The following is a 288,358-nucleotide window of genomic DNA, read 5'->3' on the forward strand; positions in this document are numbered from 1 at the left end:
ACATTCATATTTTAAATTTCAAAAGTGGAAAGTTTGAATGTTTTTCAGTAAAAGTCAAATGTAGCAATCCATACTGGATTTTGTAGACATTAAAGATCACTGAAGAAGTCTGTGGGTGGAAGTAAAAGACAAGAAATCTCCTGAACTTAAATAAGGGTTTCCACTCTGTCTCCAAATTTGGCCTCATGCTTTTAGTTCTAGTCTGTATCCTAGAGTTAATCCCTTCTTCACAATAGAGAACTTTATTGTTTCCCTTCTTTATCCATAAGCCTAATTAAATTATATCCAATGTCAATCAAATTATACTTACTAAGCTAAATATTTTGGCTGCCAAGATGTATTAATTCCAAGTCCCTTGCTCTTGCCACTTGGGTCTGTTTTTACTTAATTATATAGTCTCCTGAGATTGACAGATGTTAATTCTAAAGACTGAGTAGACCTCTAAGAAGTGAGAAGATGGAGGGGAAACCACAGGGGCCTAGTCCAACATTTTGTTTGTCTCCTAAATCTAGATTCTCAGAATTGAGCTAACATTGAGCCAAAGGCCCAAGAAATCTCCTCTTATATTTCTGTGTACTCCTTCCCCTTCCCTCAAAGACAAAGCAGTCTTCTCAAGCCAATCAGTTGATTTACATGTGGATACCATAAAGTTAAAAATCTTTAATTCAGAAAAGTGCCAAATTTATTTTAGAGATGGATTAAGAATAAAAACAGGAAGGAAGAGATAAAAATAAACATTATATTCATGATGAATCCAAGAAAATTCTGAAAACAGTGAAACCTCTATATGAAAATTTAGGTATGTATGTTTACATATAATATACTATTTCTTTGGTATATGGTAAAGTGTTCTCTTATCTTCCTGGGAGATCTCCTAGGGAGCCATTTTGTCAGAGCATTTCCAGAGCACAGTTCCATTTATCCAGTTTTTGAGGATTAGTGTCAGGGGTAACTTTATATAATACATATTGGGTACAATACAAGGCTTCTCTACATAAGTCAAATATCTAAATTATGATCCAGTAAGACAAATAGTACCTCTGTTCCTTACATGCCAGCATCTGTGTATGTGGAGTGCCATATTATTTTAGTAATGAGAGATTCAATCCTTTTCAAAGTCTTCACCTTCTTCCTCTTCCTAGATGATTCTGGGATTTAGATGTGCAACAAACAAAAAGAGAAGAAAAACACTCTTTTTTTGGAAGCCACAAAAGACCAGCTTCCCTCTTTTTGAGCACTGCTGAACACACATAAGATGGGACACTGTCTCTAAAGAGCTCTGACATATTTATCAACCATGATGTTTTCTCTGTTAAAAGAGAACAGCCACAGAGCCATTGTTGCTGCCAAAAAAGTGCTGTTTGAATCCTTTTTCACTTCCTTTTTGCAAGGATGACTTGGGCTTCCTTAAATCGTCACCAGAAGACAAGATCTCTGTTGCTTTGGGGCAGACAGGCCAATGGATTGACTTTGTCACCTCCATGTGGTAAGAGGTATCTGATGTTGACCATGCAGCAATTGGTTAAAAAGATAATCATCTAAGATAAAGTGCATGAATAATGTTTATACTTTCTTGGAACTGGGAGTTAGCTTCCTTGGGCCCTTTCCCCCTCCCCCCAGCTTCAAAACAGAAATTGCTAAATATTCAATTTGGTGTTTGCCTAAGAGTGGCTAAACAAGTCACCTAGTAAGGTTCTTGTCCTTATTTCCGGGAAAGTAGCCTATTATTCAGTTTGGTTCTAATAAAAACAAATCTACTGAAACCAGTAAGAGAGAGGGGACTTATCAACAGAGGTCAACTAGAATCAATACCGACTCTGAAAATAGAGTTTTCTATAAAAGCTACAGAGTAATTGAAAGGCATAAAGAGATCTGGGTCCCAAAGGAGACCTAAAGACTCCACATGCCTGGCTGGTCTCCAGATATCAGAGAATAAAACAAAATTTGTAGAGTATTGGGAAAAGCTTCTTCTTTCGAAGCAAAGGTGGTCAGGGATGTATAAGGGATCTTAGGGGGATCAGATGCTCTTCTGTTCTTGTGCTCTAAAAGTGGTGCATTCTCAACCATATTTTTAAAGTCACAGTTGTTAAGGTGATCATGAAGGATGTTAGACATCAAGTTGCACAGTTTCACCCCTAGGCTTGCTTCCTAACATTAGAATCTGATGAGAACTCTGTAACTTCTTCCTCCAATCTCCAGAGGCCCCAATGCCAGAGCCAGACACAGTTTAAAAATAACTCTATTCAAAGCCTTTCTATGGAATGTGGAAACTATCTACTTTGCTCCTTGGTCACAGAGTATCTCAACTCTACTAACCATCCCTCCTCCACTTGTAGAAAGGTGACTAGTTTAGGATGGTGGACTGAGCCAAAATGGCTACTTCTCCTTCCTCCCAAATCCCAGCAAACTAAGACACATAAAATAAGACTAAGTCCTAGGCGTTCCCTAGAAAATGCTGGCTGAGTAGAAATGGAAGTTTCTGGGTGGTAGCAGAATAACAAAAATACCAGATTGCTCAGAAACATAACTGAAGAAGGGGGCTGCTGGATGAGAAATAGCCTATAAGCTTCCTCAGGACAAATGATCATCAGCCTTATAGATGACTGTGTCGTCTCTCCTTTGTATAGCTCCTGGCACAGAGCAGGTATTCAACAGTGACTGTTAAATACGACTATATGGTTTTAAGAGAATAGTAAGTTCAAGGTCAGCAGGTGAGGATAGAAGTCTATTGTGGGATGCTTAGCTGGAACTTGCCCCCCACCCCAAGGTGCACAGAGAAGAGCTAGTTATGGTGCATGCCCCAGGCCCTTGAGTAAAGGACCAGCCATAGCGACTCATAAATGAGGATCAGGGCCAGAGAGAACAGAAGGGCATGATGTAAAAGTTACTGAACTGTTAGTTAAGGAAAGGCAACTTGGACCAGATGTGAAATCTCCTGATGTGTTCCAAGTGAGGTGGGGGGAGGGGTAACTTTCCCTACTTGCTTATTTGAGAAGTGCCACCAATGTGCTGGCCTATCCCCCCTTCCCATTAACCTTAGAGCACAGCACATTGGCCACCATCAGTCGTCACATTTGGAGGCCTAGCAAGGGATATTGGAAGGTAACCTCGACAATCGCCCAGAAAATGAAACTAGTTATCAATACTGATCAATTTGTATATGAAAATGAAAAACCCAGAATCACCAGATTTTTGGACCAAACCTGAGGCCTAAAAACTGAATCAGTGACAAACTAACCTCTGAGGAAAGAGCAAATGCAGGAAGCCAAAGACAACTGTGAAAATATTTTATTAAGTATCTGAGATACAATGGATACTGCAACATAAGAGTAAGCTACCATAGGAAAAAAGCCATCAGAGAAAAATAGAGACATCTAAACAATTAAAAATTTGATTAATAAATCATAAAACTGAATGCCAGGGATTAATTACAGAATGGTTACTGAAAAGAGAACTCATGATTTGGAAGATCAAATCAAGATATTTCCCCCAGAATATAAAGCAAAAAGTCAGAGAAAGAAATTATGAAGAAAACAAAATACAGAAAATCCCAAAGGGGGGGGGAAAATAAAACCTATTTAATAGGAATTTAAGACATCATAGACAGGATGATAGGAAGCCATTAATAGAAAAATATTCACCCAGGCTAAATAAATACTCAAGTTCTTAAGGTCAAATTAAAAAAAAAAAAAAACACACACACACAACAACAATTCTGGTCCTGCTGTGTCAGCAAGAATACTGAAAGGAGAGGCACATAGCTATACTCCACCAATATTTCTGAATGCAAACATAAAAGAGAAAATCCTTAGCATTCAATGGTGGGATAGGGTGGAAATACTTTTCTATAAGGACACAGGGTTAGATTGGTAATAAACATTCCATTTTTACTACTGAATACTGGACAACAATGGAATGCCTACACACTTTAAAGAAATAGGATTTTGAATCTACCAGCTATGCTGGCTTTTAAGTGAGTAGGCAAAGTAAAGACATTTCACATGTGCAAGGATTCAGAATACATACCAGAATGGAAGTAAAAAGCTCTCTGGAGTTTTTCAGTTACAACTAAATTAAAGTCATTTCTCCAGTTGAAACACCCTTAGCTGCTAGACATATAGAATTACTTTCCCTCCACTCAGAAGGCTTTACAGTATATACATGATTGAAAGAACAAGAAAGGCTATAAGTGGTGTGATTTAAACTTAAATGAACTTTAGCAGGCATATATTTCATGAACAAAAATGACTTCTAGATAGATAGATGGATAAATGAATAAATAACTATTTCATATAAGAAGGCTTAAAAATAAATAGGAAGATTTGTATCAAGTTTGCTTGTATATAATAGGAAAACTCAAAGCAACAGTGGCTTGAACAAAAGGAGTTGTTTCTTACATAAAATAAGCCTAATAGTTCAGGACTGGTATAAGAGGAACAGTGTTCTTCTGTTCTGTTGTCTCCTAACTTTCTGTTCTGTCATCTTGAGGCCTGAATGACCTTCCTCAAGTCATCAGATAGTCCAAAAGAGCTGCTGGAATTCCACCCATCATTTCCACATTCCAGAGAGTAGCAAGGGCAAGTGGACACTCACAACTGAGGTAACATCTTTTAAGGAGAGCCCTCAGATCCCATTCAATACTTCCACTTACATCTCATTAGCCAGAACTTTGTCCCATGCTCATACTTAGAGCAAGAGAAGCTGGAAATTTAGCCTTTTATTCTTTATGGCAATGCAGGTTGAGCTGAAAATCAGAGTTCTGTTTCAAAGGAGGAAGGAGAGAGAGGATGGATAATGGGAGGCCACTAACAATACCTGCGTAAAATACCACTTTCTTGGCTTGGAAGATTCAGTACTGTAAAATGCAAATATCTTCAGGTAAATCAACAAATTCAGCGCGATACTAGTGACTTTTTTTTCCCTTCTAATTTAAAAAACTGATAAAGCAATGCACAGATCTTAATTGTTACAGTTCAATGAATTCTGACAAATGCCTATGACAGTAAAAACAACAGGCCTGGGCTACTGGGTGGCTCAGTCGGTTGAGCACTATCAGTGGGGGTCTAGGTGGTAGAAGCAAGACTTGGTTTTCTCTGCCATGCCTGTCTGGAATAGAACTCTAGCAACATGGGGCTGAGGAGGATTTTTGAAAAGCTGGCAGTCTGCCGCCTTCCAAGGGTGAAGCCAGAGCACCAGACTGGAAGCTCACGGAAGGGGGAGCCTCCCATCTTAGCGGCACATGTCCACCGTAAGGCTTCCATGAGCAGGTCTGGGGAGAGATGGGGTAATGAAGCTGTGGTGGCTCAAGTGCCACAGACTCTTGCTGTTCTTGCCAAGATTTAGTAGATTTTCTTGAATAAATATTTCTCTATTTGCTGTATGCTTTTTGCCCTTGGGACAATTCCCAGAGACTTGGAATGATTTATTTAAAAAGGTATTTTCTTAAGTTAAATTGTTTTCCTGGAGAGAAGGTCTACTAGGAACTCCTGCCTCCACCCCGACCCCATTCATCATTGCTGGTGAACAACCTTCGGTTATTCTTTCTACAGTCTCATACATATGATGGCTCTTTTGAAGATATTTTGCTTTATCCTCAGTTTTTAGCCATTTAACAATAATGTGCCTTGATAATGGATTTCTTTCTGCTTTTTTCTGCTTGGGGTTTACTGGGCTTCTTAGAAAAATTTCAGCCAAAATTTCCTTAAATATTCTTTGCCCCATTAATTCTCTCCTCTCTTTCTAAGGTTAGCGGGTTTTTTTATTCAATTTTTTCCTCCTTCTGTTTGGTGATTTTTGTTGACTTTTCTCCAAGTTCCCTGATCTTTTCTTCTGTGATATTCACACTATTAATCCCATCCAATAATTTTTCAGTATTGTATTTTATTATTTCAGATATTGTACTTTTCAGTTTTATGATTTCCATATGGTTCCTCCCTTTTTAGCATTTCGTATCTTTCTTAAATCTCCATGTGTTCACAAATTATATCCATTTTTTTCCTGTAAATTCTTTAACATATTTATAATAGTAACTTTAAAATCCTTTTATGCTAATTCCAACAATTCTGTTGTCTGTGGGTCTCCTTTTGTTTTCTGGGGGTTTTGGAAGTCTCTTTATTTATTATGGGGCATATTTTTCTGCTTCTTTGTATGTCTGGTAGTTTTTATTGTATACTGGACATTGTAAATGATACATTGTGAGAACTCTAAATTCTGTTATCTTCCTCTGGTGAATATTGGGTTTTGTTCCAGGAAGCAGCTAAATGTCCTGTGGGTAATCTTAATCCTTTGCAGGTTTGTTTCTAGGTTTTATTAAATGAATTATACTTTATTTTTTGCCCTTAGTCCTAGGATATAGCTCATAGTTCTAGGATGCGGTCTCGAAGCATGATGCTTCTGGCATATTCTAGGAATGCAAGAGACATTTCTCTAGCCCCTCTAATTTGGTAGGCTTTAACTTCAAACTTAGTCTCCTCAGCACCAGGCAGCTGATGATATCTCTGCTCAGTTCTTTCAACAGTGCAGCTCTTCTTTTTCTACTATGCTCCTCAGAGTCTTGCCCTGAGGATTTGCAGTTGAGTCACCCAAGGTTCTGAGAAGATTTTGTACATAGATCTGGGGGCTCCCCCACTATTATTCCTAACCTTCTGGGATTTCCCTTCCCCCTTTAATTTACTGTTGCTCTGGCATCCTTGTACTCAGGCCTCTAACTCTTTTGTCCAGTAAGTCTGTATCCTACAGACTGCTCCATGTCTGTGGGGCAGGGAGGGGGGGAAGCCAGTTAAATGTGGATTGTATCTCCTCTACTTTATGTCTGTTTGCAGTCCTTCTCTAGTGCCTTTGAAGTAGATTGATAAGCAGAGTTTATAATTATTATCAGTGAGAGGTTTGGTCTGATCCAAACCACTGTGCCAATACTTGAAACTGGAAACCTTTATAATCTTTCAAACATAAAATAGATCATGCCATATATTCTATAAGACTTTTAAAATAGAATAACATATTTTAGATATTGTTAGGTGCCAATACATATTAACTGACCTTATTTTGCCTGACATATGGTGCTCTAAGTATTCACCTATAAGGCCATATAACAAGAATAAACTTAAATGAAACTATGAGTTATGAGTTGGACCTCTTTCAATATTCTTTGAAAGATACTAAATTACTTTCTTTTGAATGCTACTCTTTATGAAGAATTAACCACAAGAGCTCAATGCAGGTCTGCAACATTATGAATTTAAACAATCCTCTACTGATGTGCATTTTGGTCATTCTCTAGCTTTCTCTATTACAAGCAATGATGTAATAAACATCTTTATACATTAATTTTTTGGTCTTTCCTACAGAGTCACTATCTTAGGAGTGGAATTGATAAATCAAAGTAAATTCACATTTAAAATTTTAACATATAATTACCAATTGTTCTCTAATAAAGGCTATATCAATATATACTCTCCAACAGTATATGAGAATGCTTGTTTCTTTATGACTTTTTAACAACATTGGGCATTATTAATCTTTTAAATCTTTCCCATAATATTAACTATGCATATGGCACTTCACAAAAGGGGAAGTATCTAGCCCTCTTTTTCTGTTCGCAATCTTGATTCTGAGCTATTGCCTCATCCAATTTTCCAACATCAGTTCTCAGTCTTGCCTTTCCTCTGAATAGGACAATCAGTGCTAGCTTCTGGACTACCCTCAAAAACAAATTGGATCTTCTAACGTGCTTCCTCTGAATGCCTGTAAAACATCATTCCCAGTCCAACCTGGTCCAGAGCTTTATTCCCCAGTGCTGCTCCACCATGAATATTCACAATTGACCTCATTCCCTTCACAGTCCCTCATTTACTTTCACAATTTACTTCACTCCTCAAAATTTAAAATAGCTTTGTCTTTGTGAACTAAGGTCACTGCTTTTTCATTTTAACCCGCAACAGTTTTGCCAACTTTGTCAGTAAGAAATGCTTTAATATGCCTTCAAAATTACTGCTGTAGCTTCCTTGTCTTCCTTACCTTTAAAAAGTAATCATTAAGAGAGCAAGTTACATACTGGGGCATTTTCTCAGTAAAATACATGTAAAGGAAGAGTCCAAAGCCCTTTAAAATTAGAAAACTAAACAATCACATTTTCCTGTACTTTCTCTGGATTCCCACTAACTGACATAAAGGTACATCTTAAAAAGATATAAACCCAAGAGAAACAGAGAATTGGAGGGGAAATGATAGCTAGAAAACATAAGTTAAAAAAATAGGAGGAAAGATAACCTACCTAACAGACCCAGGAAAGCTAATTCCTAAGTAAGCAAGCTAAATAGTAGCCCATTTCCCTATATAGAAGCCAAAAGTATCAAGAATTACAAGCAATAGGAGTTTGTAATTTGCAGATAAAGGGGAAGACAGAAATTTAAGGGCTAGACAAGCAAAAATTCTTTTCCTTACTTTGTGCAGCCAGGTGACTCCCTCTCTTTCTACCTCAGCAAAAAATGGGGTTTATACCCTGGAGAGAGTAAAATAGGTCTCTGAGATGGGGGACACATGACACAGTTGAGGGATGTAACAATTTTGAAAATAGAAGGGTTAAAAATACTAAATATTAAGACCCTCCCCTATAGCTCCTAGCCCTCTTCCATCACTTGGTTCCCATAATACTGTGCAGGATATAAGACAGTTCTCCAAAAAGCCATCTGACAAGCCAAAGGAAAGATCTAAAGATACTGACACTAGGGTTATCCATTTAAGCAGCCCAGCCTGATGTCTCAACATGTGATCTGTGGTCCGCTCACAATGTCATTAAGCTTTTTAGTGCCCCAATTTTAAATGTAAATGAATACCCAAGGATCACCACACATTTGAAGGAAGCCTCAAATGTGAAAAACAGAGATTTAAAACAAAAATACTAAATAAATTTGAAGAAAACAAATTAAATAATAAGATGGAAACTTATCAGAGAACTAAAAAGATATATTTAAAATATGAAGTAGTAGAATGATGTTTTAAAAGGTACACTCATAAAACAAAAGAAGTCTTAGAAATGTAAAAATATAGCATAAACTAAAAATCCAATTAAAAAATTGTAAAAAAAAAAAAAATGAGTACCTGTGGCTCAGTTGGTTGAGCATCAGACTCTCGATTTTGGGTTTAGGTCATGATCTCAGGGCTGCAAGATGGAGTCCCGCCTCAAGATTCTCCCCCTCTCCCTTTACCCTCCCCCCAGCACTCTTTCACTCTCTCTCTAAAAAGTAAAAAAAAAAAAAAAAAAAATAATAATAATAATAATTTAAAAATAAAATAAAAATTTTGGAAGAAAAATTTTACAAAAATTTCTAAAGGATAACAAAATGACAGAAAATAAGAGGGAAGAGATCAGAACATTTAAGAACAAAATCAGGAAGTTCAATATCCAAATAATGTAAATCATAGAAAGAGGAAAAAATAGTAAGAAAATGGAGGAAATCAAATCACTAAAGAAATAGTTCAAGAAAAATTCTTAGAACTGAATGCTACTGTCAAATAAAAGGAGCCCATCAAGTGTCCAGCAAAATGAATAAGGTTTATTAGTCAAAATACATCATTTCCTTAAATTGAAGAATACTGGAGTCAAAGAGAAAATTCTAAAAGCTTCTAGAGAGTAAAATACTGGTTAGATTCTGACAAAATAATCAGAATGGCTTTGATCATTCAATAGCAAACGTGGAAACTAGAAAAGTTCTGCAGAAAAAAGTGAATGTTATAGAATTTTATATCAATTGAAAGTAGCAAAAATTAAAATTAAAAAATAGCAATAATTAAATAATATAAAGCCTTTTCAGATAGGCAAGTTCTGAAACAATATACTCACTATGTAATGTTCTCAGGATGCAACTGGAGGACCTATTCCACAAAAATAGGGGAGTGAAACAAGAAAGAAAATGATAAAAGATCTATGACAAAAGGAACCTAACACAAGAGAGACATGAAAGAAATCCCCTACATATTATTAAAGGGAAATGTCAGGATAACAGCCATGCTACAGGTCTAAAGAACAACTAATCTAGATTAGAGCAAGTCAGAAGACTCAGAGAAAGCTAGGATGATGAAATTGATAGAATGCCTAATGCATATGAATATCTGAGAAGAGCTGAAGCTCCCGAGGGTGAGTTTAAGGATGAATTGGAGATAAATACATAGAAAATAAGACAAATAACTCCAGGTAAAACCAAAAGTTCCCTAAGGAAAATGAAACATATTTTAACATTTATATTATCATGTTATTACTAATCCAATCAAAATTATGCTATAAACATTGGGAGACTGAAAGATAGGAAGTGTGTATGTGGGGGAGAGGTAGTATTGGAAGGTAAGATGTCTTCACAGTGACTCCACAGTGAGAAGCCAGTAGATAATGCCCAAAGCTTGAAAAATCAGTGGCTGGCAATTCCACTCTTAGGTATGAACCTAACAGAAATAAAAACATGTCCACACAAAAACCTGTATACAGATATTTGAAACAGCTTTTTTCACAATCGCCAAAAAATAGAAATAACCCAAACATCCATCAAATATTGAATGGATAAACAAAAAATGATATATCCTTACAATGGAATATCACTCAACTACAAAAAGGAATAAATATGCTACAACATGAATGACCTCTGAAAACATTACTCTAAGTGAAAGAAGCCAGACACAAAGACCACATATTGCATGATCCTATTATATGAAATGTGCACAATAGGCAAATCCATAGAGAAATGGATTAGTGGTTTTTGAGACTAGGGGCAGAGGGAATAGGGAGTGACTGTTAATGTGTTCAGTGCTTCTTTTCAGGTATTGAAAATGTTCTAAAATTACATAGTGATGGTGGCATAACTCTGTGAATATACTAAAAAATCAATGAATTGCATAATTATTTAAAAGGGTGAATTTCATGGTACATGAATTATATCTCAATATAATTGTCATAAAAAAATCAAGGGGTAGCAGCTATTAGGAGATGTGGTAAATCTATAATGAAATAGCTAAATAAATTGAAGTAGTTATCCTGGTGGACTTTTAAATGAGGGAAGTGGATGGTCAAGAGATGTTTTCTTTGTACTCAGTTGTGTAAGATTATTTGACTATTTATAGAATCGCATTACTTCAATGAAAGTAAAAATGAAATAACAAGTGACTAAAGAGCAGGTGGAAAGTTCTGGAGTTCCTGCCAACACCCTATGCTAGCAGCATTGATTGTGGCTTTTGTAAAGTCTGGGCCATTGAATTGGCCTCAATATGACACCCCTTCAGTGTAGCAGCTCCTCCACTGATGTCCTGATATGTTCATTTAATTTGGTGACAATGGTGATGAGCTGCATTGAACAAGGTGCTATTCATGTCTTGTCACCATAACCCCCTCCGATGCACTTGCATAGCACCTGACACATTGGCTTAAATATTTATTTTGAATTAGTGAAAAAATAAAACAACACTCTTAAGCTAAGTCCTATACAAACTAAAGGCAAATGAAATAATATTATATGATATCACCTCTTAGAATATTGGGGACCTGGATGTAGAGCCTGGCACACAATATATCCTACCTGAGTATGGTGAAGGGCCAGGGCAGAGGAAATGGCACCTCGTTACCAGTGCTGTAGAACTAGCACTTTGAATTTATAGGAATGTTTCCAGGCCACAAGCTGTTGTGTCTCATGTCAACTTCTTTCTCCTCATTTCCATAGTCACTGACCAGCATTTGTAAAATAATCTTTGATAGCCTTTACCCTGTCATCTTTGGCTATTGTTCATAGAATAAAGGGGCATTACTGAGAGGTGGCATCTTGGAGAGAAAAACTCGAAAGCGAAATAAATGGTTCAACTGAGCCATTAAAATGGAAGGCTAACTTATGAGGGAACTCCAGGACCAGGCCTGAGGTAGTGAGGCAGAGAGTAGGTAATCAGAGCATCCTCACAGGAACCTTCTGCCCTCCAGGTGAGAGTGGGTCTCCTTCCAGTATGCTCCCATAGCTCACTGATCTTTTCCTTCTTATCATTTGTTGTAACTTTTCACTAGATTGTAAGCTCCATGAGGAGAGGATGTATGCTTGTTTAGTTCACTATCCTATCCCTCCCCAATGCTTGGCATGTCATAGGTACTACAAAGCAGAGCTTGTTGAATGAATGAATAAGTGAATGAATGAAAGAACCAAGTAAGAGCAGGAAAGTTTGAGGTGGCATGTGAGATGTAGAGCCTGAAGAAGAGGAAACTGTGGTGCCTTGATGTTGGACGCCAACAGCCTGGACATGGGAGGGAAGAGGTTCTTAGAGATGCCAACTATGCCTGGAGACTGGAGAGGTGAAGACACATACACATGGGTTTGTGCCTGAAGCACTCACCATGAGTCTTGAATACTGGGGCCATTACTGCCTGAGCAAGCCCTGCACTGCAAGGGAGGCCACCGTGTTTGGAGATCTGTTTAGCTTACGGTGAATGGGACCAGGAAGGGAATGCCTCAGATGGTTACATGGAGCCCAAACTTTAGATTGACCAATATCAAACTTCACATAATCTTTGCTGGAATTAACAAATTTAGATGATAGATCATTTCTCAATCCTGTGGGGATTCAAGCAAATAAGCTGTTTGGAAGGCCCGATGCAGTCACAGCTATAAGGGTCAAGAGGATTAGTCCTCAGAAGGTAGAGTAGATGAATGACATTTCACTTTGGATGGAGTTTTGGAGTCTACCCCCTAGAGGCAGAAGGAAGGCTTTGGGGTGAGAACAGAGAGCAAAGAGGTTCTTTGGTGAAGTCAAGGAGGAACTCAGATTTCATTCAGCTAGATCAAGTCAGAATACTCCCCAGTACACTCAGATACTAAGGCAACTCCTTAGTACTGTCCCCATAATTGTGGGAGAAAGAAAATTTAAACCATTTATCTAAAAGCAGGGTTGCCAGGAATGTAATGTGGAATCCCCATGCTCAGAGAACGGGAACAGGCCCCTTCTTGCTGAGAAGCTGGCTTTTCCTACATTTTTTCATGCAAAAGGCTATCAGGAGAAGGTTATGAATAGAGTACTTTTCCTTCAGCCAATGACACAAATGCTCTATTCACACTCGAGCCGTGTCCTGCCTGCAGACTGTCTCAGCTAGGATTATCTGGCTTTTGATGAAATCCCACGAGTGGTAACTGCAACCTCACTTTGCTGCTACATCACGTGATTTGATGGCTGGCGCAGCGGGAGCTGTTAGAGCACACCTATTTCATGAACATTGCTCACTTAATCTCTGTAATAAGGACGGGAGAAGGGTGCTGACACTAAAGATTCAGCAGGTGGGCTGGAAACATTTTAGTATGAGGCTGACCTGGCCATTCTGAAGCCTCAGCTGTACGCCAGGGGTTTATTAAAAAAAAATAACTCAGGGATCCCTGGGTGGCGCAGCGGTTTGGCGCCTGCCTTTGGCCCAGGGCACGATCCTGGAGAACCGGGATCGGGTCCCACATCGGGCTCCCGGTGCATGGAGCCTGCTTCTCCCTCTGCCTGTGTCTCTGCCTCTCTCTCTCTCTCTGTGACTATCATAAATAAATAAAAAAAAATTTAAAAAAAAAAAACTCAGATGGGTCTGAGTTCAAAGTTTTGGTACTGCTATCTATTTTAGTGAATGACCTTGGCCGGGTTAGGTAATTGCTTGGAGCACCAGGTTTCTGACCTGTAAAATAAGGGAAGTAAGGCTAAAATCCTGGCTCTCAAGGTTGTCAGAGGATGAAGTGACACACAACACTTGGGACCACCTTCCCTGTGTCTAGTTCATCATAGAAGCTCTGTCAGCACACTGCTTCCTCTCTTTTGTCTCCCCTTCCACACTCTGGGCTCAATGTATGTGAATGTGGTGTTCCTGCAGAATGTGTCCATTGAGCCAGAGCAAGAATTTAGTTAATTGGATATGTTCTAGCATTGCCTTAAGCAAAGACCAGGACACAGCTTCTGTGCAACCTGTAATGAGGTAGGGATAAGGGGCACATCACCCTGGGTCACCTGTTCCAGAGAGTTCTTTCTGTGCTCAGGACTGCAGCAGGACCCCTCACCAGGGCCTGGGATGCTCTGCTTCAGTAGCTGTACTGCCCTTGGGAACTGCTCAGCATCAAGGATGTGAAGTGTAGGAACATTGTGACCCCACATTTGTTGATTTTATTTTTTAAGATTATTTATTCATGAGAGAGAGAGAGAGAGAGAGAGAGAGAGAGAGAGGCAGAGGGAGAAGCAGGCTCCATGCAGGGAGCCTGACGTGGGACTCGATCCCGGATCCTCAGGATCACGCCCTGGGCTGAAGACGGCGCTAAACCACTGAGCCACCTGGGCTGCCCTGATTCTTTATTTCCACAAATACTGGAAACCTAAGTAAGTACAAGATAGATACCATTCATTGGCCATCGAATATTTCTATAACATTTATTCTATGCCTGACACTGCTCTAAGCACTTCACAAATCCGTTCTCAGTGACTCCTCATGTCAGTGCTGTGAGGTTGGTACTATGTTATCCCTATTTCAGGGGTGATGAAACTAAAGCAGAGAAATTACAGAACTTGCCCAAGAAACATGTGCATGGGACTTTTTTTACTCAGTGACGGTAACATTTTCAGTGCCTCATTGTTTGTCTAGTGGTGACAGGTAAGCATACATTCATTTGTTCACATTTTCATTCATTCACTAAGACTCATGAATCATGAAGTTTGTGCCAGACTTTGCATTAGGATAGGTGGAATCACAAGATGCAGGTCTGCTCTCAGGGAGCTGACAATCCAAGGAGGCAAATGCCAAGTAAGCCTCACTTTTATCCTAGGACTTTGCATCCAGCAAAGAGACAGCAGACTTGGGTCAAGAATGCTTGTGTTTATCTTGCCAGTGGAACAGACTTCTTCCTTATATAAAAGAAATGATCTTTATGGGATGTTAAGCATGGGATGTGGCCCTTGCCCTTATAAGGTCCATACTAAGGAGTCCATCACTTGCACTTGTTTAAACCTTCATAGTTCAGAGGAGAGAAGGGTGTCAGGATAATTCTCCCGTCAAAAACCCAACAGGTGTAAGAAGGACCCAGTATTTCCCAAACTTCATATGCGTATCACTGACAAAGAATCTTTTGTATGAGGTGTTGGGTATTTATTTCTATGTATACTGTAAAATATATAAACATCGACCCATTATTTCAAACATACTATTGCTGAAAGATTTTTTTTTAAGTAAGTTAAGTCAAAGAAAAAATATTAAACTAATAATGGCGGGATGCCTGGGTGGCTCAGCCATTGAACATCTGCCTTCGACCCAGGGTGAGATCCTGGAGTCCCGGGATCACATCTCACATCTGGCTCCCTGCATGGAGCCTGCTTCTCCCTCTGCCTATGTCTCTGCCTCTCTATCTGGGTCTCTCGTGAATAAATAAATTAAATATTTTAAAAATAAAAAAATAAACTAATAATGGCACAGGTGGTAATTTGATACTAAAAATTATCAAAGTGGCTTCAAATGACCACAGTTTGGGAAACATACAGGGATTCTCATTGGGGACATCACTGGCAATTGGGGCAAGGCAGCTGTTCATTGTGTAGGGTGACCTCTCACACTGCTGAATGCTTACTATGTGCAGCCCCCACTCACAAAAAGGCAAGGGTACTCCCCAAGCATGGGACGAGCCCCCCAAAATGCCCCAAACACTTCCAAATGCCACATGGTAAAGGGCAGGTGTGTGTGTGTGTGTGTGTGTGTGTGTGGTACCACCCCCCAGTGGGAACTACTTCTAAAGACTTGCTGGAGGCTCCATTAGAAACAAAACAAGAGAGGAAAAAAACAGCTATTTTCAGATATTTCTAAAATATAGGAGGAGGAGAAGAAAAAGTCAAGTTCAATTTCCAAGTGGCTTACAGTGAGAGGCACCAGAGTAAGCAAATGAGAACCTGAACGGGAAGACAGCAAACACACGGGAAGCCCTGGCAAGAGTGGGGACAGACAGTGAAGGCCTGGGGCTGTCGACAGAGCCTTCTGGCTTGGGGCTGCTGTTATGGGGCAAGGGCAGTTCCTTCCTGCTTGTCTGACAGGTACCACCTGGCATCTGACAATGACCAGAGAAAGTGCCCACTGCCTGCTGGAGAACAGGTGGTACAACCTATCAAGGAGGCAGCAAGCCAGGAAGGCATCTTGCAAGAACACTGGGATCATCCGATTACAAAATGTGACAGGCTTATCAATCAGCAAGGCAGGAAAAGAAGGTCCCAGAGAACCACAAATCTCTTTCCAAGTGACCCATAAAGTGCTGTGAACAGTGAGGATGAATAGTAAGAGGTTGAGAATAAATTATTGTTGTTTGTACACCACCCAAGATACTGTCCCTGCCCTTTACAAATCTTGGTTATTTTTATTCTTGGCAGCTTTGAGCCAACGGTTTTCTCAGCACACTCCATGTTTGGGTGTTGTCTGCCTCAATGTACCTGGAGAATAAATCTTCCCAAAGATGGTAACAGGTGGTATTGTGGAAAAAAAGGTTCCAGTGTCAAATAAGTTTGGGAAATACTGCCCATTTCCATCTTGGAGATTCACAATGTGTGTTGGCACCTTAATAGACGTTTTAAGAAAATTTCTTCCATTCCCTTGGTGACCAAAAAGGAGAAATCCAAACTCTTTGCCTGGTTTTAATAGTTTGCTGACTTGCCCCTCTTTACCCAATTGATGAAATCTTCCTGGGAGGCAGCCTTATCACAATTTCTCCTAGTCTCTGTCTTACCTGGCCTCACCTCTGGGCCTTCTCTCACGTTCCTCCTTCCTCTAGAAACACCCCTCCCTAGCCTTTCCAGCTCCTCCAGACTCTGTCAAGCCCTAGCTCAAGATTCATGTTCCATCTACTGTGCCCTACAGAAGACTTTCTTTTTACTAGAATTGTCCGAGAGTTGTATCTGTACAAGGTGGTGTCATGTCATTGTGATTACTACCATGTTGCTTTGGGATTATTGTCTGGGTGTGTGATATATACAGTGTGTAAGCAGTTTTACTTCTTTCCAACTTCTCATGGGAAGCCTGTTACTGTTTTATGAATTATAAGGGCCTTATAGAAAAAAAAATATGTCTTGATACATATCCTGGTGGATGTGCCAATAGCTGGCTTTGTTCCCTTCTAAAACTTCTTAGACTCTCTCTGTCTCCATGAATTAGCAACCATTGTGTAATGGTTGAAAATATGTATTCACACTTTCTATATTTAATTGCTCTCACATTCCCCAAATTAAATGAAATGTCTACTACAATAGAGGCTATCTAAAACTGTCTAATGTTGGGAGTATTCAAAGTCAGAGTTAAGAATGTCCTCTTGGAAATGGAATTTGACCGTTTACCTACATGAATCTTTTTATTTATTTATATTTCTATTATATTCCCTACCTTCCTCACCAGCCCCCCAAGCCCCTGTCTTTCCCATGGTCTTTCTCATATCAGTTAATAGTGATTCCATCCTTCTGTTTGTTCAGGACAAAAATCTTGGTGTTTCATCATCAATTTTTTTTTTCTTTTAACATCACATCCAGTCCATCAGCAAATCCACTTGGCTCTACCTTCAAAATATACTCAGAACCTGACCACCACTCCCCTTTTGCATGTCACAGGTTGTGTCCCTCTGGAAGCTGATTCTGAGATGGAGCTAAGTGGGCCGGAAGGTTACTAGGGAGTATCCCTGGGATCAACAATGCCTGACGAAGGGAAGCAAACAGGCTTGGGTGGAAGGAAAAGTTAGGCTGTGACCTGGTCACAGCGAAGGCCTTGACTGATTCCACACGGAGTTCTGAGCTGGAACAACCCTTGGGGATTGTCTTGAACTGAGGTGAGGGGCCAGGCATTTCTACCCCTTACTGACAGGCCACTGGATGCAGGCTGCCCTGGGAAGGAGGAATGCCATTGGGCACCATGGCTATCTTCAGAGCAGGCAATTCTAAGAGGGCTGACAGCCATAGGCCATGAGCTGGAGACCTCCCAGCTGCTGGAGGAATAGATCTTTCGTTCCTGAAGGGGAGCCCAGCAGCATATCACACATTCACTACACTTCACCATGACCATCTTGATCTGAGCTCCCATCTTCTCAAGAATGCAGTTATCTCTTTACTGTAACCCTCAGCCCTCTTAAAATGTTACCTAGAGTGATCCTTTGAAAAATAGACAATATTATGCCTCTACCAAAAGCCAACCAGTGGCTTCCCATGTCAACCTATGTGAAAGCCAATGTGATTACAATGGCCCATCAGACTGTCTATTCTCGGCTTCCCACGACTCTCTGGCCTCTGCCCCTACTATATGCCCTCTTGCCCACTGCACTCTAGCCACTCTGACCTCCTTGCTATTTCTTGAAAACATCTGGCAAGTGCCCATCTCAGGCCTTCACATTATGCTTTTTACTCCACCTAAAAGGTTCCCTCAGGCCTCAACATGGCTCCCTCCCTCACTTCCTCAGGCTTTTACTCCTGCCATCTTCTTATGGAAACCTTCTCTCACCAACCTTTTTAAAAACCACACTGCTCCTTCCTCTGGCTCTCACTGTACCTTTGTGCATTCGTTTTCTCCATAGTAAGGAGTTCCACGAGGGGAGAAGTTTTGGACTGGTACATTAACTGCTGTATGCTCAGCATCTCTATACATGCCCGGCATACAGCAGGTGCTAAAAAAATATATGTTGAATGAATTTTTGTTAAGTCACAGAGTTGCCATGATTGGTGCAATTGAAAATTGCTCCATGGGTTCCGTGTGTCTCTAGCAAAATCATAATAGCTTTGTTTCCTTTGTTTTTTTTGTTAAAAATTTTTTTTTGCTTTGGTCATGTAGGCCATTCATTTTCCTTTACCCAAATTAAATAAGGAGATAGCTTAAGTGTCTTTTATAGAACAGGCAGTCAAGATGCCAGAATTTTGATTTTGCCTCATCCCCAAACCTTACAAAAACAATTTTTTCTTACAAATTTGCTTTAGGCTCTTAAAAAGATATGACTTCTGACAACGTTGAACTTTGTCTGAACTTTGTGCTCCCTGAAAGCAGTGATAGTTGAGAAATCCCCCACCCTTTTGGGTTCCAAAAAATAGCTAACCACCACAAAGGACAACTCAGCCTTCCCAAATTCTGAGATAAGATCCACCTCTACCCTTCCTCATGATTCCCATAAGACTTGTGGATGACCCCCTATTTACTTGCCTCTATAAAACTCAGGCCTCCTTCTTTTTCTTTGAGATATTTCTCCTTAATAAATGTTCCCTGTATTGCAATAGCCAGAATAAAATTATACCCACAACTGACCGTCCTATTTTGCTTTCACACTATCATAAAGAGAGGACTTGTGTTGGGAGGGCTTATTTTTAGCTTCAAAGATAGTGTTTGTTGGAAAATCAGCAGCTGACAATAGTAAGTGACAAAAGAACTCTTGACAATAGAAAACAGAGAACCAAAGGGTCCACTCCCTCAGCAGAAAGCCAGCATGGAGTTCAGTTTCAGAGCAGGGATAATTACTTCTTCCAGAGGCTGGCAGAAACTTGATTCAAGCAGATGGCTGGACAAAAAGATACTGTCGGAAATAATTTCCCAGTATATAAAGTAGATGAGACTCTATATAATTTCACCCTGATATCAATTATTCCCAATGTACTGGACACAAAAGTCTCAGTCCTCTCCTGTCTAGGATCCCTGGTTCTAAAGAGATGGGGTGGAGACAGAAAGCTCTTAGAACCTAGAGATTGTCATACATTGCATGTCTGCAAGCTCTTACCTTTCCAAGAGGTGGGTCCATGATAACCACCTGCCTGTCTTCCCATAGGGCAGAAGATCTGTGACCTGCTATATAAAGATCAGGGTTTAGACAAATGGTTTCACCTTTCTTCCAATAACATGGTTAGCCCTTCATACCAGGAATTACATGCTAGTGAAATCCACAGAAACATTTAGCTTCATTCTGTTAAACACAAGTCTTCTAAATACTCTACAAAACCAAAATGTGACTAATTAGGCCTAGATGCTGATGAAGTCTGATGCCAGGGACCCTACAGACTTCAGGTTCTTGGGGTGAATGAACTAGATTCAGATGTAGTGGGACTCTCCTAAAAATTAAATGCCAAGTGTTGTGTGCGTGGTTGTACACATGTGCATTTTTTAAAAGAATGATGCCACAAAGAAGCCTTCATTCTTCCTGCAGACTCCACAGCCTTCTCACATTCTTAAAGGGATCTATACCCCCTAAATGAGTAAGAACCACCACCTATCACAGATACTCTGAGCCTTCAAAGAACTATTCCCTAGACAGCTGCCCCTCATTCTTGGCCATGACAGCCAGAGGCACTAAGTTCACAATGAGTCTATGAATGGACTTACTTCATTTGTAGGCACTCAGTCTTTTCCTGGGATCAGCAATGAGCTGGTAAGTCATGCCAAAGACTGTGGTATCAGCAAAGTCCTGGTGAAATAATCTCCTAGAAACTGACAAGGAGTCGGTCATGTGCCACCAAAAGAAAGAATAATTATTTGATCTAATCCATTTGATATTGTCTCAGTTTGTGCTGCTATAACAAAAAAGCACAGACTGGGTAGCTTATAAACAACAAAACCTTACTGCTCACAATTCTGGAAGCTGGGAAGTTCAAGAGCAAGGCAGCAGCATGGTCATTTCTAGAATCTCTTCTGGCTCAGAGTTGGGGTATCCTCGCTTAGAGGAAAGAGCTGGGAAGCTCTGTGGGGTCTCTTCATGAAGGCTCCACCTCGGTGACCCAAGCACCTCTGAAAGCTCCACCTCCTGAGACAATCAACTTTGGGTGTTAAAATTTCAACGTACAAATGGGGGCAAATATTTTCCACAAATATTCTCCATTAGGAATGTAATCTGAAAAAAAAATAAATAAATAAAAAAATAAAAAATAAAAAATTAAAAAAAAATTAAAAAAAAAAGGAATGTAATCTGACACTAAAAACAGCACTGGCCAGAGACAGAATGTGAAAATGAAATGAAGACAGATAAATATTATCAAGATGTTGGGTCTATTTTTTTCTTCTTAAGTGCTCAAACCTGGATTTCATGGCCTATGTTTTGAATTAATACTAGCTTTCAGAATTATTGCCATATATTTTGCATAATTTTAACAAACAAGGCTTAACTGGCTCACTGAACTGTGTCTTTGTGATACTTTAATTTTCCTACAAAAATAGTAAATGCCAACAAGATAGACATCCCTGTTCTTCTAAGCTCTGTTTATGATTCTAACAAGTAAACAGGCTGTTATTATATTAAAAACATTCCCTGTATGCCAGCAACATCTAATTTTAATCTGTGGGCCTTTCAGAGGAAGAACTAAGGGGTAGGAATGGTACAAAGAACCCCCAAATACACCTTCAGATCTCTAAAATCTGAAGCCTGATCCAATTCCACTGTGGATAAACCATATTTCTCAATGTCTTATTGTCTCAATGTACAGAATTGGTTAATACTGGCCACTTAGTCTATAAATAAGATTCCCTTTGCTTCTAAATTGCTTTGAGACAGCACCATGGAAGCATCTTGTAGACTCATGGCAAGAAGTGCTATTTGTCAAACTGGATATCAAATAAAGTGGAATTCTGGTATCCATAAGCATTAGGATCCCACAAAGGGACCAACTTACTAAAACTTGGGCCGAAAAAATAAATAAATAAAACTTGGGCAGAATGCACAAAAGCCCAGTTGAAGTGCCACCTCCTCTGTGGCCAACTTAATTGCTCCCTCTTCTGTGCTGGCCAAATGGTGTCATAATTGCTGGCTGTGATGTTGGTCTCCCCAACAGACTGAGATCCTACAGGACAGGATTTGGGTCTCATTTATCTTTAAAGCTCTAGTAGCTTACACAAATTGGTAGCTCAATGTATGCAGGGATTCATTTAATGACACTCATGTGTTAGATCAGAATCCCATCCCAATTCTGAATATCCTCTGAAGTGTGCCTACCAGTTCATAATCCTAATTTTTAGAGTCCTGGTAAAAGTACTGAAGGACTTCCTGCTGTAAATCACAGCAGGAAAAGGTGATTTTGACCCTCACACTTCTTAGGGCCCTGGAAGGGTGAGGAGTATAAGAAAAACCCTGGTAGCTAAAATAATTCAGCTCAATTATTTAGCAAAACATTTTTCTATACCTGACACTGTTAGAAGCTTTTATCTCATGGGATCCTTGCTGTAACTGTAGGTGGGTATGGTTATCTTACCTATTTTATATATGAGGAAAATGGCACAGAAATGTGTCCAAGTGAGGGAGCCTCATGCAAATATTCCCCACACCTCCCACCTCTGAATCAAGGCAGAATGAATTCTTTCTCCTCTGTGTTCCCATAGACTGGGCACATAGGCACTCTGGCATGGACCTTATGTCTTATTGTGATTGGAGATCCAATCCACGTTAGTCTCATCGGCCAAACAGTAAGTTCCTGGAGAACTGTGTATTTATCAGTCATCTTTTTGCAGTGACTGGCTTATAGTAGCTTCTCAGTAAGTGTCTGCTGAAGAGCTGAATGAGAGGAGTCTGTTTCCAAAACTACCACTTCTGGGGAATTCTCCAGAGAAAGGGATGAAGAGAGACTCTTTTTACTGCCTCAGTTGTTTGTGTGTGTGTAGTGGTGGTGTGTGTGTACATGTGTATGTGCGTGTGCCCCAGCAAGAACTTCCTCAGGGACCACTGAAGTTTGGGGGAATTAACTGGCATTTAAAATCAACCCATTAAAAAATAAATAAATAAAACCAACCCATTGTGTTTTGCTCAAGCAAAAATTGTTTTCAAAATTTTCAAAAGTTTTAGAAAGTCATTGTAGTTTTTCAAAATATGCACAACTTTAAACTAGACAATACTTCTAGGAGCGTATCTTAAGAATCTTCCTTGCTATATCCCTAGAGGCCATAAATATAAGTATCTGTGGGGGCTGAGTAGGTAAAGCAACAGGGAGAGGAGCTGGATGAGAAGGTAAGGATGGTGGACTCTGCAATGTGTCTGCCCATTATTGCCATGTGACAAGGGGGATCCAGAATAGCCAAACTTTGTTTTTCAATAGGACCCAGAAATCTCAATTTTAAAATATTGGCTGTAGTAGATGGCAAAAAAATGTACCTAAATTATTCCACTTCCTCTCCAATGCCCTTTGGTAGTGCCCTCCCACATTGACTCTGGGTGGGCTGGCTTTAGGACTCGCTTCAGCCAACCAAATATCAAGAAAAGGGATGCAAACAGAGGCCTGAAAAGTGCTTGCACACTGAGGTTTGCTCTTGCTGCCCATGGGACCGTGGCCACCACTGCCAAGTGAAGAAGGCAAGGCAAACTTTATGAGTAGAGATGTATAACTGAGACACCTCTGTTGCTGCAGGCAGCAACACGCCACTTACCAGGCATGTAGTGAGGCTCTCCTGATCATCTGGCCTCAGCCAGCCCACTAGCTGACCCCAGATGCATGGATGTCCAGCAGAGATTAGCTGAGTTGACCCAGATCGGGACTGTCCAGCTGGCTCCCAGAATTGTGAAGTAGGTTTTAAGCCAACACATGTTGGGGTGGTTTGTTATTTAATAAAACTAATTGATAGTAAAATTTAAATATGTCTGGAGCTAAACAAAAGAGGGATCCATCTCATTGTAACTTCTGGTGAATGTAAATATTTAACAAGGAACTCCCCTGATCACATCACTGTTTGTAAAAGTGACAAAGCAATAAACCACTTAAAGATCCATCTCATGTAATAGGAAAGTGGTTAACAAATGATGACACGTGCCTACACTGGCACAGAATGCCACTGCTAAACATGATGGTGTAGGGCAATAGCCACACACACCAATTCCAGAGTGGCACAATATTGCTGCCCACCGGAACACACACGCTGGTAGAACTGGAACACTGAGCTGAGTGGGTCACACAGAACAGTGGAGGGCTTCCTGCTGTGAGGAATAAATATAAAGCTCAGATTAAGCCCAGAATGTTTATGGGAAAGTGCTCAACTTTGCTTTTTCGGGATAGGAGTATACAGTAGCAGGAGCAGCAAACAGCTCTACTCAAGCAATGACATGGTTCTAAAGGGGGGGGGGGGGCGTCAAGCAAATAGCAGGATAATGGCCAATGTTTTGACAGCGAAAGACATTCTTACAAATTCAGTAGTTAGAGTCTCTTAATTTCTTTAAACATGCTGCTGAAAATTACAGGACTTGAAAGTGTGCTCCAAACACAAAGGACAATGAAAATCACTGGTATGGAAAAAGCTTTAATGATATGGAAAGACAGCTATATGTTAAATAAAAGAAGCAAACTGTAAAACCGCACATATAATACAACCCCATATTTTTATTGAAGTATAATTGACATACAATATCCTATTAGTTTCAGGTGCACATCATAGTGATTTGTTATTTTTACACATTATGAAGTCATCCCCATGATAAATCTAGTTTACATATGTCATCATACAAAGTTTTTACAATATTATTATGTTCCCTATGCTGTACATTGCATCCTCATGAGTTATGTATTTTATAACTAGAAATTGGCACTTCTTAATCCCTCTCATCTATTTCACTGGCCCTTCCAACCCATCCTGTCCCCACACTCCATAACCAACATTTTCTTTTCTGTATGTATCAGTCTGTTATTATTTTATTTTGTTTATTCTTATTTTTTAGATTCTACATATAATAAGTGAAATCATATGGTGCTTGTCTTTTTCTGATTTCTTTCACTTAGCATAATACCCTCAAATTTCATCTATGTTGTCACAAATGACAAGATTTCATTCTTTTTTAATAGCTGAGGAATATTCCATTGAATATGTATGCCACCTCTTCTTTATCCATTCATCTATCGATGGACACTTAGGTTGCTTCCATATCTTGGCTACTGTAAATAATGCTGCAATAAACAGAGGGGTGCAGATAGCTTTTCAAATTAGGGTTTTCATTTTCTCTGGGTAAATTTCTGGAAGTGGAATTACTAGATTGTATGATACTTTTTTTTTTTTTTTAGGAATCTCCATACTGTTTTCCACAGTGGCTGCACCATTTTTCATTCCCACCAACAGTGTACAAGGGTTTCCTTTTCTCCACAATCTCACCAGTACTTGTTATTTCTGGTCTTTTTTATACTAGCTAGTCTGACAGGTGTGAGGTGATAGCTCATTGTGGTTTGGATTTGCATTTCCCTGATGATGAGTGATGTTGAGCATCTTTTCATGTGTCTGTTGGCCATCTGGATGTCTTCTTTGGAAAAATGTCTGTTAAGGCCTTCTGTCCACTTTTAAATTGGATTATTTTTCTGGTGTTGAGTTATATGAGTTCTTTATATATTTAGGATATTAACCTCTTAGCAGATATATCTTTTGCAAATATTTTCTCCCATTCAGTAGGTTGCCTTTTTGTCTTGTTAATGGCTTCTCTTGCTGTGCAGAAGCTTTTTAGTTTGGTGTAGTCTCAATAGTTTATTTTTGCTTGTGTTTCCCTTGCCTGAGGAAACATAACCATAAATACATTGTTAAGATTAATGTCTAATATATTACTGCCTGTGTCTTCTTTTAGGAGTTTTATGGTTTTAGGTCTCATATTTAGGTCTTTAATCCATTTTGAGGTTATTTTTGTGAATGGTGTGAGAGAATGTTCCATTTTAATTTTTTTGTATGTAACTATCCAGTTTTTCCCAGGATCATTTGTTGAAGAGACTGTCTTTTCCCCATTACATATTCTTGCCTCCTCTGTTGCAGATTAATTGACCATGTATGTTTAGGTTTGTTTCTGGGCTCTTGATTCTGTTCCATTGACCCATGTGTCTGTTTTTGTGTCAGAACCATACTTTTGATTACTACAGCTTTACAGTATGTTTTGAAAACTAGGATTGTGATACCTACATCTGTTGTGTATCCTTTATTTTTTTTCTGATGTTGTGTATCCTTTAACTACTTATTATAGTTATAGTTGATTTGATATAATCCTATTTTTATCATAAAAAAATATGTAGCCCTAGGAAAGTAACTAGGGGTAGAGATTAAAAGTGGGATGTCACAGTGGTTATCTTTGGAAAACAGAAGTAGGAGTAATTTTTAATTTTTTTATTCTTGCTCATTAGTATTTTTTAAACTGCTATAATGAGCATGCACTATTTTTATACTAAAAAATCTCATAAAAGTTATAGTTTTTAAAAAGTAAGAGGGCATACTCATGAATGCATGTGCATGTGCATCTCAAACCAAAGTGGATTTTATATTTTCTTGGTCAGTGCTGGCAAGTGCTCTGCCACTGCACTGTACTCATCCAGAGTACATTCTGTTGGGGGTAGGGAGCCTCTGGAACTGTAGAATCTTCTCCCATGCAAAAACACATAGACTCCTTCCTTGTAGGTACATCACCTCCCTGATACTCCTGGGAGGTGGGCAGATGCCATTCAGCATCACTTTCCACACCCAGAGGCAGAAACAAGGTAGTGACTAAGATGCTCTGTTCTTGCATTCTCAAGTTTTCTGCCAGAATGTGAGAAGGCCCAGCAGGTGCAGCTGCCATTTGATGGTGGAGACACCCTGCTCATTAAGGGCAGCAAGTCAGAGCTCTCTAATGACCCTGGCAGCCCCGGATGGGCCAGTCCATCACAAATTGTCCTTCGCTGCTCACAAAGCACTGAAGTGTCTTTGTACATGATAGATTCTGATTCCAAGCAAATGGTGGGAAATTGAACTAGCTAATCATCAGATCCACTTCTAAAATCCCATTTAGTCAGATGCTACAAACACAGCCTTACTCACGTGGCTATAAATGTGGTAAGAAAAGTCCGAGCAACTCTCTATTAGCAAACTCAGGGGGGCAAATACAATGTAATAAGTCCAAGGTTCAGAATGACAGGCAATTGGCTGAAGATGCCAGAGAAGTACAGGCTATCACTAGCTCAGTGATGGGGCCAGAAGTCTATAAATTTTACAAGACAGTGAATTAATGGCTGTGCTACAAAATGGAAAATTAGAACTTATGAGGCCAGAAGACCATCATTTGGAACTGTTTGTTGAACTGTAAAAAGTAACTGATCTTTTTTCAGTAAAGGGAATATGGTTGTCAGACATCTGAGAGAATGCAATCGACATGCCACTGTCACCTTTTTGAGCACCCACTTCACATTCAACTCTACCATTCTATATGCTTGTCCTGGAATAGAGAGAGGTAAAAAGTATAGTTTTTTTCCCTTTGAAAAAAGTCCTGAGTTTGGTTAGGATTAGGAAATAGACTCCCCAGTTATTCAGAAGAACAGATCACAGAGTGGGAATGTTTATCTCTCCCTTTCTGTTGATTGGACCCATGGGAGAGTCAATAAATTACATCACATGTTAAAGTTTAGCAGGAAACATGGTAACAGCACTTCCTCCTGCAGTCTCTTCAGCTTTAGCCACTATTCAGCTTTGCCTCTAAACTTTAGCCACATGCAGCCACAGCAGCAAATTAGCAGCTACCATTTCCTGGGAGCTGACTAAAGACCAGGCACTAGATGAACCCTTGGCAGACATTCTTTTAATTATCACAAAAACCTTGGAGGAGGGGACACTCATGTCCTCATTTGTAGAGGGTTAGAGAAGAGGAGCAACTTGTCCAAGGCAATGTTGCTAGCAGGAGGAGAGCAGGACTCAAGCTTCTTCAAGGAGCATGTGAGAGAGAGAGGAGGAGAATCAGCATGGAGCAGTTGGAAAGGAGAAATGCTCCAAAGACATTGGACATTCTAGACAATTCACCCCCAGAAAAATCACTTGATCTCACTACAGAAGGAGGCTCACCTCTCTTGCCCAACCACTTCACAGGATTTTTGTGAGGCTCAAATGAGACCACATATATGAAAAACCTTGAAAACAGTAAAGCATTTGACAAATACCAAGTGTCATTAATAAAAAGACAGAAGACTAAATCATACTCCTTAGGAACATAACACTTCAATCATGACTGCCCCAATGGAAAGACCACATCCTCCTTTGTTCCCCAAATAAATTCTTTAAATAAACGGCACAGGATTTTCTTAAGCAATCTTTTAAAGATGAAGGGCTCAGGTATGCATGCTGGTACTTGAACTGGTCTTGCAGGGAGCCTCACTGTCTTGAATTTAATGTAGACACCCTGCCTGAGCAATTTATCTTAACTAAATAACCATTTTGTTATTACTAGTAATTCTGTTTCAAAAAAATAACTATGTTATTTGACACTCTTAATCTATGCACTACAGGAATGAGAAAAAACAAACAATCCTATCTGACAAAAGGGCCATATTATATGTAGTAAATTAACTTTTTATGATCATCCCCATTAATAGCAAAATCCATAGGTCAGTTCCCAGGCAATACAGAAGTGGATGCTTTATATACAGGACACCTACATGTAATGTGATAACACAGTAATTTTTTTTGAGCCATTATGATTTACCAGTTTATTAAAAGGCACCCACAAAATTAAAAACCTGCACAATTAAAACAATGCAATCTTTAAGCAGTTAAAAACAATGAATTGTCAAGTCAATGTGGGAGAGCTACTGAGTAATCTGACCTTTCAAGTAATGTATACTGGAAATCCTATTTTCTCCTTTCATCTAAAGTTCATTAAAAAGAAAAGACCCCCAAAACCCCCCAGAACCACCTGCCCTTGGAGAAAGTTAAGATTCTGCACACACAACTTGGGGACACACTCCCCCAACCACAGGATGACGTGGAGCATGCAGGGGTCATTCCAACATGTCCTGGAGCACCGAGGGGTCTACCTCCACAGCCTGGAGGCCTCTGTATAAGCTCCAGAAGGTGGCCTGCTTCCCATAGCGCTGCCTCCAGCGGATGAAGGCCTCCACCATCTGGGACTGCACGTTGTGGGGGTGGTTGGCCTTACAGCGGTAGATATCTGTCTGGGACAGTCCCAGAGCCAGCACAACGGGCTCCCACTCAGGGCCCAGCCTCTGGGCCAGCTGGTTAATCTGCCGGTCCGATGGTGAGCGGTTGAGGATGTGCGGGGGGAAACCAGTCATCCAGTCATCTGGGAAAAAGAAAGATATGAGGGTGAAAAGAGCAAACAAACACATCAGATGGGCGCAGAAATGGAAATTGTGGGGAGAAGAGCACAATGCTTCATATCGTAGGGCCAACTTTTCCTAGTCTTCTTGGGGGCTGCTCAGTAAAAGGTCACATACAGGAGCTTACAAAATACCATTTAGCATCTTTGGAAATGTTTATTACAGAAAATGTGAAAACAAGAAAATAAAAATAACTGGGAACCCCACAAGAGAAACTTAGTGATAACAATTTGATTTTGTCTTTTATGTATAAAACATATGTTTGGCATTACATGGCACATACAGCTTTATAACATGCTTTTCTCACTATCATCTCTTTCACCAGAGAGGCCAGGCAGGGGGTTCCAAGAGAATGAAGAATGACAGCCTGGGCCCCAGTTCCCTCTGGCACTGGGGTGGCGCTCTCTCCTGCAGGAATGGCTAGTGCTGGAGGATAATGGGCTAACCAGGACAGCTACTCTCTGCTGATAAACTCGAACATTACCAAGAAACGCTGCAGTCTCTAACAGAAGCAGAACCAAAGAGGCCTGCCGAGAAAAAAATGAAACTCAGAGGCCATGAGGTAGCAGGATGAGAGTTACCACCCTGGGCCCAGCAAAGGGAGAGATAGCACATGCTGTAGAAGGGCAATGAGGGAACCTGACCTTGCACTTCCTATATCCCAGTCTCCCCGAGGCCAGTCTGCTGAGGAACCATGACACTGAGTGACTGCCTACAGATGTGCCAGGCATATCCAGTAAGAGTACCATCAGTTACAATGCAGACAGCCTTCTAGAGGAAGGAGGTTAAAGCTAAGCCCTGAATGTGAGAAAGAATCCAATGAAGGGAAAGGTAAGGAAGCATGCCCTCAGCAAAGGAAATTGCCTGTGCAAAGGCCCGGAAGCAGAAGATCACAGCAAATTCAAGAAAAGAAAGCAGTTCAGGGATCCCTGGGTGACTCTGCAGTTTAGCGCCTGCCTTCAGCCCAGGACGTGATCCTGGAGTCCCCGGATCGAGACCCAGGTCGGGCTCCCTGCACGGAGCCTGCTTCTCCCTCTGCCTGTGTCTCCGCCTCTCTCTCTCTCTCTGTCTTTCTCTCTTTCTCTCTCTCTCTCGTGAATAAGTAAAATCTTTTTTTTTTTTTTTTTTTAAAGAAGTTCAGTGTAGCAAAAGTGCAAAGATTGAGAAGGACGCTAAACATTCAAAATTCTGGTGCTGCTTATTGGTTAGGCCAGAACTAGAAGTGAGGTTTTCATATTCTTGGTACAGTCATGTGTACAACAGCGCTACATTTGTACTACATTCTCTGTCACCAGGATCATGGGAATCCGAGTCAATCCCACTTCACACTCACCAGCTCATTGTTTAGATTTATGAATTCAATAAGAAGGCAAAAAGCACCCGATTGGAATAGCTGTTTTCACTGCACATGCCTTTTATCCCAAAGCAGTTGCAAATATCTTAGGCACAAGTTTAAAAAATACTGTCAAGGGTTCTTTCTGGTGTTTGTCAAGACTGTAATTTTTAAAAAATGATTAGGAAACAACTGAAATAATGATGCTACTACTGACCAATATTTATATTAACAGTAATGATTTTATGGCTTGTATAAAAATATGGGCACTTTTATGCAGGTTCATTAAAAAATTCAAGCAACATAAAAAAGTACAAAAGAAAAAACAAGTTATCCAATATGTACTTAGAGTTGGTGAACATTCTGGACATCTCTTCACGCACGTATTCTGTATTAATTGCTTTTTTTCTCATAAGGGTTATTTAATTTTGTTTGAATATAACAGGAAAAAAAAAAAGAAACAGACGGGGTACTAAATGGCTTTCTGACCTATAGTTAAATATTCAAACACCACCACGAAAACACACACACACACACACACACACACACACACACGATTTAATGCCAGTAAAAAAATATATGAAAATTTAAGACATAAACCATGTATTTTCACATTAACACTCTATAATTAACACTTGACATTTCCTCTCCTTTCCTCGTATCTCATGATTTTTCTTGCCTATATCATTTTTGTTTGTCTGTTTTTTTAGCAAGAAGAGAATGCATGCATGCGAGCAGGGGGCAAGAGGCAGAGAAGGGGAGAGAGAAAGCTTTAGATCAGGATAGGTCTTGGTCATTCTCTATCTGTTTTCAAGATGATCTTCTGACCAAAGATTTAGCTCTTCCTCTCTTTCAGAAAAATTTTCCTGGGTTGTATTTCTGCATTCTTTTTCTGTTCCAGATGCTGGATGCCTTTCCCCATCACCATGACTATCATTTTCTGCCTTATTACTTTACTCCTTTCCTGTGATCATCTCATGCCTTTTTCTATTCATTTGATGGTTATGCTTATGCTGTTTTTTTTTTTTCTGGTCAAATCTCATATTATAGGGGTTTTGTTTCCCTCAAATTCTTTTCTTGGCTCTTCAATTTTTTTTTAAGATTTATTCATTTATTTTTTTAGAGAGAGCAGGAGGGGCAGAAGGAGATGGAGAGAATCCCAAGCTGAACTCCCTCTGAGCACGGAGCCCAATGCGGCTTGATCTCACAACCCTGAGATCATGACCTGAGCCAAAATCAATAGTCAGATGCTTACCAACTGGGCCACGCTGGCACCCCTCTTCAGTCTATCTTTTAAAACTCTCATTCCAACTCAGATCTATTAGGATGGCTACTGTCAAAAAACTCCAGAAAATAACAAGTGTTGGTGAGGATGTAAAATGACATGGCTGCTACAGAAGAGTATGGTGACTCCTCAAACAACTAAAAATGGAATTATCATATGACCTAGCAATTCTACTTCTGGGCCATATACCCAAAAGGATTGAAGCAGTGATTCAAAGAGATATTTCTATACCCATCTTCATAGCAGCACTATTTCCAGTAGCCAAAGAGTGGAAGCAATCCAGGTGTCTATCAAGGGATGGAAGAGAAACAAAATGTGGTATACTATACATTAGAATATTATTCAGTCTTATACAAACTTGTGATCATAAAGACAGTATGGTACTGGCACAAAAACAGACACATAGATCAATGGAACAGAATAGAGAACCCAGAAACGGACCCTCAACTCTATGGTCAACTAATATTCAACAAAGCAGGAAAGAATATCCTACTGGAAAAAGGACAGTCTCTTCAATAAATGGTGTTGGGAAAATTGGACAGCCACGTGCAGAAGAATGAAACTGGACCATCCTCTTACACCACACACAAAGATAAACTCAAAAATGGTCAAAAGATCTAACTGTGAGACAAGAATCCATCAAAACCCTAGAGGAGAACACAGGCAACAACCTTTTTGAATTTGGCCACAGCAACTTCTTGCAAGATACATCTATGAAGGCAAGGGAAACAAAAGCAAAAATGAACTACTGGGACTTCACCAAGATAAATAGCTTCCACTCTTCAAAGTACACTGGCACAAAACTAAAAGGCAACCTACAGGATGGGAGAAGATATTTACAAATGACATATCAGATAAAGGGCTACTATCCAAAATCTATAAAGAACTTCTCAAACTCAACACCCAAGAAACAAACAATTCAGTTATGAAATGGGCAGAAGACATGAACAAACATTTCTCCAAAGAAGACATACACATGGCAATAAGCACATGAGAAAAATGCTCCACATCACTTGCCATCAGGAAAATACAAATCAAAACCACAATGAGATACCACCTCATACCAGTGAGTATGGCTAAAAATTAACAAGACAGGAAACAACAAATGTTGGAGAGGATGTGGAGAAGGGGGAACCTTCGTGCACTGTTGTTGGGAATGCAAACTGGTACAACCACTCTGGAAAACTGTGTGGAGGTTCCTCAAGAAGTTAAAAATAGAGCTACTCTACGGCCCAGCAATTGCACTACTTGGTATTTACCCCAAAGATACTGTAGTGGAATGCCACTACAAGCAGTGTTCATAGCAGCAATATCCACAATAATCAAACTGTGGAAAGAGTCATGATGTCCCTGGACAGATGAATGGATAAAGAAGATGTGGTCTAAACGTACAATGGAATATTACTCAGCCATCAGAAAGGACGAATACCCACCACTTGCTTCGATGTGGATGGAACTGGAGGGTATTATGCTGAGTGAAATAAGTCAATCGGAGAAGGACAATCATCATATGGTTTCACTCATATGTGGAATATAAGAAATAGTGAAAGGGAAAGGAAGGGAACTGAGTGGGGAAAATTAGAGGGAGACAAATCATTTGAGACTCCTAACTCTGGGAAACAGACAAAAGGTTGCAGAAGGGGAGATGGGTGGGGGGATTGTGTGACTGGGTGACAGGCACTGAGGAGGGCACTTGATGGGATGAGCACTGGGTGTTATACTATATGTTGGTAAACTGAATTTAAATAAATAAGTTTAAAAACAGAATAAAAAGCTTAAAACAGAATAACAGTCTTAAAAAGGAAAGCATTCTGACTCATGCTACAACACACGTGAGACTTGAAGACATTATGCTAAGTGAAATAAGCCAGTAACAAAAAGACAAGACTTCTATGATCCTGCTCTTAAGAGGCACCTGTAGTAGTCAAATTCATTGAGATGGAAAGAATGGTGGTTACCAGGAGAGAGGATGGGGGGAATGGGGAACTGTTTAACGGGTAGTCAGTTTTGCAAGATGAAAAGAGTTCTGGAGGTTGGCTGTGCAATGTGAATGTACTTAATACTCCTGAACTGTATACCTAAAAATGGAAAAGATGGTAAATTCTATATGTATTTTACCACAATTAAAAATAAAAAATAATTAAAAAATTTTTAAAAATTAAAATTAAAAGTCTCACTGTTGTTTTATCATAAACTACATTGAGTTTTTATTTCCACTGAATTGATCCTGAGGTCTCCTATAGCACGAAATACTTGTGAGGCTGAGTTTTCTTGCACTGGGTTTCTGTTCAGGCCCAATAGGTTGCATGTTTACTTTTTGCAAGCTATGTTCATTTTTTCTGCTATAGCATTTTCGCATAGTTGTCATGACACATCCTCATATTGCGCACATTTAACTTGAGCATCTCTGTTCAGGACTGTTTGCTGTCTTATAGTAAGCCAATGTATACTTGACACTTTCTTCCTCTGAGCTACAATTTGTGGTTGGTTGATGCTTGCTATGCAGCGTTTTGCCACAGAAGAGAGCTAGAACACACCAGGCCTGCCCTTGTTGGCGGTCCAGGGTATGGCTCTCTCTTTTGGAAGCCAATGAAATGTTTTATACCAGAGCCTCCTCTCCCTAGCCAGGACACACTCACTCCTGTGGTCTAGTTTTTGCAGCACAAAAATGGCCTGCCCTGGGCTGCCTTTCTGCCTTTACTGAGGATGTCTCCTGACATTTACTGAGGCCATCTACTCATCTCCTCCACCAGCTTCTTTTCATACTGATTTGAATTAGCAGGGATCCTTAGGATTTTGTATCCTTCTCTTCTTTTCCCAGGATTGCTTCTGCAGGGTCAGGGTGGGTGTTTCCTTTCTTTGAAAAGTGCCTGCCACTTTTCAAAGCACATTGGCATAAAAGTTGTGACTGGCTTTTTTTTGTTTGTTTGTTTGGTTGCAGCTGGCATATGTTTTTGTTTTTAACTGCTTTTTGGTTCAGTTCATTGGGTGTTGGGGAGGGAGCCTCCGTGATTCTGCTACTCCGTCATCTTTCTGATTCCTGGCCAACTATTAATGCAACATAGGCTTTGGGCCAATTATTTGGGAGTGAGGGCAGTATTTGCTCTCATTGCTCCACACTTTCAGGGTCATATATCCCTTGAGAATACTGCCACATAACTAGAAGATGGCCAGCAGTCTGTGGACACAGGCTGGAGCAAAGATAACTGGCACAGAAGTGCTATTCATCCAAGAGCACATCAAGCCCTTCCATGGAGATATTACACACATGAAGAGATAATAACAGCTGTTTGTGCTGTCTGACCTCTAGCAGGAAAAGTATCCTCATGAGGCCCTTCCAACTCATGAATTCTACTGAATATGACATTACTTAAAAAATGAGAGTCCTAAGGCTTTAGTGTCAACATCTAAGGATATATATACCACATAACATCAGGTCAGGCTATAAATTAATGCACTGTGACCATCTGGCCACTGTTTCTCAGAGCTTGATGTGTATACCACTAGCAGTGTACAATATGAAATCAGGTGATATATGGGTGAACATTCTGTATTAGAATAGTCATGTATCTATTTTAATACAATTAAAAAGCATAAATAACATTTCAAACTTACGACTCCCGAGAATTAAGTAAATAAATGTTAAAAAGCAGATATAGAATGACAAAGTAATAAAAAAGTAAATTTTTAAATAAAAAGTAAATTTAAATAAGAGCAATAAATTAGCAGTACAGGTGGTACAAAGATATAGCAAAAGCTATACAAATAGAACCCAAATGAAGTGTGGGAAGTCTGGTATTTCTCAACAAGTGCATCACAGCATTTAGGGCAAAGCTGTCCAGTGTATGGCAGGGTCTTTAGCATCTGTGGCCTGCACTTCCTATGTACTAGTAATACCCCAGCCTGAGCACGCAAGTCCACATACCCTGGGGTGAGGCACAATTGTGCCTGCTTAAGAACCACCAGAAACTATGACATAAGTATCCACTAGTTTTAAATAGCTCCCTCTATACTTAAAGAATTTCTCTCTTATACAGATCCTAAATTTTTTATGCAACTCTTTAATCCCATTCTAAGCTAAAACTCCCATGTTTCAAACAAAACAGCATTCTCTAACAAATCCATCTACCATAATGAAGCCATCCATTTGAAGGAATAAATGCCCCACTCCCCATTTCCCTTTGTACCCTCCCATCTCTGTGGTCATTACATCTCCAACCATCTCCTCCTCTCTCATTCATACTTAATTAATCTCCTTTTCCAATTCCTATTGCATATACGGTCAGGTTTAAAAGATTCATACTTAACTTTTTGTTTCTTGAAGGATGTTTCTGCCTCCCAAGCTTCTTATGGACAGAGATCATGTCTTCTACTTCTTGCCCTCCTTCTCCAATCTTTACCCCCTTGGTGAGCACAATATGGAACTCAATGTATAGTAACAATCATATCTTTCTTTAAATTTTTATTTTATTTAAATTCAATTATCATATAGTATATTATTAGTTTTAGAGGTAGAGTTCAGTGATTATCAGTTGCATATAACACCCAGTGCTCATTACATCACATGCCCTCCTTCATGCCCATCACTCAGTTACTCCTGCCCTCCAGCAACCCTCAGTTTGTTTCGTAGAGTTAAGAAAAGACAATTATATGATTTCACTCATATGTGGAATTAAAAAAAAACAACAGAGGATCATGGGGGAAGGGTGGGGAAAAAAACGAATCATATTCTTAACACAAGAAGTTCCTCCAAGTCAAGTTTCCAGTTCACAATCTCCACTAGCTATGTACTTCTGACTTTATTTGTTCTAGAAAACGAAGTTATTTATTCCAACAAATCTTCATGCAGACAGTACTCTCTGGTCTATTTTGACTGAGTGTACAATCTCCAAGTGAAGGAAAGTCCACAAGTCTAGCTTCCTGTCTGGTCGACTGCCCCTTTTTGATCTATATTCTATAATATGTGGGAACCTTAATACTGACCTAAAAAAGAGAAAGTATACAGGATTCAAAAGCACAATTCATAGACTAAAGATTATGGAGTAAAGGAAAGGCACAGCAGACCCATAAGCAGTTGCTAGGGGATTCAACTAAATCTATGCTCAGGAATCTACAATAACAGAAAGGATTTTAATCATAAAATTCTTTTAAAAATATTTTACTTACTTGAGAGAGACAGAGAGAGAGAGAGAGAGAGAGCACATGAGAGAGAATACAAGTGGGGGAAAGGGGCAAAGGGAGAAGCAGGCTCCCCACTGAGCAGAGAGTCCTGCACAGGGATCAATCCCAGGACCCCAGGATCATGACCTGAGCTGAAGGCAGATGTTTAACCAACTGAGCCACCCAGGCACCCCCTATAAAATTTCTTTTTAAACCTCAACTATTTTGTAATATAACCTGAGATGTAAGTACATATGTAAGTATAAGTACGTATGTTACATATGTAAGTAACAGTGACTTGGCTGGACATGGGGTTGCACTTTTAAAAACTATATATGTTCCTTTGCAGAATTTGGTAATATAGCACCTTTCCCAACTCTCTACTGCAATTAACCATTATCACTGATAGAAGTATCATATGCTTTAGGTCTGCTGGACCAGAAAAAACTTGAGCTAAGAGACTGTCCCTTTCTAGTGTAGCCATGTTTTAGGAGCAAAAGGCTAACAACTCCTGCCTCAAGGACATGTAAGGCCTCTTACATGTAAGGCCTCTGCAGGTTGAGTTTTGGCCAAGCCCAAAACCAATAGGACAGGGTATTAAATCTTCTCACAGGGCCGCAGGAGTGAAAATTTGCTGAACAATAATCTATAAACATTCACAAGTATACTAATACATTTTTAAAATCTAGATGAATTGACACTGGGAGATAGATCTATCTATCTCCGGAAGAAATCCACAAATGTGGAATGAAAAACTTCCGTAACATCCAGGTTAATGAAGCTAATTTATTGACTTGGCAAGGGCTTATTGTTCCTGACAACCCTCCATATGATAAGGGGGCCTTCAGAATCAAAATCAACTTTCCAGCAAAGTACCCATTCAAACCACCGAACATCACATTTAAAACAAAGATCTATCACCTAGACGTCGATGAAAAGGGGCAGGTCTGTCTGCCAGTAATTAGTGCTGAAAACTGGAAGCCAACAACCAAAACCAACCAAGTAATCCCTCATAGCACTGGTGAAGGACCTTCAGCCCAGGCACCCACTTCGGGCTGACCTAGCTGAAAAATAATCTAAGGACCGTAAAAAATTCTGTAAGAACGCTGAAGAGTTTACAAAGAAATATGGGGAGAAGCAACCTGTGGACTAAACTCTGCCACCACCGATTCCAGCGAGCATGAGCGGAGACCCCGAGCAGTGTATTCAGACACCCCGCAAAGCAGGAAAATTGACACGTGCCACCGCCTGGCGTTTGCTTGTGGTAGTTACTAACTTTCTACAGTTTTCTTAATCAAAAGTGGTCTAGGTAACCTGTAAAGAAAGGATTAAAAATTTAAGATGTTAAAAAAAATATATATATATATATAAAATGCCAAAATTAGTGCAGGAAAAAATAGAAAACTTAAATAGACCTAAGTATTAAATACATTAAAATGGCAATCAAAGCCTTCCCCTGCTAAAGAGCCCTAAGCCCAGAACAGTTTTATAGGTGAGCTCTATCAAATGTTTATGAAACATTTAATTTCTTATCTTCTATAAACTGTTCTAGGAAATAGAAAAGTAAAAAAAGCTCTATAGCCTATTTTATTAGGCTGCTTTATTTTTTGTTCCAAACGGGATAAGGAGAATACAAGAAAAGAAAAATTACAGGTTCTTTTCAATTATTATTTTAGATGTAAAAATCCTAAATATTAACTGAGTAAAAAAAAATCTAGGGATCCCTGGGTGGCGCAGCGGTTTAGCGCCTGACTTTGGCCCAGGGCGCGATCCTGGAGACCCGGGATCGAATCCCACATCAGGCTCCCGGTGCATGGAGCCTGCTTCTCCCTTTGCCTGTGTCTCTGCCTCTCTCATTCTGTGACTATCATAAATAAATAAAAATTAAAAAAAAATTTAAAAAAAATGCTCTTATAAAAAAAAATCTATTTAAAATAGATATTGTGAATGAGTAGAATTTATCCCAGGATTAAATAATTTTAATATCACAAGATCAATTTATTCAACATATCAATAGTCCAAAAGAGGTCACTATCATCTTAATAGATGCAAAAAAGTAGTTCATAAAATTTGACATGTATTCATGATTTCTTAAAAATATTTCTTTAAAAATTAGGAATATGGGGAACCCACTTAACATGGTAAAAATTGTAAAAGCCTTCAATAGTATATGATTTAATAGGTAGCTTGTAAACATTTTCCTTTTAAGGACAGAAACAAAACAAGGATGCCCAATGTCACCATTACATTTAAACAGAGCTATAAAGAAAAAAAAGAAGTTAGGTATAAGCATTTGAAGGGAAGAGACAGAACTATCACTATTTTCAGATTATTCAATCTAATATGTAAGAAAAGTCCAGGATCAATAGATCATCCATTAGAGAGGCACCTGGGTAGTATATTTGGTTAAGCATCCAACTAGGTTTTGGCCTGAGTCATGGTCTCAGGATTGTGAGATGGAGCCCCATGGTGGACTCCTCACTGAGTAAGGAGTCTACTTGAGACTCTCTCTTGTTCTCCTTCTGCCCCTGCCCTCCCCTCCTCAAATAAACAGATAAATCTTTTTCAAAAAAGGTTAATCCATTAGAACAATTAAGAGGGTTGAGTAAAATTGCCAGATAACTTAAAACAAAAACCAACCAAACACAAAATATGATAAAAAAAAAAAGAAACAATAAAAACTATAAAGTATCTAGAAATTAAATTAGCAAAGATCTCACAAGACCTCAATGGGAAAATTTTTAAGCATTAATTAAAAGACACAGCAAGATCTGTATAAATGGAGAGTCATTTGTGCTCTGGGTGGGATAACATTATTATAATACAAACATGACAATTCTTGTAATAACAATTAAAATTTTATAATGGGGAAAGGAGAGGTTTTTTTCCAAACTGGGGAAAACTAGCTATACAAAGAAAAGTAAAACTGTACTTTTACATCACACCATAAAAAGTGATGGAGTCTGTGTGGATAAAGGTACAAACATAAAAGGTAAAACTACAAAGTAAATAAAAATAACGAAGAGTACCTTCATGACCTGTAGTGGGAAGTGTGTTTTTAAACGAATCCCCCAAAGATGAATTTTTTTACCTCAAAATCAAAGATTTCTGCTCAGTGAAGGAGATCATCATTCAAGATGACAGAGCAGAATGGACAAAGATACTTGTTAATATACAAGACTATCTGGACTTATATGGTACTCCTGAAACCAAGAGGAGAAAGATTAAGCACCTCCACAGAAAAAAAGGATGAAGGTATGACAAGGTAACTCAAATTAGAGGAAACTAAGAGAGAGAGATGCTCAAACACAGAAATTTAAGAAATAACAATGGAAATAATAATAATAAATCCCTTTATGTGCCTAGAATTCTAGACCATACCGTTTTGGCAGAGTTGTGGAGATGTAGGAACTATGTTCAGGGCTGGTGGGAATGAAGACTGGCCAGCCATTCTACAAGCCAGTGGGCATGTGGGTCCATTGGAATGTGGTGTATGTATAATCTTGCTCCTATGTCCATGTACCTAAGAAAAACTCTGAAAAAAGTCCCATAAGGGACATGTAGAAGGTTGTTTATACAAAGTTGCATTATTTGTGCTAGGAAGTATACATATGCCTTATAACCCAGTTCTCCTGTTTGGGGGTTTCTAGATCCCAGAAAAATCCTCACACAGATTCGTGAACTGGAATCTCTAGGCTGTCTACATCAGGTAATGCTGTGGGAAGAAAGGAGCTAGAAGCAGTCTTGGAGCTCATTACTAGGGGAAGAGACAAACAAGAGGGAGTACAGAGGAAATGCTGGACAGTTAGGATAAAGCAAAAACATAAGAAAAAGGAGACTTATACCAATGCAAAATTAAAAATATGTATTTCAAGACAACACCAGGAGTGAAAACACCACAAATGATAGAATGTATTTGAGAGAGAAAGAATGGTTTGTTATGGGAGCGACAGGAGCGGAGGGGTTGGGGATGCTGCAGACAGAAAGCCAACCTGACGGGCCACCTCCCAGGGACCCTGGTCCCGGAGTGCAGCGGCTCAGAAGAGAAATCCCTTTGGCTGAGGGACTGGCTGCCTGGAAATGAAAGAAAAGCACCCTGAAAAGAAAACTAATAAGAACTACTTGTTGTGAGTAGAACAATGTGGTCCTCACAGAAAGGTGGAGAAATAAGTCTTTCTAAAACCTGATTCCAGGATGATGAAGTGACCACCCACTCCAAATAACAAGGCTGTGTTGCAAAATACAAGTAAATCATACTTATTGTAATGGAAAACTTGATTTGACTATCAAGCCCATGGAAGGTCAACAACAAAACTATTAGCAATAATTGAGTTTTCACTGAAATAAAAGGCAGGAGGTAGGGTGGCCACAGCTCTGGGCTAAGAATTAGCAGGTGTGGTTCCTATCTAAATTTGAATCTGCCATCAACTAGCCATATAACTTGGGGTAAGGCATTTAAATTTCCTCAGATCGTTTTCTCATTTGTAAAAAGTAAAACCAGATGATTGCCAAAGCCTCATTTAGATATAACATGTTATATTATCTTTTTTTTTTTTTTTTTAACAAAGCAATTGTATTTTCTACAGATCTTTTTTGACTTCTCATTAGGGAACAATTATTCATTTATTGTTGCATTGCTTTTCCCTATATGTCTTCTAGACAGAACAAAGACTTCTGAGGTTTTAATCATGGTTTTTGCTAATCTGTTCTGCTAAAAAAGGATCACTGATGGAAACTTATCCTCCCTACAGTAAACAAAAACAAAAACATCAAAACCTCAGTGAATATTGGTAAAATCAATTTTTTCAAAATAGTACAAAAACTTCAAAAGTTTGTTACAATTTTCTGTACCATTAATTTTTCTCACATACTTGCACAGATCTGAGTCAACTCCATCCACCTGTCATTGATCCTGCTCCTTGAAACCACCAGCCAGCTTGGAACCTTAGGGCCTTGCACTAGCTGGTCCCTCTCCCTGGAACATTCTTCCACTGTCTTTCTCCATCAAATATGACTCCTATCAAACAGAGCCCCCCAACTGACCACCCTGTTCTTAATCACAACACCCATTCCACTCTGTGATCTCCCTTACTTACGTACTACTTTCTGATATATATATTTCACAGATGCCCTGTATTTTTTGTTGCCATCTTCCTCACCTACACACTCATCCCATCTCTTCTAGAATGTAAACTTCTCACAGGCAGGAGAGCTTTGTTCTTTTGTTCAATGATGTATCCCAGGCACCTAAAATTGTACCTACCAGATAGTAAGCAGTCACTACATATAAATGAATGTTGTTGGACAAATAAAGCAATTAAAATCAATGATCCATTACAATTACGATATATTCACTTAGCTCTGCTTCCTACTTTATGGCTAGGGTGTTACCAAATGCTCCCACCTTTAGGTTCTTAGCACTCAAACCAAAGAAATTATGCTGCATAATCTGGGACTGAATAGAAAATGAAAAAGGAGTATGACTCCCTAATAGTAAAATATTGTCAAGGTTAAGCGTAGGCAGCTACCCACTCTCCATACTGAACTGGACCACACCCATGTTTAATTTGAAGAGAGAAAGATTCCAAAATGTTTTTTGGATAAATACAGCAAACTGAGGCTGATTCCAGTCTTCATCCTCTCTAATACTTAAGGAAATGAACAAAAAAATAATAAAAAATAGGTCAACAAAAAAAAATATGGCAGAACCACACTCTAATTCCTGATTCCCTGAATCTGTATGGATTATCCAACAAACTTAACTGAGAGGTTCACTCTAATATCCCAAAATCTGGAGGGGAATGAATTGTTATTTTTTTCTCTTCTGACTTCAGTAGACTGAGGATGGTAACTCAGAAATGTGAACAAGGCCTAGCTACCCTGAACAGAAGTCACAAGGCATTTCACGAGGGCCCAGGAAGGACCGCTGGACACAGGTGTTAAACATCACAACAAACAACTCAGCTGTGCTCACCCCCTGCCCTGAGTCTTTTGCCCACATGTGTCCTTAAGCTCAAGGGAAGGAAACAGCCAGTCCCCAAGGGGTCACAGAGGAGAAATCACCCTAGTGATATCAGAGCACCAGAGGCAGAACCCAGCTGCTCCATAATGAGCAAGATGGAATGATATGATGGCAAATGAGTAACACACTAGAGTAACAAGAGATTTACAAAGGGAACATTATGTAAAACAAAAACAAAACCTGACATAAAAACCCAAAAATCCATAGTTCCCCAAAGTAAGAGAAGGTCTTCTGTCATAAAACAACTTAATAAGAGTATAATAGGAACATGAATACAGTAAAACAATAATAATAATAATCAGATAGTCCAATAACAAAATAAGATTTTAAAAGAAGCTTCTTGGGGATCTCTGGGTGGCTCAGTGGTTTGGCGCGTGCCTTTGGCCCAGGGCGTGATCATGGGGTCCTGAGATCAAGTCCCACATTGGGCTTCCTGCATGGGGCCTGCTTCTCCCTCTGCCTGTGTCTCTGTCTCTCTCTCTGTGTGTCTCTTTAAAATAAAATATTTTAAAAAATAATAAAAGCAGCTTGTCACTCATGGGTGGAATTTAAGAGACAAAACAGAGGATCACAGGGGAAGAGAAGAAAAAATAAGACAAAATCAGAGAGGGAGACAAACCATGAGACTCTTAATCCTAGGAAACCAACTGAAGGTCCCTGAGAAAAGGGGCAGGCAGGGCGAGGCTGAGAGATAGGGAGGAGGCCACAGAATCAGGCTCACAAAAATCCCCAAAGTGCTGAGATATAAGGACACCAGAGATTTCCTTAAACCAAAGCGAGGTGCAGTATAATACGGCAGTGAGAAGCTTCCGTGCTCGGGGCCCTGCCGTCCCCACGCTGGGCACAGACTGACCCGAGCACTGCCGTGACCCTCTGGGCAGGACCCTCAGGGCACTAGCGCTTGGCCACCCCCCTCCTGCACTTGGAAGGGCCCCGAGCCTGGCTTAGGGCTCTGCTGCCGTCACCTTGCAATTCTTCATCCTGCTCCAACAGGCTCTGCACCTGCATTTTGTGCAGGGCCCCACAAATGATGTAGCCGGTCCTGCTTAGAGGAATTGGAGGGGTTGTGCCAAAAACATGTTCTGTCCCCAGAACCTAACACGTCATGTGCTCATAAATATTTTCGAAATGAATGAACTTCACTTCCACAGTCATGTGGGTGACAAATGCTCGTACTTCTGCTTTTACCTAAACTTCTACACTTGAAACTTACAGAGTTAGGATGTGCCTTAGACTTTGAATTTTTGAAACAGGACATATACAATTTCCTACAAAATCTCCACACAGAAGAAGCAAAGAGAGAAGCCAGCAGCTGGGTGACTTTTCTACCTCAGTTTCTAATACCTTGGCTCCATCTATACACATGGTTATGACCTCGATCCCCTCACACTCACTCACTCACACACACGTGCGCGCACATATACACCTTTTCCTGAGGAGGTTTGGGACTTATTGGCACTCTGAAGAAAACAAATTTATAGCACATACGAAAAAAGCAATTCAAGGGGTGTCTGGGTGGCTCGGTCAGTTAGAATCTGCCTTTGGCTCAGGTCACGATCCGGGGGTTCTGGGATCGAGTCCTGTGTCAGGCTCCCTCCTCCACAGGGAGCCTGCTTCTCCCTCTCTCTCTGCTGTTCCCCTCACTTGTGCTCTCTGCCTGTCAAATAAATACATAAAGTCATTTTTTTAAATAAAAAAAAGCAATTCGAGTACAATTCCTGAAATCTGTTGGAGTAACAGTAGACAAGTAAGAGATACATTTGAAAAAACATTCTGACATACATTTTTTTGTTGTGGTAAAATATACATAATATAAACTTTACCATCTTAGCCACTTTAGACTTACAGCTTAGTAGCATGAGGTACATGCACGCTGTTATGCTGCCAACACATCATCTGTCTCCAGGCCTTGTCATCACCCCTGACTCAATACCCAACAATCGGCTCCCACTCCCCGCTGACCCCCAGCCCCTGGTAACCACTGTCTACTCTCTGCTTCTATGAACTTGACCATTCTGAGCACCTCACATAAGGAGAATTATCAAATATTTTTTCTTTTGGATCGGTTCTGTTTTGCCTCATGTAATGTCTTCAAAGTTCACCCCTGCCATAGTCTGTGTCTAAACTTCATTCTTCTAAGAGGCCGAGTAACATTTCACTAGGAGTACAAGCCACATTGTATTTATCTATTACCTGTCAATGGGCATTTCGGTTATTTCAGATATATTTTTAAAACAAATATATAGGGTGTCTGGGTGGCTCAATTGGTTAAGCGTCTGCCTCTGCTCAGGTCATGATCCCTGGGATCGAGTCCCACACTGGGATCCCTCCCCCACAGGGAGCCTGCTCTTCCCTCTCCCTCTGCCTGCTGCTCCCTGCGTGTGCTCTCTGTCAAGTAAATACATAAAATCCTTTCAAAAAGTAAATTACATATATATATGTATATATATACATGTATATATATGTATATGTATATATACATATGTGTATATATACATATATGTGTGTGTATATATATATATACACACACATAATTTTTTATACTTCCTTGAAAGCTTTTCCATTTTACAACATGCAGCCTAAACCTTGACGATGATGGGGCTGATTTCTCTTAGCACTCGTGAGCTAGCCAGCACTTCCTGCTCATATAGCCTAGGAGATCTTCTGTGATCATGAGGAGAAAGGCACAAGAAAGAAGAAAGGTAACCTCTCTGGAGGTAAGTCTTTGGTCACACCTGGGTTTATCAGCAGTATATCAGAAATGTCCACTGCACACCCACACAGCCAGCAGGAAGGTGAACCTTAAAAAAGGTTGCACGGATGCACAGATGCATTCATCAAGAGTTTTACAGCCCTGGAGAAAACCCAAATCACAGTATTATTTTGCCTTGAAGCTGACTCAGGCAAGTGAGATACAGAGCCTCTCTCAAGGAAAGTTATTTTTTCATTCCCAGAGCTGTGGTGTATGCGGGATGAGGTATGGAGGTGAAAGAGTTGATGTGAATGCTCGCTTTTGTGGCCTGTTATGGAACATGCCAACCTTGTTACCATATTATATTTACTCAAGTCGGTAAAGGCCTCAATAAACCAAACAACAATCCAAACATTGAACAACAGTGTCTGGTGGGGTCTGGTGATGGTTTTCCTTCTTTCCTATTTCTGTTCATTTCTGCTCATTTATCACATATTTGTAGAGCACCTACTATACATGTGGCAGCCATCCTTTTAGTCACAACAAAAGTGAGCAAGCCTGGGAAGGAGGCCATACACTTGCAAACAATAAACAGGCACATAAACAAGATAACTTCAGAGTGTGCCGGTCCTACAAGGGACATAATGGAGGAGATATAAGGGTGAAGTTGCATCACTTCCTTGTTTGGACTTCCTCCTCCCTATCTCACGTGTTCAGTAGTAGCTAGATATTCACATCCAAAGCTCTGAAGAGAAATCTAATCTGGAAATAGAGATTTAGAACTCTCTGGGTGGTGCGTGAAGTCATAATGGGGATGAAGAATCTTGGGGTATTATGTGGAATAACAAGACCAAACACTGATCTCTAGAAACATCAACATTCCAGGGTGAGCAGGGTAGGAAGAAACAGAAAGGGCAGAGAGGGCCAGGCATGTCCAAGGAGAGGGAGAGTCTTTGGAGAAAGGGTGTGGCCAACAGGGCCAACCAGAGATCTACCACCAGAAGCCCCACTGCAGGTGTGGCTGGTGATTCAACCACCGCCTGGCACTGGTTGTTACCCAGGCAATGGCATCCTGTTCTTTGAATAGGTCTGGCTTTGCTGTGTGGAGGTAAGGGGAGGGAGGGGGAACGAGGAGATGGCAGGGGTGTAGGACACAGAATCGGCAAAGGTTTCCCGATGAAGATTAACCTCAGCAAAATTCTACAGAAGTTGGCCAGTTGCCAAGATTGGAGAAGAAAATATTCCAGACAGAGGAGTAGCAAGGGAACATCCTGGCAACTGCCTGCCCTCTACTGTGCCCGGACTGTGGGGTACGTGGGGGAAAGTCATGAGCACACAGAAGACTCCAGTGTGACAATAGGACTTTCCATCTTATTCCAGAGTTGATGTTTTCTTTCAAGGCAATAGGGATCCACCAGGACATTTCAAGCAGAGGGCTGATCTGCTTAAATTTGCATCTTGGGCTGATCACCCTGGCAACAGAGAGAGGCTGTTGCATTAATGCAAGGTGAGAAATTACTAAAGCCTGTGGCAGTGAGGGGGGATTTGTGACACACGGAGGAAAAACTTTCAGGGCGTTTTACATTTACTGGCAAAATTAGATGTTGACACCCGAAGTCAGGCTCCATGGCCAGGACTGCTAGTAACAGAATTTCCAGTCATTAGCTGGGCACATGGCTCCCCAACATAAGAGCTGTGTATCCCACCTTCCTTGCAAGGGCCACGTGACTAAGTTGTGTCCGATGACTTGGAGGTGTATGAGTCACAATCTGGGAGCCTTCTTTGTAAATCACCTACTCCCTACCCTTTGCCCCTCTTCATTACCTTTTCCTCCTTCCTCTTGGAACTGGGGCAAGCATCTTGGACCCTGAGAGGACCATGACCTTAAGAATAGAGGTCAAACATAGCAGAGAAACAAGACAGAAGGAGTTTGGGTCCCTGAAGGCTTCTTGGAGCAGAGCATCCCTGTTGAGTAAGGGACAGGCAGGGCTGGGGAGGGAGGGTTAGGTAGGGGGCCAAGGAATCAAGCTCACAAAAATCCCAAAAATGTGGAGATGAAAGGAAATCAGAGATAAACAAACCAGACCATCTCGTCCCAGGTGTCAGAGGTGGGGTCTGGTTATAACAGCTACTCTACTCAGGACCATCAGAGAAATCCTGGACCCTAAAAGGGAAATGGGCCATTAAAGATGTTATAGTCCTTACTCAATGGTGCTATCAATAAAGATGATAAAAGGATTTAGGTTCCTTTGTTCCTTTCAATAAAAGATCCACCCTACAAGCCCCCAGTGGCAGCCCTATGGGGACCACTCTCACTCCTGAGAGCTTTCTCTGTTTCCTAGCTTAATAAAACTCTATGGCTTTACTCACTCCTTTGTCCATGAGATTCATTCTTTGACTTCATGAGACAAGAACCTGGCTCTCCTGCTTCAGCTGGAGAAGAAGAGGGTGGGGGGATGAGGTAACTGGGTGATGGACATGAAGGAGGGCACATGACATAATGGGTGTTATATAAGTCTGCTGAATCACTGACCTCTACCTAGGAAATAAAAAATACATTGTATATTAATTGAATTTAAGTAAAAGTTTTTAAAAATAAGCTTATATAAAAATGATAAACTGAGGACCAAAACAGCATCATCATGAAATTCATAAATAAATTGGAAACATCAAAGCATAGAATTAACATGATTTAAATTTATCTATATTCAGGAAAGACTTAAGGTAAACAGAGAAAAAAGGCAGAATTTAAAGTATTTGGAGAGAAATGAGGACTATGGAGGACCTCATCTATCACAGTCGAGAGGAAATCAACACTTCTCTAAAATGGAGATGGCAGCAGTCAGGACAGACTGTTCTCTATGGTAGGAAAGAAGCCCTAAATCGCAGTGACTTAACAGAACAAGATTTCATTTCTCTCTCACACACCCACCACTGTAGGCCCGCCTAGCTCTTCAGGACAGTACATCCACGAGCTGGTTCTGCATTCTCTGCTGCATTGATACCATACTTCTCCACATTCACTTGGGCATCCATGCTCAATAAGATGCAAAGAAAAGATAAGAGATAAGAGATCGGGCAATCAAACACAGCAATCCATAAGTGACCTTCTGCTCACTTCCATTCCCATTTTGTGACTAAAGCAAGTCAGTCACAAGGTCCTACTTAACTTGAAGAGAGTGAGGAAATACGATTCTCCTCCATCTCAGGATGGGGAGAGACCTGGGTGAAGAGCACTAATGTCTACCAAGAAACATAACTGGGGGAAAAGAAAAACAAAACAAGTTCTTTATCATCTCTTAACCACAGAAGAAAAAAACACTTCTAACCATGAAAATAATCTCTTTATTCAATTTTCAGTAATTTCTTTGTATTCACTTACTTTCTTTTATTTTAGATTCAAATAAAATTAAATGTAAAAATCAGCATGTATCATATATTCCTACTTTTCTAAAAGCATTTTTTTCTTTTCTTTCTTCCTTTCATCCACCTATCCATACATTTTCCCATCCATGCTTAAAGAGATGTCCAACAGGATGCACACTTTTTTTTGAGGCTTATTTCTAAGTGATAGGATTTGTGATCTTTATACTTTTCTGCACTCCTTGGATTCTCTATAATGAACATGTATCATTTTTATAAACATAGCAGAATCATTATTAGAATATGAATGAATGAGAAATAACACTTGACCTTCTATTGTTAAGCCTTAAAATCACTAGACAGTAAAAAAAGAGATAAACGAAGCACTACATTACTATAGGAAAGGAAAGGGAATTAAAGGAATAGAAAATGTGGTATTTCATGATCATTATATCCTGTTTGAAATTATAAAATGGGTGAATGCTGATAGCTTCAGGCCATGTAGCTGGTTTGATCGGTTAACATGTAAAGGACATACATTTCTGTCTTGCCAATTTCTTTAAAAGTCTTCTGTATCTCATTCAGGATAGCTGTTGATAAATGTCAGGGCTGATACAGGTCATTCCCACCAAATATACAGCTGTTTGTTGAGTTTAAAAGAGATGCTCTACAGAAATGAAGTTTTTTTTTTTCCTATTTAAAAAATATGGACACTAAACACAAAAAAGAACAATTAATAAACTGAAAAGGAAAAATAACTTCTAATCATCAGAGCCCATTTATCCATTAGGCACAGTGGGGACAGGGATGAGAGAGCCCATGAGAGCCCACAATACTTTTTGAAGCCCATGAAAATGTTTTATTTTAAAATGAGAAGAAAACATGAGCTTTAGGTCAAAGACAATGTTTGAATATATAATAACATATTCATCTTTATAGCAACAGTCATAAAACATCATTTTTAATATTTTCTTATGGAGGAAGGGGTCACAAAGGCAAGAGTGCCTCCAGCCCATGCAAGTCATAATGCAGCCCTGTTTCTAGTATTTCTAAGTTACAAATTTACTGGCAGGTGGCAAAAATTACTTGGCTTATTGAAACGTGCTTAAAAACTACCTTTTGAAATTAAAAAGAGTGTTGTTGTTGAGAGACAAAATTCCAAAGTGCCTTGTAGAGTATCCAGAGTGCGTAAGTCACAAAGGCAAAGTCTCAACATTAATGACAGCGCTGCTTTTTCACAGGCGATAAGCAAATGACTTTAAAGATTCCTTTATATGAACGTTCCATTATGCAGATATGAATTCTGAGTTTTCCCCTTTTCTAAATAGCCAAAACGAACCCATTAATCACATTATTTCCCACATATGACTGTTCTTCAAAATTTTCAAAATTGTTTAGAAATATCTGTAACTCAATTTTAGTCTTCAAGATCAAAACATCAACATTTAAACTGATACCCAACAAGCTGCCCCTAGGGTCCCTTGATATTATCTTTGCGGCTAGTGCCTGGCAGTAAAGAGTAAAGAGAGTTAATTTAAGAAGCTTTGATTGTATATTATAAATTATAAAATAACACCTCTGATAGATATGCTTTCCTTATCAGCACTAAACCTGCCTAGAAGAAGGATAAGATCACTAATGAGTGCTTACAGACAGCTGGCTCCAGACATCAAAAGTACATTTGTTTGATGGAGTTCCACTGGGTTGAATCGCTTAGCGATAAGACCAAAGAAATAAAAGGGGTGAAGATCATGTCAATTTGCCAAGCAAAATCTTTCAAAGCTATGACACAACAATAATCTTAAAAGTGAAACTTTCAGTCCTCTTACCAGCAACGGAGGCAGAGGGAGAGAAGGCATGTTTTTTAAACTGCTGTCTTCCCAGTCGGAAGAGACTATGAATGTGGTGATTAACATAATCAAGAATTAAAATAGTTTGGATTGATGGAATGATACTAACAAGATTTCATTTGTGTTGGGATGTGACATCCCCTCAAGCTCAGAAAATCAAGTATAAAGGTACAGAATGTTTTCAGCTTGTCTTAAAATGCAGTTCAGGAGGAGAGATTCAGATGTCTTAATTGCCTGCAAATGCAGTAGGAACCTAGCACACGCACCACACACACATACAAACAAACCAAAAAAATCATGTGAGTTTAGAGTCAGAAACAAGAAAGATGACAGTCTCACAGAACTAGCATTAGACCACTTCCCAATTAATGATCTAAGCACATTATATGGACAGAGATGTGGACTTCTGAGTCTCAGACATTATAGGGACCCTGATGCAGGGTCTACCCGAAGACATTCACCTGCAAGCACACATGACATCAGTGGAAGGCATCTGGCATCTGCCACAGTGAACTATGAGTTTTACTAAGACAGAAACCGTGTGTCTGTCTTATTCACTGTGAGGACCTAGTATGTGTCTCGTACTAACAGCTCCCAAGAAATATCCTTTAAGACCTTAGCTTTTAAAAATGTATGGAGGAGCTGCACATTATACAGGGGACACATTCCAAACAGCTCGCATAATGCCAGACTACCCTGGCAAAGCACAGGAGCACTGCCATGTACCAAGAGCTACGCACAAAGATCATTCCGCTTGGCTTCGGAACTTTGTGGTTTTTGACAAAATTCTAATTTTCTAGGAATTGCATGACTTCAAAGTTTGTGCCTAAAGTGAAACTTACTGTGAAATTTTGATCAATTAACTCAAAGATGCCTAACTTCACATAAAATGGAATGGTAGTCTGAAAACAGATATGTTGATTCGGCAAATATTAATTGAGGCCTACTATGCTGGTGGGTGCTTTTTAGTGCCTAATGATACAGCAGGGTGCAAATTTAGCTATTTATGCAAATTGTTTGCAGTATGCCAAAAGCACTTCCATGGAACTTTGGGCATGAAAACTACCCATCTAGACTATTTCATTTATTTCACCAGGAAAATAATTCAGGAAATAAAATCAGAGGAATTCAGGTCACTTGCTCATTCTCACAATTCCCTGGCGAAGAAGCACCAAAGAGTGATCTTTAGATGCCTATCCTAGTAGGTATTCAGTGTCTAATTATACTTGGAAGTCAGCAGCTGAAGTTACCAATTTATGAAAAGATCTCAGAAATAACATGGGGTCATCATTAATAAAGATTCTTTTAATCTCCTTGTTACTCTCAAAAACTGGAAAATCTTCCAGACTACATTTCTGTTTTTTAACCAAAATTTTCTTTTATAAAAAATACATGTATCAGAAGCATGTATGTGTGTGTAATACTGAATGAAAAGTTTAACAAAACAAAAAATACTTACCTTTAGTATATGATATCCTATTTTATCTTAATCCTGATTCAACCATTAAATTGATCTCACGTTCCACAAATAGGTAGCAAACAGAAATCTGATGAACATTGTTCTAGTGTACATTCAGCTGGCTAATTTCTAGTCTCCATTCAATAATTAACTCATATGTCACCTCCTCAGAGAAGCCTTTCAGAACTCTCCCAAGTATCATCAACCATGCCCTTCCAGGAAGCCTGAAATGAGGGACAGTGAGAATACAGCAGAGGAGCAGATGCAGGAAAGAATGGGAGGTGGCACTAGAATGTCTATGCTGCATCTAAGCCCCACACTAGAGCAGGAGCCCCTTGAGCATAGGGGCAGAAAGGATCCTTCCCACCACCAATCAATTTCCTGGGCACTGAGCACTTCCTAGCACAACATGAGTACTCAATAAGCAATTGTTGAAATAAATCCTTTAGGGACCTGATGATAGAGCTGACCCTGAAAGCAAATAAAAATGTCCATCCATCAGAAGCTGTGCACTGGTAGCCAATGGACTTAATTTGGCCCACAGATGTGTTCCATTTGGCCTACACTGTTCAAAAAACTATACAGCATTTGAAAATTGGGAGCTTTCACAAAATTCCAGATTTGTGGCTTTGCTTGTCAGTTGAGCAGAGTCATCCTCATGCTGGTTACCCCCCAACATAAACTCTCTCCCACAATGCACGTGAAAGCCCAGTGGCTAGGCTGCTCTCCTTTGTCTGGGATGGCTCAGGCCCTACAGGTGTTTGATTTGTGACTCCAGTACCAAGCAACAGGCTACAATTGGTGAATGAGCCTGTAGCCATTGGGGGAAAGAAGAGAGCATAGCAAAAGGGAGCTTTCTCTCTCCAGAAAGCACAGATCCTCCCAATTATCTGTGATCTTTTCCCAGGGGTGAAAAACTGCCTGAGATAACTGTCTTATTCTCTGCCTCTGGGAGGAGATGTTTTTTTAAAGGGTGAATTTATAGGAAATAAAGACCAGAATTAGAACATTTTCTTTTTCTTTGTATCCTTTGGCACTGAATAACACCATTTTGCACAGGTGGGTTTTCAATAAACTTGGAAGTGAGACTGTGGAAAAATTTTTAAATGCTGTACTGGTCTCAACATTCAAGTTGTTCAGATACAAAAGTGATGTTTGAATACCTTCCTTCCATGTACACAGCCCCATGAGAGCCCAACAACTCTCAATCGAAATCACTCTCAATCAAAATCCCAGCATATTTTTAAATAGGAATTAACAAGCTAATTCTAAAACTTATATAGAGATGTGAAGGAACTAGAATAGCTAAAATAATTTCGAAAAAGAACAAAGTTGGAGAATTACACTGCTTGATTTCAAGACTCATTCTTAAAGAAATGAAGAAAGTGTGAAATTCGTGAAAAGACAGAGAAATAGATCAATGTGATGGCCTAAAGTCCAGAAACAGATCTACACCTATATGAACGATAAATTTTCAACACAGGTGCATAGGTAATCCAGCAGAGAAAGGAGAGTCTTTTCCACAAATGATGGGGAAACAATCAGCTATATAGATGCACAAGTGAAAAGGAAAAGAACTTCAATCTACACTTCGTGCCATATACTAATTTTAACTCAAAATGGGTCAGAGTCCCCAATGAAAAACCTGTAACTATATTAACTTCTTGAAGAAAACATTAGCTGGAGAACATCTGCAACTTTAGCATAGGTACAGATTTCTTAGAAATGACACCAAAAGCAAGACCCATAAGAAAACAAGATGTCATCAAAATGTAAAACTTCTGTTCTTTGGAAGGTGCTACTAAGAAAATAAAATGACAAACTACAGACCGGAAGAAAATATTTGCAAGTTATACATCTTACAAAGGACTTACATACAGTACACACAAAGAATTCTCTAAACTTAATAACAACCCAATTTAAAAATGCCGAAGATCTGAGCAGACACTTTAGCTAAAAAGATATAGAGATGGCAAATAAATACATGAAAAGTGCCCGAGGGATCCCTGGGTGGCGCAGCGGTTTAGCGCCTGCCTTTGGCCCAGGGCGCGATCCTGGAGACCCGGGATCGAATCCCACGTCGGGCTCCCGGTGCATGGAGCCTGCTTCTCCCTCTGCCTGTGTCTCTGACTCTCTCTCTCTCTCTCTGTGTGTGTGTGACTGTCATAAAAAAAAAAAAAAAAAAAGTGCCCAACATCATTAGTCAGTGACATGCAAATGAAAACCACAGTGAGATACCACTATATGCCTATTAAAATGCTGAAAATTAAGACATATACAATGTTGGCAAGGATGTGAAAGAATTCAAACTTTTAGGCCCTGCTGGTGAGAACATATAATGGGATAACCACTCCGGAAACCAGTATGGCAGTCTCTTAAAAAGTTAAGTATATACCTACCACAAAACCCAGCAATTCCACTCCTAGGTGTTTATCAAAGAGAAAGGAAAGCCTATGTCCATACAAAGACTTGTACGTGAATGTTCACAGCACACTTATTTGTAAGAGCTAACAATACAAGTGTCTATCAACAGTGGAAAAACACCAACAAGTGAAAAAACAAACTCTGGTATATCTGCACAATGAAATACTATTCTGTAATAAAAAGAGAGGAAATATTGATATACACTCAACATGAACAAATCTAAAAATAACTGTGCTGAGTGAAAGAAGCCAGGCAAGAAAGAGTATTATATACGTTCATTTTTAGAACATTCTATAAAATGAAACTAATAACAGAAAGTGTGTTTGCCTGGGGATGGGGCAGAGGAAAATGAGGATATTTTGGGGGGTGTTATTTGGTTGTAGTGATGATTTCGTGGTATATATATGTGTCAGAACTCATCAAATTATACACTAAGAATATGTGCAGTTTACTGTACACCAATTATACCTCAATAAAATGATTTGTCTAAAAAAACAAAACAAAACCGAAACAATGGAACAACACTCAGCTATGCTGTCTCCTTCTTGTCCCCTGACCCCACATCACTGTGTTAGGTCCTCTTTCCTAGACTTTCCCATAGCACTGCCCACTGACCCCACTGCAGCCTTTGTCACTGTGTATAGTTATCATCTAGCCATTAAGTTGAGCCATGTGAAACTGCCAATGTTCTACCATTTCTGACCTAAAAATGGCAATCTCACATGGCTCAACCTAAATGCTTTCTTATCACATACCTGATGGCGAATTTTCTGAGGTTCGAGGACAGTCTGGCCCAAGGATGTTTCCTAAGTGAATGTGCTGCCACTCTGGAAATCCTTTTCTCTCCAGCTAGCCCCTCTCTCTGTCATCACAAGTAGCCAAGAAAAAAGGCTCTGGGGGCCCTACCTTTACATACTCATCCCTTTTATCCACTTAAAATCACTCAAATACTCTACTGTAAAACCTCCTTTTTGCATAATTTGAAAACTTCCCATTTGAAAATGATCTTTCAAAGCAACAGAAACACACCCCTAGGTGCTGGAAGCAGAGGATGTAGCTTTGAAAATGTAAAAAGTGTTAAACATTTAAAGCAACCATAAATCAAAGGAAAACTCTGATTCCAGACATCTCTCTGAGGAAAAATTCCAGAGGCTGCAGCACTTTAAAATAATATCATGTGCTCTGGCCCCAGCCTTGGCTGCTTCTCCCTTGGAACAACAAAGAGAACGGTGCCAGCTATTACGGGCGGTCTTGTTATATAATGCAGTTAATCGCACATCCTCTTCCCTATGGGGTTTAACCCAAGTTTCACAGTGGTCCATTTTATTTAGCATTGATAGTTTTATTCGTTTCATATTAAAGAGATCTTTCCACAAAATTGGCTGCTCTCTCAGCCTTGGCTTGAGAAGGAAAAATAGATCTGAATTAAAAATCTGTGCAACAGATGGACCTCAGTTACAAAAAATATCTCTGGCTTCAGAAGTTCCTCACAGAGGCAGGTGTGAAGCCTGTTAGCAAGTTCTTGGCTTTCAGATTTTCCTGAAGACAATGAAGCCCTTCCATTTATGCATTTAAGGCAGAACAGAACATAAAAACACAGAGCTCCATAAATACGTGTCAGATGCTGGGGATGCATTCGCCTCACTAATTTGGTCATTTCAAAGGAACTCTGCTTTTATCAATGGGAAAAACAATACCACGGGGCAGGATGGAGGAGGAGGGAGGCCACGGCTGGCTGCTGTCCTATGTGGCTGGGGCCCTGGGCAGGGAAGGGTCTGAGAGGTGGGGAGAAATGTAGTACCTGACAACGTGCTTACTCCTCGCTGTAACGGCTCTCTCTCTTCCAGGAAGGGGCTGAGAAAAAGCTGCACCAAAGAGGTTCTTCCTGGCCTCCCTATTTCCCTTCCTAGCTACTGGGTGGATAACAGAGAAGCAAGATAAGTCATTTCACTTTCCACTATGACTACTGTGACAAATGCCCCACTCCAAGCTTATCAGTGGTTTCAAATACAGCCCTGGGTGGTTTCAGAAAGTTCTCATGTCAGTGCATTCCCTCCCTGGATCACTTTAAAACAAAGAAGAGGGAAGGTAATGAAAATACTATTAAAGCCATCATCATGGGACAGGTGTTATTATGGTTTTCTTTCTATAAAGAGGGTTAATATTAGGAGAAGCTGAATGACTTTCTCCTAATCACCCAGCCTAAGAAGCGACAGCCTAGTTTCAAACCCTGGTCTGTCTGGCTCCGGGATCTGCTCTCCCAATGAGTCTCTGTGCTCTGCTGTCTCGTCTGATGAGAAGATGAGTGTCGACAAATGCTTTGAGAAAGAAAGACTGCTGGGCAGTAATTTTGTACCGGTTCAAATATAGTTCCCAAACTGTCCAGATACCCAGAGACACCTATTAAATGGTTGAGCCCAGAGCCAATGTGGAGATTGTTAGCAGAGAAGAAATTACTCATTTTACGGCCTTAGTGTCAGGGGAAGGTGTATTTTAATAAATAATATAACGTAAATAATAAATATTTATTTAATACATAATACATGGTTGATGTAAAACAAGCCCCTGGTAATGTTTATCTGACTGAAAAGACAATGTGAGCATTTACTTGACAACAAGATGAGTGGGTCCAAAGGAACACTTCCTGTCAAGTGTCCCCACCAACATGTTCTATTTGTCTTAGTGGCAGCTGTCACCTCCTGCCAATAAGTCACATTTCTTAGACAGAACGACGGCCTCCCCTCACCAACGCAGGAGATACAGACACCACAACCAGCATCTAAAATTTTGGCTTAGGAATACCGAGACTTCCCAAAGTGAGCACCTTCAGTAGAAGGCGAGGTTTTAACCTCAACTATGATATGACATTCTAAAGTATTCTTCAGTGTTGACACAATAGTTCCATAAGTAATCTGAGCTTCGGCAAACACACTCCAAGTAATTTTTTTGAATTTCTTTCTCCAGCAGCAAGGTACAGAAAAAGAAAGAAAGAAAGAAAGAAAGAAAGAAAGAAAGAAAGAAAGAAAGAAAGAAAGAAAGAAAGAAAGAAGAAAAAACTCAAACAATAACAGAAAACCACATGTAATATTCTTTTAGCTTACTTACTGGCAGCATTTTGTGTGTGTGTGTTCCAAAGAGCATAGAAACAGCTTTTATGGTTAGAAAATTGAAGTGCTATCAAACCTAGGAAATTATAGGGATGAAAAACAAAACAGCTTATCTACATATGTCCCATCTGCTTTTGGTTTTGTGTTTTGCACAATCAATTACTGGAAGCATTGGAAAGTATGCTGAGACACTGAAAATGAGACCCAGGGTGTGTCACAACAGTGACCTGGAGGTAGGGTGATGCTGCCTGAGAACCTGCACCAGAAGTCAGAGACTCACATGAGAGTTTCCAGGAACCATCAGTGCAGGGTAGCACAAACAAAAACACAACACTCACCCAACTGGAACCAGTGTTTTGGAACATGGTAAAAAGCAAATTTCCAACCACTGGGGAATCACCATCCATTTCATTATTTTTGTCAGTGTGGGTCACTGTGTTCTCCGCAACTCAGTATTTATACTGCACAGAGCAGTTGCTCCGAAGCTACTTGGACGGCAGGCTCTCTGCTATTTGATAATTTCCCAGACTTGTGCAGCTGGGGTTTTGTGACGGCAGCCCTTTATAGCAGGGTCTCTTCGGGCCACTCCTTTCCAACAGCTCTGCTTCTTTCTCCTGGGGCAATCCACCCTTCCCAACCGGCTCTCTCTCTCATTACCTACTTCTACCCCCACCCCCACCCCCTAATCGCACTTTTAATGCAATCCTTCATCACCACTCCTGCCAGAAACCCCATGCAAAGAAAAAGGCCTCACTTCTAAAGAGACAAGTTAAGACAGAGGAGAATAGCAACAGATTCACACTTCAAATGAATAAAGCAAATGCCTGAACTGAGGAGGTATTGTAAAGAAGGAACATTCTTAAGCCGAAAAGAACTTGGTGGCAGAGAAATTCTTCATATAAAAAGAAATGTATTTTTACTCTTGTTGATCCAACCAATGGAAATACGTCATTAGTGGAAGTAATTTATACTGAATTTTAAAAACTACTTTTTGCCTAAGAGAAGGGAGGGGACGGAGATGGTATTAGTTATTTTTTATTTTAATTCCAGCATAGTTTACAGTGATATATTAGTTTCAGGTGTACAATATAGTGATTTAGCAATTCTACGCATCACCCAGTCCTCATCAGGATACGTGTACTCTTAATATCTATCACTTTAATATCTTTTCACTCCTCTTCCCCACCTACCTCACCTGGTGTTAGTTATTGATCCATTACTCACTTTTTCAGTATAGTGTTTATGGAAACAGATAAAAGCCCCAGGGATTCCAGAAATGAAATCAACAATGTGAGCCTAGTCTTCAATGAGCACATTTCATTTGCATCAAAAGGAGATGACTATGAAATCATAAATCTGATTTCCTCGTTGAGCAATGGCTCAGAGATTTGAAAGAGAGGATTTGATTTCTACATCTATGTCTAGAGGAAAATATTTCTCGTACTGATAAAATATTCTAATTGCCTTGGCTTAATCATAAGAGAGTGTTAATGTATGCAAAAATTCCCAGATACACTTGAATAAAGATAAAAGTATAATTAAGTACCATTAAACATTTTTAGACTTCAATGGGAAACAAAAAAGAGAATAATACAAGCGAGACAAAGCCCAGAAGGTGAAAGCATGTTACACCAACACTCCCCCACCAGCCCCCCTGCCCTAGCTTGCCTTTGGAGATATGTCCTGTCATTCCATTTACCTCCTTGTACACTGCCTGCCTCCTTGTAGCTTAGGAAAAAGCAGCCCAGAGTTGCCATGAGGATGATGTGTTATGTCACTCAGGACTCAAAATAGCTTCATGGCAGCTTTATGGCAATAATTCACTGTGGGACAAAGAGTATCCAGCAGGATCTGCTGGCTGTCATGACTAATTTCCCTATGTATGATGTGACCTCTTTCCCTAAAGAACACAAGAAGACTTTATCGGACTCAAGGCTCTGAGGCTAGGTTTCATCCAAGTTCCTCTTGATTGGCCAAAGCCATCATTTGCCAAGGTAAACTGCCAATTTCCCTTTTTGCAGCAATTGATCTGTCCGTGGTAATTTTCAGGGTGCGACAGCACGGTATGGGACACAGAGCCCAAAGATTTGCTCTCTGGTCCTTTTCCTGCCACTGACTGACTCATTGCTGTCTACATCTCGATTTCCACATTCTGGGAAAGGTGGCAACCCAGCTGGCTTTCTGCAACCCCACAAGGAAGAGGCTGTTCCCTTCTCAAAAACTCTCCAGATTTTATTTTCCCTGTTCTTTCCAATCCTCCCTATTTCTCTACTTTGCTTATTTGGGCTACAGTCTCATGCAGCGTAGGTGATATTCATAGAACACCATCCTGGTCCTCCAGACTGTCTGTGCTAATTTTCATGTTACTACAGATATAAGCAAAACAACTAAAGGACACATTGGCTAGCAATCACAGAAGAAAGAATAATTAACCAAGTGGCATAGTATGTTTCTTTTCAGTCTTCAACTGAGAGGCAGTTGTGATTTAGTAGCGACAGCAGAAGTCACAAGATGGTTCAAGATCCAGTATAAGACTTGGGAGACTGGCACACGACCCTTCTAGCCTCAGCTTCCTTCCTGTCAAATGCAGGCACTGAATGAATTTAGGGGCTGTAAAGGCAAGTATCTGCCAGGGCCTCTAGGGGTCACAAATCAGTACAAAATATGGAGCAGTGGGAGCTAGGTGTGGAGGCGGAGAAAATTAAGGCCATTCCACCTTAAGTTCAGCGTTAGCACAACTACAGCCATCTCAGGCCCCTGTGAATAAGCGCTGAACTTTACCTTACTTCAGTTACAGGAAAAAAACAGCTTAACGCTCTAGAAAGCCCCATATTAGAATGAAAACAGAGCTCAAGCCCCATGGCAGAAAGTCCCCTATCAGAATGAGAACAGAGCTTAATGCCCTTGAAAGCCCCATATCAGAATGTAAACAGAACTTGAGAAATTCCTCCACTCCTTCTGGAGGTCCCCTAGACCAGCCCATAAAACTAAGCTGGAACCACCTCGGTGTCCAAGTCCCTGCTCCGCTGTATCGGGTATACTTGGACCCAAGCTCGAGCTTGCTAATAAACCCTCGTGCATTTGTATGTTTGCGTGTCGGCTCCTTGGTAGTTTCTCGGATTCGCAATCTTGGGCACAACACTAGGGTGCTCAGCATCATCTATCACCCTGGGACGGGGAGGACCCAATGTTTCCACATCTTCTAAACTTTAAGGAGAAGCCAAGAATCCCTATTTCAGATGAAATCTCAATTTTAAATTAGGGTTAACTAAATATTGTTTTTAAACAGCCTGTCTACAGGCTGGCTCCAGCCCTTACATGTTCAGTCTATGGCCTCTGTAGTAGGCAGAGGGCCTCTCATTTCTCTCTTAGAGCTAATAGTCCCTGATCTACCCCAGAGCTAGTTTTCACAGTATATCCAGATGATGGACATTACTATATCATTGCAGATGGAACCCAGATTTGATTTAGGGCAACACAAAGCCATGAGAGACTGGGGGTAGGGGTGATATTGGAAAGAAGTGTGGTGTGATTCAATTTACATTTTAAAAAAATCACTCTGTTTGGAAGAAGGAACTGGAAAGAAGAGCCAGTGCACATGGTTGAGCAGGTGTCGAGGTACAAGGGCACCAGCCCAGGGAGAAAATGAGGGGTGAAATCCAGCCTCGGTCTGCTTATAAAGGCCTGGCCCCAGCTGCATCATGTTAGGTGGACAGTATGCTTTTTTCTACACCAAGCTGCTCTGTGGGCTCTCTGGCCTGGGGACAGAGGTAAAACCAGTAGGCCAGTGGGAGTGTTCCTGCAGGGGAGAGAGAATGAATCTTTGAAGTAGAAACCAGTCACTAGGCAGTGACTATGCAGAAAAGTAGAGGGACTCTATTTTTTCTCCAAAGAGGTGGAATGGACATCTGTTGTTGACTGATTAAACATAAGGACCAAGACAGAGGCATCAAGGATAAGTGACTGTCCAGTTTCTATGTGGAAAGGCTGGGTAGCTGGTATTTGCCACAGCTGGTACTGAAATGGAGAAGAGCTGAAGGAAAAGCAGGTAAAAGCAGGATCCAGAGATGAAGTCTGAACATGTTAAAAAGAAGATGCTTGGGAGATATCCCAGTGGAAATGTGAAGCAGGTAACTAGACAGATACACAGACCTCAAATGAGCTTGGGTTAGAGAATAAACCCATTCAAACGCTAGAGTTTTCTTTGTTCTTTATTTCCCAAGGTCCCATGTGGGGTAACTCTAATTTAAAAGAAGGTAATGGGGGATCCCTGGGTGGCTCAGCAGTTTGGTGCCTGCCTTTGGCCCAGGGCATGATCCTGGAGACCCAGGATTGAGTCCCGCGTCGGGCTCCCTGCATGGGGCCTGCTTCTCCCTCTGCCTGTGTCTTTGCCTCTCTGTCTCTCTCTCTCTGTGTCTCTTATGAATAAATAGATAAAACCTTTTAAAAAAAATAAAAGAAGGTAAAGTATATATTTGGGCCGATTTTCCACCACTGATTCTGCTTTGGTTACCTGGTGCAATGCACCATCTGTTCCCTGCCTTATTAGATGCAGCCTCAAACCCTTACAGACTGCTAACTATATAGCAACCTGCTCAGTTCTTGAATCAGCCAGATGAGGTAGGTACCATGACATCCCCTTTCTTAAATGGAGAAAGAGAAGCACAGAGACGTGAAAACTTGCCCAAAGTCATGCAGGCGGTAAGTGCCTTCGTCAGAATTTGAGATTCAGGCAATTTGGCTTTCACCTACCACATGTTAAGTCTCACTGCCTCTCAAACCTCTGAGATGGTGTCCATGGCTTCTTTTATTCCACACTAAATACTCCTGGTTCCTCACTTGAACTGGTGCCTGGATCCCTTATTCGCTTTATTTTTGTCACATGAACTGGTTTCTAGACACCCCCCATTAGTTTTATTTTCCTGCTCTTGAACCACTGAAGTTTGCTGGCATGGACCATGTATATGAATGAGTCTTCTCTTCTAGACGAAGGGCAGGAAGCAGGCCCTGTGTTTATTCTTTCTGAGTCCTTTACAAAGCTGCCAAGTGTGCGCACACAAGGCAAGCCCTCAAATAAGGACAGGGCCAGACCGAGTCAGGATAATAGGTCTGCCCGTGTGGATAAGAAGAGTTGGCTGGGAATATATTTCTATCTGTCACAGCCCTAATTAAGGGGAAAGACCTTATCGTGTGGCTAGAGATGTCAACATCATGAATTGGCTAATTGTTCCCACTTGCTGCAGACCTTCTCCAGTGTTGTCTCCAGGTCAGGGCATGGAAGCTGGAGGGCACCTTGGCTGCACCACGGGACATGACTATGTGTACCGCACAGCTGCTCTGGGGCCGGACCATCTCTCACAAGGTGTTTGGTCCTGCCCTGTCCTCGTGGGGTGTTTTCCTGGGACAGGGTTGCTGCCCCCTTCAAGACAGTGGGGCAGAGCCCCCCCTTCTCCTCTCTCACTCTATGGTTTCCTTTTCTGCCCTGTTCCCCAGACATGCGGACAGCGAGAGAATACCCACCGTCTGTCTGCTCCCTGCCAGGGGCCTGGGAATGCTCCTTTGTGCTGTCGCTAGGCAGCTCCTGGCTCACCCTTGCCCGCCCCCCCGACCCCATCCCCTCTGAGAGGGCAGGTCTTGCTACTCAGCAAACCCTGTGTGTCCCTCCCCACGAGGGGCCTCTAACATTTCTACTGCTTCTCATCTCCCACGCTCTGATAGGTCAAGAAAAAATTGGTCCAGGAAGGGAGACTACCCAGAAGACAACACAGTGGCCCAGTGTCTATATCCAGACCCAGTGGCTTTGGTTATAGAAGTGAAGTGGACCAAATACGGGTCCTTACTGAACCCAAAGGCTAAAATTGTAAACGTAACTGCAAATATCATTTCATCCCCCTTTCCTGAGACTGACTCAGGAAATGAGAGGATGGTTCTTATTTCCACTGCAGTTACTTTTGTGGATGCGTCTGCACCTGCTAAGGCAGGCTTCAGAGCTCTGCCAACCATCAATGCCAGGCTGCCGTTTAATTTCTTCTTTCCATTTGTTTGACAATGCTCACATGAAAGGATGCACTGGTTCCTCATACATGCGAAATGTGGGAAGTACATTTGATGAGATTTAATTTTATATACAACTAGAAAAAAAAATGCCTGGCCTGTGCATCAGGCATATCCCTATTTGGGAAATACAGGCCTCAGATGATCTAACCTGTGAAAGAAACTGGGAATATGCACTGCCTCTGAGGAAGTGGCTGAGGACAAGGGGCCAGGCCTAGAAGAGAGGCTGACCTTTTTCACTAAATGCCATTTTGCATCACCTCCTCTTTAATAATAAATACTGAAAAAAAAAAAATAAATACTGAAACTTTTCAACAATAATCTAACTCTCCTAGTTCTGATTCCAAGTGTGTGAAACAACCTTCTGATAAAACCCTGGCTGCTCACACAAGGCTTTCTGTGGAAATAAAAATATGCTGACCTGCAAACATAAATATGACTCCTCTTAGGAGAAATTTTTCTTCCAGCACACTAATGAACAGGTACTTTGATTTACACATTAGTCTCTCCTAAGACCGGTTGTTATGAGTCAGTTTCTCCCACACCCTCTCCTAGCCTGTTCCATTCCAACTGGGGTCCCAGATGACCCTTGATTTGCAAAGCTGAAGAACAGATCTGAAGAGGGGGGATCCTGGCAAAGCTTTGCCATCTACAAGGCCCTACCTGAGTGGCCAGACAGCCCTCTCTTGGTCTTGGGGAGCAGCTTTTCTTCCTATAAACCCCTCAGGCTTTATAGTAACCGCAGCAGCTGTTCCTTGGTCTGGATTCCCAGGAGATGACAGGCAAATAGGCTGAATAATGTCCTGACAAAAGTTCAATGTCACACATTCCCAGCTTGAGCTTCTTATAAAAGGAACCTGAGTCATCAAATGGAAAACCAGTTTAGAAGTCTGAGGGTCACATATGGTGGATTAGAAGCCCCTAACTTGTTTTATGAGGTGCTCCTCGCCTGAAGCACGTTTGGGGATGGCGGAGGGAATATGTCACGGAAAAGAAAGATGAGTAGGAAGGGGCAGGCAGCTTAATGCCAAGAAAAAAATTCTGGGGAGACAAAACATAAAGACTCCTAACTCTGGGAAATGAACTAGGGGTGATGGAAGGGGAGGAGGGCGGGGGGTGGGCGTGAATGGGTGACGGGCACTGAGGGGGGCACTTGACGGGATGAGCACTGGGTGTTATTCTGTATGTTGGTAAATTGAACACCAATAAAAAATAAATTTATTATTAAAAAAAAGAAAAAGAAAAAAAAGAAAAAAATTCTGCCTGGCAGCTTAAAAAATGTAATGAGGACAGTTCCTGCATCCTGGGGCAAGTTAGTTAACCTCTTTTGCCCACACTTCCTTTTGTGAAAAATGAGGATAACTATAGCATGTACCTCAAACCGCTGTCCTACTAATTCAGTAGGCCAACATAATTTAGTAAAGCACGTTGCCCAGCCAGGCTCCACATTCTCTGCCCCCCATACCTTCCACACCACCCTTTACACATATATCCCTGAACACAGCTCTTAGGCATTATGGAAACACATTTCAAATACTAGGGGGCCAGGAAGACCTGGTTGGGAGTTGGCAGTCCTTGGAGGGACCAGGTCAGAAGCTCTGATGGACCCCCTTCCAAATTAGGGGGCAGTACCATGGACAGGGAAGGGCCTCAGAAAATCACCTGGTCCGATTCCCTTTGTATGTGCATTCTGTAAGTGAGCCGAATGAGCAGATGAAGATGAAGAGAAAAGAAGAAATTACTCAAAAAATAATAAATCTGTGAAATTCTGTAGTAAAGTTCTATAGTTCTGAGCCCTTCAGTTCTTGCTACTCAACCACTTCTCTATATCCAGACCTCTGCTTCCAGATCATTAGTCCTCCCTTCTGGGGCTGGTACCCTAGCACACTGAACAGTGTCAGCAAGACTCGGAAAAACCGTCCGTACATTCAGGGCCTTTGGCTCCAGCATAGAGAACGGGTGGAGGCTGGTAAATGCTGCGGCAGTGCCCCTGTGCCCCACCAAGGTCACGTCTCAGGAGGGCATGGTCTAGGCGGAAATCATGGCATGGAATAATGCGAAGCCATGGATGGGAACACCTGGAAAGCTGAACTGCACAGAGGCTGGAAGAGCACTGAAAGCCATGTCACTAGACCTGCCTTGTCCAACACAGAAGCCACTAGCCATGTATGGAAGAAGCCTCAAACAAACTGAAGTGTGCTATGTGAAGTACACATTGGATCTGGAAGTCCTAGTATGAAATAAAGTGTAAAATATGTCATTAGTAATTGCTTCTGGGCACCTGGGTGGCTCAGTGGTCATGCCTTTGACTCAGGTCATGATCCCGGGGTCCTGGGATCAAGTCCCACATTGGGCTCCCCATGGGGAGCCTGCTTCTTCTCCTACTTATGTCTCTGCCTCTGTTTCTCATGAATAAATGAAATCTTTAAAAAAAATTGTTTGCTATTCCTTTCACATTGAAATGATAATACTTTGGGCATATTTGGTAAACAAAGTATTGGACTATTTATACGTTCTCTTTACTTTTTTAAATGTAGCTATTAGAAAATCTAGAATTACATTTGTGGCTTACATTGTGGCTTGTAGTGCTGTATTTATCAATCTGATATAAAATAACCCACCAATACACATGTTTTTAAAAATAATATAGTTTGTAAATTATAATATAAAGGAGCAATGAAAAGAAAATAACTTCTATAAATAATAAGTATTTCAATATATAAATACCTTGCATGACTGCTCTAAAAAAGCAGTGAAGCCTCAGATACATCCACCTGTTAGAATCACCATAATGTGACCTGTACAATACAGACTATTCCATTACATGCAATACAGTATGCTGTTCTGGTACTCAAAGATCATTAGTGTCTGTTACTGGTGACCTGATTTTTCTGAAACGGGTGATTCTTGGTTAAGTTTTGAAGACAACAAAGTACAGTCTTACTTCTATTTATACATATTCCTAGAAAATTCAGTGTATATTTTCAAACATGAAAAATATTACATATCTGTGTGTAAAACAAAGTTACGTTCTCTTATTATCTGGCAGACTAGATGAAAGCCTTGCAGGTTGTGGGATCATTCTTGACTTTGCAGGACTGTCCAGAGTATAATAATAATTCAGTGGCTCTGTTGCTGCCCATCAAATATCACAAGCACCTCACCCCCAATCACTGTGACCTCTAAGAGACAGACTGCTAAAAGCACCCAAGGGGGTGATTCTAGTCTCTGTAGAGAAACACTGAGAGGCCAAACTTTTTAATCACTGGCATAATTTGAATAAAATGTGGTGGGGGGAGGCACAGAGAGTAGATGCAGTAATGGGAAATTCATTTTCTATCTGAAGAAACTGTTGCACCAACACACTATCACAGAATGAACAGAACCACGAACTTAGGTTTCACAATTCATGCGGCTAAGTTCATGAATCCCTGTTGGTTGTGTCAGGCTGCAAGACAGAAAAATGACTTGTCCCCTGAGATGCTTTGCCCGTGTCCTCACTTGACAGAAGAGACCCAGAGGTTCAGACTAAGTTGGAGAGCCCAGGCCTCCTGGCTGCCAGTTCCATGGTTTTAGGCTTATTTCCTCTGGCATACTCAAAAGTTTCTAGGACGTCACAGCAGTTGTACTAGTTGCAACACTTCTGACTCCAGTTGCAGTGTTTGCTTTCGGAGCCTTGGTCATTAGCACTTACACATGACTCTAGGATTCATGATGAGGGTAGGTTAAATATTTAGATCCATTAGACAAGTCAAATGACAGTCAGACTAGATTTCTACTGGGTAAACCCACTTGAACTTTGTTTACTGTGGGAGAAGTGTGGGCTCAACTCACTTCATCCAAAACCTGCATAAACAGAAGGTGAAGTCAGCCCCTCTCCATCTCCTTCCTTATCTCAGAGTGAGAAATCCTTCTGGTTCCTCCGAGGATTTGCCTTGCCTTGCTCACAGCAGAGTGTGTGTACTCAGTGGGAACAATTTGCTCATGCCAGGAAACTAGATCCTGTTTGAATGACAGGAGTTATGAGGAAACAGTATGTGTACAGCCAGCACCAAAGTATGGCTTGTACTGTGTGGCTGGCACTGACTCAGCAGAGAGTCAGCAGGCAGCTGAGAAACCAACAAGCCACCTGACTATTGCCCTTGCTTCCCCTAGCTGTCCCACCCTCGACCTGCACATTTGGTCTGCAGGCCGTATTCTCTGGCTCCAAGCCCACTCCTTTTCTGTGACACCCTCAGCAGGTGGGGTAGAGGGTGCTGCTAGTCTGCCCTGAACTACAATCTGCTCTCACAGGCCCCAGAAATACCTTTTGTTCAAGCATATATTCTTTCTCTTTCATGGGTAGTTCTGAACTTATCCTGCTTCCCACCCTGGTTCAGCTCCATACCCTTCCACAGGCCAGTGGATCCCCAATATCCACATATCCCAAAGCAAGCCCAAATCATGCCAGCAAGTACCCCTGTTGCTGACACTTGGACCACCAAAGTCCCTTCGACTTTGGGATAATCTGTCATACAGACTCCAGTACATGAGCCAGAGACCTCACCTAAAATAAGTACAGAGGTAGGACAAAAGAAACCAACTAGACTGGTCATTAAGATTTTTCCAACAGGCATGGATAATGTATATGTGAGAGAAGGTATAAAGGCACACATGTGTAAAGGAGAAAGAAAAGGAAAGAAAAGAGACAAAGTGTCCCATCTTCCCCTGATTGCTTGCAATTCCGTGTCTCTGAAATGAGCCAAGAAAAGCTGCCAAGAAAGAAAGAGGTAGAGGATAAGGACATAAATGTAACATTTAGTTTTAGCACTTTGTAAAAGCCCAAAGACTATTTATTGCATGTTCTCTGCACTGTTGTGTTGGATTTAAGTTCTGTGATATTTGGCTATTTCGGACATTTTTTGCATGGCTAGATTCTTAGCATCTAACGAAAAAAGGAAAGAGACTCTGACACACTCGAGTTCCAGTTACAGAACAGGCATTAGTTCTTATTTAATTATACAATCCCTTCTATTCTATCAGATGTTGGCAAAATTAAAATTAAAATGTTAATGCTTTGTCATATAGTTCTTTTATGATTAACATGTGTCACTTAAATTTATATTTCCTGTCTATTCTTCCCACACTAATTTGAACCATACAAAAAAAACTTATAAAGAGGAGAAACTTCATGCAAGACAAATAAGGATATTGTATCAGGGCAGTTCTTGATTAACGTTAGTATTTTACATAACAACACAGGATATGGTAAAATCAACTCAAGGCTCCTTCTACTGCAATTGCATTATAACTAAGCAAATCCAGACTCAAATTTTACACCAACTGTAATTCATGGACTGAAATAAAACTCAATGAAACTCATGCCTGAGCATGAGTTTGCTTTCCTTGGATTCGGCAACAAATCATTAACTTTGCATAGGATGAGTGACAGGGGAGAAAACATGACATTTCTTTGAACCAATTCATAATTATAAAACACAACTAATTCTCATTTGGTAACCACCTAGATTTTTAAATATCACTTTTAGCTAAAATTGATACATCTAACCCAAACAGAAACTATGACTCAATGACATTATTAGAATTTAAAATAAGAATAAAAATAGCATCTACCATTAGAGCCTAGTATGTACTAGTTAGTAGTTGACATATATCCTCTTGTTTGATCTTTTTAGAGAAACTTTATTTGCTTATTGAAGTCCACAATTTATATTAGGGTTCAGTCTTTGCATTGTGCATTCTATGGGTTTTGATAAGAGCATAATGCCATTGATCCACCATTACAGTATCAAACAAAGTATTTTTACTGCCCTAAAAATTCCCTGTCCTTCATCTACTCATCCCTCAGCCCTTTACCTCAAACCCTTACCACTGATCTTTTTATGCTGTCTCTATAGTTTTGCCTTTTCCAGTATGCCATACAGTTCGAATCATACACAGTATGTAGCCTTTTCAGACTGGCTTCCTTCAATCAGCTGCATGCATATATTTCTACCATGTCTTCTCATGACTTGATAGCTCATTTGTTTTTTATTGCTGAAAAATATTCCATCACATGCATATACCACAGTTTATCCATTCAATTATTGAAAGGCATCTTGGTCACTTCCAGTTTTTTTTTTTAAGATTTTATTTATTTATTCATGAGAGATACAGAGAGAGAGAGAGAGAGGCAGAGACACAGGCAGAGGGAGAAGCAGGCTCCATGCAGGGAGCCTGATGTGGGACTCCATCCCAGGTCTCCAGGATCATGCCCTGGACTGAAGGCGGCGCTAAACCTTCTTGCTTGGCTGCTTGGCTTCCAGTTCTTTGGTAAATTACAAATAAAGCTGCTATAAACACTTCCAGTTCTTTCCAGTTCTTTGGTAAATTACAAATAAAGCTGCTATAAACACTAGTGTGCAACGTTTTTGTGTGGACTTAAGTTTTCAACTCACTTGGGTAGATATCTAGGAGCAGGGCTTCTAGATCATGTGGTAAGACTATGTTTAGCTGCTTAGGAAACTGCCAAACTGTCTCCCAAAGTAGCTATAACTATTTTGTTTTCTTATTATTTAATCTTTTAGCAGTCCTTCAATGTATGTATTTTATGCTTGTTACTCGGAAGGGAAAACTGAGATTCCAAGAGGTTAAATAATTTACCCAGAGTCAAACAGCAGAGTAAGGGCTAATGTTGGGGTTCAAATTTGAGTGGTTTGGCTTTAAAGCTGGTGATCTTTCTACTATACCATGCTACATCTCTGAGCAAACCAAACATTCAGCCAAAGCAGGGGTCCTTCAATGGAACATGTATGTGTATGTAGCCAGTTCCTACTACAAGTATTCACATCCCTGTCCTGAGTCGAAAGCCAAACATCAAGGAAATGTCTGATGACGCAAATCTTATAATTTGCCTCCTCCGCTGAACCCCCTCCTCCTGTCACAGCTCTAGGGATGGGCTTCAAGGCCCGTGAGCAGGGAGGAGGGCAGGGGGTCAGCGGCACCATACCTCAGTACACCTCCAGCTGTAGATAGAGTTTGCCATCATTAACCTTTGCATTATCACTCCATACAAGCACTTTCAGTAATGCAAATACTAACCAAAAGCCCAGCATCCGGTTTCTGAATTTAAAGTATTTTTCAAAGATCTAGAACACCAGCAGCTGGCTATTCTAGGATGCAAGATGGGGAGAAAATGTCACTGGCTGCCATTTGTAAGTTGTTTTGACAGAAAAAAACTTAAGACCCATAAGCTAAGGGATTTAGTAACTGTATTTTTAGCTCAAGACAAGGGAGTTTTACATTGGTTTTTTTTTTTTTTTTTTTTTTTTTTTTGGAAAGAGAGAAAGAATCCCAAGCAGACTCATGCTTAGCATGGAGCCCAACACAGTGCTCAATCCCAAGACCCTGAGATCCTGACCTGAGCTGAGATCAAAATGCCATCCAGGTGTCCCTTACATTGCATGTTTGAACTGTGATATGAGATATTCCTAATTCTCAAGCAGAAATCCAGATACACCTGTATATTGGCTAATTGATCACCACAATATACAGTGTAGGTGTTAGGGAGGAGTGACAGGCAGGGATGGTTGGGCAAAGCAGGGGCTTTGGCCAGCCTTAGGTTTGAGGCCTAGCTCTGTCACTTACTTAGTATGACTTTGAGGCAGAGCCCATGCCACTACATATAAGGTGGGGGATAATATTTCCACATATCACCAATACTGTATTCTGCAAAGAGCCTAGTGAAATTCCCTATTCTTAAAGCATTTCAGTTCCTTCTCTTTTTCTTTTTTCTTTTTAGCAATTCCGGCTACATTAGTCACACCAGCTCTCAAATGGGCACAGTGTGTCCCACTTTAAAAGGAAGCACAATTTGGTACAGCCTAGAGAAACAGCTAAGAAGCTTAAGAAGAAGAGTGATGCTTGTTCTCATGGATAATATGATCTGGTTAATTTAGAGAGTGTGCTTTACACAGCAATTTGGACAATCCTGGAAGCACTGCCCTTTGCTGGCAATCACATCTTTAAAAAGTTTATATAACTTTTGGGCTTTTGGTAGAGGTTACAGGAGAATATTTCTTTGGCTGGCACTTGCATAAGTTAGACTTCTGTCAGGGAGGATACAGGTTGAAGGGAAGGGATGAAACTTGAATATGAAAGCAGACTAAATTCATGAAAACTTTATGCCCATTTTAGTTGTCAAGGGAGGGCTATGAACTTAATTCATATTTCCAACCAGGTAGGAAAGGGAAAGATGAATGTATAAACTAACTATCCCAAGATGCCCACTCATTCGTTAAGCATTTGAGAATCAAAAGTCTTTACTGTAGTCAGGAAGTAGTAAAGAGGAGAGGGGCAGCAAGTTATACAAACTGGATCTCATGGTTGATAATGTGTAACCGCTTAGGTCCTGTGGGGTCATGGGTCTGTCATTCTAGATTCTTTGTTGTTACCGAATGACAGGAGGAAGGAACTTTGATTATACAATCTGATGGCTTACCTCTCCTTGTTAATATAGAGGAAAATGGAAACCCATAGCTTTAAGTGATTTTCCCAAGGTCACACAGCTATTTTATGGGAAACACAGGGCTGCCCAAATACTTCCATCCCCAACCCAATGTTCTTTCAAGTACATCCAGTTCCTCAAACTGAGGCAGAACCACCAGCTAGAGTAAAACTAAAACCAGTGTGCAAGCAACAAGATAAATATGGTGCATTTTACTGGAGGATTGATTTTATTAAATGATGTTACTCGGAAGGGAAACATTTTTATGTTAAAACATATTTAACATTTTTAACATTTTTATGTTAAAACAAATATGAATATATTTTGGAATAGAAGTGGAAAAAAAAGTATACTAAAAAAAAGTTTCACAGAGATTCTGTGCTACAGTCTACCTTCCCAGATCTTCCTGGGAACGTGGTCAGTCTGAGGTAGGAGTTCTTCAGAGAAAACTTCGGGAAGCATTAAGTATGGATTCATGGTGTTCAGCTCTTTAATAACATTAGTTCACTTACAGATGACCAGGGACTGGGAATGTATTAACTAAAGTCACAAAGAGCTGAACTGAAAGGATACAATGGAGAGCAATCCAAAGCACTGTCACTTGCCAGTACCTCCTAGTCTCACTGCCCTCCTTGAGAAACTGGGTAGGAACAGTGTTGGAAAGAAGGGGAGGTGAATAATTTCAAGATACAATAAAATCAAACAAATCTACAATGGCATATCATTTCCCCAAGGAACTGAATACTTAATTACTGGCCAGGCAAAATGCCTTCCCCCTTCCTTTTGTGACTAAACTTCTTGAATCGTTTGTCTAAAGAAGCTAGTCCCACCTTAACCATGGTTTTGCTTTCCATGGTTTCAGTTACCTATGGTTAACTGTGGTCTGGAAGCAGACAATCCTTCTCACACACTGTCAGAAGGTCAATAGTAGCCTAACACTAGGTCACAATGTCTGTGTCATTCATCTCCCTGCATTCCTCCTGTAGGCATTCCATCCTCTCACATCATCTCAAGAAGAAGGGTAGGGGTGCCTGGGTGGCTCACTCAGTTAAATGTCTGCCTTTGGCTCAGGCCATGACCTTGGGGTCCTGGGATCAAGCCCCACATCAAGCCCCATATCGGGCTCCCTGCTCAGCAGAGAGCCTGCTTCTCCCTCTGCCCCTCCCCCTGCTCATGCTCTGTCTCTCTCAAATAAATAAATATAATCTTAAAAAAAAAAGGAACTGAAATACAATAAGGAATTTTGAGAGACAGACTACATTCACATAATTTTTATTACAGTATGCTGTTCTGTTCTATTAGTTGTTCTTAATCTCTGACTGTGCCAAATTTATAAATTTAGCTTTATAGTATGTATAGGAAAAAACAGCATAGACAGGGTTCAAGACTATCTGTAGCCTCAGGCAGCCGTTGGGGCCTGGGAATATATTCTCCATGGATAAGGAGGGACTGCTGTATTTCCTAGTTTTCCCACTCCTCCCCCAAGAACTTGTCACAGGAATGAATGAATGATTGATAAAAAATAGCAACTTTAATTAATAAATGTATAAATAAAATAACTTGTATTAGCTATAATATTAGATATATTCTTTTCTGAGTTTGGTGATCTACTTCCACGATGGAACTTGGAAACGAGCCAACTGTCATTGTTAACACTGAGCTTTTAAAAGTTTTTTAAAAACTTAGTTTCCAAATTATGGGGCTATGACGTATTTAGAACTTAGATAATGAAGAGATGACATGTTCAGCCCTAGAGACTGCGCACTGCATTGTATCAAATTCAGAAAACATTTTTAGATAGCAAATATATACTTTCTTATTTCATCTTCATTTTCTTGAAAGACCACACGAGACTACAAAAGTTTCTGGGTCCTATTCTGTTATTAAAACTGAAATTATCTAGGGAGACTGTTCTATTTACATAGAACAGAAGTAAACAGTTATATGTCTTAATTCTTCAGTTTTTACACAGCATACCTGTACTATTAAGCCAGATGACTAACTCACACATCAGTGCCTGGAAATCACTAAAAGCAAAGGTCAGTCCGATTTTCACAGTCCTTGCTTTCCTTGGATCTGGATTTGTCTATTCCATTCCAGTTTTATCCAGGTCCATGCTCTGTGTTTCTGTTTTCTATGCTTTTAAATGATCTCGGTTTCCCCATCATGATGCCTGTGCCATCTAAAAGACTATGGCTGTGTTCAACCCTGTGCCCTGTGGCTCTCTGCGCTGCTTTGGGTGGGTTATCTAAGACCCAGCCAACTCTACTTGTATTCTAGCTTCTCTTAAAGTAGAATACAGGCCTCAGAAATCATATTTCTTTATACTGACACAAATCAAAGAGCCTCATTAAATAATCTTATTGTCTTAATCAACAGCTAGCAATTATATTCTTTAAGATGATAGGAAGCATCAAGTTAATACCAAAAGGTCTAACAGTAAAAACCGAACAGTAAAAACCAAAGTTGTAAAACCCAACTTTAATGACCCTAACACAAATATTTCAGAGAAACATTAAAGTTTCCAAAATTCTAAACATTTAAGTCACTAAAATCAGTGGGCAAACAATGCTACTGTATTTAATTACTGGCTTCCTGGAATATATCAAACTTGCATGGGAAAAACAAGTTTGACCACTATGAGTTAGTTTAAATACCTACTTTCCCAAAAGCAAAAAACATTTTCTAGGTCAGCCCACTTGTTATACCATGCCTTAATCTCACAGTTTCCTGTGTTTGTCAGGATTCTTTAGTATAGCTTGAGATTCAATTTTATTCTTGCTGACAGAGCTAAGAAAACGGAATTTTGCTGTATTTAATCTAATCTGGGAAATAAAGAGATACATCTCTTACCACTTCTTTCTGAGTTCTATAAACAAAATTACTATAAAATCTGAATCATATTCTAAAATAGTATTTCTGCCACCTGCCTTTATATTTGGTCACTACAATGCAGTCTCCACACTTTACAAATGTATTGCTAAATAGACTTGAAAGCAAACAAAAACCCTAAAAGATTTAATGTTCAGTATACCTGGTATCTCTCAGTTAAAACAAATATATAATATTAAAGAGACTCAAGAATATATCAGATTCATAAAAAAAAAGATGAACTGACTATAAAACTTGAGAATAAAAAAAAATGTTTATTGAAATAAAACCAAGAGCAGAACAGACATAGTGGAAGCAAAAAATTTGAGAGCTGAAAGAGTGACAAATGAGTCTTCTTCCACTCTGGAAGAATGTAGCTCAAAATGACAAAGATGGATGGTATGAAAGAAAAGTTGAGAGATATGGAGAAAAGATTTAGAAGTTCTAATATCCACCTAACAGAAGTTAGAAGAGGACAGCTAGAATGGAGGACAGGAAATAGCCAAAAGAATACTATTTTTAAAATTCTTGACTTGGAAGAAAGTTACAAATCTTCAGACTAAAGAGTCCCACCAAGTTCTAAGCCTTCTATTCCTGAATGTCTCAACACTTAGGGGGTAAACAGGATGCCTTGAGATCTTTAATCATCACGAACCCCAGCCCCTACCCCCTTCTTCCCAAGAGCAAGACCAGCAGTATCAAGTTATCAAATTGCCAGGATTCCCAGTGCTGCAATACTTCCATCAGCATAGGAGATCTACTTCTCCAAAATTTTTATTCTTAAGTACTCCACAAATGGTAGCAGCCATCATCACCATCATTACCATCATCATCATCATCCATGCCCGTGGATGGATGGATGGACTCATTTATTTGCTAATGACTCTTAGATATAAACCTCTGGCGAAGATCTCTTACCTGAGTTTCAGACATGTATTTAAAGTATTTGATATGACTGGGATGTCAAATAGGAATCTTAAATTTAACATGACCAAATCAGATTTCTCTCTCTCTCTCTACACCAAATCAAGTTCTTTTTTTTTTTTTTGATTTTTATTTATTTATGATAGTCACACACACACAGAGAGAGAGAGAGAGAGAGAGAGAGGCAGAGACACAGGCAGAGGGAGAAGCAGGCTCCATGCACCAGGAGCCCGATGTGGGACTCGATCCCGGGTCTCCAGGATCGCGCCCGGACCAAAGGCAGGCTCCAAACCGCTGCGCCACCCAGGGATCCCCCAAATCAAGTTCTTAACACAAACTCCCCTGCCCCTCCTTCCTCATGTCAGTAAATGGTATTACCCCCTACCCATTTCTCAGACTGACTTCTTTGACTCATTGCATTCAGTTTTTACATACCATATTTTGTCATTTCTTTCTTTTCCTTCCTGATTTTTAGTGAAATAATTTATCATTTTTCTCACCCCTTTTCTTAAAAGTATATATTCTATTTTTATCCTGATAAATTTTAAAAACACATTTAACTTAGAACTTTTAATACATAGCTAAGAGTATATTTATTTATTAAAGATTTATTTATTTATTTGAGAGGGAGAGAGAGTGCATGTGTGTGCATGTGCGGGAAGGAGGGACAGATGGAGAGGGAAGGAGGGAGAGAAAGAACCTCAAGCAGACTCCCTGCTGAGCATGGAGCTCAATGCAGGGCTTTATCTCATGACCCTGGTATCATAACCTGAATTGAAATCAAGAGCTGAGGGCTCAACTGATTAAGTTTCAGGCACCTCGTTAGAGTATTTTTATATACTAACCTAAGCAAAACAGTATCTATATAATGCCTTTTCTCCCTTCTATTTCCTTTGCCTCTCTACCCCCATTTTTGCCACTTCTCCATTTTTAAAATCATAAACTACTTAAGCCCCAGATGAATTTTTCAATGTATAAAATTCAGGAACACTTTTTAAACATATAAATAACAGAATAAAAAATTTTCCTTGTGCCTCTATGCTTACCCCTAATCTTCAATTCAAAACCTGCTCCACAACAGCCTTCCTATCTCCACTGATATGATTCCATTTTCCACTTACTGATGCCAAAACCTTGGAATTATACTTGTGTCTTCTCTTTATCCCACATACTAGTCTAATGTGATGGGAGATCATACTGCCTCTACCTTCAATATACATCCAGAATCCAATCACATCTACCATTTCCACTCAACATGCCTGCTCCAAACCATCTTTACCTCCCACCTGGATTATTTGGCTTGCTAAATTTGGTCCTCTTCATTCTTAATCCTAAATATCTCTTCTTCACACAGCAGCCACAGTAACCCTGTTGAAATCAAAGTTGGCTCAAAATCCTGAAATGGATCTCCAATTTGCTCAGAGTGAAAACACAGACTCCTCCCAGGGACCTATAAGGCTTAGATGGCCTGGACTCTGGTGACATCTCTGATCCCCTAACACTAAGCCCCCCTTATTCACTCTGCTATAGCCATACTCTTGCTGTTTTTCACACATGTCAGCCATGATTGCGACCTAGGGCCTTTGCTCTAGCTCTCCTCTATATAGTCCCTTATATACAGCTAATTCCTTCACCTCTTTCAAGTCTGCACTCACAGGTAACTGCTCAGTGATGCCTACCCCAAGCACTCAAATTACCCTTACATTCTGTTCCCATGTTACCTGTTTTCCCTAGACTGTTTTATATCTTTTGTTTGTGTATCTCACCACCTTCTGATATACCATATAATGTACTTATTTATATAATACTTGTTATTTATTGTGTGTCCCCCTCCTACCTAGGGTAGAATATAAGATACCCAGGCAAAGATCTTTGCCTGTTTTCCAGTATAAACTGAGCACCTAAAAAGGGTGTGGCATATACCAAGCACCCAATAAATATTTCTTGATTTTGGATGTACTGATTTTGATTTTTTTGTGGATGACTTTGGTTTTCTTTAAAGATTTTATTTATTTATTCATGAGAGACACACAGAGAGAGGCAGAAACATAGGCAGAGGGAGAAGCAGGCTCCTTGCAGGGAGCCTGATGTGGGACTCAATCCCAGACCCTGGGATCACACCCTGAGCCAAAGTCAGATGCTCAACCACAGAGCCACCCAGGTGCCCCTGTGGATGACTTCAGGTCTTAACTTAAACACCATTTCCTCTGAGAAGCTATTTTGGACCAACCAAGCTAAAGTCACTATTCCAGTCATATCACACAGGTGATTATTTTCATGGCATTATCTCTATCTCACACATTCTCATAGATGTATTTCTCTGTCTCTACATCTCACTCTCCTCACCTTCACAAATGTACAAAACATTATCTGCTTTCATCACCAGAGTATCTCTGGTACCTAAGACAATGCTTGGCATGCAGTAGACATACAATAAATGCCTCACATCATAAGCTGGAGGACTATTTACATCTAGCAGACTGAACAAACTTACAGGGCTGAGTCTGCTACTTTGGGGACTCTCCTCCACCTCTTCTGTCATCTTGTGTTGGAGGTAACCGCCTACACCCAAAATGAGTTTAGCACACCTTCAAACAGACCTGACCCACAGCATCAAAACTGATCTAAAGGGAGCATCCCTATTCTTCCCCTCAGTCTGCCTTACTGCCCCTTCCATATCCCTCTTAGCACACATGGACTATATCAGGTACATGATGAATTCCAGCAGCCTCTATGCCAGTACTCTTCAAATGGACTTTCCAAAGGGATAGTTTTATGGAAATGAGTTCTTATATCATCTGCTTCCATATGTACTCTTTTCTAAAATCGTCTGACAGCTTCTCAGCAGTGACAATATTTTTTTCTCCCACTCGACAAAAGAAAGTCATACTATTCATGTATCTCCAATCTCACTATGGTGAACCACTCTCTATGATTCCAAATATTGGTTTGGGGGAACTTTAGGTTTTTCTGTTTCACTCTGTCCTCTAAACAGGTCTGCAGGGGTGAACTTGGTCAGTGTTGGGAAGCTCTGAATCCAGAATAAAGTAATCCTAGTAGTGATGCAGATTATTTTAAAGTAATTGAAATGTTTAAAAAAAAATCTGGAATCACCAGATGTTCTGGGTATAGTCTATATATCTTTTTTATTGATTCCTTTCAGATTTAATATATTACTCAGTGAAGACATTAAAACCTATTTTTTATCAGATCATGTCATGAAATAATTTATTCCACGCATGGTCTATCTTCACCTTTGTCCAGCTTAAACCACGTAATTGTTTTCTACCTTCTATTTTTAAAAAATGATGAATACGTTTAGACGTCAAGCTAAAAACTCAAAGTACACCTTATAAAAATCCTTAAAGGGGCTATCCAGCAAAGAAGTTAGAAGATCACTGACTTCTCTCAAGGCAATGCTTCTGTTTTGTGAAGTTGAGCTGGAAATGAATTCTCGGGGACCAGCTGTCCTACATCTATCAGAGACTGCTTCATGTTTCTGACACATGGACAGCATCCTTCTCGGACTTCCAGCACTCAACAAAATATTTCTTATTTTACATATCATTTAGGATAGGAAGGAGTCTCAGATGACTATCTTCAGGCACTAACCACTATTTAAAAATAATCTGGCTTGTATGGTGAAACTGTCAGCAATCCAAAAGTCTGACCTTGATCTTTTATAAACATTTATGTCATACCCTGGGATAAAGCAATTACTGTGCTTTGCATTCACAACATTTCTCAGCAAAAACATGAAAGGGGTGGAGTGGGGGAGCAGAAGAGAAGCAGAAGTGCTCACCTAATGGATAGAAGGCACTTCGTTAGTGTTCAAACCACCAGAGGACAAAGAATGACAGTGTGTCAGTCTGCAGCTTTTGTTTCTTAAAATGGTCAGCTACACCTGTCTGATGGTAACTGACATTTTTGGCAGCTGAAAGAAAACAGAGGTGGACCTGGAAAATTTCCCAAGGCAAGAAAATATGTTGAAATAGCTAATCAGTTCATTACCAGGCATGCTGCCATTGCCAATGTCTAAGGAGACAGCAACTCACACACACAGTGTTCTTTCCTCTATCAGGCCAGAGAAACCACAGCATCCTTCAGGGGCTTACTGTACTTTGTCCAGCCAAGCAATTCTGGGTAATTTCAGAAGGAACTGAGTACTTCGCGGTGTTAATATGATCCATGTTCTCCTCTTTCCCTCTGGCAGACATATTATCATAAAGGCACTTGCTATACACAGTTCCTTGGCCAAGCAGCAGCCTGCTGCCCGGGGTACAAGGTATGGGCAGTGTGCAGGTAGATATGGTTTTAATGTCCTAATTTCACATAACAAATTAATACAGATTTCTAGGAGTCTTGCTAATATATCTTTCTTCAGGGAATTTGTGAGGCATCTTCCTACATTATTAAGCTTATATATATATATATGACATATATATCATACACTGTGTTGTCCCTCTCCACTGAGTGACTCAATGTATTGGAGAGGAGAAGAGTGTGTTCTGCAAACAGGATCTGAAGACTAGCTCAAAACAGCAAAAGGGGAAACTGACTATAAAGTAATGTAAAATCTTTTTAATAAATATAATTTATTAAAATTTTTATTTTATTTATTTATTTATTTATTTATTTATTTATTTATTTATTTATGATAGTCACACACAGGGAGAGAGAGAGAGGCAGAGACATAAGCAGAGGGAGAAGCAGGCTCCATGCACCGGGAGCCCGACGTGGGATTTGATCCTGGGTCTCCAGGATCGCGCCCTGGGCCAAAGGCAGGCGCTAAACCGCTGCGCCACCCAGGGATCCCTATTAACATTTTTAATAAAAATAAAACAATGATTTAGACTATATATATATATATATACACACACACACACACACACACACACACATATATATATATGCCCCTTTCAAAGCAATTTCTTTAGGGCAGCCCAGGTGGCTCAGGGGTTTAGTGCCACCTTCAGCCCAGGGCGTGATCCTGGAGACCCGGGATCGAGTCCCACATCGGGCTCCCTACATGGAGCCTGCTTCTCCCTCTACCTGCGTCTCTGCCTCTCTCTCTTTCTCTGTCTCTCATGAGTAAATAAATAAAATCTTTTTTTAAAAAAAGTAATTTCTTTAATAATTTCCCATTTCTTGTTACTTCAGTAACATCTCATATTTGTTAAGAAAAAAAATGACTTAGGGATCCCTGGGTGGCACAGCGGTTTAGCGCCTGCCTTTGGCCCAGGGCGCGATCCTGGAGACCCGGGATCGAATCCCACGTCGGGCTCCCTGCATGGAGCCTGCTTCTCCCTCTGCCTATGTCTCTGCCTCTCTCTCTCTCTCTCTCTCTCTCTCTCTCTCTGTGACTATCATAAATAATAAAAGAAAAGAAAAGAAAAGAAAAGAAAAGAAAAGAAAAGAAAAGAAAAGAAAAGAAAAAAAATGACTTAGATCTTTTGGACCTCAAGTAACTTCAGTGTAAGGCTGATACCCATATCACAGGATTCCATGTAGGGTAAGGGAGTCAAACCTCAAATTCCTATGCACAATGACAACATGATTTGATCTTCAGAACTGCTTTACAGCTCTGGCAGAGAAATTCCTGCAGATTTAAGAATCTTTAGCACAAAAAGATAACTGGTACCCAAGTCAGAGATGACTTCTTGAACTCATCACAGTCCTTAAAACAAAAGCAACTTGAATATATTCTAAGAAATCTTAAAAGCAGTAGCTGTTATATTTGGCTTACTCATCATCCTTAACTACCATTTATTAGTTCTCCCCACCTCTGTGTGGCTGGTACTATTAATCACCTTTTAGAGTTCTGGGAAATTAAGGATCAAGGAGGTTAAAGCAAGGTCAAAACTGAATCCCTGGCCGAAAGAAGACAAGATCCAAAACCTATGAGACTTTCATTCATTTCTTGGTTCCTAGCTGTGTGCTTGCTCCCTCTCCTCTCGTTCCCCCCTCCCCTCAGCCCAGCCATGAGGTTTTATTTTCCTACTGTTTGCCTGGTGTGACTTAGAAGGATGACACCCTAACTGAGAGATGAACCAGCTAGACACATTTCAACAGTAAAGGAGGGTGGTGATTTAGAAGGAAAGAAAATCTCAATGGCATCAGTTGCCCAAGGGCCTGACCACAACATTCAGGGTTCATCCTGATAAAAGCACCATGAGTTTAGCAGACATCCAGGGCCACATTTCATTGTTCTTCTGCCACAGGGAAACTCCATTAGTTCCAGCAAGATCTCACATAGTCTGGATGTGTCAGTGCTGGCCAGGTATCCAGATGAAAACTAAAAAGCTCCCCTCAGCTGTAGCTGGTCTACACCTAGCTATACAATCTCAACATCCAGATATCTAAGTCATACACAGGTCTGACTAAATGTTTGCATTTCCCCTTGAATGTCTGGCATCATTTCACCAGCCTGAATATATTTCAGCTGCTAAGGAATATCCTCATTGATGTCACTCTTGTCAAAATGCATTCATTAAGCACCCAGGTTTCTAGAGATAAATACTAGGCCTTAAGGATCATTAAGTGTATCTATTGTACAGAGATAGAGAGATGGATAGATTGATGGGTGGATGGATGGACAGAGGGACATACAAATAGATATGTTATAGATAGGGATAAAAGCTCAAGTGCTTTTTGGTATGAGTTTTCTATTGCCCCCATAGCAAATGGCCACAGATTTCATGATTTAGAACAACATTTCTTTATCTTATGGTTTATTATCTTACAGTTATTTAGATCATAAGTCTCACTGAGCTAAAAAAAAAAAAAAACACACACACACACAAGGCATCAGCTAGGCTGTGTTCTTCTTTGGAATCTCTGGGAGAAATTCCATTCCCTTGCCTCTTCCAGCTCCTAGAGACTGCCCAAATTCCTGGGCTCATGGCCCCTTCCTCCACCTCCAAAGACTGCAATAGTAGATCAAATCCTCCCAGTCACATCTTTCCAAACCACTCTTCTGCCTCCCTTTGGCTTTTTTTTTTTTTTCATGTGATTAGACTGGGTCCAACTAGATAATCCAGGATAATCCCTTCATCTCAAAATCAGTGCCCTTAATCAAAGTCCCTTTTGCCATATAAGGTACATAATCCCAGGTCCTGCAGGTTAAGATGTCTACATTGGGGGGCCGGGGAGGGGGGGGAACCTTATTCTGCCAACCACAGATGAGTTTTTGTTTTGTTTATCTTCCATTTCAGCTGGAAGTAATCTGAGACTTCTGCTTCTCAGAATGCCAGGAGAGACAGATCTCCTGAGTTAAGACTTGTTAACAGTCTATTGGCAAGGCAAGGCACTTACAATTCTTTCGATGGTTTTAGATACTTCGTGCCAAAAGGTGGATGTGAAAATGGCTTTAAGAGAGAAACTATTTATTAAATTGGTTCAAATACAGTACTTATTTCTTTTCTTTCTCACAAACAGTAGTGGGTGAGCAAACACGATGGAGAGGTGGCTTCCATACATTACAAATGGGACTGCCAACTTTTCAGCACCTCTTGATGTGATACACTTGAAAGCATACAGTATCACTTGAATATTTAGCCTAAATTTAATCAAGCCTCTAGCTCCAACTACTCAGCTTATAGGAAATAGAAGGGAAGGAAAAACATACTAAACACCACCACAAGAATAAAATCACCCAAATCTAGAAGGTGTGAAATGGTACAAGTTAAATGATATACCCACTTTAACAGTGGTCCCAAAATAAATAAAACAAAGATTTTAAGTTTATTTTTTTTAAAAGATTTTATTTATTTATTCATGAGAGACACACACAGAGAGAGAGAGAGAGAGAGAGAGAGAGAGAGAGAAGCAGAGGCACAGGCAGAGGGAGAAGCAGGCTCCATGCGGGGACCCTGATGTGGGACTTGATCCCTGGACTCCGGGATCATGACCTGAGCCAAAGGCAGATGCTCAACCGCTGAGCCACCCAGGCATCCCAAGATTTTAAGTTTAATGAAAAAATAACTACTTGTTACATTTCCTGCTAACAAATTGTTGTAAACTGCTAGATTCAAAGACAGGCTCATAAACAGGGCCCCAGATGCTGTGGTACAGGCTGTCTTGTAGCTGCTTATAGGCCGGTGGCACAACCTCTGTTCCTACAGCAGAGACTCTGATTTGGCCTTTTCTTGGGGTGTAATTCTGATCCACGATTAAACCACCTGTGTATTTTTCTCAGTAATCCAGAACAAAACAGTCATTATTTCATACCTTTATTTTGTTTCCACGATCTCAAGTGAAAGACTCAATTTATTGATTAACTGAAAAACACTGAAGATTTATACTGTAAAATGTCTTTCAGTGGAAACTTTCCACTGCAAAAGAACATAGCAGCCTAGACATGCTCACTGCTCAATACTGTGACCCCTCTAACTGAAGTCATGGTCATGACTAGCCGGGATGGTGGAGGAACAACAGGGTACTTCCTGGGTAGAAAGAGTATATGACATTTCAGGAAGCATTTGGTTGCTGTATATCACATGGCTGTGTGTGCCAAGCTATAACATGTATTTCAAAAAGGCTGATGCTATAGGTGACCTATACTTGCTCCCATCATAGGCACGGTGACCAACACAACTTCAGAAACTGAAATCAAGAGACAGGGGGTCCGTTAGAAATGACCCTGAATAAGGCAGTATTAATTTTTTGGTGAATGTTCACATTAAAAATACCTACTTCTCATAGGACTGTTAGATCACCTTGGTCCTTAGGCCCTGATTTAAGAAAGAATACTGTAGTCCAAGTCCCTCATATTAAGATAAGGATGCCAAACACAAACAGGTAAGAATACATGGCCCCTCTCCCTGACCCTCACTCTATTTGCTCAGAACTCTGTGTCTGGAATTCCTTTCTCTTCCACAGGCTGTAGGGGGGATGGGCCCCCACACCTAGAGAGCCAGGTTACCAGACTTAGGATGAGCTGGAGGCTGACATGGACAAATTTTCCCAGGACCACAGAGAAAAATTCCTCAGTCTTCCTTGCCCTGCCTTTTGTAACTCACCTGTCCCAGCTGAGAGTCCAGCAGTTGTACATCTGAAGGGGATGGGCGGAGAAGGGATGCAGCCACATGGTCAGTGTAACTCTTTAGTAATATTATAGTAATAGTAAAATTACCATTATAGTCATAGTAATTACCTTAACACAGCAATAGTACAATAATAATACAGTACAACAGCGACTCGACAGATTTCACGTCTTGGATCTAGGCTCTCAGTGTCTCCCAACCTTAGAAAGGAATAATAACCATTAAAAGCCCAGCCTGTGGAGTTCAGATCCCAACTGCCACCTACTCGCTGTGTGACTTTGGGCAAGTCACTTGAGCTCTCTGTGTCTCAGTTTTTTCCCCTATAAAATGAAGGGAGGGGCTGGTAATAACAATTGCTATCTTATAGGGTCGTTACAAGGATTAAATGAGTTAATCCATGGAATGCTTAGAACAGTGACTGACAGATTCGTTAATATTAGCACCACTGCTCTTAATTTCTCGCTCTGCCTCTTCACTCACTCTCCATACCTGGGAAAAAAATAAAAACACTTCTGCTTCTAGTATAAGTCTACTCGTGTCCCCAACAACATTCACTCAGCAAATATTTGTGGGGAGCCACCACACACAGACAAGACACAGTTTCCTGCCTTCACATTTTCTTTTTGTATTAGAAATTGTTTACTGAGTTATAATATGATCTTATATTGTGCTAAAAATTAAGTACAGGTAAGTCAGCCCCAGGGTCTGATTTTAATACTACATATCTTATAAAACATATGAAATAGCAAGATGAAAGAGGAGCAGTTAAAGCAGTATAAAGCTATAAATGTCGCATTTAGGGATCCAAAGCTCAATATTATAAATTTATTTAGCAAGCTAAAATATGCCTTCAATGAAGGCTGAAGGACTCATCTACAAATCACGTATAGTTTTTAGCCTATCAACTACCTATTCCACAATATAGAGTCAATGCCCTGTTTATAGAAATTTCTGCCTTTTTAAATTTCTTACATTTTTCCATAATTTTCTGCTGCAATTGATGAAGATAGTTTGCAAATGATACCTTACCCTAAAATATTTCAGCAATGTATCTTAACATGTATATTTGCATAGAAAGAAAGAAGCTAATCTTTAACGATTTAAAAAAAAATTTTAAGAATCTTTAGTAGCAAAAAAAAAAAAAAAAAAAAAAAAGAATCTTTAGTAGCCGATTACCAGACAGGCAGAACATCAGGGAACCATATTCTTCCCAGGTATTTGGACACTTCCGTGTGAATTTTATCAAGGCTATACTCATCATCAGGGATCAAAACCTCTTTCATTACAGAGAGCTGCATTAGTCTTTTCCCACACAGTCTTACAAATTCAATGAATGCACTGCAGCTGACTTCACACTCACTGAGGCCCAAGGCTGTTAAATTTTTACAGTGTTCAGCTACACAAGTAAGTTCAGTATCAAGAGTCTGAAGACCATTATTAGCACGTACCACTAACTCAGTTAGTCATGGACAGTTAAGACCAATCCGTCTTAGAATCGCTTTGCTCACTGAACGACCAAAATAAAGGTGAGTAACAAGGTGAGTAACTGCCTTCAGGGAAGTTATCATCTCCCGGGAAACAAAGAAAATACATATGACCGATTACAAATCATATGCCAGGTGTAAAAACTGAGGAATGCACAAAGTGCCGTAGGACCAGGGAGGAGAGAGCAAGTGCATGTACCAGGACGGGGCCCTCAATAAAGCTTGGCGAGGGAGCTGAGGGAGTGATACTCTAACTGAGGCCTTATGGATGTGTTTCTGGTCTTGAGCAAAACTTTATTGGTTCCCCTTAATCAATTACCCAAAGCCTGAAAGATGCTACTGGACTGGAAAAACAAAACCAGCTGATTCACAGGGTGCAGAAACTGTGAGCTCAATTGTAAAAGCTGCTTAAAAACAGTGGTTGACTAGGGGATCCCTGGGTGGCTCAGCGGTTTAGCGCCTGCCTCTGGCCCAGGTGTGATCTTGGAGTCCCGGGATCAAGTCCCACATCAGGCTCCCTGCATGGAGCCTGCTTCTCCCTCTGCCTGTGTCTCTGCCTCTCTCTCTCTGTGTCTCTCATGAATAAATAAATAAAATCTCTTAAAAAAAAAAAAAAAACAGTGGTTGACTCCTACTGGACTTTTACTCACACAGCCCCATCCTGACGGCCTGTCTGCCACATATTCCATGCACATTTGGCTGACTGTGTTCCTTTGTCTTGGTTCTTAATGTCGTTCTAGGTACACAGTTATACATTATAATATCCTTTGTGCAATGAAAAAATTTTTAACAGAATTACAGATAAGGAAACATGTCGAGCACACATAAAATACAACATTAGCAGCTGAGCTACCTATTGCAGTGGTGTTAAAATTCTTCTGACAGACTGATGCCAGGTACCATGCAGATGGAACTCAGGTGTTAGCTGGGGCTCTCGCTGCCCTTCAAGATGTAGGGAAAATTGGTTCAAACCTCCAAAAACGCTAGCCTCTGGAAACCAAAGGCCTTTCTCAACATTTTGGTGAGATTATGTTCTCAGGGCCTCCCTTATTTCCTGTGCTCCCAACTGCATGGATGTGTCTCCTAACTGCCCTGCACCAAGATGTGAATGTCTGCATCTCCAGGTTCACCTCCTGAAAGACATCTCCATGCAGGACACATACAAACCCAGCAGACTTCACAGAGAAGTTGGGGGATCCCATGGAATGGTGCCATTAAGGTCTTCTCCACAATCTTCTGCACTTAGCTGCTACCCTGACCCTCCACCCTATCCTCTCTTCTCTTTTGTTCTTGCACATAACCTTCTTGCTCTATAAACAATCAATAAATGCTTCCCCTTGACCTCATGCAGAATAGTTCTGCCAACATCCAGTCCTTTAGGGCCTCATGTTCTTCCTCAAGCATTCATCAAGGTGTTTTCCCCAAAATTATTTCCTTCATAAGCAAATTCTGCTGCCAGCTGTTCAGGTAATAGTATTTCCCTTTTCCCCAGCTCCTAACATCTGTATGTAAGAGGAGGGGCTGATCTTAGCAGAAGCAGCAAGAGTGTCAAGCAGATCCAGCAGTGGCCAGTGCAAACCACAGAGGTGGTACCAGGACATGTCACACAACCTTGGGCCTAAGCTGCTTGTGAGCATGTGAGACATGCCAAAGGCGAGGGAGAGATTTCAAGGGGCAAGAACCAGCAAAATGAAAATTATTAATGTCAAAGAGCCAGCCCTATTAACCCTAAGATCTTAGGAAACAGGGACTGTGAGTAAAAACCCCTTAGAAAAGTTATAAGCTTGACAAGGAAAGGTCCAGTCCCAGAAATGTTTTCACAGATCCACAAGTAAATACTTAATATTTAGAAGATATTATAAATATTATTCAGATGTCTTACATGGTAGTTCATAAAGAATGATCTTGGCAAAAGAACAAACTTCTATTTACATGCAAAAGAATATCAGTAACAAAACTGTTAGCTATAGCAGGAAAGAAAATCCCAATAGCCTGGTTTTTCTCTCAAGCTTATCCTTAAGACAATAATTCTTTAAGAACCCAAAAGTCTTTGAAAACAAGCTTACCCAAGCTCTCTATCAAGTAAACACACATAGCTATGATTATACCCATTAGATAAATAGATAAAATCTGTTGATTCCAATTTATCACCTGTGTAGATGATTCTCAAAGTACTAACCTATTCTGAAACATGACCAAGGATTTCACTGTGGTCAGGGATTTCCTTATGCTTTCCTCAGAGAAGATTCATACTTGTTCAAATCCCTGTGTCAGCCCTGGCCTATCCCAGTCTAACAGCCAAATTGATAACAATGCACTTGCCCTAATCATGTTCTAGAAGGTTGTTCAATTATCACATTAAAATTAAGACTTAAACAGAGTTTTTAATTATATAAATAAAACTGGGAAAGGGCCTTTCTAGCAGTTGATCTTACTAAACTAGAAATTATTAAGTTGTTTGCTACATGAAAGGAAAAATGGGGGAGAATGAAAGAACAAACTGACAACTAAAGACAAGCAAAGAAAGATAAGAAGAAACAAGACTGTCACAGATCAAAGAGCGAATGGAGCTGGTGGACCTCAGTTGTTTGCTCAAACTGGGAAGGGTTCCAGCTCTGCAGATGAATGGTGAGAAGTTCAAATACTACTGGAGAAGAGGACATGTGAGCAACTATGAAATATTACTGTCTTTCCAAGAAATTGGGAAATTAGACAAGACCCTTGTGGATGGGGCCCCTAACAGAATCTGACTAATGGAGATGACAAACCCCCACACAGTATGTCTTTAACTTGCTTAAAAATGTTGAAAAAACATTTACACAATACATAAGCACAGAGTCCAAATGAACGGGGGACAGAGGATGGAGGAAGAAGTATGGGATAAGACTGTATAGATTAGTCCTTGGGAGCAAAGTTCTTTGATCCTGAATCAGAAACAAAAATCATTCATTTATTCCTTCATGCAGTTAAGTATTAACCTCCTGTGTGTTTCAGATATTGTTCTAGGTACTGGGGAGACTGTACACAGAAGACAGATAAGGAATCTGCTCTTCTGGAGTTTACAGACCAGGGGCCAAAAAAAAAAAAAAAAAAGCACAAGCACAAGCATGCTTTTCTAGGAATTCAAAGAAAACAGGCTATGGGCAGGAATATATATACATATTTTTTTTTATTTATGATAGTCATACAGAGAGAGAGAGAGAGGCAGAGACACAGGCAGAGGGAGAAGCAGGCTCCATGCACCGGGAGCCTGATGTGGGATTCGATCCCGGGTCTCCAGGATCGCGCCCTGGGCCAAAGGCAGGCGCCAAACCGCTGCGCCACCAGGGATCCCTATGGGCAGGAATATAAACCAGGACTCTGTGGGCACTTTGGTTAGGGTAGTTAGGGAAAATCCCTCCCAGTTCTTATTGAGCTAAGGCCTAACTAATGAGAAAAAGTCATTTTATAAAGTGATCTATATGCCAGCAAGAGAGAAGAGAACTGAAAAGACCTTGAGGTTCAACACCCACTTGGTATATCTGAAGAACAAAATAAGGACGTGTGACTGCAGTAGCGAACCATGGGAGAAGGGTAGGAGATAAGGGATAGATATAGGCAGGAGCTGTGTCATGGAGTTTGGGTTTTCTTCTAAGTGCAGTGGGAAGCCAATGGAGGATTTTAAGTAGGAGAATGACATTTAGGTTTTAAATAACTTCTCTGGCTGCTACCTCTGGCAGACTGCAGGGGTGAGCGTGGAAGCAGAGAGACGGGTCAGGAGGCAATATGGCAGTCCAGTGGAAGATGTTAGACCTTTGGACTAGAGTGGGAACAGAGAGATGAGACAAATAGATGGACTGCCACACAATTCCTACTACTGTTGCAGGACATATACATATGATTGGGATTTCTATAAATTGAAGGAATTATACCCTAATCACCCATGCATGTCTTGAGTTGTTTATGGTTTGCAATTCTTCTATTCTTGCTTTCTGATGACAAATTACTTACCTTCATCAGCAACACTTCAGTCTCTTGTGGGTTGTTTGGGTAAATCCTCAGTATATAGTGATGCATATTTGTTTTTTGTTTTGTTTTGTTTTGTTTTGTTTTTTAATTTTTTTTTATTTATTTATTTATGATAGTCACAGAGAGAGAGAGAGAGAGGCAGAGACACAGGCGGAGGGAGAAGCAGGCTCCATGCACCGGGAGCCTGATGTGGGATTCAATCCCGGGTCTCCAGGATCGCGCCCTGGGCCAAAGGCAGGCGCCAAACCGCTGCGCCACCCAGGGATCCCCTTCATATTTGTATTATTGATATTAACTTGCTACTTGTTCTTTCACTGTGGTATCCAGTACAAACATTTGAGACACAAAATTTAAAATCTAGAAAATTCTATATAGTGTTAACTTCCATGAACTGAAGGGGACTTTATAATTTTATTCCAGTTGTGGAAAACATCAATCCTGTTGAAACAGCATAGCAGTTAAGATCACAAACTGGATCTCAATACTCAAGGTTCAAATCAAGACTTTGCTACTTGGTAGCTGTGTGACCTTGGGAGTTCAGTTATACAACTTTTCTGTTCCTTAGTTTCATCATCTGTAAAATGGGGATAATAATAGTACAACACATATAGTGCTCAAACTGTGCAACTCACAAAAACAGTGACAACTTGTATCTTTAAATGAGGGAGCATCCATAACTGGGATAATACTTGGCACATACTAAGTTCTATTTTTAACACAGAAAATATTACTACTATTCCTGCTACAACAATTGCTATCAGTGTTACTGTTTATGACACAGTAAACAGTAAAACATACCGGGTTCTATGAAGATCAGTAAAACATACTGCAAAATCTATATAAGTGACAGATATAATAGCATAAATGGTGGCAAGCTTTATTACCAAATCTATCTGAATTCCAGGTCTTGGAACTCTTTGATGTACAACGCAGAGAAAAGAGAAGGGTCCTTTCATAAAATCTGGGCCAGCCTTAGAGCACATTATAAAACAGGTAGGTGGACAAGGGCCTTGGGTGTCCTCTCATTCCTACAAGCCTCTCCTACTTCCTACCTATATGCTCTCCAAGCCCCCAAGTACCTTTGTTTTGTCCTAAGACCTTTACTATAATATTCGCCAGGCCAATTCTTCAAAAGTGAATTCTTTCTCTAGGACCTTCTACCCCCAGCTAGGTGTAAGGAGAAAAAAGTGCTTTTAAAAAATTTACAATGACTTGTATATATAGCTATTAACATCTTAAGAGTCTCAGAAGTATTTCTATTCTTAAAAGAAAGTTTTTATCAGAAGTTCTAATTACTGGAAATTTAGGCAGAGTAAGAAAGCTAAGTAAAAAAATTCAAGCAGTCTAGAACACCATCAAGCTTATTTTGGAAGCTGGCCTTGAAATTAAAAAAAAAAAAAATCTATCAGCACGATTTTCACAGTTGGTTCTATTTTGAAACATAGTTGTTTCATTTAACCTAAATTTTTTCTACAACAGCTCCTGTGGGTAGCAGAGACCCCAATGTTTGAGCAAAGGGAAGAAGAGGAGAAGGAAGGATTCACTTTGTGTGACCAGAAAGAGAGAGAGAGTGTGTGTAACATTTTACATCTTGGAGGAGATGCTAATACTCAATAATCACTGTTAATTAAATGATTTCTTTTTCTTGCTAGGGGGCTATAAAATATGATTATTTTTCATAATGAATTCAAACCTAGTCAAAATTTGAGACCTAGGGAGGCCATTCCTGAAGTCAAGGGCAAACCTGAATGCCGAGCATGCTTAAACTTGAAGAACCATGTTAGTTTTTCAAAGTTACCATCATCTTTAGTTTTTCTAGCACAAATGTCCCTTGCCGAAGAAAAGTTAGTGGATTAAGCCACAGATTGCATTCCCTGAGTCACTACAAAAAGGATTTTGGGGGACTTCCATCAAGAACGTAAAGTTATCAATATTCAAAAACTATAGTCCAAGCCAGAAAAATGTAAATAAAATAGAGATTCAAGACCAATGAAAATATAAATCAAGACACTTATACAGACCACAGTTGTTATAGCTAAGCTTCAGGTTTACCTCTGAGTTTCTTGGGGGCCAATGAGAAGAAAGAAATAGCATCCATTACAGTCATCAGAAAGGATAATACCTACTATTTCCATCCAAAGAGGCAAAGCTCTTCCTGCAGCTGAGCTCCACAATTGAGAAATTTTTCAAGTGGACTTTGTGACCTTGAGTAACAGAGCAGACAACATCCTTGACTCCAGGACCTCAGGCCAGGGCTCACATTGTTTTAGGAGTTCCTGCAAAATTCCATTAGGCGGCAAGGTCCCAAGGGGGAGGAGAGGGGCTGGTATTCAATTCACAAAAGCAACATATGCACACAATTTTCTAAAACCAGGTCTGCTACCTAGATCACAAATTCAAATGAACTTTAAAGAGTTCAGACTACTTTTCCAGTTGTGAGATATCCAATTAAAGCCTCCAAACCGAGAATTTATCAAAGAAGAAAAAAGAAAAACCGCACAAAGAATTTGAACTGTGTTTGTTTTTTCTTTCTAAAATGCTATTTTCTGTAACAAACACCTCTTTTCACATTATCCTCCTTCCAGATGATGAAGCTATACAGTTTTTAACAACTTTATTAATGTGTACTTGACATACAATAAACCACATTTTAAGTGTGGAATTTGATAGGATCTGACATGTGTATACATCTGTGAAACAATCATGACAACCAAGATAATACCTATCTATATCCACCATTGCCTAAAGTCTTTGCCTGCCCTAGTCATCCCTTCCTCCCACCATACCCATACCGCTCATCCTCAGTAGCCACTGACCTGCTTTCAATTTTTAAACCTCCATGATTTTAAAAGAACTTTCTTTAACCAAAACCTAAAATGTGTACTTAACACTATTACTTTGCATGTGTTCCTTAGTCATCCCCTGGACCTCCTAAACCAATCTATCATCTTATGCCCTATCTCTAAAATCATAAACGACTGAAAGCCAAATACTATGACTTCTGGTTCATTCGTGTTCTCGCAGAAGTGACTACATCAAAGGGGCATATGGCACTCCCTCAAGAAAGATGGAATGACTGCTCTGGAGGCTTCAGCTTCCCAAGTAATTTTCTGGAGATAAAGTAACCATACTCTGAAAAAAAGATGACTAAACCAAATACTTCTGAGACTCTGCTTGGAGGACTCAGATTCTCAGACAAAAAGTGTGGCCACTCTGAGAAGTAAGACGTTTCTGTCAGCCTGCGAAGTGGGTCAGGGGTCGTGGGGGGAGGCATCCACCGCCATAGTCTCTGACTTTGAAAACTTGGTTACTGAGGACAGAATACACAAGTAACCCATAGGCGGAAGACAGAAGAGCTAAGAGCTGTGAGACAAAGAGTCGGGGACTCCAAGGGACAGAGCTGCTTCTCAGTGCAGCCGAGGCTTCATTATCTGGACAATGACAGCCAAAAGAACTAACATTCCCACAATGCTTGCCCACACCCAGCCTCCTGCCCCACAACAATGCTGGGAATAAACAGGGTTACTAACCTCCTTTGGAAGGTCAGAAAATTGAGGCTTAGGTAGATCAACTGACTGTTGAGGAGAGCAGAGCTGGGACTGGAAAGCATCGCCTTCTGATTCCAGCACCATTGCTACTTCTCCTTCCCCAGACAGCATCCTCAAGAGGTAACAGAACATGACAAACTCAGAGCCTCAGAGGCTCCCCTAATAACCAACAACATCATTCTAAGAAGGGCTCTATGACACATTTGGCTATGAGGTGCTCTGAGATCAGTCCTTGGGTCTGAGGGACCACACACATGGTGACCAGGTGCCACGGCAGAGGTGTATTTCCTCAAGAGTATATGCATATTCCAATGGTCCTAAGAGGAGCAATATTTCAAATGTACCAGAGAGGCTCAGCACTTCATGAAACACCAAATTATCCTTTAAGTAAAAAGTAGGATAATTGATAACACTATTAAGTTAGGTTTTTTTTTTTTTTATTAAGTTAGTTTTTGAAAAATTTTGTATTCTAGCATATCAGTCTTCCTTGAGGTAAAACGTATCTATCATCACCATCATCATCGTAAGTGCCTAATAATGCCTGGCATATATTCAGCCTCAAAAGATATCCATGGAATGAATGAATCAGGCCAACAGGCCACAACACAGAATTCTTTAATTCTACTGTTAAAACACTCTGACAGGAAATTTATTCGTCCCCAAATCATGGCAGAATAATTATGGTCAACAATGAGGCAATCCTTTCTAGTTCAGAGAGTTTTAAAGAACTTAGTATAAGCATGTATTTCTGTTCACTAAAGTCTTCTGAGAAAGGATAGAATTTGTTCATATTCTTAGGGGAAATCTATCCCGGAGCTTCACAGAATGCTATACTATTTTACAGGAAAAAAAAAAAAAAACTCAGTTTGCTAAGAGGTAAGTACAAGGCTCTTTAAGCAGACATCCTGTAACACATGGACAATGAGCACCATTCCTTTCCAAGCAATTCTGTTGGGAAGCTACAAATATATTCCAGTGATACTGCTTTTTGAGCCAAAAACCTGCAGAATGCCTCTCTTTCAACTGCCTTTACCTTTATGATCAGTTTATGTGACATACATGAACACTTCTAACCAAAAATTACTCTAGCCAGTCTGACCACCACCTATGTAGTAGACTTAGCCATGAAGAGTTCTTGGCCTGTCTCCCAAATCAAATCTACCTTCTCTAAGAATGAATACCATCAGTGTAAAAATTTGTCAGCAAAATGCACCAAGGGCTGTAAAGGCAAATTCTAAAGGAAGACTTCAAGGATACCTTGAACAACAGCACATCACTGGAGGATCTGTGTAGCCTCTCAAGGTGAACACAGTTCTGTACACACTGTAATCTGCCACGATAGTCTTGTATATGACAATTCCATTAGGTCTTGGTTATCTTTATATTATTCCCTTGGAATAGTGCCCTGCACATAGTAGGGCATGAAGCAGATTCTTTTCAAAATAGATTTTCCTTGGGAATAATCAAACTATGAAATTATCAGTCACAGCAGGACCTCCAGGCTACTAGACTTCTTTCCTGAGGAGGAAATGCCGTATTGTTTCCTCACTGTCAAAAGTGGCTTTTCAGAGTAACCATCTATTTGATTTTACTGCCTCCTATGTCCACTGACAAATAGAAAACATATCCTTCTAAATTAGGTCTTTTAAAGATGAAATCTCTATTTTTAAACAACTGAAATGTAGGTTGAAGAGATTTCAGAATCTATGAAAAAGCACTGGCATCTATCATTCCTTTCTAAATGTTGAACAACTGGCCATGAATGAGAAATGAGAAAATTATAGAAGATCTACCACCAGGGCAGTGGTAATGGAATTAACATTTAGAATGTGCCTACTATGTGTTAAGTATTGTGCTACATGTAATCTTTAGGAAATCCAACAAAAAAGGTACTGCCATTCTCATCTCTATAGATAAAGAAACCTGAAACTTTAAGAAGTTAAATACAGACATATGTACAAGTTAACATATTTATTAGAGGGCAGAGCCAAGGTTCAAACTAAGGTTTGTCAGAACCCAAAACCCTCCTTTACCTCTTAAATATGGAGTCTATCCCAGAAGTCTAAAAAGCAAAAGGCCCATTGTCCAGCCAGCTGTTGTTGTAACCAACAACAGTGATTTGATAAAAATGAGACTTGTCAGTGTTTGGGTGTGAGGATGGGTGAAATAGGTGATGGGGATTAAGGATGGCACTTGTTGTGATGAGTACCAGGTGCTGAATATAAGTGTTCAATCACTAAATTGATTGAAACTAATACTACGCTGTATGTTAAATGGAATTGAAATAAAAACTGAAAAACTGACTACATATATACATACATACATAAAATAGAACCACATGATCCAGCAATTCAACTTTTGGGTATTAAAAAAAAATAAGATTTGTCAATGTTTAAAAACATGGAGTCTTATATAAAATATGGATATGTACTTCCCTATATCACATTCACTTCACTCATTTGCCTGCACAGCCTCTGAGTCTGTGACCCCTGCTATTTCCTGTTGCCTCGCCAACATTTCCTTTTAAGGCAAAACCCAAAGGTAACATTCCACTGTCTCATTTTACCTGGATTCCCCGCAGGAACTTAAAATCACACCATTTGGATGAAACAGAATATAATCAGTGAGATCAAATATAAGCCTTTTATACAGAATCTTAAGGCCAAAGAGTTAAGTGACTGGTTCGTGGTCACAAGCAATAGGACTAGATCTCTAATGTTCTTAATCTTGTCTGCCCAGCTACCCAGCTTCTCTTTGGTAGCCAAGCATATATCTGAGTTAATGACCTGTGAAGTGGGGTTTCACTATTCTTCCAAAATTGTTTGATATTATCATGAGCTTGCATTTTTAATACTGGTACTGCCAAGACTTCAAATCTATTTTCTTTCATTCAACAAAGGGCTCCTATGAACAAATCACTATGTTTTTATAGATCCACTCCTTGGTATCCCTTCCTGTTCTGACAGGAGCTGCCAGCAGCAGTTATGGCTGAATACTGAAGGGTAAAAGAAGGTATAAAGGAAGCTCCAGAGAAGCATCCTTGCCTTCTAACTCATAGGTCAAGGACTGGAAGATGAGGAAGAGGATACCAGTCAGTGACTCAAGCGTACTACCCTCTGGAGGAGACACAATTTTAATTTTTAAATTTTTTACTTCTGATGTTAGCCAGAGAAAATCAGTTTGAGTCATTCTCAATTATTACATAAATACTAAAGCATATTCCAATCATATAAGCTGGCAAAGTTTCTTTTCCTTACTCTCAAAGGTACTAAGTTGATCAAATTTGAATTTTTAAAGCTTCCTCTTCTAGGCCAGGAAAAAAATACTAAAGAAACAGCTTGCCAACTGCAAATTATTTTTAGAAGTGTTTGTAGCATATGCATTATCAAATACAGTTCCTATTTTTTTTTAAAAAAAAAAGAAAGCAAAACACCATATTGGACTCATTCCAATGTTTCTATATGTGACTGAAGCCAGAAATAGCATTTGTAAAAATATCACTCTTTTGAGGAAAGTATACCACATAATAATGAGTTGGGCCTAAAGAGATTTTAGGATTTCAAAGTAAGCTGGTTCCATGCTTCTCTAATGAATCAGGAAAGAATAGGCACACTCCTTTTACTAAGCAGGAGGAATTGTTTTATTTATACCAAAATGATATTTCTTTGCCATTTGTTTTCATTTCATTTCTGACCTAATTTCTTTCTAATAATCATGAATGAATATCCATTCTTATGTTCCTTAACTGCCTTGGCAAAGTAGCCAGGCCAATTGGCTTTCCCACTGGACAGTAAATCACTCTGGAACCCTGTTTTCTAATATCAACTATCAACTTTGTCTATCTAATATCAAATACCAAAGATTTGCCACATGTGCTTTATCAATCTCTTCATCTCTTTTCTGCTTAGCTTCAGATATCTGTAAAACCATAAAATGAAGCTCTGGCGCATAACCCAAGTTTTTAATGTGCCCTAATGTCTGTAAAGGGGCAAGTCATGGCAGTGGGGATCTGGGTGGGATTACTTTCTGCCAGTGCCCTGAGACTGCACAGTAGCTAGACAGCAAAGGCTGAGGACTCAGAATGGCTGAGTTGAGAGCACAGCTCTGCCATTTACTAGGTGTGCAACCTTGGGCAAGTCATTTAACCTCTCTGTGCTTCAGCTATTCACCTCAGCTTTAAAACAGGATCACTGAGAGGGTTAAACATTAATAGGTATTTAAAGGACCTTGTGCAGCTTCTGGCGTACAGTGAGAGTCATTATTTATTATTTATGCATTTTTGATGTGTTCACTGGCATGCCCCAGGTAGGAGTAAAATTTTGTCATTTAGCTTGACTGTATTTATGCTTTGATTACTGAAGGAAACAACAATGTCAAACTCATTAACACAATTTCCTAAGATTCCAGTCAGACATCTATCTCTAGGGCATAAATAATGTGGGACCGGCCATGAAGTACCACACTGCAGGTGTTTGGAAAAGTCACACTAAATCTTATAGAGCAGGAGGTATGATTCATGCATGCCCTGCAGCAGGAGTTCAGTGATGTGGCTTTGCTATCATTCCCTGACTGATGACTGCTACTTCTTACATCTACAGCATCACACATGACAGATGACAATGACATGGCTGCACATGCCCGTGGGCACACCTGGGTCTTACAAAGGCCAAAATAATTTTGCAAGAGAGTAAAGCAAATCATGGCTCAGGGGGAAGTTCAGGATTTATTTGTTTGTTTTAGAGAGTTTCTTTATTGGGATAATCTTAAAAGTATTTTGCAAACACAAGAGAAATGAAATCAGCCATTTTTCTCTGGCCTCCATTTCTAGTAAAAAGATATCAAATATTGCTGTTGAAGAACAAGCATTAAAATACCTTATTTTGTGGCTTTAAGTTACAATTTATAGAGGTTTATTTCTTTACAAGTATGAAGAAAGTTGCTACATATTACAATCCCATCACTGCTTTGCCTTTAATTAGGTCTTTGTAATTATTACAATCAGAAAGATACCTTGCATCTTTCTCATACACAAGGAATACACAGATGCTACTGTATTTGATTTATCCTTACTTACTCAGTGTTTAAAATTTATCCATAAACAAAATTAAAAATAGAAATAGAAAGACTATAAAATCAAAGGACTATTTCTGGGAAGCAACTTAAAATAATGCATAAAAACTAAGATTTGGGTGACAGACATATGTGGGTTTGTGGACAAGAAATGTCAACTCTCCACATTTCAGTTTCCTCATCTGAATAGTTAGAAGGCTTGGTAGCACCACAGTGGTACCTGGGACAAAATGTGGCTGAGTAAACAACAGTCGAAGCAGAAGGAATGAAAGAAATGCAAAAAGGCAGGGAGACAGGAGAAAAGGGAGTGAGTAGCCATGATTCTGCTTGGGTTATACAAATAGTAACTATAATCCATGCCATTTGCCAGGATTTGGCCTCTAAAAAACAGTACAACTTGATCTTCCTTATTATGCAGATTTTCCATATACAACAAAGTAGAGAGAAAATTGTAAAGAACCACCATGACACATCACCAAACCTCAACAAACCATTACACCCACCATTCTGATTTCACCTACTTCCCTAAACACTTTTTTTTTCTTTTGCTGGAGTATTTTTAAAGAAAATCTTGGGGATCCCTGGGTGGCCTTTTAGCCCAGGGTGTGATCCTGGAGTCCCAGGATCGAGTCCCCATATCAGGCTCCCTGCGTGGAGCCTGCTTCTCCCTCTGCCTGTGTCTCTGCCCCCTCTCTCTCTCTCTGTCATGAACAAATAAATAAAATCTTAAAAAAAAAGAAAGAAAGAAAATCTTAGGCATCATATCAATTCAATAGTAAGTGCTTCTGTAGGTAAAGACTTAATCACAATACCATTAGTAGATCAATAAAGTTATCAATAATTTCTTAACATTTAAGAGCTGTGTTTCATTCTCTCCTATCATTTAAAAAAATAGAAAGGGGGACACCTGGGTGGCTCAGCGATTGAGTATCTGCCTTTGGTTCAGGGTGTGATCCCAGGGTCCTGGGATCAAGTCCCACATCAGGCTCCCTGCATGGAGACTGCTTCTCCCTCTGTTGTCTCTGCCTCTCTCTCTCTGTGTCTTTTGTGAATAAATAAAATCTTTTTTAAAAAAGGGTACCTTTATATTATTTTTGTTCAAATTAAGTTCCAAACAAGATTTAATACATGGAATAAAGTTATCAGTAATTTCTTAATAACATATAATAGGCTTGTGCTTCATTTTCTCCTATTGTTTAAAACAAGAAAGGTAATTTGACATTATTTTTGTTCAAATCAAGTTCCAAACAAGATTTATACATGGCATTTGGTTTATAGGTCTCTTAAGTTTTTTAACTTAAAACAATTCCCCCTCCCTACTTTTTTCCATATATGTATTTGCTTGAAGAAATCGGGTCATTTGTTTTGTAGAACTCCCCACACTCAGGACTTGGCTGATTGGTACCCTGGTAGTGGTATTTAGCATGTTCCTCCGTCCCTTATATTTCCTGTAAACTAGTAGGTAGATACTGAACCTTGATGAGATTCTGGTTCAAACTCATGCAGAAGGGACGTGGGCGGAATACTGCATAAGTGGTGTTGTTCTCTTCAGTCAGATCACATCAGGAGTAATATGTCTGACTATTCTACTTTTAGTGACCAGTGGGTTCAAATGTTGTCAAGCTGATTCTCAATTACAAAGCTCCAATTTCACTTCAGATTTCACCATCCATTAACGATTGCTGCCTAGCTCCATTATTTCATTAAACATTGCAAAATAGTAGTTATCTATTTCTAGCTCCTTCTGCACTTATTAGCTGGAATCTCTATAAAGAACCTATTTTGGCACTTCCTTTCGGGTGGCAGCAAGAATGAGAGAACAAGGTGGAGAACAAGGTGGGGTGCTGCCTGCCCACCCCCAAATGCCACACTCTGTCCATGCACCACCTACGCATCCTTGCTCCTAATCATGTTATTGCTAAGTTCCACTTCTGGTACTTTGTGTCTCAGCTGAAGAAGATGAAGTCTTCAGGGGAAATTGTCTACTATACACAGGTGTTGGAGAAAGTCCCCCTGATAGGTGAAGAATGTGAGTACCCGGCTGCAGCAGCACCCACGGCGTGCACAGGGAGTATGGGGACCTGACCACTGCAGGCGCTGTCACCCAGCGCCACCAAGCCATGGACACCCAGCACCATGCCTGGGCCCAATCAATCCAGATAATGAAGGTAGAGGATACTGCAGGCAGCAAGTGCCACCATCTGGCAGTCAAGCAGTTCTATGACTGGGAGATGGAGTTCCTGCTGCCCCTATCATGTCCTACCTCCCAGCAAAAACCCCACTTCCCCACCATGAGGCCCAACATTTTCTTTCAGATGTGGAGCCTCCTTGTCATCAAGTATGCCCAAATACCCTCCACGGGAAAATTAAAAAAAAAAAATTTACCCTAAAGTACAGGCTGTGCATGTGTTTATAGATGTATATACATAAATATTATTTTTACTATATTAATATTTCTATATTATTATTTATTATAAATATGTTTTACTTCCCTTTCTTCTTGTGCTGCAAGTAGCATACTCCACAAATATTTTTTCCATTTTATTTGTATCACTTAACAGTAGATCCTAAAGATTACTTCATGGCAAGATGTAGAGGTTTTCCTTGTTCCTTCTTATAATGGACATTATTCCTCTTTATGAACATACCATTTGGCTATTCAACCATTTCCCTACCGATAGATAGTTGGAAGGTTTCTAGTCTTCAGCTATTACGAACAATCTGTGTCTGTATCACTGTGGATTTCTGACACAACATTTAAATGAACTTTTCAAACCTAAGTTAAACATGCCATCTTAAAAATGGTATTTTCAATGCAATTACACTTACCAAGATACAATATGGCATAGAGTGGAGTTCTTTAAAGTGTGGTCCACCACACACCTGCATCACCTTGTCTCCTGGGGTGTGTGGCAAAAAATACGAATTTCTCAGCCTAACCCCAATCCTTCTGAATAATCAAGTGTGAGACTCCCTGATCTAGTGGGGAAACCACTGTACTTAGAATGGAAAGACTGTCATCTGGGTTCAGTCAGGAGATCAGAGCTGACATGAGCAGCCCTGGTTTCTTTGGGAATGATTCCTTGTATGTTAGAGATAATAAATACCTTCGCTACCAACTTCACAGGATTGCTAGGTAGTTCAAATACAATTACATTTGAGAGATCAGTTTGAAAACTAAGGTAAAATTAAAATGTTAACATCCAGTAAGAGGAAGGGCATCTGCTCAAGCAATGTTCCCATCTTCTCCATTAGCAAACATCCTTACTTACAAAATTAATCTTAAAGACACACAATTTTCCCTAAATGCCCGCATTCCTTCATTGATTCATTCATCAAGGTTCATGTAAAAGAAGTTGTCCAGTTGAATGCCGCCAAAATGCATTCTTTATAGAATACACACTGCTCTTCAGGAATACCCACCCCACCTCCGTCCAGGACACCATAAGGCAGTCACAACAAGGATCTGATCCAACACAGACAGAAAAAAATAACTCAAGGCCACTAAGATTCTGCCTTTAATTAATTTTATGCAAAGGTGGAAAATGCTTGATGCCTCAGAAATCATTGCCAGTATTGAGACACACAAAGAAGGAAAGAAAAGCCCAACCTACCATAAATGCCCTACAGAAGAATTTGTTCTGCCATAATTTAGTGCATGGTTTACTTTCAGTCTGGTTCTATAAAGCCAATAATTCCAGACAGGTTCAGAGTCCGTTTATTTTTTAATAACAGGCAGAACCACTACAATTTTCATCATCTTTCCAAAGGAGAAGACTATGACCTATTCAGTAGCAGTTTTTTTCTTAAGGATCCAGAACAGTTCCTACCATGTGACTATGAAAGTCATTCCTGCAATGCAGGGCTTGAAGTACAAGGTATGGTCAAACAATACACAGGGGCATATATGAAAGCTTTCAAAGGAAGAGGGGGATGACTGGGAAGAAGCACTGGGTGTTTTCTATATCTACCCTGAGGGAATAAAAATCTTTAGTTAACATCTACTGATGATTCAAAGAAACTTAAATATCCCTGATGCAAGATGAGAAAGCTTTGGATGACCTTTCAACTGCTGAATCTGAGTAAAGCATTAAACATCCATTTTCAGAATGCATGTTAGGAGTTAGGTTCTTGGTGGATAATTGATTTTAAATGGCCTCTTCTCCAAATCAGGAATTTACTCTTCATAGATGGAGATGCCACTGAGCAGCCTATGAAGTCAGAGCCCCTATTTCTCTGTGAGCTGTGGGCTCAGAACAGACACAAACAGAAACAAGTACCTCTTCCTAAATGAATGCTGATCTTCCAAGCACACATTCAGGTACAGAGCAAAGAGTGAAATCAAATGATTTGATTTTCACAAACACACTTCACAGTGGTACTGTGTTTTGGTGAGGTGAGGTGGTATGTTCAGAAAAGGTACAAGCAAGGGGATTACTTACTTCTCTCCCTCTTAGTAAGAAAGGTTTCACAAAGAGAAAGGAACTTTTGAAGGCTCTTAAAGCTCTGTAAGGGAGGCCAGCTGACAGAAGTAGATAAGGAAGATGAACCCAGACCAGACAGTGGGTGCTGGTGGAAGTGAGATGCAGGCTTAGGAGTGGACAAAGACAATGTCACAGACTGACACAGACTGGAGGAACAGGCAGGGCACAGGAGGGCAGAGGGAAAGGAGGAATAAACAGAAATCGAAAGTTCAGGGGGGGCTGAGTGGTTCAGTTGGTTAAGTATGTGACTTTGGCTGGAGTCATGACCTCAGGGTGCTTGGATTGGGCCTCATGGAACTCCTCTCTCAGCAGGAAGTCTGCTTGACCTTCGCCTTCAGACCCACCCCTTGCTCATATGCTCTCTTTCTTTTGCAAATAAATAAAATCTTTTTAAAAAAGAAAAAATAAAAATCAAAAGATCAGGAAAACCCAAGCACTTTGGGAATGAGCCTTAAAGTATGAGTGAGGTTCTTAGCATTTCTTCAAAAAATCACTTGACATGTATTGAGTATTTGACTATGGGTTTTTTACTTTAAGGATTTTTTTGTGGATTAAATCCACAATCAACAATTCTGTGATGGTGGTACTCTTTCATATTCCCTTTCCAAGTGAGAAAGCTGAGACACTGGGGTAATTTATCCAATTTATCATATAGCCAGGGAGAAGCAAAAGTCAGCATCTGAACCCTGGCATTCTGACTCTAGAGCCCATGATCTCAACCACCACTTAATGCTGCCTCTGGCAGAAAACACGGAGAGTTACCTGTTTTCAAGTTATATTGAAGGAGAACAGCACAGTTGGCCTGGTAGAAAGAATTCTTCCATAGTGCTCAGACCTGTTCTGGAAAGTAACAGGAGACACAAAGACTAAGTAGGTCTGATAAGCGAAATGGGAAATGGTCTGATGTTGACCAAAGAGTTAAACAGGAATGAACACTGGGAATATCATATAGGATGAGCACAGTTTCAGTATCCTTTGAAAAGTGGTATGCCAAGGAGCCACCTCGTCTGTGTTTTGGGTGAGGGAATAGCAGGTGAGGGAGACAGGGATGTCAGAGAGAAATAAAAGAGCAAAGATGGGGCACAATCGAGGGATGCTGCATAGTGTAACAGAAGGAATGTGAGATTTAGAACCGGGGATGACTGGGTTGAAACCTAGCACTTTCTCTTCATTTCCATGTGAACATGTGTAACATAGTTCTCTGTGTCTTTGTTTCTATACCAGTACAGTGTTTTTTTTTTTTTCAACTGAGAGCATTATACATTATTAGATATATAATATATGTATATTATATGCTTGGCATGTGTGAGATATTCCAAAAATACTGACAATACTCATACTATGAAGTACTTAGGAACATGGTGGCAACAGTGATGAAAATCCTATAAAAGATTTTGTAACGATCAATACCATCATAATCAGTGTCCCATAAGTTTGTCAAGCAAGACCATATAATGGTTACCCCAACGTTATTCGTTGTGCATGTTATTCAACAAGCAGATTTTATCAGTCCCTTGTTCATTTCATATTATTAAGCCCCAAGCGTGCACTAAACATCATAAAACTATTCCCTGTCACATTCTATTTGGGGTTGGGGATAGAAAATATTTTATATGCACTTGATTAAGAAAACAAGGGTTTTTCTGTTTGCTTGTTTGTCTGGGGGGCAATCTGTTAAACATTCTTAAAAGGCTGATATTGCCACTAAATTCACTCCATCTGGTCCTGAATACCAGCTAGCTATAACTTCTGACAATGCTTTATTTCAACAATAAAATACAATCCTGTTAATCCCGTTACTAATTTATTCATTATTGTGCAAAATGAACTATCTGCAAAGAACCACTGCTTGTTTTGAAAAAGTGAACACCGCAGCTCTTTGTCCTGGCAAAAATTTCACAAGCATTGCTTCTAATCTACCGATAGGGCAAGATTAATTTCATTTTATTTCAAGCTTCTGCAGAGTTTTAATACAGCACAATCGGGTTACATGCAATTTCCTAACCAAAATCTGACTAGTCTTCTTTGAAGATTAATTTAAAAACACTTAAAATAGTGCTATTCAAAGAGCAGGCAGTGGTGATAACCAATCATTTTACTGGAATAAACTGGAAGGCCTGTAAAATAGATCCACTGTCCAACCATCCATCCCCTTTGAATAACCAAGGCAGTAATTTCTCTTCAAAAAAGGAGACTGCACATGCTTTCCTTGGATAATAATGGTACAACAAAATAGTCTGATTTCCAAGATTTTGACAGTACCCAAGAGCTATCCTATTTTTGACTACGTATAAAACATGTGTCTGTATTCGTAGAATCTTAGAGTCAGAAGGTCATCTTCTCTAACATCCATCCAGTGTATGAATCTCCTTTTTATATCTCTAACAAATATAATATAATCTCTGCTTGAACCTTCCAAATTATTAGACTGCTCTTCCTTATATTGATGTGAAATCTCTATATATGTAACTTCAAATTACTGCCCCTACCTCAAGCTATTGGACACTATACATACTATGTCTAATTCCTCCTCAAATCTCAAAAATTATTACACAGATCAGCATTTCCCAAACTGTGCTCTCAGGAGATGACACCTATTCACTTTTCCAGCATCTTTAGAGTTCTTCAGATAACAGCTTGAGGAATTCTGACATAGATAATTCATAATCACTTAGAAGGCAATAAATACCAGGAACTACCAGGGGTTTACCATGAACAAGTCAGGCCAAAAAATTCCATTTCCTTTTCTGGTATAGCTATATGGATATACAGAGGGAATATCCATATAAAGTATCCATAAAGTAGTTGCAGAGGGAATATCCATATAAAGTATCCATAAAGTATCCATAAAGTAGTTCAACGAAATATGAATCTACCCAACTGAGCCTAGATTAATTCAACTTGCTTATAAGCTGTATGGAATCCTCTTTCAGATGATAGGGTTATCAGTTAAATAACAAGGAAGAGGGGCACCTCAGTGGCTCAGCTGAGCATCCCACTCTTCATTTCAGCTCAGGTCATGATCTCAAAACTGTAAGATCGAGCCCCAAGTGGGGCTTTGTGCTCAGCAGGCAGTCAGCTTGAGATTCTCTCTCCCTCTCCCTCTACCCCTTCCTCACTATCTCTCTTGCTCTCTCAAATAAGTAAATAAAATTTTTAAAGAAAAAATAACAAGGAAGAGAGGAAGGGAAGAAGAGAAGAGTCTAATTTGGCCTGCTTTGTGAACCTATGCCACCTCCTGAGGATCCTTACTTTTATGTACAACTATTTGCTTGCATAGCACAATCTCAAGGATCAATAACAAGCAATTGGTTAGAGATTGCCCAAAATGAATCTTTAAAAAAGAAATCAAGACAGTCTTTTTCTGTTTTTTATCATTTTTATATTCCATTTTCCTTATTTCCCTGCGATTATACATTATGGCTTTAACTAACATCTACCGGGTATTCTTTGTTTATGTGTCTTATGATATTACGAAGCTGAATACACAATTCTTATGTTTAAGACAGTTTGGTGCTGATAGAGATAGTTAGATACTCCAGTCAAAAGAGCCAGACTTTGAAGCTAGTCAGGTGTGGGACTGAATCTAAGCTAGTGGCTATGGCGCTTCAGCCTTGTTATTAAAATCTGCCTGAGCCTCAGCGTTCTTGCCTATAAAATAGGGTTGACAACAATACCTACCGTGCACAGCTGCTATAAGTACTAGGGGGAAAAGTAACTAAGTTCTCCTTCCTAGTACTCAGTCATGAATAGAAACTCAACAAACTATAGTCGTAACTGTCATGATCATCCCCAATCTTGTGTGCTTCAATTTATTCTGAACTATGTTTACATTACACATTCCAGCTTGAAGATCACTCTTTGATAGAGAAAGAGAAGCCAAATAGTTGAGTAGGTCTGCTTTTCGTCATGTTAACATTATTCCATCTGCCTCGAGCAACGAGCTTAGCCTTTACTTGTTCTTCTTGTTTTGAACACAGCTTTTTTTAAGAGCCGTTTTCTGTTGTATTTAGCATTCTCTCCAGCCTCAACTGTCTGAACTTGAGCACTGCAGATAGTTTCTTACTAGTTTTATGCCACTCGTCTGAATTTCTACTTGAGCATGTGCTTGTCTTTGGGTACATGTTCTCTTAGAATCCAAGCTCACTAAAAACTTCCTTGTTCTTAGAGTGGGCCCCTCCCTTTTTCTTCTTCATCCAAAAAAAAAAAAAAGTGTGATTCTACCCTCAATGATGTTCCTTTCTTTCTATGTCTCTTTCTTTCTCCCTTTTTTCTCTTTTTGTGTGCCCTCTTTTCAAGGCTCTGGACATTGAAAAATACCTACCCTTTCTCAGTATTTTCCTGAAATCACCATTAACTATTTGGCTATAACCAACTCTCCTTTCTTTTGCAGTTACAAAACAATACAATCATGGTCACTCCCTCCCGAGGTTTTAATCAATTCTACTCCAGTCACAGTTGGTTAGAACGAAGTTCACAGTAATATTTCTATACCCTCACTTCCTCCATTTGTGATTTAAAAAAAGAAAATGACAGAAAGACCCCGAGAAAGTTTAAGCCCTCATCAATGACTGTATCTTGGCTTGTGGCAATTTTGACATTTCGCTAAATCTAACTTCGTGCAGTATCACCAACCAGAAAAGTTAGGCTTTTATTCGCTTGTCTATACTCAACTATGATGGCTGTTCAGGAAGAATGAAAATGTTTTGGTGCCACTGCCAAGACAGCAAGCTGTGCTTTGAAGTTAAGTCATGACAGTTCACACTCACAATTTTTAGGGGACTAGCAACGGATGAAAGTTTATATCCCCAACTCAGTAAATGGTAGAAACCTTGCTTTTATATTCTTTTTGTTTTGTGTTTTTTTTTTGTTATTTCTTAAAATTGAGTTATGATTGACATCTAATTTCTTACATTCTTGAATTTTCCTGTAAATCCACTGCAACTCCCAGAATCCTACCACAAGAACACAAGGAAGAATTCTAATATGTGCCATAACTGATTACCTTTAAAATGTATTTAAGAGAAACAACCCAAAAAGTAAAACAAACCAAAACCAAGCAAAAACTCTGTGTGGCTATGTGTAGTAGCTAAGATTTAGCTAACAGAAATAAAGAGCAATTTTAATTATCTCACAGTTTAATCTGTCAAAATTTTATTCTTTGTTTACTGAATGAGCAGGAATTCCATAAGAAGAGGGTTTGCTTTTCAATAATCAGCTAAACATACTTAGGTTCCTCCAGAGGTCTGGATATTGATATATTAAGATCTCCAAGTCTGATAAGTATCACTGAGGTTAGTTACTCCCTAGTTAACTACAGCCACAGACTAAGAATAGAAATACATATAAAAATATCTACCAGTTATTCTACTAGGGTGCATGTGCCAAAATCACTCTCTTCCTTTCCCTTATGCTCTGAACCACCAAGCAAAGTTTCTCTCAATGCTAAAGGTTCTTTAGCAAGTCAACATAAAATCGAAGGAAAGTGATTTCTTGTAAAGGCCGAAAAGTGGGTAAGATTCCTGTTTATCCTAATCAAGCACAAAGGCTAATATTTTCGCATTTATGGTATCTTCTCAAATGAAGTTTTGGAGAATAAAGCATGCTCCAAATAGTGAAAAGGGCCTTCTTGCAGAGGCTCTTTTAAGCAACCAGCTTGAACAACAGAAGTTGTTCCTGAGTACTGAAGAAGGGCCCACAGTGACCCAACCCCGTGGGGCTAAATACAGGTGACCTACCTCCAAAATCCATAAGCCCTAGCTGACCAGTGGGTTATGTACACCTGGACACAGGTACCAAAAAAGGGGAATTCCATATGTTCCCACACCTCCTCACCTTCCTCCTTTAAATACAAGTTCCCCACCACTGTATCAGGGCAGTCTCTGTTTTGCTGTCCTGCCCACAGCTCCCTTGTGGGATATTCAAGAAATTTCCATCTCCTTTGTTCTGCCTTGAGTGAATTCTTTCACCACCAGCACCACCTGCTTTCGCCAGATGGGGAGGCTCCACACTTCTGCCTGTTAAAAAATAATTTTGCCACTAGGTCAATCCTGATGGCATGTGCTGTCTGTCCTGGGCTTCTAAAGCAAACTGTTGGTAAAACAGTAGCAGCCACCCAAAAAGATTAACCTCCAAAATGGAACCATCAGTTCTTTCTGATGCTAACTTTAGACTTGAAACTAAAATGGTTCTGGATGTTACAGTTTAATCTAGTCTGTACTACAGAGCCACAATGATGAGGAACTAGGAGAAGTAAAGAGCAGATTAAAAAAAAAAAAAAAAGCCCCGATGACAAGGAAAACTGGGCTTTCACAGAAAAGTATGTTGATTTGCCTTTAACTTTCAGTGTTCACTGTACATTTAACCCTCTTTCCCTTAAGCTTAAATTTTATCAATCAGTACAACTCAGAGGCCACTTAAAATCACAATTTCCTTTTAAACATTCTTATGATATTTGCTAGCGAACACATTCCATAAGAACAGTTACTTCTATTATGTAGAAAAGGCTTAACTGCTGAATTTAAAATGGACTAGTTGCTCTTACAAAGGAGGGCCTCATAGTCCTTTGTGACCCTGGGCCTTCCTCCCCTTCTCCTTGACTCAGCAGCTGAGCTCAGCTTCCTCTCTCTGACCTTCCTTTTCCAAATGCTGGAGCACAGCAGGCATTTCTAGGTCAGCAAAGGAAACTATTACTGCCTTCCAGGAGAACAGTATCTTCTGTGTATTCAAAGGAGTGAACAAGGACAAGGAGTCAGTAATTCACTGTACTACTCCCCATTCTCACCCTGACGAGGGCATGGCATTCATTGCCCCTTGTCTCCATTCTGCTCGTGGAGAAACCCCACCTCTACCTCTGTTAGGCTATCATCAGCCACGTGAACACAACTCAGGATGGTCCAGAGAAATTGCTTCCCCATGCCAACTCCCTGCCACATGGCTACAGCACTGTCTTCCTGCCTGTCCCATAAGCCCATGATAAAGCCACATCATCATCCTTTCCAGCCCTTTCCACGAATTCTGCCACCACTCATTTTTTCAACAGCTTTACTGATAAATAATTCACATACCATAAAATGCACCCATTTAAAATATGCGAGTCAGCGGTTTCTGGTATACTCACAGAGTTGTGCAGCCATCGGTAAAATCTACTTGTAGACTATTTCATCACCCCGAAAAGAAACCTTGTACTTCCCAAATCTTCCCTGCCCCCACCTCCCCACCCTAAGCAACCAGTAATATACCCTCTGCCTCTATCAATTTGCCTATTCAGGACATTTTATATAAATATGTATAGTGTTTGTGACTGGCTTCCTTCACTTAGCGAAATGCTTTCAAAGTTCACCTACATTATAGAATATATTAGTACCTTATTCCTTTTATTGATGAATAATATTCCATTGTATGTGTATATGACTTTTTGCTGATCTATTCAGCAGTCGATGGACATTTGGGTTGTTTCCACTTTTTGACTGTTATGAATAATGCTGCTATATACAAATCTTTATGTGAACATGTTTTCATTTCTCTTGGCCACCACTTATTTTTAGTAGACTCTCTCCTCTTTGCCTCTTCTTCTCTGACCCAAAGTTCAGGATCCTCTTTAAAAAGAAAAATATTTGGGAAAAATTCACATACACCATGGATAGAATGAAAGCAAGTACAGCCTTTTTTGGAGGACAATTCACCAATATCTGTCAAACTTTTAAAGACATGTACTCTTTGATCTAGGAACTCCACTGCAAATACCTACCAAAAAATCCCTCTACAAGAAGTCTGCGGGTGGCCACAAGGATGTTCCCTGAGGGTTAAGGAAAAAAAAAAAAAAAACCTTAAAGATTGTTCAATAACAATCATGAAAAAGCAGTATACTGGATGACTATGCCATTGATTAATAATAATAAGGTAGAACTACACAGTAGTAGGAAAAGCTGTCCTACATCGAGAGTTACAGAAAAATGCATGTATTAAATGAGTCCACTCACATAAAAGAGGATATATCTGTGCGTGCTTCTTTGTCCACATAAAACGTCTAGAAAGATACATCTATTTTCATGAGAATCAAAGGTTTGGGGAAGAGGGACAATTACCTTAGTATTTTATATCCTTTTTATACAATGTGAATTCTTTCTATAAGAGTAAATGTTCAAAAACCAACTCCCAAATCCAAACCTATATACACATTGGCGCAGTCTCCGAAGTGTGTGTGTGTCCCCTCCTCACACTGATTCAGTTTTCTGGTATTTCATGCATCTTACCCCTGCCTCTACAAACTCTGTTAAGGGTCTTTACCGAACCAAAAATTGTGCATTGGGCCTAGAAGGATGGTATCAAAAACTTGCTAGCTCACAATAAAATATTTGTTGACAGTGATTGACCATATCCAAAAGTTAATGTGATTATTTACTTGTAAAAACTTGACAAGATGATAAATAAATGGTAAATATAAGTGCTAAATGCTCATTTTATTCAAGAGATTTGATCAGGATTTTTATCTATTTGGGATTTTCTCCTCATTTTTTCCAGTGAATAGTCACCACCAGCCAAAGTTATCTACACAGATTACAGAAATACAAATGTGAATATTTCAGAGCAGATCAAACTCCCAATAAATGAACCCATTCTTTAAGATTCAATTCAAATACCTGCTTCCTCCATGAAACATGTCCCTTATTCCCTCTCCCTCCCACCCCATCAGCTGGTCACTTCCACCTTATTGCTTCCACTGCACTCTCATTTTATATAGTAATTATTGTTTAAATATTTGACACCTTCCTTAGGCTGTGAATATTTCTGTCTTAATCACTGCTCCATCCGTACTGCCTTGCATAATTTGATACACATAGGAGGCGGCTAAAGAAAGACTGTTCAAACACACAAGTGGGTGAGTGAAGATTAATTCTCACTCTCAGTACAAAATACTGACAAGGCTATGGAGGCTCTAACCCCTATAGCATATATCCCACTACCCTAAAGTACCAAATTTCTCCTTCCAAAAGAAAACTGATGTCTACCAATAATGACCAGAATAAAATATATTTTAAATCTCCATCTTCATATGCCAAAAGGCAAGGGAAATCCTATGGCAGAAAATAAAGAATGATGTTTCAAATAATTAAGTGCAGAACAAATAGCAGGATTTCAGAGAAATAGGCTCTAGTCCTGTCATTAATAGCTAGATAGGCCCTTAAATTCCCCAGGTCTTCAGACTCCTCATCTAAAGAAATAGAGAGTAAAACTTGATCACTGCTAAGGCTCTCTATCAGCTCTAATACTTTTAGGAGTCTATGGAAAAGAAAATAAACAGAATTCATTCTTTCTTCCATTTACTCAACAAATGTTACTGTGTACTTGTAGTGGAGGACTATGTGTTCACCAAACAAACCCATTTTGTTTTCTTCCTGATACACACATTTCATGGGCTAACTTGAAAGTAGGTGTGTCTTTGGAATAGAGTTCTGGCCAGTGAGAAATGAGTGCAAGTGAGATGCGCCAACCCTAACCTGGCCCATAGAGCCTTCTGCTCAATCCTGAGGCTCATGACCTGCCCTCGCCTGCCAGCCAGAGACAGATGATCCAATAAAGGGTTCCAAGGCCATAGGGAATGTCAGGGTAACTGGATGAAAGAAGTCTGGGTCACTGAATGTCTGCATGGAGTAATGCACTCCCTCCCAAGCAGGAAATAAGCAAAGTTAAACCACTGAGATTTGGGGGTTCTTTGTTACAGCAGATGGTCTAATCGCCCTATGAAATACCTTATATACATGATCACCTTTAACCCTCCCAACAATCTGAGCAGTAGATAATACTATTTACATTTTACTGATGAGGAAATTGAATCTCAGAGAATGGAATATGTCAAGGTCACATAGCTTCAAAGTGACACAGGCAAGATTTGAACCTATCTGGATCTCTAACTCCAAAGTCCACCCTCTTTATTCTTGATCACACATTTGCTACCAAAGCTCCCCTACACACCCCTGCTTGCTCCTGGGTACCTTGGACTTGTTGCTAACAGTTCCTGCAGGTGCTACTCCAACACAAATAAACATGTTACTGAGTAGCAGTGCAGGATATGGCAAGTAGGCCTATCTAGAAACCATAGGAAATAGAAGGCCATAGGCTTGGTTTTGCTGCAGTCAAGTATGGTCTTGTATCTGACTCAATTTGGCCTATGAACAATAGAAGATTAAAGCTCCCACTAAGACCAAATAACCAGAAATACCAAATCAAGAGATAACTATATCACTTTAATTCTCCCTTAAAAGAGTCAATTTGACATCATTAAGAATGACATTTAAATGCTAATCGAAAAGCATTGTTTCCACATTTCTAGACAAGTATTTGCATGTTAATTAATTCTAAGGATAAGAAGAGCAGCTTCCAATATGAGGTGTCAGAGGAGACAGAGTTCCTTTGCAGAGGAAGATAAAAGGCTATGGCAGAGACATAATTAAATTACCTGGTTTCAAGAGTTTTAAAAAGAAATGTTATCCTTCACATTGCAAATTCATATTGCTTTTTTGTGAAGAATGCATTTTAATGAATGGACCAAAGTGTAGATTTCAACATCAATGCCCTTTTAATGTAGTACCCTCATCACAGATCAAAATGGCTTTTACTAGAACAGTGGCTAATAAGCTCACAAAGACTGTCAATACTGGAGACAGAAGCTTAGTGCCCTAGAAGCCAATATACCATAAACACACTCTGAATTGTCACAAAGAACATCAGCTTCAATTTTTTAACATTTCTTTTTAAAGGAGTAATGCAAATAAGTACAAACCCACAAACCACAGACTCAGAAATATGTGAAGCTGTATATTTTATAAATTAAGTTACTTCAAAAGATGATCATTTTCTCTCCCAGATTAAGAAAAGTTAAGATATCTATGACTTACAGAAATGTGGTAAACTATTCATTTTTAAACAAATTAAAACATTAACTTTTCTCTCTACTTGAACCCTCTAAAATTCAAAAGGTCTCCGTAAGTATTGTAAGTATTCTTTCTCCATGGCAGTCATAGTCATTTGCATAAGTTCAATAAGAATCTGTTCTTATTACAGGACACCATTGGAAATATTGGTTATTTTACCAAGGCTTTGACTGGAATGTCATATTTGAGACACACGCATAGACTCAGGTATGACCAAACAGCTTTAAGAAACTAAGGTTGAGTTTATGAAATCTGGAGCCATAAAGCCACTTGGAAATGTTGGCCTGATACCTCGCTCACAGAGTTACCAGCAGCCTTACCAGGTAAGTAAAGAATGTTACTTTCTGGAAGGTGCAGGAAACTCAGGATACTTTGATGACCTCAAGAAGAGGAATCTGCCCAAATCTATAGGTATTATAGGCATGATGGCAAATACTTGGCTTGGCTTCTGGCCTGGAAAGGCTACTAAAAGTTCAACCTAAAGATTCCTTATTAAAAATTCCAGCAAAGCAGATTCTAAAAGATCTATATTAGCAATCATTATTCTTGCTCAGTTTATGTAAATAATGAGGCCAAGTTTGTTAAAAGTGGACCTTTTGGTTTTTTTTGTTTTTGTTTTTTTTATGATAGTCAGAGAGAGAGAGAGAGAGAGAGAGAGAGGCAGAGACACAGGCAGAGGGAGAAGCAGGCTCCATGCACCGGGAGCCCGATGTGGGATTCGATCCCGAATCTCCAGGATCGCGCCCTGGGCCAAAGGCAGGCGCCAAACCGCTGCGCCACCCAGGGATCCCAAAAGTGGACCTTTTGCAGACAGGTCATCCTGATTTGGCTACCTCTGATTTAAAAATAGGGGTTATCATAGAGAAAAACTATGTTTCAATAACACATCTTTGTGGATGTTCAATTATAGCTTTGATCCTCTTTATATGAATGTTGTTTGCCAAACTTAGACTACTTGAGGTAAAATTCAGAGAAATAGCCTTTCTATCTCTACACAATGGCTCATGTACAAGATAATCTTTATGCTTTTTATTCTATGGGAATAATAACAGGACTCCATGGGTATATGATTATTTAAACAACAAAAATGGAATTCTCCAGCAAGTTGTATAACTCAACTAGCACGCTGACCAATTCCATATGGCTTAGGATGACAAAATTGCTCCTTTAACACCAGAGCATATCCCTCTGCATGGGTTAACTATGGACGTGAAGATAATGGATGACCCCACTTAATGATTGGATAGAATGATGTACTTGGGGACATACTTATCTCTTGAGACAAGTTTTCTTCCACTTGCAAATGATTCCTTGTAATTATAATACTGTCCAGGCTAGCCCTCAAACAAAGAGGGCTTCTTGATGGTTTTTCCCTTAGTCATATTTATCCTAAAAGCCACCTCTAAGGTACAATTGCAAACAAAGGCTACAGCCAAGCATACAATGGCCTTCATGGTAAAAAGAGCCTCAAAGCTCACTATGGGACTTGCAGGACTTTAGACAGGACAGTAATATAAAATAGGCAAAATAGTATGCTTGCTCAGTAAGACTCTAAATAATACTTCCCAAGCAACTGGATACACTCAACGAACAATTAAGTCAAGTCAGAGAGCGAATTCTGAAGAACCGTACCACTATTGACTGTCTATTATTACTACACCATTTGGGGTGTGAAGAGTTTCTTCATATGTTGTTTCAGCATTACAGATAATTCTCGCAAAGTGTCCCAAGTAATAGGCGACATTTGTGATCAATTAAAAAAGATAAAGATATCCAATGATCTATTTGACAAAATAGGTAACTGGAGATATTATTTAAGAAATGTAATCAAAATTTGGGGTCTATTACTTATTTTATGTTTATCCTTTTGCATGTGCTGATGAATGTACCTTTTGCTGCCCATTATGATCCCAGGGAGCATACTGTGGACCTCTTGACTGACCCCTGAGAATACTCTGATTGCTGTCCCCTCATACCATCTCTTTTTTAGCCTGAAGAAGCCAGAGCGGTCATTGTTTCATTCCATAACAGCAGTTAGGGTTACTATTCCAGGGGGAGGTGTGAGTTAGGGACAAACAGAGCTAGGCAGGGCTAGGTAGGGGGCCACAGAATCAGACTCACTGAAATCCCAAAAATGCTGAGGTGTAAGGAAACCAGAGAGAGGGAGCAAGCCAGACTACCCTGCCCTAGGAATGTGTGTGGGGGGCAGTTATGACAGTCATCTGTGACCAAAAGAATAACCAGACCCCAAAGAAGAGGTAAGCCATTAAAGATGTTATCACCAGTCCTAATTCAAACCAAGATGGCACAAGAATCTCAAGGCCACAAGTTTCCCAGGCAATTCTCAATAAAAGATTGCCACTACAAGCCCTCAGTGGCAACCCTATCGGGATCCATCTCACTTCTGAAAGCTTTCTCTGTATCCTCACTTAAAAAACTTCTAACATTTTACTCTCCTTTGTCCACCAGATTCATTCTTCAACTCTGTGAAACAAGAACCAAGCTCTCCCATTATCACTACACACATTATTGCTAAGATATTACTAAGTATGTAAAGGACACAGAGATTTGGAGAATAATCACAAAGTGAAATAGGGTTTTCTTTTTGCTCTTCAGCAAAGGCCCATTCAAGTAACAAAAGGATGCTGGTTAACTCACTTGTTGTACAGACTCATATTTTGTGAATATATGGGACAAAGGGTTTTACCTAAAGATTAAAAAAAAAAAAAAAAAGATAGAAAATATGCAAAGGCTAAGAAGAAGCCACTCACAAAGACCTACAAATGGCTTACTCAATCCCACTAGCAATAAAAAATGCAAATTTAAGGAACAACGAGTTATTATTTTTTCTCATCAAACTGAAAATATTTTTAAAAATCACTAATTCCCTAGGTTGACAAGTTTAGAAACTATTATAACAGCGGGTGAGAGCTTAAAATGGTACAATTTACAGGGGAAGCTAAATCTCAGTGTTCCAGTTTCATAGTTTGAGAAGTTAATTATAAGGAAATAAAAAGGTATTAAAATATATATACACATGAATGTTTATAGTCATACCATTTATAATGGTGAGAAAAATAGAGATAATCTAAGTTTACAACATAAAGTTATTTATTAAATAAATTTTGACGTTACCCACAAGATCCTATAGCCATTGAAAAGAATTATAAAGCCAAATAATTAAAATATGAAACACTGAGTGAAGACCAAATGGGAAGATCTTCCATGCATATGAACTGTAAGGCTCAATATTACAAAGAAGTCAATTCTATAGATTTGACTTTCAAAGCAATTGATCTATAAATCCAAAGAAATCTTTTTTCTTATATTACCTTTCTTAATTCAAAGCAACCTTGATTAAAATCCCTGAAGTGTTAGTAGTCTCTGTATGTTTGTAGAAATCGATAAACTGGATCTAAGCTTTATTTGGAAATGTAAAGAACTAAAGAATATCATCAGCAATTGGTACAAAGGGGACTTAAACTCCACTTTATTAAGCTACAGTAATCAAAACTTATATTAGCACAAAAGAAATACACCAATAGAAGACAAATTCCAGAACTGGATCTGTGCATATACAGATATTTAATTCATGAAAAAGATAACACTGCCAAGCAATGGAGAATGGATGATCTTTTTGGTAAATGCTACTTGATCAACTGAATACCAACATGCTACGAAATTAAACAAACCTAACTTCCCACCATAGACATAAATTAAATCTAAGTGAACTGTAGATCTAACTATGAAAAGTAAAACAATAAAGCTGATGTAAGATAACACAGGAGGATATGTATCTTCAGGGCTTTGGGCTCGAGACAAAGCAAAGATTTCTTAAGTAGGACTCAAAAATCACTAATATTAAAGAGGAAATTGGTAAATTAGATTACATTAAAATTAGAAACTTCCACTAACCTCTATTAAAAAAGAAAGAAAAGGAAACCAAGAGTAGGAGAAGATTTTTCTTGTGGGGTGGGGGTATATTTTTAACACATGTAATGAACAAAGAAACTTATATCTAGAATATATGAAGTACAAATAAATAAGAAAAAGTCTGGCAATCGTATAGAAAAAAAGGGCAAGAAACCTAAAGAAGCACTTTAAACCTCCTCCATCCCTGCCAAAGATACCCAAATGGCCAATAAATACATGAAAAAGTGTTCAACCTTATTAGTTATCAGGAAAATGCAAATTAAAATCACAAGATACTACCATACACCTATCAGATTAATCAATATAATTGACAATACCAAGTGTTGCCAAAGATATGGAGCAAGAGAAACTCACCTATGTGGGGTGTAGATAGGTGCAAGCACTTTGGCAGTATACCTTAAAGTTGAACACAAATACATCCTGGGACCCACTAACTCCATTCCTAGGCATACGAACAAACAAACAACAAGAATTAAAACCTTCTCATGTATACCAAAAGCCATGTCCAAGAATGTTCATAGCAACATTTTTCATAGTACTCCAAAACTAGAAACAACCCCAAAGGCTATCAACAACTGAGTAAGTAAATATTTTAGTATTTCATTTCAATGAAAAAATATTCAACAGCCACAGTGAATGAACAAATAATAATACTGCTTAAAAACATGGATGAGGGGATCCCTGGGTGGCGCAGCGGTTTGGCGCCTGCCTTTGGCCCAGGGCACGATCCTGGAGACCCGGGATCGAATCCCACGTCAGGCTCCCGGTGCATGGAGCCTGCTTCTCCCTCCGCCTGTGTCTCTGCCTCTCTCTCTCTCTCTCTCTGTGACTATCATAAATAAAAAAAAAAAAAAAAAAAACATGGATGAAACTCACAAACAAAAGTAGAGAAAAAAGTCAAAATCAAAAAACTACATATGCTTCTTTTACATAGTTTAAAAACAGTCACTACAGTGTTAGAAGTCACAATAACAGTTATGTCTGGTGGGGAAGAGGAGGCTGTGGAGGGCTCCTGGGGTACTACAAATGTTTCTTGACATACGTGGGGGTTACAAAATGTGTTTGCTCTGCAATCATTTAGGATCTGTGCACTTTCCTGAACATTTGTTATACTGCCATAAAATATTTTAATCTGTATTTACTGTCTTGGAAATATACCCATAATATATAAAATGGAAAAAAGTAGCTTAGTAAATTATATCTAATTCACCCTTTGAGATATATAGAATAGAAGCATTCTTATCTAACATATCTAGGAGTAGAAGTTAATTGCTTGATTTCAAAAGCTAGTGAAAATGAAGATTCATTAAAAACAAAAACAAAAACAAAGCACCACCTGCTGCCTAAAACATCTCATTTTTTCACTTAAAGCTAAGGACTTGAGTATTTGCTTGCTAGAATTCCACATCATCTTTCCTGCATAAATCATATCCATAATCCATCTTCTCTATTTTCATTTTCAGTTTTGTTAACATGGAACAAAAATGTAAATACACTTGTGAAGTATTATGAATATGGAATCCTTCATGGCTTTTAACATTTCTTCTCAAATCTTTTACAGTTATTCCACCCGCTATGAATTCCAGAGCAACTATTTCAGGATCGGTCTCGATCACAATTTGCTAAAGCATTCAACCTAATTTTAGTGGAGAAAACTGCCCTATTTTTATACCCATATTTCATTGGTTTATGTAATATTTAGATTACATAATTGCAATAGTAAATGCAACTGGTATGAACAGAACTAAGAAAAAACACAAAAGACTTTTAGTAAGCACACAATTTTGGGTACACTAAAGAGGCATTTGTTAGTACAGTGCTTCTAGCCTTAAGAGCGCTTCTATATTTAAGTCTTTGTCTAAGAAATACAGACTATCTATTCCAAAATGTTAATACTGGTTTATCTGGATTAGAATAATGTTTAATTTAATTTGCTTGTGTATTTCTTCAAGAGACTTGTATTCATACATTTTTTTTCAAGTCATAAAAAGCTTGTTATGAGACCACTTTAAGAAAACTGGTGGGATTTCGAGAAAATAGATGACCTGAAGTCTGCTCTCCTCTGAGTGTGAAATGTGAGGATTTGAGCTATTACATCAAACAGATCAATTGAAACTCCAGCTCTGTCATTTGCTAACTGTACATCCTTGGCCATGCCTCCCCTCTAAAACTTAGGTTTCTTTTCTGTAAAATAGGGATCATATCACCTACTGCAAGCAGCTACTGCTATGGGAATTAATGTAATAATATAGGATCTAAAGCTGAAGCACAATGCCTCACACACAGTAAGTCTTGATAAATATTATCTTAAAAAACAGAAACAAGAGGGAGGGACCAAGATGGCAACATAGAAGGCTCCTGACTTCCCTCCTCCCACAGACACACCAAAAATTCAGCTGCACATAATGATGCCCTCTGAGAAAAATCCAGAAATTAGCTGAGTGACACCTACAGATCAGGCAAGTGAGAAAATTCCCACACTAAAATAAGCACAAAAAGGGACACCTGGGTGGCTCAGCCTTTGAGCGCCTGCCTTCTGCTCAGGGCATGATCCTGGAGTCCCGGGATTGAATCCCACATCGAGCTTCCTGCTTGGAGCCTGCTTCTCCCTCTGCCTATGTCTCCGCATCTCTCTCTCTCTCTCTCTCTCTCTCTCTCTCTCTCTCTGTGTGCGTGTGTGTGTGTGTCTCATGAATAAATAAATAAATAAAATCTTTTTTAAAAAAATAATAAAATAAAACAGGCACAAAAGGCTGAGACACATCTTGCCATAATCCCACCCCCAACATTGTGCCATGTAATCAGGAAGGGAACTTCCAACTTCTCCCTGAGGAATGAAGGGTTTGGACCACACATCTAGTGCCCCAACTTTTAAGACTCTCACCCAAGGGACAGTCTCCCAAACGCCTTGCTCTGAAAGCCAAAAAAGGTCTTGCATCTATGAGACTCATAAGATTATAGATAAACAAAGAAGTAGTTCTTATTGGGCACGTAAGCACTCACCCAGGCTATCCCCCAAGGGTTCATTGCAGAGAAATTAGACAAAAACATCCATCACTCAGTCTTTACCTAGTAGGGATTTGTGTGCATACTTTACAAGCTGCTGCCTGAGGGTCTGACTTCCATTTGGCATGCATCTAGGGGCTGGCTGCAATCCACTTTAGAGCCTGGGGGAGCTGGCGGGCACCCTTCCCTACCTTCACTCTCTGGCCCAGTCCAATGATAAAACCAAGTCACCTGCACCTCTCCAGAGGAAGCTTGAACACTTGTCTGGCACCCCAGCTTTTGGGACTGCCACCTGAGACAGGCCCCCAGACTACTAAACTCTGATAGCCAACAGAGCTTATATTCCTGAGTGCCACAGGACTGTAGCAAACAAAGAAGCAGTTTTTAATAGGCATCCCTGAGCACTCACTATGGCTATACCCCTAGGGCTCAACACAGACAGAACAGGCAAAAATGCCCACTCCTAGTTTTCACTGGAAGGACTATGGCTAACATTCCAGGAGCTGCTGCTACCTGAGGATCAGCTTCTAATTAGTATGCTTATAGGGGCTAACTCCAATCCTTTCTGGAGTCCAAAAGTGTCAGTGGGCACTTCCTCCTCCTCCCTCAGGCTCTTCCCAACAATAAAACCGAGTCACTAGTATTTCCCTGGAAGGAGCTTCTCTACTCATTGAGTGCCCCAACTTTTATGGCTGACTCAAGGAACAAGCCCCCATTTGATAGTCAAGGTGGCTTGCATTCATGAGTCCTATAGGACAATGTAAATAGAGAAGAAGTTTTAAACTGAAGCAGGAGTACTTACCCACTGCACAGGGCTATATACCCAGGATCAATGCAGAGGCACCAGACAAAAATGCCTATCTCCCAATTTCTACCAGGAAGGGGTATAAAGTACACATATACTTAAAGTATATATACTTAAAGTATATATACTTTCCCAGCTGCTGCCTGAGATAAGCCTGCAAGCAGGTGCTGATTGCAATCCTCCCCCCCTTTTAAGACAGTGATGGGTCTTTATGTTACAGAATTTATTCCCTTGGGGCCCTTAGTTCTTGGTCACACCACAGTAAAAATGAAGAGGTAGACCAAATGAAGACTGGTGGGCAGTAAAGTTTTTTAAGCAATAATACAAAGCTCCTAGAGAGGAAGGGGACCCAAGAGGATTGACGTTTTGGCATTCAAATCTAGATGTATTTATAAGCTCTTCTGTGGAACCATCTTGAGCATCCTGAGTGTGGGCCCCCTGTGGATTGGCTGCTAACATGTGCCAATCAGGGCTTTGATCATGCACCCGTCTATCTATCAGGTTATTGTTCACATGTTGATGGTCTTTGAGGCCGATATCTGGAAACTAACTGCCTCAATGTGTGGTGGTGACCAGTGTCTTAGGGTTAAATGTTTTGTTTCAGGGTGTTTTGCAAAAGTCACTTCTGCAAACACTGCTAGACAAGATGCTACCACGATGCTATAAAACGGAATGCTAACACAGTTTTGTCTTAGCTGTCCTGGCTCCCTGTCTTCTTGTTGAGGATCCTGGGCCTGACTACCTAAGTGTACACCTAACTCCTAACATTTACACACAGTCAATAACGAGGAACTGCTAACAACAAAGATGGCAGGTTGGACAATCACAAGTTTGAGAGACAACCAGGCATTTAGGCTAGGCTGCTTAACAAGGATCATCTTCTAGATGAAACCGGTCTGTCAAGAAGAGAGGTAGCTGTTTCACCTAATGCCCAAAAACCAACACAAAAAGTCACGGGTAATGAAGAAACAGGGCAATATGTTCCAAAAAAAGAACAAGATAAACCTCCAGAAACCAATCTTAATGAAATGGAAGTAAGTGACTTACCTGATAGAGAGTTCAAAGTAATGGTCATAAAAATGCTCACTGAGGTCAGGAGAGCAATGAAGGAACAAAGTGAGAATATCAACAGAGATAGAAAATATTAAAAAGTACCAAACAGGAATCATAGAGCCGAAGAATACAATAATTGAACTGAAAAATTCCATAGCCAAGTTTAACAGCAGACTAAATCAAGCAGAAGACGGGATCAGCAAACTTTACAGGGCAATGGAATTCATCCAATCAGAAGGGCAAAAGGAAAAAATAACGAAAAAGAATGAAGACAGCTTAAGGGACTTAACACGGCACCATGAAGTGGGCCAATATTTGTATTACAGGAGTCCCAGGAAAAGAGAGAGAGAGGACAGAAAACTTATTTAAAGAAATAACAGCTAAAAACTTCCCTAACATGGGGAAAGAAACAGAGATCCAGAAGCAGGAAGTCCAAAATACCAAATAAGATGAATCTAAAAGACCCAGAGATATTATATTTGAACTGTCAAAAATTAAAGACAAAGAGAGATGCTTAAAAACAGCTAGAGGGATCCCTGGGTGGCGCAGAGGTTTAGCGCCTGCCTTTGGCCCAGGGCGCGATCCTGGAAACCCAGGATCGAATCCCACATCGGGCTCCCGGTGCATGGAGCCTGCTTCTCCCTCTGCCTGTGTCTCTGCCTCTCTCTCTCTCTCTCTATGACTATCATAAATAAATAAATAAAAATTAAAAAAAAAACAGCTAGAAAAAAGCAACTTGTTGTATACAAAAGAGCCCTATAAAACTATTATTAGCAAATTTTTCAAAAGAAACTTGCAGGCCAGAAAGGAATGAAATTATATCCTTAAAGAAAAATTACCAACTAAGAATACTCTATCCAGCAAAGTTGTCCTTCATAATTGAAGGAGAGATTAAAGAGCTTTTTAAACAAACAAAAGCTGAAGGAGTTCATCACCACTAGAATGGCCTTACAAGAAATGTTAAAGGGAGTTCTTCGAGCTGAAATGAAAGGATGCTAATCAGTAACAGGAAAATAGAAAAGTATGAAACTCCCTAGTAAGGGTAAATTCATAGTTATTCAGAATACCACTCTGGTGCAATGGTAGTAGATAAATCACAACTCTAGGAAAAGGTTAAAAGGCAAAAGCATTAAAAGTATCTGTAAGTACAATATTTGTTGATGGATACACAATACAAAAGATATAAAATGTGATATCAAAACATATAACTGGGAAAAGAGAATGTAAAAATGTAGAGCTTTCATATGTATTCAAAGTTTAGTTGTTATCAACTTAAAATAGACTGTTATATGTTTTATGTAAATCTCATAGTAATCACAAAGCAAAAGCCAACAGCAGATACACAAAAGATAAAGAGAAATAAATCTAAGCATACCACTACAGAAAATCATCGCAAAGGGAAGAAACCAAGACAAAAGGAAAGAAAACTACAAACCAGCCAGAAAACAATAAACAAAATAGCAATAATAAGTCCATCACCTATTAAGAACTCCTTTAAAAGTAGACGAAATTATCCACTCAAAAGACAAGGAATGGATTAAAAACAAGATTCACCCATATGCTGCCTATAAGAGATTTACTTTAGTTTTAAGGACACACATAGGCTAAATATGAAAGGAGAGGAAGAGATACTCCATGAAAATGGCAACCAAAAGAAAAAAGGGATTAGCTATAATTATACCAGACAAAATATGCTTTAAGTTAAAAGGCGTAACAAGAGGGGCACCTGGCTGGTTCAGTAGGTAGATCATGCAACTCTTGATTGGGTTGTGAGTTTGATCCCCATGTTGGGTGTAGAGATTACTTAAAGGTAAAATCTTATTTTTTTTTTTAACATTTTATTTGTTTATTCATGAGAGACAGAGGGAGAGAGAGAGGTAGAGACACAGGCAGAGGCAGAAGGAGATTCCACACAGGGAGCCCGACGTGGAACTCGATCTTGGGTCCCCAGGATCATGCCCTGGGCCGAAGGCAAACCGCTGAGCAAACCGCTAAGCTGATCCAAACTGCTGAGCCACCAGGCTGCCCCTAAAGGTAAAATCTTTAAAAAAAAAAAAAATTGTAACAAGAGATAAAACTGGCTACCAAATAATAATAATAGGGCCAATTCATCAAAAGAATATAACAATTGCAAATATTTATTCATTCAACATAGGGGTATCTAAGTATATAAAGCAAGTATTAACATATGTGAAGAGAGAAATAGGCACCAATACAGTAACAGTGGAGGTCTTCAATACCCTCATTTTCAACAAAGAGTAAATCATCCAGACAAAAAAAAAATCAATATGGAAACACTGAACTTAAAATTACATTTTAGACCAGATGGACCTAATAGACATATAGAGAACATTCCATCCAATGGAGCAGAATACTCATTCTTCTCAAGTGTACATGGAATATCCTCCAGTATAGATCATATGTTAGGCTTAGATCATATGTTAGGCTACAAGTCTTAATAAATTTTAGAAGATTGAAATAATATCAACCATTTTTTTCTGACCACAGTGGAATAAAATCTGGAATTATAAGAAAACTAGAAAATTCACAAATATGTGGAGACTAAACAACATGCTCCTAAACCACCAATAGGTCAAAGGAGAAGTCAAAAAATAACACAAAGATCAGAGCAGAAATCAATGAAATAGAGACTAAAAAGACAATAGAAAAAAAATCAATGAAACTAAGAGCTGCTGTTTGACAAGATACACAAAACTGACAAACTTTTAACTAGATTAAGAAAGAATAACTCAAATGAATAAAACCAGAACTGAAAGACGAGACATAAAACATTAAGGATCATAAGAAACAGAAAATGAGAGAACACTTCCAAACTCATTTTATGAGGCAAATATTACCCTGGTAGCAGAGACAGACAAGAATACCACAAGAAAAGACAATTACAGGCCAATATCCATGATTAATATAGATGTTAAAAATAAAGCCTCAACAAAACATTAAAAAACTGAATTCAACAGTACATTAAAAGGGTCATACAACAGGATCAAGTGGGATTTATTCCTGAGATGCAAGGATGGTTCACCATATGCAAATCAATATATGTGATACACCACATTAATAAAATAAAGGATAAAAATTATGTTTTCATCTCAATAGATATAGAAAAAGCACCTGACAAAACTCAACATCTTTTCATGATAAAAACCTTCAACAAACTGGATACAGAAGGAATGTCCCTCAACATAACAAAGGCCACATATGACAAGCCCACACCCAATAAGGTGAAAAGCTAAAAGCTCTTCTATGATGGGGAATAAGCAACAATGCCCATTCTTACCATATTTATTCAACATAGGCCTGAAAGTCCTAGCCAGAAAAATGAGAAAAAGAAATAAAAAGCAACCAAAATAGAAAAAAAGTAAAACTATCTGTTTATAGATGACATGATTTATACATAGAAAACATGAAAGGCTCCACTAAAGAAAAGTTGTTAGAATAAATAAAGTCAGTAAAGTTGCAGGATAAAAAAAAAATCAATATACAAAAATCAGTTGCATGTCCATATGCCAGCAAAAAATGATTAGAAAGAGAAAATAAGAAAACAATCCCATTTACAATACCATCAAAAAAATACACAGGAACAAATTTTACCAAGGAAGTGAAAGACCTGTAAGATTTTCATGAAAGCAATTAAAGAATACACAAATAGAAAGATATTATGTGCTCATAGATTGGAGGAAATAACATTGTTGACATGTCTATACTATCAAAAGTGATCTACAAAAAAAAAAAGTGATCTACAGATTCAGTGCAATCCCTATTAAAATTCCAAAGGCATTTTTCACAGAAACACACACATACCAATCCTAAAACTGTATGGAATCACAAAAGACCCCAAACAGCCAAAACAGTCTTGAGAAAGAATAAAAATGAAAGCATCACATTTCCTGATTTCAAACTATATTGAAAAGACATAATAAATCAAAACAGCATGGTATTGACACAAAAACAGACACACAGATCAATGGAACAGAACAGAAAATCCAGAAATGAATCCATGCATATATGGTCAATTTATTTCTAACAAAAGAGCCAAAAATATAAAATCCTGAAAGGATAGTATCTTCAATAAATGACTCTGGGAAAACCTGGACAGCCACAAGTAAAATAAAGAAGCTGGACTATCATCTTTACCATACACAAAAGTCAGCTCAAAATGGATTAAATACTTGAACATAAGATCCAAACTCCCAGAAAAGAAAACATGGGTAAGCTCCCTGACACTGGTCTTGGCGATGTTTTTGGATTTGACACCAAAAGCAAAGGCAATAGAAGCAAAAATAGACGTGTGATATAGTATTCTTGATTAAGTAATTTGCACACATTTTTCCCCCTAAAATCTATGGCATTAAGAGCACTTAATGCTCTTCCTAAAGAATGCTACAGACAGAGAAGGGAACAAAAAAACAGATAAATTTTATTGGGGAAAAAAATAAGAAATAGCCAATCATGCTTATTAGTCCAACATCTTTTTGTTTCCATTCATATGTATGCTTGGAACTGTGTTTTTTATATCACAAATTTCTAAGGCAATCAGTGAAAGCACCCCCAGGAAACCATTCATTCCCTCACCCTCCATAATAGGCTCCCCTTCACCACACGGCCACACTGCGAATACCACTGTAAGGCACAGGGAATATTGGTGTTTACTGGAAAAAGTACTGCTCTAGGAATCAAATGACCTGAGGTAAACCATGGGTCTCAGCTTCCTTATCTCTAAAATGGAGATATTTGCCCTACCTACTTCACAGAAGGTGAAACAGATCACACATTTTAAAGAGCAGTGTAAACTGGAAAGTGCTATAGAAATATAAGACATTATTATTACTATTATTACTAATTTAAACCTTCATTAAAAACAACAACAACAAAAAAAAAAACACAGCAATTCCCTCTTGACCTCTCCCCAAATAACTGTTCAAAAAGCTCTTTACTTCCTGAGAAGCAGGCAGTTAGCACTAAAATGATGTTTATCTTCAAGAATATCAAGCTGACGATCTAATCATTAATAATTTCAAAAATATTCAGCCTTTTTCATTCTCTAGATTGGACCTAGACTAAATCTTACATTTCTAATTTATAACCATCTCAAAATTTAAGATGTCCATTCAGCTATATCTTAATTTCTGAATCAGAAACATTTGTTGATCCCTTACATTCATTTGCCCATGGGGATTTCTTTCCCAAATAATGCAAAATTGGAAGGATGCCTTTCATTTATATGTGGTATTTATCCTTTTCACCATAGATTCATAGAAAGAATTGCACATAAAATCACAACAAAAGATTAAGAAAGATAAAAGTTTTTATATACTAATGACCTCCATTCCATTCCCTATAGTCAAAAAATAATACTACTGCTTACAAAATATCACAAATAATTCTACAATTAGGAAGAAAATTCCTCTAAGCCTGCCACAGACACTTTCCTAGCATGAAGGTGAATTTCTTGAGCAACTGAGACTCAAACCCTCCTTCCATGAAAAACTAATAAGAAAGAAAAAAAAAGGGAGGGGGACACAAGAAGGAGCAGGAAGAAATGTGATATTTGAAACTCCAAGATGACTTTATTTTATTAAACCCATTGATAAAAATGACTAAGAAGCACCATCTCTTATGTCATTTGTCGTTGAAGAACACCACCATCCAACCTGTCACATAAACCAGAAATTCCCAAGTTACTCCAGGTTTTCTTCTCCCTCTTTTTTATCCCTAAACATTTCTAGGACTCTGTCATTCCCTCCATCCCTACTGCCTTAATCACCACTCACTGGAATTACTGTAATAGCCTTCAAACAGGTCTCCCTGCTTCCAATCTTCTCATTTCTAATTCATTGTTCACAGAGTGGCCAGAGTGATTTTTCTTAAGCCAAAATCCTGATCATTCTGATCCCCCGATTAAAATAACTCAGCAGGAATAAAATCCTTTTTTTTTTTTTTTTTAGGAATAAAATCCTAAATCCATAATGTGGTTTATAAAACCCTTCAAAATCTAAGCCATGCAAATGGCTCCAGTGTCATCTCACACTCTGCCCCTCACACTCTGCCTACTAACCATACCGAACTTCTCAAAACACCCTGCACAGGTCATATTTTCTCTCTCCTGTGCTGTAGAAATAATGGAGCAACCAAAAGAAATAAGGCACATTTCTTTCATTTAACAAGACCACAAGTAAGCAAGAGACACTGGTGAACGTCTCGACACTTTGAGAAGCAGTGAATCGGCTGTTCTTTAGACCTCTCCCTCAAGGTCCCATATGGAAGCTATGGATGTTGCATTCATATTCCAGACATGAGAAAAGGTGGACGAGAGACTAGAAAATGGGGTGGGATTAACAAAATAGTGACAGTAGCCAAGGGTATGCTTACTTTAGTTGAGTTAAACACTGTTCTAAGTGTTTTATTTATATTCATTTACTCACTTAAAGCTGTGAGGGAGCCATTCCAGTCTATTCTCCATTGCGTGGGTATAATTTGCCAAGATTCCATGATTAGTAAGTGGAAGATCTAGGAGTCAAACTCAGAGTCCATGTTCTTTAACTAGACTTACTCAGCCTCCCCTAAACAAATAAAAATAGCCTGTCAAATACCTGCCACCTGGGAGCTCTCTTTCCAGCCTCAGGCTGTAAAATCCACCAGATGGAACAAGCCACTAACTCACGCATCACTGCTGAAATGCTGCAGTCGGTGGAGCCTGGCATCACCTTCTGCCACAGTATTAGCTTTGTGCGTGCAGCTTGGGACCACAGTTACACAAAAGCACACTATTAAAAATTTCCCAATGCAGAACAAAACCAAAACAAACAGTAGAAGAGGATTGTCCTCCCAATTTTATTTATTTATTTATTTATTTATTTATTTATTTATTGCCTTTTAAAGTGGCTAAAAGGGGTACCTGGGTGGCTCAGTCAGTGTAGCACCTGCCTTTGGCTCAGGTCATGGTCCTGGAGTTCTGGAATCCAGCTCCACATCGGTCTCCCTGCTCAGCAGGGAGTCTACTTCTCCCTCTGCCCCTCCCCCTTTTTGTGCAGGCTCTCTCTCTCTCTCTCTCTCTCTCTCTTAAACAAATGAAATCTAAAAATAAAAAATAAAAATAAAAGTGCGTAACAATCTTTTGTCAAGGGAGATGTTGGACAAAAAGTAAAATATAGGAAGATTTTCTAAACTTGAATCCAAAATGCTAATTAGAATTAGAAGAAGTATTTATTTATCATCCATAAGACTCTCCATAATCTAAGGTTCAAATACTTAAAGTGAGAGAGGTGGTTTATCTACATTAAAAAATATATATGTAGATAGATAGACAGATACACTGCCTTGACTTATACCCCCTATACCAGAGCTGTGAATCTGCCCTTTTCCTGTTAGCAGATTTTTTTTTTTAATAGAGAAGAGCAAAGCTTGCACTCATTTTTTTTTTCTCTTGGGTCACCACAAGTTCACATCAATGTCTCAGAACTTAAAGCCACAGAATAAAGTAAGACAGCAGTGACTCCAGCTCAAGTCAGTTCAGACCTTAACTGTACCTCCTATTTATCGCTGGGTGGCCTGGGTCTCAGTTTTCTCATCTGCAAAAGAAGGAAAAGGCCCACTTGGTGGAGTTGTAGTGCAGATTAGAGAAAATAATCATGACTTTCAAGCACAGCATGACATTCAAGACAATATTATCATCATTCTCCAAGCAGTGCATTCTCCAAGCAGTGCTGATATTCCAGCAAATATCATGCATGTGTTGCTCACCACCAATAAATCAGACCAGCACAGCAGGGGGCCTCCCAACAGGAAAATAATTTGTTGGGTTTCTTTTGTTTTGTTTTGTTTAGCTCACATGTTCTTTACTATTTTAGCACTTGGAAAGGGATACATTTAAAAAATATAACTATTTCATCAATTCAAATAAGAAATGCTACCTATGAAAAAAGAAAAAAAGAAATGCTACCTATGTGTGAGAAAGTATTACATGATCTCTGAAAGAGCCTGTTGAGAAAGGAGTCAGAGCACTGCCTCTGGATAGGGGACAAGGGACTAGGGACAGGAGTAGGAAGGAGACCTTCGGCATGTATGACTTGTGTGCCTGCTGGCAGCTCAAAATAAGTGAAATGTTAAATATTAACACAAAATTAAATAAAGTTCTCTGTATCATTTAAGGTCCACCTTAACTTCCACCTTGATTGATGCAAACATTTGAGAGCCAAGCCCTATGGCCTATAAGGCTTTCACTGACCTCATGGCTCTTTCTGGCTGGCCTCCCCTTTCTGTGAATGTCCACTGTTCTCATCTCCATAATTTAGCTCCCAATTATACCTCAAATAGTTACCTTATTCAAGTAAGTCAAGCATAACCATCATACTCAGTGGTAAAAAACTGAGAGCTTTTCCCCTAAGGTCAGGAACAAGGCAAGGATGTCCACTCCCGCTTTTATTCAACATAGTACTGGAAGTCCTAGCCATAACAATTTGATAACATAAAGAAATAAAAGGCATTCAAATTGGCAAGAACGAAGTAAAACTCTCACTATTTGCAGATGATATGATGCCATATAAAAAAAGAAAAACCAAACCCTAAAGACTCCACCAAAAAAAACTGATGGAACTGATAAATGAATCCATTAAGTTGCAGGATACAAAATCAATGTACAGAAATCTGTTGCATTCCTTTTCCCTAACAATGAAACAGCAGAAAGTGAAATGAAGAAAACAATCCCATTTACAATTACACCAAAAACAATAAAATATCTAGGAATAAACTTACCCAAATAGGTAAAATACCTGTAGTCTGAGAACTATAAAACGCTGAGGAAAGAAATTGAAGATGATGCAAAGAAATGGAAAGACATTCCATGCTCATGAGTTAGAACAAATATTGTTAAAATGTCTATACTACCCAAAGCAATCTAGAGATTTTTTTTTAAGATTTTTACTTATTTATTTATGAGATACACAGAGAGAGGCAGAGAGAGAGAGGCAGAGACATAGGCAGAGGGAGAAGCAGGCTCCATGCAGGGAGCCCGATGTGGAACTTGATCCCAGGACTCCAGGACTATGCCCTGGGCCGAAGGCAGGCACTAAACCTCTGAGCCATCAGGGATCCCCCCAATCTAGAGATTTAACATAATCCCTATCAAAATACCAACAGCAACTAGAACTAACAATTCTAAAACTTATGTGGAACCACAAAAGGCCTCCAGTAGCCAAACCGATCTTGAAAAAGAAAACTAAAACTGGAGGTATCACAGTTCCAAATTCCAAGTTATATTACAAGGTGGTGATAATTAAAACAGTATGGTACTGGCATAAAAATAAACACATAGATCAATATAATACCCACAATTATGTGGTCAATTAATCTTCAACAAGGGAGGAACGGACATACAATGGGAAAAAAGACAGTCTCTTCAATAATAGCATTGGGAAAACTGGACAGCCACACGCAAAAGAATGAAACTGGACCACTTTTTTTCACCATACACAAAAATAAACTTAAAACGGATTAAGACCTCAATGTGAGACCTGAAACCACAAAAATCCTTCAAGGCAGACAGGCAGTAATCTCTCTGACATTGGACATAACAACATTTTTCTAGATATGGCTCATGAGGCAAGGGAAGTAAATGCAAAAATGGCGTATTGGGACTACAACAACATAAAAAGCTTCCACACAGCAAAGGAAACACCACACAGCAAAGGAAACAATCAACAAAACTACAAGGCAACCCACTGAATAGGAAAAGATATTTGCAAATGACATACCTAGTAAAGGGTTAGTATCCAAAACATATAAAGAACTGATTCAACTCAACACCCACAAAACAAATAATCCAGTTTAAAAATAGGCAGAAGACATGAACAGACATTGTTCCAAAGAAGATATATAGATGGAGAATAGATGTGTGAAAAGATGTTCAATATCACTCATCATCAGAGAAATACAAATCAAAATTACACTGAAATACCACTTTACACCTTTCAGAATAGCTAAAATCAGCAACACAAGAAACAACAGGCATTAGAGAGAATGTGGAGAAAAAGGAACCCTCTTACCCTGTTGGTGGGAATATAAACTGGTGCAGCCACTACGGAAAACAGTACAGAAGTTCCTCAAAAAATTAAAAATAGAACTACCCAATAATCCAATAATCATACTACTGAGTATATACCCCCCAAAAATACAAAAACACTAATTCAAAGGGATACATGCACCCATATGTTTATTGCAGCATTATTCACAATACCCAAATGATAGAAGTAGCCCATGTGTCCATAAATAGATGAATGGATAAAGATGTGGTATATATATATTCAATGGAATATTATTCAGCCATAAGACTGACTGAAATCTTGCCATTTGCAACACCATAGATAGAGCTAGATAGTATAATGCTAAGGGAAATAAGTCAGAGAAAGACAAATACCATATGATCTCACTCACATGTAGAATCTAACAAAACAAATTAGCAAAGGAAAAAAAAGAGAATAAATCAAGAAACAGACTCTTAGCTATAGAAAACAAACTGATGGTTACCAGAGGGGAAGGAGAGAGGTGATGGGTGAAATAGGTGATGGGGATTAAAGAGTACACTTATCATGATTAAAATAAAATTAAAAAAATAAAATAAATAAAATAAAATAAAATAAAATAAAACAAAATAAAATAAGTAAAATAAATAAAATAAATAAAATAAAATAAAATAACCAAAAAAAAAAGATAACTGTCTAGAAATCTGCATTGGTCTTGACCCATGCCCAGACACATCATTCTGGAATCACTGAGTGCTAACTCCAAAACAGGAGAGTCACAGATTCTCACCTCATTGGCTACTGTTGGGGAGGGAAGGAAGATAGGAAGGGAGGGAGGGAACAAGGAAGGGGAGGAGGAAGGAAAAATCAGTAAGTCAGTCAGGCATATTTCTCCAAAAGACTGCAAATCCCGTAAAAGCAAAGAACAAGCCTTCTGCTTCTTTATTGCTCTCAGTCTCACCTCAGAAATGATAGCAATAAATATTTACTGATTAATCACTTGCCTGACATAATGAGAGTAGTAGTTACAATTGATCACACCATTTTCAGGTTATCTTTATTCAGAATGTATCATGATGGAACCTGGTTGAGGCAGGCTATCACTTCAAAGACAATAAATCCAGGGGTGCGTGAGTGGTACAGTCAGTCAAGCATCCAACTCTTGGTTTCAGCTTAGGTCACAATTTCAAGGTCATGTGATCGAGGCCCACAACTGGGCTCCACACTCAGCGAAGAGTCTGCTTGAGATTCTATCTCCCTCTGCCTGTCCTCCCATTCACTCATTCTCTCTCTCTCTCCCTCTAAATAAATAAATCTTTAAAAAAGAAAAAAAAAAGACAATGGACAATGAATTCTTTCTTGAGCTTAAAAAAAGCTTTCAAATTATTAATCTTTTCAAATTTATTTTAAGTAATATTATTGGGCTTTTACTTCCTGCTGAGTTGGGTCTTTGTTTTAGGTTTCTATTGCAGTAGGGTAGTACTTGCTTTCATGTTAGTAAGAAACAAAAACACAGAAGATGGCAGGAAAGCAAAATTCATCCTCCAAAAAACACTGCAATTTTTTGATTTCACAGTATTCATCTGCCCCTCCTTTATATGAAAGCATGACAAAATTTTTCTGAAAATCAGCAAGAAATACATCAGGGCCCAAAGCATACTGAACAATAGAGAATTAAAATTGGGGAAATTTCTAAGAATTTTCCTTCTTCTTATTTGTGACAAAGTGGAACTGGTGCTCTTAAGACCAATTTGGTCACATAGAGAATTTTGCTGAAAATCTCAGAGTCCATATCAGGCAATCAACCTAACGGTGCTATACTGGGAATATGAACTTAAAGTGTTGTAAAAAGTGACATGAGGACAAAGAGAAGGGGATGAAAGTCCAGGTCAACTGATCCCTCTACCCTCTCCCTGTCCCACCAAAGTTGCCTTCCCTTCACTGCCCCTAATCCATTAACAGCCACTCTACCAATCCAACTGTTCAGGCCCCAAAACTAGGAGTCATCCTTGACTTCTCTCTTAGCCCCACTTCCCACTTCCTCAAAGTAACCAATGCTCACCGTGGCCTCCAACGCCACCTTAGTACAAGCCAGCATCATCTCTTGCCTAGAACATGACTAGAACCTCCTAGCTCATCTTCCCGATGATACCCTTTACCTTTTTCCTCTCCTCACACTATACACAGCCTCAAAGTGATCTTTTAAAGAACAACAATCTGACGCTATCACTCTCCACCAAATGCTTCCCAGTACAATCAGAAAAAAACCAAATTCACGTTAGAGTTGCCCAGGGACCTTTTTTAAAATGTTGATGCCTGAATCCTACCACAAAGATTCTAGGATGTGGCCTGAGCCAGCTGGGGCACTACAAATGTGCAGGCAGGGCTAAGACCCTGCTGACCTGTCCAGTCTCTTCTCCCAGCACTTCTCACCTCGTTCCCTGAATCCCAAACACAGCAAGCAGCCTCCTCTCCCTCTCTCATGCACCCAGCTCAGCCTTACAGCCTGTGTGCCACCGGATCACCTATTGGGCAAATCTTCCCCTTGACCATCACAGCTTTCAGCTCAAATGTCACTGCCTCAGGGAGGCCTTCCCAACCTTGGTGAATGCTGCCTATCACAGTACATGGTATCCCTGAATCATCACTAAGGAAACTAGTAGAAAACAGAAAGTAATATGGAAAGCAGGGAGCCCGTCACACTTGCCTAAGAGAAACAGGACCTACAGCCATGCTAGTGTTCAATGGGTGCCTGCTGAATTAATGAAATAAACAAACCACCAGAGACATGGACCCTCCAATGTAAGTTTCTACTGAGAAGCCAGCATCCTATATCTGGACTCTGTTGTGATACACTGTGAGTGGTGAGCTACTCAGGGCCAGTGACTACAGGGTAGGGAAGAGAATAATAAAGAGCCTAACAACTCAGACATCTTAGGTTCTAAAGACAGATAATAAGAACTGCTAATCTGGTTAATTTTTCTACAAAAAAACAAAAGCAAGAGCTAGGAAGACTTCTCACAGCAAATGAAAAATGCCTAAATAAAATAAACAACTGGTCTTCGGGCAGCCCCAGTGGTGCAGCAGTTTGGCACCGCCTGCGGCCCGGGGTGTGATCCTGGAGACCCAGGATCGAGTCCTGCATCGGGCTCCCTGCATGGAGCCTGCTTCTCCCTCTGCCTGTGTCTCTACCTCTCTCTCACTCTCTGAATAAATAAAATTTAAAAATATTAAAAAAAAAAAAAAACTGGTCTTCTAAGTATATTAGCCAAACTCCTAAAACTGAGGCCTGGAATTCAAGACCTTCTATTATAAGGCAGAAAGGTCCATTTTCCTTCCCTTATATACACTCCCCGCTCCAGTCATACTAAGTAGCTTGGCCCTCTTCCAGACTTGCTTCATGTCTCTCATCCTCCATACCTTCATCATCCTTCCTCTGGCTCTAGAAATTCCGTTCTCTTCAAATCTCCATTTGTCAAAACTCCAACCATTCTTAAAAGTCCAGATAAAGTATTATCATGTTCATAATACACTTCTTAATCACTGAACTTTCATAACCTATTTTTTCCCCTTTAGTATAGATTGTATTGTGATTTCCATGCTTTCACTCTGGTCCCCTAAAATGTATTCTCCATACAGCAAACAGATGGAACTTTAAAACGTAAAATCCCACTCCCTTCCAAAGGTTTCCCACTGTGCCTACAACCTCAAGTCCCTATGGCTCCAGGCCTACCTCCCTCTTGGATCTCATCCTGGACACTCCTACCTTGCTCACCCCAGCCATCCTTACTCCTGCCAGTTCGGCAGAGTGCCTCACTCTTCCCCTCAGGGCACTGGCCCCTTTGTATTTACTTCTCCTTCTGACTAGGACACTCCTCTCTTGGCACTCCAAGGCTGGCTTCCTCTCATCCTTCAGATGTCTCCTGAAATACTCCCCTCCACCAGGAGCCTTCCCAGCCTACCCTAGAAGGCAGCTTTCTCCTTTGCTGCCACTGCAAAGAGTATTTATTCTCTTCACAGCCCATTTCACAGCCTGTATTTACTTTTTTTTTAAGATTTTATTTATTTATTCATAAGAGACATACACAGAGAGAGAGAGAGAGAGAGAGAGGCAGAGGGAGAAGCAGGCTCCATGCAGGGAGCCCGACGTGGGACTCAATCCTGGGTCCTCAGGATCACACCCCGGGCTGAAGGCGGCGCCAAACCGCTGAGCCACCCGGGCTGCCCTGTATTTACTCTTTATAGGCTTATCTGCTGTCTCTTCATTATGCATTCATTAGCATATAAGCTTCTAGGATGCAGTAACCATACCTGCCTTGTCACCACTATTACACTGTCCCCTCAGTTCCTGGTAGAATACTTGTATATGGGGCAGGAGGAAGGTTGTCAGTGAGTGAACGAATGAATGAATGAAAGAAAGAAAGAAAAAAAAATCATGTCTAGGGACGCCTGGGTGGCTCAGTAGTTGAACGTCTGCCATCGGCTCAGGCCATGATCCTGGGGTCCCGGGATCGAGTCCCACATCGGGCTCCCTGCATGGAGCCTGCTTCTCCCTCTGCCTGTGTCTCTGCCTCTCTGTGTCTCATGAACAAATAAATTAAATCTTAAAAAAAAAAAAAATCATGTCTAAGTATTAGTCTCCACAAGTTGATGAAGTCATTTTTCTTAGATCCACCGTGGAACTTTGTCTTCTATCTCTCTAGTAATATATTCTCATTGGAGTACCTGGTATTAATCATTTGTGTGTGTATTTGTCATCAACCAAGCTAGATTTGTTCTTAAGCATCTTTGTTTCCACCACGGCACCATATTAAAAGCTCAAAAAAGAAGGATCAAAGAGGGCAGCCTGGGTGGCTCAGCAGTTTAGCGCTGCCTTCAACCCAGGGCCTGATCCTGGAGACCCGGGATCGAGTCCCGCATTGGGCTCCCTGGATGGAACCTGCTTCTCCCTCTGCCTGTCTCTCTCTCTCTCTCTCTCTCTCTCACATGAATAAATAAAATCTTAAGAAAAAAAAAAAAGGAGGGATCCCTGGGTGGCGCAGCGGTTTGGCGCCTGCCTTTGGCCCAGGGCGCGATCCTGGAGACCCGGGATCGAATCCCACATCGGGCTCCCGGTGCATGGAGCCTGCTTCTCCCTCTGCCTGTGTCTCTGCCTCTCTCTCTCTCTCTCTCTCTCTGTGTGTGACTATCATAAATAAAAAAAAAAAAAAAGAAAAAAAAAAGGATAAAAGAAAGGATCAGGAGAGAGGATGGGAAGAAGGAAGAGAGAGAGAAAAAGGAGAGAACAAAAGGGAAGGAAATCAGGAAATCATAAAAAAAAGATAAGAACAGAAGGAAGGAATTATAGGGATCATGAATATAACACACAGATTAGTAAGGTAACAGTTTTCTTCTAACTGCAATATTTTTGGCCAACATTTCTGTATTTTTTCCCTAACCTCTTTTCTACCTTCTTTTCATTTCAAATGAAAATCCTCCCTATACCCTTGTGCTGCTTTTACCTTGGGGCCCAAATGGACAAATGACTACTGTTGTCTACTTCTCTTGGGGTGGGCTAGCCTGTAATATCTACAATTAGCAGACTTGGCCTTGAAAGCCCAACAAGGGTAGCTGCCCCTCCTTAGCATCCAGGGGAGTAACTAACCAGGCAGTCAGCTCTAAATCAAAGTTTACTTTGAAAAGAGTAGACAACCAATGCTTTCCATTCCTGGAAATCAAATGAACAGTCTTTGTTGTTCTCACATTTTCCTTTGGCCACTTTTTTCTATCCGTGTTGAGTTGAGCTGCGTGTTTTCCTCTACTTCCTGTTGCTTGTTTTTTCTGGGATCAGAGGGAGCGTGCCTGTGAATATATTGTACCAAAGGGATTTTTTTAAGTCTGTTCATAAAGGAGAAAATCATGCTTAACAAGGTCCTTTCTTGGCTATAGGAAAAGAGATGGTAATAAAGCGAGCAGTGGGGCAAAGGAAAAGGAAGAAGAGATGAAGAAAGGCTCTCAGTGGGCAAAGTGCAAGCTAAGTTGGAAACAGAAATGATTTCAAAATAGCCAAATAGTATTCTCTGGTGACTAACATGGAAGATGAAGAGCTTCAGAGAACAAAATAATGGAATCAGTTTTTCAGCCAAAGAACTCAAGAGGAATGTTTTCCCCCTTTATCAAGTACCTAAGCAAAAAAATACAGAGGAAGTCTATAAATGTTCGGAGAAGCTAAATAAATGTTTTATTTTTCATTCATCTATGCAACTTTTTAACTGTAAAAGATTTCTTCTCTTCTTGTGCAATCCTCCCATTCCCTGTGCCCTCCCCCCACCTCCTAGGCAAGATTATATCAACAGTTATTATTTCTTTGGTTTTTTTCCAGTCCAGTTACATCACGTGCAATAAAAGTAAACATACTTATAATATTGCATGTTGTGTAACACAATACAGTTCTCCATTCTGCTGGTCCTTGAAACTTAAGAAGTAATAAATACTGTACACTCCCACAAAAGTAAATGCTTTGGTATTTCAAATTCTTAGTAGAATGTTTCTTAGCCCTTGAATTCCCAGAAACCTGTAAAGATAGCTCAGAAGAAACAAGGTGCTATAAAAGCACAACAAATCAATAGTTACAAAATGATTAGAAGAACTTATCTGATTTCTGATCTGTGAACAGTCCCAGCCTAAAGGTTCCATATTTTCTTTCTTGTAATAAAATAATAAAACTGGATACTTGGGAGTTATACTAAAACAGGACCTTTTTTTTTTTTTAAGGATTTTATTTATTTATTCATGAGAGACACAGAAAGAGGGAGAGGCAGAGACACAGGCAGAGGGGGAAGCAGCCTCCATGCAGGGAGCCTGATGTGGGACTCAATCCTTGGACTCCAGGATCACGCCCTGGGCCAAAGGCAGGTGCTAAACCACTGAGCCATCCAGGGATCCCCATACTCCCAGGATCTTAATGAAGCTCCTGAATATAAATTGATATAAAGTGGTATCACATCAAAATCTACAAAATCCAAAATTAATGATAAAATCATGTAAATCAAATTAACAACAAATCAAATAATTTGAACAATGCCAAATGTAAAAAAGTTCAACTGCATCTCAAACACCGAAACATTGAGATGATCTTATTCTATTTAAAGCTGCCATTGGGGCACCTGGATGGCTCAGTTGATTGAGTGTTTAACTCTTGACTTTCTTGATTTCAACTCAGGTCATGATCTCAGGGTCCTCAGATGCAGCCCTGAGTGGGGCTCTACACACAGCAGAGAGTCTGCTTCTCTCTCTCTCTCTCTCAGTCTGTCCCTGCTTCCACTTTTGTGTGCTCGCTATCTCTCTAAAATAAATACTTTAAAATAAATAAATAAATAAAGCTGCCATGAACTACAAAAGATCCACAAAAGATTTAACTAAAAGAAATGAGTCTAACTATAGTCAAACTTTGGAGTTACAAGAGTCATTAATACCTCACTTATCCAGAAGCCACATGTCTAAGGAGCCCAACTTTCTAAAATACTAACTAAAAAGAACCAGAGGTTACAGAAATAGAAAAGGAGACTCGTAGATACCACAAAGTCCCCATGTTAAAATACCCTCATATTTTACACAAAAGTAGTAACTCCAGTCATCTACTTTCCTACATATAACAAGAGAGGATATATTGTTGGCGACTGAAGCTCTTGAGGTAGGCATGTGGCAGTATAAGAAAGTGAACACTAATAGCCTGTCAGAGAGGAGGAGATAGCAAAACTATGAAAAATGGGCATGAGAATTAAAAACGACGACAACAGTAATATATATGGTACTCGGTGTCATGGAAAAAGTCCACCTGGAGTAGATCTTAATATATCACTTTATTACAGCACCATATTTCCAAACTGATCACCAAATAACAGGAAAACATTAGATGGTATTCCAAATACTTCATTAAGAAAATGGGGAGGGTACCTGGGTGGCTCAGTTGGTTAAGCAGCTACCTTCAACTCATGAAGATCATGATCCCAAGGTTCTGGGATTGAGTCCTACATCAGACTCCTGCTCAGCGGGGAGTTTGTTTCTCCCTCTCCCTCTGCCACTCCCCCTGCTTATGCTCATGCTCTCTCTCTCTCTCTCTAATAAACAAATAAAATCCTTAAAAATAACAACAACAGGGATCCCTGTGTGGCGCAGCGGTTTGGCGTCTGCCTTTAGCCCAGGGCGCAATCCTGGAGACCCGGGATCGAATCCCATGTCGGGCTCCCGGTGCATGGAGCCTGCTTCTCCCTCTGCCTGTGTCTCTGCCTCTCTCTCTCTCTCACTGTGTGCCTATCATAAAAAAATAAAATAAAATAACAACAACAAAAAAAATGATGAGGAAATCTACCACGTTTTAGTAATTTAGTAAATTCTCCAACAAAACAATTGCAATAGTTTTAAGTGATGGTGCTTAAAAAGTTACAACTCATTTACCCCCAGATGAAAAAGTCATTCCTCCATGATGGTGGTAATAAAGTAAACAAAATTGATGATTGGCAAAGAAACTAATCTTGTTTAAGTTGAGGTTTCTTTGGTCAGTGGTGTGCTCATCTCAAGAGGGTGCACAAGCTTCCCACCTACAGGTGTGCTGGAGGAGTGAGGGATCCCAGGATGGATGAAGGCAGGGAGGCCATGTGTTATCTCTACTTGGAAGTTCCCTGGATACCTGACAAGCTAAGAGGTTATGATTATATGCCTGTCTGGCATGTTTTCATCAGCTTTTTCCCACTGGACCCATTTTCTCTTTAGACTACTCTTCCCTCTTCTACTCCTATATACGAAGTCTGCCTACTACTTGGGAAGACTTTGCCTTTCTTCATTCAAAAAATATTTATCAACCATCTGTCATAGATCAGGCCTTGTTTTAGATGCTGGGGATACAGCAGTAAACCAGAAAGGTCCTGAAATAAACACCTTATGTTAGCTCTGCCCTAGGCCTTCATTGTCATGTAGGGTACAGAATGAAATTAGGACACAGATGGAGGCCCTTCCAAATCAAGAGGAGATAAACACCTGCACAGAGGAAATGCTGGACTCCTCTGAGATATGGCCTCATAAGCCCACCACTCCTTTGTGAGGGATAAAGCCAATTCAGGAACTACGTACTTTTCGCCAACAGATATAGCCTTTGTCCTAACTGGTTAGAGCATATCTTTGTCCGAACGTATGTAAAAGCTACAGCCCTTAGTACAAGTCTATGTCCAAATGCCTCATGTCTGCTAACCCACTAATCCACAGGGAACTCTGCCTCTCATTGTCTAAACACACAGAGTTAATCTGACCAGTCTATTTCTCCTTAAAACTTAACAGGAGATAGGGTGTCAGTAGTTGGCAAAACAAGATATCAAAATTCCTCAGTGACCACTATCACAACCTAAAATCCCTGCCTTTAATATTAACATGGCTGACATCCTTAACAAGCCTAAAATAGAAAGAAAGGCCTTAGAGGGGAACGCAAAGGATCTCTATATTATGAGTTAACTAGATAGTCACCATCCTCAGTACTTAATGCTAACTATACTTTGGAATGCCACTTAAAAACCTTCAGCAAAGCCCTGCTTCACCCTCCCCTGTCATTCACCCCAATCCATTGGAATTGTGTAACCAGTAAGATATTCCCAAAATGACAGAAGAGCGTGACTTCCAAGATTAAGTCATAAAAGACATTCTTGGCTTCCACCCTACTCTGTAGGACTGCTTGCTCTAGGGGAAGTTGGCCTCCATGTTCTGAGGACACTCAAGCAGCTCATGAAGGAGCTCAAATGGAAAGGAAGGGAGATCTGCCAACACCCAGCCCCATGTGAGTTGCTGTGTCAGTCTCAGCCTATTGACAGTGACAGTATGGATGAAGAAGGCATCCCCTAGGCCCAATTACTTGGGCCCCAACACTTCCCTGATTGAGGGAAATGTCTTTCTAAAAGGGGAACTTCATGGTTGGGGACAGCCTGGTTCCTTACATAGTTGTTTTGCTAGTAGCTGTGTTATACAGCTGGAAATACGTTGATTCAACATGCAAGTCATTGAGGTAGATGTTCAACAATCAAAAATTTAATGCCAGGCACTTACATTACAATCAAAAAGTCTAATGTGGGGCGCCTGGGTGACTCAGTTAAGTATCTGCCTTCAGCTCAGGTCATGATCTCAGGGTCCTGGAATCAAGCCTGTCTGCTTGATGGAGAACCTGCTTCTCCTTCTCCCTTCTTCCTCTACCATTCCCTCCATTTGTGCTCTCTGGTGGTGCTCTCTCTCTCTCTCTCAAATAAATAAAATCTTAAAAAAAAAAAAAAAAGTGCTAGGCACTTACATACACCATCTTTGAAATGTATTCTCCAGCTCCATGCTACATGCTAGCCTTGAAATCACTCCAATCCCAGATGACATCTTTTTTTTTTAATTTTTTATTTATTTATGATAGTCACACACACACACACACACACACACACACACACACACACACAGAGATAGAGAGAGAGAGAGAGAGAGAGGCAGAGACACAGGCAGAGGCAGTCGGGAGCCCAACGTGGGATCTGATCCCGGGTCTCCAGGATCACGCCCTGGGCCAAAGGCAGGCGCCAAACCGCTGCGCCACCCAGAGATCCCCAATCCCAGATGACATCTTGAGATGTCATGAGAGATCCCAAGCTTGAGCTATTCAGCTATGGCACTTCCAAATCCCTGACCAAAAGAAAATTTGTGAAATAATAAATGCTTACCATTTTAAGCTGCTGGATTTGGGGGTAATTTGTTATATAGAAATAGATAATATACAACTTTATAATGTTAAGTTGCTAGCTGACAAATGAACCCATTCAATATCCACTATCAATTCATCCTAGATCCAGCTACTACCTGTATTTGAATAAACAATACACATATATTCATAGTCAACAGCACGAACTCAAAAATCAAACTAACTGGTTTCAAAGGTATGCTCCCCATTGTGTGATTAAAGACAAGTTATTCATCTGTCCAGTCCTGTAAAATGAGGATAAAAACATACAGTACCTGTCTCGTAAGATTGTTGTGAGAACTGAGTCATCCTAGGAAAGAACAATGTTGGGAACATAGTAAGTACTCAATAAGTCTACTTACTATGAGGTATGAATAAATAAATGAGAGTAGAATGATTTGGGAAAACACATTCATTTGGCTGTTGACTCTTTGTAGCTTCTGCAACGTGAAGCGAAAAAAAAAAAGAAGAAGAAGAAGAAGCCAAGAGTCTAAAGCAAGCAAACAAGATCTGGGTTAATAAGCCTTAACCACATCTAACCAGGGTAAAGTAGGGTCACCATATAGTTTACCATAAAAACAGGGATACCTCTGAGAGTGCAAAGGAGCCCTACTGAGAATGATGTTGAGTAAACAGGCATAAAATAGCATGGTCCCTAGCAAAGCAGTATATAAACATCCTCAAGTGAATACAGTGTAGAAAAAAGAAACAAAAACTGTTGAAGATGAGAATAAAGCTCTGGAAAGGAGATTCAAATTCCAGAGCTATCCTGAGAGGAGCAGTCAAAGGTAAGAATTTCGAATCAATTATATAAAGCATTATTCTAGAACCCTGAGATCAGTTCTAGGATTCCCTTGTGAAGTGTTGGAGAAGTTAACATTACCAAAAGGTACCAAATGAACATTTTATTTCCTTAGTTTTTCTCTTCCTGTGTCATCTGTTCAAACAAACTTAAGTTTTTTTTTTTAAGATTTTATTTATTTATTCATGAGAATACACAGAGAGGAGAGAGAGAGGCAGAGACACAGGCAGAGGGAGAAGCAGGCTCCATGCAGGGAGCCTGACGTGGGACTCGATCCTGGGTCTCCAGGATCACACCCCGGGCTGCAGGCAGCGCTAAACTGCTGAGCCACCGGGGCTGCCCCCTTCCTTAGGTTTTTAACAAGGCAGACCACATACATAAGTTGCTTCAACTGAACTTTCAACTGTGACTTCAACTGAACTTTCAGGTTAGACAGAGAGGCTATGAAAACAGCACCAGTTGGTGACAGCACCCCCTCACTGTAGGCAAAGAACCTTTAAGGAGATAAACACTAAGCAGTGCTGAACTTCAAAATGCAACTGGGGAGATTTTAGTGACTTCCTATACTTTTGATCTAGAAACTATGGTAAACAACTCAGAATCCACTTTTTCCTATAATTATGTTGAAACAACAACAAAAAGCAAGACTGTATATGTGCAAGCACTCTCAAGTTTGCTTAGTTATATATATATATACATACATATAATATATATATATATACACATATATATATACATATAAGATACAGGTCCATTCCCAGGTCAGTTCAATGAGCGCTCTCCCTGAAACTGGCCACAATTCATGAAGATTATTTACACTGAACTTGTACAGGGGCAGATACCCTCAAAGAACCTCTCAACATACAGCTCTACTATAAGCAAAATTTTTGCCTATATATCACACTATAATTCCCCTTATTGTGACATCTATGATGTTCCCAATCAGAAGCTACATGGTGGCATATAATGAGGAAATATGGAGAGTGACGTGTACATTGAGGTCTACAGACAGCACCGAATACAAATGTCAAAATATGATTTTTAAAAGGCTAAAAATATACTTCACGTACAAATATATACACATGTCAGAGATTTAATGTAACTCATTAATGAGGAAAACAGCAAGATGGCAAAGAAACTGTTATAATGAATTTAAAAAAAAAAAAGAATACTGGGGCAGCCCTGGTGGCTCAGTGGTTTAGCACCGCCTTCAGTCCAGGGCGTGATCCTGGAGACCCAGGATCGAGTCCCATGTAGGGCTCCCTGCGTGAAGCCTGCTTCTCCCTCTGCCTGTTTCTCCCTCTGCCTCTCTCTCTCTGTCTCATGAATAAATAAATAAAATCTTTAAAAATAAAAAAAAAATTTAAAAAAGAATACTGGATCAAGATGGCTAAATTAAATACAAAACCAGTTAAGGTTCTACTGAGCAATAAAACATAACTCTTAGGATTATCTCTTGTACCTCAGAGAAATCATTTGTATCATAACAATTTTCTATAAATTGACTTTTAACATTAACAGAGTGTCAGTACTAATTAAGAGTAGATAGGGGATCCCTGGGTAGCTCAGTGGTTAAGCACCTGCCTTTGGCCCAAGGTGTGATTCTGGAGTCCTGGGATCAAATCCCACGTCAGTCTCCCTGCATGGAGCCTGCTTCTCCCTCTGCCTGTGTCTCTGCCTGTGTCTCTGCCTCTCTCTCTCTCTCTCTCTCTCTCTCTCTCTCTCTCTCTGTCTCTATGAATAAATAAATAAAATCTTTATTTTTTAAAAAAAAGGTTATACTCTTATTATTTTATTACCAAGCTTCAGAGCATTATCCTTCACCTGAACAAAATCCTGATTGTCCATACTTTTCTCCCTGAAAAACCCACCTAATTAAAAAGCCAGAACAGAGGCTAGATCTGAGGTTCAGCTGTCACATTTATACCCCAAAGTTCCTATCCACATTGTATTTACCTCCCATTATTAGGGTCCTATGCCAAACAATGATGTTTGGTCCTGAAGTGGCCCTGCTTAGACAACAGTCTGCTTAAGGACATAAACATGACATATTCTTCTTCATGTTCATCACAAAAGCCCAGTAGATCCGGCTGTTTATTCATTCACCTAACAAAACCTTATTGAGTACCTATCATGCACAAGGACCTATATTAATTAGGTCTGTTATGCTGAACCAAATTCTATACTTGAATTAGCGTAGCCAAGAGAGAAGGCCCCAAAGGTCCTGAGAGAAATGACAAACACAGAAAAATTATCACACCTGTAAAACCACGGGAGGAAAAGAGAAAGGATGGGTGTGGTGGGCAATAAACAGACAGAATCCATGGCAGGAAAAAAAGAAAAACAGGTAGTAGGAGAATTGCTCAATATTACAGAAGCGACTGCTCATGCATTCTTTTACCAAAAAGCAATTTAATGACAACCGTTAATTGGATTTGAAGAGAAAAATCTAAAAAATAAAGAGGGACAAATAGCTTCAAATTATTTATATTTGAGGAATCCCCAGGTGGCTCAGTGGTTTGGCACCTGCCTTTGGCCTGGGGCGTGGTCCTGGAGTCCCGGGATCCAGTCCTGCGTCGGGCTCCCTGCATGGAGCCTGCTTCTCCCTCTGCCTGTGTCACTGCCTCTCTATTTCTCTCTCTGTGAATAATAAAATATCTTTTAAAAATTATTTATATTTGAGTTAAAGATGAGGGAAATACTGGAATATTAGCAAAAGAGGCTAACACCATGCCAGCTTTTAATATGTCCACTTGAGAGGCAAAGTGGACTCATACAAACCATGTCCTTTCCCAGTGTAAAAACCTTCTGGAGTTTTCTGTTCTTCTGAAATCCATACTTCTGTTCAGAGCTTACAAGGCTTAGCAAGGTCTGGCCCCAGCCTGTCTTTCTCTCCATCCCTGATCCTCTCTCCTCTTTGGTCATGAAACTCCAATATGGCTCCTGAAGATCTAGGAAACAGCAGGTTCCTCCCCATCTTAGGTCCTTCAAAGTTGCTGGCCCTTTATCTAGGATTTTCCTGGCATGGCTAACACTGCCCATCCTTCAGAACCCAACTTCAATATCACCTTCTCAGAGAAACCTTCCCTCCTTCTCAAGGAGCCCTCACCCACCCACCTACCCACCTACATCTCATTATCTTCTAACCTAGTACCCTCATTTGTTTCCATGACAGCAGGGATTTTGTTTACATCATTACCCATTATATGCCCAGAACAGTACCTAACATATATTAAGCACTTAATATCATTGCAAGAATGCATATAGTCAATATGAAGAACTAGAGTACCACCAAACAGGGCCCATGTCAAAGCCCTAGAATAGTGGTGCAACTTCTTGTGGCTTCTTGGAAGGTCCAACTGCTACTCCTACTAGGCCCTGACCCATGAGGCAGTATCAACCCTCATAGCTGCAAATAGCTTCAGGTAAGCCCCAGAGACATCTGGTTCCAACCTCAGAAGAGCCTACAGATTGTTCTCTTTCCAGAAGTTTCCAAGTCTAAAGGTTTACCAAGATCAGGCTCTAAAGAGGGACTGGATATCCTGGTCAGGTGAGATACAGATGCCTATACTTTGGGGCCTTCATGCCTTTACAGATCACAGCTGCCATACTCCTCACCTGAGAAGCTTCTCCCCCTCCCCTGTTTCTAGATGCCCAGCATCTCCACCTGGGTGCTGGCTCCCTGCACCTCAGCCAGGGTTGGAGGCGGGGGTGGGGTGGTGGGTGTGGATTACTGGAAGGTATGAGAGGGGACAACAATGCTGATTGATACTACTATTAAGTGAACATCCATCCTTTGTGAGGCATTTTCACGTAATAACATCACACTGACCTTAGAATCTAAAATCTTTTCAACCACCCTAGGAAAGCAGATTGGATATTTTTTTTCTATTTTACAAATTGCATAAACCACTTAAAGTCATACGGCTCTAGGGTAGCAGAGTCAAGATCTAAACCTAAGTTTAACTACCTGTAAAAGTTATATATTTCTGGCATCATCTGGTGTCTTTACTGGCAGTCCTGGGGGAAAGGATAGTAGAGAGGAGGGGAAAGGCCATCCTGACATCACTGCCTTGCTCCCTGACCTAACATTAAGAGGAAAGGAAAAGTTGGGGAGGAGAGTAATGAATAAGGGAAGAGAAAGAAAATCCCCCACCTCTGCTCTCCCCACTGTCCCCTGATGCTTCTTACCAGTGCCATCCTCCACATCACCCTTGGCCTTGCACCTTCACCTGCCTTACATGAGCTTCCCCTGTGATACATGAGAGAGCATTTCTGCTCTAACTCCAGCATGATGGCAACACTTCACTTCTTGCTGCAAGGCCACAACAGAGTAATGGCTTAGTAGCTTCCTTAATTGGAATTCAACACATTTTTCCATAAAATTACATTACCTTGTGTTTAGAGTTTATAATACCAATGGCCTTTTTATTAAAAAGAAGAAGGATAATAGAGATCCACTAATCTGAAATCCAAAACACTCTGAAAACCTTAAGTTTTTTCATAACTCATTTGGCAGCAAAACCTGACCTGACCTGAACTCATTTGGCCTGAATTCATTTGGCAACAAATCCTGACCTGAAATGACACGAGGTTATTTATAGTTTATTTATCCCACTGAGTGTGAATATTCATCAGTTATAGTGCAAAAGTATTAATGTGTTTGATTATAGGATCCTACTCCAGACCACACTGTAGTGCTATGTAATAACTGGTATATGCACAATATTATCCTTTAAAAAAAAAATCCAGAGTCTGCAAAATCCAGCCTCAAAGGTTTTGAATACAGAACTGTAGATCTATATTTACTCAGATTTAACCTCTTTGAATTTTGGGTTCATTGTAAGTCTGAAATTAGGTCACAGACAGCATCATTTCTTAAGGAAAATATATTAATTTCAAACAAGCAATTTGAAAATGAATTTTTGGGAAACTACTAATTAATGGGTTGGAAACTATATAGAAGTATACAATAAAAAAAAATTGTCAGGATAAAACGTTTCCATCCTGCACAAAAAAAAAAAGATCAGATTTCTGCTTTCCATTCTCACACAATCTTCAAGAAGTCTTCAGCTTCCAAAAAATATGGCCAATCTTCCTGAACCTCTCTATCCACTGAGGAGAGTGTTGGAATATTAGAACATAGACCAAAGAAAAAAAGAGGTAATATGAGAAACCTGTTAATTGTGTCCATTCTGTCATTCTGTTCATTTATATTTCTGCCAAAATTATGTTTTTATGACTTTTATTGACATTCAAAGTTTACCTTTCTAGCAGAAGGAAAGCATTAAATGCCCTTTTCAACACAAAATATGTTCAAAGCAAAATTCCAATCTTCTTATAATCATCTTATGAATGTGAAAATCATCTGATTATTTTTCTCCCATTTTGTTTGGTAGAAAAACCAGAGCAAAATTTATAGCCTAGTTCCAGCACCTGTATAGAATTTTATACTGTATGTTCTCTGTACTAACCCTACCCATACTGGCCTTATTATTTTTCTCCTATTTTCCTTTAGCTCAATTTCTTCATCTCTTTATTTAATGTAGTATAGTGGTAGTGGTATTAGTGGAGGTAGTGGGTGTGTTTGTATGTGTAAATTTCCTCAAAATCTTCTCTTAATAAGGTGGAGTTTGGGTAAATAAGGAAGTAAGTAATTGTATACTTAATAATGTACTGGCATGGATCCATTTACTTCCAGCTATAAAGACTTCAGTAATAACAGAACTCTAAATCATTCTACTTAATTAATTGCATGAATACCGAGCCATAATTAAAACCTTCTCTACCGGGACGCCTGGGTGGTTCAGCGGTTGGGCACCTGCCTTTGGCTCAGGTAATGATCCCGGGATCCAGGATCTAGTCCTGCATCAGGCTCCCTGGAGGGAGCCTGCTTCTCCCTCTGCCTATGTCTTTGTCTCTCTCTATCTCTCTCTCAGTCTGTGTCCCTCATAAATAAATAAATAAATCTTTAAAAAAAAAAAAAAACCTTCTCTATCAAAATGCCATGGCCATCATTCATTATATGCAAATAATCATAAATTAGGGAAAGCAAAAAAGAGAGCATCTAATCAATGTTGCATGTTTCAAAAATATATATAGTCACCCAAGATATGTGGTTAAGACTTGACCATCATTTTACCCCAAACACTGGGGAGGCATTAGTTTCAAGTCTCAGCATTCATACTCTCTCACTATTCTGTATTCCCAGACCACAGTTCCTTCCCACAGCACCACATCTGAGCCTGAGATTATGAAATACCCTCTCCTTGCACCAGGCCCCCTACTTGCTGGAATTACTGGAAGACAATGGAGCTACTAAAAGATGGGGATGTCCCAAAGAGTATTCATAAGAGCTGGACACTTTCTGTTCTAGGGCTGCCTCTGGTGATTAACCTTTTATTTTCTTTTCACTCGTTCCAAAGCATTTGAATTTTTCCCTGTATCATCCATACTTCTGAAGAGTTGTCTAGTTAAAAATTTTCTAGAGGGGAAAATTAGAATTTAACTAACAAATGGTAATAAGTATTCATAAATAGTAAATTAGGATACATAATGTAGGCCTGCCCTCCCCCAGCCCAAACTGTAAGAACCATGAAGTTCTATAAGAAGTAAAAAAGGTAAACTCCTTTTTTAGGAGGCCATATGTGCCCTATGAACAGAAGTCATAGCACATAGTCCAGCACATCTTAGGCATGAGTAAGTGGCAGCCAGGTCAGGGAACCTGGTTCCTTATCCAAAATTGGATTCTGACAACACAGATCCAAGAATTCTTTTTGGATTGCAACACAAAAGTCTGAGTAAAAAAAAAAAAAAAAAAAAAAAAACTGACAGGGGAATGTTGCATTAAACCTCTAAAAATTCTTAAGCACTATTTCATATTACTGGCCTTTTTAAATTTTAATTTTACCTTGCAAAATTCTGAGACTTAAGATGCTTAAAATTTCTTTAAAATGATGTATTATGACTATTACCATCACAGGTATGCTGTACCTAGAAGGGTGTGCTAAACAGAATTCTAAAGATGTCCCCCAAGATTTCCATTCCCTGATGATTCAATCAAGCACTAGATGAGGTACTGTTGTGAAGGGACTTTGCTGTGTAATTAAGGTTACTTATCAGTTGATTTTAGAGACATATCCTGACTTATTTTAATTATACAGGAAATTCAATTTAATATAAGGAATAATATTCTAATTATCAGAGCTCTGTAGCCACGAATGGACTGCCTCAAAAAGCAGTCAGAAATGTTATAAGATTAGTACAATTCCATAGAAAAATTATTGGCCTGAATGACCTCTATGCTCCAAATGCAAAATTCTGTGATTCCATCCACTTAGTAACAGAGTTCTATGGGCTGCTACAAGAATATGGCATTATAAGGGTAATGGTTACGGTGCTAGTCTTGTACAGAACAGGCACATGAACACATTAAACTAACACTGAGGTGGACAGGGCCATTCTCCCAGCAACATAAATTATTGGCATTCTAAGTTTCTAAAACGGAGCAACATACACGAGTATACAAAAACGAAACTATTTTAAATGACAGCCTTTTATTTTTGATTCTGTGGAATTCTTTTTCAAAAGTGAAGTCTGGCTGCATCCCTCTGGTTCCGAGGGTGGAAGGTGAGAATAGGAGAGAGACGCGGCGAAGCTGCCCTGATGAGAAGCGACCCAGAACACAACGTGTTAATGTTCCTGAGTGCCTGAACACCTGACTTTACTAGCACAGGCTGCCCCTTCAAAACGAAATCTGCAGGACCTGCTCATCACACAACAGCAAGAAGTTTCCTGGCAACCTGTGATTGCTAATTTACTGAAGATGAGCAGCCTGCTATTGGAAGGAATGCCAATTTTCCCTGTATTCTCCTTCATCACAGATGCAAGGGTTTATGCAAGGTTCACATTTCACTCAGGTTCATGTTAAGTTTGGTTTGTTTCCTTGAGATTGGCTGAGTTGCCCTGGTTTTGGCAGAATGGGGGCGAGCCAATCATTCCATATTTACCTTTCACCAAGGCCAAAAGGGACAAATGCAAATAAACATGTCTTTCAAGTATACCTCTGTTACCCCAGGCACTGCCTCAGCGTAATATGCCGAGAACGGGGAGAACTGCCCAGTCACCCCCGATCACACCCAGGGCGCCCTTGGGCCTGCGGGGTGACTAGCTGCCTCCCAGACGAGGCTGCACTGGACTGCCGGGAGCCCTGAGCCAAGATCTCGGCTTATCTGCTGTTTGCGCAGCGCCACCGCGCTCACCAGTTCCTAGAGAAGGCATTCTGAGAAAAAAGAAAGAGCCCGGTTCCCTAGAAACATTAAATTAACACAAGGGATCTGGAAACAAAACAGCAGATGCCTGAAAGCCTTCCCCTGGACTGTTTCCTGCCTTCTTGGAAAATCTTTGCGTTAAAATAGATTGGATTACCAGGCAGAGCCAGACGCTGCTCGAGAACTTGGTTTGGGTTAACATGAAAGCAAAGTTTGCCATCTTTTTAAATGATTTTTCTTTCACTGATATCAGCTAGGACCTGAAGCTGCGATTTTTTTTGCGTTACAATAGAGAACTTTCCATAACATTGACTTGCAAATCAGATAACAAAAATCAGGGCTTGAAGAGTAAAAAGGTGGAGCACAGAACTGAGTAATAAGAGTTCAGAATCGGAGATTCGTGTCTCTGGAAACTGCCTAGAAAGGGCACAGTTCAGCCCCTTATTTTACAAAGAAGTAATATGTTTGATTTCTAAGCTTGTTTACTTCAACCACAGCTAGAGGCACAAGAAAGAGTAGAAGTATCTAATAGCATTTTCAGAGAGTCAAAAACAGAAGCAGAAAGTTTTATGAGTAACGTTTCATCAGCCTCCTTCATTTTAAACCCCAAGCACTAAACTCCATCAACCTAATCTGCAAATTAATCTCATCCTATAGAATTTCTCAATTCAAACCAAGATTAATAACCACATACCTTAAGAACGGTAGGCCCACTTCCGACCTCCACATCACCTTTACTTTCATATTTAAACATTTTTGATAGCTGAGAATAAGATCTTAGGCCTCCTGTGAGATACCAGGGTTTACAGAAGAAATAAAGTTTTTATTGTCATAGCATCATCTTTGACATTTTAACTTTTTTTCTTGATAACCTTTAAGGGAGGACTCATAATCCTTGGCCACTATTTTACATGGGTCTAGCTTTCTAATAAAAACAGTTACTTGTGTAGTCCTAAAAGGTTTCTATGCTTATCCCAAACTCGGAAGCATGAGATGGGGGAGAAGCACATTACAAGGTACTCTCAACAAATAGAAAATTAAACATCTTTCCCTAAGCGTGAAAGCATCAAAACTCATTTATTTGAAAGCAAGGCAGACAGACAAAATCATTTCATCTGTAGCAAGGCAAATATACCACTCCATGAGAACAGCAGGCCCAAGTATTTCTGTTTTAACAGCTCACAGGGGATATACAAAATCTATCATTCCTCCCTGATGTATGAAAAAATAAAGGGCAATTTTTTTTTTTTAAGGGCAATTTTATAGTAACTTCAGTGCTTTCTAACTTAGTAGTTGGACTTATGGAAAAGCAAGTAAAATTTTTAAATGTTTATAAGAAAGCAAAGGAAAATACTGCAAAAATTATTTAGCTGGCAGGCCACGGAGAAACCCAGAATCTTTGCAGGAGTCACCAAACTACAGAGAAGTTTTAAAACCGAAAGTCAACTCAGACAGCTTTTAACAGGTATTAAGTATTTCACACAACAAAATTATCATCCGTACATACTTTTTTTAAATAACACAAATAGATTTATTTCTAACTATTAGGAAATAGCTATAGGTATGCAAAAATAACTAAACAGGCCATGACAAGAATAAATAACTTGCTACACAATGCTATAAGCCAACACTGGCTTTAAAAAAGAAGACCAGGAATTTCAAACTGATTTATAACTGATCCGGTGTGACTCCCACATTTTCTAGGTAGGTATTGTTGTTAAGACTATCGCTTTCACAGAAATATATTCCAATCTATCTAATTTTTATGTATCAATCACAGCAACACTAAAACAAAAATGACTGCAAACAAACATGGATTGACTTAGCTCCTTTTAAAAAATTGTTGTTATTACACTAAAACCTTTGTTAAATGCATTATGGAAGAAGATTAGCAAATTTTAAATACCCCCCTCCAAAATTATGTTTTGAAAAAGCAGAACAATCTTCATGCCATAGAAAACTATATAGATAGCTCATAACCCTCAGAATTCCTTTCGCACAGCTAATGGGTCTTTCATTTCTGGGGTTTCTTTACATTTAAGTGAAATGTTAAAAGAAGAAATATGTAGATGTTGATTTTAAAAAAGCTATTCTAATTATCCTGTTTTGCTATCTGATTTCAGCTCAACCAAGTTTAAAAGCGCCTGGTTGGCTTTGGTAGATTTTTCCCCCCTATTTTAAAAATCATTACTAAACAGATGAGGTTATTATAGTTAAAACTCTAAATCCAAATGTCATATGCTCTGTTGTAAAAATGTGCACAGTATTAATTAAATATACTTTTCCTTCTATATATTTTTGTATCTTTGGCCAAACTTCCAAGTATAGTTTTAGTTTATGATTTGTACCCTTAAATTAAAATGTTCCTATTTTATGCTATAACAATCAGTAAACTTTTTCTAAAGTCAGATGCTTCAAAATAAATGATTCAAGTGTTTTTTTTGTTTTTTTTGTTTTTTTTTTTTTTGATTCAAGTGTTTTAATGAAAGCCCCTTGTAATTAAAGAAGGTAACTGGTAATGAGAAAGAAAATTGAAGGCATATTTACAACAAATCAAAAACAGAGTTGCAATTAGTAGCCTCCACAATGATTATTAATGTTCATCTATAAAATACGGGTCTTTACATTTAATTCAAAAGTACAACTGCATTTTTTTCTTAAGATATAAAAAATAATTTTCCAATTTTTTCTATTTTTAAGCTGAGAATGACTAATTTAAAAACAGATGAGAAGTTTCAGGATCTTTCCCTTTCCCCATGTCAAAACTCCAAGTTTTATTTTTATTTATCTTTCTGGATTCTTGAAATTCATGGACATTGTCACAGCTCTGAGAATCAAGATAATAGAAATTACCAACAGTAGGAGACAGCCTTGATTTTGATTCTCAAAAGACAGCTTTTCATTCTATTTTCCTAGAAAGATTTATATGATATTGATATTTAATCTTAACAGTTCTTATTTATTTATTTATTTATTTATTTATTTATATTTAAGATTTTATTTATTTATTCATGAGAAACACATTGAGAGAGAAAGAGGCTGAGGGAGAAGCAGGCTCCATGCGGAGCCCGATGCAGGGCTGGATCCTGGGTCTCCAGGATCACATCCCGGGCTGAAGATGGCGCTAAACCACTGAGCCACCCAGGCTGCCCCCAATTCTTATTTTTTAAAGAAATCTTATAATGCCAATAAAAGTTAGATAATCTAAAATCTCAGTAGGTTAGGCCAATTTAGCCCACCACATACCCTAAAAACAGAGTACTTTAATAAAACCTAAGTAATACATTGTATTTGATTTTAAATGATGTTATATACTTTCAACATTTATGTTCTATTAAGATAAATGGGTACCAACATCAAAACTGTTGGAAATGGGCAGAGTACAATTTTTTTTTAAGAAGAGGCTACATTAACTACTGCTCAAAGCCTTCACATTTAAGTATAGGAGAAAGATGGAAAGAAAGTACAGCCAGCCTGGTTCATTAGGGCAGCTATTCACCCCATGACACCACACTCCCCACTATGTCCTGACCATTGTCAAAATCAATCAGAATACTCAGTTCAAGTGTCTCTACAGTTAGGTATCTGTTTTGCTATGAGAAGAAGGAAAAAAAAAAAGAATATAAAAGTCGCTATTCCCAAGCTCCCTGTAGCCTTTCAAAATCAAACTTTTCTACTGTATGATGAAAAAAAGAAAAAAAAGGAAAAAGAAAGAAAGAAAGAAAGAAAGAAAGAAAGAGAAAGAAAGAAAGAAAGAAAGAAAGAAAGAAAGAAAGAAAGAAAGAAAAAGAAACCACCCATAACCTAAATGAGTTCCCCTTAAGATACATTTTAAGGCCAAGGAGAGCACATTCTCTTTTTTCTTTTTTTCTTCCCCCCCCCCCCTTTTTTTTTAAGCCAAACTCCCTGACTTACTAATAACTTTGATTCTGTTTGAGAATTTGGTCCTTCCTATCTCATGTAATTTTCTGGAAAGAAAAATTTCTCTTGTTTATGAAGATAAAACAGGAGACTGACACTTTATGCACAAAAGAGAATAGCCAAAGGGTACCCTGACGACTTTGGTTTTTGCTGAGGGCTAGTGGGGTTTTGGTGGGATTTTTTTTTTGGGGGGGGGGGGCAGGGGGTTGGGGCGGCTGGTGTGAAGTACTAAGCATGACTCCTTAGTAGAGAGAGGACTTTCACTTCATATGGGTGCTAGCTATCCTGGTTCTAAGGAGGGGGCCAGCTTTGCCAGCTCTTTCAGGCAGACCTCAGAACAAAGTTAAGCAGGCTCTATTCTCGAGGAAGGCTGAAGTTGGCAACTACATCTCGTGGAAGATTCCACAAAATGCTACATTAGGATGAGATCGTCAGCAGGCTTCAAAAAGGCAGAGTTCCAGGTTCCATCTCTGAGGCCACCAGGCCTTCTTCAGGTCCTTGTCCCCACAGCCTGAAACTTCTGGCCTCTCCTCTCTTCAGCTTCCCACCCCATTCTTCTGCCAGCCCTTCCTTTTTCCTCTAACCCTGCAAAAAATGAGCAGTACTCTTGTTTTGATCCAACTGACAAAACAGCTAAGAAACACCAGAAGAACATGACTGCCCTTTTCAAAGTGGGCCACGTGATCACCCTATTTAAACCCAGCTCTTACAGTAAAAGTGAATAGAGAGGGAGCTGTTTACGAAACACTCCTGCCTGCCTTCTTAATACTGTCATCCCCTCCTCTCTCAGCCTCCTAAATACCCAGTGAAATTATATAATGAGCTTTATTTTCTCACTCTGAAACTCTTCCTTGGTCCAAATTGCTAATGCGGCAGGTTCCAGCTGCCTAAATTCCCTAAACAACATTCCCTGTTCCATAAAAAGCATGCAACTGCAAGCACAGCAAGCAGTCCTGCTCCAGGGCTCGGAACTATGGAATGACAACCCAGTTCCTGAGCCTGGGAAGGCTGTGAGAGGCAGCATGGCTGATGTTCCTTTTCCCTCCTATGCCGCCAAGGGTAGACAAGGAGAAGCCACCCTCCATTTTTCTTCTAACTCTTACACTGATTCCATGGGAACTACCTCTGCTCCAAAGAAACCACCCTTCCAATGGAGGAAGGTTGACACTAAATTTGTACTGCTTTTTACAAATGCATTCTGCTCCCAAGAGGGAGCAGAGTTCCATACAACAGACTGCCTTAGTTATTAGGTGCCTTGAAAACTGCACACACCAGAACAGCAGAGTAAAGTGCAAAGTTTGAGTCCTTTCTTTAAATTAATACGACTTCAATATTTATGTAATAGTCACTGAACTTATGTCTGACACATATGGTACAGCCTCTACCTCTGGCAAAAATTACTACTTGAACCATCCCAAGCAGATGCGAATGCTTTGATTTTTTTAAGACTCCAAAAAAATGGAAACTCCATAACCTAGCTTGTATTGCCAGACTGCACAACAGCCTTTATACTTAACAATCTAGCAATATCTAATTACTTGGAGTTCCCTACACACACACCATTCAAGCCTACATCTGTCTCTCCACCTGCTATTTCCTCTACTTAAAATACCCTCTTCCACCTTGTCCACGTAGCAAACTCTAGTTCATTCTTCAACAGCTAGCCTATGCCTCCATCCCTCACCTGCCCAGTCATAAGTCATCATTGCCTCCTTTGTTGCTGGAACATCTGTACTACCCATCTCAGACAGTACCATGTGTGTTCATGTGTCCATCTTCCTTGCTGCACTCACAGTCCTTAAGAAACTGATTATATCTCTGGTGCCTTGCATATTTTGCACCAAATAAACAAAATTAAGTTAAATTAAAATTAAATGTAAATTAAATTTTTTAAAAAGAGAACTAAATTGATGTGGCTGTAAAATGACTTCCAGATTTCAACCATAATGACCCTAGAACAAGGTTCACATAGACTCTGTTGTTGATCCTATGTCTATCATGTTATTGTCTGAAGCCACTTGTTCTTGCTCTTAGAGGAAAAAAACAAAAAACTCTCACCACACTTCACACTTCCTTGTCCTCTGTATAATAATTAGATAAGGGGAAAAAATAATTAGATAAGGGGCATGGGGAGCTGGGTTACTGGAGAATAACCGGCTTACCAATTATTCCTTTAGTCATATCCTAAAGGAAATCAGTGTAGAACTGAAGGAAATCAGTGGATCCATCAACATTTAACACACCCTCCATCCAACCCATTAACTATTTGAATTGGCATTGATGAAAATAAAAGAATTGACTGTCAAGAACAGAATAAAACTACTATTAAAAACAGGAAGGGCACCTGGGTAGCTCAGTCAGTTGAGCATGTGCCTTTGGCTCGGGTCATGATCCAGGGTTCTGGGATGGAACCCCACATTGGGCTCGCTGTTCCATGCGAGGCCTGCTTCTCTCTCTCCCTCTCCCTGCGTCTCCCCCTGCTTGTGCTCTCCCTCTGTCAAATAAATAAATAGAATCTTTACAAAAAAGAAAAGAAAACAGAAGAAATAATCCAAGGAAGAACTGGGTTGAGGTGATATTTGTAAGAAAAGATGGGAATAACAGAAATGATGGGGGTCAAAACAAAGTTTTGAACTGAAGGACTTTATAAATCAGTTGGTCTCTCTTTTCTAGTAATAGGCTGACTATGGACAAGAATAATAGGAACATTATTCCCCAATTCCAACACAATGTGCTGCCCTGCTGTTTAAGCCTCTCAGGGTCATGCTTGCTTTGACAAACACAAGTGCTGCTGATCCACGTCATAGCTCTGTTGCTATGAGTCTGCCTTGAGATTCTTTCTCTCTTTTAACAATTACATACCATATTCTTCAAAAGCCTTTCTGAGAGTAGACCAAAGAGAGAAGCAGAACAGGGGAGCTAAAAATCTCTTGAGGACCTACTTAATACTGTTATCCCCTTTCTGAGAGTAGATATATATATACCATTTGTACATTAAAGAAAATCACCATAAGAATGACCCCAGGGTGTGTTGTGAGGATTCAGTGAGATAATCAGTTGAAGATGCTTTGTAAATGGAGCATAAGAGCATTTGTATAATTATTTTCTGATAAGTAAAACCTTCTAAATGTTTTGCATATCCTTATATCATTTTCCATAGAAAATAAAATGAGTGGGTTTTTTTAAAAAAAAAAAAGTATATATATACTATATATAGTATATAGTATATATGCCTGGCACTTGCTAAGCATTTTATACATCATCTATCTACCAACCTCCCAACAAGCCCACTTGGTAGGCATACTTATTCTCATTTTCAAAGCAGTTTTCAACCAAGGTCTCTCTGGTTCTAAATCCAGTATTCTTTCCATAAACCATACTATTCCTATTTCTAATATCAGCAGTAAGAACATGAGAAGTCAGCTTCAAAAGGTAAGAGGTATATCACCTCTTTTTTCTTTTTTTCATTCATTCATTCATTCAACATTTATTCCACAGCTACTCTGAGCCAGGCACTTCATTTTCTGTGAGGACATAAACACAGACAAGTTCTGGTACTTGACTCCGAACTGCTCACAGTTTAGTGGGAAACAGACACAAAAACAAATAACTTGATTTATTCTCTTTTCCCCCAGGCTCTGGATTGGGTTTTGTTTTCCCCCTTTGTCACTTTTTAACACCACTCTACTAACTTTCCAAATCTTCATAGTTTCTCTCCCATTCTTTATTTTAAACATGAGTAAAACATGAGAAACCTCCACCATTTTTTTAAGCTGCCTTCATTGCTACAATCATATTTTGGAGGGAAGCAAAACTGAACAAACCATAATTTCAATTTCAGTTTGCTTGTGCTGCTCTCAGTCCCATGCTGCTAGAGTAATCACTCATCTGTTTGCTCACATATTTTTGGAGCATCTGCTATAAGGCCCAGTGCTAGCTGAGGAGACAGTAGTGGGAATTAGACAACCAGGATTCCTGTCCTCATGAAACTTATCTTCTAGTCATTCCAAGAGGGGAAGTCAGTAAATAAACCCATGGTTTGGGATTAGCATGTGATGAAGGAAAACCAGCGTGCTGTGAGAAAGAATATATGGCAAGGACTGGACCTGGGCCGGGGGGACGGGGAGGACCTCCCCTTAGAAGAGGCACTAAAGCTGAGATCTATGAATAGAATGAAGCTTGATGAAGATGAAGACAGGAAGGGGAATAGAGAAGAGTGTTCTAAGCAGAGGGAACAGCATGTGCAAAGGCCTGAATCTGGAAAGAACACAATGCTTCTGAAGTGAGGAAGGAAGGCTAATGTGTCTAGAAGACAGGTAATAAGAGGGAAAGCATCCCAGGTTAAAGCTGTGAAGTTGGCACAGCCAGCCGATGCAGGGCACAGCAGGCTACCTTTTTTTTGGGGGTGGGGGGGGGGGCAGTGGATTTCAAGTTTCACCCAAACAGCAACAGGAACAAAGATTAAAGCAAGTCCACTGAACTCATTTAATGTTCTTTCAAATTCCCTTGGCTACCTGTGATTGATGTATTAGAAAAAAGCAAATGGTGTGAAGTATTTTGATGATAGAAAACATATTTAGAATAGAAAGTAGAGTGTCATAGAATAAAGGGGGCTAAACTAATAACAAAAAATAAATGGGTTCTAATCATAGCACTATTACCCTGGGTAGGTTATTTATTGTCAAAATAAAATTCCAAAATCCAAATTCACATACTTATTATAAAAAGCAAATGCATTTACAATAAACAGTCAAGTTATGGAAGCAACCCAAGTTTTGATGGATAGATGAATAAAGATGTAAGAGAGACAGAGATATATAATTGAATATTAACTCAGTCATAAAAAAAGAATGAGATTTGCCATTTGCAACAACATGTACAGACCTAGAGGGTATTCTGCTAAGTGAAATAAGTCAGAGAAAGACAGATATTGTATGATTACACTATAAGTGGGATCTAAAAAAACAAAACAAACAAACAAGCAAAAAAAAAAAACAACCCAGTAAGAGATCATAAATACAGAGAACTGATGGTTGCCAGAGTGAAGAGGACTGGGGGTATAGGCAAAATAGGCAAAGAGGATTAAGAGGTACAAACTTCCAGTTACAAAATGAAGACGTCATGGAGATGAAAAGTACTAGGGAATATGGTCAATAATATTGTAATAACATTGTATAATATGGTGATGACACTTATTGTGGTGAACACTGAGTAATATATAGAATTGTCAAATCACTATGTTGTACACCTGAAACTAATGACATTGTGTGTCAACTATGCTTCAATAATTATAAATAAAGCAAGCACATGAGATCATACATTTAAGAATGCTTGAAATCTCTAAAATGTCAGCTCCTTAAGGTGAGGATTTTATGTTTTGTTCACTGCTATTATTAGCATCCAAAGGGTAGATGGGAGGAAGGACAAGCAGACAAATGGATCAATTGAGCACCATACTGTGCAAATATGAAGCAAGAGGTACCATGTGTAAATGAAGCCCACATGGTGTGGATGAAGCCCATAGGGGAACTAAATGGCACATCACAAATGCCTGCCAACCAGGCAGGCCCTCCCTCAGTGTCTGCATACCTCCAGCAACTATCCTAGAGAACTGACCAGTGGGCCAGCCAGCACAGGACTAGGAACCTGTGACATCCACTTCTGCAGTGTAGTAAGAGAGGATGACTGAAAGAAATGAAACCTCTGCCCTCCCTGCTTCTTCCTCCTGAGAGACTGGCTCCTGAGAAGGACCCCAAAGCCAGGCCCTGTGTATACATCCCCCTCTACTAATACAACCATCACTTCAGTTTCTTACTCTATTTACCAAATGTACTACTACAATAAATTTTTATATAACTTCTTAAACTTTTCCTGTATTGCATAGTCTTGGCCATGTGCATCCAATTTCTTAAAGAATTACAATAAAAAGGTAAAAAACAAAGACGAGAGAGATAATATAAAAAGCCCTGACATGTTCTTTTGATATTTATTTAACTTTATAACAATGGTAATAGTAATCATTCATTGAATACCTACTTTACTGCAAACATAGTTTGATACTTAGCCTATAGTCCCCACAAGGTAAGCATTCTAGTCTGACAAGGTAAGCACTACTGACCCCATTTCACAGAGGAGAAAATTAGGGCTCAGAGCATAAGTGACTTGCCTAAGATTACAGGGTTATTAAGAGGCATAGCCAGGGTTCAAATCTGTGTCTTTTATATAATACAGTACACAATCTTTCCATTATATCACTCATTATAGAACTGTTGTAAAAAAGAATAAACTATATATGAGCAACCTGAGCATTTACTATGTACCAGATGCTACTTAACTCTTCACAAAAATTCTCTCCTTTAATGGCCTCAACAACCCTGTAATGTTGGTACTTTTGAGATGAAGAAACTGAAGCCTGAGAGATTAACTTTCTAAAAGTAAAACCACTGCTACATAGTAGAGACTGGATTTTAACTCAGGTCTGCCTGACTCCAAAATGCACCCTCTTAACTGCTACATAAGAGTTCGACTTTCAAATGTGATCAGTGTGACACACACGCCTTTGAAAGAGAATGTCAAATAGAAGAACAAAGTCAATAAGCCACTTTAAAGATTATTCAAAATAACTACTGCATTAAGACACTGTCTCTAAGAGCCCATTACTAAACACGTTCTTGGTGACTGTCACCTTGTTCTGTTGCCCCAGTTGGCCTTTGGAACTATCTACAACCAGCATTTCCACTACAAGTGTTTTCCTTTTTCATTGATAAACAAGTTAAAAATCTTTATCTTAAACTACCAGATTAACTCCTATCTCCACATCCAAATCTTCAAGGATACCACCTAAATGTATACTAGTTATTTAGTCTACAATTCTCATCATTAAACAATATGGAGTGGTTAGGAAGATGTTCATAGTCACTGTGTAAATTGCCCACATACCACACAAAATATCAGCTTTCAGAATTGCATTATACATTCTAGGTTATGTATCAAGCCTCTTAATGATATTCCCAGCATGACTATCTCCCTATCAGAAACAGGACTTTTCTAAACCAGGAGATTCCTTGGTCAGGACTCTTTCAGCTATATTTAAGACTATTCTTTAAAATTCCATTTGTTATTAAGATGTCAGCCCGGGACACCTGGCTGGTTCAGTCGGTGGAGCATGTGACTCGATCTCAGGGTTAGGAGTTGAGCCCTATGTTGTGGGTACAGATTACTTAATAAAAAAAAAAAAAATGTTTTTAAGTTTAAAAAAAATGTGTCAGCCAATAGAGAAACCTGACCTTGCTGATCTACTGACTGGCCAAGCATGAATAGGACTCCCCTATATCTATTGAGTTTACTCACATCAATTTCACACCAACTGGATTTGTAAATCAAATAGCCGGCATACCATTACTTTAAACCCAATCAGTGATAAAGAAGTCTGGCAATTCTTGGAAAAACATGTGGGAAATCATGTGTATGTGTAAACTTTCACCTATGCCAACTCTCAAAGAGTAAAATATAAGTACGGGAAGTATCTAAATACTCCATTTCAAAAGCAAAGTAAATATACATATCTGGATGATATCCCCAAATTTTGTATTTAATCTTCAAGCTGGAATGTTCCATGAGTATGGGAAAATTATAATAAGTATTTTATATACTTTTTAAAAACCAGAGTATATATTTGTATAGCAAAAAGAAATCAATAAAAACTGCAGAAAAATATAAAGAAGAAAATAAATCACTTATAATTACACCACTGTCAACACCATGTCCCAGACTTTTTTCTTGGCATGTATGGGTATATAAACACTGAGTTTCTCAAATATAGGGTTTCGCCACATGGTCTATTTTGCAACAGGCTTTGTTTTATTTTCCATCCAGTAGTAAATCAGGGACAATATCCAAAAATTAATAAATACAGCTCTACATGTTCAATTCTCCCATAACTGATTTAATTAACCAGTGTTCCACTGATGGACAAGTAAGTTTCTTTCAACCTTGGGCTTTAATAAACAATACAAATCAGTCCCTTCCAAAAAATTTCCTAGAAGTAGAAATACTATGTCAAAGGATGTGGCTCTTGATACCATATTGCCAAATTGCCTTCCAGAAAGATCATGTCAATTAACACTCCCACCAACTACAGAAGAGAGTACAGATTTCTCTGTATTCTGACCTTTCCTAGCAATAAGTTTTCTTTTTAACCCATTGCCAATCTGATAGACAAAACAAATGGTAACTTTAGGTTGCTTTCATTTGCATTTTCTTTTCATAAGTGTATTGATATAAAAAGGCAGTAAGTCAGTGTTTACTGAAGAGTGAGAGCTTTGGAGGCAAACAGTCCTAGGTTACAGAAGCCCTGCTAAATGTGTGACCTAGGACAAGCTGCCTGAACTCCCTAAGTTGGACTCTCTCTCCTTTGCAAATTGTAACTGCACTTGTCTCAGTATTTTCTGAAGCATTATGTAAAGCCCTTAGCCCAGTGCCTAACACACAATAAACACTCGGTAAATGGTGGCTGCTAGTTGTAGTCATCATAATTGTCATCAGAGTAGTAGTAGTGTATTAGCAGCCATTTATATTTCTTCTCCTGCTAACTGCCTTTTCATATCCCTAGTCCATTTTTGTGCTAGAGAATTCATTTGTTGTTTATTAATCTTTAAGAGCTCATTATAAATTATGAGCAATAATAACTCTGGCTGCCACATATGTTGCCAACATTTTTCCCATGTTGGCATTAGTTATAAACTTTATTTATGGGGTTCTCTGTTATATAGAAGTTAACCTTCACATAGTTAAATCTAATCTTTTTCTTTTTTTAATTCTTTAGTTTCTGCCATTGGTGTCATGCTTCCAAAGAGCTCCACTATCACAAGACCATAAATAAAGATTAGGTATATATTTTATTCTACTTCTTTTATAGACTTCAATTTTTTAACAGTAAAATATTTAATCATAAGTAGTTAATTTTGCTACAAAGTAGGGATTTAACTTTATCTTTTTTCCCTCAAATGACTACTATGTAATACTAACACCTTTCAAAAATCCTTTCATTACCAATTTGAAATGCCATCTTAATGTCAAAAAGTTGATTATTCCTTGCCTGAGATCCAGAAATCATAAGGCTCTGAAAACAAAGAACTTCTTACCTGTTTTTTAAAAAACTGATGCCAGCAAAATCTATAAGGAACTTACCAAACTCAACACCCAAAGGACAAATAATCCAATCAAGAAATGAGTATTAGATACAAACAGACATTTCTGCAAAGACATACAAATGGCCAACAGACACATGAAAAGACACTCAACATCACTTGGCATCAGGGAAGTACAAATCAAAACCACAATGAGATACTACCTCACACCAGTCAGACTGGCTAAAATTAACAAGTCAGGAAATAACAGATGTTGGCGAGGATGCGGAGAAAGGGGAACCCTCTTACACTGTTGGTGGGAATTCAAGCTGGTGCAGCCATTCTCCAAACAGTTTGGAGGTTCCTCAGAAAGTTAAAAATAGAGCTACCCTATGACCCAACAATTACACTACTAGGTATCTAAATGTAGTGATCCAACATTTATAGCAGCAATGTCTACAATAGCCAAACTATGGAAAGAGCCCAGATGTCCATCAACAGATGAATGAAGAAGATGTGGTGTGTATGTATGTGTGTGTATATATATATATATATATACACACACACACACAATGGAATACTACTCAGCCATCAAAAAATAAAATCTTGCCACTCGCAACAACGTGGATGAAACCAGAGGGTATTATGCCAAGCAAAATAAGTCAGTCAGAGAAAGACAATTATACAATCTCACTCATCAGTGGAATTTAAGAAACAAAACACAGGATCATAGGGGAAGAGAGGAAAAAATAAAACAAGATAAAATCAGAGAGGCAGACAAATCATAAGAGACTCTTAGCCATAGGAAACAAACTGAGGGTTTCTGGAGGGGAGGGGAGTGGGGGATGGGGTATCTGGGTGATGAACATTAAGAAAGGCACGTGATGTAATGAGCACTGGATGTTATATAAGTCTGATGAATCACTGACCTCTACTTCTTGAAACTAATAATACATTATATGTTAATTTAAATTAAAAAAATAATAAAGATTGGTGCCAAAACTCATTTGGTAGCAAAGCCTGATCTAAGCCAATGTTGAGGCTATTTCTAGTCTTTATTCTTTTTAGTGCACTATTAATCAATTTGGCTACAGACATAAACAGGTACAAGACAATGAGATATTGCTAAAAACCCTGAATTCTGGGGGTGCCTGGGTTGTTCAGTTGGTTAAGCATTTAACTCTTGGCTTCAGCTCAGGTCATGATCTCCAGATTGTGAGATCAAGCCCTGTATTGGGCTCCATGCTCAGAGAGGAGTTGGCTTGAGATTTTCTCCTTCTCCCTCTGCCCCTCCCCTGGCTTGCACCCTCCTCCCCGCATCCCCCCCTCACCCCGCTCTCACAAACAAACAAACAAACAAATAAATAACATCTTAAAAAAAAAATAACCCTGAATTCTGAAACATAGCTGGCCCCAAACATTTCAAATAAAAAATTGTGGGCCTGTACTAGGTTTCTATATACACCCAAGCCTGCTTTTAGACTTCCTATTGTAGCTATGCCATTGTAAATTCTCTTTTATTCTGTTACTATGATAAAGTACATTGACTTTCAAATATTAACCCAATTTTGAATTTCTGGGATAAACCCCAATTAGTAATGATTCATTAGCATTTTTCTGTTTGTTCAACTTGTTAATATTTTGTTAAGGATTTTTGCATCTATGTTAGTGAAGCCTGATTTTTTTCTTACAATGTCTTTGTCACATTTTGGTATCCAGGTTATACTGACCTCTAGTCCCTGAGTTTAAATGCTATTTTATTTTTTATTTACTATCTTTTATAGTATTTTAAAATCTGATGAGATATAATCTCCCATTTATCATTCTTCCCTAGTCTCAAACAATATTTTTCTGAATTTTAAAATTATTCTATCAAATTCCACAGAACAATAATCCTACTGTAATTTTTGTTGGAATTGCTTCAAATTTTAGATTAATGTGGACAAGAAAAATACTGATATATTTACTATATTAACACTTCTCACCAAAGAACATGATGTTTCTCCATTTATTCAAGTGTTCCTTTAAATTTTTTTTTTTATTTTTTTTATTTATTTATGATAGGCACACAGTGAGAGAGAGAGAAGCAGAGACACAGGCAGAGGGAGAAGCAGGCTCCATGCACCGGGAGCCCGATGTGGGATTCGATCCCAGGTCTCCAGGATCACGCCCTGGGCCAAAGGCAGGCGCCAAACCGCTGCGCCACCCAGGGATCCCCAAGTGTTCCTTTATATGGCTCAGTCAAGTTTGGAAATATTCATCTAGGCTCTGTGCAATTACTACATATTTGTGATCACCTTTATTTTTCAACTCTGTTCATGTCCATACTACTATGTTTCATTAGTTCTGATACTAGTCATGCATAACTGGTAGAATTTCTGATATACTTCTTTTCCTTGGAACGGATGGAGGACCACGTGGAAGAAAGCAGCTGAATATCATCATTTCATTATTATAACATTTATTGAACATATAACATGTACTAGGCACTAAGTATGCAAACTATACCTGTCCTCAAGGGTTCATACTCTAGAGAGTGAAGTAAACAAGGACACAGAGAAGTTATACTATAGCAACATAAGCTCTATGTTAGAGGAGAGCCCAAGAGAACAACACAAAGTCCTCTTCCATGAACAGAGGGTATTGTTAGGAAAAACTTCCCAAAGATCTGACCCCTGATCCCTCAGGTGGGCCCCAATTTCCCCCTTGAATAGGCCTCACAAATGAATAGGCACATCTAGAAGCTGCACTAAACCCTCCAGAACTAGTAAGTGCCATTAATACAGAGCTGAGTATGCCCCATCTTCCATGTCTAAACGTGGCAGCAAATCCCTTCAACTTGCTGGCTTCACCTGCTGGCTCAGCAACCCTGGCTGCCTATCACTAAGCTGGACACTGAACACTGTGGGTCAAGGAGCCACACTTCCCATACCCCCCTCCTCGATCTCAGGAAAAGGCCATCAGTGTCAAGTTGAGTCATTATAGTTTCAGTTACTAATGGGTCCAGCTCTCAACTACTTAAAACCCATATTTATTTCTACACAAGGATATTATGTTCTAGAGAAAATGGTTCCATTTCATGTCTAACATGGTAACAAAGCAAATGAAAGCAAAATTGCTGTGTGTCTGCTAGACAGTGACAGGTTTGGGTACCAAATAAGCAGACCTAGCCAAGCTCAGGGATTGATTGCTTGGATGAACTATTTACCTCTCCTCCTTGGTTCAGTATGAACTGTGGAATCATCCCATAGCTACAGAACCCTTAGCAGAGTGACCACAGGAAGCTGTGTATGGAGGAAGAGGGAGAGAATACACAGTCACTTGTATTATTCCTGAAGAGACCCCAGGGATCTGTCCAGTTACTCAAAAGCACATCTGGAAGGAATTCACCTGTCTTGAACTCTGCTTGCTCAACAGCAAAACAAGCAAAAGAACCACAAAATGCTCATAGTGATCTTTTCAATTGCTGAAGCTGAAAGTTTTCCCACCTGAGCATCATAAATGAGACAAATTGCATAATAGGATAATAAGAGCTGTTGCTAAAAGATGCAATCACAAAATAAAAGGACCTTTCAAAATCTTAGTATAGTTGGTAATTATCCAGGAATAGAATATAAAGAAAAACAATTCCAAGGTTCCTGCTTCTTCATGTTATCGTGAAACTGAGGTGGCCGAATGCCAAAGATCACTCTCATTTACAACAGACCTTCCTACCTCTTCAGCTCTATTCCTTTCTACTAACTTGTATGCTAGAGTACTCCTGTTTCAAATACCTCATTTCACAAAGTTGCCCCATTTGTTCTTTCCTGCAACGAAAACCAAATTTTAACCTGGTAAGATTCACAGGAGGAAAGAATAAGGAAAAAAGCTTGTAGTTCTTCGTGCTTTAGATGTCGTGACATGTATTTTTCTGAGTAAGTTTTGTGCCTGATAAGAGAGGCACCCCTCCAAAAAGAGTACGAGTAAATTTTGGTTCCCTACTACAAAAAGCAAGGCTGGTTAAAAAAAATCAAATGTGTAGTTAAATGTAAAAAATACATTTATTGGGCAGCCCCGGTGGCTTAGCGGTTTAGCGCCGCCTTCAGCCCAGGGTGTGATCCTGGAGACCTAGGATCGAGTCCCACGTCGGGCTCCCTGCGTGGAGCCTGCTTCTTCCTCTGCCTGTGTCTCTGTCTCTCTGTCTCTCTCTCTCTCTCTCTCTCTCTCATTCTCTGTATCTCTAATAAATAAATAAAATCTTTAAAAAAATAATACATTAATTGACCCAAGTACATGACCTCAAATAAATAAGTCCAATCAATTTGAGAGATCATTACATAAACTACTTACTTGTTACCAGTTCAAGAACATTAACTACAAAAACAATTTCAGCTGCAGACTTTGCAAACATTCAGACTAACTCAGTAGGAGAATCATAGGTCTTAAAGTCAGCTCTGGGTTTCAATAACAGCATCATAATATGTGCTTTGAGGCCTTGGAAAAGTTCATCTCGCTGAGCTTCCTTCTCTGCAAAGTGGGAAAAATACCTACCTCAGAGGGAGAGGTTATAAGGATTGACAGAGAGGCATATACATATAAAGCCCAATGATGAATACACTAAGAGGGCATTCCACACCCCTACTAGTTTCCTTTTAAATTCTCTGACCGCTAAATGGTCAAAATAGATGTCCCTAGCTTTTCAACCCACAATGGACACCTACTATCTAAAATACAGATTTTGGGGATCCCTGGGTGGCTCAGTGGTTTAGTGCCTGCCTTCCACCCAGGGCGTGATCCTGGAGTCCAAGGATTGAGTCCTGCATCAGGCTCCCTGCATGGGGCCTGCTTCTCCCTCTACCTGTGTCTCTGCCTCTCTCTCTGTGTCTCTCATGAATAAATAAAATCTTTTAAAAAATAAATAAAATACAATAAAATACAATAAAATAAAATAAAATAAAATAAAATACAAATCTTCCTCAACTTACGATGAGGTTACTTCCTGAAACACTCATCATAAGGTGAAAATAACATAAATCAAAAATGCATTCAATACATCAACCCTGCTGAACATCACAGCTTAGCCTCACCTACCTCAACTGCCCGGAGCACTTACATTTGCCTACAGCTGGGCAAGGTCATCTCACACAAGGCCTACTTTATAAGAAATTGTTGAATAGCTCACATAATTTATTGAATACTGGACTGAAAGTGAGAAATAGAATAGGTGTATAGGTGCAGAGTTGTGAGGTCATGTGACCGACTGGAAGCTGTGGCTCATTGCTGCTGCCCAGAGTCACTAGAGAGGGTTGAGCTATGTACTGCTAGCCTGGGAAGAGCTCACAACTTATACTCTGAAGTACAGTTTCTGCTGAATGTGTGCAGGCTTCACACCATCATAAAGGTGAAAAATTCTGTCAGAGACCATCTGTTTTGAATTCTTTCCATGAAAACACACCAAACCCATTCTGTACTACATTACTCCACATCAATTCTCTTTGGCAAAACTTGAATTTCTTATATTTTCCAACCTCTCATTTTCATGCTCCTATAAATACCATCGCAAACTGCCACCATTTCCCAAAGTTATTCCCAAGGGAATCTGCTCAGAGGAGTGGGGCTGGGTATGTTGGGGTGAGGGCCTGGAATCTTTAAAGGCAGTACTGGTATCCGGTTTGATTTGTATTTTTTTTAGTCAATCAACATTTATTTTTCTTCAAAGCAGAATGGTTTGAGAACATGCATATGCATATCTAAGGAGCACAGCAGGTGGTGACAATTAGAAACTCCAATGAACACTGCCAGTAATCACAGTGGTTTCGAATTGTTTTACTCTTAGACATACATTGTTCATACATTAGAATACCCATAATGGGCCACTGGTTAAAAAAGCACATAGAACACTCATAGGGAATTACAAGAAGTTAATAAGGAGGTTAACATAAAAATTATGTCTGTTCCTCATCAGATAAGATGACTGAAAATTCCTTTGTAGTAACATAAAACATCCAAACCAATGGTTAAAAGATACAAAACTGACAATCATACCAACATGCCCTATCATTTTTCAAGAATACACTCTTCTTGCTAATGAAGTGAGAAAGGTAGAAGGAGGTAAAGAGAAGTCTTACTCTTACCCTACAAGTAATTTATATAAGAATCAAAGGCCAGAATGTCTCTGGTCCTCAGCCCATCTCTAAATAGGAGTTGTTTAATAAAACTCAACTTAAGTAGGGCACCCCCTGTTCTTTGGGCTAACACAACTATCATTGCTAGACTCTTCCTTTTGTACTGTCTCCATTCTAGAGGCTAAAAGAACATTCACTGTGCAGCCTCTCCTGCAGCAAGGAGTGGCCATGTGACACTTTCAGCCAATAAAACAAAGAGGAAATGTGCTAGGGATTTCTGGGAAGACTATTGCTTTTCCTGATGGAAGTGACAAATCCATCAGCAGCTGCCGCTTCCCACTAACCTCCAGCCTTACAGATGCAGCTATCTTGCTTCCACAAGGAAAACCAATTCCTTCAACCCTTCCTTCTGAGAGAGACAACAAGTTCTAATGGCTCATCATCCAATAATGCAAGCCACCACATAACAATTTTAAATTCTCTAGTGGCCTAGCAGCCACATTTCTAAAAAGAAAGACAAGATGAAATTAAATTTTCTAAAGATTTTATTTAGTTAGTTATTTGAGAGAGAGAGTACAAGTAGGGGGGCAGGGCAGAGGGAGAACGGAAAAGCAGACTCCTCGCTGAGTAAGGAGCCCAACACAGGGCTTGATCCCAGGACCCAGAGATCATGACTCAAGCCAAAGGTAGATGCCTAACTGACTGAGCCACCCAGGTGCCCCCAGGATGAAATTAATTTTTGTAATGAATTTTATGTAACCCAATATATCAAAAATATCATTTCAACAGATACTCGAAATAAAATAATGGTTAGGTATTTTTACATCACTTTTTTGCACTAAAATTCAGTATGCATTTGAATCCAGTATGCATTTTTCCATTTTCAGGACATATCAATTTGGAGTTATCATGTTTTCACAAGTCTAGTGGAAAAACATACTATTTTCTGTAGATGAACAATAGGCAGTGTTCAGTTAATCAAATAAATTGGCAAAATATAGTATCAAGTTCCTCAGCCTGGAGTACTGCACAAACTTCTTTTAAAGGAGAAGAAAAGGGAATTAAATCTCATGGACCTCTGAGAACATGTCCTTGAACTACCAGGGGTCAGGGTTCCCCAATTGAGCCTTCAAAAAGCCTTCAAAAGTGGCTTTTTTTTTTCTTTTTTAGGTTATCCTCAAAATAACAACATAGAAAAGATTTTGTTTTGTTTAAAATTTGAGGAGCTCTACGATCCTAGTTTGAAAGTACTACTGGAAAAGAATCAGGAGGGATCCCTGGGTGGCGCAGCGGTTTGGCGCCTGCCTTTGGCCCAGGGCACGATCCTGGAGACCTGGGATCGAATCCCACATCGGGCTCCCAGTGCATGGAGCCTGCTTCTCCCTCTGCCTCTCTCTCTCCCTCTCTCTCTCTGTGACTATCACAAATAAATTAATTTAAAAAAAAAAAAGGAAAAGAATCAGTTCTTTATTTTTATCTTGAGTCTGCCACCAAACTAAGTGGTGACTTGGAAAACTAAATAAAATTATTTTTCTAGGCCTCTTTTCTCTAAGGGTGCCCCACTTTCCCACAAAACAATGCTGTTCTAAGCATTCACAAACCATCCTTTACATAATCTATTCTAGAACTCTGCCCACAAGGAGCATAACACTCCCACACTGTCTCTGGTTTTTGAACCATATTCCTCACCTCACTACTGAAAATCAGGACTACATTTACCTACCTTCATAATTCTAACATTTTTCCATTCTTCAAAATTCTATGAAATAATATTTAATAATAAATTATCCCCAAGTTCTTTCAGTATCCTGGAATAGAATTCTTCTAGATCAAAAATCTTAAACTTGTTTTGAGCAATTAAACCAACTTGTCCTATCCATTCAAGTTTCTCAAGCTTTAATTTCATGTTATCAAGGATTTTTCTGGCTTATTCATGATGACCATTCCTGCCTTTCATTTATCCATTTTATAAGTATTTATGGAAGATCTACTGTGTATGTCGATACAATGGGAATAGAAATGGGACATGAATAAAACAGACAAAGGCAGTCCCAACTGGCAAAGAGTTGATACTTTAGTAAAGGGTAAAAGTCAATAAACAAGCAAATAAATAAGTAGGGCAATTTCAGGTGGTAAAGAATGACATAATAACACAGCTAACATTTGAGAGCATATCATGTGCCCAACAGCCTTCTAAATACTAATTTAATCCTCATAACTCTATAAAGTATGTACTGTTATTATCAATCCCATTTTATAAAGGAGAAAACTGAGAAACAGAGGTTCAGTGCCAGAAAGAACAGAACAAAGGAACTGAGGGAGAGTGCCAGGTGCACCACTACAGTCTGGGAGATCAGGACTGGTCACTCCAAGGTCATCCAGGCTGGACCTGGAATGAAGCACCAGCCACACAGAGATCTAGAGGCAGAGTGTTCCAGAGAGAAAGGAACAAGTAAAAGGCCCTAAGACAGGATGAACCTGGCAGGATAAACCTAAGAGGCTCTAGGAATAGAAAGAAGCAAAAAAGTGACCTGAAGTATAAAGACGGAGGGGAGAGTTGGAGGAGGTGAAGTGTAAACAGTGGGAGCAAGAGCCAATTTACGATAAGGAGTCTGTATTTTATTATAAGTACAACAGAAACTCACTGGTATATTTTAAGCTGAGGAAGGACAGGATCTGATTGACATTTTTAAAAGATCACTCTGGTTGCTCTGTAGGAAATGAGCTGTAGGAGGCAAGAATGGAATTAGAGAAACCAGTTAGTACAGAAAAGGTAGAAGCCAAACAGCAGTTGAGTAGTTCAAGTTTTCCTTTGGCATCTGTTAAGAGTATAGTATCAGCCTAGAGCAACAGGCGTGTTGCTTTTTGCTTCGTGGCCTGTGCTTTTCTGCCCTGCAGATGGGAGTCACTTGCTCTAGGTTACACTGAGAACTAGAGAAGAGTCTAGGACCACCTGTCAGAGGTTTGGCTTCTGATTCCAACCTCTCCGCCCAGACCAAGGAAACATGCACAACACAATATAAATGGCAAATAAAGCAGGAAACAAGGGCAACATAGTCAATGATCTCCAGCTGCTACTCAAGTAAGCCCAAAATGTTCACAACACTTCTTTCTATAAACAATTCATAATTCAAAAACAAGGGGGTTCGGGATCCCTGGGTGGTGCAGCGGTTTAGCGCCTGCCTTTGGCCCAGGGCACGATCCTGGAGACCCGGGATCAAGTCCCACGTCAGGTTCCCGGTGCATGGAGCCTGCTTCTCCCTCTGCCTATGTCTCTGCCTCTCTCTCTCTCTGTGTGTGACTATCATAAATAAAAAATAAACAAGCAAACAAGGAGGTTCAAATAATACTCAAAGACCTGTGACTTCACTAGTGTTACTCTACTTTGCACTGAAACAATAATACTATTAAATATCTAAGCATGCTGATATGTACTGTCTGCAAACAACACCATTCATAATTCCTCACATCCCTGTTACATGCAGTGTGACCCAACCCACCAAGAGGGGTTGGGTCACCACCTCTCCCTCTGAATCTGGGCTGGTCTTGTGACTCACTTTGAACAATAAAATGTGTTGGAAGGGATGCTGTGCCAATTCCAAATCTAGATCTCAAGAGAAGCGGCAGCTGTCATATTCACACACTTGGAATCCAGAGACCATGCTGTAAAGAGCCTAGTCTAGATGCCAGAGGAAATGAGCCTTAATGGAGAAGAGCAAAGATGTTCCTGTCTATAGCCAACATGAGACATGTTAATGAAGCTTTCTTAGATATTCCAGGCCCAGCCAGGCTCTGCACCTGCCGCATTAGTGACACTAACTGGCCCACGTGGAGCAAAAGAACCACTCAGCTGAGCCCAGCCAACTTACAAAACTGTGAAAAATAATAAAGTGTTATTGTTTTAAGCCACTAAATTTTGGGGTAGTATGTTACACAGCAATAGTCACCTGATATAAAAATGTGTAAGTCATTGATTCTGCAGGCCCTTTGCAAATCATGCATGTCATCTGAGAAAGGTAAACAGATCAAACCAACCAGAGAAGCCCACCAATGTAGATACTTTATTACTGTTTCATTTCTGGGAATTTAGCAGTGCCTCTCCCAATTTCCAGGCATATGTAGTCATTTTACCTTAGGGGCTGAAGTATTCTCATTTCTCATATTCAAGTAAATTTAACACATTAAAAATCTCTTTATGTATCTGCCAAGAGTTAAAGTGAAAGAACTATATGTACATACATATTTCCAGGTGATGCAGAATATGCTTATTTGATAATCAAATAACATAACTATTAAGTACAATGGAGGAAAGAGATCATTCATGTGGAATTTCAATAGGTCAAGACCAAAAGCAGGATATTACAGATAGAAATATGAACAGGAGCAAAGACAAAGACGCACTATAGTACACAGTATTTTTCAGGAATGGTGAGTTCTCTGACAACTGAGACCCTGGAATGACACAGCTATTCTAGTCCGGGTGAAACACTCCCCGTGCAAACCCTATTGTAGAGCTCACCACATGAAGAAGCTATGAAGAAGGAGGTTTGAAGGATCCAAAGTTGTAAAATGAGGACCCCTGAGGTCAGGTTGTTAAAAACAAGTGATCTAAGAATCTGTCATATATACTTTTGCTTCTCTTTCACTCTACCTTTCAGGCATCCAGCAATATCATCTGTCCTCCATTTTGCTAAATCCTTTGCCTAATTCAAATTCTACATTTGCTTACTTATTTATTCATTCAACCATTTTTATTGGGCACCAACTATTTGCCAGCATTGTTCTCGGTACTGTGGATACAATAAAGAACAATGCAGACAATGGCCCTACCTTCATGAAGATAAACAGTGATGAAGGATAGGAAGCAGATGGGTAGGTGGTCAGAGAAGGCTTGAAGAGGGCATATTTGACCTGAAATCTGATTGAAGTCAGGAAGCAAACCTGGGACCATCTGGGGAAAGAGCATTCCAGGCAGAGGAATGAGCAAGTGCAAAAGTCCTGAAATGCCTGCACATTCAAGGAAGGAGGCCAGTGAGTAAGGAAAAGAGAGGTAGAAAAGGAGATCAGAGAAGAAGCAGGAATCAAGTCTACATAGGGACTCACAGCTAATGACCAACAACTCTGGATTTTGTTTTCAGTGTAATGGGAAGCCTCTCTTCTTATGCCCTTTCCCAGCTCCCAACCGAGCCCCAAGAGTCTCTACTGATCACTTCTTCCTGTTCACGTATCACCTGTCCTTTTATTTGCCACTGTCTATATTCCATGGATTTCTATTCATCTTCTTATGCATCAGTCCTATTTCCTCAACTATGTTTTAAAGGCAAGAATTGTGTCATATTCTTCTCTGCATTTCCAGGGCCTGGCACCTACATGGTGCTCAATAAATCTTTTTTGGAAGGTGATAATGATGATGTAATCCCCCGGAGTACTTTCCAGCTCTAAGCTCTATGATTCCTTTGAACTCTTTCAACAAATCAGTTTGTACTATGACTCAGAGGACTGACATCTTTCTAGATATTTTGAGATACAGTCATCCATTAAATGACTGGGATGAATCACATCAGAATTTTTATTTAAATGAAGGCTGTACCATTTGGGATGGGGTCCCCTTAAAAGCAACTACATATTAGTACTTGCACTTTAAGCCATTTGAACCTCAGGATGGCAAAATTTGCTATTAAGTAAATTCAATCCTGATGTGATCCTATCACCAGCCATTAAGGATAGCCTCGAATTCTTTGCTGTTCCTTCTAATGAAAGGTGGAGGATAATTCCCCTCACCTTGAGTCTAGATTGGTGTTAGTGACTTATTTGACCAATAAAATGTGGGAGAAGTAGTGTTCTGGAACTTATGCGTTTAGGTCATAAGAAGCCTTGAGCCTTAAAGTTTCTATCTACGCCTTTTGGGAACACTCCCTCTGGAAACCCAGTTGCCATGCTGTGAGTAACGCAAGCACATTGGAGAGACTATGTGTCAGTGCTCAAACCTACAGCCCCAGCTGAGTCTCCTGCCAAGAACCAGCATCAAGAGTCAGCCACCCCAGCCCAGGCAACAGATGTAGGAGTGAAGAAGCCGTCTTAGAAGTGAAGCCTCCAGCCCCAGGCACCACAACTGACATCACATGGATCAGAGACAAACCACACAACTGAATCCTTCCTGAATTCTTAACCTACACAATAAAATGGTTGTTTGAATCTGCCAAATTTGAGGGCACTTTGTTATCCAAAAATAGAGTTTTTTTTATTTAAAAAAAAATAATCATAGACCATCACCACTCACAAAGGTGCCTTTCCCTCAATTACTTATAAAAATGATACAGTCTAAGATTTGTCCTATGTCCAAAGAACTACTCTTCCTAGAGATTTGACTCATAAACATGAGGAAGATAAAGTAGGTGACTTTGAATGAATACTCTGAATCAATCTTACTACTAAAATTGCAGACCAAGAAAAGTTACCTAAAATGCATCCAACACAAAAGCCACAGCATCCATTTGGATTATACAGGTCACAGAATTATGCTATTAGGCAAATTATATATATTTTACTTAGTCACCCAACAGGTAAGGAAACAATTTACAGTAGTTGACCCTTGAACAACATGTTTTTTAACTACATGGATCTACTTACACGATTTTTTTCTCAGTTAACACAGTACAGTACTAAAAATGTATTTTCTCTGCCTTATGGTTTTCTCTTTTTTGTTTTTTCTCCATCATGTTATTATGAAAACTTTCAAACATATAAGAAAGTTAAAAGAACTGTAGAACTGTAGGGCAAACAAACACCAAACAGCCACCAACTAGATTCTACAGTGGTTAACATTTTGCTATGTTTGCTTTATCACATATCTGTCCAACCTTCCGCCCACCAATTATAAGTTGCAGACATCAGTATACTTCACCCCTACATGCTTCAGCATGCATATTAATAACTAGAATTCAATGCTTATTTACGGTACTTTTTGTTCTTGAGGTAAACCTTACATACAGTAACATGCACAAATCTCAAATATACTATTAAATGAGTTGCAGCAAATGTATACATTGATGTAACCCAAACCCCTATCAAAATATAGAACATTTCCTTCACCCCCCCGAGTGCCCTAATGCTTCTTTCCAGCCAATCCCTGCTCTACCCACCCTATATTAGTTTCCTAAGGCTACCATAACAAATTATTAGAAACTGGATTGCTTAAAACAACAGAAACTTATCCTGTCACAGTTCTGGAGGCTAGAAGTCCAAAATCAAGGTGTTAGCACTGCCATGCACTCTTCGAAGGCTCCAGTGAAGAATCTGTTCCATTTCTTTCTTTTAGCTTCAAGTGTTGCTGGCAATCTTTGGTGTTCCTTATGATTTTCTTAGTAACACTTTCTTTAACTTACCTTACTATAAGAATACAATATACAGCATATAGTATATAAAACATATAAAATAGGGACGCCTGGGTGGCTCGGTGGTTGGGCACCTGCCTTTGGCTCAGGGCGTGATCCTGGAGTCCTGGGATCGAGTTCCCCATCGGGCTCCCTGCATGAAGCCTGCTTCTCCCTCTGCCTATGTCTGCCTCTCTGTGTGTCTCTCATGAATAAATAAATAAAATTTTTTTAAAAACATATAAAATATGTATTAATTGACTATGTGATTGGTAAGGCTTTCAGTCAACAGCAGACTAATAGTAGGTAAGTTCTGGGGGAGTCAAGCTATTTGCAGACTTCTGACTATGCACAGGATCTGCACCACTAACCCCAATCTTGTTCAAGGGTGAACAGTATTAATACTACTTAAAAACATGGGTAGGACTTAAAACAGAAATTAAATGCACAATTCTACCATAAAAATAAAAAGATCCAACTGCTAAGCAATGATTACATGCAAAACTAGGAATCTCTGAAAATTATTCTCAGACACTACCAGAATGGAAAACACTCAACTGCAAATGGTCCTTCTCCTTTAGAACATCCTTTTGTTTGTGCAGAGAAGTTCTATTATGAAAACAAAAGCTCCTCAAAATGGGCAGGTATTTTCACCCCCATCAGTATGAGTATCACTCTTCCCCTACAGTAGTCATTTCAGACTCTGGAAGTGAGAGGCTTCTGCTTCTGGGAAAATAGCCTGCTCATTTTACACGCTCCCACTCCTACTTCTCCCCACTATCTTTTGTTTTTTTTTTAAAGATTTTATTTATTTATTCATAGAGACACAGCTAGAGAGAGAGGCAGAGACACAGGGAGAGGGAGAAGCAGGCTCCATGCAGGAAGCCCGATGTGGGACTCGATCCCGGGTCTCCAGGATCACGCCCCGGGCTGCAGGCGGCGCTAAACCGCTGCGCCACCGGGGCTGCCCCCCACTATCTTCTTTAAGTAAGTTTGGCTCTTCAAAAAAAAAAAAAATACAGAACCATTAGGTGATCCCAAGGACAGGGAGAAGGGGTAACACAAAGAGAACAAATTTTGGTAGTAAATGCTCTAGAGTATCAATTTCTCACATAAACCACTACCCTGTTGTATGTCTAATCATATTCCACCACTCACATTTTTCATAATACGAATTCATAATCACCACTGGCATGCCATTTTTTAAAATCAACAAAAGAAAATAAGTTCTAAAAAAACACCCTACAAGCTAGATGTGAAATGTGAAAAAGGCAAAATGCTTTTTTAACAGAAAATATCACCTTCCAGATTTATAAACATGTAATTGCTTAAAGAATAATTCATTATTAACAACAACAATAAAACCATAACAAAAGGAACCAAAGGTCAACATTCACATCACTAGAAGCTATATGGGTACACGCATTTTTCAAAAGAGAACTCCAGAATTTAATTAGAGAAAATGTATTAACCTTGGATAAAAATACTTAATGTAAGACCAATGATTTTCTTCACACACAAACCACTCCTTCAGCAGCAGTAAATCATTAAGTCAGCATCGCACATGCCTAAAAACACATGCATCTATATTCCTACACAGCATGACATTTCTGAAACTGCTTAAAAGGCACAAGTAGCTGGTAACGCCATCTAAAGTAAACACGGTGCCATTTTGGTTATCAATAAAATGAAAGTTAAACAGGAATTTAAGAAATGTAGCAGAGGCCATAAAACATGCTCTTTTCACTTCAGTGAGAACATTAGCAGCTCCGTGTCTTCCAGCCTTGGGAGCCCTTACTTACATGTGAAAGAAAAGGAATGTGTTTGGGTTAATAATGAAAATAAGTTTGGCTAAATGTCAAGCCACATGATACTAAGTTTTTTGCACCTTCTGTATTACCAAGAAAGTTAAAATCTGGTCTGTGATCTTCTTCAGCCAAAGTACCACTGATGGGGGAAATGAATATACTTCAAATTTACTTCTTCAAATAACTAACTTGGCCTGACATATTCAGACAGCAGCCTGTCAGCAGGGTACTGAGGACCTACCTTTCCCACCTCAAATGGCCCCGACTCAGAAAAAGGCCTGTTGTTAATACTCAGGTACATAAAAGGGGATCTACAGCATATAGGAATTTAATCATGTTTTCCTCAGAGTCCCAAATATGGAAAAAATTTAATGATTTTAAACATCGAATTATTTCATTTGATCACGTAATTTTTTGTTTCAAGAACCTCTGTGATTACCAGCATCACTGCATCCATTGATGCAGCTACTCAAAAAAATAATTACTGATGCCTCCCATGAGGCAGGTACCAGGCACACAGGGTGGAGCAGCCAGTACGGCCACACTCACTTCTCAGTGAGCTCACAGTCTAAGGATGGCTAACGGACTGGTCAAGTAAAAAGAGATCCAATCAAGCACAGGGGACAAATTCAGATAGTTGTGAAAAGCTATGGAGGAGAGAAAACAGAAAGGACATGAACGTAATGAAAAGGGTCTTGGGAGGGGTCTAATTTGGACTGACCGGGTGGGCCTTGCTGAAGAGGCCTGTCACCTAAATTACCAGAAGGATCTAATTATTACAACAAAGCCAGGAGCTGGGCACATGAGACAAGGGAAGAGCTGAACAAAGGGCTTAGCAGGAAGGAGCCTGGCCAACAGAAGGCTGGCACAGCTGGAGCACACGGGTGAGGACAGAGAACTGTACCAGAGTCCATGTGACTACAGCAGCAGGAGTTTGCAATCACAAGGGCCTTATGCACGGGCTTCATCTCAGTGCAACAGGAAGCCACAGGAGAAGGGTTTACGAAGAGGAATACTATTTTTTTATTTTTATTTTTTTGAATACTGTGTTTTTAAAAGATGGTTCTCACTGCTGTGTGGACAGTGGGCTGTATAGGGAGTGCATGTGGGTGCCACTGCAATACTCCTGGTAAGGGAAGGAAATAAGTAGACAGATCTAAGGAATATTTTAGGTTAGCTAATGGGTCAGATGTTGGAGACAAGGGTTGCTATGGCAAAAGATAAAAGCAAGCCAGATTCCTAGGTTTTCAGGTGGAGCCATGGGTTGGTGCCCCCATTTCCTCTCCAATTGGAACAACTGGAATTAGAAACTGACCTTCTACATCCTAATCCAGAAGTCTTTTAATTAAGAATATTACCTTGAGGGGCAGCCCTGGTGGCTCAGTGGTTTAGCATTGCCTTCACCCCAGGGCCTGATCCTGGAAACCCAGGATCAAGTCCCACATCAGGCTTCCTGCATGGAGCCTGCTTCTCCCTCTGCCTGTGTCTCTGTCTCTGTCTCTCTCTCTCTCCCTCTCTGTGTCTCTCATGAATAAATAAATCTTTAAAAAAAAAAAAAGAAAGAAAGAATATTACCTAATTATTCACACAACTCAAAATAATTCTGTGTGCATTAAAAATCAAAAGCATACATGAACCTACATGTGATAGAATTTCATAGAACACACACACACTTTAAAAACATGTTAAAACTATCCCAGTAAGGTCATTTTCCAGTTAATAGTATCAATGTGAGTGTGCTGGTTGACAATGTATTATTATGGTTATATGGGGGGCAGCTGAGTGAAAGGTACCTGAGAACTCTCTGTACTACTTCTGCAACTTCTTGTCTTAAATTACTTCAAAGTAAAATTTAAAAAAATATCTTGTCCAAGGACACAGAACCAGTGAGAAACAGCCAATATCTGAGCCTAGATCAACTGATTCCTCATTTTTTTTTTGAGTATATGACAATTTTTACTCAAATCTCTAAATTAAAAGGAATTTAAGAAAGGGGGGAAAAAAGCAATACCTGATTGGTACCTGTTTTCTTTATTGCACCTGTTTTTTTGTTTTTGTTTTGTTTGGGTCTTTTACTTTGTAAAGAGAAATTGCTTTTTTGCCCCTTTTGAAGGTGGTAAGCATCCGTGGATGTGTTCACTTCTGTCCTTGAGAACACAGTCAGCATGTAATCAGCAACCTTGGAGCCAGAATCTGCATTTGGCTGGTTCTGGGAATCTATAGTAGGTGTGAAACACTGATCTAAAAACAATTAAAATATCTATTTTATGTGTTTTCATTTCCCGAGTGAATTGAACAAAATAACATAAATAATTTAAACCATTTGTGAAATGAATCAGAATAGAGCTTCTCATTTTATCTCATTTATCCAGAGCCACCGCTCCCTCAAGAACTATTGGCAATGCCAAACAACCAACACCCATGTCCCCATCCACAGGCTCACCACAGCACCTATAAAGTGCACTGCTTTTGCGTGGAAAGAGTTACAGGGTTTCTGTTTGCTTGTTTGTTTTGTAGGGAGTAGTGGAAGGACAAAAGACATGAAGATACAGATTAGGGGTGGTGGCACAGTGTGAACAAGGCTCTCAGGAGCCCTGAGGCAAGAAGACCCTGAAAGAGCACAGAGCCTCACAGAGCAGTTGAGCTATTTCCCTCTCACAAGAGAAACTGCAGGGTTGAGCATCATGCCATGCAGAGTCATAGTCACATACCACTGGGACATGGGATTCTCAGTTTCCCCCCAAAGTCTATCACTATTGAGCCTAACAGCACCAACCTGAAGACAACTTTAAGTTAAAATGAGAAGCAGAATGAAAGTCTCTAACTCAGCTAAAATCTGGAGAAATCTGGAAAGTATGGGGCAGCTGAAGTCACCCCCAGAAGATAGCAGATGGAGTGATGTTCTCTCTCCCTAGGCCAGTTTCCTCACATTTAAGGCTTGTTCCCCTACCTTTTCGAGCCCAAACCAATGCCTAGACATAAGATCATCCATCAGTTCATCTCTCTTACCTCTCTCACTCTCTCCTTTTCTAAACACATCAATTCTCCATTTGAGCCAAACAATTTACTGTCCTTCCCCTCACAGAACCCATTTAAGGACCTACATTGAAAAGGGCAGGTACATAATTCAGAAAACAAAATGACACTGATGACATTACTAAAGGCAGGACAAGCTAGATTTATTGGGCAAAAAGTCGTTCCACTTGCAACATGATGGGTTTAATGTTCCAGCAAAGCATCCTGGGAAGGTATCTAGGAAGAAGTACTCAGCATCTACTTTGTATGGACTGGCTTCTTTCCTCGTAATCATGACTTACAACACAGAGTCACCCTACAATCATTCCCTACTTTTCTCCTCCTCCCCACTGAGATCATTCCTTCATGCTGCATACTCTGGTAAAGCTCCATTCACTGGTATTTCTCTGCAGGCCTCTGTTAAATGTTCAAAAATCCAGGCATGTCACCCCTCTCTTGCCATAACGACTACTAACTCCTTGAAGGACAAGGGCTTTACTTTCTATTTCTGATGTAATCACTTTGATGCCTTTCACAGCTCATAGCACTCTGTGAACACTCAAAATGTATTGTTAACAAATGCCTCAGATTGAGAAACCTCATACAGCCACATTTCTGAATAGCAAAATGGCTATTTCAGGAATGGGAAGAAATTTCTTACCCTTACTTGGCATTACCTGTCAGGAGGTTTGAGTTTCAATGGTAAATGATTTCCTTTAATGGAGGTGAAAACAAAGACAAGATAGGGGGTTATACAAAATACACAAAATACCTAATGGATGAGAACAAAAGCCAATGCTCATGACTTTGGCAAACCTTGCTTAACTATTTTTGTGGTTAGTACTTAAATGCTAACATTATCTCATCACCCCAATATTTAAATGTTTTGAGACTAAACCATGAGTAAGTATGTGGGATAAGCTGATATTAAAACCTCGTGTGAATGTGCAAAGGACAAAGGAGTTTTATCTGTTTGGTTGGACATAATTCTTTTTCCCTTATGGACAACTTTAGAAATGAAAGAAAAGGTTGAATGGCCCTGGGATGACAAATCTCTTCTGGCAAAATTTAATTCAAAAGAAATGGCAGAGATAATAACATACTTTCACAGGAAAAGTTTGCCCTGAAGAAAAGGCCTCACCGCTTTTGACTCTCAAAACAATTTTAGAACTAAGCATTAGCTTTAAGCCAGCACTCTGGTAAGCACCAAGAAAAGAAAGGTAAACAAAGCTGATTCCTGTCATGGAAAGCTGTTCTCCAGCCTTTCTAACTCTTTATCCGAAGTGTGGGGCCCAGATTATAAATATTTTTCAGACTTTGTGAGCCATAGTCTCTACTGCAACTATTGAACTCTGCTGGAATAGTGTGACAGCAGACACAGACAACACAGAAACAAATAAGCATGGCTGTGTTCCAATAAAACTTTACTTATAGACAAGAAAATTCGCATCTTGGGGCATCCCTGGGTGGCTCAGCGGTTTGGCACCTGCCTTTGGCCCAGGGCGTGATCCTAGAGTCCCGGGATCAAGTCCTGCATCAGGCTCCTAGCATGGAGCCTGCTTCTCCCTCTGCCTGTGTCTCTCCCTCTCTCTCTCTCTCTATGTCTATCGTGAATAAATAAATAAAATCTTTAAAAAAAAAAAAAAAGAAAGAAAATTCGAATCTCATATATATAATTTTCACATGTCATGAAATAGTCTTCTTTGGCCTTGTTTTTGTCCCAACCCTTTAAAAAGGTAAATTCTGGGGATCCCTGGGTGGCTCAGCAGTAGCCCCTGTCTTTGGCCCAAGGCGTGATCCTGGAGTCCTGGGGCCGAGTCCCACGTCAGGCTCCCTGCATAGAGCCTGCTTCTCCCTCTGCCTGTGTCTCTGCCTCTCTCTCTCTCTCTCTCTCTCTCTCTCTCTCTCTCTCTCTGTGTGTGTGTGTGTGTGTGTGTGTGTCTCATGAATGAATAAATAAAAATCTTTAAAAAAATAAAAAATAAAAATAAATAAAAAGGTAAATTCTTAGCTCACAGGCCACATCAAAATGGATAGTAGACCCACTATGGACCACAAGGACTTGACCACAGTTTGCCAATCCTTGCTTTATACCAAAGGCAAGGTGGCAGAGAAAAGTCAAAATTAGCTTAGAAACTTCAACTTGCTTCTAAAAGGAGAAAATTGTGGAAGAAGGAAAGGGGAAAGTAACAGAAGATGAACAGAGGAGGAAGAAGGGATACCCATGAGAAATCAGGGGCCTGTAGACTGAGGAAAGAGAAACCCAAGCAAAGGCAGTGAAAGCTTGAGAGGTAAGGGAGAGGGATGAAAAAAGAAGCAGGAAGCCAAGTTTCTAGGTCATCTGTGGGAAATGAAGGGGCAAAAGGGAAGTCAGCTAGCGAGTAGCCCAGCGGAGGGGCTATAGACTAAACTATAAGAAAGCTGAACATCATAACAATGCAAATTAATGGAGGAGCCTAGAATTTAAGAACCCAGTCTACTGTATATATAAAATTATTCTGTTAGCAGGTAAGAGCAATTCTGTTGTTACAAGTCTGTTGGGGTATGTGCCTTTTGGAGAGGATGATTTTCATTTTGTTTTATTTTTATGCAGCGTTCCTAAAAATATCAATTCAAAGGGGCCAATCGTGAAGACCTCAAATCTTCAGTCTTAGAATTTCCCTCATCTTTCAAAAGATTAGGCCCTGGACAGAGATGGACTTCAAGGGTTCTGACTACTGTACCCACTCCTATACCTTACATGTACCTCCACAAGCAGAATTTTCACCAGTGAGGAGGTAAAGAACACCTCCCATTTGAGATGTCATTATAACAACAGTTAATGATAATGCTGATAAAATGGTCTGATGACCAGACAGGTTAAAAACTGCATTGCACAGAAACCAGAACAAACTCTGTTTTAAGTTTGGTGAAATGAATGGCCAAAGGCTAGCACCCAGCAAACATTAAATAGAGACCCCTAAGAAATGCCAAAGAATCACTTTCTTAGAGGATCAAGAACCAAAGAGTTCTGCTTACTATCCAGGAAAGCTGACAAAGTTAAAAAAGAAACTATTATAATAATGTATGGCTGAACTGTGCCTCCAAAAGTCCTATCTGGAAGCCCTAATCCCTAATACCTAGGTATGCAACTATATTTGGAGCTTAGTAAGTTAAAATGAAGCCATTAGGCTGCCCCTAATCCAATATGACTGGTATCCTTCTAAGAGGAGGCTGTTAAGACACATGGAGAGACACCAGTAATGCATGCCCACAGAGGGAAGACAGTGTGAAGAGGCAGCAGGAGGGCCACCATCTGCAACCAATGGGGCCTCAGAAGAAACCAAACCTGTTGACACCTTGATGTCAGACTTCCAGCCTCTGGGACTATGAGAAAATACATTTCGGTTGTTTAAGTCACCTGGTCTGGATGGATATTCTGGATTTTTTATTACAACAATCCAAGCAGACTACTATGAACAGTTATGGTGCTTGGACACTAAGAGAAAGGTGGTGGGGAGCAAATAAGGCCACCACGGATTCATACACTCAACCAATATTTATTGGCCTGTAGATGTTTGGCAATGTGCTAGGTTCTGAGTCTATAAGGATGGAAAGCTATGTTCTTGCCTTCAATGAACTCATAGTCTACTTGAGGACAAAACTCTAACGTAGTATGGATATGCCATAAGAGAAATATTCCCCTGGTGCTCTGGAAACACAGAAAAGGGGTTTCTCAGCCAGCCATGAAAGGGGTACACAAAGCTTCAAGAAAGATGTGATGTGATGATATGTGAGCTAAGTGCTTTCAAAGAAAAAAAGAAAAAAAACTAACCAAACAAAAAAACACCGCTTTCTTCTGGTTATTTGAATAGGAATATATTTTTGAACTGGAGAAAATAAATATCATTGAGGAAAAGGATGTTTGCTGTGAACAATCAGAAGTTTTCTTCTGGCCCTGTTGAGTTAAGGTAAAAGCCTGAAGCGCAGCTATCTATCTGGGCATGAGAGAGCAATCTAGAAGCAGCTCTCACTGAGGTGGTCATCAGACCAGGCGTGCAGATGGGACTCTGTCCTAGAAGAACAGTGCCAGTGAAAACAACTCCAGAGAAGACAAACACTGAAGAGGCAAGCAGAATAAGAAGCTGAGAAATAGGGGATGAGGGACAGGAGGATAAACAGGACCAGTGACCTTTACCTTTGGTTAAGTCCAGTGGCATTTTTCAGTTTGCCACTTGCCGTCTTGGCAGCATCGGGCATGCGGGGCTACTCTCTTTCATTTTTGATGTTGCCCCCTCCCCTGGTCCCCTAGGCTTTGTTACCCTCTGCCTAGAATGCTCTTCCCCTCTGTCTTCCTAATGAACTCCCTTCTTCACTCAACATAAGGCATGTGCATTCTCTACAGCCCTCCCCAGTTCCATCTTACCACAGGCTAGGTGGAGCCGCCCTGTCCCTGTACATACCTCTCTGTCACAACTCTTCAGTTACCTCTAACGATACTAATGACAATAACTCACATTCACTGAACGTTTAATAGATGCCAGGCTCTTCCTAAGCACTTTGCGTGTATCATCTCATTTATTTGGAACAACTTGACAGCCAAGATTATACTTTATTAATTTCCATACCTAACTCACAGCAAACAGTAGAAAGTTGAGAAACGCCTGCTAAAATAATGCAGGAAAAAAACTTTCAGAACTTCTCATATCCACTCTTTCCTCTGATTTATACAGTCCCTCCTACACTGTGCTTACTCTGGTAATAAGGAGAGGGACAAGATGCCCACAGAGGGAAGACAATGCAACCAATGGGGCCTCAGAAGAAACCAAACCTGAATGCTTATTCTGGTTCATAAGGAGAGGGATGAGATATGATTATTCCACCAAAGGTTTTAACAGTTTCTTTGAAATATACTCCACAATTTAGTGAAAAAAGTTATGAAGAATGCCTTTCCAAGTGCAAGAGGGAAAACATCTAATCTACTATCCAGAACACTCACATATTTACAAATCTTGTCAATTTGAGGGTATATAAAAAGATCTTAAAATGCCACAGGCAAAGGCTTCATCACCTATAGTAGAACGGCTCCAGAAAAACGAAAGGTTTAGAAACCTAATATTTAAAAGCATACAAGCAGGAGACTTAGGAAAGAAATCAGGTTATATAATATCCTAGTGAAACACTTTGAAATAGAATACTAATAGAAAGATAAACAGAAAAATACTTTAAACAGAATGAAAAATATTCCTCATAGTTCTTAAAGAGTAATTGGAGAAGGTCATTTAAGTCCAGTGTACCCCGCCCCCACCTCCTGCTAACTGAAATGAGACAACCAGTGGCTAGCCTTAGTAATTTGTAAAGACTACTTCAAGTTGATTCAGAAAGTTTTACTCTCTAAAGAAAAGTGTGTGTGTGTATTCATGTATTTTTTTTCACACACACATGCAGCCTTCTGAATTTTATTCTTTATTTGGCATCATGTGAGAAATTCCAGATTTAAGTGTTGGTATCAAGTAAATAATAACTTTCTGGAAATGACTGGAGTTCAGGAAAGAGAGAGCTTCTAAATGTCCTAGAGTAAAAACCCAAATACTGCATTTCACTACTCATTTGTTATAAACTATGGTTATCTCTGGGCAATAAGATTATGTATGGGTGACTTCCATTTTCTTGGTATCTTTCTAGAGTCTTTCCTTTTTAAACAATACATATGTCTTGCATTTATATTTAGGAGAAAAAAAGAGCTATCTTCACTTTTTAAAACATATGTTTTGTTAAAATGGTAAGAACATTTGTTATTAATTTATAAGTCATTTTCATGTATGGCAGCTAAGTTTCCATTTATGATAACAAATATATATACTTTAAGTCACTACATCTGATAAGTGCTATAAGGCCCCTATATGATTGACATACTTCACAAGAAAACGTGAGGTTTCTGTGATGTCTTGAATCTGGGCTCTGGGACAGCTTAACCAAAGAATATAGTGCAAAGTTAATGCTATGTCAGTGTCTGGGCCCAGGCCTTAAGAAACCTGCACCTTCTACTTCCTGCGTCTTGAAACTCAACCACCATACTGTAAGGAACCCCCAGGCACCTGCAGAAAGGCCTACGTGAAGAGGAACCAAAAATTTACCAGAAATATGAGTGACACATCTGGGAAATGGCTCCTCCACCCCCAGTTAAGCCACCCCACCTGACACCAGGTAGAGCAGAAATGAAGTGCCCTCTTCTGAGCCCTGCCCAAACTGCACATTCATGTAAAAACAAATGACTGTTACTGTAAGCCACAAAAGATAGCTAGAATACCACATTATATTTTGTTTGCCTCTACCTTTCCCCAACTATAATTTAAACTCCTTGATGGGTATGATTCCATCTTTACGTTCACCTTCATAGTCCTGATTTCCATTCATTCAATAAGCATGTGAGGACTAATGAGTATCTAGCACTATGCTAGCTAGGTTCTGCAGGCACAGAAGTAGAAACAGTCTTTGCCTTAGAGATGATCACAGGCTATTTTCAGAGACAAACAAACAAACAAACATAGACAATGACAACCATAATCTCACAGCGTTAGCAGGACAGCCAGCAATGGTAGACGGTCAATAAATGTTGGCTAAATAAATGAATGGATAAATCAGGTTCTCAGAACTACTCTGGGAATTATGTACTATCATCATTTTACAGATGAGGTGCACCAAGTAGCAATGCATAAATTCTGAGCTCTAAATTCACCCTCTTTGCCCTGCTTTGTGACCCCAGGTTCGGACCCTGGGATCCTAACATTTCTCCTTTGCCAGATGGTGCAGTGTTGGTTTTCGTCAAAAGAGGGCACTGGAGGGTCACTGAAAGGCTACAGCAGAGGAAGGGGCTTTTCACTAGGCTTGGGATGCTTTATCCTTTGTAAAGTATACTGCCAGTGGCATTTGGGAAACCCAAAGGTGCTTCCTCTCCCTGGAAGTTCCCTGCCACTCAGTAGACTTCTAAGGATCAACTCAGGTTCACCCATGTACTCTACCAAGATTCTCAACCCAGTGGGCTGCTCTTATACACCAGCTGGAGCAGGTACCCTCGGGCAAGTTCACTGGCCGCCAGCAAGCCACATATTCATGTGGCAGTCACATCATCTTCAAAGAGGGCTGAAACTCAGTCTTGAGGATGAGGAAGAGCCTCTGGCAAGTCAATCTGGACACTCCTTCAGCCCTAGAGAAAGCTTCTTCCATCTGCTATTCCTGTATTCCTTAGAGACCTCTTTACCCCTTCAGTAGTTAACCATAATTAACCTTTTACTAGTTAATAATTCTTTATATGAAATTTTCTTTGTTCACATTACTGGGTGGGTTTTGTCTCCTAAATGGATTCTGACTGGCACACAAAAGAATAAAAGAGCTCAAATATGAGAGGCCCAACCCAATAAAGGACAATTGTCCACAACACCATCAAAGGGCTGATTCAAAATAAAAAGAAACTAAAAAGGAAGAAAGACTCCACAAACAAAAACTGCCATGTCAACCTCATTCAGAATCTTTATTTTGTCTAATCACATTTCTTAGAAAATATTTTTTATCTTCTTTGGTATTTTGTTAACCTCCCATTTGGTAAACTATTTTTAAAAACACAATGAAAATACTGGCTACATGTGAGGGACCCAAGGGAAGAAAGGTAAAAGGTAAAGAAGCTGTTCTTTCAGAACCAAGAACCGGTTTTAGGGACGGAAGAGCCTAGCAATTAAGCATAGGCTAGAGGACCAGACTGTTAATGTTCAAATCTCAGCTCTTCTACTCTCAAGTTATGTGACCTTGGGCAATTCATCTAATATCTTCATGTGTAAAATGCAAATGATAGTAACAGTACTGACCTCAAAGGTCTATGAGGATAAAGTGAGTTTATGTATGTATGTAAAGCTTTGAGGCTTGACCCCAATCCAAACTCTCTAACTACCTCTTGACTTCAACATTCTCAATCTGTTTTTTCCTCCAATATCTTCTCATTTTGGAAAGGTTTCAGAAGACCTATTCTGTTATAAAAACTGCTCTCCTCTATTTTTCCTACCACCTCTGGCCTTCAACCTGGGCCTTGCTGTACTAAAATGTGAAATATTCTCCTTCTAAAAGGGCTATCGGTTTTTTGTTGTTGTTGTTGTTTTTTTCCAGGCTCACAAGTGTGGAACTTACTTGTTCAATATAAAAACAAGGGGAGTGCTATGGTATAGTGGACATCTCTTAATTGGCTTTCACCTCTTCCTTTTAGATCTGTCCCTTCCCCACTGCAGTTAACTCTGGTGTCCTAAAGGAAGGGCTCATGACTCAACCTAGGCCATCAGACCCTGAATCTTAAGAGAAGGTTCAGTGAAGTAACTCAGCTGGAGATGGTCACCAATGGCCGGAGATCCCCAGAGTTGCCTCATTCCTGGCTTACTGAGCCCGACATTTTAGCAATTCCTTTAAGGTTGTGAACAGCCCAGTATATGTTAAGAGAAATTCCCATTTTTGCTTATGTTAGCAAGAAGTCTATTGCTTGAACTAAAGAGCCCACATACATGCTATTAGACTTACTTACATCCTTGAGTTTCCTCACCTGTACAGTGGGGGTCTCTGAGGTCCCTTCCAGCTCTACCCTTCTACAGTTCTTCCAACAGGGCAGGTCCCAGCAGATGCCATAACAATGCAGTCATTACCACTCAGCACCCATACACCTTATACACAAATGGTGGAACTGAGAGATGCTTTAAAAGTCTTATATTTAGGTTATGAAACCACAAAGCTCTCCTTTACCACTTACTACATCTCAGCAGTATTATTTTGGTAGCAGCGTCACCACCCTCTCTGCTATGGTGCTGAGCATAAATAGAACATGAACATTTCCAGGAATTGTCAACTTGGCACTTCTTACAAGGAGTTAAGATTTCTTTTATAACATTAAAAAAAATAAAGCCTAGGACTAAACTTCTTTTAGAGGTCACATTTCCTTCTCAATTAAAATTTACTGTTTGGAAAAGCACAATGTACCCTTTTTTTCCTCTGGGGAAAAAGTCCTCCAAAGAATCATATACATCTACTCCTCACTGTTCAAACTGAGGAGCAAGTATAAACACAGCTGCCTATTAAAATTAAGCAAAGGCAAACATTCCTGCAGCTAGCTCCAACAACAGCCTACAAGTTTGAACTACACCCGTAAAGAGAAAGCCACCTTGCTAAGTGTATGGTTAAACTCTGAAGTTGTGCCACCAGAAGAGCTGGTTATTAGTACTGATGGCTTTTGACTTTCGACAGCAAGATTTAAGAGCTGCCAAAGCGGAACCTGATTCTGGTACCAGGAGAGCCAACACACTATCTCCGAATCACAGCCAAGAAGATTTAGTTTTCTTCTACTCTCAAGGTAGCAAGTTGGGATAGCAGCAACCCAGGAGCTCTGTTCCTTGACTCTATAGGGTCTCCTATTATACCTTGCCCTCCAAAAAAAAAAAAAGAGATGGGGGAGAGAGAGAGATGCCTACCAGAATTTAGTCTTCTGACAACAGGCAAGAAAGAGAAAGACAGAAAAGCCTCTTATGCTGTATGTCTGAGAGTGACTGGAATAGGAGAGGGAAGACTACCAGGGGCTGGTAAATGATGGGTTCTGGAGCAGCCACGGGTTGTGAGGAGTAGTGCAGAAAGAAAAGCACATCTTGAAAATGTGTTTTCATAGGCTATGATTAGCAGGCTTTGAAGTACCTGGATTCCAAATTTGTCTCTACTAGGTTGTATGACCTTGAACAAGTGATCGGAACATCTGATTTCTCATCTGTGCAGCAGCAGTAATGATACCACCTGCCTCACCAAGTTATTGCCAGGATTAAGTGAATTAAGGATCTAGAGCAGCACCAGGCACAAAGTAAAGCCACCAATAAATATGATAGTTATTTTATTGGCTAAGCCATTCCCAACTTTGTCTCTCTTCTCCTCTCATCCATCCTCAAGCCATCTTAGCTCACTCTGTATCTGAGGGCAGCATCCAACTCATTCTCCACTGGCAGGTTCTGTCTCCATTTGGACAGCTTGATCTATAGAGCACAAAGTATTCCAGATGGTTTGTAATTACCTAACAATGTGAATATGCAATGAAAATAATTCCCCCAAATCCAAATTTATCTGCTAATTCAAAACACCACAGTCAATGTTGTTCTGTGTACATCAAGCCCATGTATCCCCAAAGAGCTCTAGTGGATTTTAGCGTTGGTAGTAGAATCACATTTCTGTGGGGTCTGAGATTCTGAAACACTCTTGAGCAATACGTTCAAGAAATTCAAAGACTTGAGGGACGGCAATGAAGAGGGCACTTGATGGGATGAGCAATGGGTGTTACACTACATGTTGGCAAATTGAATTTAAATTTTTAAAAATGTAAAAAAAAAAAAAGAGAAATTCAAAGAATTAAAAACACTTGTGATCACAGAATCAAAACAAGACTACATATCCTTCTGTAGCTCCATTCCCACACCTTTCCAATTCACCTCACCAAAAAAACAAGAACAACTCTTCAATCAAGTACACAACTTTGGGAAGCTCATACTTGGGGAGCAACAAGTGACAAAAAAGCCATGTGCCTAACCAGCTGGTCAGATTTAATAGTTCTCAACCCTGGCTGCTCCTTAAAATAACTTCATGAGCTGTTGCTGCATGGGCTTGTGTTTGCACCCACACATGGGTACACATACATATGTGTACGTGTGTTTGTTCATGTCTGTATGTGCATGTCTGCATGTGTCTTAATATCACTGGATCACACACCTCCACAGATTTTGGCATGAATTGGCCTGGGTCAAAGTCTAGGGATCAGTAGTTTTTTTAAAGCCAGGGTTGAGAAACACTAAGCAAAATCAACCACAAGAGTCAATAGGGTGATTGATGGAGCTAAGTGGCCCATACAACCACAGGAGGGAGAAAAAAGTCACAGTGAGAATTTCTAAGAGAAAAGAATATTAAATCAATTTTTTTCTTTTTTTAAATCTATTTTTTAAAATGAAATGGAGGCATCCCTGCTGGGGAGAGGCCTGTCACATGATTTGCTATTCCTAGAAAGAGCTACAATTAGCTGCCAACAGATGCATTATTTCATCAGTCCCATAAATACTCAATAAAAGTATTCTGCTCTTCCTTTATGTCAGCCTTGTAGAAGGGGGGAGGAGTGGAATCTTCTGATAAAATGCAGTACTGAACTATCAAAATTTCCTCTTAAAAGATTAAAATTAGCATTAATAAAAATAAAATATTTTAGCAAAATCTTATCTCAGTATACCTCTAAAAGCCCTTGAAAATTTTCCTCTTAAAACAAAAAAAGCATTAGTACAATTTTTTAAAAGCTCATTTCAATTATTAACACTACAGCATAATACAATTCCATTTCAAACCCAGTGGGAAGCCAAGATTGCATAGCAGAAAAAATCCTAAATCAAGAGCTAGGAGGCCTGGATTCTAGTTCAGCAATAAATTACATTAACTAGCTATGTAATCATGGGCAACCTGACTAAATCTCCATAGGCCTTAGCTTTCTCGGAGAAAAATTAGGTGATCTGTGAGTCCCTCATGGCTAAAATTCTGGAATACTGGAATATGTCTCCATCTTGCTAACTCTGGTATATTAGCAAATGAACATATTTATAATTTAGAAAACATAAAGTTAAGTCATTCTGGCAATCTACTAATAAATTTAACCAATTCCCAGCCACTATGCATAATCTGAATGAGCAAAACAATGAAGTACCTTTAATTTGGCACCATTTTCTATCTGAACTAGAGCTGGAGACTTCCTTCCCCAACTATGCAACCAGGGGATTGTTCCTACCCCAACTCCTGTCTTTTCAAATGAGAAAATGCATGAAAAGCATCTTGACAATTTTTGCCACATCTTCTTACCATTATTTTCATAGTATTTTTCTTTATGTGACTCATTTTTACTTAAATAAAAGCAAGGTATTTTCAAAAAGTAACTTCATAAATAGAAAACAGTTTCACTTGCCATAAATGGAAGGAAACCATTAGATTAATACAAGGGAAAGAAGGCAACACAACTCAATTCCAGCTAAATACTGTTGTCTGCAGAAAGCTTTAGGCATAAGGAACTTTTTCTCTCTGTTAAAAAGAAAAACCGGCAGGTGTCAAGAAAGATGCTATGGCAAACGGAGACTTTCACCTGGATGTCATCAGGATTGAAACAGAAAGAAAACGGAAATGACTCCTACCATGTGATTCACTTCCACAGTCACATTTCATCTAAAATCATTTTAAGAACCACCCAAGATCACGGCTGTGCACACATCTCACATTTTGTGAAGCACAGCAACAAACGGGCCTTTGCTGTGTGCAGTGTGAGTCATCTCTCCGTGAGGATGGTTATTAGCCACAGCACCTGGGCTCCAGCCAAACTATCACGGAGGGCTCCCGCTGGAGCCCCTGTGCATCTGCAGTCCCCTCTATCGGAAACGTTCTTCCTCCAAGTACCCACTCTGTTGCAGAATTCGGGTCTCTGCTCCACATCCTCACAGCAGAGAGGCTTTCTCTGACTGCCCTGCACAACATGCGGAGCCCTTCCTCACCACTACTGTTTTTCTTCGTAGCACTGTAAGTCACTCGCTTGCTTCCTGTCTATCTCCATCAGACTATAGCACATCAGTGAGCTCTAGAAGGGCAGGGCTTTGTTTCCCAAAATACCCTAGCACCTAATGTCAATATTCAACATTTCTTCAATGAATGAATGAATCCCCTCGGTTGATCTTTATTACCAAGTCATATAGATAGCCTGCTATCTATCTAGTTGGCCCTCAGGCACTACGCGATAGTTCTGCTGGGGCTCTCTGTGGCCTTGGCCCTCACCGCAGGAAAGGGTCTAGTCTTACCATAGATGCTGACCCACCATAGCCTCTTGAGGACACAGCATGCCACAAAGTGAAATCCACTCAGCCACAGTGCAAGTGCCCGAGCAGACCATAAGCTAGATAAGCTGAGATCAACACCGAATTTACTGTATGCAGAATAGGGCCAATTCATGGTATGACTGGAGAATCCTCAGCTAGAAATCTCTCCAGTAAACCTATTACAATCCCTGAGATTTTTGCCATTATTGCTTCAGTAACTTCAGACGCATCCAAATATACATCTGAGCACCAGAGTAGATCTTGAGTCAGTAGGTGATGCACCTCCGCACGGTCATACAAGGCCAGCTCCAAAAGGGATAGGCTGAGCCTGGAACCCTTGGATAGAGGGAATACAGACCAGCCCTGCATCCTGCACCAGTGAGGGCAGCCAGAGCCAGGGCATGGGGTCCACAGTGAGGACCCACTCAACAGGCAAAGCCAAAGCAAATAGCCTCAGGAGGCTAAAGAGTTGAGGCATCTCATGCTAACATATGAGGCACTGAGCTGTGTTCCAAGACATCTGTCCTTCATCCTTCCCAGTGGCTAGAGGGACGTAAAGCCAGAATCTAGCCTGGGCGGGGGAGCGGGAGGGGGGTACAAAAACCTCCTAAACCTAATGTAAGACTGGAGTTAAAGGAAACATTGCCAGGCTGGCTGATAAGTGAGAAACATAACAGAGCCCCAGTCCCCCAAACAGGGCTGGGAGTCCTGGGGCCCAGGAGTCACTCCCACCATGCCTTAGGCTAAGTCCCACCAGCTGGTAAGACTGGGGCTGCCACCAACCTCCTTTCCTGACCCAGATTAGCTCAGGCCCTAGAGAGAGCAAGTCAGCAGACAGGGCCATGAGCAGTAGAAAGCCAGGCAGGCAGGCATAGGCTGCCTACACCCACACTCAGCACTGTTCTCATCTCCTAAAAGACCAGACTATTAGGAGCCCAGAGAGGACAGCCAGCTGATCTGCTGTCTGCTATGCCGTCTTAGCCAGCAAGGGACACACTATGAAGTATCCCTTCCACGATGCCAAGCTGGATTAAATAATTTTATTGCCAGAATTTCTCCTCTAAAATATGGGTCCTCATAGTGTGAGAAAAACACAAAATCAAATATTCATTAACATCTTAGACATTTTTTTTTAACAGAAATAGGAAGACCCATCAGGTAGGTAGACTAAGAAAGAATCAAAGGTTTAAAGTGTTTTTTTTATGTTTTGGGATATGCTGAGGATAGGCTTTAAGAGATCAGAGAGGATTAAGATACAACTAAATTCTTCCCTAAAATTTACATCTAGAATATAAATTTGAAGCAACTAACTAGGATCAATCACCAAATATGGCCTTTTGAGGCAACTCAAAATTTACAAGCATAACACAGAAATTAAGCAAAAGGGAAACCAGGATTCTCTGAGAAGCCCAAGACAAGAACGGTTCTTAAGAAAATGAAATCAGTTCATTCTTGGAGAAGTTTCAGCCTCTTGGCCAAAGAGAAAGCCATTCCTGCCCATTTGTTCTCAAGCCTCCCAGGAGGAGACCACCAAATCTATACAAATTAATTAATAATGACAATCAAAGTAAGTAAAAGATCAGACAATGTTAATATATACACATAATATATAAGCATCACATTTTCCTACAGTTTAGTTCCTCAAAACTCAAAATTGCCTTTACAAAAATTTAAATGGACTTTTTAAAAGCTTATTAAAACTACTTTCTCACAACTGGAGAAGCACAGGGTCCTGAGAAATAGACCTCTGGTTCTATCTGCATTTTTTACGGGAACATTAAGTTGAAGGCATCTCAACTCTGATACACTTTCCAGGATTAAGGATTAAAAAAAAATAATAGGTTTTCAATTAATTAAGTCCCAATGAATTTTAGAATTAAAATATCACCATCCACTTAATTAAACACTGAAAGTTTAAGGTCCCAAATAAGAGAAGGCTGTTAACTAACTCCTTTAAAATAATATCATTTCCAAAAAGATTAATAAATGAATCGTTTCCTCCATCCCTTATTCTCCCCCACACATTATATTTTTTTTTAATTATATCTTTATATACCTTGCTAAAATTTAAGGTATTGCAGATTTTCCATAACATATGTGGATTTTAAAAGTGATTTTTATGAGAGAGGAAACTACAACATGAAGAAGGGAATGATAAACTTCAAATTAAGGATTTACCAGTAAGTGGGTGTTGAAGCTGAGCTCGGACTGAGGAGGAACACCCAAGGTTCTCAAAGGCAATGGTAATATTTCTTTTTTAAATTGAGTGATGGGGAGACAGGTGTTTGCTACACCATTATTCACCATACCTTACTTGTATTTTATGATCTTACTTAAAATACTCAATAATTAAGTTATTTTAAAAGTAAGATTTTGTGATTATCATTGCTGATACATGTCAATCAAACTCTCTCTTCAAACATTTTTCAATAGCTGTGTTACTCGACAAAAAGTAAAGTAAAACAATGGGATCCCTGGGTGGCGCAGAGGTTTGGCGCCTGCCTTTGGCCCAGGGCACGATCCTGGAGACCCGGGATCGAATCCCACGTCGGGCTCCCGGGTGCATGGAGCCTGCTTCTCCCTCTGCCTGTGTCTCTGCCTCTCTCTCTCTTTCTGTGACTATCATAAAAAAAAAAAAAAAAAAAAAAAAAAAAAAAGTAAAGTAAAACAATTAAGAGTACATAATTTGTACAGTAGCCAACCTATCGTTCCATTTGAACACTTCAACAGAACAAATTAATATTTTTCACACAGACACACTCAATTTTTTTCTCATGTTATACAGTTTCATTCTGCTTACTTAAAAAAAAAATTATTTTTCCCTCAACTTCTGTATAACTTTCACCATTTGGTAAAAAAAAAAAAAATCAAAAAAAAAATCATAATTTCTTCTTGTTCTCTAAATAAATCTTGAAAAAATGAAAATGGAGTCACACCTTTATGAACAACATAGAACAGAACTGGTTACATCACCCAAAATGACTGTAAAATTAAATGAAATATTTTGGTAGTAACGGGGTTTCGGTTCGCTTGTTTTGTTGTTTCCAACTATCTGGTGCCAAGAGGCATCTCTAAGTTAAACACCAGGAAAAGACACTGGATACTCTAATACTTCTCTTAACATGTCCCCAGTTCCACAATATTTATTCTGTTTTCAGTAAACTGGTAGAAACGTCTTAGATACTTTCGTTTGGATTTGTTCACATACCTGGAGTATTTAATTTTGTAAGGACACTTGAATTCCTTTGGCCCTGAAAGGACAGCTATTTTCAGTATTTCAAAAAGCCTAACACATACATTTACCTGAAATTCAGCCATGCTAGGAAATGAAAATATGTTTGCTTTTTCCACTGGGGTTTAACCAAGCCTTCCTAAGTTAAGTGGTTATCTCATGCAGAGCAGATATTCAGACATATGTCATTAATAAAAATAGAAGAATTCATCATGATTAGTTAGTACCTGCAGTCTGAAAAATCATTCAAAATAAAACAAAATATGAGGTCCATGGGGCAAAAATAATAAAATTGGTCTTTTATTACTGGTAGTTGTTTTTTAACCAGTTATGCTGGTATTTTTAAAACTGCAACAACAAAGTCTGAGAACCACTATCCCGGAGGAGTTCTAACTATCACTACTTTCAAAAACTCTGGAAAATGTTTATTTCCTAACTATTAAAAATTTGCAAGTTAACTTTCAATTTTTTATTTTTTTATTTTACTTATATCTTTTTAAACTAATTTATGTTATTTATACTTTGGAGGTTTTTGGGTTGTTTTTGTTTTGTTTTGTTTTGTTTTGTTTGTTTGTTTGTTTTTTGGTTTGGGGGTGGGTTTTTGGTGTGGTTTGGTTTGGGTTTTTTTGGCAATTCAGTTCTCTGCTCCTCAAGCTTTGGAAAACAGTAAGTCATGGAAGTGTTAAGAGGGAAAGTGTCTCATATCATATCTTCTTCCTGCTACAAGTCAGGCCAGTAGCATCAGGATTGTTTCTCTTTTCCATTGCTTTCAACTTTCTTTAAAATCAAAACAGACCCTCTCCAAACTACTATTCTTATAATATTAAATACTCTGGGTATCTAAACAAAGCCAAACTAAAAAGAATGACTTTCAATCAATAACCTTTAAAAACTTAACCAGCTCTCTAAATAATCCCCTTTGGCCTAGGGAACAGGTGCAAGGCATGCCTTCCTAGAGACTGTCTCCTCCTTCATGAAGCTGACCTTTTCCAGCCGGCAGCTCTGGCACCCCACAAATCAGTTATCGGTAGCCCGATGCCTGCTTTCCCATCTGTACTTTCCAAATGGCTCCCGATGCCAAGAGCTGAGATATGACCTGGCTCTCAGATGAGAACATGCCTCCCAAGTGACTTGCCAAGTTTCCCTGGAAGCATTTCTAAATGTATTCTGTGACCTCCCTCCTCACCCTCTGCATCATGGCTCTACACTTCCTCTTTTTTTTTTTTTTTAGTATTTTATTTATTTATTCATGATAGACGTAGAGAAAGAGAGAACGGCAGAGACACCGGCAGAGGGAGAAGCAGGATGACGCGGGACTTGATCCCGGGACTCCAGGATCGCGCCCTGGGCCCAAGGCAGGTGCTAAATCACTGAGCCACCTAGGGATCCCCAGCTCTACCATTCCTAATTCCACTTCCTCCTCCTCAGCCTCCAACACCATGTGCCTTCACGCCAAACTCCTTACCCACTGCTCACCTAAAACCCCAACTTCACATCCAAAGGACATAGTTTCCACAATTCTGCAGCTGGTTGGAGGTGATCTTTTCAGGCCTACCTGCAGGGAGCTCAGTTATGGCTTCTTCCCTTGCCTTCTCCAGCTTCTCCCTAACCCAGGGAAATTCCTGCAGGGAAGCTAGGAATGCATCAAATGCTTTAGGACCTCTAGAAGGTAGGATATCCAGCAGCAGCATTGTTTTCCGAAGGCCTGTGGCTTGAGCTTTGATTTCTTGAAGGTGGTTTTCTGTCAAGACCCCTTCCTGGTAAAGATATTGAAGAACCAGTCCCTCCACCAGTACCTCTGCACCCAGCTCCAGGCGAAGGGAGCGAAGCACTTGCTTGTCTCTAGCCTCCATTTCTCCCTGGGAAGACATGAAATAGTAGCTCAGATTCCAGGAAGCTAACCAACCCTCCTAAAGGCAAACTCCTTAAGGTCAGGTACATCTAGGAATCTTGGCAGAGTGCCAGGCCGTGGTGTTTAGTATATGGCCGTTAAGCCAAATCAAAGTAATCTTGAATATTTCTGAGCATAATGACCAACCCTGAATATGAATCATCTTTTCTAATTTTGCTTTCCACACAATGGGGTCCTCGCTGGATTCCTTGCTTGATAAGGACTTTTGGGAAAAACTGGGCCACAGACCCTGCTTAAAAGCAACTTTGATCTGAGATTTACAGAGCAGCATTTCATTTTAACATACTAACAAGAACCAGCGGCTTCACTTTAACGTCGACTTCATCAGATATACCCCAACACCAGAGAAACTGCCACCGCGCGCAGGCGGCCTTCGGACGGGCTTCTGCTCAACCCTGCAGCGCAGTGGGCGTGGGCGCCAGAGACCCGCAAGTACCGAGCCCTGTAAGGTCCTCCGCCCCTGGGAGCAAAGCCCCCGCCGCGTCACCGCTAGGTGTGCTCCACGGGGCGCCTCCCGTGTGGTCGCGGCACCCCTCCCCCTAGGAGTTCCGAATCTCTATAGCACCACCGCCAGGACCGCACGTGGGAGGGACGCTTATTGGGGATTTCCCCCCGCGGCAGCCCTGGTCAGTAGCCATGCCCGCCGCCGGGTCTGGGGCGCCGGTGCCGAGGCTTCGAAGGCGAAGCAACTGGGGGGTCGGGGGGAGGCACAGGGGGCTCCGTGGGGGTGGGGGGGGAGAGTGACGGGGGGGGGGGCGGCCGCCCACGCCCGTCTGGAGCTCTCAGTTCCCTCCTTGCCACCTGAAGTCCTGCTGTATTACTAACAGGAAGAACTAGGAGGGATTTTCGGGGCAACCTGAGAAGCAGGGAATGATCTTCAGAACGGATGGAAGGGGGCGCTGGCCCCCCCAGCACTGCCACCGCCTCCCCAACCCGGGCCCCGCTGCAAGTTAGGTGGGCGGGGAAGCCACGCGGGGCCGAGGCCGCAGAGGCCACGGTGCGGGGCCTTCGAGAAAAAATGGATACGGGGTTTCTGGTTTCCTGTTACTTACGTCTGCAAACACATGTATTTAAAGAAAAAAAAAAAAAAACCGCAACCGGAATCCAGACTGTTAAGGAACCTGTACCATAAGTACCATCTTTGTTGAAGGCGAAGCCCCTGAACAGGAAGTGCTGTCGCCATCTTTGTCGAGGGCAAACACAGGAAGTGCCGTCGCCATCTTTCTCGAGGGCAAGCACAGGAAGTGCTGTCGCCATGTTTGTTGAGCGGGCCCAAGTGTAGGGGACTGAAGCTTTTTTCCGCCATATTTACTGCGGGTAAACAATATCGCCTCCAGGAAATGGAAAACAGTAAGTACGTCACGTAGGGGTTTATCTAAGGGAGTATTTTAAGACAGGATCTCCAGCAGGGCCTTGCACACAACTGACCTGATAGATAAGTCTCGAAAGTCGCCTTCTCTACGAAACCTTTCCTGACCAATCTATTTGAAATTGCAACATTAATCTCCTGCATTCCCCATCCCTTTTCAAACTTTGTTTTTATCTGTGGTACGTTATCAACCTCTTATTAAAACTTTTACTCAAGTATTGATCTGTCACTTGTCATCTGTTTCCCTCCACTAAAATGCAGGGTCGTTTATATGATTTTATATCACAGAGTTTCCGTTGCAGCAACCAGCTAGCTACTCTAGAAAGAAAGGGATTTGTCATGGTAAATTGGGGACATTCACAGTCATTAGAAAGGCTGGATGAAGCCTAAACAGCACTGCCTGACTCACGGCCACAATCAAGAAGGAGGAGTCGGAAGCCACCAGTCCACAGTCCCTCTTGTCAACACCGACAGAGTAAGTGACTGGTCATTGAAACACTGCTGCAGAAAAGCCAAGGTCTCCAGACCTGTATTTTCCAGCAGCATCAAAAAAGCACCTGCAAAGCTTACTTTGATGCATGCAATTGGTGACAGCTATTTCACATGGAGAACATTTGCAGCAACGCTGTCTGGAGCATGTGGTTTGGAGAGTTCCGGCTTCTAAAGCACAGAAAGACATTCTAAAAAGAGAGCAGCTGATGCTGGCTGGTGACCTGCCGAGTTCACCACATTTTTCATTCAGAAGACAAGAAAAATGCATGATCCAAATATAGAGAGATACCAGAATATCAAAAGGAGGGTCATTCCTGAATTCCTTTATGAAATAAGGCATATAAACACATTCATTGATTCGCTTTAAATCAGTTTGGTGCTAAATGCAGAAAGTCATAGACCTGCTAAGAATTGGTTTATGGTAACAGGAAAAAAAAAAACCTCAAATATCACTATTTCTAGATGTTAGGTTTCCCGATGATCGGCGGAGAAATTAAAGATGGCAGAGCCCGGCAGCAGGTTCGAGCCTGCTTTAATAGGAAGTGTTCCCGGGCGAGGTTGGGTGATTCAGAGTCAGGGAAGTTGCGCCCAAAGGGGTAAGTGTGCAGGCTTACAAGATGGGGTAGGGCGGGGTTGTTGGGAGGTTGCTAGCCTCAAGTTGGCTATTTTGAGGTCCCCAGTCTCGCCAGCCCAACATTCCGATCCTTTTTTGTTGTTGTTATATGGGGCGACTCAGATCTGGCTGCTTCCTGCTGACATAAGGGTGTCGTAGGGCTTGTCGGAGGTGGGCAGGCGAGTGTAGGAGCGTAAAAGGAGTTGGTTGACTGACACCCGGGAGATTTCTTGGAGCTTTCCCTGCAAAAATCGGATGAAACAAGGGGCAAAGGAAATTAGGATGATTATGGCACATAGGGGGCCAGCCAAGGGAAAAAGCCAAGTCATCCATGTATTGGGGAAGAGGTCCCAAGCAGTGGCACCCTGCCGTCATGACTGGATGCGGCCCTGGAGTTCCTGGATTTTGGTGGTGACAATACCCGATTGATTGATATAGTAGCAGCATTCTTCATTGAGGAATAGACATGTTACTCCTTTTTCAGCTATGAGGAGGTCTAAAGTCCACCTGTTTTGGAGGGCCACTGCTGCCAGGCTAGAGAGTTGGGTCTGTAGGGCTGTTAAGAGAGTCAGTGATCCATTCCATGTCATCGTTAAGTTCCTGGGAAAGCTTATAATCGAAGTTGACTGAGGCCCCGATACCTCCAGCCCCAGGCGCCACCCAGGTCAACACTCCTGGTCCTGAAGGAGACAATAAGCCCCAGTGGGCTTCCTTAAGGGGAGGATAGGGGTATTACAGGGCGAGCTGATGAGGAGGTATGAGGAGCCCCTGTTGTTTGAGGTGGTCTATGATGAGCTTAAATCCTTATCGGTGTGTCAGGAAGATGGGGAACTGAGGACGGGCTAGATAGGTAGATTGGTCTTTGAGTCTGATTTTTATAGGTTGATGGTGTGACACCACAACTGGCTTGGAGGTATCCCAGACCAGGGGATCGACAAACGGAAGGCGGGGGGGTTTGGACACCAGAAGGGGAAGAGTAAGGTGGCTAGAGGTGGTGGGAGAGGGGGAGAGTCGTATAGTGGCCCTGAGTTTATGGAGAATGTCCCTTCCAAGAAGGGGCACCGGGCAAGAGGGAATGAGAAGGGAAGAGTGAGCAAAAGGGAACCCGTCCAAGCTACAAGTAAGGGGCGGGGTTGACCTAGGACCGTAGGAGGTGCCATCAGTTCCCATCACCATCACTGGGGAGGGCTGACTAGGTCCCAAATAGAAGGGCAGGACAGAATAGGTCACCCCCGTGTCCAGCAAGAAGGATATGGACTTACCCGCTACCTGGAGCATAACCCTGGGCTTGGCGTGGGTGAGTAGGGTGTCCGAGTCTGGGCGCCGTCCCTCGTCCTCCACACCCAGTAGTTGGAAAGCCGGATTCACCGATTCAGGGTCTCCTCCACGAGGAGGCGCCGAGGATGCCCCGAGTCCGGGACAGTTGGACTTCCAGTGGCCCATCATCTTACCTTGAGGGCATGGCTGGGTGGGTTCCTTTGGATTAGGGCAGTGACGGGCCCAGTGTCCCTCGGTGCCACATTTGAAACAGGCTCCTGGAGGGGGTGCGACTATTTCCTCCCTTTTTCTGAACCCTGGAGTTTGCGGGCCTCAGGGCAGCAGCCAAGGCTTGGGTCTGTAGTTGGACTTTCTGTTGGAGTCCGGCTTGCCATTTCTGTTCGGCAGCCTCCTCCCAGGTGTTAAAAACTTTAAAGGCCACTTTCACCAGGCCTGAGATGGGGGTTTGAGGACCCTCCTCCGCCTTTTTAAATTTTTTCCGAATGTCTGGCGCCAACTGGGAAATAAAATGGGTCGCCAGCACAGTCGCCCCCGCCGGAGAGGTTGGATCTAATTGGGTTATTGGGTTAAGGCTTCCGTAAGTCTATTTAGATAAACACGGGAGGGTTCTCATCAGGGGTTCTCGTCGATTTCTCGCAGTTTGTCATAATTAACCACCTTGTTGAGGCCGCCCTCATGCCCGCCAGGAGGCATTGCACCATGCAGTCCCGGCGTCCGCGGCCCTCCGGGCCGGCCTGGTAATCCCATCCAGGATCCGCTGCTAGGATCCACTGCCAGGATCTGCCTCCGGGATCCTCCGGGGCGCCCACGGGCATGGTGAGGCCGGGAGATGGGCCTGGTGGGCGTGTTCCCGCGTGGCTGCATGAATGTGCTCTCTCTTCAGGAGTGAGAGTCGTGGTCTGCACCACAGGCAGGTGGTGCCATGTAAGGTCACAGGCCTGAGCTAAACACTGAAATTCTTTGCTGAGTTACCTGGGCTGGCAGAGAAAGAGCCCAGCCGTTTTTCAGCTCCTCCCGCAAGGGGCAGACAAGGCCCGACGGTGTCTGGTGAGACCTGGCCGGGCGGCGACCGGAGGGGAAGTCGAGGAGGTGGGGGAGCCGGAGGGGAAGGAGCAGGAGGGACAGCGTTGGGTTCAGGGTAAGGGGGAGGTGGAGGAGCCGCTGGCCCCAAGCGGTGGGAGGATGTGAGGTTCTCCCGGCTTTCGGAAAGGGGAGAAGGGGAGTAAGAGCCGAGGTCCTTGGAGTTGGTAGGAGGTATGTCGGGAGGTGGGGTACGGGCAAGTAGGACTTGGGTAGGCGAACATCGAGGGCAGAGGGAGGGCCAGGAGCGCAGATCCCAGAAAGCTTGTATATAAGGAACCTCAGACCATTTGCCTTGGTGTCTGCAAAGGTTATCAAGATCCATAAGAATTTGGTAATCGAAAGTTCCCTCTGGAGGCCATCGGGACGGATTGTCTAATTGGTATTGAGGCCAGGCCCCCGTACAATAATGGGTAAGGCGACGCCTCCTCGGGTCATGGGAGAACCCCAGACTTCAAGGTAGCCTGTAGGCAGCCCAATGGAGTTTTCAGATCAATCCTGGACTGGGTGTTTCCCATAGTCCTGGTTGGGCAATTCCAAGGTCAAAACCCTGGGTGCCGGTTCGTCCTTGGAATTACGGAGCAGAATCAGAGGCCGCCGCGGGGAAGAGGACCGCTCCAGATAGCCTGGGAGCCGGCCCGGGCGGCGTCCACGGGGGCCGAGGCCGTGTCCCGACGGCGGGGGGGGGGGCGTCCACGGGGGCCGAGGCCGTGTCCCGACGGCGGGGGGGGGGGCGTCCACGGGGGCCGAGGCCGTGTCCCGACGGCGGGGGGGGGGGGGGGCGTCCACGGGGGCCGAGGCCGTGTCCCGACGGCGGGCGGGGGGGGGGCGTCCACGGGGGCGGAGGCCGTGTCCCGACGGCGGGGGGGGGGGGCGTCCACGGGGGCGGAGGCCGTGTCCCGACGGCCGGGGGGGGGGGCGTCCACGGGGGCCGAGGCCGTGTCCCGACGGCGGGGGGGGGGGCGTCCACGGGGGCCGAGGCCGTGTCCCGACGGCCCGGGGGGGGGCGTCCACGGGGGCCGAGGCCGTGTCCCGACGGCGGGGGGGGGGGGCGTCCACGGGGGCCGAGGCCGTGTCCCGACGGCGGGGGGGGGGGGCGTCCACGGGGGCCGAGGCCGTGTCCCGACGGCGGGGGGGGGGGGGGGCGTCCACGGGGGCCGAGGCCGTGTCCCGACGGCGGGGGGGGGGCGTCCACGGGGGCGGAGGCCGTGTCCCGACGGCGGGGGGGGGGGGGGCGTCCACGGGGGCCGAGGCCGTGTCCCGACGGCCGGGGGGGGCGTCCACGGGGGCGGAGGCCGTGTCCCGACGGCGGGGGTGGGGGGCGTCCACGGGGGCCGAGGCCGTGTCCCGACGGCGGGGGGGGGGGCGTCCACGGGGGCCGAGGCCGTGTCCCGACGGCGGGGGGGGGCGTCCACGGGGGCCGAGGCTGTGTCCCGACGGCCGGGGGGGGGGGCGTCCACGGGGGCCGAGGCTGTGTCCCAACGGCCGGGGAGCCAGCCGGGGCTCTGACGCAGCTGCGGTTTCCGCAGAGCAAGGACGACCGCCGACGGCGAGCTCCCCCACACGCCGCGGGGAAGGAGGCCGCTGGTGGTCGGGGCCGGGAGAGGACAGTCAGCCGTCTGTCACCCAGGTGAGGTCTCCATCTCCCCCCGGGTTTCGGCACCAGATCGTGAGGTTTCCCGACGACAGCAGAGCGGGTGGAAGGGGGGAGGTTGGGAGGGCGCGGCCGAGGGCGAGGCGTGCAGGCTTCCGCGGCGCGTGCCGGGAGGAGGGCCAGCCGGCGGCGCTGCGTGCTGCGGGCCTCGGCGGCCATCTTGAGGCCCGTCCCGCAGCCCGACACTACCCGGGTTTCCTCAAAGAACCCCTCTAGTGGAAGATGAGAAGATCTTTGTAAGCAGGTCAGTGGAAACCCGTTCTAAACCTCCCTCCTCAAAGCCTTCTCATTTTTGTGACCAGTCTGAAGTGTTGCTATTACAATATACTATTTTATTACACCAGTAGTGACCATTTCTTTACTTGGGTGGCAAGTATTATTATCAGCATTTTACAGATGTGAAGACTAGGTCAAATATCCTAACCAAACTTCCACAGCTAATATATAGCAAAACCTGAATTCTAACCAGGCCCTTCCAATCTCATGCCCTTTCCCGTACACAGTCGCATATGGTGAAGCATTGGTTGCTCTAACGACAGCCGGAATATTAGCAGATCTTTCAGGTGCCACTTCTCACTTGATACTCTGAGCTCCTAGTACTCTCTTCACTCTCTTTCTCGCTCTCTCTCTCTTTTTTTTTTTTTTTTTTTCTTTTTTCTCCTCTGGAACTGCTGTTCCTTTCCTGGGCAAGATTTAGCTTTTGTACGGGGACAGGCAGGCATTAGCAACATTCTCTGCCTTCATCCAGATGAAGTGGAGACCTCTTGCAACACCGGCAATAGCTGAGGTTACAGCAGACTTTTGGGTGTAATTTTTCCAACTATAGACTTTGGTAATTTTCTTTTTTTTTTTTTCTTTTTTTTTTTTTTTTTTAAACTTTGGTAATTTTCAAACAAAAACCAAAGTTGAAACAAATGGCACAAAGCACACCCATATAAAACTACCTAGTTTAAAACACTTCCTAATGTCTTGTTCTTTTTTTTTTTTTTTTTTTTAATTTTTTTTTTTTTTTAATTTTTATTTATTTATGATAGTCACAGAGAGAGAGAGAGAGGCAGAGACATAGGCAGAGGGAGAAGCAGGCTCCATGCACCAGGAGCCTGACGTGGGATTCGATCCCGGGTCTCCAGGATCGCGCCCTGGGCCAAAGGCAGGCGCTAAACCGCTGCGCCACCCAGGGATCCCCCTAATGTCTTGTTCTATTTGGAAAGGCTTGAGATCTTCTGGGAACTGGAAGGAGATATTAATGATGACGTACAGCAGAGGTGGTGAGCAAACAGTGAGTTCCACGAGAGTTCACAGAGAAGAGAGTCAAAGGCAGCAAGAGACCGTTCATGCAGGAGCTGAGGGGCATGGAATCCAGATATTGAGCAACCTAAGAGGTTCGCTGTTAAGGATCTGACTTAAATTCATAAAGAGAAGCCCTTGATTATTAAATTCCTCTTCATGTGGCAAAGTTAGATGAGCATTCAAGCTTCCCTCTAAGCAACTAGGCTGGCTTTGTGATTGAACTAGAACTAGTCAACTGCCCTCAGTCAGCTGACTGCAGGATTGCCACCCCACATTAGCATACAATGATACTTCTCTGAGCAGCAGACCAAAGGTTCAGCTTCACTCAAATAAATATCTAAGGCAAGCGGACTGAAAAGTCAAACACAGATCAGAAACAATATCACAGATGATTACTCCTCCACTCTGTTTATTCCTTCTCTGTAGGCTGGAAATGTGCCCCCACAGAGGATTAAGCACCTGTTACCCAGTGGTAACAAATCTATTTTCAGGAAGGACAGATATTTCCCTTTTTCTCTTTCCCCTACCATGTTTACTTGTGTCAAGACCTACCCATTGTTAACATGCAGAATAAAGAGTCGAAAAGAACAAATGTATTTTTCTGTCTTCTTATTTGGTCTTTAGTCCTGCAACCTTCAAAACAAAAATCAAAGAAGTCAGACATTTTTGGTTCTTCCTGTTTCATGAATGTGGAAATTAAGCTATGGGGAAAAACAGATTCTTTTCAAGCACACTTGAAACAGTTACAGAAATAGATCACGAATTAAGTTATGGAGAAACCTTGATAAATTAAAAAAAAATCAATATCATACAAACTATGTACTCCACCATCTCACAATAAAATTAGAAAATTTAAAGGTCGCCTGGGTGACTCAGCAGTTAAGCACATCTGGCCTTCGGCTCAAGGCATGATCCTGCAGTCCCGGGATTGAGTCCCGCATTGGGCTGCCTGCATGGAGCCTGCTTCTCCCTCTGCCTGTGTGTGTGTGTGTGTGTGTGTGTGTGTGTGTGTATCATGAATAAATTTTAAAAAACCTTTTTTAAAAAATTAGAAAGTTTAACAAAAAGATAGTTTCAATAAATCCCATTAACTAAGTAGAATAACTCTCATACTCAATTTAAAAAAAAAAGTCACACTTCTATTGGTAGTCATATGGAAAACAGCATGGAGATTCCTAAAAAAAATAAAAGTAGAACTGTCATGATCTAGCAATCCCATTTCTGAGTATAGATCCAAAGGAAATGAAATCAGTATGACACAGATACCTTCATTCCCTAGTTCATTGCAGCATTATACACAATAGCCAAGATAAGGAATCTACCTAAATGTCCATTGGTAAATGAATAAAGAAAATGTGAGATTATATGTATATGTGCATGCATAACTACATATATTACAAATATACATATATTTGGCCCTTAAAGAAGAAAATTGTTGTGCCCAAGATTGCGAATCCGAGAAACGACCGAGGAGGTGACACCGATGCAAGCACACGAGGGTTTATTAACAAGCTCGAGCTTGGGTCCAAGTGTACCAAACAGCGGAGCAGGGACTTGGACTCCAAGGTTAAGAGGCGAAGCAGTTTTATAGGGGCCAGTGGCCAATGAGATTATAACACACACAGTCATGTCGGTCCACACGCGGGTGGCCAATTGAGTTACAATTTATAGTGACCGTTTGAACTAACCTATCACTGGTCAGAATTGGCGCGCAGGTTTGGCGGGCAAAAGGCGGGGTTTACATTCTTTGGCGGTTAGGGGTTCCGCATTCCTATATGAGCCGGTTTCCGGTAAGGGTGTGCCCAGCGGTTGACTAGGGTGGGGCAGCGCCTTAAGCAATAAGCAGGTCATGTGGGGGTTATACAGGAGATGGCGGGTGTAGCACAAAATGGAGTTAGTCCTGCTCTGCTGGTCCAGGGGTAGGGGATTTTTGTTAAATTCCTTGGGCCCCACAAAAATCACACCTATTAGAATGACCAAAACCCAGAACTCTGACAACACTGAATGCTGGTAAAGATGTTGAGTAACAGGAACTCTCCTTCATTGCTAGTGAAAATGCACAACAGAAGAGCTACTTTGGGAGACAGTTTGGCAGTTTTTTACAAAACTAAATATACTCTTATCATATGATCCAGCAATGTCCTCCTTGGAATTTACTCAAAGGAGTGGAAAACATATTCACACAAAAACCTGACACAAATATTCATAGCAGCTTTATTCATAATTGGCAAATTTGGAAGCAACCAAGATGTCCTTCAGTAGGTGAATGGATATTTTTACTGTCACACATCCAGAGAGTAGAATATGATTCATCCCCCCACCAAAAATAAATGAGGGCAGCCCGGGGTGGCTCAGTGGTTTAGTGCTGCCTTCAGCCCAGGGCGTGGTCCTAGAAACCAGGGATCAAGTCCCACGTCAAGCTCCCTGCATGGAGCCTGCTTCTCTGTCTGCCTGTGTCTCTGCCTCTCTCTCTCTGTCTCTCATGAATAAATAAATAAAATCTTTTTTTAAAAAAAAAAGAGTTATCAAGAATGAAAAGACATGAGGGAACCTTAAATGCATATTACTAAGCGAAAGAAGCCAATCGAAAAAGGCTGCATACTGTATGTCCTGACTATATGACATTCTAGGAAAGACAAAAACTATAGAGACAGTAAAAAGATCAGTGCTTGCCATCAGATTGGGGGGGCAAGTATCACTAGGGGAGTCACAGAGGATTTTTAGGGCAGAAAAAATACTCTGTATGACACCATAATGATGGATACATGTCATTATACATTTGTCCAAACCCAAGGAATGTAGAACACCAAGAGTGAACCCAAAGATAAGTTATAAACGTTGGGCGATTATGATGTGCCAATGTAGGGTCATCAGTTATATCACTCTGCTAGAGGATGAAATAAATGGGGAATTCTATACATGTGTGGGGCAAAGAGTACATGGTAAATCTCTATACCTTTCCTTCAATTTTGCTGTAAACCTTAAACTGCTCTAAAAAATAGTCTTAACAAAAAAAGGTGGGGCGGGAGAGATAGAAAGAAATCTTGTCATGGATGAATATGGAGGATATTATGCTAAGTGAAATAAGCCAGATACAGAAAGACAAATACTGCATGATCTGACTTATATGTGAAATTTGAAAAAGTCAAACTCATAAAAGCAGAAAGTATAAGGGTGGTTGCCAGGAGCTGCGGGTGGGGAAAGTAAGGAGATGTTGGTCAAAGGCTACTAAGTTTGAGTTGTACAGAATGAATAAGTTTTGGAGATCTAATGTAGAGTGTGTGGCTATCATTAATAGTATATTGCATACTTGAAATTTGCTAAGAGAGTAGATCTTAAATGTTCTGACCACACATAAAATGATAGCTATGTGACATGATAGATATGTTAATAAGGTTGATTGTGGTAATCAATTTACAATGTATAGATATATCAAAATATCACATAAATGTAAGCAAATTTTATTTGTCAATTATATCTCAGTAAAGCTGAGTACAGAAAGTCACACAGTTCTGACCAATAGAGTATAGAAAGGGAGAAAAAAACCTTTATAGCAGAGAAACATAACAGACACTACCTGGACCAAATGATCAAGCTTAACATCACCAGAAGTAAATCGTATTGACATCATGTGCCCCAATATGATGTGACAACAAAGGAATATCACCTCTGGGCTATCCTTCCCCAAAATTCATAATCTCAGTGTTTTCATGAGGAAACATCATATTATCACTTCTCGGCCTTTTGGCTAAGATCCACTGAAACATCATATGAACCCCAATTGGGACACCTTCCACAAAATATCTGACAATTACTATTAAAAAGTCATGAAACTCTCACAGATTGGAGAAGACTAAGGATTTGACAACTAAAGGAAGAAAAGAATAAAGGGATAGGAGAAGAAAGGAGGAAAGAAGTAGAAAAGGAAGATGGTGAAGGATGTGCCCATCGTCAGGTAGGTATGAAGACTTCTGGACCTGAATTCTTATTCCCTGTTTCACATTTGCTATTTTCTGAACATGCAGTAGGAATCTCATATAGCTTCTCTTCCTCATTACTCTCCCAGCCACCCAAAAGGATTTAAAAACAGTATTTGTCAAAGGAAATACAGGCATCTATCTCTGTAACTGTAAATCCTAAAACTATACTTGGAATATGCAGCTATGCTAGCCCCTCTTTCTGTATAACTCTTGATAAAGGTATTATGCTGTAAATAATATTACCTGAATCATGTGTACTAATTAATTATTCTTTTACTAAGTTATGAACTCTGATGATTCCTCAAGTTCTCTAATATTTTGTTTTGATTTTAGGTTAATTATAGCTTATTGCAAAAATTCTGAGACAGTTTATAAAAACCTAAATTATAAAATCTTTTAAAAGAGTCAAATAAGGGCACTTGGGTGGCTCAGTCAGTTAAGCATCTGACTCTTGGTTTCAGTTCAGGTCATAATCTCAGGTTCATGAGATTGAGTCCTGCGTCAGGCTCCCCACTCAGCAAGGAGTCAGCTTCTCTCCCCTCTTCTCCTATTGCCCCTCCCCCTGCTCCTATGCTCTCTCTCTCTCTCTCTCTTTCAAATAAATAATCTTTAAAGGAGCCAAATACATTATTATGCAAATTATTGTGTACTGATATAATATCCCAACAACATTTCCAGATGTTTGAAGTATTATAAGACTTTAGTGATTGATAGTACTAGGATTGCTACAATTTATTCAGAATTTGACAAGTTTTTATTGAACACTTACTGTGTGCTAGGACTGGCTAGGGCTAACATACTTAAAGAGAGATATGATCTCTGTCTTAATGAACCTTAGAGTCTAGAGGAAATAATCACTGTATTTATTGTATTATACAATAATACAACATAATTATAATTATTATATAATAATGCAATATGATAATACAATTGTATTGTACAACAGTATATTGTACATTACAATTACAATGGTGGAAGAGTGCTTTGATAAGAAAAACTGGTCAGGGAGCTAGGGGAGGAGAGTTGATTTAACTGAGTCTCCAGAGAAAGCCTCTTAAAGGAGGTGAACTCTCTTAGTTTTCTTCAAAAACTTAAAGTAGTTATAAAACTGTACTGTACACATTTAAAAGATGGATAAGAAACCAGGTAAGACTTTAAGGTAATAGGATACCTAAAGATATTAGGGCATGCTAAAATAAGTTCTGAGTTTCCCAATATTCATCATAAAAAGAGAAAACCATTTGTAGTGTGCAGTTCCCATCTCAGAAAATACACTGTAATCTAAAAAGACTAACATTTCTCCAATGCTGGTTGCAAGCAGGAGTTTATCATCTGATTCTTTATATAAGGAACATTAGATCAATTAATACCATGATTTCCCTGTGTTATTTTGTACAAGATACCAAAATGTTGTTCAAATGTACCTTCCTGGTATTACCCAACATAAAGCAGAAGATAATATATCTAGGTCTGCCTTTCTGGTGATATAACTAAATGCAGTGACTTAAAGAAACTAGTACGTGAATAATGAATGCCATTTAGACTGTCAAGCACTAGCTAACAACCAAATCTAAGTCTTCTGAATGGCAAAATTTAATAGCTACGTTCTCTGCTGAGTATCTACTGGGCTCACATCATGTACCATTGATGGAAGAGAAATCCATACACTTTGGATAGCAGACATAAGTAATTAACATTCCATGATGAACAATTTAATAACCAACCTTCTATTCTTGTTCAAGGAAAATGACATAGAAGCAAACTATGCTGGCCTCAAGGAAAAGGGTCAAGGTGTTTCTCAAGGAACAATACCACCACACATTTTAAACTGTTTAAGCATATAGCCAAGTATTTGGCTGAGACAACAGAATTTGACATCATAAAGCACCAAGAAATTATTTGACTCCACCTCCCCCTCAAAACCCTAAGTATTTCCATTACCAATTGGCCACACTGACCACCAAAAAAAAAAAACAAAAAAACAAAAAAACCTTCACATGGATCTTACTGAGTGTTTCTTTCCAAGCAGTACTTCATCATCATGATGGGTCTGCCAGGATGATTTATCAGTAAAGGTACCAAGTATTTGAATGAACTAAGCTTTTAACTGGGTTTACCTCATAAAGTCCATTTAAAAATTAGACAATGACTACTAGATATAATGATTTTCATTTCCACATAATTGATGCCAGGCTGTTCTTTCTGACAACAATCTGCCAAAACATTCAGTTGCATCTTAAGGCAAATTTAACCATTAGCCCAGAAGAGGTGCTTCTCTTCCTTCCCATTTGCACTGATAAGTGGGCATACTTCCAACTCATCCACTAACTATACAGGAAGTATAGAATTTTGAACAAATAGTGGATATTAATATTGAAGCATTAGAGCTGTTCTTCAAGGAGACTGTGTTTAATTTAACAGGGGAAAGAAATCCGCCATTAAAAGTGCTGATGGATTCTTTATGTCTCTTCTCCCTGGATAATGAGGATTTGAATGCTGGGATGCTTGGAGTACCAGTCAACTACAAGTATGAAATGGACTGAAATGAGCTTCTGGCTGCCTATGGAAGTTCTCCCAATGACAAAGTGGGTTTTAGACTATAGGCTACTTCACCAAATTCATTTGGCCCACATAGATCTCCCAATAGACAATGGCCTAAGAACATCAGATAGGCAGAAGGAAAAGGAAACACACTTTCCTCGTGACTTTTGAGAGGTTCTCCTCTTGAGTGGCACCTTTAGACTGTCTTCTCTTGGGAACAGAGAACTGATTTCCCATTTTTGTGGTCTCTATCAAATCATCTAGTACTATGAACACAGCATGTGTTCAGTAAATATGTTTAGCCAACAACATAACTAGTTCTTTTGATTTCATTTTATACATAGTACATAAAATGGTGCCTGCAATAGGCACTCAAAAATATGGGTCAGACTTCTGACTTCTTTTTGGTCCCCATTTATATATATTAAAGAATGTAAGAAAGTCAAAAAGTCCTTTCAGTTCATTTTTATGTGGATAAGTCTACAAGAGTTATATATTATTATTCTAAAGTTTTGTTATGAGTCATAAGTACCTGACATTTTAAGAATACTCCTACAACCTCTTCTCTTTTCTAACTCTATTCATTTCCCTAAGTACACTCATCCAGCTCACTCCGTTAAATATTATCTAAGGAAAAAAAAATCCTAAATGTTTAACTCTGGTTTCCTGTACCTGGTTGTTTGCTTGAAAACTCCATTCAGAGTTCAACAGGCAACTCAATTTGTTCAAATCCAGACTTCTGATTCTTCTTATCCATCATCCTCAGCCACATCATCTCCAACCTGCTCCATTTCTATAGATGGCACCACTACCCCATCTAGCCAAGGCCATAGGAATCATGTTTGATTCCTCTCTTTTCCTCATACCTCCCATCCAACCCATCAATGAATCCTGTTGATTCTCTCGCCACATCTCCAAATCCAATCACATCCCTCTCCATCTTCCTCATCATCTAGAACTTTGCTCCATCTTGTTATTCAGATGACACCTTAAATGCCACTTCTCTAGGGAGGCCTCTCCTGAACACCTGATCTAGAACTGCTCCCTCAGACTCTATCACATCACCTTGTTTCATCTTTTCCTTAGCATTTATCACTATCAGTAAATTTTCTTGTTTGTTATTAATTGCTTCCTACTTGTTTCTTTCACTTTCGGTCTCTCCTTGTTAACATGCATATCCATAAGAGCAAAGACATTTGCATCTTGTTTGCTGCTGTGTTTCCAACATCTACAAAGAAATCTGACACATTATTATGAATAGATGCTCAATAAATAGTTCTTTTACTTTATTATTTTTTAGTTGTCTCCATGCCCAATGTGGGGGTCAAACTCATGACCCTGAAATCAAGAGTCGTACACTCTACCCACTGAGCTCACCAGGTGCCCCTAAATAGTTCCTGAATTAAGAAGTCAGTGAATCAAATAGCCAATAAGACACAAATTTACAGTAAGAATAAACAGAATGCAAAACAACACAGGTTTTTATGTAAAATAACATATTCACCAAGACCCAGTTTGATTGATCCAATTTCCCTCAACAGCGCTAATTTTAATTTTTTAAGCTAATAATTATTGAACATTTACTTCCTCCCAGGAATTGCGGCCATTCTTTATACATATCATCTTATTTAGCTTTTTTCAATTCTTGCACAACCTTACGAAGTAGGTATAACTAGCTAAGTGGCAAAGCTAGGATTCAAATATAAGTCAGTCTTATCCCAAAGTCCTAAGACCTAATTACTGCTCTATTGATACTTTCCTCCCTTCAGCTTGGCCAGGTTCCCTGGAAATATTCACCCAACAGTGGCAGCTTAGCTTCAATTTAGAGCCCATGGATCTCTCCCGGAAGGTTGCAGTTCATCTTGACAGCACATGGAGAGTAAGGGTTGCCTTCCCCCAAAACATTCTTCCTAGGAGGCACATTTACCAAAACAGCATTTACCAGAGTCAGCTCATTATTAAACGTATGAACCTTCTGCAAACCTACAACAATTATTATGTGCCTTCTAAGACTCAGTAGTCTGAAGATAGATGTTCTTTTGCTATACAAAAGGATTGTGTTCTCATAGAAGTCAAGTGAGCTAGGGCATATTCTGAGGAAAAATATGAGCTATTTCACAGAATGTGCAGTCTCATTCAATTGCAGATTTCTGGACGTGGAAAGGAACTAAGAAATGGCCCTTATTTCACAAAACTAGAATGGGAGGCACAGGAGAAGTAAAGTGACTCCTGATTGCAGGGCTGGTAACTGATAGAATGAAATTACATCATTTACCAAATTTAATTTGCAATATGTAGCTGAGCAATGGGCTTGTCAGTCATTTTGCCTAAATTAATGCCCATTATTTCAAACTTTCTTTTTAAAAAAAAATTAGTTATTTATTTGGGGGGAGGAGGCAGAAGGAGAGGGAGAAGCAGATTCCCCACTGAGCAGGTTGCTCAACACAGGGCTTGATCCCAGGATCCTGAGATCAAGACCTAAGCTGAAGGCAGACACTTCATTAACTGAGCCACCCAGAAGCCCCTATTTCAAACTTTCAAAATGTTGCCAAGTTTATGATATGGATATGCACATATTTTTTTTCTAGACTTCATATTTTAATTTACTTAAAACTTTTCAGGTTACCAGTCTCCGTTGTCATAAGCAATGGACATCATTTCACGTTAATGTCTCTAGTGGGAGAAAACCAAAGAAATTACTATATATTCTCAATAAATGATCTCTTTGAAAACTGATTGTCCATAGATGCAACGGGTGAAGTTGTTTATAAATGGCTCCAATTTCATCAGGAAGTTAAGTGCTGGCTTCCTAGAAAAATCTCTTCCATGACACACTTTTCCCCTCTATGATAACTCTCTGAATTAATTTCTTTCCACAGTTCAAAGTGGCTCGATAGTTCAACAGTTGTTGGAGATGGTCTACTTGTACCAAACTGAACTTAGCCCTTTACTATCTACTTCGATGTGTCTCACACAGTAATCCTAACCCTCTAGGTCTGTGGTTATCAAATTTTAATGGGCATCAGAATCACCCGGTGTGCTACTAACTGCAGAGTGCTGGGCCCTGCTGCCTGGGTTTCTTATTCAGAGGGTGGGGATGGGGCTCAGGAATTTGCATTTCTAACAAGTTCCCAGGTGATGCTGTCTAGAGACCCTTGTTAGATTACACCAACAAGTATTTCTGCATCAAGATTCACTGGAATTAAAAAAAAAAAAAAAAAGATTCACTGGAATTGAATTTACTTGAGTTGGATTTTTTTTTAAGATTTTAATTTATATATTCATGAGAGACACACAGAGAGAGGCAGAGACATAGGCAGGGGGAGAAGCAGGCTCCCCAGAGGGAGCCTGACACGGGCGGGACATGATCCCAGGACCCCTGGATCACAACTTGATGCAGATGCTCTGAGGCAGACGCTCAACCACTGAGCCATCCAGGTGTTGAGATGGATTTTTACAGTGCTGGATTAAACCTAAAACACACAAACACACACATACACACAAACAAACAAACAACAACAACAACAAAACCCCCTAAAACACAGATCTATACCTTCCACAAAAATGAATATCCAAAACCTTGCTGAACTCCTTCATTTAGGGAACAGAACATGCAAGCTTTTGTCAGAGCCTCCTGTGAAAATTAGTTATCAACTGCTGATTAGTGCTCTGAAAAATAATGAGTGTTATTGTTGCAAGTAAGATTTTATTAAGCACTTTCCATTTAATAATTCTTCATCAGGCAGAACAAAGGATTTTCACTCCAGAGCAGGCCAGACCTGGTTCTGTTGCTTAGCAATGGGCTTCATGTACCATTACAGCATTGTGTTTTCCTCTTCAAACAGGGACAGTGTGCCACAGGTACTTTTTAACTTTATACCAGAGTGCTCCCATGAAAAAGGATTAATAATCATTTTGTATTTAATCTAACAGACCAAAAATTCTCAAGTTGAGAAGCTCTCTTTTAAGATGTTTAAGTGCTCTTTACTCTTTCTTCAAAGTGAAGCTTTATGATTCACAATCCCTGAAGTAACCTCTGGAGGGATTCATCTTTCTGACAAAGAGCCATCAATCAGTTAATACATGTTGTAGACCGCCTTGTCCATGTTCAGCTGGAGCTGAACAAGTAGGAAATTCAAAAGAAGCATCAAAGAATATCTGTGGACACATTCTGTAAAAGGAGCAGGTCTAGATATTATGAAGACAGCGTCTCCGTGAAATTTATGTTGCATAAGAAAGATGATTAACTTGGAAGAAACAGTAGCAAACTATATAAGACAGTATGCAATTAGCTACTAAATTATGAGGCACTCCACTGAAAGCCTTTTAGGCATTCAGAAAGGGTAGAAGCTAATAGGAGCTGGCATTTATCAAGTGCTTCCTACATGCTGGGCACTTCAAATGCATTATCTCTTTTAATGGTCACAACAGTCCAGTGAAGTCGGGATGATTATTATCCTCATTTTCAGATGAGGACACTAAGGTTAATTAGTTTGCGAGTAAACAAACCCAGGTCTAGGTTAAGTAAAGGAAAGCTTGGTGGAGTGTGGCTAGATAGAGACTCACCCATCATGCTGCCCTTTCTCTTGGCATCCCTCTGCATTACTCATAAAATCCCTAATTCCTACTTCCTCAGGGAAAAGACCTGAGCTCTAATTCATGCTTATAAACCACTGGGAATACCTATCTTTTCAGCCCTTTCAGCCAGATGAAAGTCTCCCGAGACAAAGGTAATGGAAGAAGGATCTCTTTGTATATTATCTTTGAACCATGAGTTCTGTAGAGTGATGCCTGATTTGCACACAGTATGTTGACCTACAAATGCACACCCCATGTTTTTGTAACAGCAGAATCACATCGGCCTTCCGGATTTGAATTGTTCAGTATTTCTGTCCAAACAACCTTTCTCTTTGATTGCATCAACCACACTGTGGATCTATCCCGATGAACTTTTTCATCTTAATTATTCCTTGAATTTTATCTCCAGCTATGTCTGAAAGTGCTCCAACTCTCTAAATAATGGTGTATCATTCTACCCCCAACACTTTGCCCCTATTTCCCATATAAATGTAGACAAACATAAGAAGATAAGTAGTTATGTTTTGCAGAAAGCTTTTGAAATAGAAGGTAAGAATGGCTACATCACCTCCCTGCCAGACAGATTAAGGGGGCTTACCAGGGCAAACCCAAACGCTAGGCCTACAATTTTGTCAATTATCTTAAAATATCTGAAAAATTTGTAGGAAGTAGAGATAAAAAAAAAAAGCATAAATGGTTAATATTTAAACGACTATTGAGCCTTGGGTTGGGAATAAGGAATCCTGAATTCCAGAACTGATTCTGTCCAAGTTCTGAGGCCTTCAGGGTCTATAAAGTACAAGGGACAAAGAATGAAAAAATCTGACATTATCCAGCACTGTCTGGGATACACTGAAATAAGAAGTCTCATAGGCACCCAATGGGTTTCTTCTACAAGCAAGGAAATCATCAAGAGACTGAAAAGGCAGCCTGTGGAATGGGAGGAAATGTTTGTAAACCATATAATTTACAGTTAATACCCAGGATATATAAGGAACTCCTAAAACTCAACAACAAAATAAACAAATAACTCCATTTAAAATGAGCAAAAGACTTGAACAGATGTTTCTCCAAAGACGATATACAAATAGCCAACAGCATATTAAAAAAAGTTCCCAGGGATCCCTGGGTGGCTCAGCGGTTTAGCACCTGCCTTTGGCCCAGGGCGCGATCCTGGAGTCCCGGGATTGAGTCCCACATCAGGCTCCCAGTATGGAGCCTGCTTCTCCCTCCTCCTGTGTCTCTGCCTCTCTCTCTCTCTCTCTCTATGTCTATCATAAATAAATAAATCTTAAAAAAAAAAAAGTGCCCAAAGTCAGTAATGATGAACAAAATGTAAACCAAAACCAAATGAGATATCATACCTCATACCCATTAGGATGGCAAAACATCAAAAAAACAGAAACAACAAGTGTTGGCGAGGATGTAGAGAAATTGGCACCCTTGTGCACTGTTGGTGAGAATGTAAAATGCTTCAGCTGCTACAGAAAACAGTATGGAGGTTCTTCAAAAATTAAAAATAAAATTACCAAATGATCCAGCAGTCCTACTTCTGGGTATATATCCGAAGGAACTGAAAACAGGATCTTGAAGAGATATGTTTACATCCATGTTCATGACAGCTTTATTCACAATAGAAAAGAGGAGGAAGCAACCCAAATGTCCCACACTGAATGAACGGATAAACAAAAGGTTTGGAAGTTTATCTTTCAATACAATGTCATATTATTCAGCCTTTAAAAAGAAGGAAACCCTGTCATATACTACAACATAATGAACTATGAGGACATTATGCTAAGTAAAATGTGTCAGTCACAGAAAGACAAATCTGTATGACCCCACTTAACATGAGGTATCAAGTAGTCAAATGCATAGAAACAAAGTAGAATGTGGTCACCAGGAGAGGAAAATGGGGAGTTGTTCAATGTATGTAGAATTTTAGTTTTGCAAGATGAAAAGATTCTAGTGGTGCCTGGGTGGCTCAGTCGATTAAGCATCTGCCTTCATCTCAGGTCGTGATCCTGGGGTCCTGGGATCCAGTGCTTCATGGGGCTCCCTGCTCAGCCGGGAGTCTGCTTCTCCTTCTCCCTCTGCCCCTCCTCCCACTTGTGCTCCCTCTCTCTCTCTCTCAAATAAATAAATAAAATATTTTTTAAAAAATATTCTAGCGATTTGTTGTACCACATTGTGCATATAGTTAACATTACTGAGCTGTACATTTAAAGATGGTTATAATAGTCAGTTCTATGTTATACATTTTTTACAAGTCATTTTTAAAAACATGATCCAGGTAAGCAAAATAGATGTTAGACTTCATTAAAAATCCTCGGGGATCCTTGGGTGGCTCAGCGGTTTGGCGCCTGCCTTTGGTCCAGGGCATGATCCTGGAGTCCCAGGATCGAGTCCCGCATCGGGCTCCCTGCATGGAGCTTGCTTCTCTCTCTGCCTGTCTCTGCCTCTCTCTCTCTCTCTCTCTCTCTCTCTCTGTCTATCATGAATAAATAAATAAAACCTTTAAAAAATCAAAAATCCTCTAGCGACAAATTTTTGTTACATAAATAACATTGAAATTAAAAAAAAAAGAATGGTGAAACTATGGTAAAAGAAGTAATTCATATAAACCACACACAATAGTGCCTGGAACACAGCAAGTCACAGTAAATAATGACTGTATTATATTATGTTGTTACTGGCAAGGTTTATACAGCAGTTTGTGTTCAAGTAATGAAACAACTTCCTAGGTTAGAACAACTTTCTTGAAACGACTAAACTTTCTTTAAACTCTGAGGGGCATCTGGGTGGTTCAGTCAGGTAAGCATCTACCTTTGGCTCAGGTCATGCTCCCAGGGTCCTGGGATCCAGCCCCACATTGGTTTCCCTGTTCAGCAGGGAGTCTGCTTCTTCCTCTCCCCCTGTCCCTCCCTGCCCCGCTCATGCTCTGTCATGCTTTCTCTCTCTCTCAAATAAATAAATAAATAAATTTATAAAATGCTGTTTGAAAGCCCCAATTCTAAGCATCTAAACTACAGAATGCTTTTCAAGTGCACATGAGATATGTTTCTGAAAGTTTTTTACATGGATACTGCCCCTCCCAAAAAAGTGGGAAATCAACCTATCTAAATGTGCATAAATCTCAAATACTTATGCTTACCAGAAGATGGCAAATTTGATGTGCATTTTGAAAATACATGGAACAATTCTATATATATATATATATATATATATATATATATATTTACTTACCTATGCAGGAAGCATTCCAAAATATGTATGGTGATACCTAGCGATCCTCAGGATAGATATTACTTCTAAGAGATAAGGATAGATAAGGAAAAAATAAAGGGATGAAGGAGAATTTAAGCTGTAACTATTGCATTTTATTCCCTAAAATTAAAACAAAATGAGGGGAGATATCTAAAGCAAAGCTTACTGTATTTCACATGGGTTGTGGATACACAGAGTCTGTTGTAGTATTTTCTGTGTTTTGTGTATGTTTAAAATGTTTCATAGTTTATAGTCTATAATATTAGAGTGTTAATATTAATTTCCACATGCATTTTTATTACTCAGTGAGACTCATAAGTCACCCCTCTTGAAAGCCTTCTCAGAGGCTTCCGGAAGTTTGTCTTCCTGGGTTCCCTAGGCACTTGTTTTAGTCCCCCATTGTCAACTATTATTTTTTTTACGACTCAGGTGTGAGCTGTTAGATTCCCAATTGTAGTGACTGGCACTTATTCACCTTTGTATCCTATCCAAAGCTTAAGGCCAGAGTGGCTATATTAGTATATGCTTAATAAACATGCAATAAAATAATGAGGCTAAATTTCATATTCCATAATTGCTGATGAACTGTGATGCAGCTCCTCATAAAGATGAGCAAAGAAATTGATACCAAATAAGGTATAGTCATGAGACAATACACCTGATAAATCCAATTTATTTATCAAATCCGCTAAAGCCTAGATCTCGATCTGTCTTAACTTGGGCTACCATAACAAAGGACCATATACTGGGTGCCTTGAACAACAGACATTAATTTCTCACCTATCTGGAGGTTGAGAAGTCCAAGGTCAAGGTTCTGGCCAACTTGATACCTAGTAAGATCCCTCTTCCTGGCCACCTCTTTACTGTGTCCTCACATGACAAAGACTGAGTTCTGATGTCTCTTCTTCTTGTAAGGACCCTAATCCCATCATGAAGGCCAACATTCAAGACCTAAGTAAATTCCAATTACTTCCAATTTGGAGGTCCCACCTCCAAATACCACCACCATGGATATGAGGGCTTCCACATACAAATTTGGGATTGGAAGGGGGTAGACACAAATATACAGTCCATAATAGCAGCCCACACTTCATACTCCACCTGTGAACATTATCACAAAATGAGCAGACTGAGTATAGGCTCTGGGGCTACTACCCAGCCCAGGGTCTCACCTCTGGGCGAGGCAGAGAGAGGACAATGGTTGCAGAACTGTATAGCTTTTTTCCTGGCGATATGTTTCTAAAATCTCTTCCACATCTGAGTGCCAATGGATTTTAACCTTTAACACTTGGTATTTCACTTCATAATTCTCATCAGCTTGTCATCGATTGCTCTCATGTCTAGATAATGGAGAATTATAGAATTTTGCATTCAATTACAGAATTTCATAATCAATTACACAGCCCTTGAGTGGTCCACATCTCCTTCATGCAAAAGTCATTTCAATGTTTTAATTATTGAAAAATCTCAGTAAGGCAAAGAAAAAGTGATCTGATATGTTCATTTCCTATGGTTTAAAAAAAAATCCTACCGTAAATGTAAATTGTTAGCGTTAGATCTAGATAAATTGTTGTAAAAATCAATTTAATAGAATTAGCAATAATTACAAATCTAAATAACTGTTTCCACATAAAGGTTGGTTATGTTAACAAAACCAGGTAGTTGTTTATTGCACCAAGGGGTGCATAATTATTCATTATCTGGGAGATGATGCTGTTCATCATTGTGTTGATGGGCATCATAAATCACATTATAAAAGGAGACATGGTTCATTTATTTAAGGCTCCATGAAAGGCAATTCTGGATTTTTGTCCTGAAACAAAGAGGATTCTTTTTTTATTTTAAATCATGAAATAAAAAACTGTACACTTTCCTCATTCAGAATTTGAAGCTCCTGTTTGAAAGATAAACTTCCAAGCCTCGCATTGCCAAAACAAGCTTTCAGAAGGCCCCCACCACCACACACACACATACATACATGTTTACTCGGTTCCCATAAATCTAGGATTCAAACCAATGACTCACCATATTAGTTCTTCAGCAATAGACTGATACTTCTTCCTATTGCTGTCCAGAGTTCTATAAGTCCAGTCTTAAGAAACCATAAGAATTTCTTTTTTTTTTTTTAATTTTTTTTATTTATTTATGATAGTCACACAGAGAGAGAGAGAGGCAGAGATACAGGCAGAGGGAGAAGCAGGCTCCATGCACGTGGAGCCTGATGTGGGATTCGATCCCGGGTCTCCAGGATCGCGCCCTGGGCCAAAGGCAGGCACCAAACCGCTGCGCCACCCAGGGATCCCAAGAATTTCTCCCAACTGCAAATTCAATCTCATAAAACTGGATGAGAATTATATAAGGACTCATTAACATAAGGCTCACTGTCAAGATGAACAAATCTGTAATTAGTCGGTTGCTTTTTTTCCTCCAGGTGAGGAGTTTTTTTCCTCCATAGCCCCTCAAAGCATCTTCTGCTTAAATAATGATGACATTGTAATGGTCATTGTAAAACTGACTCAAAAGCTAGCCAATGGAAAGTATATTGAACTAATAGGAAGTAAGCTGAGCTTTGGACTTGACTGCCTGACTTATTCTGGAGAAATCTCTTATTCCATTCCCAAGCTGCCTGAATTCTCTAACCCATAACTTTCTAGTCTTTAGAGGTTGTGTGCACTGTGACCCACTCTTCCCCCTAATCTTACTTATTACTGCAATACACACAGCCACACTATATGCAGACACACAGCCTTGGGCTCTTCAGGGTTCAGAAAATAAAAGTCACTTTTAAAAGGACATATATCTAGGTGTAGTTTATGAAATAATGTGATTCATCAAATCACAGTAGAAATACCATGACCAATAAGTACTTGAAAAATGTTCATTCCCATTAGTAATCAAAGACATATAAAATGACAATAGGGAACTATCTGTCACCATCAAATTAGAAAAGCCTTTTAAGGGGGCTCTTAGGTCGCTCGGTTGATTAGGCATCTGACTCTTGATTTTGGCTCAGGTCATGATCTCAGGGTCTTGAGATCAAGCCCCACGACAGGCTCCAGCAGGCTCTGTGCTGGGAGTGGAGCCTGCTTAAGATTCTCTCTCTCCCTCTGCCCCCCCCCAACCCTGCTCATACACTCTCTCTTCCATTCTCTCTCTCTCTCTAAAACAAAACAAAATGAAAAGACTTTTAAACATGTGAATATCCTATTCCAAGTAAGGAGGTAACTTGGCTCCTATAAGACAACTACTCTAAAATCTTCCTTAATAACAAAAAGCGGGGATCCCTGGGTGGCGCAGCGGTTTGGCGCCTGCCTCTGGCCCAGGGCACGATCCTGGAGACCCGGGATCGAATCCCACGTCAGGCTCCCAGTGCATGGAGCCTCCTTCTCCCTCTGCCTGTGTCTCTGCCTCTCTCTCTCTCTCTCTCTCTCTCTCTCTCTCTCTCTCTGTGTGTGACTATCATAAATAAATAAATTTAAAAAAAAAAAAAAAGCCAGGGGCACCTGGGTGGCTCAGTTGGTTAAGTGACTGACTCTTGATTTCAGTTCGGGTCATGATCTCAGGGTTGTGAGATCAGGTTTGGCTCTGCGCTAAGCATGGAGCCTGCTTAAGATTCTCTCTCTCTCTCTCTCTCTCTCTCTCTCTCTCAAAATAAAAATTTTTTAAAAGGCCATTTTTCTGAGGTATTGGATGTGATAGGATACATTTGGATGGTCTAAGCCAATCACATAATCTTGCTACCCTTGCCAGCACCTGGTTTCTACATATGCATGTGATACAATTTTGTCTGTCAGACATAAGGAGAAATCTTCTGGGAAGGGGAAGGGGGGGTTTCTAGGAATATTTTCCACTTTCTGAGAAGACTACCCAAGACAGTAACTGTCATTGATTTCTTGCCTTTGGATCCTGTTTGCATACCCCTGGACCTAGCAACTATATTTCTAGGTCTTTATCCTAAAGAAATCATCAAAGGTATGCAATGGTTTACATCCAGGGCTGCTCATGGTAGAATTATTTACTATAATGAAAATTAGAAATAGTCATAAAATCTAACAATAACTTTTGTTAAATCAAGTATAGGACATCCACCCATACGGTATGACATATTCATTCAAAATTATATTGCAGATGAATAAGAAATTCCTTATGCTGTGTTGTCAAGAAAGACAAGTACAAAATCAAAAAGTTTTGGAAATTATGTATATGTATGTGACGTGTGTGTGTGTGTGTGTGTGTGTGTATTATACATACATACCTCCTGCAGGGTGAGATGATGGGAGATTTTTCTTTTCTTTTTCTTTTTTGGTGTTTATTTTCCAAAGTTCGCAATGTTAGGATTTTTTTGATTATTGCAATTAGAGCGAAAAAGATATTAAAAAAAAAAAAAGCATCGGTAGGTGTTGTAACAGAGCACAAAGAAGACACAGCCTAACTGTAATTCTGAGTGTGCAGTCCTGAAAGGTGTGCTGGAGCTGAGTTCTGAAATCAGCCAGGATTCTTTGCTCGTAAGGGAGAAAGAATATTTCAAGGGAGGGAGAGGGAGGGAGAGGGAGAAGCGGAGCCTGAAAACTGAGCCTTTGGGGAGCATGGTCTTTTCAGGGAAATACTCATAGTTTAACCCGCTTAGAGGCTGTGGATGGAGCATGTGACAGGACCCAGCGGGAGATCACACTGGGGAGAGCCTCTCCCAAAGGGCCTTGCAAAGCAAGCTTTGAATCTTGACTTTTATCTTTTAGGCAGTGGGATCTGACAATGATATAGAAAATTATTTCCATGGAAAAGCAGACATTTCTGGGCTACTTTTTTGTTTTGTGATATTTGTTGTATGCTTTTGGGAGAATCAAACTTCTATTTTTTCTACTATACATTGCAGCACCATCCTGAGATCACTTTGTGGACTTCCTGCATCACGCTTGAAGTTCAATGCACAAGAAAATGATTCCCACCCTTCACCTACTGCAGATGTTCTCATGGCCTGCATGTCTGGTGTAGCCCACAGGCCAGAACACGCAGCCTCACAACTCTGGAAGGGCGATATTGTCACATTGTATAGTTTGAGGGCAGCTGGGAAAGGCTACCCAGCCCCAATAAGTAAATTAGTTACCTGATGACTGAGAAGCCAAACAAATCCTTAGAGATTCATTCTTTGGAAGTATATAAGAAAAAGAGTTTGTCTCTGCTCTGCCCATGTTGCTTTTCAAAAAGGTTAACAGTGGGGCACCTGGGTGGCTCAGTTTCAGCTCAGGTCATGATCTCAAGGTTCTGGGATCGAGCCCTGTCAGGCTCTGTGCTCAGCGCAGAGTCTGTTGGATATTATCTCCTGCTTACTAAAATAACTAATTAATTAATTAATCAAATCTTTTTTTAAAAAACCACCAAACACATTAACAGCAAGTATGGGGCACTGGGTAAACATGATTTGAGTTGGCTGCCAAGCACCACTTTTCTGGAAATTACCCCTCCTTATCCCACAGATATCCTAGATTGATGGTTCAGAGATTGACACCTATTTTTGAGCTGGACTTAACCCAGTTCTCTCAAAGGAATTTGAAATATGAAATAAATGTTTTTAGTTGCCAACAAGCTGTTCTCTTGAATGGAAGAGAGGTCACCTTGGTTGCTATTGCTGGTGGCCAATTTCCCTCATGAATAAGAAAGCAGAGAAAGCTGGTACACAACAAGAGAGACAGATGATGGGGGGTGGGGGCGGGTGATAGGGGGAAGCAAGCTCAAGGTATGGTGTAGTAGGGAAGACTACTATAAGAAACTGTCCCAAATCTCTGTGGCTAAATTAACACAATGAAAGTTTATTTCTTGCTCACACAAAGTCCACTGTTAGTGCTGTTGGTTGGGCAGCTCTCTGGCACAGCTCTCTCCAGGTGGTGATTCTAGGACCCAGGCTCTTTCATTCCATGTAGTGTCTCCACAATCTGGTAGTTTCAAGATCCCCCTGGCATCATCCCATTCCATCCCAGTCATGAAGAGAGAGAATAGAAGAATCACACGGGACATTTTGTAACCAGGTCTACAAGAGGGGTATATCGCTTCTCTCCATGATCCGTTGGGCAGAACTCAGTCAGGTAGTTCAATCGAGATGCCAGGAGGGCTAGGAAACAGAACTTCACTTCCTGTCTCTGAAGGAGAGCAAACCAGATATTGGTCAGCACTGGAAGGATCTGTTAAAGGGGAGAGAGAGACTCTCTTCATTTCCCACAACCCCTCAATCTTGCCTTATCTGAGGCCTCATTAGTCAAACCAAATATCCCTTCCTCAGGCTTGCTCAGTTGGTCTTTATTTACAACCCAAGGAAAAGACTAATAAGTAATCACAACACTTTTCAGATCACAAAGCATTATGACCACTCTCAGTCTCATTCAATTTTTACATCAAGCCTGGAGGATAACAATTATTACTGTTCTCATTTTGTTGATGAAGAAACAGTCTCAAGAAAATTATATCAATTGCCTGTGGCAACCTGGACAGTCAGGACCTTCCAACTCCAAAGCTGAGCTCTCTCTCCTCTCCACTGTGTGTAAGAACCTCCAGGAGGAAGGAAATCACACTCCTAACTTCTTAGGGTAAGTGGTTTTTATGAGCTTCCTCAGGATCCTTGCATTGTGGAGTAAGCGGAAGGAAGGGTGGCTGAGAACGAAATGAAGGGTGCAGAGAGGAGAGTCCAAAAACAGCGGACTTCCTTAGCTCCTTCCCAGTTTTACAGAGGCTGTGCTGGGAATTCAGAAAGAAAATTTGATCCAAGGACCCCTGGGTGGCTCAGTGGTTGAGCGTGTACCTTCCGCTCAGGGCGTGACCACGGGGTCCCGGGATCGAGTCCCGCGTGGGGCTCCCTGCATGGAGCCTGCTTCTCCCTCTGCCTGTGTCTCTGCTTCTCTCTGTATCTCTCATGAATAAATAAAAGAAATCTAAAAAAAGAAAAAGAATTGTAAATGGAATATCCAGACATTCACATTCCCTGTAAGTTAGAGCCTCCATTCTCTTGCCCCATGTTTTTAATTTCCAGTGGAAACAGAAATGACCAAGAAGTATTTTGGGGAAGGAACTAACATTTATTAAACACCAATTATAGACTGAGCATGGTGCTTGAAACTCTGTTTATATACATCATCTCATAAACTTTTTTTTTTTAAGATTTTATTTATTTATTCATGACAGACACAGAGAGAGAGAGAGAGGCAGAGACACAGGCAGAGGGAGAAGCAGTCTCCATGCAGGGAGCCAGACATGGGACTCGATCCTGGGTCTCCAGGATCACACCCTGGGCTGAAGGCGGCGCTAAACCACCAGGCCACCAGGGCTGCCCATCTCATAAACTTCTAACTACAACATTCTGAGGTATTATGGCCCCATTTTCCAGATGAGGACACTGAGGCTCAGTGACAATAAGATGCTTGCCCAGAGGTCAATAGCTAAGTGTCAGAGTCCAGCAGAGCATGTATTTTCACCATTACTCACCGGGTTCCTCTCTCTGCCTGGAGGCAGAACGAATGGCTGTAGAAACTGAAATGCAGACAACCCCTCCTCTCAGAACCCCTCCTCCCACTGTTGCCACATTCATCACCTGTAGTGTTACCTTCGTGCTCCAGGGTCTGTCCCACCTAATCCTGAACTCTCTTAGCAGCTCACATCAAAATTATTTTACTTGTCCTTTCCAGGAAGCCCAAAAAGTCACTTCGATGTGCCAAGTTAGAAGAGAATTTATCTGATCAAATAATACATAGTTACCAGCGAACAGATGAGGACAAAAGAACAAACCCCCTGCAGGATACCGATGATGGCCCTGTGTTTATTAACAACCCGTTACTGATTCTCCTGGTAGGAATTTCAAGTCTGCTAACAGGATTGCTCAGCAGAAATCTGGTGGGGTCTCCCACTTCCACTCTCCGTAAAGCATTTCTTTGGTAATAATTACCAGTTCAAGACTATGATGGTTAAAAAATATATGTATGTATCTGGTTCCCAACAGCCACAAAGACATGAAAAAGACAAAGACTCTCTGTACCGGGTTGAACAGTGCCCCTCGTGTTCCCACTCTCAAATTCATGTTCACCAGATATCTATAAATGTTACCAGATTTGAAGATAAATCTTTCCTAAATGTGAAATCCTACTGACTAGGTAGGCCGTCATCCAATGCCTGGTATCATTATAAGCAAGAAATCAGGACACAGACACACACACAGTGGGGAAGGTGGCCTCATGAGAAGGGAGGCAGGGTTTGGAATGGAGCAGCTATGAGCCAAGGAGCACCAAGGATTACAGGCTACCACCAGAAGCTAGAAAGAGGTGATCTTCCCTTCAGAGAGAGCATGGCCCTGCTGGCACTTTGATTTCAGACGTCTGGCCTCCAGAACTGTGAGAGAACAAATTTCTGTTGTTTTAAGCCACCCTATCTGTGGTTCTTGGGAGCGGCAGCTCTGGGAAATGAACAGACCTATCACATTCCTTCAGTGAGAGAGTCCTTCTCATGTAAAATGGCTAATTCTGTCCAAAGTCATGCTCAACGCAACCTCTCATCAAATACCTAAGACTCTCCATCCTAAGAGAAATCTCAATGGGATTGGTGGTGGAAGGGGCAGTTGAACAGGTTGACACTGTATTATCTGGAGCATGTTGGGCCCCAGCAAGATGGCAAGCTACCAGGCCTGTGGGGGGCAGGGGGCATGCCCCAGGAAGCCTGCATTGAGCAGAAATTGAAGGAGGCAAGGAAGTCATCCGGCAGGCAGAAGACTCCTCCAGACAGAGGAGTAAAATGCAGACGTGCAAGGACTTTGGGAGGGAGTGTATCTGGTGCCTTGAAGAACAAGAAGGCCTGGGGCCTGGATCAGGCGAGCAGTGGGGCATGAGTGTGGAGCCACCAGAACCCGAGGGGCCTGTGTGGTCTGTGGAACCCATGTGAACACTGTAAGAAACTCTTGGCAAAATGAGGCCAGTCAGAAGAGAGGATTTTTTGAGGAGTTGGCTTCTTCTCACAATACCCTGGGTGGATTTTTGCCTGCCTGATGCCACTAGGAACACAGAAAAGCAGCAGCACCAGCTCCGCAGTGCCAGCTGGTGGGCAGGGTAACACATTGGCAGGTGGCCTTGGAGCTGGCTGGGTGAGGAGAAGCAAACAACAGGTGCAGGTGGACCGGCCAGCACTAGGTAGGCCCTCCTGCTCTCCTGCCTGCTTCCCCTCCCCCGGGAGAGAAAAGCTCTTGGAAAAAGGCTTGAATGTAGGGCAGAAGCGATGAGGTTCCCCAAGAGACAGGTGACCTGCCCCCTGTACCATAAGCAGGAGACAGCCAACATTGCTCAAGCTTGTACTAGGGGACTGAGAGTGGGAGGCAAGGAAGTCTCCGACCTGGGGAAGGAGATCTGCCCCCTCCCAGGACCTGACCCCACCGCACCCCAAGACCTAACAGCTCCCCAGTATAAGTACATATTGCCAAATATGATGAAAGTGAAAAATGTAAATTAAGAGATGAGTCTCACGTGTATGAATGGAGACAGAGTTCCCTAATATCAGATATAATGAGCAAAGAAAGCCTTTCAAGAACTTGTGTGAGGATAGTTTGGAGGGAAAATAATAAAGTCCAATCCTTCTTCACTCCCTACAATAATTTTTTCAGGTGGATTAAAAAGATTAATGTTAAAAATGAAACCAAATAGCTAAATAAAGTATGATCATTTCTTGTATCTTAATTTGGGGAAGGACTTTGTAAGCATAAATCCAGTAAAAGAAATATCATAAGGGGAAAAAATGGATGCATTGACTTCATGAAAATAAAATCTTTGAAAACTCATTTTATCCAACAAGGAGATATTAGAAAAATCAGACACCAAAAATAAATAGGAAAGAATATTTGCAACAAAAACTACAAAAGAAGAATATCGGGATCCCTGGGTGGCGCAGCGGTTTGGCGCCTGCCTTTGGCCCGGGGCGCGATCCTGGAGACCCCGGATCGAATCCCACGTCGGGCTCCCGGTGCATGGAGCCTGCTTCTCCCTCTGCCTATGTCTCTGCTTCTCTCTCTCTCACTGTGTGCCTATCATAAATAAATAAAATTAAAAAAAAAATTAAAAAAAAAAAAAAAAGAAGAATATCTACAGTATATTAAATAGTTATGAAATAGGAAAATAAGCCTTTCTAAGAGTTGGGCAAAAAAATTCTTTCACAAAGAATATACAATTGGCTAATAAACATGAAAAAACATTCTTAGTAGCAATATAAAAATGCAAATTAAAACTGAAATTTTCCATCTACTAAATAAGCAAGCTAGCACACTCATACACTCCTCTTGGGAATATAAATTGGTCCTATTTACTGGAAAACAATTTCAAACTCCATGTCAAGAGACTTTTAAATTTTCATAAGTTGTGACTAAGTAATTCCTTTCCTAAGCACCTGTCTTTAGGAAAAAAACCTACACATTCATCAAAACAGGAATACTAAATTTGGTACATCCATACTGGGAACAGTAAAGCTCCATGAGAACATAGTCTCAGCATCCCCAGGGCCTGCCACACAGCAGGGACTCAACAAATGTTGGTTAAATGACTCTGAAATTCTATGTGGCAGTTAAAAAAAATAAATTCAAATTATTAAACAGAAAGATCCCCCCAGACATATGTTAAGTGGCAAAGAAAACAAGACAACAGGACATACAGAATGATCCCATGATGTAAAACTAAAACCATCACCCAAACAAAAAACATATTCTCTCTGTCTCTGTGTCTCTATCCTTGTGTGTGTGTCTGAGCCTGTATTTATAAATACATAGACAAATACATGAAAAGGTATATACACCAAACCAATAAAAAGGATTATGTCTAGAAGGAGATGCAGATGCCCTATAAAGGGGACTTTGTGTTGTCTGAATCGTTTTGGATATAAATATATTCTCAGATGAATTGTCTACTTTAAAAAACAATGTTTCCTAAAGGATGTGTATATAAAGAGGTTAATGATAGCATCATTCATTACAATGATAAGTTGAAAATAATCCCTTAGGAGAATGGTGAGATGTGTTAGTCATGGAATATCATGTAGGCATGATAAGTTATGCTTTCTGAGGAAGAGTTGACAGGAAATAACATGGGACATTATCAAGTGAAAACAGCAGCAGCAACAACAAAGATTCAATACAAAAAATATAGGCTCCCTTTACCAGGAACACCAAAGGAAATTATTTAAGCTGAAAGCAAGTAACCTTACAGAATAATTTGATTCCATGCACAAAACACTAAGAGAAGCAGAGAAGGCAATTACGCAGGTAATTGTAAGGAGGATAAATGTATATTTCTTCTCTTATTTTATTATTTATTTTTTTATTTTTATTTTTTTAAAGTAGGCTCCAGGCCGAACATGGGGCTTGAACTCAAGACCCTGAGATCAAGAGTCATATGCTTTTCTGATTGAGCCAGCCAGGTGACCTTCTCTTAACTTATTTTAAAAGAAATTGTATAAAACTATATGTACATATACATCCTATATATATAGAAAGAGAGAAACCATTGGACAGCAACAGAGGAGATAAATGGGAAAAACTTTGTTCTGGAGTAAAGAAATGACATCAGATGGTACCTCACATCCACAAAGAGATGAAGAGAACTGGAAGGATAAATAAGATGGTTAATATAATAAACTCTATAAATATATTCTTATAGTATAAACATATTCTTTATAATACATATATGTATATATTATATATGTACATGTAAATAGTATTTATATATGCTACAAACTCAACAATACATTATAATTATTATTTTATAAACTCATATCTTTTATAGAAGTTGAGAGACAAAAGGATATACATATACACATATATAAAATGTATAAAATATATACATACACATATATTAGATGCATGTAAATATGTAACACAATAATAGCACAAGAAAGGGGAAAAGGGTAATAGAGATACGTAGGAATAAATTTTCTATTTGTCATTATAATTAAGTTTGTATAAATCTTAAGTCTATTCTGATAAGCTAAAGTATATACGCTAAGACCTAGGGTAACAACTAAGAAAATAAATCGAAAAATGTGGTGAGGAAAATCATTATAGGAATTAAAATGTTAAACTAGAAAATAAACATTTAATACAAAAGAAAGCAATAAAGGAGACTAAAGGAACAAAGAAGACATGAGTCAGGAAAGAAAGGAAAATGTCAGACATGAATCCAACAATTTCAATAATAACAGTAAATGTGAATAGATCAAACAATCCAATCAAAAGGAAGAGATTGTCAGAAAGAATTAAAAAAACAAGATCCAAATACCTGATGTCTGCAAGAGACACACATAAGATTCAAAGATACAAATAGAATGAAAGTAAAAGGATAGAAAAATAAATACCAGGTGAATGACAACCATAAGAAAGCTGGAATGGCTAATATCAGACAAAATAGATTTTAAAACCAAAAACAATGTTAAGAGAGATAAAGATGGGTGTAGTATAATGATTACAAAGTCAATTCACCAGGAAGATATAATAATATTATAAATATAAATATAAAAAATATAAATATAAACATATTTTTGCACTTAACACAGCCTCCAAAAAACACAAAGCAAAAATTGACAGAATTGAACAAGGAAATAGATAATTCAAAGCTAATGGTTGGAGACTTCAATACCCTTCTTTCAATAATTGATAGAACTAGACAGAAGATCAACAAGGAAATGGGACTCTTGAACAGCACTATAAATCATCTATGCCTAACATCTATAGAAAACTTCAACAATAGTAGACTACATTCTTCTCACGTGCATCATGGAACATTCTCCAGGATATATATTAGTCTAAATAAATGTAAAAAAGATTGAAATCATACAAAATATGTTCTCTGACCATAAATGGAATAAAAATAGAAACCCATACTAGAAAGAGTAACAGAATTTTAGTAAAATTGACAAATATATGGAAATGGAACAACATGTTTGAAATAAGTCAAAGAAGAAATCACAAGGGAAAACCAATATTTTCAGAAGAATGAAAATGAAAGCCTAACATACGAATATTTATGGGTTGCAGCTAAAGCAATGCTTTACAGAGGGATTTATAGCTATAATCACCCATATTTGAAAGGGGGGAACCACATCTCAAAGCTGTACCCCAAACTTATATCTTAAGACACTGGAAAAAGAAAAACAAACTAAATCCAAACCAAGTAGAAGGAGAGAAATAACTAAGATTACAGTGGAAATTAATAGAGATAGAGAATACAAAAACAATAGAGAAAATCAACAAAACCAGGAGTTGGTTCTTTAAGAAGATCAACCACATTGGCCAATAATTAGCTAGACTAACCAATAAAAAAAAGAGAGAAGGCTTAAATTACTAAAATTAGGAGTGAAAAGGGTGACATTGTTACCAGCATTAGAAAAATAAAAAAGTACTATAAGAAAATACTACCAACTACTGAATGTAGATGAAATGGATACATTTCTACAAACACAAATTACAAAATTGATTCAAAAGGAAATAGAAAATCCAAATAGTCCTATAATAAAGAGATTGAATTTGTGTATTAATCATGTATTTTTTAAAGAAAGGTTTTATTGTTTGAGAAAGAGAGAGCACTCACAAGCAGGGGGAGCAGCAGAGAGAGGGAGAAGCAGGCTCCCCACTGAGCAGGGAACCCAACGTGGGGCTGGATCCCAGGACCCCAGGATCAGGACCTGACCCAAAGGTAAACGCTTAACTGACTGAGCCACCCAGGCACCCCTTAACCATGCATTTTTATTTTCTGTATTTCTGCTGCTTTGATAATCTGGAGCCCTGTGGTACCTAGAGAGAATGCCCCTTCCAAATTAGCCAGTCCTTACAGATAATAACTTACTCACCTGTGAGTGCACCTTTCATATGCAAACTAACAAATCTAAAGTCCGTGCCTCTACCATCTCTGCTATTGGGCTCTTATACTTTGGGCCACTATTTCCCTGCCCTAATCACCCCAGGTCCAGTTACCAGGCAACTAGGGACAACCCCTATGCCCCAGAGCCTTCTAAAATTATTCAAATTAGCCAATCCTAAACCTCCTTACACTGCCTTCCATGGAAACCATTAAAAAAGTTCCTGCCAATGTGTTTACCTTGATCTCTTTGTCCCCTGACTGACCCTGTTGTTTTCCCTTGTGTGTAAGACCTTGGGAACTGTAAGTAACAAACTATCTTTTCAATGGCAATTACCTCTTGATCTAAGAGCCTTACCATGCTTGAATGATAATAAAACACATGTTTTAAAACATTTAGTAATTTTAAAACTACCCACAGAAAACCCCACATACAGATGGCTTCACTGGTGAATTCTACAAATATATTTTTTAAAGATTTTATTTGTTTCTTTGAGAGAGAGTGTGTGCACAAGCAGGGGGAGCAGCAGAGGGAGGGAGAAGCAGACTCCCTGCTGATCAGAGAGCCAAGTGACAAGGGGCTGGATCCCAGGTCCCTGTGATCATGACCTGAGCCAAAGGCAGACACTTAATCAACTGAACCACCCAGGTGTCCCTCCCTGAATTCTACAAATATTTAAAGAATCAATACCAATTCTTCACAAACTCTTCCACCAAATAGAAAAGGAGGAAATAGTTCCCAACTCATTCTATGAGGCCAGTATGACCTGGAAACCAGACAAAGATATAACACAAAATAAAACTATAGACTAATATATCCTTTATGAATATAGATGCAAAAATCCAGACAAACATTTGACAAAATCCAACACCCTTTCATTAGTTGAAAAAATACTCCATAAACTAAGAATAGAAACTCTCTAGCTAACAAAAGGCATCTATGAAAAACCCACAGCTAACATGATATTTAATGGTGAAAGACTGAATGTTTTCTCCCTAAGACCAGGAACAAGACAAGGATGTCCATTCTCACTTGTATTGAACATTGTACTGCAATGAATCAGGCAATTAGGCAAGGGGAAAAAATAAAAGCATTCATATGGGAAAGGAAGAAGTAAAACTATATTTGCAAATGACATAATCATATGTAGAAAATCCTAAGGAATCCACTAAAAATTATTAGAACTAAAAATTGAGTTCAGCAAAGTTGTAAGATAGAGTATCAGATATAAAAGTCAATTGTATTTCTGTATTCTTGAAATGAGCAATTTGAAAATGAAATCAAGAAAATGGGGATCCCTGGTGGCCCAGAGGTTTAGTGCCTGCCTTCGCCCCAGGGCACGATCCTGGAGTCCTGAAATGGAGTCCCATGTCGGGCTCCCTGCATGGAGCCTGCTTCTCCCTCTGCCTGTGTCTCTGCTTCTCTCTCTCTCTCTCTCTCTCTCTCTCTCTCTCTGTCTCATTAATAAATAAATTCTTTAAAAAAAAAAGAAATCAAGAAAACGATTCCATTTATAATAGCATCAAAAGGAACAAAATACTCAGGAATAAATTTAACAAAGGAAGTACAAAGTAGATAGCCTGAAATTTATAAAATACTGCTGAAAGAAATTAAAGAAGATCTAAATAAATGGAAAGACTTCCCATGCTCATTGATCAAAGGACAATACTGTTGGATATGGCAATTTTAATCCAATTGATCCACAGATTAAGTGCAATCCCTTTTGAGATTCTAGCTCACCTCTGCAAAACTTGATAAGCTCGTTCTAAAATTCATATAGAAGTTCAAGGGGACCAGAAAAACCAAAACAGCCCTGAAATAGAATGAAGTTGGAAAATTCACACTTCTCAATTATAAGACCATGCAAACTACAGTAAGCAAGGTAGTGTGATTATTGGTACAAGAACAGATATACAGACCAATAGAATAGAATTGAGAATCTGAAATCCTTACAATTATAGTCAATTTAATTTCAACGAGGTGCCCAAACAATTGGATGGAGGAAGAATAATTCTTTCAACAGATGGTACTGGAACAACTAGATATTCACATGAAGGAAAGAGGACCTTTATCTTACACCATTTACAAAAACTAACTGAAAATGGATCAAAAACCTCTAAAATATAAGAACCCAGGATGCCTGAGTGGCTCAGTCAGGTAAGCATCTGACTCTTGATTTCAGCTCAGGTCGTGATCTCAGGGTTGTAAGATCCAGCCCCACATCAGGCCCCATGCCCAATAGGGAGTCTGCTTGAGATTCTCTCTGTCCTTTTCCCTCTACCCCCTCCCCCTCCTCACTCCCACTCTCTCTTTCTTCCTAAAATAAATAGATAAATCTTTTAAAAAAGAGAGAGAGATAAAACCCTTGGAAGACACTATAGGTGGAAATCATCATTATCTTGGATTAGGCAGTGATTTCTTAGATATAACACCAAAAGCATAGCCACAAAAGAAAAAATAGATAAATTGGACTTCACCAAAATTTGAAACTTTCATGCTTCAAAGGCCACTATCAGGAAAGTGGAAAGACAACTCATAGAATGGGAGGAAACATTTGGAATTCATATATCTAATAAAGAAATTGTATTTGAAATATATAAAGAACTTTGACAATGCAATAACAAAAAGACAGATAAACCAGTTATAAATAGGCCAAGGATCTGAATGGGTATTTCTCAAAAGCAGATATGTAAATGGTCAATAAATAGATGAAAAGATGTTCAACTTTATTAACCATCAAGGAAATACAAATCAAAACTACAATGAGATACCACTTCAAACCTGCAAAGACAGCTATAATAAAAAAGGCAGATAATAATAATTGTGTGTGAGGATGTGGAGAATTTGGAGATCTAATACATTGCTGGTGGGGATGTAAACTGATGTAGGCCCCTTGGAAAAAAGTCTAAAAGTTCCTAAAGAGTTTAAACACAGAGTTACCACACGACCCGGGAATTTTACACCTAGATATACTAGCAAGAGAAATGAAATGCATTCTCTTGCATGAGAATGTCCACATGAAGAAGTATACAAATGTTTGCATCAGTATTATTCATAACAGCCAAAAAGTGGAAACAACCCTAATGTCCATCAACCGGTGATAAATTAAATGCAGTATATTCATGCAATGGAATATTTCAGCCATAAAAAGGGATGAAGTACTGATATAGTATAATGTGGATAAATCTTGACAATATTCTAAGTGAAAGAAGCCAGACACAAAGGGCTGCAGAATGATATATCATATGATTCCATTTATATGAAATGCCCAGAATAGCCAAATCTGTAGAGGCGAAGTATAGATAAGTGATTGCCTCTGGATACAAGGGAGACTGACATTGAGGTCGAGAGAGCAATTGCTGTACCAGAGGTGCATACAAGGTACAGCGCTGGATCCAAAGCTCTGGTGCAATTTGGGGAGGTAGAGAGGCCAGAGAAATTTTTTTTTAAATGCTTGATGTTGGATGTTGAAAGACAAATAGGTGTTCTCCAAGCAGAAGAAGTAGAGAAGGGCATTCTAGGAAGGGGGTAGCATGTTCAAAACTCTGATGTGTAAGGCATTGGGCCCACTTGGTAATTGTGTGATGAGTTAGGTACACCTGGATCGCAGAGTGTGTCGGGAGGTTTCAGTGGCGTTGGAGGCAAGTCAGCAAGATTAGGCTGGAGAGGGGTACCACACTAAGGAGTTAGGACGGAGCGTAGTCTGCAAAGATGTATCTGCATTACAGCCCGACATTGCCTTAAGAAGGCTTCAAGGAATATGCTGTTAAGGCAAAATGGCAGCTGTGGGATAAGCAAAAAGAGGCTCACTTTACTTTAAATGCTCCCTACAAAGACTTAAGCAATGATCTCAAGCTGTAAAGAGCCAAGTCCCACAGAACAGTTTAACAGCAGGGCTAAGTATTTGCGGCAGTGTCCACCCTGGGTGCCTCTCATGTCTCTTATCGCTTTCATCAGGCCTTTTCCTTTTAGTTACTGAGCATCCTATATTTTCAGGGATTTTTTAAATAATAAAAAAGGATTGCACCGCTGACTCTGTTAGTCTCATTACCAAATGATTTCACACACAGGGTTTTGATGCCAGAAGAGCTGAAGGTAGCAAAGCAACTGATCCGATGGGCAAAAGAATAATGATATGCCCTTCTTTTTACATCAAGGAATTCTTAACCTTTGTGAAGCTGAATCCTGAATTTAATACTCTTGGTTAAACCTGGGACTTGGTTAAAGATTAATAATCCAAGGATTACGCCAATTATACAAACTAGGAAGCTACAAGTGAAGACATGCACGGAGAAAGCAGAGATTTGCTACTCTATGACTGAGTAAACAGAACTCTATTTTTTAGAGTCTTATTTTGTATGTGTGTGTGACACATCCACAAAAAAATTGAATAAATAAAAGAACTAGTAAGGCTACATGAGTCACTGAGGATGTTTTAAACTATTTGGCTCCCCCAGGAGATGGCCAGAGAGCCGGTGAATGATTCAGCATGGGAAATAACCAGTAAGAGCAAATGCCAACAGTGAAGGGATCTGAAAACAACATCAGAGGTGGGGAAGAGTGGGGCCTTCACTTGTTACTGAGAATTTTAAAAGGTTGATCTCAGGGGATTAGTGAAGGACTGGGCTCTGGCCTGCTTGTTGTAAAGGTAGTTGGAAAGAATGATACAATTGGAAAAGAACGATAAGAAGCATCTGTCACTGTCATTGCAAACCCAAGAAGGTTCTAATCACCAAGAAACCTCCTGTTGGGTCTTGTTTTGGGGTTCCGTCTTTAGCATGGAATCAGGAACAATTTTACCTATAAAGCTTCTACTTACTACAGCTTTTCCCCCCTTGATTTATGAAATGGCATGCAAGCCCTGCTAAGAAATTCTAACAATCTCTGATGTCTGCAGCTGTTCATGCTCTGCTCTGTTATTCTCGTACAAAACAACGCCCTCCAGACTTGTTTGGGTGATGACTACCTGGAAGGTTATGCCCATGCCCCTGGATAGTATCTTAAATGGCATCTTAGGTGTGTACCTAGAGACACAATAAAGATGGCTTGGTGCTGTTGATTATTCAGGTAGGAGTAACTATCTTAATTGAGTTTCAAACTCTAAACAGCAAAGTCATCATGCCACTTTCAACCTCTGTAGGGCTCCTTTCTAAAGAACTCAAAGTGATTTAAAACAATAACAACGTCAACAATAAAACCTTTCCTAAATTAATCAGGGCTCCACCCTCCCACAAGACAGAAAATTTAGTAGCTGTCATTTGTTGGATGCTCATTATGTGGCAAGCAGTATTCCAAGCCTGTATTAGTTGTATCACTTTGGGTGAATTATATATTCTTTATGAGCTTCAGTTTACCGGTAAAATGGGGGGGAAATCTTCCTTAAGAATCACAAATTCGGGGCAGCCTGGGTGGCTCAGTGGTTTGGTGCCACCTTCCGCCCAGGGCACGATCCTGGAGACCGGGGATTGAATCCCATATCCGGCTCCCCACATCCGGCTCCCTGCATGGAGCCTGCTTCTCCCTCTGCCTGTGTCTCTGCCTCTCTCTCTCTCTCTCTCTCTCTCTCTGTGTGTCTCTCGTGAATAAATAAATAAAATCTTAAAAAAAAAAAAAAAGGAATCACAAATTCGGTTGTCCACAGGTAGCTTAGTAAGTGGTGGGAGCTGGGTGTAGGCACTTGAGTAATTACTAGGTGAGCTGTACCTGGCATTCTTGGTAGCCTTCTCACCAATGTTGTCTCTTCTTTCCTGCAGGCAGATCCTGCCTTCCCACTTAGAACAGCAGGAAGTGCAAGCCGTGCTCCCTGGCCACAAGGGTATTGGTAATATGATCCATCCTGGACACTTGTAAGCTGGGGGGTGGGGATGTTGGGGATGGAGGGGAGTTAGCTGGGTGTTTTTCTTTTTTCTTTAAAGATTTTCCTTTATAAGATAAACCAATGGAAGGGTATCCTCTCCTCTTCTGGACGTTTGTGTGCTTCCATGTGACATATAAGCCTTTGGGATATTGGTAGAAATGAGGAGGAACACCATGGCTGACGTGCTTGAAGATGCCAGAGAGGAGAGGCAGGGAGCATCAGCGTTGGGTGCATGGGGCGGGGGGGTGCCCAAATGTTGGACTTCCTCTACATTTTTATGCCACAGTATCAACGCTGGAACTACCTTACCTGGGACTTGACTGAGGTTACAAGCTCTGCTTGAAGTGACTGTTAGGACTGTTAGCTGGGTATCCGTTTCATCCCACTGTATCGCGCTGCAGAGTGCATTCCTCCCCTGAAGAAGTGGGTAGCATGCAGCTCCTGCCGGTTGCTGCCAGACCAGGAATCCTCAGGAGCAGCCAGGACTTCAGATTTTTATATAAAACTCCAGATTTAAAAAAAAAAAATCTCCAGATTTTTTAATGTTGGCTCAAATTAAAGAAATATGTGCAAGCCAAACAAAACACATTTGGAAGTTAAGGTCGGCCCATAGGTGGACAATTTTCAACCCCTGATCTACCTCAGAGAGTTGTAGGAACTAAATTAAGTGAGTTTAAAATCAGATCAGTAATAATATCAGACACTCACATGGCACTTCGTATGTCCCGGTCAGCATTCCGCTTGCTTTACCAATCTAGTCCTCATGTGTAACCAAGTCTTACAAGCACGTCACAGAGAGACAGAGCTATGATTTCCACTTCACAGATAAAGTAGGGAACAGAGAGCCCTCTCGTCTTACCCCTTCAGGCCTAGGGGCTGGGATGGCTTTCCCTGGGAGCCTCCCTGTGCCTCACTGGTCCCCTTAGCCCTGCCCACATTTCTGTACATGGTCCTTTTGTTAAATTCTTTTTGGTTATATGCTTTTTTGAGTTTGCCATCCACTGCTTACTGGGACACTCACTGGTGGAAAGGGTGAAGAAGGCAGATGAATCCTTGCCCTCTTGGGGTGTTCATTCTGGGAAACAACTATACAAACAAGATAGCCACGGGTACCGTGAAGAAAACTAAGTAAGGTAACGTGATTGCAGAATGGTTGAGGGAGGCTACTTGAGGGGGTGACATCTGCACTGAGAGAGACATAAAGGCTGAGGGGGAGCCAGCAATCCCAAAGTCTGGGAGACCCCTCTTCAGGCAGATGTACATATGTAAAAGCTTTAGGGTAAGGAGAAGCACGGAGTGCTGGGAGAATGAACAGAGACCAGGAAGGCTGGAAATTGGTGAGATGGGAGAGAGTGCGGGGAGGATGGTCATGGATGTAGAAGGGACCAGTCAATGGTGGGCATGCTGGGATTTGGGCTTTAAGACTATTAGGAATTCTTGGAGGGCCTTCACATAGGGGAGTTATTTGAGTTGGGTTTGTTTTTTTTTAAGATTTTATTTACTCATAGAAACACACACACACACACACACAGATATATATATATAGAGAGAGAGAGGCAGAGACACAGGCTGAGGGAGAAGCAGGCTCCATGCAGGGAGCCCGACGTGGGACTCGATCCCGAGTCCCCGGGATCACACCCTGGACCGAAGACGGTGCTAAACCACTGAGACACCGGGGCTGCCCTTGAGTTGTTTCTTTTATGGCTATAGTCTTTTCCTGTGTGGACTGTGGATTATTTATCAGCGAGAGTGGGAGGTTATTGCCACAGTCCAGCCTACAGTTCCCAGTGGCTGGAACGAGAGTGGTGGCAGTCCAAGTGGAGAGACATGAAGGGTTTTGAGATCCATTTACGATTCTGAGGTATCATAACACTCTGGTTTTTCCCTCCTGGGTCCCTGGAGGATGGTGAGCACTCTACTATACGTTTTTTGATTTGTATATTCATTTTTGTCATATACTTTAAAATTAATATGAACATACTCTGGATCATGTGTATGCCCACCTTACAAGAGGATGGAATCACCACATAACTTCAGTGGCCTCATGCCATTTCATTTCTGAGACCCCCGCAGCAAATGCCTGCCTACAATGACCGGCATTTAACACAGTGTAATGTCTTTATTGAAATACAACACCACACACACAGAAAAGTACACCACCCATGAGTACACAGCTCAATAGATTTTCACCAACTGAACATCTTCATGTAACCATTTTAACCGGTTTAACCGGTTTAAGACCACAACACTCCGGGAACCTCTCTCATGTCCTCTCCAAGCCCCTCCCGGCCCAACCCCAAAGGTAGCCATACCAAGAAATCGTCCGGCTTTCTAACACCATAGTTTACTTTTGCTTTTTATATGAATGCAGAGAAGAGAATTCCATTAGCAGGATGAAGCTGACCTCTAAAAATCCCATCCTGGTGTGTGGCCACTATGCGGTCCCCACCAGGGACAGACTCTCAATTTTAATTCATGCTTCTTGGGCCTTGTGATGAAGATCTGACTTCAGAGACTAGAAACCAAATTACCCCAAAGTGTGAAGCAATTTCATTAGCATGTCACAGTGGCGTAGCTGCTTGCCTGGATCCCCCTCAACAGACACGGCCCTGGCACAGTCACATCAGTAGTGCTGGGTGTAGAGAATGTTCATTTGTTGTGACCGTGGCTGTTCTGCAGCTCAGTATTCCCACACCTTAGGGCAGTCATGACATGTTAAGAGTAAAATGGTAATATCTTGACTTCTGTCCTTGCCTTTCCAGTCTGCACCCCCAGCAGCACCCCCCAGGCCCAGACCAAAAGGCGTTTTCATTAATCTAGAAGAAAAGCCCAGGTGAATCTGCTTCTAGTCCCATTGACATCCCCAACCCCACTCCCCCAACCCCAGCATCTAAATAGGGAAGCAGGCAAAATTTGTTTTGAGAATGAACGTGAACAAGGTACAGCCCCTGTCCCCTAGGACAACAGTCTTGAAGTAGGCAGAGACACAGAACCCACTGTTAGCAATTTAGAATGTCAAGGGCTGTGGCAGGATCATAGGGGTCAGATAAGGGGCACCCAACCTGTAGAGACAAGGTTAAGGGCATGAAGAGATGAGGGGCTAGTCAGAGACTTGGACCCGAAGGTGAGGATCCTGAACAGGGTCTGGAAAGAGAGAAGTTAGCATGACGAGAAGAGCAGAGAGAGAGCATCCACAAATGTACCCAAGTAGGCATGCGCTGCAGTCGCTCTGAGCAGCTGCTGCGTGGAGCTTCTCCAGGCAATGGCAAGAGGGGAGGCCAGGCCTGACCATGAGGGAACTGAAGGACCAAACCAAGAAGACTGGATGTTCTGGTGGAGGCCCTGGGAGCTATTGCAAGATGTCAGCAGGAGAGTAACACCTCATATTTACAGAGAACCTACTAGTATCATGTGGATCCGAGAGACCCAAGACCAGGTTGCTGTCTACAAGAAGTCTACAATCAGGCCATCTTAATGGCCAAGGGACGTCGTGTACAGTATCTTTCCACTTGCTTTTGTCATTTTTGTGTTGTGCATGTTTGTTTAGTCACGCTTCACCCTTTTCCACGTGTAATATAAAGCTCACTCATCAGAAAAATGCCAGCACCTGAAACAAAGACTTAAAAAGCCCATTCCTGTCCCCAACATGGTTATGAATGATCCATAAATCTCTGCTGAACATTTGACTGCACTCCACTCCTGAGATCCCACATCTGACTGGAAGACAGCTTGAGATCTCTGCAGACCCCAGATAGTATAAGGATTTTATAATCTACCAGCATTAAAGGGGCAGACCTGGGACCCTCTGCCGACTGCTCAAAGAACCTCATCAGTCTGCCTTCTGTAGGATGGAGAAAGTCCAATTTTCTGCAGAAAATTGCCCTACACAAAGGGAATCATGGATTCCCTGCATGCCTAGGCTCGCAGGGAGATGATTCCTTATGGCATAAGTCCTCGGAGGATCGTGTATCTGGAGGAAAAGCAGACGTGCACCTGACCACCAGGGTTACCTTGGACAGGAGAGAACCAGGAAAAAGTATTAATTGATCTGTGAAAATAATCAGGTGAATCTGATCAACCCAAAACCCTGGTCTCAAGACCAGGTGGCTTCCTGACTCTGTCATGAAATAGTGAATACAGGAAAAGTGGCTGTTTACACAGGAGCCTGACACCTTTGGTGCACTCTAAGGACAGTCAATTTGTCATTGTGTGGGCTAATAACCACGAGGACTTTTTTTTTTTTTTTAAATCTCCTTCAGAAATCCCTTCTATAATTTCTTTTTCCGTTCCGTCAGTCTTGTTTTTTTTTTTTTTTAATTATTTATTTTTGATAGTCATACAGAGAGAGAGAGAGAGGCAGAGACACAGGCAGAGGGAGAAGCAGGCTCCATGCACCGGGAGCCCGACGTGGGATTCGATCCCGGGTCTCCAGGATCGCGCCCTGGGCCAAAGGCAGGCGCCAAACCGCTGCGCCACCCAGGGATCCCAACCACGAGGACTTTTGCTAAACATCACGCAAATTGAGAAAAATGTATCCTAAAAACTTTTATATTTGGCTTTGAAGTGCATTTGGGGGAAGGGGGTACCAGCTTCGACTTTCAAGCTCTGGTTCACTGAAGATTAAATGACAGTGACAATGATAATTGCTCCTTAGAGTTGTGCTATTTTCAAATCCTGTTCATATCCATCGTCTCACCTGAGCTTCTCAGTCTCCAGTCCTGTGAGCTGCCCACCAAACGTGCACCTGCAGACCAGGGACAAAGGCGGGAGCCACTGCCCTGTGGCTAAAGCAGCAGAGCCAGGTCTCGAACCCAGTCTTCTAACTTGAATCCAGGGCTCTCTCTAGGAGGAATGGAAAAAAGCCCTAAACAAAACAAAACTAAAAAGCTGGTGGGGAGCAGAACATAAAATATTGCTGCGTAGGCTTTCCACAAGGATGAGAAATGAGTAACAAAGAGGCCATTTTTCACGTGGACTCAAATGCAAGTTCTCAGTTTTTTTCTACTTGTACAAGAGCTTTGTTGTCTTAAAAGGCCCTTTCTTCTCATTCAAAATGAGAAAATACCTTCTGACAGCCATGCAATTAGCAGAGCCTTCGGATATTGATTTGCTCTGTTTCTTGGCATGAGCCTCTTTCACAGGGCTCCACACTGGCTCCTGATAGAAAAGCTGGAGTTACTAAACTGGCCTCTAAACTAATTTAGCTGCTTCCCATCACCCTCTCTCAGCTGCTTTCCCAAGGCTTCCTCTTCCCTCCTCAGTGACAACCGGGTATCACTAGGCAGGGATTTTAGAAAGGGGGTGGGTCAGAGGAAAAGGAACCCAAAGTGGAAGGAGAGGGAAGAAGAGAAGGGGGAGCAAGTCAATAGAGCCCCTAGGTAGAAACTCAAGAAATTCCCAGATAAAAGTCATATTCCCTTTGAAGAAAGGAGAGGGAGTGAAACATAAAACAAATTACTAGCGATGCTATTATCATTCATTTATTCATTCATTCACCCCACAAACGTTTACTGAAATCCTACTGGTACCAGGGACTACCATAGGCTCTGAGAACACACAGAATTGGCAACAAAAATGTACTTCTTCCATTTGCAAGAGGGGACAGCAAGCAGCAAGCAGTTCCCCAGGAAGCTGACTCTGAGATAGGGATTGGGATGCATAAATTGCATCAGGGAGTACCCTCAGGATTAGCATCCATGGAAGGAAGGGAAGTACACAGGAGTGCACAGAGGACGCCGTAAAAATATGAAACTGTCTCAAGAGAAGCTTGGGCCAGCCCCGCAAGGGGTTCTAAAGATGGGACGGCCTTCCAGAGCTGGCCCCAGATGCATGAGAAGGCCAAGCCTACGTACCCCCATGTAGACCAGTCATTGGAAGGGGCAGCTCTCTTCAGCTGGGGCCAGACCACTGGGGCTGGCAGCTGAGGGCCACACTTCTAGCAGCAGATATACAGAACAGCCTTTCACGCTAGAGGCGGATCTGCGAGGCCCACCAGAGCTAAGGCCATGAAGGCTGGTGGGGAGGGAGCCCACCATAACATCATCACAGGGAGAAAAGTATAATGGTGCGGTGATTGGTGCTACAAAGAGAGGTACATGGTACCCTGAAAAACTGCAACCTAGATTTGGGGAAGCAGACCTACAGAGCCTGGGGTTGGGAGGGAGAGAGAAGGGAACCAAGACAGGGAGCTTCTCTGAATGTAAAATGGGACCATTTGTGGTTGAGCACTCACCCATGCCAGGTACCATGTTCCACATTTTAGGTGCTTCTTCTCTTTTAACTTCATGACAACCCCATGAGGTAGATTTTGCTCCCAGCGTCCTTCTAGCGTCTCTTAAGATTAAAAAAACAAAACATCATTTCCTGGAGCCATATGAAGCCAGGAATGACAGGCCTGACTGGGTACTGAGTCAAAGCCACAGCCAAGCAGTGGGGCAGAGAACAAACTAGCAAATTCTCCAAGCCCAGAGAGGAATTGTAAGGACACGGAGAAGAAAGCTCAACTAGGCTCCTTTGTGGGAACCAAGAAGGAACACAATCAATATAAACTGAACACCAGAGCATGTTTTACCGAATTTACACATAATAGCACTGACCATTGCAATAGAATTCAACAAAACATTAATTTGGTTCATTCCTGTGTTCATTTAGCCACACTGCATCTTGAGGACTGCAGAAACCAAGTAAACTTTGCTGAAACATAGACTCGATCAAATAGGACTCTTGAGGTAGCCCATAATACAGCATAATGAAAGGATTCTTAGAAATACTTTTTGGCGGGTAAGTAATAATGTAGCTCTGGTTTCTACATCTGATGGTCCAACATTTGTTGAAATAATAGACTCTGCAAAGCAAAAATCACTTCCTGATTATTTTTTCTTAATTGGAAAGGATCCATGTGATTATATGTGTGTGTGTGTGTGCATAAAACATTTGAGAATGGAGGCCATGGAGGCAGCGAGCTGAAATGCACCAGCTCCCCAGGTTCGGCCACCTGCTCCCGCCTTTGTTTGGTGAACCAACATCCATCCAACATCTGTTTGAGTCCTGACATTTGGAGAGAGCCTATTTCACCTGTTGGATCCTACAGCATCTTCTAAAGGCAGGCGTTTCTACCCTCACCTGGAAGCCCGAGGTGGACACAAGCCGGGAGCCTGCAGACAGGATGGCCAAGTCAGCCCAAGGGCTGGTGGCTCGGGGGTGTCACTGTGCAGAGTCTGTGCTGGCTCGTGGATGGAGGGGTCTCGGAGCGTGGGAAGCATCTCAGCAGCGAATGAGAGAGAATTTCACGGGCTAGGGCAGGTGATTTTAGCAGGTAGAGGAGGCCAAATTAAAAAAGACATCACACGGTAAGAAATTATACCAAAAATTGCTTGTGTTTAGGATGTAGCCCTTACCACATGCCAGACCCTGTTACAGGCGTTTTCTAGAGCCGGAGTAGGCAATATTATCGTCCTCAGGTCAGCAGATGAGGAAACCGAGGCACAAAGGCCACACAGCTGGTAGGTGATGTGGTCCTGGAACTGGAACCCAGGCATCGGGACAGAAAGGCCACCCCTGAACTGTTGACCTCAGCCTGCATCATCGTCTTTGCACCCGTCTGATTCCGCACAAGCCGCTCAGGTGGAGAGCTGGCCAGGCCTTTCCACCAATCTAGCCTCTGACGTTGTCTTTGTTCCTACAGGTACCTTCTATCCGTGGTAAATGATTTTCACGAAATGGATTCTCACGAAGACAGAGATATAAAGTGCCTTTTATTTACAGAAAGTAAGTTATTGAAAGAAAAAATACCTTAATACTGATCATCCCGAGAGAGTTATGAAGGTGGCACATGGCAGGTTGGTCCCAGGATGAGGGAAGAAGATACAAGGGCCGGAGCAGGTGGCCAAACCTGGGGAGCTGGTGCATTTCAGTTCGCTGCCTCCACGGCCTCCATTGTCAAGCGGTTTTGGTTCTCGAAATTCCCTTGTTACTTTAAGGAGTCTTGTGCCCCAAACAGGGAAGTACTCAGCATTCTTAACAAAATACTTTCCCAGTCTCCTTAAAATTAGGTGGGTCGGTGAGACCTGGTTCTGAGCGGACTCATGAATGCGAGTGATGTGTAGCATTTCCCAGGGAGTGTGCATTTCCCACGCCTTCCCCGTCACAGTGACCTGGGAGCCCCGAGGGGGGGGTCACCTGCTGCAAGCCGCTTCTGTTCCTCTCAGAAGCTACCCCAGAGACCCATCGGACCCACAGTGGACCAGGGGTGGGAGGGCAAAAAAAGAACCTTTCTGTGCTACCCCAGGTTTTGGGGCTCACTCTAGCCTATCCTGACCAGCATATCTCATCAAGATATTACCCGCTACGTTAGAAAGCACTGCCCCCTCCAGAGAGTCATTTTCTCTGCAGTAGAGAGGAACTTTCTGAAGCATTCAAGAGGATTTTGCAAGCGGGGATTACCTGGAAGTAGGGGACCTGAGCCTTCGGCAGGTTGCTCCTTGTGCTGCAGGACCCTGGCAGAGTTGAGGGGACCCTGCAGGTGAGGGATATGAAAGGTGCGAAGGCAAGTTGAGAGAACGTCTCAAATTCTGTTTTTGAGAAGCTACCCCTTGCCCAGAGCCAGCCCATCTCCAACATCGTGGTTCATAGAAGCACACAGCCTGATTCTGGTGGATAAATGTGGAACCTTCTCCTCCTCTGGAACCAGGGGGAGAATCATTCGCTGCTCTGGGAGGGTTTCTCTTTGCTTCTCTTGTCAGAATTAGCCCAGCAGCCTTTCACATAACTACAGAAGATACTTCTCAACCCTTTGTAAGAGTATATTTTCTTGTATGGTTTTAAAAATCAAGTGGAAATCTCTTACCCAAAATCCATCCAATTAAGCCTTCTGCAAAATTAAGAGGTAGCGTAATCATGAGAAAAAGTACATGCAGGTTGCCTTTATTTTATAAAAAGAAGACTTGCCACTTGCTCAGTGATTTTGTGTGTCCTCCAACACGTACACATCACGTGACGCTCTTTCGATGACAGCCTCAACTACCAAGCACACTGCGTTAAGCACTCTGCCTGCCTTCCAGGGACGCCTCTCCCAGCCCCACAAGGTGGATATGGACACTGTTCTCTATCTAGACACGAGAGAGGGCCCAGTACCTTGCATAAGTCATATAGCTAACCCACGGCAGCAGCGGGATTCGAATCCTGGCCTGTCTGATTCCCAAGCCTGGGCTGTTCGTGGCATCCCAGGCACTGCCACAGCCCTCCTTCAAAGGAGAAGAGGACACAGGGAGTTTAGGTTTTTTGCTGCGTGTCCCCTGTGAGGTCAGTGAATGCCTTGCAGCATTAGTGGTTCATGATGCACTATTCTGCTGGGAAATGTTTATTTTAAAAACTGTTTAATACTATGCTACCTCTGGGGTGGAGACAGAGAGGTGACGCCTTCATTCTTCACTCGGAGCCCAAGGTGATTTGTTGTTTTGTTTTGGTTTTTTTTCTTAAGAATCTATTTACTTATTCATGAGAAACAGAGAGAGCTCGGCAGAGACACATGCAGAGGGAGAAACAGGCTCCATACAGGGAGCCCGACGTGGGACTCAATCCCGGGTCTCCAGGATCAGGCCCTGGGCTGAAGGTGACACTAAACCTCTGAGCCACTGGGGGCTGCCCCGCCCGAGGTGATTTGAACGGCTGCTCCCACTCCAATCCCAGTGCCCAGGAGAACCAGCCTGCAGCCCCACCGCAATGCCTGGCATGTCCCCAGACACGCTTGGAGGTGACCCGCTCCAAGGCAGGAGGCACAGGTGACAGTTTCTGGAAATGGAATCATCATCATCACCAATATACCCATATTGAATTCATTTAATCCTGGTAATGACTCTGCAGAGGGAATCTCTGAAGCTCAGAGAGGTTTAGGAACTTACCCAATGCCACACAGTAAGAGAAGCTGAGCTTTAAAGCTAGGCAAGCTGGCTTTTGTGCCAGCACTCTTAATCACCACATGGTGTACAAAAAGGAGACTATGGATTGGGAGCCTTGAGGGTTGGGTCTAGGCCTCATGTACCACTAATTGTATGTCCTTGAGAAAACATAACCTTTTTAGGTCTTGTAAGAGTCTATTACAATGATTGTCCTGAGGTTGGAAAGAAGAACAAAGAAGAAAGTGTATTTCTTTCTATGAGATATAATAGCCCCAAATGTGAAGCCCAAGTATCCAGGGAAGCTGAGATACCACTCCTTCCCATCAGCAGCATTTCCCAACTCATGCTTTATATCCATTATCTCTAATCCTCACCAACAACCCTGAACTAATATATGTGGTAGACACCTATGATTCAGTCTGCCTGGTATGTCTGCATTTTACGGGGAAAGCAACCCCCCTTCTTCTGAGGACTACCCTTCCACCAACTCCAACATGTGCTTTTTTTTTTTTTTTTTCTTAAAGTAGGTTCCATGACCCAGGGCTTGAACTTATGACCCTGGGATCAAGACCTGAGCTGAAATCAAGAGTGCAATGCCTAATCAACTGAGCCAGGCCCCTCCAACCTGTGCCTCTACTGAAGGCTGTCAATCACAGTAAACCACCCACCCTTGCCAAAGCTGTCTGGTCCAATAGTCAGCATGTGATCCAACTTAGGCCAATTAGATCCTTCCCAGGATTTTTCAAATGAGATCGCAGGGAAGAGAAGCAACCTTCCTCTGGTGGAGAAGCTGTGAAATAGGAGGCCACATTGCCCATCACTGGAAGAACCACCGCTCCTTAGGAACTATAGTCTTTCCACATAGGGACAAGAAGAGAAGTGCCCTAACCATGTTGCAGACCCTGGTTCCATCTGTCACTAAGATCCAGCTATAACCCACCCTTTTGGGGCTTATAGGAAATCATCCAGATAAGCCCTGCTGGTTGATTCCCATTTATGCCATTTACACCCATTTAAGTTCATTTGAGTTAGGTGTTTGTTGTGTGTAACCCAGAGTTCTGACTGCTAGAGTATTACTGTTATTCTCTTTCCACACTCTCGGTGTCAAACTGAAACTACCTGGCTAGTGAATGAATGTCATTCTGGGACTAGAGCCCAGTCTGTCTGACTCCAGAGTCAGGGCTCTTTTTCTCACTATCCTGCCTCTTCCAACCTGAGAAGACAGTCCTAGAAGACTTGCCCCGTTTGGTGCCTACAGCAAAAGCATGACATGAGTTAGCCAAACATTTTGATCCACTGTCCTCCTCAAGGAGGTAGCTTCTAGATTCCTCTGAAACTATCCAGAAGTCCCAAAGAGTAGACCCTCAGAGAAGACACTGAACTGGGGCATGGAGGCTTTGCTGGCTGCACAATGATAGAGTGGATGGGGGTAGGCTCTGATGTGAAGATCCCTCTGCTATCTTCATGGTCAGATTTAACCAGTAGGCAGGGCAGACCTACAGAAAACAGGGAATTCAGCTTCAGGAACATACCTATGGCCTAAGACTTACCACGGAACGAGAATGAAGCCCGCTTGACTGTTTGCAGGGAAACCCAGTCCATCCTACCACAAGCATCCCATTCTCTTTTAGAGTTCACACTTTACACTCAGGCTTCCTGATTTCCCAACCCGGTGTTCTTTCTGCTAAGTCAAACTGCCTTTGCGATACTGGCCTTCCAGATATTGCAAAAAAAATGGCTTGACAGGTAAGAGGAGTTGTCAGGAGGAATACTTACTTATTCAAGACCTAACTCAAAAAAGAGAAAAGGAGACTCATTTCATTGAAATTTGAAGGTATTCTTGATTAAAAAAAAAAAAAAATCCTGTAGCATCATTATCAATAACATTTATTAAGCACCTGAAGCTTTACTTCGAATTAGATAATGCAGGTCAACCACTCATAAATTCATTTACCTATTAAAAAGTCTGTATAAGTTCTCACAGCATGTAGACACTACAGTAGGTCCTGGGGGAAGAGTAACAAACCAGGCAGATACGCTCCCTGCCCTCATGGAGCCTGCATTGTAGCAGGGGAGATGGATGTGACATAAATTCCCACATGCAAAACAATAAATGAGAATCAGGGTGAGAAAGGGAGAGAAGGAGAGAAACAGAATTTATGAAGGGAAGGATTGCGGGGGATGGGGATCAGGGGGTTTCCAGTGGAAGTTAGATGGTATTAATGCGTGGCTAGACAGACAGACAAACTAAGCACAGGCTCCTACCCAGTGTAAGTGTAAAAGGCTAAGGGCATTTGTGACATGGTGATCTAATGGACAGCAGTCATACATTTAGCCAAATGGTCTCAGAGAAGGAACCATTAGGTCTCGCAGGAGTTTAGAGCTCCTCTAGCAACGGTTCACTTAGCATGAAGAGCAGGGTTCCCAGAAGTCCTGAACCAACCAAGCCCTGTGGAGCCATCCTGGAGCCTAGGACAAAGGGAAAATGTGCACTCCTATATGCGCTCATCAAAATATCCTCCCAAATATTTTGAACCAGGTAAGAAAAGTTAATAAAAGCTCTATAAGAAAAAAAAAATCCATGACCCTATATAAAAACCCCACATTCATTGCCCCATCTGTTCTACACATTGTCAACCCTCGTAAACCTGCCTGGTGGGATCTGAGGAGCTCGGGGCCAGGAATGTGGGGCTGATTGGAAATAGCTGTCCCCATGACACAATGCAGTGTGGCAACACAAACGACAACCTGTCTTTATTTAAAATTTTGATGTTTGGGATCCCTGGGTGGCGCAGCGGTTTGGCGCCTGCCTTTGGCCCGGGGCGCGATCCTGGAGACCCAGGATCGAGTCCCATATCGGGCTCCCGGTGCATGGAGCCTGCTTCTCCCTCCGCCTGTGTCTCTGCCTCTCTCTCTCTCTCTGATGACTATCATAAATAAATAAATAAATATAAAAAAAAAATTTAAAAAAAAAATAAAATAAAATAAAATAAAATAAAATTTTGATGTTTGTTGATTATGAATTTATTTTGCATTTATTTTATTTTCAAAGTTTGCATTAAAATATTATTTATCTTGTGCTATTCTTTTTTTTTTAATTCATTTGAGGGAGAGAGGAAGAGACAGAGGGAGCACAAGCAAGGTGAGGGGCAAAGGGAGAAGCAGGCTCTTCCCTAATCAGGGAGCCCGATGTGGGGCTCAATCCAGATACCCCAGGATCGTGACATGAGCTGAAGGCAGACGCTTACACAGCTAAGCCATCCAGGCACCCCTTGTGCTAAGTTTTTTGACACCTCTGTAAATTTTGCTGCCAGAAGTGAATGCCACTCTTGCCTTACGCTAATCCTGACCTGACCCTGGTTCTGAACCATATAAAGACTTCAACTTTTAACACCTCTAAAAGCAGAGCTCTACAATCAGGTGTGATTGCACACCTTGTCTAGGCTCTATCCTTCTGATCCAGCTTGAGCTTGAATAATGTCAGATGTGAACTTTCAGGAACCAGGTTTCCCTTTTGAAATTTTGTTTTTGGCACATGCCAACTCTTAGAAATTGTGATCTGGGTGAAAGAAAGGGGTCACCTGCCAAGTTTTGTCACATGGAAGATGCTGGTAGTTGGATGATGTTGTTAAAAAAGCAACATCTGGTTTCAATGCTACTTCTTTCTCCTTAAAATAAAATCACTTCTAGAAAATTTGCTTTTTTTTTCAGATTTTATTTATTTATTCACCACACACACACACACACACACACACACACACACACACAGGCAGAGGGAGAAGCAGGCTCCCTGCAGGAAACCTAATGTGGGACTCAATCCCGGACCCCAGGATCACGACCTGAGCTGAAGGCAGACACTCAATCACTGAGCCACCCAGGCATCTTGAAAAGTTGCTACTTTTTAAAAAAAGATTTATTAATAGAGAGAAAGCATGTCCCGTATAAGTAGGGGGAGGAGCAGAGGGAGAGAACCTTCAAGCCTACTCCCCACTGAGTCATGGAGCCCAACGTGGGCTTGATCTCATGAGTCCTGAGACCAGGACCTAAGTGGAAACCAAGAGTCGGTACTTAACGAACTGCGCCCCCCGGGTGCCCTGAATATTGTTACTTTTTATTTAATGTTTAGGTGACAGTCCATAGTCTTAACATTGGGCTCAGAAAAAAAGATGTTAGAATACATATTTTATTAAAGCATTTCCTTTTATTAGAAAGATATTAGAGGCACATTTTCTAACCTAGCCAGAAGCCAGGAATAACCTGAATCAAAGTAAAGAATAACATTTCCCTGGTATGTGTTCCCAGTTCTGATTGGAAAACACCCAAACACTCATTAAAGGTCACAGAATATCACAGAATACCTCGGACAAAACTAAAGGTGTGCTTGCTTTCAACTCTAAAGCACGGGCCACACAGCTCCTTCCTGGATGATTGTTTTAAATGGTGTGATGAAATCAAGCAAACACGGATGAGGTGTGGCAGTCCCAAGGAAGCTGAGAATTCCCAGCTCAGTTCCTAGTATTAGAACTTCTCAGCAAACTCGATGCAAATGTATAAACAAGGATACAGCCATACCCAGCTCCGTAATGTACTAGCAGTGTGACCATCAGCAAATAATCTAATCTCTTTCTCAAGTGTTAAGTGGGCCGATTTGGGCTTGACTCCTAATGTTGTTGTAAAGTTAAATAGAAAATATCCACTGTGGCCCAGACTGCTTAAGGCCTCCCACCATGCAAATCTCCTCACCTTCTATAGGAATAGAAACCCCAATATTTACAGCTGCCCTACATGGCTGTACAGAACAAAGACTACATTTCCCAGCATCCCTTGCAGCTAGGTGTGCTCATGTGGTTCAACTCTGGCCAGGGAAAATGAGCAAACTAGTGAGAGAGCCAAGAACCATCATAGACTATGAGTGTAAGAGCAATGATGTAGGAATAGTAGAGCAACAAGAGGAACTTGGATTTTTTTTTTTTTTTAAGATTTTATTTACTTATTCATGAGACACACAGAGACAGAAGCAGAGACACAGGCAGAGGGAGAAGCAGGCTCCTCGCTGAAAACCCGACGTGGGACTCCATCCCAGGATCCCGGGATCATGCCCTGAGCTGAAGGCAGACCTCAACCACTAAGCCACACAGGCGTCCCAGGAACTTGGATCCTTGAGCTTCATGGAGCCATCATATCAGCCATGGACTGCTTATGTCCAGATTGTTACGTGAGTGACAAATAAAACTATATCTCATTTGAGATGCCTGGGTGGCTCAGTTGGTTAAACATCTGCCTTCAGCTCAGGTCATGATCTTGGGGTCCTGGGATCCAGTCGCGTGGGGCTCCCTGCTCAGTGGGGAGTCTGCTTTTCCCTCTCCCTCTGTGCTCTCTCCACTCTTTCTCAAGTAAATAAATAAAATCTTTTAAAAAATTAGATCTTGTTTAAGTCACTGTTACTTTGGGTCTCTGTTATGGTCAACAAAATTGTATCCTAACTAATATCTCATGTAAAATGTTTGGCGAGTGACAGACATTATAAAACTTGCAACAAATGCCAGCTATGATGATATGAATTCGACATCTATCACCCCTCAGAAGAGCCTCAGACAATTAGAATAAAATCCAGAGGTACCCAGGGTGCAGCACATCTCTCTTTCTATCCTTTATTCCATTCTCTGACTCAAGTAACAGTCATACAGTCGATATGCTTACAAAGGACATCTACTCACGGGCATTTCATGTAATTCCTCTTTAGCAATTATAAATGGGCCTGAGGGGAAGGAAAACCATTTCTAAGGGACCAGCTTCTACTTAAAAAGGCAAATTGTCTCACCATATGCCTTATCCTGAAAACCTCCGAGAATCAATCATTGTTAGCATTTTCCATATTTGGCTTTAGATGATTTCTTAAAATAAAGTATCACAGATATGGTTGAAGCACCAGATTTTACCCATCAAATCTCCAATACATATTGACCCTTCACAAGTAGTGGAGTATCCTCCCCATTGTATATTTATGTCTTAATAAGTATATGTATCCATAAGAAATATATAGTATAACTTCAGATAATTTTTAATCTTGTATGTTATTTATATACATTAACACTTGGCAGTTATCTCATTTGGCAGAGTATAAAAAAACAATGCTACAACAATCATCCTTTTTAAATGTGGGGATCCCTGGGTGGCGCAGCGGTTTGGCGCCTGCCTTTGGCCCAGGGCGCGATCCTGGAGACCCGGGATCGAATCCCACGTCAGGCTCCCGGTGCATGGAGCCTGCTTCTCCCTCTGCCTATGTCTCTGCCTCTCTCTCTCTCTCTCTGTGACTATCATAAATAAATAAAAATTAAAAAAAAAAATAAAAAAAAAATGTGGAAGAGGCATTGGTATCATATTATTCTCTGGGTTTTGTTTTTTTTTTAAATTTTATCTAATTATTCATGAGAGACACAGAGAAAGAGGCAGAGACACAAGGAGAGGGAGAAGCAGGCTCCCTGCAGGGAGCCCGAGGTGGGACTCGATCCCAGGACCCCAGGATCACACCGAGCCAAAGTCCGATGCTCAACCACAGAGCCACCCAGGCATCCCTATTATGTTTTTTATTTGTTTGAATTATAAACATAATTTTAAATAAAAAGTAGGAGAATTTAAATGAACTACTCAGAAGTTGTATTGACATATAAAATCACCAAGACCACTCAGGTTGGGAGTAGCAGTAGTGGCACAGGGGGATGTTTGGTCATTTCTGAAACATTTTATCCTACATATGTGCGAGCGATCAATTTTTTTTAAATTGCAAATATTCTGAACTTACTCAGCTGATATGTTTTTTTTTTTTTTAAGATTTGTTTATTTATTTATGATAGACATAGAGAGAAAGAGGGGTAGAGATACAGGAGGAGGGAGAAGCAGGCTCCATGACGGGAGCCCGACGCGGGACTCGATCCCGGGACTCCAGGATCGCGCCCTGGGCCAAAGGCAGGCGCCAAACCGCTGCGCCACCCAGGGATCCCCTCAGCTGATATGTCAATAGCTAACTAATCACTTTACAAATGTAAGTTTAATCTTTTCTTTAAAAGATTTTATTTGTTTGAGAGTGAGAGATAACAGGAGGCACAAGGGGGAGAGGAAGAAACAGCCTCCTACTGAGCAGGGAACTCACTCAGGGCTTGATCCTAAAACTCCAGGATCATGACCTGAGCTGAAGGCAGACACTTAACCAACTGAGCCACCAGGGGTCCCTAAGTTTAACCTTCTAAAATACCCTAGAATAAGCTTTCCTTAAAACATTCAATTCAAGAGTATGATAGGCATAACTGCCTATAAAATACTATATCTGATGAAATGACTTCTTTATTATAGTTATTACAGTTAATTTTGATAGATGATCAATAAAACTCTTTTAAACATAAAAATACTGGATCAGGATAAAATGAATCATTTCTTCTTGGTCTGAGGAATCAAAATGCAGATTATTGGAGTCATCAATTCTTTAAAATAGGCATTCCCCATATTTCACTGATATATGGCCTATTTGTGCAAGAATAGCATCTACTCCTCACACTTTCCCCCATTATTAGAGGAGTCACGGGGACAAAAATTCAACTTCTTGTTGAGAATCTCTGAGGTCAGAAGAATGGAAAGAACAGAATGTATTTGGAAGCTGGCCCCTCTCACACCCGCATAGCCCCCTAGGGCCGTGTTTGAGCCTAAGTGTTCCATCTTCCAGGCCAGAGCTGACCATGGGGCTTGCTGACCTGACCTGGGTTGGGTCGGTTACATTCTCTGCCCCAAAATTTGGACTTGAAGTACAGAGTCAGGGCCTTTTGATTACTTAAGCTGAGGACAGATGACATTGTGAGATGTGAGGCAGTGGTGCACAGAGAAGCAGATGGAGCTAACTCACAGGGAAGAAGAAGAGGAAAGAGAAGGTGGAGAAGCAGGGACAAGGAGCCCTGGGTCCCAGAGAGGAGGTGCCTGAGAGGACAGCTGCCCAGGACCCAAGGCATTCTGGTCTCTCCCAAAGCCCCCAACACCAGATCCTTGGATTTCATGAGACAACCTTGTAACCTCAGAGCAAAAACCCTTGTCCCGTTTACGTTATTGCATATATCTATGGATATACGTATACGTGTATGTAATACACAGTGCATGATATATACCCATCACGTATATGCAAATGTTATTATTACTAATTTATTTTTGTTTAAGCTAGTTTCAAGTAGGTTTCTGCAAGCAAAAGAGGTTTGACTCTTAGAACTCCCAGAGCAGGCATTCTGTGAGGACACCACCCGCCACTCGACCTCGCCACATAATTAGTGGAGATTTTATAATGCGTACACCCAATGAGGACTCACCAGGAAACGGCCAGTGCCACAGTGTTTTCCCTCTGAGAGCTGGCAAATTAGAAATAAGTATACTGTCTCCATGGGATGTTCCCTGAACTTTTATTTCATAACCAAACCAACACTTTGTTTTCCATATGCTACTTGCATAAGATAACTGATTTAAGTCAGAAATTTTCCATGTGCAGCTACTCTGATAATGCATGACAATCATCTCAGTCAACACAAGATCCGGGATGTGATTTTTTCTGTGAAAACAGTCAACAAGGAACAGGCAGCCACATTTCTGGTTCCACCCTTGGAGCTTGCTCATACTCTGATGGTTTCATTGGCCCTTTTAAGACCACGTTCTCCACAGCTTCTGGGTACCCTTCAAACTATCAAGCAATTACCCCAAATAACAGTGTGTTGGAAAAATACTTAGGCTTCTCTGTAAAAAGAGAACATGATGAGAATAAGGTAACTTTGTGAGCCCAATAGTTTTTAAAAAATAATAAAACAAGAAGAATGGCATTTAATATCTCCCATAGAGATGGACATAATTTCTTGATTATTTCACTTGAATCCAATTATCAACTAAAGTTCTCTGAAGAACCTGGACCAGATCCCACAGAATAAACATCCCACCACAGAGGCTGTTGTGGAATGTGGGAAGGCAGGACTAAGAAGTGGTCAGAAACATAGATTGTGGTGTCTGGCTGGACTGATTTCAGTTCAGGACTGTGTGACTTAGGGCAGCTGGCCTAACATTTCTGAATCTTGGTTTTCTCACTTAGAAAACAGAGATGATAACAATGACTGTCTGTGTGCAGATAAAACGAGATAATGCACGAGCGCACTTCAGGCAATACCTGCGCATAGTGACTCCAGGTAAATGTTAGTGGCAGCTGGTATTGTCGTTGTTGAGGTGGTGGTTACCATGGGCTGGCCTGTTAAGCTGGAGGCTGCTGAGACTCAAAGGTCTGGATTTCGAGCTATTTTTGCAAGCAGGGAACTACTAAAAATAGGAGGCAGTGTTTACTCTCATAGCTTCGGGGAACAGCTATGACTTGGTCTCTGACCATGTAGATTTGGTGGTAGCCTAAGTGGACTGGTAACAGCCTCTCAGTTCAGACCACATCCTGACCGGACTTTATTCCAGGGAGGTTTGGACAACCCAGAAAAGCAGGCCCAGCAAATTTCTATAGGCTAAGTCTCTGCCGAAGACTTTCCAAGAGAAGCAGACCTGTTGCCCTTCCTGTTTCATACAGGAAGCTGCAGACATCACAGAAGACCCAGGTGACGACCTGGCTGCCAGTTGTGTGAGTTCCCTGGCTTTCTGTGTTCCTTGTCTTACTACCCCACGTAATGCCAGGGCAATGACTTAGTGAATTATAGAATCCAGGGCTCTGAGGGAGAAAAGAGCCTCTTCTTTTCCTAGGAGCTGAGCAGTTAAGGGGAGTTTTGCAGTGACTCACCCAGTGGATTATCCTGACTATAATCCTCCTAAGAGGGGCACCGGGTGGCACAGTTGGTTAAGTGTCTGCCTTTGGCTCAGGTCATGATCCCAGGGTTCTGGGATTGAGCCCCATGTCGGGTTCCCAGCTCTCCGGGGAGCCTGCTTCTCCCTCTCCTCCGTTTGTGCTGGTGTGCTCTCCGTGCTCTCTCCCAATCTCTCTCTCAAATAAATAAATAAAATCTTAAAAAAAAATCCTCCTAAGTGTTGAAGACCATCCAAACTTGAACTACTCCTGGTTCAAGGGACCCATCAAAGAGTAGGGGCTCGTCTCCAGAAATAATACCTCCCAAAGTCTCTTAAAGACTTGTCATATGACCTTAGAATCTTAATTAGAAACTGCATCCATTTCCTGGATTTGATGTTTCAGATTGTAGAAAATATGTTCTCATTTCAGTATGTTGTATAACTCATATGACTTCATATACACGCACACACACACACACACACGGTATGCATGTATATGTGTATATGTTCTACCAATATTGAAAATTGACATAATTTTCTTTTTCGTTTCTTCTTGGCCCATGTCTTGCAATCTGTAATATATGTAGCATTTGTCTGAGTCTATAGCAGTTATCGCAAGGGATGTATGATGTCCAATCTCTCTTAAAGATCTTCTAAATTATATTTTATTTTTGTTCTCAAATTTTGCTAAAAATTACCTAATAAATTCAGTAGAGAAGAGAATAGGAGGCAAGAATAAAGAAACATTGTTGTATAGTATATCAAGATATTATATAACATACGGAGAATGAGTACCCATGCTTTATTTTCACCTACACATAGACACAAAAGCATTGAATGGAATCATAGATCCTACAGTATGGAAGGGACTTAAGGAAATATCTAAAATGCTGGCTAATTGAAAAACTAATAAAATAATTATTTATGGACAATATGACTGTCCACACACACAAAAAAAATCTAAAAGTGTCTTCAAACTATTAGAATCACAAAGGTTGATGGATACAAATGAATGAATATTAAAAAATCAATAGTAACACCATATCCCAACAGAAAACTAACAAAAGATATAATTAAGAAACAAATACAAGATTCCATTAACAAAAACTTGGGGAACTTATAAACATGTCTAACAAAGGAAATAGAAAGTTGTTATGGAGTAATGCTTGATTGAATCACATAAAAGACCTAAGTAAATGAAAGGATATGCCACATTCACATATGGGATAGGAAGACTCCAAGATGGTTATTATGTCCAAATTAATCTGTAAATTCTCTGCAATTACTTAAAGCCCATATGTTTTTCCCTTATGGCATTTGACAAGTTGATCCACAAGTTCATATCAGAGTAAAGAACCAAAAATGCCCAAGATAACTCAGAATAATAAAGAAAAACAGCTCACCACACTAGACAGCGAGGCAATTAGAAAGCTACAGGTATTTCAAAAGGATGGCATTGGTGTAGAGACAGACAAATAGAACAACAAAACAGAATAGAGAGCCCACAAAGAGACCCACACTTATGGGAAAACTTGATATATGAAAGAGATAACATTACAAATCAGCGAGGAAAGGATAAGACTATTTAATAAATGGTGCTGAGTCAGTTCATTTTCTGTTTGGAATTTTTTTTTTTTTAAGAAATCCATACTTCCCTTTGTTCACAAACTTAATTTCCACATCAATTCAGTAGTTAAAATAGAGGTGAGCCGAAGGCAGACACTCAACCAACTGAGGCACCCAGGTGCCCCAGAAGAAAATATTTTAATCTATAAAACCCTAGAGGGGTGCCTGGGTGGCTCAGCTGATTGGGCAGCTGACTCTTGATTTTAGCTCAGGTCATGATCTCAGGGTTGTGGCATCAAGCCTCAAGTCAGGCTCCCTGTGCAGTGTGGAGTCTGCTTCTCTCCCTCTGCCCCTCTGCTTTTGAGCTCTCTCTCAAATAAATAAATCTTTAAAAAAACAAAAACAAAACAAAAACCCCAAGAAAGATGTTTTCATTGCATAAAACCCAACAAGGTATTATTATCCAGAATATATAAAGAACTCCTACACATCAATAAGAAAACAGCTCAATGGGAAAGAAAGTAGGCATAGGCTAGGAAGAAGGAATTCCCAGAAAAGAGATCTGAAGGGCCAAGAAACATAGTAGCTAGTGATCAGGAAATGTAAATTATGACAATGGCCCTCCATTTCATATCCATCAGATTGGCAATGGTTAAAAGCACAATACCAAATGTTGAGGATGTGGGGAAATGGAAATTTTCATACACAGCTAGTGAGTATAAATTGGTACAATCTCTTTGGAGAACAGTTTTGTACAAAGTTGATAATGAGCGTACTCACAGAGCCCAGCAATTCTATTGCCTGCCAGATGTGTATCCCAGAGAAAGTCTGGTATCCTATCCATAAGAACCCATATAGTAGGATGCTTTGGGCAGAATTGTGTATAAGAGAAACAGATATACCTTTAAAGTCTATTAACAAGAGAATAAACAGAGAAAACTTGGTATACTCATAGAATAGGATATACACAGTGGTTAAAATGAATAACTTTATCTAAAAGTATCAACATAAGTAAATCTTGAAATATGATGTCAAATCCTAAAGGCAGATTGCAGGAGGAGAAAGTGATACCAAGCCTTTTCATCTTATTAGAAGGCATCACAATCCTTCTGACTTACCTCTTCCCTGAAAAACTACAACAGCCTTATTGCTTCCCATTGTTGTCCCTTACGCCATCTTCTACATGGCAACTATGGCACATCCCTGCTTATGCCTTTCAATGGCTTTCCACAGCAGCCTTAATAAAATCCAAATCCCTTACCAAGGTCTTGGCCTTTCCAGCTCCCCTCTACCCTCTTCCCACCTCCTATCCTCCACTCTTCCCACCTCCTCTCCCTTGGTGCTCCCTGTGTTCGCATTACCCCAGCCTCTGTGTGAGTCTTGCTCTTCCGTGTATGCACCAAACTCATTCCTATGTGAGGGCATCAGCACTTGTTTGTTGTTTCTTCTCTTTGACATACTGTTTCTTATATTTAGGTTTTGATTTTAAATTTAGTATCTTCAGCAAGGCCTTTCCTCAGTGCCCTACCAACCCGCTCATTCCCCTATCCCCTACCAGTCTGAACCACAATATCCTATTTCATCATCTTCATACATTTACAAATACCCACAATAATCTCATTTATTCATACAGTTACACATTTGGGAGAAGGGTTTTGCCTTATTCACCATTGTATCCTCAGGGTCTAGAACAGTGCCTAGCACATAGTAGGCACTCAATAAATATTTGTTGATTTCTTCATGTAAATTTTTAAAACACACAAAACTACACTGTATGATGTTACTGGCACCTAGTTATGTAGAGTAAGAGAAATCCATGGATAATAACTGAGGTAGAGTTTATTTCTATGAAGGGTAGGAAGTCAATAGGATTGGAGAGTGGAACAAAAATGCTTTAAAATCAATCTGACTTTTTTTAAGTTGTGAAAGAAATACAACACAACGTTTATTAAATCTGTGTTGTTAAATCTGAGTATATATAAGTATTGTGCTTTCCTAAGATAGTTCATAATGAAAACACAATTATGTGCTTCAAAGAGATTTGAAATGACAAAATGACAGAGATAGAGAACAAATTAGTAGTTGTCAGGGTTTTGAAAGGGAGCATGGGGGAAGTGCTTATAAATAGGAGCTCTTGGTGGTAACTGAAAAGTTCTTTATCCTGCTCCTGGTACTGGTTATGACCTACAGGTAATGAAATCACATAGAATCATACACTTTATACCAACATCAGTTTTGTGGTCTGTGTGTGCTACAGTTACATAAGATGTAATCACCAGGGGAAACTGGGTGAAGGGTATACAGGTCCTCTCTGGCCCTCTCTGTGTTACCTTCACAACTTCTGTGAATTCATAGTTATTTTTTATAAAAAGGGAAATATGCAGCCCACCCAACAATATAATTTATATTTGACAGATGAGACAAGTAAGGCCTTGAAAAAGAAAAGCCATTTTTGGTAGGTGATGTATGGGACAGGACAGGGAGGCCGACAGAAGCTGCAGTTTTCTTTGAATAATCAAATCAACAAATGTAGCCCTTCCTTAGGATGCTGATCTAACACTGACTCCCTAGTGAGCAACTCAGGCTGCATAGCATAGTTGAAGATCCCAGATATTAAAACAGGATAAACTTGCCTCAAGTCCCAACTCCATCACTTAGTAAAGGGATGGCCTTCTACTTCAAACTCTTTAAGCCTCAGTTTCCTCTTCTGCAAAATGGGGACAGTGTCAATATATGCCACATATGGTGTTTAAATCAAATAATGCATGCAAAGTGCTTGGCATAAAACTTGGCACACAGCACAGTAAAAGTGCAGTTAAAAGTCAAGAAACACAGCCTATTAACTGTGAAATAAATCCAAATATGTTCACTATTTGTCCCTAGGACCCTCCTTTGCATGATGCCGTCCAACCATATAACCACTTTTTGTGTTGGGTGAAGGGTAAAGGTTGTTATGGAGAAACAGTAAGTTGTGGATAAGTAGAGATAGGGGATGAAGACAGGAGTGAGGCAAAGTAACTTAACTGCCTACACCCTCTATTTGTTATTAGAAAGTAGTTGGGAGACTCAACCAGAAGAAAAAAGGAAAAGAATAGAAAATAAAATGACTTATTTTGTTTGTGCAAACCCACAGACTACAATAGGACATAATCACACATTCAATGCCAAAAGAATATAGGCCCTATCAGGTTGACCAGACACAAAGCCAAAAATAGCCATATGCTTCAAGTTCTCAAAGGCTATTGCAAGACTATAGATTGTGGCTGTTCAAAATTAAAAAGAAAAATGAAGGCACTCTTTTTCCTTTGGTCACGAACTAAATTTAAAACTACTGAAAAGTGATTGAGTCTCTGAGAAGAGAAGGATCAGGCTCTGCTTTCAGTTGGCGGAAGAAGAGCATTCCAGCTCCAGAAGCACACACACACACACACACACACACACACACACACACACGTAAGAAATTGGAGACTCAATTTATTCTCAAAAGGTACATTAAAGTTGACAACAAACCCACTTGAAATTCTGAAATCAGAACAACAAAGAATTTAGAAAGAATTGGTCTTTCAAATGAATTTATAGTGACAGGGTCTGCTCCGTGTCTGCAGAAATACATAAATCAGGTAGCTAAAAAAGGGAGCAATCTAAAATACAACTCATTTTTAGAACTAAATCACAAAAATTAGTAAAAATATGTGAAGTTTTCCTAAAGTTACTTGGAATCAGTAAAATATGTGTCTATTATAAAAAGAAAAAGGTTGAGCATATTTTATTTTCAGCAATGAGTGAGATTCCAAAAGCATAGCCATCCCCCTCACAAATGCTTTTAAATCAATAATACTTATGACAAAAAGTGCTTGTTTCATTTTGACAAGGTTTTAAGTACACTAGTAAATCTAAGTTTAATACCCATCAAATATTTTGCAAAAGTAATGAAGTCAAGGTAATAAAAGAACCCTCAATAAATCTCTACTTTTAAAGTATTGCTGACAAGAAGAATCGGTAGTCTGTGTTTCTGGTTGGCTTATTCAATTTGACATAGTAGCAGAATGTAGTAAAATTTGCTTAAAGTACTGGTTACATAATGGTGAGATTCTTTTTTAATTTTTATTTAAAACAAAAATATTAATGACCTACAAGTACTAATTTTTCCCTTAACTCCCAGTGTTTGAGAACTCATATTCCTCCACCAACTCCCTTATGTAACATTCTTTCTAGCAATGTGAGCAAATATGTATTCATATTATCAGCTCTCAGAGCAACAGAATTCTCTACAATGAATTAATTTCACATTAACTACAAAATAAAAATAGAATTACATATAAAGAAGCAAGATAAAAATAATAAAAGGAACCAGATTATTTCTTCTTATGGAAAATAAAAATGGAAAAAAAATCACATCAACTCTATCAGTAAATTGTTAAATAAAGGATATATTTGGTAAAGAATATCTTCTAAAGTCTTCATGGACTTAAAAAGTTGTAAGAGTTGGACAGTAGGAATTATAATAGTTAAGAAACATCTTTGTTTCACTTTTAAGCTTTTTTACAGAATATGTAAAGAGTTGTAAAAATGAAAGTACTATAATATTAAAGGTCAATTTTAGTCAAAATGAGAGAAGGAGATGCAGTTTAGCTAAAATTTCCTATCTCAATTTCCTATCCTAGCAGTCTCTGCATCTCTCCTTAAATTTAAATATATTATTAATTTGAATCCATTGCCCTCAGAATTCATATTATAAAAATGTATGTATGTGAAAATGTTAAAAGCATCCAACCTTAGAACCCAATTTATTTCTCCCTTCTTATTTCAAAACAATTTATTTCCAAATTTCCAAAGCAAATAATCTCCCAGGTGCTTCCTGCCAGTTGTAAAGAACATTCTATTTAGGGACAACATTGGAACAACACATTTCACCTCCTCTCTCTTCCTGCTGGCTTCCAATGTGTTGCTGGGAAATTAAGAGTTTGAAATTAGGAGTTTTAATTAGGGAGGCTTTCTATGCCTGTTGGTTTATTTCCTTTATTTTAAGGCATAAGTCTCTGTATGGTGGTGGAGTTGCTTACAGAGCCACAGAGGCTCAGACCTGAAATGGGAAAGCTATTTTAATGTAGTTCAGTTTGTTTGTTTTTCCTTCTTGCTGACACCTAGATCCTATTCTGATGTGACTGTGTCTTTGTTTAAGATGACTTTGAGGGCAAGTGAGTTGTGTTTCAAAGGGGTCATTTTCCAAATAAGCATGTCGTTTGTGAAAAAAAAAAAAAAAAAACAGAAACAAAACACGTGTGAAAATTCTGTGATTCCCAAAGAGTCGGCTATGATCTAAAAGGTATTTTGGGGTGCTACAGTGAAGACTTACATACCAACTTAATAGCAACTTGAACCACAAGTTTTTTTAATCATGGCTTGTATCTGGGTATCTGGTTATATCTTGGTTTCATCTGTAATAGGTTTTAACTATCAAAACCTTAAATTAAAAATAAGAAATGAAGTATTTCTGTGTCGGTGGACCACTTTAGGCATCTGAAGTCATAAGAAGAGCAAATACCCCATGGCGGGGAAAAGGGGGCTTATAGAATCAAGATACAGAGTCACATCACTGTGGTCAGAACCACACTCAAAATTATTTCCCTCTCCAGAACCACTTATTAGTTGCAGGAAAGCAATCAGTTGTCCGGTTCTCTGGTATTACCAGTGGGTGCGAAGACGGTAAGTGGCTGGTATGCAGAGAAGCAAATACAAGGGAAAGCAAGAAGAGAGAAAACTGGTAAGAGGATAGAGAGGAGGGACGACAGGCTTGTCTCAGAAGGAACTTTGTACCATGGCTGTGCTTAGTCAATGTCTTTTGAACAGAACTAATCGAAGGTGATATTGTGACACATTAAAAAAGGAAAAAAAAAAAAGAGTTTCTCTGATTCTGCCCTAAGATTTCTCAAAACAGTCCATTGTTTTAACTGGAGCTACAGGCACAGCATGAAACCATGTGCGTGCTCCCTAGCTCTGGATGTCTCTGGTCAGGCTGGGTCTGAGGTTCTCAAACTGGGTGCTGGGCCAGACCTCTGGCTGGTTCTAAAGGCCCCAGGGCAGAGCACTAAACATACCAGAGACATAATTTCTGGAATGGAAATTTAATTTCCAGGTCATTTAATTAGCAAATGAACAAGCTCATTTGGTCTCAATACTAAATAATGCTGTTTAAAAATTAACAATATTTAAAGGAAAATCCTCAAATGTGCTTATAAGTGAGAAGACTGTAAGTTACTTAAGCCTGAAATATTAATCGGTGCAACCCTTTTGGAATATGATTTGGAAATATCTACTAAAATGTTAATGCACATAATCCTTTGGCCCTAAAATTCCACTGCTAAAATACACTCAACATATGTATTCCCATAAGCACAGAGCAATGTTGACATAGAGATTTTTTCCCTGCATCATTGTAATAGCAGAAAATTGGAGACAATCTTAATTGTACCCACTGGAAAGGGATCCATTCAATCAGGGATGGTGCAGTCCTAGGATGGAATATTGTGCGGATGTCAAAAGCAATGTGGTTGGGCTTTTTGTTACAAGAGCTATGAAGCCATGCCATACAGATATGGAGAGATCCCAGATATTACAATAAAAAAAAGGAAAGAAAAGAAAAGAAAAGAAAAATCCAACAGCAGAGCAGCAGGCATAATATATATTATCTGTGCCTTTTGTTTTTGTTTTGTTTTGTTTTGTTTTCTATTATCTGTGCCTTTTAAAGAACCGACTTAAATATATGCTTGGCTTGCGTTTTACAATTCTGGAGGGACAAAAAAAGCAGCTTTTAACCGTGGTGACCTCTGGAGAGGAGGCTGGCAATTTTACGTTTCACTTCCTATGCCTCCGAAGCGATTCGATTTCTAATCCTGGTCACACCAACCACGCTGATGCTTTCGGCATAATCAAGAACTGGCTAAGGCGGCCACGTAGGGGAACCCACGCTCCCGTAGCCCCCCGGAGCCCCCTGCCCGCCCGGCAGGACGGAGGCTGAGCCCAGGTTAACCCGTTAGGTGCAGGGGCCGGGAGGCACGGCCTCGCCTCTCAAGGCCCCGCGCCGCAGCCGCAGCCCTTGGGCTCGGACGCGCGCTGCGCTCGGTGCTGGGCGCTCGGTGCTGGGCGCTCGGTGCTGGGCGCTCGGTGCTGGGCGCTGGGCGGGCGGCTGCGGGGCTCGGGTCTCCCGGACGCTGCAGGAGCAGCGGGAGCCCCGGGAGCCCCGGGAGGCGGGGGCGAGCTCCGCGCTGCAAGCAGCAGGCTCCGCACCAGGGACGCGTTCTGGATCCTTCGGCGGCGCCCGGCGGGATCGCGTCGGAGCCCGGTGCACGAGGGGCCCGGAGCGGGCCGGCCCTGCAGCCCCCGGGCTCGGGCTCGGAAGCTCCCGGGAACAGAGCAGGCAAAGCGTCGCCGCCGAGCTTCCTCCTCCCGCAGACAGACGGACGGACACACACACACACTTCCTTCTCCTCCCCGTCTTTTTTCGCGCTCCTCTGGCTGGTTCCTAGAAGTATCTACGGGGCGAGTCGTGCACAGAAATCGCAGTCAGCCTGTCGCGGCGAGGGTCGGTGTTTACCCCTATTCTCCCCCGAGTTGTCTCTTCTGATGTTTTCATGAACCTGCTCATTAAATGTCTTGGGGGGGTTGGGGGTGGGTGGGTTCTGAAGGTCTCTGGCCTAAATAGGTCTTCTAAATATGAAAATTTCCTCCACCGTGATTATATTTGAATAATACATTTAAAAAAAATAGTAACTTTGCTCCCAGAGTGTTGTGAGGCTTCACGGCAGTGCCAACAAGTAAAAACTTGTTACCCAGCCAGTCAGTGTTGAGGGAGAAGCCAGTATGTTTAAAGAAAAATTAACTCCTTGCATTCTCAGGTAGTATCTCTTCTGCGCTAATCGGCTCTAACTTGCTCTTCACAGATGAAGAAAAGGACTGTGATTTTCATGTACAAATTGGAGGGCTAACTTTTCCATAGTCCTTTTCTCCCAAACCCTGCTCTCCCTCCCTCAAAAAAACAGGAACAGTAAGCAAACACATCTCAAGGTTAACCCCAAAGTAGTCTCTCTAGTTATTGGGTTGAGAAACGTTACCTAGAAAATAAGGGGGGGGGGAATGTACCTTTTTCTAAAAATTTAGGGGCTCATCTAGGATCAGTAGCTAAAACTGTATTTTACTGCATCAGTAACTCTTAAAAGTCCAGATAGTTGCTTATTTTTGCCATAAATCCATATTAACAATCCAGTACCTTGTCAACTTTCTCAGCTTTGGCAACTAATGGAACGTGCTGTTAACAGCCCTCAAAACTAAAGTTCCTTTATTTCTTCTGCCACTTGAGAAAAAGTTCTGCCACAAAATTCTAATAACACTAAGTTCCTACAAATCAACTTGGAAACGTCTAAATGTGTTTTTCTTAGAAAAAGTGCCAGACATCAATTTTATCTGGCAACCATCAAAATACATCAGACCACAAAGCTATACATTGCTGGACCTCACAAGAAGCATAGCGAGGAATTTCAGCCCGCCAATCAAATGCTCAGCTGCAACTCTATCTGCAGTCTACAAGGACACCAACACCGGAATCAACCTCCACTACCAAGCCAAGTAACAACACCCCCCCCCTCCCACGTGGAGAAATGGGTGCAAATTTCAAATCTGTCTTCTCAATTTCTGGTTTGAGATTAGGTAGGATTATTCAACTCACTGTCACACTAAATTCACTTTCACAGAAACAACCAGAACGCCCGAGTAATGAAATTTTTATTTGCACATTCTGTGTTATTTTATATGAAGTCAAATGACAGAAAACATGGGAATTTAGGTAAAAAGGCCAATTTCCTAGAATGACACGGTCTGTAAAATGTGCGCAACTAGAGTATGGCATAGATGATGTACACGGTGACCTCAAAAGAAGAAATGCCTTGGGAACCTATCCTTCATTCAACATCTAACATGAAAAACACAGTGGGGATTACAAGACACCTTCCTGCAGAGAATTTGCCATCTAGTTAGAGAGGATAACACTGCAAGGGTTCAAAGGACTGTAGGATTGGCAGGTGGAGAGGAGGGGGACCGAGGGGTAGTTATTTTTCATTATGTCTTTCTGCACTGCTTTATTTTCTTAAAACCTTGCCACATGTATGGCATTAATAAAGGTTTGAGAGTTGAGCAACATTAGGGGTGGAAAGGAAGGGACAGATGTGACAAGCAATAGGAAGAATTCTGCTCTAGCCAGAAACCTGATGGGGGAAGTAGGGTGCGTGTAGATCTGTCCCTCTGCCTTTAGGTCCCCCCATCTATCAACAAGTACCCTGCTGTCTCTAGAATCTCCCACAAATTCTTCCTCCTTCCCCTCCTCCTCACCACTGCTTCAGGCTGAACGAACCCCTTCACAATCCCCTTCCTCTGGTATTTGAGTTCTGACCTTTTTTGACCAGGTGGGCAGTCCAGCAAGGAGACTCTGGACCCCTTCTCGGAACGTTGCCTTTAAATCATATGCATTTTTAATGCACCATTAAATTATAATGATTATAATTTTAATTATATAATTATAAAATTATGCAGCTCACAAAAGATGACTTCTATTAAAATGGACATAACAAATTTTTTAAAGTTGTGACATAATAACATATGTTCTTTATTAGTGCGTTGAATGACAAGATGTCGCTGTGGGTCTCAAATGGCTACAGTAATTTCACTTTAGTGAAAAATGTCAAGGGTATCTTGAGACACCTGCAGCAACTGAGATGCGATATCTATATAACATATAATACATGTAATATGAAAACACCTGATTTCTCTTGGTGGTAAACTCGTCTTCAGCTGGTTCTACTGTGATCTGTTGCCTAGATTGATATGTGAAGGAAATGCTTGATTTCAGTTAGACATTACTGACAAAAACAATGTCATTTTTTAAATCTTCCTATCCAAGTTCACAGATCCCAAGCATTCTATCCAGGGATCTCTTGCAAGCCCAGGGGCTAGATTAAGAAGCCTTGACGTCTAGGGGCATGCCCCTCCAGACCGAGTCCACATTGCCACCACATCTGATGCTATCATTCTCCAGGTCCGAAGTCTTCCATAGCTTCCCTCACTGCCTGAGGGAAAATGCAAGTGTTTCTGAAAGGCAAACAACATCCTTGGTGCTCTGTTCTTTGCTCACCAACTTGGGCTCCTCTCCCAACTCTTGGAAGTCCCTCCCTCTGCTTGCGGCTTGGCCAATCCTTTCTGTCAGGGCCAGGTCAAAAGCTGCCTCCTCCCTGCTACCTTCCCTGGTGTCTTCAAGCAAACCCAGGTGTTTCTTCTCTGCTTCCACTGCCCATTGTACATACCTCACTGTGGGGATTCTCTTACTGCCCTGTAGTTGCTGGCTTGGGTGTCTCGCCACCACCCAGAATCCCTTGGAGGCAGAGACTGTGTTTTTGAACCTTCTGCTGGACCCTCCCTATTGTCTGGCTCCATCCGATGCTCAGTAAATACCTGATGAATGACTGAGTGAACGAAGGACTAAATAAATGAGAAAGATAAATATAAAGAGGGAGGGGCAGCCCTGGTGGCTCGTGGTTTAGGTCCGCCTTCAGCCCAGGGCCTGATCCTGGAGACCCAGGATCGAGTCCCATGTCGGGCTCCCTGCATGGGTCCTGCTTCTCCCTCTGCCTGTGTCTCTGCCTCTGTGTGTGTGTCTCTCATGAATAAATAAAATAGGAAAGAAAGGAAGGAAGGAAGGAAGGAAGGAAGGAAGGAAGGAAGGAAGGAAGGAAGGAAGAAGAAGAAGAAAGAAAGAAAGAAAGAAAGAAAGAAAGAAAGAAAGAAAGAAAGAAAGGGAGAAGTCATAGATAACGCTACAGTTCCTGTGCTGGGTGAATGCAGGAAAAAAAAAATGGAGAATGAAGGAAAAATTGTGTTCATAAAATTTTAAATCAAGTATGTGTACATATGCTAATATTTCAAAGCTATTAACTGATGAATGCAGCAGAGTTTAATTGTCCATTAACACACAACATTTATTCTAGTATGGACTATGATAAGGATGCTACAGAAAAAGACTCATGCTGGAAAGAGGGTGCATTCTAAAACAAGGTTTGCAAACCCACTGCCTGGAATTTAGAATACAGTTTCCCTCAGAAGTGAGTTAAAATTAGTAAGAAAGTGTCCAATTTTCTCACAAAGTCCACTTGATTTGTCATGGGCCTGAATGTCTCCATGTTCGATGGAAATACGATTCAGTGCTATTGTCATATAGCCAATTAAACAAAACAGTAAGCAGGAGGAGTGAACGTGAACACCATTTATCCTGAATATTGACATTGGAGAAAAGACAGGTTTAATTTTAGCAGGGTGAGGAAGTCCAGAGATAGATTTATGAAGATCAGCAGGAATTCCTGGTGACTTGGGGAGCTTCTGAGGTTGGTAGCCCTGGCTCTTTAGTATGTATAATTTCACTTCAAGACTGAAGACTGTTTCCTTTTGGCTCACACAAAGGAAAGAGAGAAGCTATTTTGCAGTACTTGAAAAAACTTTTGGAAGACAAAGGGGAAGGAGGAATGGAATTCAAGAGGCTATGTGTGTCCTATAAAGGTTACCTAAGGTTGAATTAGCCAAAATAGAATAAAAACAAAAAAACAAAAACAAAAAAACAAAAACAACAACAACAACAAAAAACAAGGGAGCAAGCTTTATATGGCTTGGTATATGTTGGGTTATTATTGTTGCTCACCAAATATTTCTGGTTTTCTCCCCCTCCTGGGCACAGGGGAGGGCCGGACTCCCTGGCCCCCTCGTGTCTGGGTGGCACCATTCTGCAGAGTGCTGGTCGATGAGTGGAGAGAAGTTGACAGGGCATTTAAACACCAACGAGAGATCCTTGGCTTTCTCCTTTCCCACTGGTTTGGCATCCCAGCCACATTTTAGGAGGTGACTGCTTTGGCAGCCTGGGTTCTAAAATGACTTAGGAGTCCCCCTTGTGACACCTGAGGGGTGTCACAGAAAATATGCACAGACCTGTCTGTGCAGAGAGATCTGTTAGATAGAAACCGTCGCTGTTTTGTGCCACTGAGAGCGTGGGGTCATTTGTTTTGCAGCATAAGCTAGCTTCTTATGACTGACATGTTATTCATCTAGTTCACCTCCAGAGAAAAGGGAAGGATGAGAGGGATGAGACCATGTGTTATGGCTGCCCCGAGATAGAGACCTAAAAGAGAACAGAAAAAGGGAGAAGAAGGTGTAGAGCCTCTGGATCTTCCCCAGCTGGTGCTCAGGGCTTGGGCATATCTTGTTGATGAAAGACCCAAAAATGCCCTAATTACAAATCGGGCAGACAGGGTCCTAGCTTTCTTGCTATTAACTACCTGTGACTAGAAGCTACATGGCCTCACGTACATCATTGAGGTACATGCTGGCTGGAGCCTTTAGAGCTTTTTGGAAGCTTGCAGAAAAAGGATGGAAGAGTGAATAAAAGCATGGATTTGGGAATCATACTGGCTTGAGTTCAAATCTTAGCTCTGCCTCTTAAGGCACTAAATCCCTCCATGTGTCCATCTCCTTATCTCTAAAATAGAGATAAAAATAGAATCTACTTCAAAGGTTTGTTGGGAGCCCTAAATGAGTCCTATCTGTAAAGCATCAAGTGCAGGGCTAAATGTTCTAGCTTTTTCCAGTCCCCTGGAAACCCAAGAGTTGGCTTATGAGGGAAGGGCCACCTCATCGGCATACCCTGACCATAAAAAATCCCCTGGCCTACTAAGTGCAGTTTCAAGCTGCATCTCATGGGAGCACTCAATCATTACTGAGCCCCCTGATGTACTCCCGCCTGTGGCAGCTGCACACCCCCTTCTTCCTAGGCTATCAAGATCAAAGGTGTGCCCCACTTTAAAACAGATGCAGGAAAATCCAAATGTGCAAGATGGATAGATTGGGGCAGGATCAATCATACTCCAAGATTCTTTTCATGTTACCAAAGAATACAAGATTCCAATAGTATTTTGCAGGTTTTTTCTTTTGCTTTTTCCTTCTTTCTTTTTTTCTTCCTTTTGTGACTGAACTGCTTGACAAAAGGAAAAATAAAGGCCAGTGGTTTCCTTGTCCACTGAGGATCAATCAAAAAAGAGAATAATCTACATAGGTGGGAAAATGACTTGTGAAAACACATCCTTTGCCCACGATTTTCTAGGAGCACATCTCTGACATTGGTCAGGGAGCAAAGACAGCCGTCCAGGTCCCTTGATATAGAAAATGTATCCAAAGAGTTAGTGTGGTCATAGATGACACACATCATTCCTGTTTCTCCATCACAACCAAGATCCAAAGCCCCAAATTCAAAGTCGTTGATGACAGGGTCCCCTCAATGACTGACAGCCAGGTGAAAACATACAATGCTTCTAACTGACCAGGATAAAAATGGAATCAGTCGACTCCAGCTGTGAAAAAGTCCACAGTTAAAAGGAAGTTATTATATATTTTTTTCAAAATAAATGAAATATATTATGATGTGCAGAGGTAAAATCTCCACTATAATTTATGTTGAAGCTGAGACTCCACAGAGATGAGGAGCTCGCCTCTCCTGGGGCCGCTCCCACCCCACTGGAGAGAGACTGCGCTCACATCTACGCACTTGGGGTACGTCCCTGGAAGGCATCAAAAAGCAGGAAGGTGCCAAGCTTCTCATTTTCCAGATGACACAGAGGCCCTAAGAGATTCAGTGTTTGGTCTCAGGTCAAGCGACCAGAAATGGGTCCCAAGTTTTGCCAGTCCTGAAAGCTACTGCATCTTGACCTCCGCCCACACTTTCTAATTGATTACGTTCTTTCCAGCTTATCTCTGAACTCAGCCAAAGACCCTGCAGGCAACGGGAACTGTGACAGGAACAGAAACAACCCCCCGAACAGTTAAGGACCAGGCAGACAGATGGGCCGCATGATAATGCTTGGCCTGACTTCTGCTGTCCATGCACGTGTACCTACTGACCTTTCTCCCACATTTTCCTTCTAGAAACCTGCAAGCCTTCTTGTTCTCGGCACTCTGAAGGCAGTCTTTGAGACGTTAGGCCGCTGTCCTGGCGGTGGTGTTGGCCTCAAGGAAGCAAATCCCCTTCTTGCTTCGCCACCTTTCTCTTCACCTTTGGATTTTGTCAGCGGTGAGGGGTCGAACTTGGCATGTTGGGGACCCCCTGAGCCAGGGGCTCTTGCAGTCCTGCACCCCAATTACAGTGGCAGTTCCCACTACTGCACCCCCTTCCTTCTTCCTGAGACTGGAATGGCAAGTCCCCCAACTTGCCAGGAATGGAAGCCAGCCACCCGAGGGAGAGGGAGAGAGGGAGAGACAGAGAGGGGGAGGGGAGGGAGAGGGAGAGGGAGAGAGAGAGAGGGAGAGGGAGGCATCTGCAGGCCCTCAGGCCCCAGCGCCAGGGCACTCGTGAGCCTGCAGGCAAGGAAGAGGGTTGACATCTGCACCCCTCCCCATCTTCTCCCCATCTTGTCTCCTCCCCTCCCCACACCTACCCAGTCCCCATAACTCCACCCCTGCCCATCCAGGATGTTTCCCAAAGGGGCTCCAGAGGGATGATATCCTTACTCCCCATTTAAAAGCTTTTATCTAGGCAGCTGGGTGGCTCAGCGGCTTAGCGCCTTCAGCCCAGGACGTGATCCTGGAGTCCTGGGATCGAGTCCCACATCAGGCTCCCTGCATGGAACCTGCTTCTCCCTCTGCCTGTGTCTCTGTCTCTCCTCTCTCTCTCACATGAATAAATAAAATCTTAAAAAAAAAAAAAAAGCTTTTATCCATTGCCCTCCAGATAAATTCCAACCTATCAAGATCTACAAGATCTACCCCAACTCGCTCCCTACTCTCCTCTCCCACTTTCAGAGAAACACCTTTCTTGCTGAGGGAGTCTAAAGACTCCTTGCTACCCTTTAATGAGCAGACTTAAGGCACCTTCCTCGGAGGTCTCCTCGAACCCCTCAAGGCAGGGTGATGGCACCGTGTCCACAAGTAACTATTATTGCCTTTAGCGTGGCTTTTTTTTTTTTTTAGCGTGGCATTTGACAATAAACCCTTGGGAGAATTTAAGCTCCGAGGCAACGTGGGATAGCGAGACACAGATCTGGGCTTCAGAGCCCAAAAAAACCTGGGTTCAAGTCATGATCTCACCAGTTCCTGGTTAAGCTATGTTCTTTCTCCAAGCCTCAGTTTCATGTTAAACACGTGGGGAAATACGTACCTTCCTAGTCTGTTGCAAGGATTAAATGGACTGACAGTGCAAGCCATAGAACATACGAGATTGTTACTAAGTGTTCCTTCCTCTCCTCTCCATCTCTTCCCCTGGGCTATAAGAGCTCAGTCATGCAAGAACAGTTTTTTATTCTTTTGTATTCCTCATGAATAATACAGCAGGCATGCAATAAAGGGGAGAAAGAGGAAAGCAGGTTGAGAAGGGATGGAGGGAAGAAAGGAGGAAGGAAACTAAATAATGAAATGAATCAGTGAATGAATGAAGCTAGAAGCGAAAAAGAGACCCTGATCTGTTAGAACTGAAAATGGTATTTAAATGTTAGTCACAGGGCTTTGAGAATGTCCTGTTCCTCCCATCCTAACTCTACAAGAATATCTGCAGACACTACTGTGTCACTAGGAAAAGATACTGAATCAAGAGACTGGCCAGGAAGCAATGTAGTTCAATGTAGGACTGGTACACAGATCTTTTTTTTTTTTTTTTAAGATTCCATTTATTTATTTGAGAGAGAAAGAGCACATGAGCAGGGAGGGGGAGGCAGAGGGAGAAGCAGACTCCGTGCTGAGCAGGGAGCCTGACCACGATGCGGGGCTCCATCCCAGCACCCTAAGATCTTGACCTGAGCCAAAGGCAGACTGAGCCACTGAGGAACCCCGCACGTTTATTTATTTTGTTAATGCATTTCTCAATTTGTTCATTCCTATTCTCTCAACACTGAACTTGTTACAAGGGAGGACACAAATAAACTGATCTCACCCTAGAGAGGTCTCAGTTATAGAGGACGTAATACCCCCATCAGCGGTTGTTAAACCAGACATCCAGGGAGGGGGGGAAAAAGCCTAATTTTTTGTGTCTGCCAATTTCTGTGGTGCAACTACTCCCACCGTGGCTAATTTCAATCTGCCCATGATTTACCCATAACGATTTATCTCCCAAAATCCTTAAGTATAATGGGCCCCCTTCTCCATGGGGGATGCATTCCAAGAGCCCGAGTGGACACCTGAAACACAGGTAATACCAAACCCCACGTATACTGTTTCTTTCTATACCTACATACCTATGATAACATTTATTTATTTTTATTCTTATTTTTTAAAGATTTTATTAGAAAGCGAGCATGAACATGGGGCAGGGGCAGAGGAAGAGGGAGAAGCAGATTCCCCGCTGAGCAGGGAGCCCAACGCAGGGCTCGATCCCAGGACCCCGGGATCACAACCTGAGCTGAAGGCTGACACTTCCATGACCAAGCCACCCAGGTGCCCCTAATTTATAAGCCAGGCACCGTAAGAGATGAGCAGCAGCACAGAACAAGCACGATAGACTGTAATAAAAGTTGATGGGAGGGTGGCCTTTTTTCTCTCTCAAAATATCTTATACTGTGCTCACCCTTCTGGTGGTGATGGGAGAGAAGATGCCTATGTGACCAGGTGAAGCAAAGTGAGCCACACAGGCGTTGTGACGTCGTGGTCGGCTCCTGTGGACCATCTGACCTTACATCAGAACGAGGGTCACCTGCCTCCGGGACCCGAGTCGGGTGTGGGGAACCGGCACAGCCGGCACAGCCGACAAGCAGGCACGACAGTGCTTTAACATGGGGCTCTCAGGAGCCCTGGGCGGGCCCCGGGGTTCTCCAGCCCCCTTCCCTTCCTCACACCTGCCACCTTTTTGCCACTAGGTCCTTTATTAACATCCCCCGTTGCCTGATGGACTTGGTTGGGGGGGAATAAAATGAGAGATCAGAGAAGCAGCTGATTTTTCTGTCAGTAGTTCTAGCAAAGGAGATTGAATAGGAAGTCAAATCCATTAGCTAGAATGTGTTTATGGGTTCTATTATCCCCATTCTCTCTGCCCCGTATTACTGCAGATAAGTGAAAGCAGATGCCCTCATCGAATGTGCAAGATACAAACCCATTTTCTGACCAAATCCCAACTTGATGGCCACAGTCCGGAAAACAGAAATGGGGAGAAAGCAGCTCTGTTGGAAACCTAAGAAAGGTCACATTCATCAAGACGGCAGAGGGGATGTTAACGTGGGACTTGCTCTGGGTGCAAACAACATCGAAAATATTTTTCTGAGTGTTAAGAGATCACAGCCACTTTCTGGACCCCAAAGCTAAACAGGAAAAAGCATAGCACACTAACGAGAGGAAGCCGTTTAGCAAACCATAAAATTTGTATCTTTACATGGTTGGAAACTGGGGAGACTTAGAAAAGTTTTATGTAGTTCTGTGATGAAGTCTCACTCTCTCTCCCACAGGAAAGGGGCTCCTTGGGTGGTATTTATGCTTCCAGGGAAGAGGAAGGCAGCTGGCAGCGGTTCCTTCCCTCTCACTTGCGCTCTGGCTTGCCTTCCCTTCCCTGCGTTTCTACCGAGGCGGCACCACGCGAGGAATGGGGCTACACAGACTGTGCTCCTGCTCCCTGAGGAGGCAGCTCAGAGAGGCAGTGGTCTCTAAGGGCCCTTTCTGCTCCGCTCGGGAAATGTCTGCGGATGGGAACCCCATTCTCTGGGACATGTCGGATCTGAGGCTCCTGAAGCAGTGAGGAAGAAACATCTAGCTTCACTCTGTGATTTCAGCTTCCTTACTGTCCCGGGCACTTGGGATTCCAGGGCTTTCAGAGGCTGTTGGTTAGTAGTTACAGTTAGTAAAGTTAAGGAACCTGAACTCAAGCCACAGAGATGAAGAATTAGAAAAATCAAAAATACATGAAGCGTGAGGGGCATCTGGGTGGCTAGTTGGTTAAGCATCTGCCTTCGGCTCAGGTCCTGATCCTGGAGTCCCAGGATCAAGCCCCCTGTTGGGCTCCCTACTCAGTGGGGAGCCTGCCTCTGCCTCTGCTGTTTTCCTGCTTGTTCTCTCTCTCTCTCCCAAATAAATAAATTTTTTAAAAAAAATTACGTGAAGGTGAGAATTCGTGAGAAAATCTACCTACGCAGGAGGAGAGAAAACCAGACAACCATCGCAGGCTCACTCATTCTCATTCTTAGGGAAGTGAGCAGAAGGGGGGATGGAGAGGGTATTTCTATTCCATTCAAATGAAGTGCAATCTAACAGTGAAGAAGGAGCCTCTGATGCTTTACCTTAAAAATAAAAACAAAACAAAACAGAACATGCACACAGCAAAAGTGTGGCTTGGGGGGAGGGGGGGCACTGGCTCCTTGCTTCACAGCCTGAAAGGAATCGAGAGAGACTGGAGACAGATTTAACCTTCAGGTATTCTCAATCACTGGATTACCCAGCTCAAGGAGAATATAATTGCCCTCTTTCACTGGAGTAAATAAGGCTGGGCAGAGCTGCGTCAGATGAGCTAAAAGGGCAAACTGATGGCACAACAGGGAGAAAGGAAGGCAGGAATTAACTGTGTCATTATGCCCGTGTGCGGGCAACAGAGAGAATGGGCTCCACTGGTGAGGACAGGAGGGTGGGGAGTCACCCGAGCACCCACGGCTGTGAGTCACATCTGGCAGAGGCACAAATGAGATCATAACCCTGCGTGGATGGCAGGTTTTCAGTTTTAAAACAGCAAATAGATTAGAGACGTAGCAGGAGTTAAAATTAACGCAGAATTCTCATGTGGACCAAGACCTCAAGAGCACCAGCAGGAGCTTCCTCCTCCAGGGTGGGGTGGAAGGAGCCAAGAACTGGGATTATCCCACCCAGCATTCCAAAGGCCCGCTCTCTCAACTTTCAGGGGAAGAAAAATGTGATGTTAAAAGCACCGTGGGGTTTGCAAGGTAGCAAAGAGGAATCCTGACAATTCACACATAGGGCGCTAAGGGTGCAGCTTTTACAAAGACTAAAGCCTACCGTAGACCATCTGGGCTCAAATACCAACTCTGCAATCGATTTGCCAAGTTGCATGTTTGTGTGTGTGTGTTCACGCATACACACAAATCTCCTGACTTCCCTGGGTCTGAGACTCTTTTTCAGTAAAATGCCGGAACTAAAACAGAGGATCTGAAAAGTGCTTCCAAGCTTTAAAATTCTAGGAAATAAAAAATTGGGAGTGGTTACAGGCCTCTTGGTCAAATGAAAGGCCTAGAATGAATGACAGCCTTTTTGCTCCAAAGCATTAGAATGGAGACCTGCTCACGGAGACCCTGCTCCCAGAGACAAGAGACAAGACAGGCCAGGCCTCAGCCCAGCTGTTAGATGGAACCACACAGTCTCTCAACCCCCACTATCCTGTGCCTAAACCAAGAAGGGCACGGCCTGGTCTCAGGACATTCCATCCCTGGGATTATTTGATGACGTCTCTGTCTCCTACCCTCCTACCAGGGTACAATTTTCTAAAAGCAGAAAAAATCCTTCCCAAGAAAATAAACACTCCAAACAACTGTCCCATTCTGTTACCTATTTGGATTACATAATTACTATGAAGTCAAGACTTTCTTACTGACACGCCAAGAAAAAACTCTCAGCTTCTAAGCTAAATTGCCTTTTTCTCCACTGCCCAAAGCTCTAAAAAAAAAAACCCCAGTCCCTAAAAAGCAGTCCCTAGAGCCCACTATGATGGGATAGAAAAAACGCCACCGCCTCAAATCTGCTCAGAGTGGAAACTCACATCAAAATATTTTAAGTCCATGGAGATAGAGAAGTTCTGAGTAGTCTTCAATACAGTAACAAAGATAATACATTCCACCCCCACTAATGCCCCAAAGCGCCCACCATAGGGAGAGGATACTGGCTACTTTTCCTGGCTCTGCTGAGGATAATTTAGTCAAGTGTACATCCTAACTTTTTTGGTTCGAATGGGGCTACCAACAACTGGGAACTGGCAGCATTTACCAGCAACCAAAAAGGACAGGTTAACCCTCTCCTGACTTATCTCCACACCAGGAAAAAAAAACCCCACCGGGGCCAAAGTGAGTGGAATCCTACAGAGTACGTTAATTAAGGTACCCATACTTTTCGCGTTGAGGCAGCAGTAAAAAGGGCTGAGGGTTCCTTTTATAGCCTGTTCTAACTTGTTGATCTGGATCAATGTAGAAATAGCAGCAATTTGCTCTTCGTAATTCCTCTCCAGGAATAAAAAGGGCTAGTATGTTCCTGGAATGCCTCCGCACTACAAATCAGAAGATGCACCTCCTGTAATCACGGAACTTTGCTCATTTGGTCAGTGGGAAGATTGAGATAATGCATGCTGAGTGAAAACTTGGCACACAATAAACTCAACAGACAGTGTTAGTAATTATTTAAAAACAAACAAACAAACAAACCAACAAACCCAACAATAGAAAACACAGTGAAACCATCCCCACACTCCTGCCTGAAAAAAAGACGGTCCCCTGATGCTTACAACGCTCTTGGAACTAGAAGACTGAAATGTAAGGCAATAGGTCCACAGCCCGCTCCAGAAAGGTCTCTGCAAGCCTCTGGTTTTTGCATAGCTAGCCACCTGCTAGTAGTAACACAGGACCCCACCAACTTCTCAGCAGTGAGAAGTTATCAGAGTTTGAATCAGAACAGAAATGCAAAAGACCTTAAATTCCAAAGCCCCTGCCACTGATCCTGTGGAAGTTTTGCCAGAAAACTCAAAACATCCCCCCATCCCCCAAACAGCTGTTGTTAGTGGGGAAAAGGGATAAGTAATAAAGCACAGGATCTAAACGTCCTAATGAAAAGGTCCCCATTACAGACCAGACCCCAAGAATATAGCTCATCTTTAAATTTTAGGCTACAGATTCCTCCTAAGGCACACCTAGTGATCTTTTTGTGTTGGACTCTGCTGTTTAGACATGCAGTTCCGTTTTCCTTCTAGGCACAAAGCTGTTCTTCAAGAGCTTCATGAAAATACGAATAATTTCATGACATGCGACCAGCAGATTTCACTCTAATTTATAACCCAATTTTCTAATTCACTTGGGGCATACTCATGATCTATGGTGTTTGCTTTCCCAGTAACACACCATAGTATGTAACTATGCAGGACATTTTTTTTTTTAAGGTGGCAAAATGAATACTGTACGGAGTCTAAAATTTGGAGGCACATCCACAACAGTCATGAGATACTGTGTGACAGGAAATAAATTGCCATAAAACTGTTAATTTTTATTTTATATTATGTCTACTCAATCCATAAAAGACCATGGTACTTTTTTATTTTATATTATTTTATATATTATTATATATATTATTATATTATATTATATTTTTTATTTTATATTATTTATTTTTTATATATTATATAAAATATATTATATTTTCTATTATATTATATTTTATATTTTATATTATGTCTACTCAATCCATAAAAGACCAGGACGTGTCACAATTTTTGTAGTTTCTAAACCATATTTTCGGAAGCACACAGGGCATTCGTGTCATGCCTACTCAATTTGTACTAGACCCTACTTGTACTTTCTACACATCAGGCTTCCCAAAATGCAAAGGGCCAATGCGGCCCAGAACTTCAGAGGCCGGTAGGTAATGTCCTAGCTCCTGCTGAATATCTGGTTTATGTCACGAGACGCAAGTTTTTACGGCAACTGTCTATTACCACGAACGTGTACGTTCTCTACAATTCAAAGTAATAAGTGCAACTTGTAAAAGTCAAGTTTTTTTTTTTATTTAATACATTCTAATCAAATAGTAACAGCAGTAAATAAACACTTTGAAAAAAACAGGCAGGTATCCCCCTATATCTGGAAGAAAATTAAGTCAAAGTATTCTACATGGTAGAAGGGAGACAACTGCTGATGTCCATGGTTAGACAATTCAAGGACAACTTGGAAATTTCTACAGCCATTTCCAAAAAAGTCAATGGCAACAGGTTGGGACACAGCTACTTAAAAGGATCAAATGTCTGTATCTACATGGTTTTATTAACAGGGATTGAGTTGCACCTGTAGAGCATGACATTCTTGTCTTTTAGCCTTAAAGGAAAAGACAGAGTCTTTTCTGTGTGCACCAGTTTGAAATGTTTCTAAAATAAGGCTACCTTAAAACGGATTACTACAGTACTCATTCACATCAGAAGAGTTCATACATGTAGTAAAAAGTCAAATATGGGATTTCATGGTCACTTTTTTGGTTGATTTGATTAATTGCATAAAACGAAGGATAAATACTCACAAGCAGATCTGTTCAACAAAACTCCTAGGTACATCAAGAATGCAAAAAGAGAAAATGTCCTACAGGAGGCTCTGATCACCAGGCATCTAAAATTGAAGCTAAACCTGGGCCAGTTGGGTTCCTTCCACTTCTTCAGTACTCCTATGTTCAGTTCTTCCCCTACTACGGGGCCTTGCACCTTCAACCTAATAGAGAGGAACCTCAGAAAGGCAAGGCATTCTGATCAAATGTTCCTTCAGCCTTTACTCACGACATTTTGTTTTTAACTCAAAAGGATCAACTGGTCTTGG

At 40.6% G+C, this 288,358-nt stretch overlaps 2 protein-coding genes, 1 long non-coding RNA gene and 2 pseudogenes across 6 annotated transcripts in view; 2 read left to right on the forward strand and 3 right to left on the reverse strand.

Annotated features, from left to right (window-relative positions):
* Positions 1-28,372: 28,372 nt before the first annotated feature.
* Positions 28,373-204,183, reverse strand: CRADD (CASP2 and RIPK1 domain containing adaptor with death domain). Its single transcript, XM_041738439.1, has 3 exons — positions 203,691-204,183; positions 202,282-202,585; positions 28,373-28,994 (listed from the first exon to the last, which is right to left on the reverse strand). The coding sequence occupies exons 2-3, from the start codon at positions 202,577-202,579 to the stop codon at positions 28,693-28,695; spliced, it is 600 nt and encodes a 199-aa protein (XP_041594373.1). The 5' UTR covers positions 202,580-202,585; positions 203,691-204,183; the 3' UTR covers positions 28,373-28,692.
* On the forward strand, positions 37,220-38,259 carry LOC121481233 (annotated as a pseudogene).
* LOC121481354 lies at positions 37,990-101,604 on the forward strand (annotated as a pseudogene).
* A 26,389-nt stretch (positions 204,184-230,572) lies between the features above and the next one.
* Positions 230,573-253,009, reverse strand: LOC121481587. Its single transcript, XR_005985320.1, has 4 exons — positions 252,934-253,009; positions 250,724-250,824; positions 249,188-249,333; positions 230,573-230,911 (listed from the first exon to the last, which is right to left on the reverse strand). It is a non-coding gene; the product is annotated as an uncharacterized LOC121481587 (long non-coding RNA).
* Positions 253,010-287,540: 34,531 nt separating this feature from the next.
* SOCS2 (suppressor of cytokine signaling 2) overlaps positions 287,541-288,358 on the reverse strand; it is a 17,231-nt gene continuing 16,413 nt past the window's right edge. For all 4 annotated transcript variants that reach the window (XM_041739088.1, XM_041739087.1, XM_041739085.1 and 1 more), the window contains exon 3: positions 287,541-288,358. This exon is cut by the window's right edge and continues 672 nt beyond it. The gene's annotated coding sequence lies outside the window, so the exon portion shown is untranslated.

Source organism: Vulpes lagopus, chromosome 23 (genome assembly GCF_018345385.1).
Source record: "Vulpes lagopus strain Blue_001 chromosome 23, ASM1834538v1, whole genome shotgun sequence".
Lineage (NCBI taxonomy): Eukaryota > Metazoa > Chordata > Mammalia > Carnivora > Canidae > Vulpes > Vulpes lagopus.

Bases quoted from the DNA above. Each gene is read 5' to 3' on its own strand.
- CRADD (XM_041738439.1), bottom strand. From the start codon at position 202,579: ATGGAGGCTAGAGACAAGCAAGTGCTTCGCTCCCTTCGCCTGGAGCTG. The intron at 28,995-202,281 runs GTAGGCCTGAAA...TCTTTTTCCCAG, and splicing joins CATAACTGAGCTCCCTGCAG to ATGACTGGATGACTGGTTTC.